Below are 288,358 nucleotides of genomic sequence, written 5' to 3' on the forward strand. Positions count from 1 at the left end.
GGATATAAATACATATGCTTGTATATTCATAAAAATTTTCTTGGGAGATACGTAGGTTCTATTAAGGATAGTTAATTAGGGACTGAGGATGAGGGGGGGATTTTTACCTCTCACTTCATATGCTCATGCCATGATCATGGATTAACCTTTACGATACATAAATCAAACTTTGTGGAGCCTAACAGAAGATTTAGAAGCCATTAATGCCCCCTTGCAAAACAACAGAATGAAAACATAGGACTTAGGACATCCTAGTTAAAGTTACAAAAACCAACTCAAGCTACACATAAAGGAATATTTTTATGAGAGAATCTTACCTACGGAACCTGGTAGCAAGAAGCAAACAGCCTGGCCTCAGAAACACCTGGAAATGGCAAACTACTGGGGACTCAGGCCATAGCTTTTCCCCATCTCTCTCCTCTGCTTCTCTCCTCATGCCTCAGTTTTACTCTCCATAGACTCGTTTTTGCTGCTCCCCAGTCATCATGGCACAACCTGGTGGCTCATGGCTCTCAAACTTAAACAGTACAATACTAGTCAAGTGGAGAAACTAAGTCTCTTTCCCTTGATCCTAACTTCAAACTCTTTGGCTCTGCTTGTGCCCAGTGTCCAGCCCTTGTCCAGTCAACAGTGACTGGTGGGATAGGCTCCTGGGGTAGCAGGTGACTGCTGAGGGCCCATTCAGGCCAAGGGTGTGGAAAGTTATTGTGGGAAGATACTTCAAAAAGTATTTCAAGCAAGATTATCAGATGCTTTGCAAGCTCAGGGGACTGGGTTGCTAGGTTATAGACTTTTTTTTTTTTTTAAGATTTATTTATTTGAGAGAGAGAGAGAGCTCAAGCAGGAGGGGCAGATGGAGAGAGAGAAGATCTCATGCAGACTCTTAGCTGAGCATGGAGTTTGATGCAGTCAAATCTCACAACCTCACAACCTCTCAATCTCACAACCCTGAGATCACGACCTGAGCCAAAACCAAGAGTCGGACACTTAACCGACTGAGCCATCTAGGCACCCCCAAATGATGTTATTTGTAAGTGCCACATCACTAGTTCACTTTTTGTCACTTGCCTGAGTTTATTTTGCTATGGAAGTCCACAGAGGAACTTGTATTAAAGAACTAATGGTTTAAAAAAAAAAAAAAAAAACAGTTTGAAGGCCATAAAATACCGACTTTAGATGAAGTAGCTTTATCTAAAGTACTTTAGATTTAGTAGCTTGGTGCTAGTAGCTAATCAGTTCACACAGGTTGGAGTCACTTGGAGTCACCTAGTGACTGAGATAACTCAACTATCATATATCGGGCAGTGTTAGAAATTATGAGACGGGGACATTCTATATCACCGATGATATCCCTTCTCAGTCTTCAGTCAGCTGACATACTAGGAAATGACTGAAGGAATGTTAGAATGCATTTTTAAGATGCATCAGAAGTAGAAGGAAAGAATGTTAAGTATCCTACATAGAAATTGTATGTGTGCATCCATTCAGCCATCCATCCAGCTAATATTTACAGAGTGTCTACTGTAAGCCAAGTACTCTGCTAGGCATGAGGATTAAAGGATGGTGATGGTACTCCTCTGTTCTCAAAAAATTCGTCTAGTGGGGGAAACATTCACGTAAACAACAAACAACAATTCATGTAAATCATGTTGAAAGATATAGACACAAATAGGAAGCTAGAGCCTAGAGGAGAGGTGGAAAGATGAGCTTTGGCCAGGGCAAAGAACACCTCTACCTTTGTGAATGCGTGAGGAGGAAACAGTGTGTGCAATTTCAGGGAAAGTGAAGGTCCACCATTTCTTACAAATGCCCAAATGAGGGAATAGTCTCTAAATTTGGGTTTTCTGTACATCTATCTTCGAGTTCAAAATGGTCCGTCATTTCTACACAATGGAAAAAAAAGAGCTAGATCATCCATCATAGGACTAAGTCCCATGAAGTGAATGTTCCTTTTGTTTACTGCCATGTTCCCTAGACTTTTATCATGTCTGGTGCATCACAGGTGCTCACTAAGTGTTTCTAAAAGAAAACTATTAATGAAAACACATAAAGTGCACAGATTGTAAGTACCCAGCATGATGAATTTTCATAATGTGAACACCACCACCAAAAGCAGGGAAGAGTATATTACTACTACCCCAGAAGACCCTCAAAGACTCTCCTAAACACTAGCCTCAAAAGGGTAAGCACCATCCTCACTTCAGTCACCATAGATAAATTTCACCAGATTTTGGACTTTATGTAAACGGAATTATACAGTATGTGTTCACTTGCCTGTGGCTTCTTTTGCTCAATGTTATGCTTGAGAGATTCATCCATATCCTTGTTCATTATCTTGATAAATAGCATTACATGGGTACAACACAATTTATTCATTCTTCTATTGATAGATATTTCGGTTGGGAGCTCTTAAAGTAATGTTGTTATTAATATTCTTGACTGTATCTTTTGGTGTACATGCACAAATTTCGATTAGGAATATCCTAGAAAGAGAATTGGTGGGTTGTAAAATCCCAGTGTATAGTTCGACATTAGTAGGAACTACCCAAGTTTTCCAAGTGGTTATACCAGTTTACATTCCTCTCAGCAGTATGAGTTTCAGTACCTCCTCATGCTTGCCAGCAACTTGATATTATCAGTCTTTTAAATTGTAGCCCTTCTGGTAGGCCTGTAATGTATCTCACTGTGGCTTTAACTTGCTTTTCTCTGATGACTAATATCCTTGATCACCTATTCAAATGTTTTTTGGTAATACAAATATCTTCTTTTGTGAAGCGCCCTTTAAATCTTTTGCCCATTTTTTCTTTCTTTTACGGGGTTATTGGTCCTTTTTCCCCTTGCAGGATTTCCGTATTTTGGATATAACTGCTTTGTTCAAATAGTGTAGGTACTGCAAATATATTCTCCCACTCTGTGGTCTGCCCTTTTACTCTCCTAAAGATAGTTTCTGATACATATAATTTCTCATTTTAATGTGATCCAATGAATCCATCTTTTCTTTTATGGTACTTTAATGCATTTTTGTGTCTTGTTTAAAAATCTGAGGGCTCCTGGGTGGCTCAGTCAGTTGAGCATCAGACTCTTGATTTTGGCTTAAGTCATGATCTCTGGGTCTTGAGACCAAGCCCCACTTCTGGGACACCATGCTCAGCAGGGTGTCTGCTTGAGATTCTCTCTCCCTCTCCCTCTGACCCTCGCTACTGCAACCATTCCTTTTCTCTCTCAAAAATAAATAAATCTTAAAAAAAAATCTTTGTCTACCTCAAGATCGTGAAGATATTCTCCAGTATTTTCTTATAGATACTTTATTGTTTTGCCTCTCATACTTAAATTGAAAATATAACTGAATTGATTTTTGTGTATGGTTGATAAAAATTCAATTTCTGTCTTAGCACCATGAAAAGGCCACTTGTCATAATTCAAGTGATTATATATCCATGGATCTATTCCTGTATTCTCTATTCTCTTCCACTGTTTGTCTATTCTAATGCCAATACCACAGTTTTAATTATTGTAGCTTTACAATGAATCTTGAAATCAAACTTTGTTCTTCTTTAGTGCTACTTTGGCATTCTTTGCCTTTTGCATTGCCATTTAAATTTTAGGATCTCTTTGGCAAGAAAACCCTTCTGGAATTTTGGTTTGGACTGCCTACTGCAAGACCAGCTACAGAATCAATAGATCCACTGGGAAAGAACTAACATTATTTATATACTGAATACTCCAATCATGGAACATGGAATATGTTTTCATTTATTTAACATCATCATTGCTTTCTGTTTTAATGTTTAATAATGTTTTGTATGTTTTTTTGTGTAGAGGTTTTCCTAATTTTGTTAACTTTCTATACTGCGATATTTGATGCTTTCTTTACTGCTATTGGACATGTTATTGCTTTTTGTTTTAATCTAATGCTATACTTATTTACCATTGGAGAATGGTGCAGGGCACGTGATACAGGAGTAGAGCATCTTCCATTTGTTGGAATGCCCAGCAGCTGCCTAAACACGGTTTGTTCTCTCCCCTCACCCACACGGAGTGTGTATGTATGCTATGGGTGATATCCCACCGTTCTTTTTCCCCCCAGCTTTATTGAGGTATAATTGACAATAAAAAATTATATTATTTAAGGTGTACAACCTGATGACAATATACATATACACTGTGAAACAGTCACCTATAGTCATAAGAGCCAAGACAGGGAAGAAAGCTCACTGTTCATCTACAGATGAATGGATAAAGAAAATGTGAGATACACACACAATGAAATATTGTTCAGCCTTAAAAATGAAGGAAGTCCTGCCATTTGTGACAACATGGATGAATGGACCTTGAGGGCATTTTGCTAAGTGAAATTAACCAGTCACAGAAGGATAAATACTGTATGATCTCACTTGCACGTGGAATCCAAAATAGTCAAGCTCCTAGAAACAGGGAGTAGAACAGTGGTTGCCAGGGGCTGGGGAAGGGGGAAATGGGGGAGGACATATGAATTTTCAGCTATGTGAGATGAATAAGCTCTGGAGATCTGGTGCACAACAATGTGACTATAGTTGGCAAAACTGTATTGTGTACTTGAAATGTGCTTGAGAGAATAAATCTTGAGTGTTCTTACCGTAAAAAAGAAAAAAAAAAGGTAAATGCTATTGCTTTTTTAAGTTTTCTGCTTGTTTACTGTTGGTTGTAAGAAACATTTAATTGAACAAATCAGAACAACTCATCGATTCAACTGAAAAGGTAAAAGCGGTTATTAGGTAGGACTTAGACAAGAATCGGGTGGTTAACATTTTTTCCACTTGAGAGCAGAATACAGAAAAGTCAGTATGTGAGGTGGGTATTACTCAGAAAGAGAAGAGAGGTCGAAGTGAGAGCAAAAGACAGGCATCCAACTTCCCCTGCAGCTCGAATCACTAGACCAGGGCTTTTCATTTGTTCAACCATCTGGCCCACAGATGTGATTTGATTGTCATACGAATTTTTAAAATAAATTGAGTCAACATGTACAATAGGGATATTAAAAAACTATATGGCCTTCTAGATTTTCTTGAAAAAAAACTGGAAATCTGACACATCAGCCTTCAATTTCTGTATTGGCCATGAAGAGCTGAAGGTGAGCCCAGCTGAGGGTCTGGGTCTCTGGTCCTTACCACTGTCCTTGTGACTTACTGTCTTTTGAAATGAACTCCTGTTGTTCCCAGACAAGCTTCATTTTCAAAATTCCCTTTATCATCAAAGTTGTTGAAACCTAATGCTTCTGTGATGGGACCTCCCCTTTCCCTCTTCATTCTCTTTTTTATTTTATTTTATTTATTTATTTGACAGAGAGAGAGACACAGTGAGAGAGGGAACACAAGCAGGGGGAGTGGGAGAGGGAGAAGCAGGCTTCCCGCTGAGCAGGGAGCCCAATGCGGGGCTCGATCCCAGGACCCCGGGACCATGACCTGAGCCGAAGGCAGACGCTTAACGACTGAGCCACCCAGGCGCCCCCTCTTCATTCTCTTTAAATGGCTTTTGGCCCCCACAGCTCCACTGAATTTGCTCTTTTCAACCTCTTTGGCTACTGGAATCTTGCCAAATCCGGTGGCCAACGCTTCGCCTTCACTGTACTTGGTCTCTTGCCATAGCAGTGATCATGCCCTCCTTCTCGAAGCCAGGATCTTGAAAGCTCTCATGATGCCAAGATCCTCTTGTTTCCTTTCTGCCCTACAAGGTGCTTCTAAGACCGCCTTGTTTTTACAGCTCCATCAGATTCTCAATGTGCTCCACCGCTCTGTCCTCAGCTTTCCTGTTTTCTTTATCTACCTTCTCTGTCTAGATGAGCTTATGCAGGAGCGCAGTCTTCATCATGTTTACCCCTCCATCCCCAGGGTCTATAAAAATGCCTAACACGAGAAAGGAGCTTGATCAATGTTGGTTGAATGACTAAGGGCAAACATTGGCAATGAGGGTTTCCAATGATGCTCGCTTTCTAACATGGTCAAGCTCTCCCCATCTCCGGTTCTCGCTGCTGACAAAGGAGCTCATTAGATGGGATTGAGGAGATACAGCAATAATTCAAAATTAATTAATCAAAACTTTATTCCCAATACTTGTTGGGAATAAAGAAAGGCAGAAACTGAAAATTTTATGTTGTTGTGTTTCATATATATGGTTATGACAGTTTAAAAAAATGTAACAAATATAACATTACAATGCAAAAAGGCAAATGGAGACAGGATCCTCTGCATCAGAGGTGGCTCAGTGATGCTCCTAATGGTGTTGGGATGACTGTAGAGAATCTTTTTTTATCTTAATCAGATGGCTTCTTTTCTAACTTTTCAAAGAAATCACTCATGACATTTTTATTGTTTCTATCAAATCATCTGATTTCACCATTAATAGTAATTACACTGAAAAACAAATTCAACTTATATTATTTACTACTGCCAAAGTCTGGAAAAATATCTTTTGATCACTTTTGTAGTTTTGGTTTAATGTTTATCACGCAGTTTGCTGCAGATTCCCGAATTTTATGCATTTCTGCATCAATGGTCATAGACTGATTTTTATCTTTGCCAAGTGTTCCATTAAGACCTCCTTTCCAAAGATAAATAACTCTACTAAGATAAATGTCAAAGGAAAGGTATCATCTCTATGCACATACATTAAAATACAGGGTGAACTATGTAGCCTTCACATGAGGCATAACGCTATACTTCAGAGTGCTATTTACTGGTGTTAAAGCTGAAAAGTCAGGGAAATTCTCTCTTTTCTGCTAGTCCTTCCTTAGCTGTAACTTCCGACCCATAGGTGGACATTTTCCTTTCTGTTAAACACATTCTGGAGATTCAGACATTCACTTGCGGGAGTACGTTTAGATGAGCAGTTTTATCTCAGCCCAAAGCTTCTTTCCATACGCCCATGTAGTTGTCTAAACAAGGTTCAGGCAAACCAATCCTGCGTCTTTTGGAGTTGCTAAAAGAGTAAGAAAAGTCTGCTTATTTTAGGGAGCAAACCAACACATAAAGGAAAGGCTGTGAGGACCTTAACAAGGCTGGACGGCTACTTGCTGGATGTAATCTCTGAGCTATTTTATAAAGATGATTAATTACAGCAAGTGCCTAATCACACAAGTATCAGAGCCAGCTGTCTGAGAGTGAAAGCTAGAGGGATATTAGTCAGCTCTAGATGAAATCCGATATTCAAGGCAAGAAATATTCTCTATCCTTTCCCCTCTCGTCCTCCACCTGTGCTTTTGATCAGAGGCTCCTAATAATTCTTGCTCTCCAGTTTGTCAAGCTTTCCCCGCCTGGATTCTTTCTCTCTGCTGGCAAACAAGCCAAATCACCCCCTTCATTTAGGCGGTAATGAGGGCATACGACATCAATTCAACAATTAATTCATTTAACAGGTTATTTATTGAGCGGTGGCCGGGGACAATTCTAGGCTTCGCAGACACAGAGGGGGACAAGACAGAATGCTGTTCTCGGCAAATCTGCATTCTAGGGTGGAAGGAAGAGGACGATAAACAGATACACAAACAAGACCATACCAAGGGGTGCCAAGCACTATGCAGAAAATAAAACAGGGGTTGACAGAGATGGGCAGGGCAGGCAGGAGGACCACCTAGAATAGCTGGAAGAAGGTGTGACAGGCTCCAGAGGTCTGTTCCCCGCCCTCCATCTCCATCTACAGTAGCATCTCGAGCCGTTCAGGGGCCAACCTAGAAGTGCAGCTGGATCAACTGGGACCTGAATCTCTGCCGCTGCCCACTCATTCCTTTAACTTTACAGGCTGACGTTACTGCAGTCCCCTCCCAGATGTCCTCCCGACTGTTATTCAAGCACGCTCTTTGTGTTCTAAGCCCTGTTCTCGAATTCTCCCCAGCTGCAGAACAAGGCAAGCCCTGTTATCACGCTTGTTTTTTTTTTACATACGGGCCCGAGACATTACATATCTTGCTCAAGGCTCACAGCGTCGTAAGTGGAGGAAAGTGCATCCTTTACCACAGGTCCTTTCAGCCTTCTGCACTTCACCGCTTGACAGGAAGTGTGGCCCTGGCACTCGCCCCCAACTCCCACAGCTAGATGACAGCCCCTCTACCCAGTCTTTCCTTAAACTCCCCACCCAACCCCGCCCCCCTCCCTGCGGAACTGGCGACCTCGCGCCCGCCCGCACTGTTACCTGCACGCGCTCTTTTTCGTATTGCCTGCACCCTATCGTAAACCTTATCTGTTTGTGTTGGGTCCCTCCGGGCGGCGGCGGGGCTGCAGGCAACTCCAGGGTGGATCTTATGCCCGAGGGCATAGGCAGCCGCTCTGACACCCCTAGGAGGCCACCCTGAGCGTTTACCTCTCCTCCTCACATGACTGCACTGTTTCCAGTCATAATGGCGAAATAAAATCAATCATCGTGGCCAGAAAAGAAATGCAGAGAGCAGAAAGTTTCTGTTACTGTGTTTTATGTAGAATGAGTGTTATATATGTTCATGCCAGTAAAAATATAAAAAATCTAGTATTACGATGCACCAAAAGGTAAATGGACCAATGCATTTTAATTATGTTCCTGTATTTTTTGAACAAAAAGTAAAACTCATACCAACTAATTGGTCTGCCACAGAAATGAATGTCAGTATTACAATTTGGTTCCTTGACTTTGCGCCTTTGCCAATGATTTTATCAAAGTAGCTCTTTTCACAAACTCATGCTGCTCGGATGGATAATCAGATTTGTCAATCTATCTTTTCTTACAGTGGATTGCAGAACACATTAAAAAATTTTAATTTTGAAAAGTTTCTTTTGCATGAAACATACATAGAGAAAAATTCTGAAGTGTTAAGTTTGGCAGACACTCAGAAAAATCTCACTTTACAGTAAACTCCAGAAATTGCAATAATGTCCATGTCCTTGCTGATTTGAGATCAATTCTAGCAGCCTTCAAATGGTTTCTCCAGTCAAATAATTTTAAAGATTTATTTATTTGAGAGAGGGAGGGGGAGAGAGAGAGAGAGTGTGAGTGGGAGGAGGGGCAGAGAGAAAAGGAGGGAGAGAATCCTTAAGCAGTCTCCCAGCTGAGCACAGAGCCCGACACAGTGCTTGATCCCAGGGGCTTGATCCCAGGAGCTGATCCCATGAGATCATGACCTGAGCTGAAATCAAGAGTTGGTGGCTTAACCAACTGAGCCACCAGGTGCCTCTCCAGTCAAATAATTTTAAATACAAATAATTCCAAGTGTTTACAGAGAATGGCAGAGTTGAAATAACTCAAATTGTATTTCATTTTTACAATCCCCATATTATCATTTTTAATTTTATATCTCCTGTTTAAACTCAGGAATATATTGTACCAAGGGTTTGGAGACACACTGAGCTTGAAGCACACTCAAATAATTCTAAACAGTTACAAACCTACATTAGAAAAGAACACAGGTAGCAATTATATAACTGGGAATTCTCTGAATTATCTCCCATGTACAATACAAGGATATTCATTAAAGATAGGAAGTCGAAATCTGCTAATATGAATCTTACATATTTATTACCAAAACTCAACTATAACTACAGTAATTGATTACAACTTAGATCAACAAGAGATTTTTTGAGGGAAGAGTATTTTATCACTGGCATTGTTTAGAATTCCCAGCGCATGGTAATAATAAAAGGCGATATTTTATTATTATTTTATTTTTAGAGAGGGAGCACATGAGCGGTGGCGGGGGAGGGAGAGTGGGGTTATAGAGGGGGAGGGAGAGATTAGAATCTTAAGCTAGGCTCCATGCTCAGTGTGGAACTTGACGAGGGGCTCGATCTCAGGACCCTGAGATCATGACCTGAGCCAAAATCAAGTGTCAGACTCTTAATCGACTGAGCCACCCAGGTACCCTAAAAGGCAATAAATTTTGTTTGGTTGTGGTATTTGTAAATTCTCTATAGACAATGCTCACACTTCTTCTTGCTTGGTGTGCTGTGGGGCTACTTCTTACTGATCTTTCCATTCCGGGGGCCTGGGGACCACTCTCTGCAGCACTTGGACTGGGTGAGTTCTGGTCTTTAAACTCCCTGATCTCCTTGGCTTCCCCTTTCCTTCCAGAATCTCCTCCAACCTATGTGCCTGACTCTTGCCCAGGGATCTGCCTCCTTCCTCTGTACTCATCTCTTACCCTGCTGTTTAAATCCACCCATGCACAAAAACTCTTAAATATCTGTCCATAGCCTTGGTCTTTTTCTGATTTGCTGTGGTTTGGGCCAGATCTCCAAAGACCGATATTCCCAAGTATGATAATCAAAAGGACTTTAGGAACGGTGATTTTTTTCTTTTCTCAATATGGTTAGAATCACAGTAAGGCAGTAATTCTGAAAGTGCTGGGGTTTATAGGTGAAACATTCTTGAGTCTATAGGGCACTGGGACAGACAACTCAAAACTACTCAAAATGCTCAGAAGAGTCACAAATGAACCAAACAAACTTAGTGTGCACTGTTCTGGACCCTGAGAGGAACCCTGGAATGAGGGATAGTGAATGAGTGATGGAGGTCTGCCACATTCCCTCCCAAGACAGCCATGGCTTATCACTCCTTCCCCAATGACTGCACACTTGCTCAGAAGGCCTCCTCAACACAACACTGCTGGTAGTTGCTACCAATTGATCAGAATTAAGAGAAGAAAACCATTTGCAGTGGGATTAAGTGCCAGGGATATGCTAGGCCCCGGGAATCTACAGGTCAGTATGACGGGTCCCTGACCTAGAGGACCAGAAGGAAGAGACGCAGTACAAATAGATAAGAGCAGTAAAGTGGTACAGACGAGAGGAATGGAGTGTGTGTAGGGCACATGAGAAGCACAAAATGATCAGTTTCACCAGAGCAGGGCCAGGGAAGGGAACTCTGGTGGGCGACATCAGGAGATTCAACTGGTGGGCAAGTTGTTAAGTCTCTCAGGGCCTCAGCTTACTACTGTGTGACCTTGGACAGGTTATGTGATGTCTCTGAGCCTCAGTTTCCTCGCCTGTAAAATGGGGGCGGGTAATATTACCACCAACTCCACAGAGCTGTTGCGAAGATTGAATGAATTAATCGACATAAAGTGTTTAGGAAGTCCTGGTTCATAAAAAGTACTCTGGTGGTGGTTGATATTACCTCTTAATTACTATCGAGGCTAGAAATCCAAGGACTTTTGATTTCATGGGGATGTCTAAGAGTATCATGGAGAAACAAAGATGAACCTTGGGACAAGCCACCTCAAACCGGGGGCGGGATTCATCCCTCTGTGGCTTACTTGAGCAGCCCCTAATCTGCACACTGACAGCCTTCCTTTTTCTATCTGGAGCAACCGTTAAGTGAACACACACCAGTGTGTCAGTCCCAGTGGGGCAGGAGGAACTGCTGGGCAGAGGTGGTGAATTCAGACTGTGTGGTTACTTGGGGAGATCTGTGTCTGGACCTCAATGCAGGCAGACTGGGGAGGGGAGGCCAGCTGTGGGGAGCAGGGGACAGGCGACTGGGAATGGGACAAGATGGCCTCATGGCTCTGCCAGAGAATTTTAATTATTCAATACGTCATATATCATAGCACGGATAAGTCTCTGTTTGGAAGGAATAAAAGAAAAGCCAAATTTTCTCATGTGAAAAAAAAATCCACGATGAAAGATGTAGCGAAAAAAACACGATTAAAATATTCCCTCTGAGCCTGAGCAACAGCAGAAACGTGTTTCTGATTAGCACCCAAAGAAAACAGCCAAAGCAGAAAGCCAAAATTGATACTTAATGGAGATTATTTATTTTGGGGGGGGGGTGTGTGACTTTGATTTTTCAAGTCACTCGGATTGATTTGACCCATAATGTTAATTTTACTTGAGGTTGAATAGATGCTTTTCACTGGGAAGAGAGGGGAAGGATGAATCAAAGACTAGCCAGGAACATGTCCCCTGAGGGGGAGAAGGGCAGACAGAAAAGGTACGTTTAATAGACACACAACAGAGAAAGCGTGCAAGGGAAATACCTGTTAGCTTCAGGACAAGGGGTGGACGCACCCCCTGTGTCTTTGGTTTCCTTCTTTAGGAGACCATCCCGGAAATTGCGCTAGGACTTCCAATTACTCTAAGTGGGCAGATAATAGAAACTGAAGATTTAGGCTCTGAAAACCACCCAGCCACCCACATTCAGAGTAAGCCCTGCAGTTTCTTTTGAAATCTCTATTACTATCTGTCTTTGGTGAACAAACATAGGCGTTTTCACAAAACACAGCCCAAGTCGTCTGTACCCATGCGAGTGTAGGCCCTAACTTCATGTTTGGATTTTTGCTTTCCTCTTAAACGAGTCTGTTTAGAGGTAAAATGAGAAGACATTTCAATGCTCACTTTCATGCAGAGACTCTCATTTCACCATGGGATCTTTTATGTCTCACCGCTGGGGCTGCCTTTACATCTACCAGGTTGAAAAAATGAAATTGTACCTATGTCAAATGGAGAACAATTTAATAGGCACAAAAGGAAAGACAAAGGGTATTATTAAGTTTCTGCATGATTGAAAAGAACCCCGAGGGGCTGATGCATATGAATTTGCATCAATATCCATGGTGTTTTTGAACTTCATTTTTTTCTGTGCGCCTCTGGTCTGTAACAGCTGACACACCTGGAGAGGATGATGATGGCAGACACCGCTCTAGGGCCTGTCTTCCCAGCAACCTGAGGCACCAGGTACAGCTATCATCCCTATGCGGCGGATGGGGAGGTTGAGGCCTGGCAAGTGGAGCTGATGAAGATGAATGACGCAGCTAGTAAGAGAAGGAGCAGGTCTCAGACTCTGGCAACTTGCCTCCAGATTCCCTCCTCTTTAGGCTAAAGGCCTTCAGTCTTTTTATTTTATCTCTTTAACTCCAAAATATCCCTGAAGTAGCCCTCTTCATTATTTCCTCAGGGGTTAGGAACCACAGGCATTGACACAAACACCCCAAGAGACTCTCACTCAGAGGCTGCTCTAAGTCTCTGGTCTCTGAACTCCATCCTTCCCCTTCTTCCCTCCCCTCCCTCCTCCCCCCTCCCTGGGGCGAGGCTGCTGTTCAGGTCAAAGGCGAAAGACATTTTTGTTTCTGTTTTTGTTTAAATTCTGCTAAAGCCCATTTCTCAAAAGGACTCAAGGAGTGATTTCTTTTTAACTAGTCTTTCACCCTAATTATAAAGGTGATTCAAACTCACAATAAAACATTTAAATATGAGAAAAGTTGGGAAATGAAATTTCTTTCTCCTCTTCTTCTCAGAAGTAACTCCTATTTCTTACACGTTTCCAGAAGCTGTTTTGTTGTCTGTTTTTTACAGAAGAGGGAACATATATTTTCTTGATTTTATTCAAGAAAACTTACTGAGCATCTATGAGGTGCCAGGCACTGGGAAGACAGTAGAGCATAAAACAAATATAGATTGCTGCCGTTGTGAAATTCATGCTTTCATGATTTCACACAAAAGAATGACTCAAGAGTCCCACAAGTTAGAGTCCCATCTTCTGACCGTATTTATATAGAAGCCAGAGAAAGTGTATGTTTATTAACTTATCTTGCATCCTCATCTCTCGGGGAGGGAGAGGAGCTAAGAAGGACTGCAGTTTCCAGCCAAAGGGCAGTCTTCGACTTCTTTCTGCAGTTTGGTCTATATCTTTGTTTTCCTAGGAACAAAATGTCTTTTGGGCACTGAACAAAGAGCAACTTTGACACCTCCCTTCGTCTTTAGGAGTTTATCATCTTAGGGAAGCAGCACTACCGTAGGGCACAATTCCTGATTCTAACAATTCCGGAAGCAACCATGTTTTAGTTTTCAATTCCTTTGCTTGAAGTACATCCTTGAAAAGTCCACTCTCTCAACTAGATTTGTATTTAACTTAAAGGCAGGCTCCACTTAAAAGTATCTCTTTTGCCGTTATCATTCAGACACGGACGGCAATGCAATTTCGCCAATTCTGTACTTTCTCGACTGTCCTACACCAGCTGAGACCCCAGGTGCCAGGCCGCCCTTACACGTCTAGCCAGAAAGCACACCCTCCTGAGTGCTTCTGGTCCCATCTGCGGCAGGCACTTCATAAATGTGCCCGAGTAGGACACTTTTGAAAGGAAGTCTCACTCTTTAAGAGGAGAAGAAAGCACAACTTCCAGTGGCTGTGTCAAAGGAACTTTTAAGAAAATTCTATTAGCTAAACCAACATGGTGACTTCCTGTCAAAGTGGGAGGTAACAGGCATTTCCCAGCATTGACAACAAATTGGTTTTGGTCAGACTGTTTATACAGTGTCATGATGAACTGAGTGATAAAACAATGTGTAAAATTTCTACCTCAACTGGAGCAGTATCTTAGTTCACAAGCGTTAGGAAAAGGTTCTGTCAGTGACAACTTAATAAGTTTAAGATAATTCAAAATTATCTTTAAATGCTTTAAAATGCCTCAGAAAGAAGTTGCAGTTGACACAGAGTCAGTCCCTCCTTTCTTCTTAACCCTTAGCCATTAATGTTTAAACTCGAGGCCTAAACAAACTATTGGCTTTAAGGTAATGATTTGGATTTTAGGAGTTTTTAAATCCCAGTTTTTTTGTTTTCTTGTTTTTTTTTAATCTTAGATGTTCCGTCACTTCTTTTCATACTTCATCTTCTAAGAACATGGCCGTTGAGGCTCTCAGAGGCACTGTGCTCTCTAAAACGGAGGTGACGGCAAGCTGGAGTCACAGTGGGGGTGAGCTCATCCCTTATTCATCTCTTAGGATCCCCACTTGCTATCAAAATCAGACTTCCTGATCTAACATTTCCTGGCTCCTTTCTCTTCCTCTATGAAAGGGCTGGGACAGAGATTCTCTTCCTCGAGGTCTCCTGGGTATGTCAATTCTTTTCAAAGAACTATTAGAAACAGCAGAGTTATATTGTAGATTTTATGTGGCAAGCACCCAGTGGAGGAGCTCTGCTGCTGTGGTGGTTAGTTCTTCCTCAGTCCATTGTGGGAAAAGGGATGTTTGGTTTCAACATTTTCTGCCTATTGCTTACTCAGTGTGCACTCACATTGATAAGGAAAATCTGTGTCCTAAGATGGCCGACTGAGCCAGTGAGAGAGTCCCAGTCCTTGCTCTGGGGCTCTCCCGGGTTCTTCTCCCTGCCCCGCTTCAGGCAGGAGCCAAAAGTACCAAGTATGAGGAAGTAGAAGTGTATATATTGCCCCCTTTGTGCTCGGGGCTCAGACCTTTGGAAATCACTGTCCTCTGAGCCCACCGGCATGAAATAAACCTCCTATCCTCCAAGATCTCCTGGTGCCGCTTGGTTCTTCCGTTGGGCGATCCAGTCCAGGTTCCGTAACAACATCACTGTGGTATCCCCATGCGAGCTTTGACCTTCTTTCCATTGAAGAGAGAAAATACTCGGACTAATCCAAAGTCGGAGTTGTTCGTATAAGCAAGTATCAGTTGAGTGTTTGTTCTGTGGCTGCCTTATTTTGAGATATGTGAGGTTGGGTCACATAAGACATTTAAAAAACAAGAGTGCCTCTGTCACATTAGATATTAAATCTAATCATGCCCTTCCTTTGTTTAGAACCCATTAGTAGCTCCCCATTGTATTTAGAGTTTAATTTAAACTTTGAGCTGTGACTCCCACGGCCTTACAAAACCTGGCTTTTTAAAAACAACTTTGAGGAAACAGTGAAATACAAGGATCTGCACATACTTAAGATACACAACTTGATCAGGTTTGATCATGTCAAGACTGGTCACATTGTCTACCATCACCACAATCAAAATAATGAATAAAGTACAGATCCATCACTCCCTATGGTTTTTTATGCTCCTTTAAAATCCACATCTCCTTTTATACCCATGCTCAAGCAACCATTGATTTGCTTTCTATCGTTACATATTGGTTTCCATTTTCCAGAATTTTATTTAAAAATATGCACTTTTTTGCCTGCCATGTTTGACTCTGCATAATAATTTTGAAATCCATCCATGTTGTTGCATGTATCAACAGTTTGTTCCTTTTCTAAAATTTAAATTCAATTAGCCAACATATAGGACATCATTAGTTTCAGAGGTCGAGTTCAGTGATTCATCAGTTGCAGATAACACCCAGGGCTCTTCACGTCACGTACTCTCCTTAATGCCTGTCACCCAGTTACCCAGTTACCCCATCCCCCCAGCCTCTTCCCATCCAGCAACCCTCAGTTTCCCATAACTAAAATCTTAGAAAAAAAAAAAAGTCTCTCATGGTTTGTTTCCCTGTCTTCCCATGGGACTTCTTCCCATTCCATTTTCCCTCTCTTCCCCTAAAATCCTCTGCACTATTTCTCATATTCTACATGAGTAAAACCATATGATAATTGTCTTTCTTTAACTTATTTTCCTCCAGCATAATACCCTCCAGTTCCATCCATGTTAATGTAAATGGTAACATTCCATCCTTTTTGATGGCTGAGTAATATTCCATTATAGACATACACCACATCTTCTTTATCCATTCATCTGTCAATGGTTTGTTCCTTTTTACTGCTTTTTGATAAATTATCATTAATAGAATATTCTTTTGTATAGCTATGCCATAATTCATCCATTCACCTGCTGATGGACATTTGGGCTAATTCTAGTTTTTGGCTATTATATACAAAGATATACTTAAAAATTTTTTTTAAAAAAGGAAACAAAAAGAAATTACTGTTGAAAATGAGAAACAAGTATTATATGCCATAAACAAGTTCACCATAGAAATGAGCACAAAACTAACAAAGGAGTTGTGCAACTGAAAATCATCACAGGGACCACTGATGGGGTATAAACCCTCTCCCTGCAGAAATTAGATGGACCTCTTTCAACCCCAGGCCCATGGATTGAGACAAGACAACGACAAATTATATTCTGTGGTACAGAGTTAAAAACGGTGGATCTGGCAGATGATACCACAGAATGTGCTGCTGTAGTGTTGAGATGCTATTCAGTCATTCACTCATTAAGAAACAAAATGATCAGTGACCCTCTCCAGTGTGGTAAGCACTGCAGGTACAAGGGTGAGCACATGCATGTGGTCTGTACAGCTCAGGAGCTTATTTATGGTCTTAAAAGTAGAGAACAACAATAAAACAAGTCTTAAAGTGTGATAAGCACTATGACAGGTGTCTTCTGGTGGTCTGAAAGAATACAACAGGGTTTTCACTGTGCCTACAGTATTTCAGTGGTGACACAAATTGTAATTAGGAGTCAGCAGGGAAGCAGAAGAAGTGGGGAATGAAAGAAGAGGTGCAGATTCTAGGGAGAGATTCTGATAAGTTGGAGAACAGTGTGGAAGGAGGCCTGTGAGCTCATCTCAGCACAGATAAGGCATGGCCAAGAGCTCTGGATCATGTAATGGAGGATATATGTCAGCCTTTTTTTCTAATGCTCTTCATTTCATCATTGAGTGATTTCTCCCTGCAGAGGTGGGCAACTAAGGTGATATAAATGTTGGCAGACTGGTGGTCTATAACTACTCCATGAAGAAACTGTATTTGATTTATGCCTTCCATATGTTAGGTAGTTTACTTAATATAGCCAATATCAAGTTATTCTATATAAAATGAATCTGGCCCTTGCAAAACCAGCTGACACCATCACAACAAACTTCTGATTTAATTGAAGTCAGCGGGGATGGTGATGAGATTAATGAAAAAAGATCTTAGAAGATCATTGACAGACCCACAAAGCTGGAGGGAATCAAAGCCATAATGGTGAAAAGCAGTCAATGTCCAGAAGACATTTGGGGACCACTGTGTGCTCCACCTAACATCCATTCCTTCCTTTTTTCTTGTTAACAAAACTCCAAGCGTATCCAGGGATCCACCTTCCTCCTCAAATGGGAGTCATCCCATCCCAAGGCTGGAGACTGGTCTGATTGGACTAAATGAATTGTAGCAGCCCCACACCACCTGCCAATGATGGTGTAGGCATGAGCATGTCACACCACTCTGGCCACAGAGACATGATGGGAAATCTGCTGGGGGAGCTTCTGGCAAAGCTTTCCTTACAGAGGATCCCACAGAAGAATTGGTTTCTTCTTCCTCAGGATGCTGCTGTCGTCAGATATGATTGTTTAACTGCTGCAGCCACCTCATGACCATGGGGACGGGGAGGTCACCCAAGCACATTCAGGGAATGGCAGAGCAGAGAGATGAAAGGATCTGGGATCCTTAATGACTTCCCCAAACCTCAGACTCACTCAGTATGTGAGACAATATGTTTTCACCTATCTTAAGCCATTTTGAGCTGGGGTTGGTTGAGCTAGGGGCATCCTAACTGGAGACTCAATCCATCCATCCATTCAGTCATTCACGACATATTTTCTGGGGGGGTCACTCTGGGTCAGACACTCTACTAAGGGCTAGATCTTGAAATTCAAAAAATGAAGTCCAATATGCACCTTGTTTTGGCTGATGAAATGTGAGCAGAAATGGCCTGTGTGTTGTTTCTGGGAAGGAACTTTTAGAACCAACAAGGGAAAGAAATGTTAGGTTTACTTCCCTGTCTCATGATGATGAGGAATTACATGTTGAGAAAGAACTTCTATTCAACTGGCTCTCCAGTGACTAGGTTGAGTGAAATTCTACCCCTTCTCTCCCACACTAGTGAGATGAAAAAAAATAAATGTTGTTTAAACCACCAAGAATTGGGGGTTGTTTTATCAGCATGCCAACCCCGCCTATCCCAGCTGACAAGCATGTAAAGTGCTTAGCACAGAGCCTGATGCTCCGTGCACAAAAGCCTAGCTGCTGCTATTGTTACTATTTGTTGGCGACTACCCAGAGGAGTGAATGAAGGCTAGCACATGCCTGGAAATGTACTCAGAATGCAACTATTTAAAACCTAATTATTTATAGGCTTATCAGTAAAGAGGGTATCAGTTAGCTACAGAAGGAGAGAGCGTATCAGTTAACTACCAAAATACATGACTGTACTCAGGGTTCAGGGTCCTATGCCTCAGCACCCTAAGATCCCAAACACCTTTAGACACTGACAAATGTGATGTCTCACTTTTAAGGTTGTAAAATGAATTACAACAGGATCAATTAGAAATCTATCCTACCTACAGGAAAAAAAAAAGACATAAGAAAATTGATATAAAACAGAAAAATGTCATGTTACTGAGGCTATTTGCAAAAATGTAGTGTCCAGCTCAGCAGAATCTCGTATTACTTGGTGGTGAGACCATGTCTGGGACATGGCATGGCACCCCTCTTTCAGAGGAATTTGGATAATTAGATTATCCTGGGAAGAGGAACCATAACGGTTAAAATTTAGAAGCCATCCTGTAAGGCCCTCAGTAAAGGCAAGTCGGGTGCCAGCCTGGAGGGGGCATATTAACTGACCTCAAATACTTAAAGAGGAGCACACTTCACCTGGCTGGGCCAGAAAGCAAAACCAGGATAAAAGGTAGAAGTGTTATGGACACTGAGCTTAGGTCAATACAACAAAGATATGTGATCTTATAATAATTATATTTGCACAACAAGAGAAGGGGCTAGATCTTAAAATAGTGAGCTGTCAATCAAAGTGTTTCAAAAGAGGATGAATAACGGCAGGTATATAGAATTCATTCAACACTTTTTGAGGATCTACTAAATACCAGGTGACAGGCAAGGAATAGAAAATTAATGTGATATGATGCCTGACCACAGGGTATGTATAGTCTATGATGGGTAAACAACAGGTAAAGAGATAATTATTTTGTGTGGTAAGTGATATTGTAGAGTTTGTGCAAACTTTTATGGAGATGATCACTGCTTTGGATAATCCGAAAACACTGCACAGAAGTTATATTTGCTGTGTATTGAATAATGGTTCAGAGTTTGTATTGCAGAGGAGTAAAACATCAGTGTGGGGGAAACTCAGTGATTTTAAAGTCCTTCAAATTCTTCAGAACTTATTCCATCCTATAAAGGCAAGACAAACACAATGGTGATCTAATGGAATAAGACACATTTATTAACTAATTAATTATTTTTTTATTTAAATTTTAGGTAGTGAACATATGTGCAATATTGGTTTCTGGAGTAGAATTTGGTGATTCATCACTTACATACAACCCTCAGGGCTCATCACAGCAAGTGCCCTCCTTAATGTCCATCCCCCATCTAGCCCATCCCCCACCCACCTCCCTCCATCACCCCTCAGTTTGTTCTCTATTGTTAAGAGTCTGATGGCTTCATATGACCTCACTGACATGAGGAATTCTTAATCTCAGGAAACAAACTGAGGGTTGCTGGAGTGGTGGGGTTGGGAGGGATGGGGTGGCTGGGTGATAGACACTGGGGAGGGTATGTGCTATGGTGAGCGCTGTGAATTGTGCAAGACTGTTGAATCACAGATCTGTACCTCTGAAATAAATAATACATTATATGTTAAAAAAAAAAGAAGAAGATAGCAGGAGGGGAAGAATGAAGGGGGTGGAATCGGAGGGGGAGATGAACCATGAGAGACGATGGACTCTGAAAAACAAACTGAGGGTTCTAGAGGGGCGGGGGGTGGGGGGATGGGTTAGCCTGGTGATGGGTATTAAGGAGGGCACGTTCTGCGTGGAGCACTGGGTGTTATGCACAAACAATGAATCATGGAACACTACATCAGAAACTAATGATGTAATGTATGATGAATAACATAACATAATAATAATAAAAAAAAGTCAATGAACTAAAAAAAAAAAGAGTCTGATGGCTTGTTTCCCTTTCTCCTTTTTTTCTTTCCCCTTCCCACATTTTCATCTGTTTTCTTTCTTAAATTCCACATATGAGTGAGATCATACGGTATTTGTCTTTCTCTCACTGACTTATTTCACTTAGCATAAGAACCTCTAGCTCCATCCATGTCATTGCAAATGGCAAGATTTCATTCTTTTGATGGCTGAGTAATATTCCATTGTATACATATATTACACCTTTTTTATCCATTCATCAGTTGATGAACATTTGGGCTCTCTGCATAGTGTGGCTCTTGTTGATAATGCTGCTATAAACATCGGGGTTCATGTACCCCTTCAAATCTGTATTTTTGTATCCTTTGGGTAAATACCTAGTAGTGCAGTTGCTGGATCATAGGGTAGTTCTATTTTTAACATTTTGAGGAACCTCCATACTGTTCTCCAAAGTGGCTGCACCAGTTTGCATTCCCACCAACAGTGCAAAAGGGTTCCCCTTTCTCTGCATCCTCCCCAACTCCTGTTGTTTCTTGTGCTGTTAATTTTAGCCATCCTGACAGGTGTGAGGTGGTATGTCATCATGGTTTTGGTTTGTATTCCCCTGACGATGAGTGATAGTGAGCATCTTTTCACGTGTCTATTAGCCATCTGGATGTCTTTTTTGGAAAAGTGTCTATTTATGTCTTCTGCCCATTTCTTAACTGGGTTATTTGTTTTTGGGTGGTGACTTTGATAAGTTCTGTGTAGATTTTGGATACTAACCCTTTATAAGATCTGTCATTTGCAAATATCTTCTCCCATTCCATAGGTTGGTCTTTTAGTTTTGTTGATTATTTCCTTTGCTGTGCAGAAACTTTTCATCTTAAGTTCCAATAGTTCATATACAAAAGACCCACAGCTAATATCATTCTCAATGGGGAAAAACTGAGAGCCTTTCCCCTATAGTCAGGAACAAGACAGGGATGTCCACTCTCACCATTACTATTTAACATAGTATTGGAAGTCTTAGCCCCAGCAGTCAGACAACAAAAAGAAATAAAATGCATCCAGATTGGCAAGGAAGAAATAAAACTTTCATTATTTGCAGATAACATGATACTCTAAGTAGAAAACCTGAAAGACTCCACCAAAATATTGCTAGCGCTCATACATGAATTCAGCAAAGTTGCAGGATATAAAATGTGCAGAAATTTGTTGCATTTCTATACACCAGTAATGAAGCAGCAGAAAAATCAAGGAATCCATCCCATCTGTAATTGCACCAAAAACCATAAGATACCTAGGAATAAGTCTAACTAAACGAGTAAAAGATCTATACTCTGAAAACTATATAACACTTAGGAAAGAAATTGAAGAAGACACAAAGAAATGGAAAAGCATTCCATGCTCATGGAAGGGAAAAACAAACATTGTTAAATTGTTGATACTACCCAAAGCAATGTACACATTTAATGTAATCCCCATCAAAATACCACCAGCATGTTTCACAGAGCTAGAACAAACAATCCTAAAATTTGTATGGAACCACAAAGACCCTGAATAGCCAAAGCAATCCTGAAAAAGAAAGCTAGAGGCACCACAATTCCAGATTTCAAGCTATATTATGAAGCTGTAGTCATCAAGGCAGTATGGTACTGGCACAAAAACAGACCCATAGATCAATGGAACAAAACAGAAAACCCAGAAATGGACCCACAACTCTATGGTCAACTAAACTTCGACAAAGCAGGAAGAATATCCAACGGAAAAAAGTCTCTTCAACAAATGGTGTTGGGAAAACTGGACAACAACACACAGAAGAATTAAACTGAACCACTTCCTTACACCAGACACAAAAATAAATTTGAAATGGATGAAAGACCTAAATGTGAGACAGGAAACCATCAAAATCCTAGAGGAGAACACAGGCAGCAACCTCTTTGACCTCGGCTGCAGCAACTTCTTACTAGACACGTAGCAGGAGGCAAGGGAAACAAGAAGCAAAATAAAAAAATAATAATAATAAAATAAATAATAATAATTAAAATATGTACGTGATCTCAGGGACATTTTTTAAGCATAAAAGAAACAAAAGAGGTAGTCTGCTTTATTCAAATGGGTGGCATTGTGACCCCAGATGCAGTGGAGCGAGTCAATGGTTCCAGAGCTCTTGAAAAGCCTCAGGCAGAGGATTGAAATGGGATCCAGAAGAAAAAATCCAGTGAGCAGGCAAAGGACACATTTCCCTTCCTGCTTTGCTTAAAATGGAGAGTTTACCACTCTCGATGCAGCTAGTTAAATAATTCAGGTGGATTGTAAAATTCCTTCATAGCAGGGAGAGAATCTGGACTCCTGCGATGGGGGGACTTTCCTGTGAGGCTTGAGTCCATCCAGATTTGCTTGGAAATGTAACCGGGAAAGATTGATGAGTTTTGGAAAAGGGATCAGTTTTATTTTGCTCTTCCCAGAAGATGTGGAAGACCGAAGTAGCCAGAGGGGATAAGAGGTAGGAGGATGAGTAACCATCTCTCTAACTCTGCGACGTCTGAGAAAAGGAGCAGCAAGCCACCAAAACCAACAGTTCTTTTCTTTCATTTCAGTTGAGGATCAATACAAAAGGGGTTACCCCCTGAGAATGTCAAGAAGATACATGGTACTTGATGGGAAGGAGTAGCAGAGTGATAAACTGAGAAGCTGCGATAAAGGAGTCCTAGAGTCAAACCCTAAGGCTTCTGGTTTCCAGCTATCCGACCTTGGGTGAGCTAGCTAACCTCTCTGAGCATCAGTGGTCTCATGTGCAAAGGCATGGCAAGCGTAGAGTCATGCAGGAGAGTTGTGGGGATTATCGAGTATGCAGCAGAATCTATGTTCTCGTGCTAGCGCAGTACCAGCCACGTAGGGCACGCTCATCAACTACACTCGGCTTCGTTATTTTATTCTTAGGAGACATACAAGCACAAAAGGAGTTAGTTGTTAGTTTGGCCTTACAGGACTTTGGGTTTTAAATCTATTCAACAAATCTGAGCACTTACCCTGTGCAAATCACTGACTTAGTGCTGGGGACACAGTGGGAAACAGCACAGAAGAGTCGGGTCTCCCTTCATGGAGTTACAATCCAGAGGGAAGATACAGACAGTAAGTGGGTAAACAAATACATAGGATACTTAAAGATGAGAGCAAATAAAGAATTAAAACAGAACAAAACAGGGGCTGCAATACACGTATGCCCTGAGAACACCAGCTGAATTGGCAACATTCAGGGAGAGATGTCAATTCCTGAAGGCTGATGTGTCGTGTGCGCTGAGCCTCCTACCAGCCCACTGACTTTGTATCCCATATAGTTATTCATAATGTCTTAATGAAGTCAGGTTCCAGGCACATTGGTTCATTCATTTCAAAGGGATTTATTTTAGGACCCCCACACTTCTGGTCTCGGGCAAGTTGCATTACTCATTCACTAAGTATTTTGGCAGAACCTTCAACTGATGTATATTTTTAGTACTGGGTTTGTGTGTAAGAAAAATACATATGGAGGGGCCAGATGAATAATGGGAGAGGAAAATAAAATAGCAAACTGTGTTTCTCAAGTGTCAGCTGGGTAGTAATGGAATAGAAAGTATTGGGTGATTTATAGAGTACGAGGGGCTAAAAACAATCATAAACAAAATACCAAATTGCTCAAAGTCTCATGAGCGAGGGTGTCAATCATGAAAGAAGCGGAAGTGAGAAGGGCCTGAGTTGGAGGTGTGGGGAGACAGAGACAGACATAGACACAAAACAGCAAGCTTTTAGGAGCATGTTCTTTTCGATTGTAATGACTGAAAACATTTTTTGGAAGTTTTGAAGAGCTCTTGCTAGACCCAGATGAACAATGTAGGCTCTGAGTAAAGACAGAAATCATGGTTCATACCTTTGAGTTTTTAGTTAGACCCTGAAAATATGCACCTGGATTAAAAAAATGGTTAAGAAGAGTTTTTAACAACTTAAATAGCTGATAAACAGGGTCATGACACACTTGGAGGCCTCTATATACATGTCTGAAAAGAAGAGGGTGGGCCTTTAATAAAAGCCCCATCTCGTGACGTCCTAGCTGCTAACTGCATATACTTTACACACACATCACTTGAACACAATTTATGTCATTAATTGAAACCCAGTCTGGGGAATGTCTCCAAGATCTGGTTTGGATTCTTCTTCTGTATTATCTATCGCTGAGCCCATGATTCAAGCTAGCTTATCATTTATTTCTTCTGTAGACTCGTAAGCCTTAAATCTGCCTTTTTTTAAAAAAGATTTTATTTATTTATTTGACAGAGAGAGACACAGCGAGAGAGGGAACACAAGCAGGGGGAGTGGGAGAGGGAGAAGCAGGCCTCCCGCTGAGCAGGGAGCCCGACGCGGGGCTCGATCCCAGGACCCTGGGATCATGACCTGAGCCGAAGGCAGACGCTTAATGACTGAGCCACCCAGGTGCCCCTTAAATCTGCCTTTTTAGTTTATGATTTTTTTTTTTTCTGAAATGAATCTCCCAGTCTTCCTCCTGGTTTCCTTCTACCCTTCCATATTTAGCTCAAATGCTTCTCCTCCATGAACTCCTTCTTAAGTAGAATCATCCATACCTTGATTTGACTTCCTGTAGCATTTTATACATGTCCTTATGATCCTTTCATTTATCACTTTCATGATTACCATTTATTTTGTGCCTACTCTGTTCTGGGCACAGTGTTAAACATCTTACATAAATTTCTTCATTTAATACTTGCTATAGCTTCAAGAGGCAGGGATTATTATTCCAATTGACTGATGAGGTTAAGAGATTTGCTTCATTTCTTCCAGCTAGTAAGAGATGGCACCAGGATTTGAACTCAGTCTTCTTATTCTATAGGCCATGTTCTTAAGTACATGTTATGCAGCTTCTCATACCATGCTGTTTGATTTTGCTGATGTAGCCATTTATTTGCATTCATGTCTATTTCCCTCCCTAGATGACAACCATGTATTAAGTCATGTTGAAGGGATGGATGGGTAACAGGGCAGGTAAAGAGTTCATCCACTGGTTCTATTCATGCTCCAGGAGCCAGAAGTGTCAGAGTAGGCAAGGTTGATTATTGGAGAGTTACCAGAAGGAAAATGCCATAGATAGAGTTGGTAACAAGAGTCAAAGATCAGAGATGAAGAAAACCATTCAGAGCAACAGTAGTTAGAGAGAAAGCAATGGTAGAGCAAGCTGTCATTCAGGGCAAAATTTAATGGGATACAAGGTTTAATTAGACACACAAAAGAAAGGACATTCTTTTTCAGTGGGTATCCATAGCAGCTGGCCAAGTGTGATAAACTTCTTTGATTACCTGACCATATGAAGCTCAGATTAAGTTTCTATACTCTCCTCTCATATCAATCCCTTCTCATTTAGGACTTGTACACATTTATATTGTAATCTTTATTCTATGTATTGTTTAAGAGTTCATCACTCCTTGCTGGGCTTAGATCTCTTCAAGATCAGTGATTATATCTTATTCATAACCTTTGTAGCTCAAAGGTTATTATCGTAAGTGTTGAACTATGAAAGGTGGGCCAGAGCATAAATGAAGTTGAAGCAATCAAGAATGTTTTCTCCAACATGATTTGTAAAATGATTAACTATATAAAAAGTTCATGATTTCTACAGACAAAACTTTCTTTTTAGAGAGGTCAAGATTCATTCAACATCAGGTAAATGCAGACAATCACAGAGAATTTTAGAGATAGTAGATCATACCTATGTTTTTCCTCTCCCTCCATTTTTCTGGAATGGGAGAAATACAAATCCTTCATTGACCACTTTGATTATCATCAAGACCTTGAAATACATAGAGGGTAATATTTACTGTACAATTAAACAAAAGAGAATTTTCACCCCTGAAATAAGTTTTCTGACTATTAAAAAGAGTACCAGGTGATTGGATTAACAACCAATCATATATTCATGTATTCTTTCACTCATGCAACCAGTATGTATTAAATGCCTTTCTTGTGTAAGGCTCCTGAGCTAGCCACCAGAGATATAGCTATGAGCCATAATAGACATGGTCACTACCCTATTGCTGTTTATTATCAAGTGAGGAAAAAAGTCATCAAGTAATTTAAAAATAAAAATTACACCTATGACAATTGCTTCAAAGAGAGATGTATGGGGCAATGACAGCCAATTATAAGGGGAAAAGAATCATGGTACTAGCTGAGTCTGGAGACATGGGCATGGGCTTATCTTGTCGGGTGTAAGACCACTTTAAGTATTCATGTATTTATCCCAAGAGCAATGGGAAGGTTTTAGAGACTGAGTTAATATAATTAACTTGTGTTTTCAAGATACCGCTTTATTTATAGTGTGGAGAATGGAATGGGATGAGGCAAGAGAGGATGTACAGACATCAGTTAGATGGTTTTTGCATTGATTTAATTAAGAGTAGATAGTGACGTTAACCAGGTTTATAGTCTCAGGAAGCTAGAAACAAAGTGATTTCACTATAATGATTTCAAATAAAAGTCTATGAGTTTAGCTAAACCTACTGAGGCTACTCATTAGCAGGTGCAGGAAAACTGTAGCTGTACCACTAGGAAGAAAAATATCATCTATTTGCTTTTAGTTTAGGTATTTAGATGTATACATTGATTTAACCAAGATAATCCAGCTTGAGGAAATAAATGTCTATTTGGGTTAATCAGGGACCAAAAGGCATGATCAAAAAGATACAAAGAATAGAATTTGATTTCTTTCATTCTTCAGCTGTAGTTTATTCACAATGCCTCCTTAAAAAGAGTAAACTCTCCCTCCACTCTTCAAAAAAGGGTTTGAGACACTTAATAGGTTAAATTAGTCCATTTACTCATTCATTATTATTATTATTATTATTATTTTACAACTGAACTTTGCACAAGGCACAGGATTAAATCATGATTTGACGAGGGACAGGGTCTTATTTGATCTTTGCATTCCCAGAGCCTAGACCCGTGCCTGAGTTTTTTTAACTGAATGCATAAGGAGAAGAAAGGAAAGCTCATTCACTGAAAAGGGACTTCATATTAGTGGAAATAAAATATAAAAAAGATTTGATAACAATGCTACCCAAATTGGGAAAACCTAAGGTAGATTTTGAATCTTTTTACTTCAATTTCCAATTTGACTGTCTGATTTGTAATTTACATTTGTTTATAGTTGTCTTTATGCCAAGATTGCTTTCTTTCCATATGCATGTACAAATGTAATAAATTAAATAGTTATTGGTGCTGTGGTTATCTGTGGTATTTCCAGAGGTCTTCAGTGCAACCATGAAAATAAACACTGCACTTTTTCAAAAAAATTCTTGTATACAAGGAATCGAATGTTGGGTCCCAGAGAAATTTGATACACCAACTTGTTTTTTCTCCTCTCAGTTTTGATTCCACAGGGCAGCATTGCTCTGGGGAAGCACCCTGAGTCCGGGTTATCAGCATATGTTTTCTGAGTCTAGAGAGCTGAGTGTGTGGGGAAATGAGGGCTTGTAAAAATGCCTGAAATGAGGGAGAGATGACATTGATTAATGTGTACTGGCCGGAATCAATGTTTTGAGCCTAGTCACTTTGGGGAGCTATTCACAGGGTGGTGGACGTTTTCTTCTGCTTTATAGCTCCTGAAAGGCCAGGGAACTGGCTCAAGGTCACAGAAAAAGTGAATCAAGTTTCAGGCTAGTCCTCGATCTGTGAAGGCCAAACCATACTCCCCTCTATTGGTAAAGCTCTAGACTGAATTACCTTTGTTGTGCAGACAAGCTCCACTCCTGTATTAACTCTTGCAGTTAGAGGCACTATCATTCATCCTGTTGGCCAAGCTAAAACCTCTCATGCTCAGTCCCAAAAGCTTTCAGGTTCTGGCAGGTGTCAAAGATACATGAAGTGGTCAAGAATAAGGCAAACGGGTATAAAGGACTTGTGCACCTGTGAATGACTGAAGGACTTCAAATGTAAATTTAAAAAGAAAAAAAAACACATCATGATGGTCCAAACTGCTACTCTGGTCTCAAGGTCATCTTCAACTTCTATTTATTCCTAAGCACACATCTTAAAGTTTAGTCCGTGCTATTGAGCCTACCTTCGCCATGACTGTTGCATCCTGTTCCTTTTCTCCCCTGCTATAGTCAGTGTTAGGGTTCAGGGTCTTATCTTGCCTTTCCTCCCACCCCACACCTCCCTAACTCCAGTTTAGCTGCTCTACTTTCCCTGCATCTATCCAACGAATAGTCAATGAAGTTATTTCTCTAAAGCGCAAATGTGACTATGGTATTCCATTTTGTATGAACTTTGATGGTTCCTCATAGTCTGTAGGGTAAGATGGAACCTCAGCATGGTTAAAGCCAACCTAATTTTGAGATAAGAACAGGCTCATCTACTACCATTCCTCCTGTCTTGTCCTGTACTCCAAAAAAATCAAACTGTGTGCTAGTCTCTAAATGTGTCCCCTAATGGCATTCCTCATGTTGTGTGGGGGATAAGCCCCTTGAAATGGAAATGCTACTTGAGCCAACTCTACATGGGGTCATTTCAGCATGGTCTCCCCAGAGAGGTATGTCTGGTACCATGCACTGGCAGTGACTCTCCAGATTTTCTCAAATCCTCTGAAGTCATGACATCCCTCTGGCCATAGTTTCTTTGAGGCCATGGGTCACACAATTATTGGTCAATCATCCCAAGCTGCAGTTCCACTATGATTAATTTTATAACATTTAATGAATGATCTATAGTGTTGATGCCCTTGACCAGTTTTTGCAGTGACTTCACCTTTTCAGCTCTAATATGGTACTCTTCCTTTGTGTTCTTGGACAGCTTCAGGACTGATAATACTGGCAAGTCTTTCACCAATCATAATGGGCCAAACCTACTTCCTAGATTACAACACAAATGACCAGAGAAAAGGCCACAGAAACAACAACAACAAAAAAAACACAACACATTGAATTAGAAGACTGTGGTAAGGTGCTCATTGGCTGAGAATCTGTGTTAACACTTACCATGAGTATGTAGTATAGCTGATTAAATATATATCTACTTATTATATGTGTCTTCTAAATACTTAGCCAACTACCTTTCTGTGTATCATCTATCTATCTATCTATCTATCTATCTACACACACATACACACATACACACATATATATAGCACACACTATATATATATATAGTGTGACAAAGGATTGCATAAATGGGGATGTGCACATGCATTTGTGTGCTCTATTCCCTAGTCTTATGTTTTCCCACCCCTTTTCTCCACCTGGTGAATTCCTACTTATGTTTTAGGCCCTGTTTAAATGTTAACCTACACCCTTACTTTTTTGGTGTGGGCCATGGACCAGCAGCACCAGCATCTCCTTGGAGCTTGCTGTAAATGCAGGATCTCGGGCCCTACCCCGGATCCACTGAATCCCGAATCTGCATTTTAATAAAATCCCGTTAAAACCTGACAAGCACTGAAGCTTCCCTGTACCCCTCCAGCAAAACAAAAAGCTCTAATTACATACCTGGATTTAGTCTTTATCACATTGTATCATGATTAGTTGCCTATATGAACCTACAATCAGAGAGGGCCCTTGATGATGTTTGCTGAAACATGTTAGGACATACTAATCCAGAGTTCTGTTATTTATTATGATGTCTGTAATACTACACTCTGGATTTGTTGACCCAATTTCCTTTTCTCCTTCAGAGGTTGAAAATACTAAAAACCTGATTTTCTAGCCTCCCTTTCAGCCAGATATGGTCATGTGACAGTTCTGCCAATGAGACATATCCAGAAGTTTGCTAGTACTTTCTCTTCGTCTGCCTGAAACATGGATACAGTGCTGGAGGTACACCTCTGTTGCTACCATCAGGCCAAAAGGCAAAAGCTAAGGGTAATGGACCAAGAAGACAGAAAAATCTGAATCCTTGAAGGAGACCTTCTGATGGCAAACTTCCTCTCTGTGAACTGAAATGAGAGACAAACACATCTTCTTGTATTTAAATGACTATCAGTTTGCTGTTAGTTGAGCTGAATGCATTTCCTACCAGTACAGTGTCTCATCATTCAGACAGGCAGATCAAATTTGCATTTGCTCTCTTTACTACCTTGCTGAGGTTCGTCAAGGCGGAACAGAATAAGGTGTTAATGATGGCTTTTTGGTTGTTCCTTTTTTGCAAAAATTCTATTTCCCTAAGTAATTGATTTAGAATAACATTTACTAACAATATTCCCCAATGAGAAATAAGGACATGGGATACATAAAAATTACATTACTGGAAGTTTTGGTGAATGTGCAAATCTTGAACTATCAAAGAAATTAGTTAAAGCCTCTGGCCAATATGAGAACACAAACCTCTCCCTTAGCTCTTCTTGATGTCTTGACTGTCACAAGATTGGAGAGGGGCAACCACATGAGGAAGTTTAAAAAATATGGCAATTATGATTGCTTTAATATGAGCTTGGCGCAAACGTGTCTGAGTTACGTTTAAATCCAGCCATACTGCCTGACTCCCATGGCATGGGGATGCTTTGGGTCATTACACTCTCAATATTTCCCAAACATTAATTAGGCACAGGTTACATTTCATTAGAAAGCACTGTGATGGCCAAACGGGAGACCTGCCATGGAATTTTGTTGAATTAACCTGTGTGACATCTTACTCCCCAAACTACCCCATAAACTCTCGGTGGGATTTTGTCTCCACTGCACTGCTCTAGTTCTGTTGGGATCTCACAGCTGTTTCAAGGCCCATCACTGTCAAAATACCCTAAGAATCCAAATCATGCAATTTGAGCAGCTTTGGAAAGTTTATCCATCTAGTTCTTGGCACCTGTGGCCTCTGACCCACAATCTGGTGGCTCCTGAAGTCTCTCGGTTTATCCTTTGTTATTTTGTACTTGGGCTGTATCCTACCTAGAAGAGCCACGTTCTCAGACTGTTCCAGATGTGTGCTATATTTTATTTTAATTTTTCATTGTTATGTTAATCACCATACATCATTAGTTCTTGATGTAGTGTTCCATGATTCATTGTTTGTGCATAACACCCAGTGCTCCACGCAGAACGTGCCCTCCTTAATACCCATCACCAGGCTAACCCATCCCCCCAGCCCCCTCCCCTCTAGAACCCTCAGTTTGTTTTTCAGAGTCCATCGTCTCTCATGGTTCGTCTCCCCCTCCGACTTACTCCCCTTCATTCTTCCCCTCCTGCTATCTTCTTCTTTTTCTTTTTTCTTAACATATCTTGCATTATTTGTTTCAGAAGTACCGATCTGTGATTCAACAGTCTTGCACAATTCACAGCACTCACCATACCACATACCCTACCCAATGTCCATCACCCAGCCACCCCCTCCCTCCCATCCCCCACCACTCAGCAACACTCAGTTTGTTTCCTGAGATTAAGAATTCCTCATATCAGTGAGGTCATATGATACACGTCTTTCTCTGGTTGACTTATTTCACTCAGCATAACACCCTCTAGTTCCATCCACGTCGTTGCAAATGGCAAGATCTCATTCCTTTTGATGGCTGCATAATATTCCATTGTGTATATATACCACATCTTCTTGATCCATTCATCTGCCGATGGGCATCTTGGCTCTTTCCACAGTTTGGCTACTGTGGACATTGCTGCTATAAACATTGGGGTGCACGTACCCCTTCGGATCCCTACATTTGTATCTTTGGGGTAAATACCCAGTAGTGCAATTGCTGGATCGTATGGTAGCTCTATTTTCAACTGTTTGAGGAACCTCCATACTGTTCTCCAGAGTGGCTGCACCAGCTTGCATTCCCACCAACAGTGTAGGAGGGTTCCCCTTTCTCCGCATCCCCACCAACATCTGTCGTTTCCTGAGTTGTTAATTTTAGCCATTCTGACTGGTGTGAGGTGGTATCTCATGGAGGTTTTGATTTGGATTTCCCTGATGCCGAGCGATGTTGAACACTTTTTCATGGGTCTGTTGGCCATTTGGATGTCTTCTTTGGAAAAATGTCTCTCCATGTCTTCTGCCCATTTCTTGATTGGATTATTTGTTCTTTGGGTGTTGAGTTTGATAAGTTCTTTATAGATTTTGGATACTAGCCCTTTATCTGATATGTCATTTGCAAATATTTTCTCCCATTCTGTTGGTTGTCTTTTGGTTTTGTGGACTGTTTCTTTTGCTGTGCAAAAGCTTTTTATCTTGATGGAATCCCAATAGTTCATTTTTGCCCTTGCTTCCCTTGCTTTTGGAGGTGTTTGTAGGAAGAAGTTGCTGTGGCTAGGTCGAAGAGGTTGCTGCCTATGTTCTCCTTTAGGATGTTGATGGATTCCTGTCTCACGTTTAGGTCTTTCAACCATTTGGACTCTATTTTTGTGTGTGGTGTAAGGAAATGGTCCAGTTTCATTTTTCTGCATGTGGCTGTCCAATTTTCCCAACACCATTTGTTGAAGAGACTGTCTTTTTTCCATTGGACATTCTTTCCTGCTTTGTCGAAGATGAGTTGACCATAGAGTTGAGGGTCCATTTCTGGGCTCCTGATTCTGTTCCATTGATCTATGTGTCTGTTTTTGTGCCAGTACCATACTGTCTTGATGATGACAGCTTTATAATAGAGCTGGAAGTCTGGAATTGTGATGCCGCCAGCTTTGCTTTTCTTGTCAAATATTCCTCTGGCTATTCGGGGTCTCTTCTGGTTCCATACAAATTTTAGGATTATTTGTTCCATTTCTTTGAAAAAAGTGGATGGTATTTGGATGGGGATTGCATTGAATGTGTAGATTGCTCTAGGTAGCATTGACATCCTCACAATGTTTGTTCTTCCAATCCATGAGCATGGAACATTTTTCCATTTCTTTGTGTCTTCTTCAATTTCTTTCATGAGTATTTTATAGTTTTCTGAGTACAGATCCTTTGCCTCTTTGGTTAAATTTATTCCTAGGTATCTTATGGTTTTGGGTGCAATTGTAAATGGGATCGACTCCTTGATTTGTCTCCCTTCTGTCTTGTTGTTGGTGTATAGGAATGCCACTGATTTCTGTGCATTGATTTTATATCCTGCCACTTTACTGAATTCCTGTATGAGTTCTAGCAGTTTTGGGGTGGAGTCTTTTGGGTTTTCCACATACAGTGTCATATCATCTGCAAAGAGTGAGAGTTTGACTTCCTCTTTGCCGATTTGGATGCCTTTGATTTCTTTTTGTTGTCTGATTGCTGTGGCTAGGACTTCTAATAGTATGTTGAATAGCAGTGGTGATAGTGGACATCCCTGTCGCGTTCCTGACCTTAGGGGAAAAGCTCTCAGCTTTTCCCCATTGAGAATGATATTCGCTGTAGGTGTTTCATAGATGGCTTTTATGATATTGAGGTATGTACCCTCTATCCCTATACTCTGAAGAGTTTTGATCAAGAAAGGATGCTGTACTTTGTCAAATGCTTTTTCTGCATCTATTGAGAGGATCATATGATTCTTGTTCTTTCTTTTGTTAATGTATTGTATCATGTTGATTGATTTGCGGATGTTGAACCAGCCTTGCGGCCCAGGGATAAATCCCACTTGGTCATGGTGAATAATCCTTTTAATGTACTGTTGGATCCTATTGGCTAGTATTTTGGTGAGAATTTTTGCATCCATGTTCATCAAGGATATTGGTATGTAGTTCTCCTTTTTGATGGGGTCTTTGGTTTTGGGATCAAGGTAATGGTGGCCTCATAAAATGACTTTGGAAGTTTTCCTTCTATTTCTATTTTTTGGAACAGTTTCAGGAGAATAGGTATTAATTCTTCTTTAAATGTCTGATAGAATTCACCTGGGAAGCCCTCTGGCCCTGGGCTTTTGTTTTTTGGGAGATTTTTGATGACAGCTTCAATTTCCTTAGTGGTTATAGGTCTCTTCAGGTTTTCTATTTCTTCCTGGTTCAATTTTGGTAGTTGATACATCTCTAGGAATGCACCCATTTCTTCCAGGTTATCTAATTTGCTGGCATAGAGTTGCTCATAATATGTTCTTATAATTGTTTGTATTTCTTTGGTGTTGGTTGTGATCTCTCCTCTTTCATTCATGATTTTGTGGATTTGGGTCATTTCTCTTTTCTTTTTGATAAGTCTGGCCAGGGGTTATCAATCTTGTTAATTCTTTCAAAGAACCAGCTCCTAGTTTCGTTGATCTGTTCTACTGTTCTTTTGGTTTCTAGTTCATTGGTTTCTGCTCTGATCTTGATTATTTCTCTTCTCTTGCTGGGTTTAGGCTTTATTTGCTGTTCTTTCTCCAGCTCCTTTAGGTGTAGGGTTAGGTTGTGTATTAGAGACCTTTCTTGTTTCTTGAGAAAGGCTTGTATTGCTATATACTTTCCTCTCAGGACTGCCTTTGCTGTATCCCAAAGATTTTGAACAGTTGTGTTTTCATTTTCATGGGTTTCCAAGAATCTTTTTAATTTTTCTTGAATTTCCTGGTTGACCCATTCATTCTTTAGTAGGATGCTCTTTAGCCTCCATGCATTTGAGTTCTTTCCAACTTTCCTTTTGTGATTGAGTTCTAGTTTCAAAGCATTCTGGTCTGAAAATATGCAGGGAATGATCCCAATCTTTTGGTACCGGTTGAGACCTGATTTGTGACCTAGGATGTGATCAATTCTGGAGAATGTTCCATGGGCACTAGAGAAGAATGTGTATTCTGTTGCTTTGGGATGGAATGTTCTGAATAGGTCTGTGAAGTCCATTTGGTCCAGTGTGTCATTTAAAGTCTTTATTTCCTTGTTGATCTTTTGCTTAGATGATCTGTCCATTTCAGTCAGGGGGGTGTTAAAGTCTCCCACTATTATTGCATTGCTATCTATGTGTTTCTTCACTTTTGTTATTAATTGCCTTATATAATTGGCTGCTCCCATGTTCGGGGCATAGATACTTACAATTGTTAGATCTTCTTGTTGGATAGAACCTTTAAGTAGGATATAGTGTCCTTCCTCATCTCTTATTACAGTCTTTGGTTTAAAATCTAATTTGTCTGATATAAGGATTGCCACCCCAGCTTTCTTTTGGTATCCATTAGCATGGTAAATGGTTTTCCACCCCCTCACTTTCAATCTGGGGGTGTCTTTGGGTCTAAAATGAGTCTCTTGCAGACAGCATATGGATGGGTCTTGTTTTTTAATCCAATCTGATAGCCTGTGTCTTTTGATTGGGGCATTTAGCCCATTTACATTCAGGGTAAGTATTGAAAGGTATGAATTTAGTGCCATTTTATTGCCTGTAAGGTGACTGTTACTGTATATTGTCTCTGTTCCTTTCTGATCTGTGCTGCTTTTAGTCTCTCTCTTGCTTAGAGGACCCCTTTTAATATTTCTTGGAGGGCTGGTTTCGTGTTTGCAAATTCCTTTAGTTTTTGTTTGTCCTAGAAGCTTTTTATCTCTCATTCAATTTTCAATGAGAGCCTAGCTGGATATAGTATTCTTGGCTGCATATTTTTCTCGTTTAGTGCTCTGAAGATATCATGCCAGTCCTTTCCAGCCTGCCAGGTCTCTGTGGATAGGTCTGTTGCCAATCTAATGTTTCTACCATTGTAGGTTACATATCTCTTCTCCCGAGCTGCTTTCAGGATTTTCTCTTTGTCTCTGAGACTCGTAAGTTTTACTATTAGATGTCGGGGTGTTGACCTATTTTTATTGATTTTGAGAGGGGTTCTCTGTGCCTCCTGGATTTTGATGCCTATTTCCTTCCTCACATTAGGGAAGTTCTCTGCTATTATTTGCTCCAGTATACCTTCTGCCCCTCTCTCTCTTTCTTCTTCTTCTGGGATCCCAATTATTCTAATGTTGTTTCGTCTTATCGTATTGCTTATCTCTCGAATTCTTCCCTCGTGATCCTGTAGTTGTTTATCTCTCTTTTTCTCAGCCTCTTTATTTTCCATCATTTGGTCTTCTATATCGCTGATTCTCTCTTCGGCCTCATTTATCCTAGCAGTTAGTGCCCCCATTTTTGATTGCACCTCATTAATAGCCTTTTTGATTTCAACTTGGTTAGATTTTAGTTCTTTTATTTCTCCAGAAAGGATTTCTCTAATAATTTCCATGCTTTTTTCAAGCCCAGCTAGTATCTTTAAAGTCATGGTTCTGAACTCTAGGTCCGAAATCATACTAATGTCCGTATTGAGTAGGTCCCTGGCTGACGGTACTACCTCTTGTTCTTTTTGCTGAGGTGATTTTTTTCATCTTGTCATTTTGTCCAGAGGAGAATAGATGAATGAGAGAACAAAATGCCACAGGTTAACAATGTCCCCAGCAAATATACTCTATACAAATCAGAAAAGACCTGAAACCAGGGGAAAAGAAAGGGAAAGAAAGAAAAGAGAAAGAGAAAGGAAAGAAAGAAAAAAAAAACCAAAAAGAAAAAGATTAAGAACAAAAACAGAACAATACAAAAAAAATGAATATGATCAAATATGATCAGGCTAGTGCATAGATCAGGGCCACAGACTAGATTTTGGGCGTATTTTGGTCTGTTAGAAAAAAGTGCCTCCTAAAATTTTAAAGGAATAAAGACTTATATATGTACAAAATAAGGGTTGATACAATGAAGGGATGGAAGATGACTGTAAAGATGAAAATTATAAAAGATTTTATAAAAGGAATTGATACGATAAGAAGTTGTTTGAAGAAAGAAAGAAGATTTAAAAAAAAAAGGGAGAGAATGTGATCAGGCAGGAGACTAGAACAAAGCCATACACTAGTGATTTAGGTATATTTTGATCTGTTAGAAGAAACTGTAACTCAAAATTTTAAAGAAAGAACAACTTATATATATATGCTAAAAATAAGGGTAACCACTATGAAGGGATAAAATATGACTCTAAAAATGAAAAATAAAAAATGTTTTTTTAAAAAAAAGGGGATTGATAAGATGTTGGTTGAAAAAGGGAAAAAGAGAAATTAAAAAAACAGTTAAAAAAATTAACTTTGAAAAACTAATGAATCATGGTAAAAAAAAAAGCCATGAATTCTATGTGCAGTATTCCCCTAGCGCTGGAGTTCTCCCGTTCTCCTTGATCGGTAAACTTGGTCTTGGCTTGCTGGCTGTTCGTGCTGATCTTCTGGGGGAGGGGCCTGTTGCCGTGGTTCCCAAATGTCTTTGCCGGAGGCGGAATTGCCCCGCCCTTGTCGGTCCGGGCTAAGCACGCTGTTGGGGTTTGCTCTCAGGAGTTTTGTTCCCTACAAGCTTTCCGTACGGCTTTGGAGGAGGACAGTGAAAATGGCGGCCTCCCAATCTCCGCCCCGGAGGAGGCAAGAACTCGGGGCCCCGCTCCTCAGTGCGCCCCCAGAGAAAAGCAGTCACTTCCGTCTCCCTGGTCTCCGGCCGCACCCCATGCTCACCCGGCGTGTGACCGAGCGTTTCTATCTCTGGCACACGACCCCGTGTGGAGTCTCCAGACCCAGCAGATCCCTGCGGTGCGCTCCCGCGCCGCTCCTCCCCGGGAAGGAAGGGGAGTCTCCCCGGACCTGCCACTTGTTGGGTCCCTGCTGGAGGAGCAGTAGCCCGACTGGGCCACGGATCACAGTTTATGGCAACCCTGAGCTGAGAGGCTGCGCCTCAGCTCCGTCTCTGCAGCCAGCTTCCCCGCTCCAATACCTGGGAGCTCTGCCGCACTCAGGCATCCCCGGTCTTTCTGTGACCTCGAGGGTCCTGAGTCCACACTGTCCCGCAAGGGTTCCACCCCCCGCTTAGCCACTGGAGCGACGTCCTTCAGCAGAGCCGACTTCTAAAAGGTCCGATTTTGTGCTCCGCGGCTCTCTGACTTGCCAGAAGCGGCCGAGGGAGGCCCCCTCCCCCGCCGTCTATTCTCCCGAATATCGCCTCGGATTCACTTCTCCGCACGTCCTACCTTCCAGAAAGTGGTCGCTTTTCTGTTCAGAGAGTTGTTGCTGTACTCCTCTTCAATCTCCTGTTGAGTTCGTAGATGTTCAGAATGGTTTGATCCCTATTCAGCTGAATTCCTGAGACCTGACAAAATCCAGGTCTCCTACTCCTCTGCCATCTTGCTCCACCCCCCTCAGATGTGTGCTATATTTAAAAAATACCGAGAAAAGACAGGGGCACAATGAGCTCAAAGTCACGGCGAACATGTCTGACCTAATTGCCCCCAGCACATTCTCTTGAACACACTCAATGTGAAACCCTTGTCCACTGACGTTGAATTTGAGTTTGAAAACCTGACAAACGACATTTAGGGGTGGGTCTGGTCATCAAGCTCTGTGATTTGGCTTTTTTGTGAAGACCCATCCAAATGAGGAAGCAGATGAACAAGATCCACTCTGGGTCTTGTCTCTGAAGACACTTTCTGAGAAAGAGAAGTGTTAATCTCTTAAAGAAAGAATTAGCACTGGGACAACTGCTCCCTGGAAACCCACAAGGCCACTTTCTCTGGCAAGTGAAGTTGTATTGTGTTCCTTAATCAGCTTCGGTCTTCAGTCCATTGATTCTCAAACTTCAGCCTGCATCAGAATCACTAGGCACGGTGGGTGGGGTGTTGTTAAAGCACACACAGGGAGCTCTACCCTCAGAATTTCTAAATCAGTGGAGCTGGGGTCGAGGGACTTGATAATTTGCATTTCTATCCACTTCCCAGGTGATGCTGATGTTACTGGTCCAGAACCACACTTTGAGGGCCACTTCTTGAGTCAAACATTATATTCTCATCCCATCCAGCCAGCTAACTGCTTGGTTGTCGATCCCAGGATTTTTTTTTTTTTTTTTTAAAGCAGTCTGACTCAGTCATACGGCTTTTACTGACTCTGATTCTCAATTATCCCAACCCCTCTTATTTTATGATTCTATGGTTTATAATGCGTGCTGGATCTGAGTGCATCAACATGCACAGCCTGGGAGAGATTAGGCTAGCAAGGTGGCACTGCCGCGGGAGATCTTAGGGGAGACGGGGTGGACAGAATGTGGCAGCGTAACTGCCATAAGCAATTACTACAATTAGAGCATGTGATGGACAATCACCCATTCCGAACCTTGTCAGTGAGCTCATGAACGGATTACATTTGCTTTCAGCCTCTACTGTTTTCATATTTGTAACTTCTGGAAGTTAACCACAGTTCCTTTGGCCACAGTTTGCCATGTTTTCCCATTTGTGTGGCCAGGCGTTCCAGCGAGACATTTTCCCCTAAGCTTTCATTTTGTCTCCTCCCCACTGAGGTACACAACAGGTGAGCTTCTGGTGCACATTCGAGATTTCTACTCAAGACTCCCAGGTGGTTTTTCAATTCCTTCTCCACTTCACTTTGATCAAAAAAGAAACATCCTAGTAATTCCAGAGTACCATCTAGCTGTGTTATTAATTCCTGTAGTTTTTAGCCACATATGAGGATCGTATTTGTCCCTTCAAGAAATCCCTAACTATCCAGACTTTTTAGTATTCTGTATTTGCTTTCAAAAAAGGAAACATGGGGATGGCTCAGAGGAAAGCCAGTGACGTCAAGGGGGCCAGCTGTCTTTTCCCACAGAGCACCACCACCTGGCCTCTGTCTGAACCCCACCAGGTGCCCTTCCCCACCTGATGCATACTTGTCAGGCAGAGGGCCAGGCACTGTGCTGGAGAAGCACAGGGCTGAAATGGATCCTCCTCCTCTGGAGAAGGTATACAGTGAAGAACAACATCCAATAGAAATGTCTAATCCTTCCTCCTCTTTTTCCCCTTCTAATTCCTTCCCAAGATAGGCCATGGGGATAGCAGAGTCATCAGAACGCTGGTAATTCCCCATAGCCAAAGCCACCTGCCTCCATGAGGAAGACACTCGGGACCAGAAAACAACATCTGTTTACAGAGGTTTATTATCACAAGATGGAGGAAATGGCCCTTGTCTGACAGTTTCTTTCCTTTCATCCTTGCCGGTCAGGGAACCTAACAAGTAGGACTTTCATCTTGGTTTCATGACTCACAGTGTGTGTTTAGCACTCTGAAGAGCATTAAACCACCACGGGATTTATCAATATTTGCATTCCAGCATTGTCCTGGGGCAGGATCTGCTGGGGTGAGTTACCCCAGGACCACCCCCCCTTCCTTGGTAAGGAGCCGAGAAAGGTTAACAGGGTTCACTCCCTTCACTTGGTGGCTAATGGGCACTCCTTTAGTCTGGTCACACATCTCCTTCAAAACGGCACTTCACCCACCCCACCCACCTGCCAGCGATCCCCGGGGCTGCTCACCGAAGAGACCACCTGAATGTAGAAGGCTGGTGACGCCCTACTGCCCACACTTGTGCTCTTTCTGCAGCCTGGCCCTTCTCCTCAGTGCTTTCTTGCCTGGGCCAAAACAAACCCAAACCAAATCCTCCAGGTGGGAGAGTTTCCTGATGTGTCTGCTGACAGCCAGGGATTGGAGTATTAGGGGATTAGACAAAAAAAAAAAAAAAAATATATATATATATATATATATATATATATTAAGTGTGGCATTTTAATAGGGTTGTAACTCAGTTTGATGGGTCAACTTGGGAACTATAAAGGCATCTGGAAATGAGGATACTTGAGACTCAGCATCATGATCCACCCTGGGTTTTTAAAAATTTTTTTCTTCCTTCACAAGCAAAGAAAACAAAGCTGGCTGTTTTTCACCGATGACATGGGAGGATGGGAGGGTGTTTCTTCAGAAAATTTCCTCTCATTCTGGTTTTGACATTGATGAGTGGGTTTGGCTTCAGAAAATTCCAGATGGGTGATGTTGGATCAATTTCCTGGGGGTAGGGAAGTGATTTTTCCCCCGCAAAAGGATCTATTTTGGCTGTTGGCACTGACCCACACTGAGGGCTAATCCTGGGGCCTCAGATGAAGCTGTCTTACCCTCGAGAGGGGCTGTGTGTCTGCATTCCCACTGTAGCCCTGCACTGAAATGTGCACACCTACTAGAACCCCAAAGGACGCTGCTGGTGCCGAGATGTGGGGCTCAATCCCAGAGCACACTGCAGGGTGCAAGCTATGTGCAGGCCTCATCCCTTCCGGTGCTTCATTTCTGTTAAAGTCTGCCTCCTGCCAGCCAGCATGGCAGGGAGGCTAATGTCTATCATGGTTGGGGTGCTCCCCTCTTTGGGTGACATAAGAGGCTAAATTCATGCCCCTCTGCCAGTTCATCATGGTTGCTGCTGACATCCTCACCATCCAGGCCTGGAATTCTCTTCAAGTTCTGTAGTCTCTTCACAGTCATGCCCCACCGTTGGCATGGGGATGCTGCCGAGCCTGGGGAACCTCTGCCCAGGGTCATCCTCCTCAGACCTACCAGGCCGCCTACCCCTTCCACATCCCACCACCTCCTTGACGGGGAGGGGGCTATGAGTGACACTGGATTCTGGTTCTTCAACGGCTATCTGGCTTCTCCCCTTCCCAGGCTCAAACACATGTCTCCTTTTTCTTGTCTCATCCTCAGAGGCATTCTTCGGTCTACCCCGCTCTGCCTTTTTCAAGATATTAAATATGTCCTCAGGGAGCTGCAACTTTTTACAAGACACAGGAGCCCCCCCCCCCCTTTTTTTTTCCCCAGGGGGTCTCTTTTTCCCTGCCTCTTCTGCCTCTGTCAACTTCCTCAGAATAAAAGGATTGGGGGAGGGGCTTTGGAAAATGTGCAGAGGGCCAAACTTAAGTGAACTGAAGGGAAGGTAATGCTGTAAAGAGCTGGAATTTCAGCCAGGAAAGCGGGCCTTGTACCTAAGTGTCGTTATACCTGCAAGATGGTGTTACAAAAGGACTATTTCGTCTTGAGGTAGAGGTGGACAAAATGCTGGAGAAGCATCACAGTGGGCAATGTGGTATTGTGAGCATCGAATGTCTAGCAGAAGGCAAAATTTCTCTAGGTCCCACATTCACACAGAGTGAAGAACAGGAATGAGAAGGAGAAGTGAAAGCAAATTGGATAGGGGTTTCAGTGGGTGGAGATAATTGGCTTGAAAAGGAGGAAGTGCTGTTATTTTTGTTTGAGAGGGAAGGGAAGTTATAGAGGGCATTTAGGGTAACTGTTCAGTGGAAAAATTAGGAAGGATCTAATAAAACTGAGCAATCGATTGTGCTTCCAGGTTCATAAACAAGGGCTCATGTTTCATAAAATGTATAGTGCCCGCCAGGCACAGTTCTAAGCATAAAGAGTATCATCCCTAGGTTACAGATGGGGAGCCTGTGGCTCAGGCCATATCATGAGCTGGAAAGCGACGGGGCTAGATGAGGGCTTGGGCCAGCTCAGTCTCATTGATCCGGTTAGGTCAAGAGCCCAAGACTGCCTGTGGGATGAGATGAATCAGAGACACTGGTGGGTTCGGCCTGAGTCTTGTAGACGTCTGTTCTGCATCTGGTAGAGGAGTCCACATCATCCAAGACAAATGGACAGAGAGTGGCAGATTTCTAAAGAAAGCCCGGGTGCTCCCTGAAAGAAAGGTGGTGTTAAAACAACAGGTGTTCCCAACAGGACCCCACTTCATAAAACAGGAAAGAGAAGGTGCTTGCTGCTATGGGTGTGGCAAGGGCCTGCCTGGAGCCCCACGCCTGTACCCCTGACCCCAAAGATGCCCTGTAAGCATCTCTAAGGAGCTCCTATGAACTGAGGAGTTCCCTTGACGCTACTGGTCTTGAACAAATAAGAAACCAGAAATGAGCATAGCAATTCTTTGAGTAAGACAGCAAATGTTACCAAGCCTAAGCATTGAACTTTGTCCACTTAACTAATAAGGGAGTTCCTTATGTCTCACCCAGAAACCACTTGTGGCTTCGTATCAAACAATTTTAATAAGCTCGGCTATCTGGCTACCGCATCCTAAACCAACAAAGTAACAAAGGGCATGCTCTGGCCCCTGGGATATAATGTCACCTTTTGTTGCTCTGTTCTCTCACTTTGGGTCAGCAGGGACAGAAACATTGAAACATAAATCTTGGTCACGTACCTCTTGGACCTTCAAGCCTCCTTCAGTGAGTCAAGCACAGATGATTTCACAACAACAGAACCAGTGTTCACAGGATAATTTTCATTCCACTTTAAACTGTAATGGTTTGCAAGAGCACTAAGTATGCTCAGCTAGTGTGGCTGCACACTTGGGATATCGTGTTTGGCTCTACTTAGCTGGATCAGGGAGTGCCGGCCAACTTGCGTTTGGTCGATGGGTCGGGCAGACAGCACACCATAAAACTCCCTCTTTCTAGCTGGCTCTCAATCTCACTTGTCTCTGTGCCTTGGACAATGTCACCCTATTGCTCAGTGTGAATTTGTTCCTCCTTGGTTAAGGCAAACAAGTATGGGCTGCCTCTCTCTGGCTGCTGCCTATCCACAGGGGCTCTCTCTCTCTCTCTCTCCCAGTGTTGTGCCCGGTACCGAGGCGGGTCCACACAGACTAAAGTATTCTTGAAAGAGGAGTGCCTTTTCAATAGCAGAGAGAACGAAAAATCTTCTCATACTTCCTTAGGGAGACTTGGGGGATGCTGTGGATCTGCAGGCTCTCAGGAGCAGTGACTGTCAGGTTGGAAGCTGGGGCGTGAGCTTGACTGATTAGGATGCTAAGCCAACTCCATGTGCCCTGGGGCAATTTCATTGTCCTCCGCTAGAAAATGGGGATATTACAGGTATGGGCAGCCCGGCGTACCTGTGAGGCTTCAATGCAATGATGTTCTGTGCCAAGTGCTTAACAGTGGGTCAGGAACCAGACGGCAAAATATTTGGAAATGTTAACCCCTGTGGTCATTATCATAACTGTTTTGATTATGAGCAACACTCTGTGGCTACATAGGTAACTCTAGAATGTTAAGAAGGTTCCCTCTTCGTACAATGTCAAAGTACCTTGCCAGCAGGTTTTCTTTTCTGATGTGTAAATCCAAAAAACCCAAAGACCGTCTTTTGAGTTGGACAATCCTGAGTTTAAATTTCCATTTCACTGCTTATTCACCGGGTAACTTAGAAAAAGCTGCTGAGTTTCAGTTTCCTTCAAGTAGAATTCCAGTTAATTGGCCTTAAATATGGATAACAAAGTAGTTATGTCAGAGAAGCCTGGTTTTGATGATGAGGTACATTGTAAACATTCAGTAATATTACTTTAACTGTTAGGAAATAAAATTGAACTTCCTTTAGATTGTTTTCTTTGATTTACTTTTGAGGTGATCAGTATACTAGCAGAGTTCCATCATCTGCTTCTAGTTTACTCAGAGACCTGATCTGTTCCCATGCTTGGTCTTTGTGAGTGGTCCTTCAGAGTTGAAAATTTTGAAAGCTGGTCATTTTGCTAATTATTTTGATTGGCAAACAGGATGTGTTTTTAGAAATAAATGTATTATTTGTGTCACTGGTTCTTAATCTCCTGAGGCAGCATAATGTACACACGCTTTACAATCTGGTAAATCTGTATTTGATCCACAGCTCGGTTACTTAACCATATTCGTGCTTTTGTTTCAACAGCAAAACCTCATGAAATTTCAGCTGTCTTATCTAAAAAATGGGGGTACTATTAATATTTTTCTCATACTGTTATGATGATTATAAAGGATAATATATATTAAGTGCTTACCACAAAGGAAGCAAGTTAATTGCTCTTGTGGAAACTTAACCTTTATGAAACTTATAAAAGAAAATTGATGGCAAAAAATAATACTCACCAAGTACATTTTTTTAATAATTTTTTTATGTTATGTTAGTCACCATACAGTACATCATTAGTTTTTGATGTAGTGTTCCATGTTTCATTGTTTGCATATAACACCCAGTGGTCCACGCAATACATGCTCTCCTTAATACCCATCACTGGGCTCACCCACTCCCCCCACCCCTCTCCCCTCTAAAACACTCAGTTTGACTCCCGGAGTCCATAGTCTCTCATGGTTCGTCTCCCATACAGAGGATGATGAGCAAGTGGGTTCTAATTCTCCATCGAGGACTCTATATTGAGTTGCCTGGTCCCAGATTCAGTGACAACAGAGTTACTAAATAAGGACATTTGGATTAATTTGTGGCACTTTGTTTTATGATTAAACTTCAGACTACGAGGGGGATAAACAGCACAGTTTTTACCTTCAATCAGAAGCTTCATCAGAGTGGGCTGAAGGCACTAAAGCTGGCTGGGAATCGTCAGGAATAAGTCAACAATAATCCATTCAGTGATGGAGCTGCATTTGTGCAAGTGGTACCCATAGTGAGTTCAGTAGGCGGAGGCATTTTCCTTGGTTGCCAGGCAACAAGGAACCTGCTAGTCGTAGTCCATCAATATCAACACGAAGCATTAACCAAACCACACTCCTGGTTCTACTTATGTGATGACAGCATGGAGATGCTGGGGAACAGAGAATTATGTAATGTGGAAAAAGTGAGAGTTGGTGCTGTACAGCAAAACCTCATCTTTGAAGCAGGAGCAATTCAGTAGGGATCATCTGCTGGTTGTATTTCCTGTTTAAATGGAAGATGTAAGGGGAGAATACTAAGTAGTCCCATGCCAAGTCTGTACCCCAAAGCGAAGCAAAAATTTGGAAACCTTTTAGTTAACGTATTCCACATGAACAAAGTAGACAATTTTTATCTAAAAGTATAGTTTTAAAGGCCAAATAACTCTGATTGGCTCTGAATTCACCAGTTTATCAGAATATTCCTTGCTAAGAGTTATTTACAGCTTTAATTATCCCAATAACCAACGCAATCATGAATTTCACTTTGACTTTAGGCAAACAGATGTCAACACAGTTGCACTTCAGAATATTCTAAATTATTAAGGTACCTGTCCTAGAATTTGTGTGGTTCTCTACCTAAGGAGAAAATTAGCATCAAACTAGGCTAGTATCATAAGCCATTCATTTAGTCAGCAGTATGAACTGACCCTTTACTAGCTATAAGAGGGCTGATGATGTGACAGCCAATAAACTAGTGTTTTGATCTGATTTCCTTAAATATGCCATTTATTGAATCAGAAATAATAAACCATAAATCAAGTTGGAAATAGAATTTTCAACTGGGCAGTCAATGTAATTGAATATGTTTGGGTACAACTCATATGAATAGTGCCTGAAATCAAGTAGTTGTTACAACTGGCCATAAGGAACACCTAAAGGGGACAGTTAGATAGAAATATGAGGAAAAGGGAAAAGGAGATATATGGAAGCTTTAGAAGATTTTGAGTCAATTTTGTGGCCATAAGACAGAAGCCATAGGGAAAGTTTGGAAAAGAAACACCACGGTAGACAAGAAAATGAAGGAGTACCTGACTGAATATAGGTGAGCAGATTGGTCATAGTCATTGCTCATCGGCAGCATTATCATCACAGCTGTTAAGAAGCAAACCGCCTTTTTCCTATCTTTCTTCTACTCTTGTGGTTTGCACAGTCTTTATTTAGAGAATTGGTCTGCACATGCAGGCCACTGAGCTTTGGGAGATATTAACGGTGATGGTCATGGAGCACAAAAAGACAGGAGATTTCACTTGCCGTTGCTGGAAGCGAATGGCAAGAGTGAAAGAGAGGTGCCTACAGGAATTATATTGGCGGGGTCCTGGGCCACTGCCTAGAGCCCTGGCCCTGTAATTTAGCTATGCCAATTAAATTGGGGCCACTGAACCAACACAGGAATTTGGCAGGTCCAGCTCAAGCTCTGTTCTCCACTTCCCATGGGTTTGGTCAGACACCCTAGCTGGGCCTCACAGTAATGCAAAACAGCTTGTTCTGAAAGCTTAGGCTTGTGTCAGAGATGTCTTTGCTGATGTCTGGAGGATTGCTCAAGATGTAAAACATGTCTAGTCAAAACAGGGGAGAATGGACCCAAAAAGGTTATGAGTAATCAAAAAAAAATCATGTGAACACACAAAGAATTTTTCAAAGAACCTGGATGCATCCTCACATGACCAACTCATTGAACTTTACTCTGCTCTTAGTCATGGATTCTCTTTCTAGAACAGACCAGAAAAGTCAAGAGAGAATTAAATCAAGTGACTCATGGAACCACCCTGCTTTTCACAAATATGTATTGAGTTTTTCTGCTTCAGGCACAGGGCTTGGTATTATGTGCTAAGTATAAAGCAGAGAATAAACCAGATGTGGCAGCTTTTGCTTGTTCTGAAAACTTGGGATTGGTCTCAACTAAAACATTAGCAGCAGGGCATTCACAGCATAATACATTCTACTCTATGCAAGCAATGCAAGGATGGTTCGATAGTAGTAAATCTATTAATATCATTCACCATAGTCATAGGTCAAAGGAGAAGAGCCATTTGACCATTTTTGTACAGATGCCAAAAATTCATTTGACAGACTGCAGTAGCCAATAAAAATTATTAATAAATAGTAGATATAACTTGCCATAAGAAAAACCATTGATAGTTCTATAAGAATCAGGCATATTCCATTTATAAAAATAAAAATATAAAATATCTGAAATAAACGTAACAAAAATGCTTAAGATACATAAAGGAAATTTTAAAACTCTATTTCTATAAAGAAAATTTAAATAGAAGCCATTCCATCAGCTTGAGTTGGAATATTTAATACCATAGAGATATTAATTCACTCTAAATTGATCAATTAAAAGTGATCTTGACCACAATACTAAGGTTCCTTTCATTTTCTCTCTCTTTTGCTCACTTGAGCTCCATTTTTTCAGAACTTGACAAGCTGGCTTGAAAGTATATTAAAATTAAAAACTGTAGCCATTAATCAGTGTCCTGGCTAAAAAGACAAAACAATAAATGGCATGGAGTCTAGAAATAAGCTTAACTATCCAAGAAAACTCATATAGATATTTAGTATATAATAAAGGAAGACTTCAAACTGGAGAGGAAAATACAGATTATTCAAATAAATGTTTCTGAAATAATTAATCATTTTGAGAAAAAATAAAGCTGTATCATTCCTTCCATGAGACAGGTCAAAGATTTAAGTATTTATATATTTAAAGAGTGAAACTGATAAAGTACCAGAAGAGAACAAGAGAAGAAAACCCTCAAATGGTGAAGTCCTTCCTCAGCAAGATACTGAACACAAAAGCCAGATAGGGAATAAATGATAAATTTAAATCGATAAGAATTAAACATCTTTGCATGGCAGAAATGAGAGCAAACTGGGAAAATACTTTCAGCACACATGATAAAAAAGTAGGTTTTTTAAATTTTTAAATTTTTAAAAAGGGATCTTAAAAATCAAGAAATGAAGATGAATCAAAGAAAAATGGGAAAGGAGAAAGGTAAGAATTTTCGGTTTAGAAAAAAAGAAACAAGTGGCTTATCAATGTGAAAAGATATTCAACTTACTCAAAGGTAAGATGTCATTTTTCATCTATCAGATTGACAAAGATTAAAATATTTAATAACATACAATGTGGTCAAGAATGTGGAGAAAGAGGCCTTCTTATACTCTCCTATAAGGATATCCATCAGTACAAACTCTTCATGGGGATGCTGGGGAATATGTGTCAAAATGTAAATGCACATATTCCTTGACCCAGCAATTTTATTTCTAGAAATTTGCTCGATCAATATACTCACTAACTTTTTCAAAGTGAAATATGTGTGTAGGAGCATTTTACCTTTCATTTTACATCTGTATATATTATGTGACCTTCTTGTTTTCTATGCATATTTACTGCTTTTCTTATAAAAAGGGCCTTTCCTGCTTTGCTGCACTGTACTTTTAAACAAGGGTTACACATGTAGCAGTATTGTTGCAGATAAAGTCTCATTTGGTAAAAAATGTTGAATATGCATCTAAACCCTCCCTTACCTGAATGAAACCAACTCCAATCTTTGTGAAATATATTTAAGTGGTGAACTGGATTTTAAAGAATGAAGTAATCTCTTTTCAAAAGCATTCAATTCAAAAACCTTCAACTGGATGAATTTTGAAATACTCTTTTATAGTTTTTGCCTGAGGTAAATGATAAATATTCCAATAATATCACTGAAAAACCCATATATGTGTGTTTTAACTAAATAAATAAAATTTTTTTAAAGATTTTATTTATTTATTTGAGAGAGAGAGAATGAGAGAGAGAGCGCATGAGAGGGGTGAGGGTCAGAGGGAGAAGCAGACCCCCTGCCGAGCAGGGAGCCCGATGCAGGACTTGATCCAGTGACTCCAGGATCATGACCTGAGCTGAAGGCAGTCGCTTAACCAACTGAGCCACCCAGGCGCCCTAAATAAATAAAATTTTATAATTAAAAAACCAGTAAAGATCTAAAAGCATTAAGGCAGGGTTTCGGTGATAAATTGAAGCTGATAAAATTTCCATTACAGTATATTACCTGGAAACGCTTAAGATGTTGAGACTATACAAAGCTAAAATAAAAACAAGAACCTGAATTTGATGTATTAAATATGGAATTTGATTTTTAAAGAAGAGTCCATATTTTTTGTACAAAATGGCCACTTTCATTACCATTCAAATAATAGCACCACTGAATTAGCATATGCTCTGTACTCTTGGTTTAAAAGTGTCTTAAAATTTGGTTATTTTGTTGGGGGGCACCTGGGTAGCTCAGTCAGTTAAGCATCTCACTCTTGATTTCAGCTCAGGTCATCTTGGGTGGGGGTGTGTGTGGGATCCAACCCCACATTGGGCTCCATGCTCAGTGCAGAGTCTGCCTGTCCCTCTCCCTCCTTCTCTCCCTCCCCCTCTGCCCCTACGCCCTGCTTGTGCATGCACATTCTCTCTCTCTCTCAAATAAAAAAAAAATCTTTAAAATTTTGATATTTTTTTCTGTAATTAAAGTACTAGCAATGGAATTTAAAAGTTCAAATAAAAAATAAGTTCAGCACCAAAGTGCAGTCACCACATTGCTCAAAATCTCATGATTTAAAAGGAACTGCTATGGACTCTGAGAAACAAACTGAGGGTTTGAGAGGGGTGGGGGGTAGGGGGATGGGTTAGCCCGGTGATGGGTATTGAGGAGGGCACGTTCTGCATGGAGCACTGGGTGTTATGCACAGACAATGAATCATGGAACACTACATCAAAAACTAATGATGTAAGGTATGGTGATTAACATAACATAATAAAAAAATTGCTGGATATTTAAAAAAAAAGGAACTGCTATGGAGCCATTATGCATATAAAATCTCTAATAATGATCAAATGTTTCAAATTGGACTTAATGAAGAGGGAGAATGGCCAGTCCTCTCATATGCTGTAGAGTCAAGTGACAATTGGTAATCAAGAACAAAGATTAATAAGCAAACTTCCATTTTTATCTAAAATATTTTACCTAAAAAATTAGGAAGTCAATCAAATATTAAGTCTGTAGATGTTGGTCACATGTTTTTTTTTTTTTTTAATTCACTGATTTTTTTTCCTGGGTTAGACAAAGTAATAATTTATTACTGTTTCTCACAATACTGGATTTTGTATTCTAATACAAACTGAAATTAGGAACAAAACAATGTCTATGGCAAATTGTTAGGTCACTCCTGTTGGCTTCAGTTAGAACAAGCCAATCACAAATCAGGTTGAATTTGCCAACAATCTGGGCCTAATAAAAGAGAATGTATCCAAACCTTCTGAAAGGGATTAAATATGCTGTTTAACTTTACTAGTCCACACAGGACACTAGCAATGGATAAGAATGCAGGCCACCTGCCCCCAAGCAGAAACCACCACAGACCAGGGAAGGAGGGCGCTGGATCTTAGTTTTGACTCAGCTGGGAGGGAGCTGGGTGATTGTGGGTAAAGCACTGAATCTTTGAACGGCTCATTTTTCTTATTTAAGAAATGAAGGGATTGAATTAGGCTTCTAAGAGCCTCCTTAGCTCTTAATCCATAAATAACACTTGTTATTTAACAAGTTATATGAACAGTGGTAGAGAATCTGAAGAAATAGAAGACCACTCTGCTGTCACTTATGACTATCTCAACACATCTAGAAAGAAACTCTCGCCTTTAGTGACTTCCCCTAAGCTATGTAGGATGATTGACTGATTTGTGCATGCATGTGCTACAAGCACAATGCTAAGTGCTGCATAATATACTGGTGAAGAAAAGACATGGTCCTACCCTTGTGTAGTGTATGTTGTAGTGTTAGCTGGTACAGCTGAGTTAGGTTGGGTACCCCAAGCTGTTAGGATAAATTAGATTGGTCATTAAATTCTACCTTCAATTACCTTGCTTAAGTCTTCTAAGAACGAGTACACCAAGTACTCAAACTGATACACTTTAATGTGACATGGCAAATTCAGAGTCTGGTACACATGAATAGCTTTTTCAATCAATCCATGTATGCTGCTAATGTTACCTTTTCTCAACAACAAAACCAATTTATGTACTCAGGAATCTTATAATCAGTGCCATATTGTAATCTTATTTTAAGTTATTATGCATGTAAAATATTATATATATTTATATGCAAATATACATATGTTATACATAAATATGTACATATTATACATGTAAAATAAAACAATTATGTTAAGAACCTAGATTTTTTGGTATAAAAGAAATATGTACAAGTATGAAGTCAAAGAAAAAACTTTTATCCTAAATATGAATTGGAGATATCATTACGAATTCATGATTCTCTTCCTCTCATTTATGATTTTTTTTTGTCACAGATTTGTCTATTGGAAAGGTTTAGAAACAATGATAATGCAGGAGTGATGAGTAACCTTACCACTCAGATTGTGGTTTTTAAATGCTATGTCTCTCTGAAAGGAACCGGAGTTCTCAGAAAAGGCTGATTCTAGTCTGGAGCCAGAAATGAGTGAGATAAGCCTGGGAAGTCTTGGGCTAGTAAACAAGGAATCCTTGTAAGACTAGGAGGGATAGTGTCAAAAGATGCAGGAGTCAACCATAAGGCATTCCCACTGTGCTAATATAGGACAACTTGAATATCAAAAAGAAAAATGATTTGATAGATTGAAACCCAAGAAACACATAAGAAAATTCAAGAGAAAAACCCCCTGTTACTAGGTATCAACTTACTGGTCTGAAAACTGATAAAGGAAAAGAATCAAGAATTCTTTAATTCTGCAGTGCCATCTATGAAACATTCTTGCCTAAAAATATAAACTAGAATCTAATCAAGCCTCTGGATCTAGCCACCATTTGTAAGAAATATGGATGGCAGAAGAACAAGTTAAATAACACCATGATGAATGAAATTCAGAATGTGTAATACTCTCAATTTCTCCAACAAATCAATGGTGCAAAAAAGTGTCTCAGGGGGACTGTTCTAGAAGAGATTTAGGAGAAAAAAGAATGCATTTTGTGGACTATGTTTTAATCCTGATTTAGATCCATTTTTTACAGAGACATCCTTGAAACAATTTGGGAAATTAGGTATTAGATGGTATTAAGGAATCCGTTAATTTTTTAAGAGTGATAATAGCATAGTAACTATGTAAAATATTCCTTATCATGTAAAAATGCATACTGAAGTATTTGTGTCATTATGATTGACACAAGGTCTAAGATTTGAACCTTAAATTCTCCAGTCCCATTCCCAATTTTACTACCCCACCAACCCAACCAGAGGAGGCTAGATGAAACCTGATTGGCAGTATGTTGATTGGCGTTGAAGTTACATGGTGGGCATATGAAGATTATTAACTTTCCCTTCTTTGTGTATGCTTGAAAATTTCTGTAATAAAATATTTTAAAAGTACACCATTACAGAGAAAGATTTGCTATTGTGTCTATATTCAGCTAAGCTTCACTGACTGCTAGTAGTTTCTTTGTTTCTCACTTTTTTCATCCTAGGAATGATCTCTGTCTTGCTAAGTCCCCAATTTTTGGGTTCACTGTATTTCCTTTAAGTCAGCAAATTTCTAATTCCACTTATCTCCTCCTGTTGTCTTCACAGGGGTCTTGGGATGAGATCCTATAAATATAACAATTTTTCCATACTCCTAGCTAACATAAGATGTCCATCTTCATTTATTTTTCTTCTTGAGAAGCTTTTTCAGTTTGTGTTGGATTTGTGGATGAATTTCCTGGTATATAGTTCTGTCAAGGAAAAGGCTTCTGAAGATCTTCTAAGCAACAGTTTTAACCTTTAAATTTACAACTGCAAACTGACAGATGATTAATATTTAACCCACTTCATTACAATAGAAATAGAAGGTGAATATGTTCCCCATTACAGAAAGCTGCTTTCCGAACAAAACCTTTTGTTTTTGTGATGCCCATTCTTTCCAGGCACTGCTGAGACAGTAAGATCACTCAATATGTATTTACTTAGATTTTGTATGCCATATCAATCATATACAATGTAGTCTTTAAGCTCCCTTCTTAAAATGGGCCACAGAGCATTCACATCCTCAGCTACAACTGAGTTATGAATCACATGTGTGTGTATAGGTCTATTGTGAAGGAAGCTGAATTGGTGAGGAAATGTTAATCCCTATTTGCTGAGTATATACTGTAGACTAGGTTCTGTGCCAGGTGCTTCACATACACCTTTTCATTAATGACAGTTCATAGTAATAAAAATGGTTATTATCATTACAAAGATCATTTCCTTAGCCTCTGCTATGTTCCACTTGATATATTTTCCATTTGAGCAGACAAAAGCTCTGAGGTTACTGCAGCTATTTTAAGTGAGGTTAAGTAACTTACTCAGGTTTACTCAGACTGAAATGGTGAACTCTGACTTCCAGATCTCTGCTGCCTTCGTTTTTTTCCACTGGTCTTTTGCATATGCTTGCATAATTTTTGCCACCTTACATATGACTTACACAATTATTTATGTATTTTTAAATTGACAAATTTTTCCTTAAACATATTTACCCCCAAATGAACTTAAATATCACTTTCATAAATGGGAAACTAGTATCACCTGGCATAGATAACAGGTACCCATATAAATAATTCCTATGAAATTTTGGCCTCTGCAGCCTGAGACTGGCCCCACTCTGATGGAGTGATGGAGTACACTGATTCCCCCCCTCATCTCTGGTTATCCCACGTAGTGCTGCACTTAAGTCATCTGTGTACCTCCCTTTAAGCAATACATGGTTTAATATCTTCCAACGTTGTTTCAAATAAATGAAGATATTATGGATCATGGGTCTCTGTTGTGAAAGATTAAACCTCAGGGATACTTTGGCAAACATGCTATTGACACTAGGCATGAAAGTTTTAAAAAAAAGGCTTAGTTCAAATAAACTAATCAGAAAACAGACACACAAAGGGGAACTTAATAAATGGGCTAATTGTATTTCCTGGCAATATTTTGACAATATTCAGTTTTCCAGTGAGATACAGTTCTATATATACAGTACTGCTTCAAATACACTGTGTGTGCATATTTGTGGGCACATACATGTATAGTGTCTATATCCATGTGTGTATGTCTATGTATCATTCTGTTTATATTGGGACTGCTTATGCTATTGTGTACTTCCTGAAGATTATGTACACCTTAAACTAAAATGGTCCTGTGAATTATGCTTGTGCAGAGGCTATGGTCCTGATTTATGTACAAGAAACCAGTTCAAGAGCCATTATAAGAGGATTGTCAATCATAGTCATTATCTGGCTGAACACTGCAAATTTATTAATTAGTATGAAGATTCTTTCCCACAGTTTTGGGTTGGCATGTGTGTGCACACAGTGGTTAAGGATGTCAAATCCATTTAACAGGAAATGGACAGCCCATTCTTTACATTTTTTATTCACAGGGTAAGATATAATTATAGGAATTTTGGTCCAAGATCACAAGGCTGTGTAGGCTGGAATCCAAAGTCTTTGGATATTAAAAAAGTTCAAAAACCTCTTTTATGTAAAAATGTTCCTATTTGGAAGGTAATATGGTTTGGTAGAAATAGAAGGGACTTTGAAGTCACACCTAAGTAGAAATCCTCACTTTCTACCGATAAACTGAGGGACCTTATCTTTTGTTTCCCTGTTCATTAAGTGATGGCAACAGCTCCTTCATGAGAGGATTTTTAAAAGATTAAACAATATTTCTAAATTATTAAGCCTATTGTTTGTCTCACTGAATTTTTCATCTGTTTATAATTATCATTTTATTTATAATAGCTTTTTATTCATTAACCAAACATGGAGTGCTGATATGTGGCAGGTCCTGTGCTGGGTAGATGCAGGAGTAAAGAGGTCCTCCAGCCAATAAGCCAGATTAAGAAGATTATGTTAAGGGCTATAAAAATAATTGAGAAAAACAAAAACAAAAACAAAAACAAATGAAATAGACAGTGAGTGCTGGGCATGGCAGTTAGCAGAGGTCTCTCCGAGGAAGTGGCATTAACCTGAAACCTGACAGAGAGATTGGGTTGGCCATGGGAAGAACCTGGGGTGGCATTTCACCCCAGGTGAAGAGGGAGAGAGGCAGGGATGAGACAGGAGGCTATTACCATAGTCTTTAGAGATATTGATGAATTGAGTGAGGACAACAGTAATGCAGGTTTATCTGAACTTTGTAATAAATACTTCTTCCCTTTTCCCAAAATGTCCTCAAAAAGACAATTATGTTATTGGACAATTTCCACTAAGCATAAATTCAAAGGAAGAAAGCAAAAATGCTTCTTATATAAAATCTTATAGAAAATAAGATCTTGGAGCCTCACGGACTTTCTATGAATTGTTTTTCTTCCTGACTAAGCTCTGGGATCAGATATGTTACTATGACAAATGGGTCTGCTTCAAATTTGATTATTATTTTCATTTAGTATTGCCTATTCAGATTCCTGGTAATAAAACGTCCCAAAGATATTTAAAAAGAAGAATGAATGTTCTCTCCTTCCCTTACAGATATTCACTCGGCTGACTCACTGGCAAACTTGAACAGAGAAATTAACTGTTTTGTTGTGGCACCTCTGCCATGGGTAAAGGCAGTTCTTGTGTGATGTGCTGGGACAGCCAAAAAACCATACATCAAAAGGCATGGAACAGGATGCATTCTATAAAGTAAAACAACTTGCAGTTCACATCCTTTCCTCTTGGTTCTTCTAATCCTGGTTTAATTTGAGAAAAAGGAACAAAGAGCCAACTGTCGGTTTGTTTCCTGGACAGCTAAGTCATGAAAGACTTCTCTCTGTAGGGGGTCCATCCATTTCAAATTATGGATAATCTATACTGCCCATTTCCAGCTGCCTTCTACCCTTCTGCTTTTGCGATTCCAGCCTCTGGACCCCCTCCTTTTCTGTTGTCTTTCTCTTGCCTTGGAGAGTTGACCTTCAACACCCTGCTATGCTCTACTTTCTTTGATGATTATTTAATCCAAGGAAACCAGTTCTCACTGATGAATGAGCAACATCTTTACACTTGCAGAATGACAAGGTCAAGGATTCTTAAGTCTTAATAATCCTAATTGCCCTGGAATGGATTCAAAAGCAATACTGGAGGGTAATGACCAAAATGGTCTGAAATAACCCATCCCTAGCCCCTTACCCCACCTCCTCTTCCCCTTTGGTTTTGTTATGTGGTCTTAAGAATAAGCGCAGTGTATACACCTCTGCATTCCCTTATTCATTTCCTCAGATGACTGGAACACTTAGAGAACATATCAATAAAGGAGTCAGAGACTTGCTAATGCCTGTCCATAGTTAAAATTAACCCTCAAAATTTTGAGGCTGCTTTGTAGATTCCTGTATAGAAAATGATTCAGCCTCTGATGTATACACTAGAGAAAACACCAGTATAATGTGGTGGGAATTGCATGGGCTGTGAAAAAAGGCTGGGTTGGGTCAGCGTTCTAATACACACTAACTGTGTGATCTCAGGCACATTAACTGAGATATAATAGAAATTACCTCATAGAGATTTTGTAAGGATTTAGTATCATAGTGTAGCAAAGCAGTTAGCAGAGTCTGGCACATAGTAGGCATTCAATAATTTGATAATTCAATAATTGTTGGCTACTACTTTTATTACCAGTACAAATTGCCAATTTGGATGGGATGAAGACTACAGAAGAAGCATCTTTGGCTGAAAATAGGAGCTCCCATAATGTTCTATTTACTAATGACTTTAAGAGAATATCTTCTCCTTTGTACAGCCTTTGTGTTGGACCTCCTTCAAAATAGTGCAGTGTTCCATGATCTCATTGTGAGGGCAGAGAATGTGCCTTGGTCTTTGTGCTTCCTCAGTGTCCTGCAAAGTGTCTGGTGCATAGTAAGTGCTCATCACAAGTGTGTTTGAATCAAAGACACAACAAATCTAAGTAATTTCTTTTCTATAGTCTCCTGAAACTCAGATGCTTAAAGGGTTGAAAAATCAGAGTTGTTTTATTTATTTATATAATTTTTTTATTATGTTATGTTAGTCACCGTACAGTACATCATTAGTTTTTGATGTAGCCTTCCATGATTCATTGTTTGCATATAACACCCAGCGCCTCATTCAATACATGCCCTCCTTAATACCCATCACTTAATACCCATCACTGACTCCCCATCCCCCAAACCCCCTCCCCTCTAAAACCCACAGTTTGATTCCCAGAGTCCATAGTCTCTCATGGTTCGTCTCCCCCTCTGATTCACCCCCCTTTCATTTTTCCCTTCCTTATTTTTAAAGATTTATTTTTATTTGAGAGAGAGTGTGAGAGTGAGAGCAAGCGGTGGTTGGGGGGAATACCAAGCAGACTCCCTGCCAAGTGTGAAGCCCATCACGGGGCTCCCTCGCAGGACCCCAAGAGCTGCTTTAAAATAGAACTGACAAATGCCCACCTACTTTAAAATCTGTTCAATATAGTATCACTGAACACGTTCTAAATACTGAAAACATTGTAGAACAAAAAATCTGCAGATTCCAGGCAGCTGGATTTAAAAACAATTCCAGGTCATCTCAGTTTGCTTTAAGCAAATCCATTCTCTATCTGGTTTTAAAAATTTCAGAGATGTAATTTTGCAGACAAAAGACTTGGCCACTTTTATAGTGAGATTACCAAAGATACCAAAGACCAGCTTAAAAAAAGTCTGCCTAAAAATGCATTTCTTACAACTATAATTAATAACACTGTAATGTATATTTGAAAGTTGCTAGTAGTATAGTAAAAGTTTTCATGTCAAGAAAAAGACATTTTATAACTGTGTGGTAATGGATGGTGTCTAGACTTATTATAGTGATCATTTCACAATATGAACAAATATCAAATCATTATGTTGTACACCTGCAACATGTTATATATCAATTATATCTAAAAAAATGCATTTTCAGTAAACACCTGACAGAGGTAACCAATTGATGTAACTTACTAAATTAAGAGTAGATTGAGTGGGGCATCTGGATGGCTCATTCAGTTAAGCAGTTAAGTGTCTGATTCTTGGTAAGTGTTTCATGATAGAGTTGGAAGAGTTGAGGACACTTGGGCTATTAACATAGTGTCTCACTTAAAAAATCTGAAATCTTGGAGAGCCTGGGTGGCTCAGTTGGTTAGGTGTCAGACTCTTGATTTTGGTTCAGGTCATGATCTCAGGGTCATGAGATCGAATCCCGCCTTGGCTCTACACTCAGCACGGAGTCTGCTTGAGATTCTCTCTCCCTCTCTCTTTGCCCCTCCTCCCCCTCCCCTAGTGCATGCACTCTCTATAAAATCTTAAAAAGAGTAGAATGATCTTATTATTTCAAGATTATCACATTCTTTTAGATTTGACTGACATAATTACCCAAAAGGAAAAGCTGTGTTCTTTGTCAACAGATGCTTATTCAGAGAATTTTAGGACAAACTGTCAGGACGTTGTTAGAATTGTTCAGAAAAGGGTCATGATGGCTGGCATTGGGTGTAAAAACATGGTAATTGAACACAAATGAAGGGTCTATTCTGAGGATCTTTGTAATATCATCCCAGATCTAATAGTGGCCTCATATAATAATTAAAGAGAAAAACAAATAGCTAAACCACAAGAATCTTTCCTCTTTACTTTCCATGTGATTTCACTTTCTGTACAGCAATGAACTTTGGTCAATTCCCTTTAAATACTGTTTTTTTTCCCCCTTTGCTCATTCTTTTTCTAGTTGTTGTTCCTTCTCTTATCTGTCCCATTGGGTGAACTCCTACTTGTTCTCTAAAGCCCAGCTCAAATGTTTCTTCCCCTCTGGAGCCATTCTTAATCCTCCTCTTTTCACTGCCTGGCAGAATAAAGCCTTCTCTTCTCAGCACTTTGAACAAACATCTGGATTGCAAACAGCTTGTAAATTTTCTCTTCAGACCAGGGATGAGCAAACTGTGGCCCATGGGCCAAATCTGGCCTGTTGCCTATTTTTGTACAGTCTGTGAATTAGGAATGGATTTTACATTTTCAAACTGCTGGGGAAAAAAAAAAGGAAAATACTATCTTATGCCATATTAAAATAGGAGATTCAATTATGTATCGCGTGTGGTTCCTTTCATGCTACAATGGCAGAACTGAGTTGTTGTGACAGAGACTATATGTAGCACACAAAGCATAAGATTTTTACTACCTGGTCCTTGACAAAAAAAATTTGCTTGCACCTGCTCTGTGGGTAGGGCCCATGTCATGTTCATATAGCTGATATGTAGGGTTACCATAGGATGAACACTACACTCAGCACTTCACATGCATTGACTTATCTAATCTTCAACAACTCTGAGGTAAGCACCACTATCATTTCCATTGTACAGATAAGGAAACTGAGACCAAGACGCTGAGAACTTCTCCTAAAGTTAGATGAGTGACTCAGCTGTAGGACTGTGTGAAGCTCACAGCCACAGTGTGATCCTGGTCATTGTCACCCAGGCACTGAGGCAGGGCAGTGCCTGGTTGCATGTGTGGAATAAATTATGACATTGCCCACAACTGTATTTCTCTGCCTAGGGGAAGGAACTTAAGCACAACTTCTATTTGTTTTACTTCGGAGACTGAAGGCTATCTTTGGTCGGTGGATTAATTAACCTCTTAGTGGTATGTGCTGAATATACCCCATGAGGCAGGCTCTGTGCTGTGGCTGAGATAAAGAAATAAAGGAGCTTGCCTTCTGGAGATGAATCTTTGCCCCTGAATATTTGAATAAGGAGACAGAAAGCTCTTTCTAGAGCCTAGCCAGGATGGTGACTGAGTGAGATAGATTATAGGTAGTTCCCCTGAAGGCTTCATGGCAAATGTTCTTCCATTGTTTTCATATGGAAGCCCTCATTCATTGTATTTAAGTTTTTGCCCCTCATGGGAAAGATTTGGTGATGAGTTCCCATGGTGCCTTGGTTGCTGCCCAAACAGTGAAGGTGTTTTCTACTTGCCTATAATGTCTTCCCCACGTTTGGGAAGGAAAGGCCTGCCAGATACTTTTGAGTGCCCCCCCCCCCCCGCCGCCCCAGCCCCGCCATCACTACCTGGGCATTTACTACAACCTGTAGAATATCAGGATTTTTTTAATGATAGCATACAACATGATGGCCAATGGCTAGTGGTGGGGCAAACGATGGGAAACAGTGAGACATTCACTAATTAGGTGTGTGACCTGGTCCCTTAAAACACTCCCTGTGTTTTAGTTTCTTTACTTGGAAAATGGGGATAATAATGGCTACGACCTTGCAGGGTGGTTGTATTAAATGAAATAGATTTCAGGACATTTGCAGCCTGAGTTCTCCAATATTAACCGCAGCTATGGCCATTACTTGGACCATCTGCTGGGCTCTCAGGGGAGTCAGGGGATCCATGGGCTGAGCGCCCCGATGGTGCTTATGAGGACAAAGATCTGGAGACTGAGAGGCTTAAGATGAAGCAAAAAGAACAGGAAGCCAAGGTTCTGGCCCAGGACACTGTGGACCCAAAAGATAAAGAGAATTCTTTTCCCCATTGCTCTCACCCCTTGCCCGTGCACAGTCCCCCTGGCTAAGCCCCCTCAAAAAGGCTGCGGTGATACCCCTATAATTGATTCAGGAGCAGGAAGCATCTGCAAAGGCTGAGATCCATATCGTGAAGAAGAAAGACCAGAAGAGAAAGCTGGAGTTCCTGGACGCCTCAGAAGCCCAGGAGAAGGCTGAGGACCACTGGGAGCTGCAGATCAGCCCGGAGCTACTGGCTTTTGGGCGCCAACAAATATCAGATCTGCTAAACGATGATTTAGCCTGGGATCTGCACAACCTTCAGCCCACTGGCCAGAGGAGGCCCCTTCAGCTCAGCAGAGGACCCAGGACACTCAGAGGGCATATCAGGAAAACAGATGGAGTCATTCCTGAAGGCGAGCATCCTGGGTCCTGCTACGTGCCACCGCTGAGGCCAGTCCCTCCTGACTGGTGGCTCCCCTCCTCACTCAGCCACTTTTTCTTCTTTTTAAATACTTGTATAACCAGCTGTTGTGCAAATACAGTTTCTTCTCTGAAACAACCAGCACCACCACCACCACTACTATCACAGTATCACTAGACTCTAGAAATCTGGCCTTGGAAAGAGCAGGCAGTTGGGTTAAGGAGACATGCTGAGTGTGGGGAGCGTGTGGGGCAGTGTGAAAGTCATTGCAGCCATCTCCAACTGTGTTATTTGCTGGAATGTTTTTCCAGGCACAGTATTATCCAGAGATTCCCTACCTGAAACCCCTTTGAGTTCCAGTAGAGAAGGACTGGTCAAAAGTCCTATCTTTGTTCTTCAAGACCACGGGCTCAAGTTGGAACCTCTACTGCCATAGGCCTTACAATCCCTCAACAACCCCTTGCCAAAGCTGTCATCCCCAGCTGGTCACAGGCACCACCCATCCACGCCTCCACCTGCAGTTTTTTTTTGCTCAGGGCTCTTTCTTCAACACAAAGCCTTCGACCTGTATGCTCTGCAAAATACCAGTGGGGCTTTCATGATAAACCCTTACTATACAAAGTGTGTTCGCTCTATGAATCAGCAGCATTGGCATCACCTGGGAGCTTGTTAGAAATGTAGACTTTCAAGCTCGAAGCAGACCTCATGAATTAGAACCCACTTTTTAAGAAGATTCCTGGGTGATTTGCATGCATATTAATGTTTGAGAAAGAAAGTTGCAAAATGTAACTCACTTGAGAAGTTAAGATTTATCCTCAAGGAACATAGGATCCACAGTCGGATCCAGATGTACGCATAAGGGAAAGAAGGTGGGGTGCCTGGGTGCTCAATCGGTGGAGCATGCAACTCTTGATCTCAGGGTTGTAAGTTCGAGCCCCATGTTGGGTGTGTAGAGATCACTTAAAAATAAAAACTTAAGAAAAAGAGCGAGAGAAAGAAGGGGATTCCTTCCATAGCCTATTTGAGAGGCATGGTCACTGTAGACGGGATACCACACTTACACTGAGGAAACCACGGGCAGTCCTGGATTCAAATTCAAGTTCTAATAATGCTCAGGGTGCCTCTGGTTTGAACACTGCCTTCTTCTAAAGATCTCAGGAAAAACAGGAGAACAGTTAACACTTAACACTAGCCTTTTTAGAGATCACTTCTAGCTTGGTGCTAACATACACTTTCTCCTGTTACAAAAAACACACTGAAATGAATAGGGCTTGGTTCCTATGACATGCTAAGAACTCACATAAGGAGCAGAAGCATGGGTCAACAGCAACACATCCTTCTCAGGGTTTTGTTATCTTTGTTCTGATGACAGCAGTATCAGTAACAAAACTTTCTCATGTTCTTTGGAACTTTGATACTCTACAGAGTGCTTTTGGATAGTTCTTTGGGTTCACACTTACAGGTGGGTAGGAGAGACTTAGTACTATGCCAGTTGGACAGTGAGGAAAGGAGGTCAGGGCAGATACTTGCCAACACATACGATGGTAAGATGCAGAGCCAGAGAGGCTCTGAACTCTAGTTTCTAAGCAGTGATCACAATTGCACACACATATAGAGCACCTAGAGCCAGATACTGAGCTGTGCACTTTACATACATTCTTCCACTTCATCTCTTGGCCCAGCCCTGCAGTGTAATGAAGTTGGTACTTTTTTGCATTTGAAGAAATTGACCGAGAGCCAGTAAGTGGTGCAATCAAGGACACAGATGGGCCCAACTCCAAAGCTCAGGCTCTCAGTGATTATGAAATAAATTTCTCTATATGACATCCAGTCAAGGGGGATAGGTAATACTTTGTGTGCTTTTAGAATTATAAGGCAACATTATTTAAGAAAGCAGAACTTTTCAGACAAGAACATGTCTAGTCAACAATAAGAAAGAGCATATTCTGTTTCTCAATCCCTCCCCTCCACTCGTAGAAAGAAAAGTTCTACTCTTTTGTGCCTATGGGCGTCAAGGTGAAGCAGAAGATATACCCCAGCAAGAGGGAAGCAAGGGTGATGCCTCATAGATTTATCTAGGTTGAGACTAAGAGCACTGGCGATAAGGAACACAGATAATAATTATTAATATTAATTTAGATGCAACGCCTTTTCCTTTAGGGTTTACCATGTAGCAGACACTGTGGTAAACACTTAACATGTATTAGCTCATTTAATTCCTCTAACCACATTAGGAAGCGGGCATGAATACTCGCATTTGGCGGCTGAGAACATGGAGGGTCAGAGAGGTTGAGAATCCTGTTCAAAGTTGCACAGCTGCCTCAATTTGTACACAGACGAGTCTGACTCCACAGCAGAGACACACAAGCAGTAGGTGACGGACATCTAGAGGCCAGTTATGAAGGTGGTGATGTTTTCTATCGTTTCATAGGGGAGATAAAATAAAGTAAGCACACCTGGAACTTCCAGAGAAATAGAGCCATGGGGTTCTCTAGCTTACATGACTCAGACTGGTGCTTTTAAACTTGACCTCCATTCAGAATCACCTGGAGGGCTGGCTTACACACATGTGGCCGCCCTCCTCCCCATCCCATCACAGTGAGTTTTGATTATGTCGGTCTAGTGTGTGACCTGGAACTTACACTTCCACCCAGTGCCCGGGAACGGTGACCTAATTTGTGGGACCCTGAGCGAAATCAAGAGGCAGAGCTACTCACTCAAAAAGCAAGAAAAAAGTCCCTTTAAATAAGGTACTAAAAGACAAAACATTTCCTTTCTTTCATGGTCTCTCTCAACCAACATGGTATTCTTTTATTGGCTACTTGACGTGTCATAGTAAATAATGAGCCTGACTTTGACTGTTCATCTTTAGACTATACAATGACAATTTGAAAGACCATTTCATTCATTTGTGAAATCACCGACCCTAGGACAATTCATCTTTGTATCATATATACTGTTCGGACCAGAAGAGTGGAACTGCCACACAAAACTGGTTCAGTTGTCTTTATTTGACTTCTTGATAGGCACGCCTTCTGCCAAGTTTCTCCACTTTTGACTTCGTGAGGAGTAAGGAAGTACGGAGTAAGGAACCACGGCTGCCCCTATCTGTCCTTTTCCTCCTGAGGGTCAGCAGGTGGCCAATTCACGGGAAAGAATGGCTAGTGTTCCTCAGAGGGTTGTGCCTCTCAGAATGCCATTGTTTTTGTCTGGGTTCATAGAGAGTTCTGGTTCAAATGGAACTTGTGACTGCTCTGGGCTGCCAATGGCTCCACCATTGTCCCCCAGTTTATTCAGTTGTAGATATACTGGCTGTGAATCTCACCGAACTCCTACCCTCTGGGTCCACCGGAATTCTGTGCTCATGGACAGTGTGAACGCCTTGGTGAACAGGGCCATCCCACGTGCCTGTTTCTCCCCTGCTCACACTAATGCTTTCAGGTCCTACTATCTTTACTTACTTTATGGATTTTGCACTATGAAATGGACTTCACTTGCAGAAATAAGTTCAGAATTTGAAGACAGCAAGAGCACTAAACCAAGTATGAGGCCCTCCTGCATGAGGGCTCTGTGTCCAGGTGATAATGATGTCGCTGGTCTGGGGACCACACTTTAAGAACCCCTGATTCAGATACTTTCTATTATGTTCCAGTTTACGTTTAATGTATTTACTCAGGAACAGGCAAAATTTTGCTTCTTATCCCAACAACAAAGGCTTTCAGAAATTTTTCAAAACAATCAGACTGCTTCCCAAACAAATGACTTCTACAAAGTAATGTTTGAACAGGCTAAAGGGCAAGAAAATAAGAAACATCCAAATTGAAATTGTTAATACATACGACTTTCCAAAAGTGAAGGCCTGAGGCAAAATTTGAATCATATTTTACTGGATCCAAAAGTTTGGGATAATACTGCAAGATACTCAGTATCTTTGGGGACTCAGGATCCCTGAAGCATTCTGCATTTCTAGAATTTCATTTTGGTGGGTTAGCTCCTGACCTGAGTTTATTCCACCAAAGCATATAGGATTTCAACCCACATTAGAGAGGCTATTTCCAGAGTTAGAATTCCTCTTATTTCTCATTAATTTTCGCTTACTTTTTTAGGTTAATATAATTAGCTCAAGCTATTTTGGTGTTCTTAGCAAGGAAGAATTTCCCTCTTCCTCATGCCACATTTAGCTTTTCTTTGCTGGTAAGATCCAAGGATGAAATTTCCAAATTCCAAAGTGAATCGCCTCAATGCTGAAGCTTATCCCTTCACCTTGACAGAATACTATTTTTACTCCCAGCCAATGGGCCCATTTATTTCAGAGGTGCCCCAGTAGGTTTTCTTTGAAAATGAGCTCACGGGAGACATGGGCACCATGGAGGTGCAAAGCACTAGCCCCAATCCTTACAACTACCGTGTGGATGCCTGGGTATATCACACTTCTTTCCGATGCTGTCATTTGGTCCAGCTAAGGTCGGGAAAGATCTATTTAGGGCTTTTCACTTGTCTTAAGCATCTAGGTGTGAACCCGTAGCAGATTTACTCTTGACCAAGTTGTTTTCTCTTCTCTAACAAAAATGATTTTCCTGCCTCTGCTTCTGTGTTTTGGTTTTTGGTGGATTTTGCTAACACGCTGCTTTAATCTACGTTCCTATACTGTTTTCTTTCAACAACTAGGGGCTCAGGAAAAGAAGAAAAAAACATGGTTCCTCACTCTGTAATTGTGATTAGGGTTCATGACTTGCATTATTATGGGGCTTTTATTATTCTTGAGTGGTTAGGAGTTGACCTGAACTTTGCCTCTAAATTTGTGTGAACTTGGGTACACTGCATCATCTCTAAGCTTCAGTTTTGTCAAAAAACAACTTAAGAACACCATCACTGGTCTTAGAACATATGTTCTCAAAACTGGATGCCTGTTAAAATGCAGATTCTGGGCCCTACCCTCAGAGTCTGATTAAGTCGGTATGCCAGAGACATTTACTGCTCACCGAAGAGGCAAGTGTCGTTTGGCATAGTCAACGACTGGGGACAGAAGTGACATGCCAATACTTTGCCAAAGCATTTTGGAGCTGGTGCATGGCCATCTCAGCTCCCTCCTCCCTTTGCCAGGTGGCCCTCAAGTCACATGGGCCAGCTGCATACCTATATGATAGGAACAGCCTGCACCCCTGGATCACTGCTTGGAACGGAGAGGTCCTACAGAGTCCCTAGAACCATGATAGACCTGGAGTAAAAAATAACACTCTTTTTATGTTAAACAACATATTTGGAGGTGGGCCTGCTTCTGCAGCATTAACTAGCTTATGACAAATCCAGAATTTGATACTGAAAGTGGGCTGCTGCTCTAACAAAACTCTAAAGTATACAGCACTGGCTCAGCAGCCAGGTGGCAGGCAAGGCGGAAACTGAAAATGGAGTTAGAAATGTGAGATTAGGTTAGTCTGTGGCAAAAACACTTGTTAGACTGTCACCCATAACTTGGCTGGGAGACCACATGATTACTGAGCTGGCAGCTCTGGGGGGAGTGTTTTAGAAAACAGAACATCAATAGTACGTACTGATGACTATTAGCTGCAACCAGCAAAGCGCTATAAAAGAGAAATAAAAAAAAGAGAGAAATGCTCTAGAATGAATTGGCAGAAATGAAAGGCAACAGAGCCCAGCGATGTGAAGCCTTGAGACATTGGAAAACCCACTCCAACTGGACCACAGACTGTGAGAAAGAGGATATAAAACGGCTGTGAATAATGGAGTTCCAGAAACACAGATGATCCAAATGACTCAGGGCACAGATCAGATTTAGTGTGTGGCCATTCAGTTGGAAGGGACCAACAAAAAAATAAGGCCTTTTTGAGAACCATGTCTCAAACAAGATGTGTGGATGGGGTTCTTGGCACACAGGACTGCCTGCAAACAAATACACTGGAATTCTATTCAATCTTTGAAGAAGTTGTTTTTGTCTAAAAGTCAAGAGACCTAAAATGACCCTTAGCCCTCAAGCTCCCTTGACTAGAAAGTCCTTAAGGAGGGCATATACCACAATATCCATTTGAGATGCTACAGAGGAAAACCGAGTAAGAATAAGAACTTCCCGGAGGGTAGAGCCAAGTGCTTCAGAGAAGAGTGGACAAGAGATTTCCTGTCTCCTCCCTGAAAACAACATTAGGGTCTAGTCAAGAAAACTCTTCCACATGAGTGTAGGAAGCCACCATACCTAATGCCCAGGAAGACTTCAGAGTTGTGGCCAACCAATAACTGTGGTGAGTCTCCTTTGTTTCCTTTTGCCAACTGCAGTTAACATGTCCCTGTTCCATCCTTCTATACTGGGAGTGTCTGTGGAGAAGAGGCACATAACTTGCCTTTTTAACTCATAGTTCTCCAGTGCAAGAGGAGCCATATCTGGACCTGGAAGTGACTACTGGCCATCACCCTGAAATCCTAGACTTAGAGCTCGATGCATCTACCGGATGGGGCTTTGGGTTGTCTTTCTTAGGGAGGGATTGAGTATGTTCTCTGTGTAGGAAAAAGGGGCAAAGAATGGAAAGTGTCATAGATGTTTATTATCCAGTCTATGTTTTTGTGTATCCTTGTATTTCTTAGCACCTTGCAGGAGGGTGGGTCCCTGTACGAGTTATGGCAATGGGCTACCGTGCCAAGTGTAGTAGAGTTGTGTGAATTCTCCATGCTCCCTTATTAAAATAATGGAACCAGAAAATATCAGCTGATTGGATGCTGGGTCACTACTTGAAAATAACTACTATGGAGAACTACCAAACCTGCAGCCAACTTTATTTGAGGGGGGAATAAACCTTCATTTTGCCAAGTCACTTAGATTTTGAGGTTAACTGAGACTATCCTAATCAATATGGCATATTTGGGATAGGGTCCAAGAATCTGCCATTTTAACAAGCATCCTAGATAATTCTAACATAGATGGCATAGAGACCTGATTTTAAGAAACACTGCCTTTGATGATTGCCATTAGCTAAATTATCCAAAAGGACCTTAGAAGAGCAGATAAATTAAAATTGACTTTAATCCTGGCTTGCAACGAGTACATACATTCTTAGACTATTCATGATATTTGTTGCTTTCATGCATGATGATTATAGTTTAAGTGCAAACATGACCTACTGTTTAGGCTACTGGTGTAAGTAACAGCCCTGTCAGGAGGGCCATACAATGACAATACAAGTGGCTGGGGACATCCCCTCAAATGCATGCCCGCTGGGCCATATTTCCCAGACCCTGCTGCCTCAGCTCTCTTCCCGACTAGAGGGGCACAAAGAGCTCAGACCTCTCTACTGCCTCCTGGCCAAATTCACCCCGGGAGGGAGGCCAGTCCTGTTTCTGAGCAGAAACAATCACTCTCATGCTTTATCCCCTAACACTTACTCTTGCCAATTTGGAACCCATGTATACTCTGAAATGGGGGAGAAGAGATTGTCTCCATGATCCCTTCCAGAGTTTGTTCCAGCTGGCTCTGATGGATCTCCTTACTTCTGGGTCTATTCCATCTGTAGTAAAGATCCTTCTTTTAGTGGCCCTTTAAGTATAGCAACTGAAAATGTAGGCTTGATTACTTGTACTACTATATACTCCCTGGGAAATATTTGATGATCTCCTTCATCCCTCCTCTTTATTCACTTGTAAGGGGAGAATAACAGCACCTTCACTAGAAGGTCATTGTTACAGTTAGAACAGACAGAGCATGTTAGCATAGTGCATGGTACATAGTCAGTGGTCAATTAACTTTATAATTATTAGCATCGGATTGTATTGTTCTCAATGTCATCTTGAATTTTAGCCTTTTCACACCATGCCCTAAGTATTGGAGGTGCTTAATTTGAAGTCACTGCCAGAACTTCTGCCTCTCTAAGATACAACAGAAAGCTTTCCCAAACACTTTATACAGCTCCATAACTAAGTTCATTTATATTGAAGGGCACACATTTTATTTTTAAAAAATTAAACATCAATACTGAGTTTGGTGGTAGTTGTAGGTTAACCAGTTAGATGAGCCTTTTTATAATGTGGGGGGGGGGAACCTGGAACCTTATAAAGAACATTCCTCCCATCAAAATTATTGAGAAACTAGCTTGAAAAACAGCCAGCTTACTCTGGGTTCTGGAGTTGCAGGACAGGGGAAAGGGCTCTAGCTTGAGTTTATACCGAGGTTGTGCATTTCTCTGTTCAACATGCATTTAGGGGGTGCCTAACTAGAGACATTCTACTGAAGAGAAAGACCTTCAGTGTTATTTAGCCTACTCACCTACAAGATGAAATCTATTTTGTCAACTGATTTAACACTTTGATAGGGCACCCATTCTTCTGTGAGCTCTTTCTACCTGTTAGAAAGCATTTCAAAGTATCGAACTGAAACATGCCTCACTGGAACTTCTACCCAACATTTGAGTCCTGCACCTGCCTCAGCTCTAGCATCTACACTCATGGAATTAGAATCTGTCCTTATCAAATATAAAGGCAACCACAAGGAACCACTGCCTTGAAGAGTGGAGCAGTCCCTACCTGAGCCCTTTTCAAAGCTGTGTCCTGATGATTCAAACAGTCCAGCAGCCAAGACAGAATTTTATAGTAGCTCATCTCCTTTAACTGCTTTCCTTGGGCACTGTAGAAAGAATTAATGCCTTAAAGAAATTCCTCCATTTGCCTGTCATCTTCCCTTGCCCACCTCATCTGCTTTAGTACCTTGTTCTGCCAAAAAAGAAGAGAGAAAAATAGACAGAAAAAAAGATCTCTTCTTGGGGGTGCTCAAGTAAGTAAATCAACAAATAAGCAAAGTAAAGCTTTTTAAAAACCATGTCCGCAATAAAAATAGAATTTATGATGTGTCCCCATTTATGCCAAAGTATAAGAATTATTGAAAAAAATGATTCAATAAATAAGAAAAAATAAAACCACTTATTCCTCAACCCTATCCTGAACATCTTTTCACTTTTTTACTCACCTTTCTCCCAGTTCTGAATATTAGAGCCCTGAAAATTAGAAAGGGAAAGTCTTTGGAGTTTGTCAAAGGTGGGGAGAAAAATGGGGTGGGCAGAATGAGAATCATTTTGAGTAGGCAGAGAAAGAGTGGGGACACATCCCACTTTGTGTCCATTACATCAGTGAAAGCACTTAAGGATAGCACTATAACCACATTGACATAACCATAGCCATAGGGAGTTTCTGGCAGACACGTGATTCTATTTCTCAGTGGAACACTTTGAAGCAGTGTTCACTGGTACACTTATTCATCCACCCAAATATGTGAGTGCTTTTTATGTGCAAGGCACTGCTTCTGTAAGTTAACAGTAATGCCACCAATTAAGTGGTAGTTCCTCAGATTGTTAATGACACCTTTACCTCCACTGTGAAGATGATCAGTAGAGTCCTACCAAGTGTTCAGTATTGTATCAGACATTTTAAGCTTCAAACATCTATCTATCTAGCTAGCTAGCTATCTCTCTATCTAACTACCTACCTACCTATCTACCAATCATCCATCCATCATGACTGGAGAGCTTCAAATAGGAGGCAATCCAAGAAAAGAAATTTAAGAAACCTTAAGATTTTAAGAAGTAGATGTTGGGCCATGGTAGATGGTTCTGTCATTTCAATAAGAAATAATTAAAAGTATTATATGAATTCTGTTAAGGCTCTATAAAGCAACATACATAACCAGAGCTAAACTCCCCGAACCTGCACTAAATGCCTGATTTGTTGGACAGTCACTCTGTTGGGGATCTATAACTTACATATTTTTTATTTCATTCCTAACCAGTACCTAGTGCAATGTGAAGCACATAGGAGATGCTTACTTCTCAATAACTTCAGAGCTAGAGGTGGCTTTGGAGACCAACCCTCCAATTTCTGTAGATCAGGACTTGGGAATCTACCCGGGCCATTAGAACAGCTTCCTAATTGACTGTTAAGCCTCGAACTTCCCCAAACTCTACAGAGCTACAGTACTCCTCTTTACTTGGCCAGTGGCTGCCTATCTGTTAAGTTTCATCTGGGTGGCCTGACTTGACCCAACTCCCACCCAACCTTCAAACAAAATTAGGTCTCCTTTCTAATGCTTAATCAAAGCACCTTTTCCACTACTTATAATTAAGCTTTAATTTTTGTGAATAATGTTATAACATCTATCTCCTAACCAAGTTGTAAGTGCTATAAGAATAAGAACTAGTCCTTAATTCATGATTATATCCCCAGAGCCTAGCATAGTTCTGGCATATTGAAGCTCAGTAAATATTTGTCCAAGAAATAAATGGTCAGAAGCCATGCACAAGAGCTTTCTTTTCAAGACAAAAATCTGATTAGGTCTTTCTTCTGTCTAAATTCCCTTTTTTATTTCCCCATTTTTTTTTTTTTAAATAGTAAAGGAAAAAAGTGTCTGAGAATGCCTAACAGAGCAGAGCCATCACAGGTGGCTTCTCCCAGCTGCTTGGGTCCTTCCAGACCACCATGCTTCTGTCTGTGCTGCATCCTCTGTGGAATTCTTTGCCTGCCACTCCTGACCAAGTAGGCAAGCACCTACTCATCCTTTACCCTCTTAGTCAAGTCCAGGTTCCCCAGGCGAGAGCTGGCTGGTTGGTTGTTGACGCTCTCAGAGCACTTTGTATTTGCAGGACAGCAGGAAGGTCGATATGCAAAGGGCATACTCTCTTTCTCCAAACCTGTCCCTGAATTCTCTCTACTGCCCCTAACACTGCTGTGAATGATGGAGGGGCAGAGAGCAAGCAGCATCCTGTGGTTCTCCCACCACCTGCCATTGATGGCTCTTCTCTGCTTCTCTCTTCTTCCAGATCTCTGTCTCCTGCTATCTTCCTGGACCATCTTCTGGTCTCTGTCCGTCTCAGGGTCCTCCTTCCCAAATTTTACTTCTGTTATGTCAGGTGAGGTGACTTAGCTCCCGTTTTTGCTTCTTCTTTGGAAATAGGGCCCCTAAGAAATGGGGCAGGGGTTCACACATGACACTTAAAGAGTTCTAACAAGGTATTTTCCGGAATAAAAAGCTACCTTTCGTGAAGTAGATTCTGCTACTCCCTTAGCATGCAAAAAGAAGATGGTCAAGTTTCTGGCTTCAAATTTTAACTTTTCCTTCCTCTTACAGATGTTTTAGAACCCAAGTAAAATGACTGTGTTTTGTACAGCCACTTCACTTGGACATCTCAAATCCTCAGCAGACTCGGTAAGAGTGGCCATCCATTTACAGAGGGGGGCCACTTTTGAAGTTGAATCTATGAAGCTTTATGAAGAAAGGCATCATTAGGGAAGGAGGTGTTCTTAGAAATGGCTCTACAGGGTTTAAACTCCAATTCCTCATTGTGTGTTCAGACTAATGGTCTTAAAGTATTCACTAAAGATGATAATCTTAGAATGCCTAGACTCAATAACATGGAAAAAACCAAGCCCCTAATTAAGACCAAGCTGCTATACCTGATGTCTCTCCAGTTTCACCTCCCATTGTCAGGGAGGCCAGGAGTTCAGATAATCAACTTCTGTCCTTAGAGAATAGGGCTGCACATTTTCCCAGCTGTTTATAGGCAAAATTGAAACACATGACCGGATATTTTGGAGATTTGTTTTCTTCTGACCACTACCCAACCTCCACCCCCAAAAGCAGAAAATTTGACTACAGCCTCTCTATCCTTTCCTTTGTCAGGTTCAAAGGATATAAAGTAGAATCAAGAGAGAGAGAAGAGGCACAGGGAAGAAGTACAGATAGATATAGTATGGATACATTATACTAAATAAACTCCCCCTCCAAGTTTAATTCAGTTGTTTTTAGATCTGGTGCTTTCTTCCTGAAATAAAACCATTAAGAAATAGGACATAGCATTTAGTAAAACTCCTGAACACATGGAAGGTATAAAATAAACCCAGACAGCAATGGATACTACCTCACATTGATAACGCTCTGCATATTTTAAAGATGTTTTTATGACACATGAATGACTGAATCTCACAACGCTTGTGAAAAGGAAGGGTAGTTTTAGTCCATTTTATGAATAAGCAAACAGTTTCAGGGTCAGGTCATGTGATAAGAAAATCCTCTCTGTGGCAACTAGGGTTATGAAAAAAAATGGTCAACAGATTCTAGAGGATTTTTAAAAACTAGTCTATTTTAAATTCAATCCAGAAAAATCAATGATAAAGTCAGTGGAAGAAAAGAAAAAGGACCTTTGTTTTTCCCTTGAAATGAATTAAATTTAGCTGTGGTCATCAGAATCTGAATATGCAAAATGTGAAATTAGCCAATACTAGAAACTCTTAGTACCAATTTGAAATTGTAAGACTTAAACATGAAACATGTATTTTGAACTTTTAGATTCATGTACCAGTTTTAATCTTTTAATTCATGTACCAGCTTTTAATCTTAAACCAATTTTAAAGTCATTGGCATTTATGTTGCACTTTAACACTTTCACAAACATTACTGTATTTAATCTCGCTTTGTGTGTGTGTGGGAGGAGGGGGGGCTGACAAATCACCCTTCAGGAAGAGAGAGTTCTGGATAGGCAAAAAAAAAAGAAAAAAGAAGAGCATAGTATTAAGAGGGACCCAGATCACAGATCAAAATAGACTCATTACCAAATTACGGGGAGGGGAACAATGTGTAGGAGACAGACTGAGTTATGAAGACAAAGCATCTCAACTGAATGGTATTATAGTCATCTATGAAATAGCTAGCTGATAAAAATCTTATTACAAGTAGGTAAGTGATATATACCTTTCAACATTCTATATAAGACTCAGTGATTTATGAGAAACCAGTTCCTAAAAGAAAGTGAGTAATATAGTTTTGCCTGTATTACTCATACACACATTCTACCCAACTTCCAATTAAAATAAGTTTTTCTGTTTTTCCTTTCAACTTGAACTCTACCTAAAATTCCAACCTGTTCACAACCTCAGGTACTGAGTCCCCATCCTGACTCAAGTTAAGCTCTCTCTGTATACACAAGTCATGACAGCTGAAATCCACTGTGGGTCTCTGTTAACGGATCCCCAATTTAGATGGAGGGCAACTGGAGACAGGGCATGTTTGGCAGGGGGGCCCCAGCTCTGGAATCCCCTGCCAATCTTGGTTGATCAAAGCTCCACTTGCCAACCTTCCAGGCTTGGAGCCAACCTTATATTTTTAGGTTAATCAAGAGGCAATCTGAAGCTGGAATTTTAACAATGTGATTTTTTTTTCCCTCAAAGAATCATTTTATTGAGAGCTGGTACTAGGTGTTTTCAATCATTTAAATTAATCTATTTTATCAACTTCAACTAATTATTTGTTTAATAAATTTCTTCAATTTTAAGAATTATGCCCACTGCAACATGCTCCTGGGAATGAATACAGAAAATGAATACATTAATTATAGTAAAACATTCAGGGAGTGAAACAAAAGAAAAGACAGTATCATATGCGAATCAACATCTAATATACACATTTATACATACAGTGCCTTTTTCCTATCTAAAATGCACCTCCATTCCCTCCAGTACCTGCCTGTGGGGAGGTGGCTCCACTTAGGACACTTCGGTGAGAACAGAAAAGAAAATGGTGGTACTGTGGGAATGTACTCCTACTCCCCTCACAGCCCTCTCCTGCCGCATCTGCCATGCTCTGAAATGCCTGTCGCTCACCTCTGAGACCATTTTTAGTTTCATGCCACGAAGAAGACACACATTAATTATAGGTTGGAAAGGGACTGGAATGCTGTGGTGGCACATTCCATTTTAATAGAAACGAGGTGAGTGTAGGCATGCTGAGCGTTTACCCTCGTGCGTACTGCTACCGTTTATACTCTTTTTTTCTCCATGTTGTGCTTTTCTTTTCTTTTTGCTGTTGCATTTAATTCACACCGCTATGAGACCTTAAAACCACAATGAGTGAACATGATGATAGCACACTGTATGAAAAGGAAGATATCTAATGAAGATATTTTTAAAATATGTAGCTTATATGGTAGAGTCTTAATTGCAATCCAGTTTGATGAAGCTAGGATCATACTGTTGATCCATGACTAGACCAGTCAGGTGACTTATCTGGGAAGATAATTTGCTTTTGATACAAGAGATAACTCTTTCTGTCTTTGACTGACATCTTTTATTTTCCAATGTTCTATTTAATTTTGGGTATAGTTATCTGTGATTTTACATTCTGTGTCAAAATCTCCAAAACCAAACAGGTTCAACTGAAATATTATGGAATTTTAAATTTGATCTCAACATTTGCCATCAGCACCTCAGCAATACTGCAACTTTTAATGTTATTTAATATGGCTTTGACAACTTCTGTTAGTGATGTGCTAATGAGATCTTATAGGCTCTAATCCATTATAGAGTATGTAGTCAAGGCTTATATAAGTAGAGCTTCCTTGGCAACCAACACTTTTTTTTTTTATCTAATATAAGAAGACTGGTCAATTTTCTACTCCACTGATATTTGCCATTACAATAATGAAGCAGGTTACATTTTCTTTGTCACAAGATGACTAACTCAGTTATTAGCTTTCTGTTTCAATTCCATCTTCTATTTAAATTAGCTGAAAATGCAGGTTCTCTATTTGTCTTCTACATGTGCAGGGTCAGATATAAAAGTCATTTATTCCATTTGGCTCCAACATGAATATCTAAGAGGAATTTTTATCTGGCCATGTTTTTCTCCTACTTTTACAGGCTCATTATTCAAATAAGATGATCAACTGTGATTACTGCATATAATGCTGCTCGATTCAAAGAGAAATTGTGGATGTATCTCAAAAGTAATTTGAATGTGGGATCATATAGGTAGGAAAAAAGCTGAGAAAGCAAAATTAAATAGAACATTGGAAAATAAAAGAGAGAAAATTGTCATCTTTCTGTGTGGGAGTCCATCTCTTAAGAGCAGACTCTTCATTTTAGACCCAGAATTTTTTCATGCCAGTTCACTTTGTGGTAGATGGGATAGTGGAGGACTTCAAAATGCCTATGCAGATAACATTTTGATTATATGGACTTGTATGGACTTTTCTCAGTTTTGGTCTTGTCTAGCAAAAAAAAAAAAAAATACATCTAGCAAAAAGCCCTTCACCAAACAGGTGAACAACAAATGTCTCTGTAAATAAAGCATTAAGAGATATTTGGACAAGTGAAAGGTAGGAAATGAGCTAAGAGTTCCCAAAGACATTTCTATAAGTAGGTAGTTATATGCTGTGTGCATTATTTTTATTGGAAGTTCCTCTCTGAACCCAAATGGCCATCTACTCGAGTCTCTTGGTATGCATCCACTACCCTGTTACTTGGCTTAACATTCCTGCCTTTGGAGTCACCAAAGGAGTAAGACATGGCTGGCCAAAAGGATTCATCCCACATACAGTGAATTATCCTAAACTGGTGATGATCCCTTTGTGGTAGAGAGAAGGGAACTCATACTATTCCTTGGCTCAGTGAAAAAGAGGGACATGATGGGAATCTCTGGGTTTGACAGTCAAGATGGTTTTTTTCTGACTGGTAATAAAATCCTTCTACCAGATTCACCCTTCATTCTTCTTTCAAAGCCAGATTATCTGCCTCTGCAGATCCCCAGCCTTAAACTGGAATTAGTCACTCTTCCATCCCTACTCACACAGCACATTGTTATGGCCTTCATTTCATATTTGTCACTGTCTTGCCTCACTACCTACTTACCTGCCTACCCACCTATGCATGCCAATTTCCCTAGAGCAGCTGCTCTTGGGGGACAAGGACAATCTTTTTCTGATCCCACATGCCCAATATGGATAGTACATGCTTCATAAATGATGACAAAGGAAACGGAGCAGTAGACTGATGAAAGGTCACCCAAGATGATTGTAGTGATTAAGGGACTGATGGTATTCAAGAGGAGGAGAATCTTGTATCAGTACAGAGTGACTCGGATCTCCAGCAATGGAATCAAGTGTATGGGATTCCGTAGACTAAGTGTCAATGGCACAAGCTCATTCTTGAGTTTTTGCCAGTTCAAGAGGAGATTAATGGCAACCTGAGTCATTCAGGGCTCTAAATGTCACTCTACCTCGTGCTCTGCCACCACAGAGGTGATGACCCAGGGTGGTCAGTGACACTCAACCAAACTTGAGGAAACAAAATAAGAGAAAGCAGACATTAAAAAAGGTCAGTGTTCTACAATTCACAGCTGTGTGACTTGGCCAAGTTACTTAACATCTGTAAGCCTTAATTTCTTCTTCCCATGTAAAATGCAGACAATGTATCAACCCCATGGGCTGGAATTAAATGAGATTATTTAGGCAAAAATGCTTAATATAATTATTTAAAGATTTGATATAATTATTTAAATGACCAAATATATATTTCACAGATATATTTGGTTTTCATCCACAGTTTCCGAAAATGCTTCAGAGCCATAAAAATAAAATGGGTGCCTCATTATTAATACTCCTATAGATTAATCTCCTACGGATCTCTTCATCTGGCTGATGATTTATGTTGTTTATTATATACCTTAATAAACTGGTGAACCTAAGTGTTTCCCTGAGTTCTGTCAACCACTGTAGCAAATTAATCAAGCCTAAGGAGTGAGTTGTTGCAACTTCTGATCTGTAGTGGGCCAATCAGATGCACAGGTCACAGCCCAGGGATTGTGACTGGCAAGTCACCTAGAGGGTGGAGAGGCAGTCTTATAGGACTGTGCCCTTCACCTCTGGAATCTGATGCTATCTCTGGGTAGTGTCAGAATGGACATGAATTCTGAGACACCCAGCTGATATCCGAGAATTGCTGGTGTTGTGTGTGGGGGAAACCCCTACCATTATGTTGATATTGGGTCCAGGAACCCTAAGTGACATGGTATGCTCTAATAACATGAGCATAATTATAAAGATGATTGATTGTATGCACTCTTTTCCCTTCTTTGCCATTTCTTTTCCATTCTTTACCACATATGAATGGAAGAACAGCATATGCTGGTGGAAAATGTGCCCTAATTTACTAGTAACTATCTAATCCTTAAAAAGAAAAATGATTTGGACACAATGCAGAATGGCTAGAATGAAAACGGAGGTCATGTGACTTTTTTAGCTTTCCGAAGAGGACATGTTTACTGACCAGCTAGAGTGGTTGACTTAATTGTTCTAAATCATGAATCCTTTAATTCAATGATGCAGGAGTTAATAAAGGTGAGATAAATGCCTTTGGATGTCCCTTTCAAAGTGTCCCCTGACTTTTATATCGCTCCCCACAACCCTCACCTAACCCTTAAATTTTAGGCATCTAGACAATGGCATAAACCAAAAACTCAAAGTTACTCTTTAGGACCCTTTCCAATCACTTTCACATGTGATTATTTTTGAGTGTAGATAGAGCAGCCACCTCTGTTTACAATGAAGAAACTGAAGCCCAAAAGGTTAAGTAACATAACCATAGCAACCAAGCTAATCAATGGTCAAATTGGTACAAAGATAATTTCAGTTGCTCCAGAGATGGATAAGACAGCAATTTTCCTCAGAGAGGTACAAGCCTAACTGTGCTCACTTATCTGGGTTGATTCCCACATAATGCTAGGGAGCATAAAGAAAAGAATAATAGCAGCTAACATGTATTGAATACTTAAGTCCCAAACGCAATGCTGAGCACTTCGGATGAATCCTCTCTGATCTTTACAACAAAGGTGTGGGGTAGGTACTATTATTAATCCCACTTGCCAGATGAGGAAATAGGCAAGATATTTAACAGTTTGTCCAAGGTCACCCAACTAACAAGTGGTAGCGGTTAAGATTTAAATTCACGTTTTCTCAACTCCTGTGTCCATACTCTTAACCAATATTGACACTGCTTCTCTTAGTCATTTAACATTGACTAATTCTGTTTCATGACTACATTTTATACTGACTGACACAGCTTCTTGGAGAAAGGACAGTGGGGTGGAGCTAGATGGGGGAGGTAAGGAGAGGAAGGGGGATGAGGAAGGAATGGCGCATCCAGTCAGTCATTTTACCGCTTCCATATTGATTCATCCCTACTGTGCTCCAGGCACCACACTAGGTGCTGGCCACAGCTGTGAAGATTATTAACTTTCTGGCTCTCCTGAGGGTAAGGGCTTCAAGAATCTTGCACCCACTGCTCACAGCACACTGAATGGGTGTGACCACTTGAGAAGATGTGGGTACCAGGCTGTAACATCACCTACGGCTTTCTCTAGATAAGCTGCTAGGAGAGGAGAACTCCCTCATTGCTGTCAAGCCCGAAGAGAAGGGTCATGAAAGTATGTAACTATTTCTCTTGCAGCCAATTTTGAGGCCCATGTTTTGACTTACGGTATGTGTTCTGCACTGCCTATGCCCCTCAGTGTGAAGTGGATCATATTGCAACCCCGAAGTCACGTGTAACCATAGCGAAGCAGTCGGCAGAACCCTGTGGTTGGCTGGGAAATGTTTCTAATAACAGACTGGCTGCATCCCTGCAGGGGCCTGAAAGCACGGCAGGGCAGAGTTAGCCGGTGGCCCTCCGTGTTTTCTGTCACAGAGGGTGGGGGTGGCCCTGACGTAGGGCCTGAGTAGGCCTCTCTTCCCCGTGGTTCTCATACACGTCCACACTGTCCTGGGAATCAGCTCTGCCTCTTCCTCTCCAGGCCAGGCTTGGCTTCTCTCAGAGTCACTGACTGGCAGTCATAAAATGTTTCAGTGTTTCAGGACACAGAAGGATGGAACAACTGCAGATTCCCCAGATGTGCTCAGTGATTGTGACTTACCGCATAATCTGGCCCCCATGGAACAAACTTCCAAGTGGTTCTCCTCAACATTTCTTTCCATCAAACTAAAATGACAGATTACCAAAAAAAAAAAAAAAAAAAAGCTCTGAGTAAAGGATAAAAAGTTTCATAATAGGATTTGAAAGCCTGGGCAATCATGTCATTAAAAAAAAAAATTGGCTGCCATACAGCTAGGTCAAATGACACCAGGCACTTTGCCTGGTGAACTTCATATGAATCGGCGTTCAAGTCTGCCTGGGCCTGATTTTTGGAGTCCTGGTAAGGCAGGGAATCTGAGGTGGGTGTGCAAACTATAGCAAGGCTGAGGCATGCATGGTCAGATGGAGGGAAGCTTGAGCCTGGGGAACTTTGAAGGTGGTCTTTCTGTGTGGAGTCCTGCCCACCACTCCTTCTCCCAAAGGGACAGGGAAACAGACATTAGGAAGGCACAGGCAATATGGCGAACAGATGTCCGCCTCACACAGCTGAAGTCACTTGGCTTTCCAGAGGCGTCAAGGCAGCAGAAGTTGTCTGGGGCACAGTGGGGAAAGGAAGCTCGTCAACCATGCGTTGCTACCCCTCCAGGATGAGGAGTAAAAAACAGTTCTGTGCCATCCACCAGCAGCAACCTCGGATGCAAGATCCCGATGCAAGAGAACTTAATTCGGGAAGCCCTGTCTAGCAGGTAGCTCTCCGAGCCTTAGTCCCCTTCACCTGGCCTGTAACACGACTACTTAACCCTTGTTTACATTTACACATTCACACTCTGCCCTGACTCACGTCCTTTGTTTCCTTCACAAACTTTTAGCCTCCTAGCAACTACTGACATCCACTTTTCCCTGGGTTCACCTTTCCCCTGAATCGACCCCATCACCCGGTGAGACGGCCAAGGGTTTGTGCCTAGTCCTTGAGTCAGCTGAATATACAAATGCATGTACCTATGCCAGGGCATCTTTATCATACTTGTGGTCCACCTCCTCTTTGTTTACCCGCTTGTGTACACACGTAAGGTAACTCTGCATTCTCTCTTACGTTACATTCGTGAACAGTGTCCTATGTCACCACCTAGGGTGAGCCAAGAAAATTACTTATAGTGAATCAGGAACACCTTTGTTCATGCCACAAAAAACCAGTGCGTCTTTTTAAAAAATGCTGTACGATTTACAAAACTTCGTATGTGAAAATTCAGATTCAAGTAGGAAAATTAAACTTACACACACAGCTTTTCAAGAACTTGCTAAGGTGAAGAAAGTGGTTCTCTAAGTTGAGACCACCTCCTCAGAGATGTTTTGGAAAAGGATGGGGGGCATTTTTGCTAGTTCCAATGATGGAGGTAATGTGACTGATATTTTCTGAGTGGGGCCCAGGGAAGCTAAATCAGATAGTCTCATACAACAGAGAACTGTCCTGGCAGACATCCTGCAACCTAAAACCAACTCCTTTAAACATAATCACGAAATGTTTTTAACAGTTTTAATGCAGTCTCAATTTTCTAGGAATGCAACTACGGTAAAAAAAAAATATCAAAGGAGATTGTGTTTTGATTTGTTTGGAACTTTGCCAAGAGGTTTTCAACATTTGGAGGTACAAAAAAAAATCACATCACAGACAGCAATGAGCAAGTGGTTTTAGCATCACGCATATACACACCTGCACTGGGCTATATGGAGGCTGTTGTGTTCATGGTAATTCACTGTTAGTAATAGCATTATCCATGGTAATATTTTGTGTCTTTTTAAAAATGTCTTCTAGTGTTGCCATGCCTGTGATTTTTACTGATGAAATGTTATTATAAATGATCTTTCTTTTACATTATATATAGAACATTATATTGATCTTATCAATTTTATTTGAGTTATATAAACTATGAATTTCTATACAAGACGGTAAAGAAGTGTTTTTTTTTTTTTTTATAAAAGTAGACTTTACATTTGATGGAGACAAGAACCACTGGCATAAAGCCACATGTGTCCAATATTTGGACTGAGGCATTTTTCATTGGCACAAACAGAAGAGATTTCCTGCCGTACTAGATAAGAACAATGGGGCAAAGATTTTCAACATAAGTTACATGATAAAAAGTCTGAGAAAGGACTTTTATTTAATTGTATTTTAACTTAGCCAGCCACCTATCAAACAATCCTTCCTATGCCTAGGTCATTTTCATTCTAACATTTGAGAAGCTTCCTGGTTACATCACTTTGCAAGATTTCTTGGGTATTAAAAATTCAGAGACTTGACCATCTAGAAGCATAGACTGCCCTCTCTTGGAGGGTGATCTGCTTTAAGATGGGAGTATTTAACACAGTTAGCATTTATAACCTTGAATTCCGTCCACCAAATGAGGTTTCTTTTCATTGAAATTCTGAAATGCCCCTAAACCTTTCTTATTCTAAGGTGGTTATATTGCAATGCTGGGCTTCTCAAAATCATTTTAGGTGGCGGATGGCCAAGAAGGAGTGTGTATTGTCAAAGAGGAGATGAGCAAATGGACTTAGAAGACTGGGGGGAGGATGGCCTTTAGTGTCAGGCAGACCTGGTCGGCTTTATGGCTCTCCTACTTCCTGCCAGACTTCAAAACAGTGAGTGTCCTCCTCTGTATAATGGGTACAATACCATCTACCTCACTGAGTTGATCTGAGGATTAAATGAGATCACGAATATAAAGCCTCCAGGAGAAGGCCCAGCTTATGAAAGGGACTAAAGAAAATACATGAATCACCATCCTCCCTTTTTCTTTGGGAACTTTTCGATGAATCCCAGGACCTGAGCATTGAAAACGATCTCGTCAGCTAGACAAATGCTCCAGTAGACTCTAGAAGGCTTTCTCATAGATGGTGAATAAAAAACTTCAAGCCCATATTGTCCCTTTGATTTTCCTCTCTTGATCAGGGGTGACTCATTCTATTTCAGTCACCTAGATATTTTAAGAGTCACAGCAAAATACGAAAACATTTGAAGTTTTACCTATTGAAAATTATAATCACCTCATCCCCTCCAGAACTATCTCCTTCCCCCTGCCCAATAAATTCACAGTGAGTCATAAAAGCAGAATTGGTGGCCAGCTCAGATATCTCTTGTCATAGATTATTTTTTAAGAATTCGATTTATATTTAGCTTATTAAGTTTTTAAATTTCTATAAAGAATATCCCCCAAATCCCCTATTTACTTGAGCTTCAAATCTCAAAAAGAAATTTATTCTTTGCTACAAGTAAAAGATCATTAGTGGTAAAATTGTTTTAAGATTCCTCAAAGGCTCTCCTGAGGAGATGGGTACTGAATGATATTGAGTATATGGACAAAAAAGGCTTTTCATTCTAAGGGTCCTGACGGAGATGGTCATACCATACATACCATACCATATGGTCATACCATACATTTCTGAAAAGGACCCTATGCTCAGCTTGCTTCCACTTTCCCTAAAAGTTGTGATTTTTGCCTTGAGAAAAGAACAATTTAGTACCAATCACTTGTGTTAGTGGTCAATAACATAATATCCCCCACATAAATATGTGACCCATACAAATGTGCTCTATTTCTGATTTTGTCCTTCCTATAATCTATCTATTCTCTCCCTGAAACTAGGCCTTCCTCAGCATGGTCACCAAGAGACGAGACTCCTCTATGCCATTTCAGATAGGCACCTGAGGTGCATAGACAGCATTTTGGGTGAGATTCTTTGAACTACTGTTTTGGGGGAGAAACAGTAGTTCAAAGAATTTGGGGGGGAATACTACATAGTATTCTCCCTTTCTAAAATGAGGATCCCGCTTTGACTTTATCATAAGCCAGTGAAATCTTGTCTTTTTCTGATTTATTTCACTTAGCATAATGCACTAAAGGTCCATGCATATTGTCACAGATGGCAGGATTTCCTCCTTTTTATGGCTAAATAATATTCCATGATATATCTCTATATACCTACATCTCACATTTTCTTTACCCATTCATCCATTGACCTTTCACTGTTTCTGTGCCTTGGCTGTTGTAAATAATGCTTCCTTGAACACAGGGGTACAGATCCCTTTTTGAGATAGTGACTTCATTTCCTTCAGAGAAATACCCAGAAGTGGAATTACTGGATCACATGCTATTTCTGTTTTTGGTTTTTTGAGGAAAACCATGCTGTTTTTCACAGTGGCTGCACCGATTTATACTCCCACTAACAGGGCACAAGCATTCCCTTTGGTTCACACCCTCACCAGCACTTGTAATTGCTTATCTTTTTAAAACTGACCAGTCTAACAGGTATGAGGTGGTAGCTCACTGTGGTCTTGATTCACATCTCCTTGATGACTAGTGATGTTGAACATTTTTTTATGTACCTGGTCATCTATACATCTTTTTTGGAAAAATGTCTACTCAGATTCTCTGCCCATTTTTTTAAGTTAGGCATTTCATTTTTAAAAAGATTTTATTTTAAAATAATCTCTACACCCAATGTGGGGCCCGAACAAACAACCCTGAGATCGAGAGCTGCGTGCTCCACTGACTGAGTCAGCCAGGCGCCCTCCTCTGCCTCTTTTCTTAACCAGAGATTTTTTTTTCTGTTGCGTTGTAAGAGTTCTTTATGTATTCTGCATATTAACCCCTTATCAGATACATGATTTGCAAATATTTTCTTCCATTCCGTAGGTCATGTCTTCATTTTGTTGATGGTTTCCTTTAATCGGCAAGACCTTTTTAGTTTAATGTGGATTCGCTTGTTTATTTTTGCTTCTGTTGCCTTTGCTTTTGGTGTCTATAACGTAAAATATTAAAGATGAAGGAAGAAAGCTGATGTCCTCTAGTCATGCCTTGAGTTACACTTTACTTGTTAATGAAGACTACTACTAATAGTAATTATAATAGTTTAACTCAAGAAATGGCTAGAGGACATTGATCAAGAATGGCATTAAGTTCTCATGTTATCCTCATATAAATATCTCGGATTTACTGGCTTTTTAGCTATATTTCTTTGTATTATTATTATTTGTGGCTGCCCTGGGGATTATAATATACATCCATAACTATTTGCTGTCTATGTACAGCAAATACATTTCAGGTAAATTTTACCATTTCAGGTAAAGTGTGGAAATGTATCCATACTGGGCCATATCCACTCTCCCTTCCTTTGTGCTAAAGTAGTTGGTTGTATTACATCTCCATACCTTACAAACCCCACCAATCAATATTACAAATTTTGCTTTAAATTGTTCTATGGCTTGTAAATAAATTAAGAGGAAAAATATCAAAAATTATAAAAGTAATTTGCATTTATCCAGATATTTACCCTTTTCAATGCTTTTCATTCTTTTCTTAGGATTTGAATTTCCATTTGTATTATTTTCCCTTCATCTGGAGCACTTTCTTTAGATGATCTTCAAGATCAGGTCTGCTGGTGACTATTTTAGTTTTGTTTTATGTGAAAATGTCATCAGCCTTCAGTTTGTAGGATATATTTGCTGGGTGATTAATTATGATTTGGCCATTTCTATTCTCTCTTAGCACTTTAGACGTGTCACTCTACCCTCTTCTGGCCTCCATAATTCTGCTGAGAGACAAATCAGTAATCAGATCACTGTTTCCCTGGATAATATGGGCTGTTTTTCTCTTACTACTTTCAAGGTTTGCTTTTTATCCTGGGATTTCAACAGTTTGACTATGATGAGCCTTAGTGAGGGCTTCTTTAGGTTTATTCTGCTTGGTTTTCATTGATTATCATGTATCTTTATATCTGTGTTTAATTAAATTTAGTAATTTATTGGTCATTAATTCTTCAAATATTTTCACTTCTCCATTCTCTCTCCCTTCGCCTTACACAATTCCACGTACACATTCCACATATATTGGACTATGTGATATTATCTAACAGGTCTCTGAGACTTCATTCTTTTACTTCTTTTTTCTCCTGTTATTCACTTTGGATAATTTTTGTTGATCTATCTTCAAGTTCATTTGTTATTTTCTTCCACATCTCCATCCAACTCTTAAGTGAGCAGCTAATTTTTTTAAATTTCAGATACTACATTTTTTTGGATCTAGAATTTCCATTTCATTCTTTTTTATTGTTCCTATTTCTCTGAGGAGATCGCATGCCTTTTCCTTCACCATGAAGTGCACCATTTAGGATAAGCTGTAAGAACCACCTTAAAATTCTAGCCTTTTAGTTCCATCATCTGGTTTATTCTGGGGTCAGACTCCATTGACTTTCTCTTCTCTTGAGAACATGCTCCACTTTCTTGATTCTTTGCATGTGGAGTAATTTTGGATTGTATCTTTAACACTGTGAATATTTAGTTGTATAGGTTCTGGATGCTTGTTACTTCCCTCTGGTATTTCTTTCATTTTAGCTGGCAATTGTCTTATGAACTTAAACTTCATGCTGTTTCTTGGATGGCAGCTGCAGTCTCATTTGGTCTCTTGTCTTCAGCTGACTTGCTTTGAGTCTCTACCCTGCATGCCTAGTTTTTTTTCTTTTTTTTTTTTAAGCTTTCATTTAATTATTTGAGAGAGAGACAGAGCTCACGAGTGGGGGTGGGGAGGAGCAGAGGGAGAGGGAGAAGCAGGGAGCCCAATGTGGGGGCTCAATGCCAGGACCCCAGGATCATGACCTGCACTGAAGTTACTTGCTTAACTGACTGAGCCACCCAGGCACCCCAAACCCTGCATGCATAGTTTAACAGTCAGCCAGAGATAGGATAAACAGAATTTGGAAATTCTCTAGATATCTCCTTGTGATGATTCCCCCATTCTTTTTGGTGTGTTCTGGTTTCCCCGGCCAGAAAGACTCCATCTTTTTTCATAGGCACCCCTGCTGCCTTGCACCACTGCCCTTAGCCTACCTACCTACCATGAGCATGGGAACTTCATTTACACAGCTCCTCTCTTATCCACTCCCAAGTGTGGACTCACTACTAGAGCGCATCTTCTGTTCATTCCCCAATATCTCCAGCTTTTTGGATCATGTGAAGGTTCAAAGCTATTTTCTGTAGGGAAGTCATCCAATAAGGTCTTATTACATCATACCCAGTACTCCTACTGATCGACATTCATTATCAGTGTGGAAAGTTGAGACACTCCGGGAAGCCCCAGTATTGAAAAGATATTGAGAATGCACATGAGAATTGCTTAGAACCTCAGCCAGTTTCCTTAAAGAATATCGACCAAGTTTTTCTTTTCACTAAGAAATACCACAACCATTTAAGATCACTTACACCACCCTTAATCACTAGACTCAAAGTTATAAAATAAGTAAGTTATTTTGATAGAATTTGGTTTTCAGAAATTCATCTGACTATAGCTCCATTTCCCAAAATTATCCTCAGTGTACTTCAAAGACTGGAGGATAGTTTGAGCCTCCCATTTTTGTAACCCCGAAGGTTGCCAGTCTATAGCTTGGGAGATTGCATGAAAAAGGGTTTGACCCAGTTTGCCTTTATGGGGTCAGTTCACACAGTCTTACCCTGCCCTCTTTCTTTTCTTCCAAATGAGATTTGCCTCAACCCTAGAACTTTGTGGCTTAGGTTCTATCCCTGCTGGTTATTTTCTCTCTGAAGCCACCATCTTCAATGACATTATAATCATGTGTGTGTCACAAGCTGAGTAGTAATATGTTCAGATGAAAGATACACAACAGGAGATGGGTACTAGGAAATAACCTGGTTTTAATCATGTGTCACTTATAATAGGACACAAAGGATAAGATATATTAAAAATATAAATAGGAATTTTACCCATTTTCCATTTGACCTCGGAATTTCTTTTACATTAGTGCCTTGAATTTTTTATTAAGTCCACTCTGGTGGACCAAACAGGCAAAAAGAATTAAGCCTACCTTACTAGTTTGCCAGCAGCATCAGTATCTATTTAGACTAGAACAACCTTCCTTGTGTTACCAAAAAAAAAAAAAAAAAAAGTATAGAAACAAGGTTCAAAGTTTACTAAAATGTTCAGAACAGTTATTGCTGTTAAGATGAGGTTAAAGAAATTGATACTTTCATCTTTTTACTGGTAGGAAAATATATGTAAGATCATGATCCTTAAACCAAAGCCAGAATCAGCACCATCCAAATAAATGGATACTAAATAGAATTTGGGTGTAGGCTATGGGAACTCAGATTTGCCAGGACTCTGTAGGGTTGATATAAGAACACAACAGCACTACATTTACTTTTTCTAGGACCAATCCTCAGGCCCACTACACTTTTTTTCTCTCCCCTTATTCCTGTCTTTGCGGATTCATTGTTTTAAAAATAATCCTTGTATTGTCCTTTTAGCAGTTCTCGAAGAGATCAGAGGCACTGTTCTAGGCCTTGAAACTAGAGCAGTGAACAAGATGGAAGTCTCATACTCTCCTGAGCTTATGTTCTAGTGGGTTGTTAGTATACAGCCAAGTAGAGACACAAGACAATTTCAGATAGTATTAAGTCTTAAGAATTAAAGAGAGTAGGGTGAATTAGAGTACAAGAGATGCAGGGCAGGGGAATGGATGGTCACTTTAGGAAGGGTCAGCAAGGAAGTTCATCTGAGCTGATGACATCGGAGTTAAGACAAGCTGTGACAGGAAGGAACTAGTTTCATGAAGTTCTAAGAGCACAGATTAAATCCACGGTGTGTTTTATAATAGATGGTGTCACAGAAACAAGAGAAAGTGTTATCTATGTTTAACGTCTTAAGGAAATAAACCAACATATCTACAGTGGTTACCTCTGGATGTAGATTATAATCTGGGAATCCATTTGCCGCTGCCTAGTTTTCCCTATTTTGAATAATGAGAAAAAGACTTTGAAGGAGCTCAAAATATATCTAGAGGGAGATACACAGCCCAAAGCAAAAGCAACATGAGATCACTATAAGCAGTACTTAACCAGCTCAAAATAATTGAGCACTGTGGATTGGAGGGAGTCCCAAAACACAGAGTGAGACAGACAGAACTCTTCAGTGGCTGGCCAAATTGCAGTGGGGTCAAACAGGCACGGGAGAATTCCTTGCTCTGTCGTGGCCACATTCGTGCCAACAGGGGCCAGAGGGACAGCTGCCCCTGCAGGGAGCCCTCCGGGGACAAATGCTGCTTTCTGGAAGGAGTTCCATTCTCAACACTAAGAGGAGAAAGGCACACAAGGCATTGCTAGAGAAAAGCGAGGTGTAGGAACAGGCATACTGACAAAGAAGAACCTGTTGGCACTTCTAGATTCACATGTGCAGAGGTATTTTAAATACAAATCCTTAGTTTAACAAAAGTTATTTGTCTTTATCTTCAATCATAGCTCTTCAAAGGCAATGTAAGTAAAGAAAACATGAGCTTTTTTTTATTTTTTAAAAGATTTTATTTAATTATTTTACAGAGAGAGGGACAGTGAGAGAGGGAACACAAGCAGGGGGAGTGGGAGAGGGAGAAACAGGCTTCCCGCGGAGCAGAGAGCCCAATGCAGGGCTCGATCCCAGGACCCTGGGATTATGACCTGAGCCGAAGGCAGACGCTTAACAACTGAGCCACCCAGGTGCCCCAAAACATGAGCTTCTAACTAAATGAAAGCATATGCTATGTGAAGATATTCTTGTGTCTTCATTTTTATTTTAAAATTTGCCTCTGGTTCTAGGAATCAGGGACAAGATTGGAAAGACAAAATATACATCAACTTGAAGCTCATGTTTGGCTAGAGTCCAAGAAAAAAAAGTTGCAAGTGTTTGGCTGGAGGTCTAAATTTAGACCGAGAAGCCCACCATTTCAATATAGAACCAAAAAATTCTTCATTGGTCAGAACTGGGTTTTCATCCCTCCCACCCCCGGGTGCCAGTCATGATGGCATTTATGTACCCTGCTCTCATGTACCGCAAAGCTTGGGGAAGGAGCCAAGCAGAAGGGAGGACTTCCTTGATCATGGTCAAGAAGGGTGGAGGAACCTTGGCGCCTGCAGCTTAGGACTTGCTCCTGAATATGCTACGAGCCTGGCTCCCAGCACGGAAGTTGTTGATGATGCTCTGTGGGAACACCCCAGCTCACTGGAGCCACCACAGAGATTTATGTAACTGTTGCAGAGTGGCCTCAGAGAAGCAACCCACAGGCCCAGTTTGGCCTTGTTGGACACACTTGGCTTGGGCGATTCTTCTTTTTTAAAAAATTGCTCCAATATTTAGAAATTGGAAGAATAACCCAAGTTTCTGTATTTTGTTTGGGAAAATCACAAGATCTGGCACCTCTGGGTCAACATTCTTACGTGTGTCATACTTGGCAGGAACTGGTAGTGGCTGCTCCCAGATGCATACATTTCCCACCTGGCCCCTCGTACTCATTTACATTATCTTATATGCACTTCTGTTTGCTCTTTCTGTGGGAGCTAGGGTTGGACCAAAATAATCAGCCTTTTTCACTGTGGCTCATGATGCTGGTCATAAACAGAGGAGAGTTGGCTGGAGACAGTTGAAATAGCCAATGTTCATGTACATGTTAATTCAATCTCTACCCCTTGAGCAAGAAAGACTTTTCCTGCTTCCCCTAGAAACTGAGAGCATGGACTTTAAGAACACTTGGGGATGACCTTCAGGTGGGTCAGTTTTAGATCAATAAGAAGGGAAGCATTAATGAGAAATCTGTCATTCTCATTTCCTTTCTGTGTGACTCTTCTCTTTCTTAAGGACATTTTTGTTCTCTACCGTATCCCCCGGGGGATTTTAAAAGAAGTATTTGGGAGGGAGTTTCAAGGGAGAGTCACAGATTTTAATGAGAAGACTTAAAAAAATATTTATTCAAGCGCCAGAGATCATATTTTAACCAGATTTCCTGGTCTGGGGATGGCTGGCAAGTGGCCCACAGCCAGGCAGGCAATCATCAAGGGAGGGGTGACTCACACACTGAGGGGCGTTCAGAGAAGATGACCCAAAACTTTGGAAAGTCTAGTATTAACTCACATTAGAAAACAGAGCCAAACAAGGATACTTTCCACTGCTACCCTCCTCTCCCCACTCTTACTGCCTTGAATTTTATCTGTAAGTGTATTTATAAGGGCTTTCTGAAGTTATTTGTGGGCAAGGAGAATAAAGTGGCCTTTTCATATGGTCACACTCCTGGTGGAAAATCACCATGTGTGCAATTTTATAAAGCAAAAGGATCTTTCACACAAGCTTGGAATCTCCTCTCCTTTATTTGTACTATTCAATAAAGTAGATATTCCCTGACTCCCCAAAATGTAGTAGTTCAAGCTTGATACAGAATATGGGCTCCGGCCTTGATGTGGATCTGGGCCAGAGCTACCTGCTTTGATTCTTCGTGGAAGGGAAACCACTCGTGAGCACATGCCATGACAAATGGGCCATTATTTATTTATTTATTTATTTATTTATTTATTTATTTTTATTATGTTATGTTAATCACCATACTTTACATCATTAGTTTTGGATGTAGTGTTCCATGATTCACTGTTTGTGTATAACACCCAGTGCTCCATGCAGTACGTGCCCTCTTTAATCCCCATCACCAGGCTAACCCATCTCCCTACCTCCTCCCGTCTAGAACCCTCAGTTTGCTTCTCAGAGTCCATAGGGCCATTTTAGTGTCTCCAGGATTATTTGGTAGGTAGAAAAAATAAGGAAGTATCCCCCTCCTTTTTTTTTTTTTAAGATTTTATTTATTTTACAGAGAGAGCAAGAGAGCACAAGCAGGGGAACAGTAGAGGGAGAGGGAGAAGCAGGCTCCCTGCTGAGCAGGGAGCCTGATGCGGGGCTCGATCCCAGGACCCTGGGATCATGACCTGAGCCGAAGGCAGATGCTTAACCATCTGAGCCACCCAGGCACCCCCCCTCCTGACTTTTTTAAAAGCTTCTTGCCTCAGCCTCAAGTACCAATAAGTATCAATATTTCTATTAGCCATTTAGTTATGCGTTTAGCTCTAACATACTTAGCTACTGAGAGGTAAAATTTAACTCTAAAGGGAGGCACGCATGAGCCATCTTGTAGAGCTCAGTAGACTGTTAGATTAGAAAAAAACTTTCTGTATTAAAGAAAATACTTGAGGCGCACCTGCATGGCTCAGTTGGTTAAGTGTCTGCCTTGGGCTCGGGTCATGGTCTTGGGATCCTGGGATTGGCCCTGCATTGAGTTTCCTGCTCATGGGGGAGTCTGCTTCCTCCTCTCTCTCTGCCCCCCCGCCATTTCTATGCTCTCTCTTTCTCAAATAAATAAAATCTTAAAACAAACAAACAAAAAAACCCCGAAAATACCTGAAACTCTTTAAAACATTTCCTTGGGCTAACAAGACCCACAAGAGTTTCATTCATTCAATAATCAACAAATATTTACTATCCACTTCATTTCTGGACTTGGGGAATTGAGTGGTGACCTACGGTCCTTGCCCTCAAAAACTTCTAAGGGGGCAGGGTTGATGGTGGGGAAATGCGGAGATGGACACTAATAAATACAAAGAAGAAAATAAAGCAGATAATGGATAGGGAAGTGACTGGGGAAAGCAGGATGTTTAGATTAAGTGCTGAGGAAAAGCCTCTTCAAGAAGGTGGTATTTGTGTTTATTCCTGAATGAAGAGAAGAAAGCCACCATGGAAGAGCCAGGAAAAAGCATTCTGGGAAAAGAAGCATCAAAAGCAAAGGCCCTAAAGTGGGGGAGGGGAAAGATTTCATGGATTAACAAAAAAGAAGTTCTGGAGTGGCTGGTGTGATGGTGAACAGTGGTACCAGACAAAGTCAGCAGGTTAGGCAGGGCCTCCATCATGTAAGGAAGCCAACAGAAGGTTTTTCACAGAAAAGGGATGCATCTTTTGGGAACAGTACACCATGGCTGGCAAACCACACCCTGCAAGCTAAATCTGGTCCTCTGCCTGTTTTGCTAAATAAAGTGTTATTGGAACACAGCCACTTTGAGTCATTTACGTATTGTCTACGGTGGCTTTTGTACTATGATGGCAGAATTGTGAAGTTGCTACAGAGACTATATGGCCCATAAAGATGGAGGTTTTAATGGGCTATCTGACACTTTACAGAACAGGTACACCAACTCTTGTTTTAGACTATTGCATTCTTAAGTTTTTTTTGGATGGTGCATGTGGTCTATGCAAAACTGTCTACCAAGGTAGCCTCACTTTGTCAAAAAACACTAGTTATAATTGCTAAGAATATTTAAGAAAGTAAAAAGTTGCCTTGGAACAGGGATCAGATTCACCTGCATCAGGTGAGCAAGAAAATTACCTAGCTAAAGGCTACTTCACAGCAGCAAGTTAATTCCTACAGCAAGACGCCTATCATCAAATTTGATTTTTTTTTAGTGGTACAATATTGTCATCAAGGATCCAGGTGCTTGCCATCTTTATGATGCCCTCAGGATGTGGGAAAGCTTATTCCTCATGGTAGCAAGATGGCTACAATGGTTCCAGGAGTTAATGCAGACAAGACGGAAGATATCTAGCAACAAAACAGGTTGGGTATTTCCTCCCGCATGCCTTTTTATTAAGGGAGGAAAAATCCTTCATGGCCCACTGCTTATGCCATCTGATTAGCTAGGTTAGCCTGTGTTTAAGTCAATCTCTGGTAAGGAGAATGGATTTACCATGGTTGACTTAGGCTAATGAACATTCATCACCTGGAACTCTGCATACATATATGGAGAATGAACACCCGAACAAAGCCAGGGTCTTGCCAGCAAGGAAGGTGGAGGATAGGTTGAGAGCTGGGCAACCAAAGGTACTGCTAAAGGATGGGGTCTCTGGATAATGATCCTCTGTCTGATAGGACTCAGAGAATCACTGTCAAAGTTGGAGGTCAGCAGAGAAACAAAGCAAATCTTCCCACTGGGATGTGAGTTCATGGTAGTGGAATATGGCTGACTGCATAGTTCTTTCATTTCCTGCAAATGTCATCTCTTGTTTCCACAACAGGTTGAGTAAGTCATTCCCACATGTGGATAACTTGCTCTCAAGGCAACATCTACAATATATTTAGCCTCTCTAGTGAGTCACTTTTCTGGACAGCTGTCTCCTGATCTCGAAGAAACCACAATTGTTTGAACATGGCCTTGTTTCAATAGAGTTTTGCAAGTAGGGGCTTGATACTGTATTGGGCTCATGTTGGATTTCCAAACAGGTTCTTCGCAAACACACTTCGGCTTATTTGTATTCTTCACCTGTCTAGCTGGCTAGAAACCGCAGCCTCCTTTCATTGTCTGCTTCAGGGTAGTTGGTTTATTTTATTTATTTTATTAATTGATTGATTGATTGGCAGAAACTCCCCTCCTAGGAAAAGTTACCTTTGCTTATTCAGCCTCATGTTAAATTCCCACATATTTAGGGTGCCTCGTACCTGGCCCTGGGGGAGCTTAAATTCTGGTTCCCAAGATGCTGAGTTAGTTGTTGTGTCAACGGCATTTTCTGTGACACCTATGAAATTACCGCAGAAAATTTTTAAAGGCAAAGAGAGCTAAAACCCAGGCAAGACTAGACCAGAGAGAACAGTCTCGAAGACTAAGTCTTGCTTATTCCAGGAATGTATGTAAAACTTGAATCTTCATTTTGGGCTATTATAGCAAAAGGGAAGTGACTGAAGTGTTGTGATATTTGTGGAGGACTGGCCAAGGCCAAATCATTTCCATCCTGAGACCAAGTTGCCTGCCCTGAATTGACTTTTGCAAAGCACAGGCTATAGGCTCAACCTTCTAGGAGACAGACTGCCTGATTTCCAGTCTATGTAGAAAGATTATTCTTTCTGACCTCAGAAACTATCACTTATACCTTCTTCTGTTCATTCACTTATTCTGTACTGAGAACACCTTTTGGGTGCTAAGCACTGTATTTGGCAGTGAAAAAACAAACAAGTCAGACATTTATTGAGCAGTTACAAGCCAGGTGATTAAGGCAGTGTCCACACCCTCAAGGATCTCACAGTCTAGTAAGGAAAGCTGGTATCTAAACAGTGAGATGAAGTTCAAAGGGCATACATGGTACCAACTTGCAGTGAAGAGCATGAACTTGTGTGCCAGATTCTGGACTTGGAGCAAGTTCCTGAGCATCTGAGAGCCTCAGTTCCCTCGTCTATAATGTGCGGATGAGCTTGGGTGTGCATCATAAAGTTACCAGGCATACTAAAGGGGGTGAGGCCGCTAATGCTGTCAGCCTCACAGGAGGCACAGTGAGCGTCCTGGCATCCCTCTCTGCACCGTGGCATGCTACATGGACAGCATCACCACAGAACTTGGTGGTCGTGCTCACAGGCGGTTTAGAAACCAAACTCTATCCCTTAATATTCTGTGAGTTTGGGCAAGGTTTCTTACCCTGCCTGTGCCTCAGGTTTCTCCACTGTAAAGCGGGGAGAACACCTGATTCAAAGAAATGTTGCAACTCTTAAATGATGTAATACACACAAAGCTTTTGACATGATGACTGGTCCACCTAAACCCCGTACAGCACTGTAATTGCTGTGGCTACCACAACAACAAAGACAACGATTGGTAGGGCCAGAACACATTGTGCAGAAAAAGTGACACTCAAAAATGTGTGTCATTGGTTTCAGGGGTGGGGGCCAAAGCCATCAGCCTCCATGGCTGTAAAAACAAATCCGCACCTGTTTTCTGGATCATGGATCAGTGGCATCTTGTTTGTGCAGTTTGGACAGAATATTCAATTACGGAAAATGTGAGAGTTGCTGCCTCTTTATTTTCGTGGGATAGTACAGAGTGTGACAAATCCAGACTCCCGTCTCTCTCCCTCCGAAATGGCCAAACTTCCTTGGAAGTCTTCTTTTCCAAGTTGCAGAAAACAACTTCAAAAGCCCTGAGCTGCATAAACTACTGTACACAGACCACTACTATCTTTCCTCCCATTCCCCCCAACCCCCCCCCCCCAAAGCCCTGCTCATTCACAAACCTCTAACTTTCACAGTGGACAGCTCTGGTCCCTGGCAGAGATGATAGGAAATAGGTGGGAAGAAAGAAAATGACTGATGAGCAGGATGACATGAGAAACGGATGGAGGCTTTTGCAAGCTCCACACCCTCACGGCCTGGCAGGCAACTTGTTTTCCTTTTCCCAAGTGTCAGTGCCAAGATGGCAACATAGTTTATTCAGCGTCACTAGTTTTCTTTACCAGGTTTTTTGGCTACTAAGTGTTCTTTTACAACTAGTACACATTTTTTTTTTCTTTTAGGGGCTCTTTCTCTCTTCTCACTTCAAGTGCTTGAGGTAACCCCACTGTAAGTGGTTCACCAAGGGTGCATATCTGGCCCACGTCTAAGCACACCAAAGAATTCCTTTCTGCTAGCCTTGGTTGCAGAAGGGACATTGACTCAACTCAGGCCAACAGCAGTCAAGCTGAGGATTATGGTCCTCTCTTTCAGGTCATAATTTCTCTCGGAAGGATATAAGCCTGCAGCTTCCAGGGAGCATCACAGCACACCTGAGAATGCAACAGATTCCACAGAATGCGTAGGAGAGGCAAGAAAAACAAGGCCTGGGGATGTTATTTAAGTCCCTGAAACCACCCAAACCATGGACTTTGTATTTATACGGGCCAGCAAGTTCACCGTTTTGCTTAAGCTGGTGCCAGTTTCAGTTTTCTGTCTCTTGCAACAAGCAGAATCCTAATGCATTCTGAAACACTTTAAGACCTGTAGACAATGGCAGGATACACCCAGCTAAGCCACCAATTGGTTCAACTTCTTGCCCAACTCAAATTTGCAGAATATAGCAGAAGAATGTCCAAAGCTGCTTTGGCACCTCAAGAGGAGAGTACAAAAGAAACACTGGCAAGTGCTCTGCCACCAACCAGAAGCCCAGACTGAGGCCAGTTGGTGACTTCTTTCACATCCATACTTCTATCCCCATCCATCACAGTATACACATAGCAGCCCTTCCTGAGCCAATCCCTAGAGAAAGGCAACCTGGGGACCTACACTGGTACTGGCTCAAGCTAGCTACTGTCCCTGGAACGTAGTCTATGAATAAGGCTTTGTATCCAGAAAGTGAATTGTCTTCAGGAACCCTACGCTGAGTTCCTCTGAAAAATGAGTCAGTAATTTTTTTTTCCTCAAGTCCACAGTGGACTATTCTGAAAATGAGAAAACACTGTCTGGCTTTAGGCTTGTTTTTAGGATTAGTATTAGGTTTTATGGTGTTCTTTATACCTAGTTGTACTGATGTCAGACCATTATTCAATTTTTAAGGGTCTTCTCTTGGGGAAGGGGCAGCAGGGAGGAGCAGCAAAAATGTGAACAGCGGCAGTCATGTACTGGGCAGTTATCTGTGCTTGAGTTAGGCCAACCATGTCACATATTCATATGCACTCCCACGCATGTTTCTTAGAACAGAGATTGGCGTCACTTTCTCCCCATTGTACAGAGGACAAAACTGAGCCTGAGGTAACAGCTAGTATCTTAGAGTGTTGGAGACTGGACTCAAAGCCCTTAAATACTTTTCTACCTTCTTGCTATGTCCCCTTGTATAACATTTGTAAGACAAATGAAAATGACCATCATTTACTTAGCAAACCACTAGCCGACTTAAGAGTTAAAGAAATCTAGATTTTCTATCTAGAGAAAATGCACATTCTAAGGGAATGCCAAGACTCACTGACTCAAGGTTCAATTGGAAGAATTTTACAAAAGAGCCCGTTTTTAACTCAAATTGTTAAGAGCTATACACATTAGAACATAGAATGCTGATAATGGAGGACATGAGGAGTTTTGGTTGTTTAGGTCATTTGGGATTTTTAAAAATTTCTCTAATTTCTCTGAAAGTTACTGAAGATAGACCAATCATCTATTTACTTAGCTTTCTGCAATCCTTTTTAGGAGCTTATTCAGACTAATGCACACAACAAATAAACACACAAATGAAATGCAATTTGGCCCACTGTGATAATTACACACAACTACAAACTCATGGATCCTGAAGTCTGTTGATTATCAGAAAATCAAAAAGCAGAAAACCAAGCAGATATTGGATTTAAGATCCTGTGTTCTAGTTTTTTCTACCTTTAAGTCATGAAGAGCTCTGGGATATATCTTAGTCAGCTTAGAAGTAAAAAGAGTGGTTCATGTACTTTGAATACTGTTCTTAGGACACAAAATATTAAAAGAAAAACAACTTGGGGACTCAGAGGAGCAAGATGGCAGAGGAGTAGGAGACCTAAATTTCATCTGGTCCCAGGAATTCAGCTGGATAGGGATCAAACCGTTCTGAACACCTACAAACTCAACAGGAGATCGAAGAAAGAATAGCAACAACTGAACAGAAAAGCGACCACTTTCTGGAAGGTAGGACGTGCGGAGAAGTGAATCCGAGGCAATATTCAGGAGGATAGACGGCAGGGGAGGGGGCCTCCATCGGCCACTTCTGGCAAGTGCTAGAGCCGCGGAGCACAAAATTGGACCTTTTAGAAGCCGGCTCCGTGGAGGGACGTCGCTGCAGTGGCTAAGCAGGGGGTGGAATCCTCCCGGGACAGTGTGGTCTCAGGACCCTCGGGGTCACAGAAAGACCGGTGGTGCCTGAGTGCGCCAGAGCTCCCAGGTACCGGAGCGGGGAAGCCGGCTGCAGAGACGGAGCCGAGGCGCGGGCTCTCAGCTCGGGGTTGCCATAAACTGTGATCGGTGACAGATGGGCCACTGCTCCTCCAGCAGGGACCCAACAAGCGGCAGATCCGGGGAGACTCCCCTTCCTCCCCCGGGAGGAGCGGTGCGGGAGCGCACCGCAGGGATCTGCTGGGTTTGGAGACTCCACACGGGGTCGGGTGCCAGAGATAGAAACGCTCGGTCACAGGCCGGGTGAGCACGGAGTGCGGCCGGAGACCTGGGAGACGGGAGTGACTGACTGCTTTTCTCTGGGGGCACACTGAGGAGCGGCCCGAGTTCTCGGCTCCTCCGGGCGGAGATTGGGGGGGCCACCATTTTCACTCTCGTCCTCCAAAACTGTACAGAAAGCTTGCAGGGAACAAAACTTCCTGAGAGCAAACCCGAGCAGATGACTTAGTCCGGACCCGGCAAGGGCGGGGCAATTCTGTCTCCAGCAAAGACATTTGGGAACCACAGCAACAGGCCCCTCCCCCAGAAGATCAGCAAGAACAGCCAGCAAGCCAAGACCAAGTTTACCGATCAAGGAGAACCGGAGAACTCCAGCGCTAGGGGAATATGGCACATAAAATTCATGGCTTTTTCCCTATGATTCTGTAGTCTTTCAAAGTTAATTTTTTTTAACTTTCTTTTTTGAATTTTTCTTTTTCCCTTTTTCAACCAACATCTTATTAATCCCATTTTTATAAAAAAATATTTATTTTTCATTTTTATAGTCATATTCTATCCTTCATAGTAGTTAACCTTATTTTTGGCATATATATATAAGTTGCTCTTTCTTTAAAATTTTGAGATACAGTTTCTTCTAACAGACCAAAATATACCCTAAATCTCTAGTGTATGGCTTTGTTCTAGTCTCCTGCCTGATCACATTCTCTCCCTTTTTTTAAAAAATCTTCTTCTTTCCCTTTTCAACCAACTTATCTTATCAATTCCTTTTTAAAAATCTTTTATAATTTTCATCTTTACAATCATATTCCAAGCCTTCATTGTATTAACCCTTATTTTTGTACATATATAAGATTTTCTTTCTTTAAAATTTTGGGAGGCACTTTCTTCTAATAAACCAAAATACACCCAAAATCTAGTGTGTGGCACTGATCTATGCACCAGCCTGATCATATTTGATATTTGGTTTTTTGTTTGTTTGTTTTTATCTCTTTCTTTTTCTTCTTTTTTCTTTCTTTCCCTTTCTTTTCCCCCGGTTTCAGGTCTCTTCTGATTTGTTTAGTGTATATTTTTCTGGTGACATTGTTACCCTGTTAGCATTTTGTTCTCTCATTCATCTATTCTCCTCCGGACAAAATGACAAGAAGGAAAAAAATCACCTCAAAAAAAAAAAAAAAAGAACAAGAGGCAGTACCGACTGCCAGGGACCTAATCAATACGGACATTAGTAAGATGTCGGAAATAGAGTTCAGAATGATGATTTTAAAGATACTAGCTGGGCTTAAAAAAAGCATGGAATATATTAAAGAAACCCTTTCTGGAGAAAGAAAGAACTAAAATCTAACCAAGTCGAAATCAAAAAGGCTATTAATGAGGTGCAATAAAATAGGGAGGCTCTGATAGGATAAATGAGGCAGAAGAGAGAATTAGGGATATAGAAGACCAAATGATGGAAAATAAAGAAGCTGAGAAAAAGAGAGATAAACAACTACTGGACCAGGAGGACAGAATTTGAGAGATAAGTGATAGCATAAGATGAAACAATACTAGAATAATTGGGATCCCAGAAGAAGAAGAAAGAGAGAGGGGCAGAAGGCATATTGGAGCAAATTATAGCAGAGAACTTCCCTAATTTGGGGAAGGAAAATGGCATCAAAATCTAGGAGGCACAGAGAACCCCTCTCAAAATCAATAAAAATAGGTCAACACCCCAACATCTAACAGTAAAACTTACAAGTCTCAGAGACAAAGAGAAAGTCCTAAAAGCAGCTTGGGAGAAGAGGTCTGTAACCTACAATGGTAGAAACATTAGATTGGCAACAGACCTATCCACAGAGACCTGGCAGGCCAGAAAGGAAGGCATGATATATTCGGAGCACTAAATGAGAAAAATATGCATCCAAGAATACTATATCCAGCTAGGATGTCACTGAAAATACAAGGAGAGATAAAACGCTTCCAGGACAAACAGAAACTAAAGGAATTTGCAAACACGAAACCAGCCCTCCAAGAAATATTGTAAAGGGTCCTGTAAGCAAAGAGAGAGCCTAAAAGTAACATAGACCAGAAAGGAACAGAGACAATATACAGTAACAGTCACCTTACAGGCAATACAATGGCACTAAATTCATATCTTTCAATAGTTACCCTGAATGTAAATGGGCTAAATGACCGAATCAAAAGACACAGGCTATCAGATTGGATAAAAAAACAAGACCCATCGATATGCTGTCTGCAAGAGACTTATTTTAGACCCAAAGACACCCCCAGTTTGAAAGTGAGGGGGTGTAATCCATTTACCATGCTAATGGACACCAAAAGAAAGCTGGGGTGGCAATCCTTATATCAGACAAGTTAGATTTTAAACCAAAGACTATAATAAAAGAGATGAGGAAGGACACTATATCCTACTTAAAGGGTCTATCCAACAAGAAGATCTAACAATTGTAAATATCTATGCCCTGAACATGGGAGCAGCCACTTATATAAGCCAATTAATAACAAAATCAAAGAAACACATCGACAACAATACAATAATAGTGGGGGACTTTAACACGCCCCTCACTGAAATGAACAGATCATCTAAGCAAAAGATCAACAAGGAAATAAAGACTTTAAATGACACACTAGACAAAATACACTTCACAGATATATTCAGAACATTCCATCCCAAAGCAACAGGATACACATTCTTCTCTAGTGCCTATGGAACATTCTCCAGAATTGATCACATCCTAGGTCACAAATCAGGTCTCAACCGGTACCAAAAGATTGGGATCATTCCCTGCATATTTTCGGACCACAATGCTTTGAAACTAGAACTCAATCACAAAAGGAAAGTCACAAAGAACTCAAATACATGGAGGCTAAAGAGCATCCTAATAAAGAATGAATGGGTCAACCAGGAAATTCAAGAAAAATTAAAAAAATTCATGGAAACAAATGAAAATGAAAACACAACTGTTCAAAATCTTTGGGATGCAGCAAAGGCGGTCCTAAGAGGAAAGTATATAGCAATACAAGCCTTTCTCAAGAAACAAGAAAGGTCTCAAATATACAACCTAACCCTACACCTAAAGGAGCTGGAGAAAGAACAGCAAATAAAGCCTAAACCCAGCAGGAGAAGAGAAAATATAAAGATCAGAGCAGAAACCAATGAAATAGAAACCAAAAGAACAGTAGAACAGATCAACGAAACTAGGAGCTGGTTCTTTGAAAGAATTAACAAGATTGATAACCCCTGGCCAGACTTATCAAAAAGAAAAGAGAAATGACCCAAAACAACAAAATCATGAATGAAAGAGGAGAGATCACAACCAACTCCAAAGAAATACAAACAATTATAAGAACATATTATGAGCAACTGTATGCCAGCAAATTAGATAATCTGGAAATGGATGCATTCCTAGAGATGTATCAACTACCAAAATTGAACCAGGAAGAAATAGAAAACCTGAACAGACCTATAATCTCTAAGGAAATTGAAGCACTCATCAAAAATCTCCCAAAAAACAAAAGCCCAGGGCCAGAGGGCTTCCCAGGGGAATTCTACCAAACATTTCAAGAAGAGTTAATACCTATTCTCCTGAAACTGTTCCAAAAAATAGAAATGGAAGGAAAACTTCAAACTTGTTTTATGAGGCCACCATTACCTTGATCCCAAAACTAAAGACCCCATCAAAAAGGAGAATTAGAGACCAATATCCTTGATGAACATGGATGCAAAAATTCTCACCAAAATACTAGCCAATAGGATCCAACAGTACATTAAAAGGATTATTCACCACGACCAAGTGGGATTTATCCCTGGGCCGCAAGGTTGGTTCAACATCTGCAAATCAAACAATGTGATACAATCCATTAATAAAAGAAAGAACAAGAAACATACGATCCTCTCAATAGACGCAGGAAAAGCATTTGACAAAGTACAGCATCCTTCCTTGATCAAAACTCTTCAGAGTATAGGGATAGAGGGTACATACCTCAATATCATAAAAACCATCTAAGAAAATCCCACAGCGCACATCATTCTCAATGGGGAAAAACTGAGAGCTTTCCCCCTAAGGTCAGGAACACATCAGGGATGTCCACTATCACCACTGCTATTCAACATAGTATTAGAAGTCTTAGCCATAGCAGTCAGACAACAAAAAGAAATCAAGGGCATCCAAATCAGCAAAGAAGAAGTCAAACTCTCACTCTTTGCAGATGATATGATACTGTATGTGGAAAACCCAAAAGACTCCACCCCAAAACTGCTAGAACTCATACAGGAATTCAGTGAAGTGGCAGGATATAAAATCAATGCACAGAAATCAGTGGCATTCCTATACACCAACAACAAGACAGAAGAGAGAGAAATTAAGGAGTCGATCCCTTTTACAATTGCACCCAAAACCATAAGATACCTAGGAATAAATCAAATCAAAGAGGCAAAGAATCTGTACTCAGAAAACTATAAAATACTCATGAAAGAAATTGAAGAAGACACAAAGAAATGGAAAAATGTTCCATGCTCATGGATTGGAAGAACAAATATTGTGAAGATGTCAATGCTACCTAGAAAAATCTACACATTCAATGCAATCCCCATCAAAATACTATCCACTTTTTTCAAAGAAATGGAACAAATAATCCTAAAATTTGTATGGAAACAGAAAAGTACCCGAATAGCCAGAGGAATGTTGAAAAAGAAAAGCAAGGCTTGTGGCATCACAATTCCGGACTTCAAGCTCTATTACAAAGCTGTCATCATCAAGATGGTATGGTGCTGGCATAAAAACAGACACATAGATCAATGGAACAGAATAGAGTGCCCAGAAATGGACCCTCAACTCTATGGTCAACTCATCTTCGACAAAGCAGGAAAGAATGTCCAATGGAAAAAAGACAGTCTCTTCAACAAATGGTTTTGGGAAAATTGGACAGCTACATGCAGAAGAATTAATTGCACACAGATAGACTCAAAATGGTTGAAAGACCTAAATGTGAGACAGGAGTCCATCCAAATCCTAAAGGAGAACACAGGCAGCAACCTCTTTGACCTCAGCTGCAGGAACTTCTTCCTAGAAACATCGCCAAAGGTAAGGGAAGCAAGGACAAAAATGAACTATTGGGACTTCATCAAGACAAAAAGCTTTTGCACAGCAAAAGAAACAGTCCACAAAACCAAAAGACAACCGACAGAATGGGAGAAGATATTTGCAAATGACATATCAGATAAAGGGCTAGTACCCAAAATCTATAAAGAACTTCTTAAACTCAACACCCAGTGAACAAATGATCCAATCAAGAAATGGGCAGAAGACATGAACAGACATTTTTCCAAGGAAGAATCCAAATCTCCAACAGACACATGAAAAAGTGTTCAACATCGCTCGGCTTCAGGGAAATCCAAATCAAAGCCTCAATGAGATACCACCTCACACCCGTCAGAATGGCTAAAATTAACAAGTCAGGAAATGACAGATGTTGGCGGGGATGTGGAGAAAGGGGAACCCTCCTACACTGTTGGTGGGAATGCAAGCTGGTGCAGCCAGTCTGGAAAACAGTATGGAGGTGCCTCAAAAAGTTGAAAATAGAGCTACCCTACGGCCCGCAATTGCACTACTGGGTATCTACTCCAAAGATACAAATGTAGTGATCTGATGGGGTACGTGCACCCCGATGTTTATAGCAGCAATGTCCACAATAGCCAAACTGTGGAAAGAGCCAAGATGTCCACTGATAGATGAATGGATAAAGAAGAGGTGGTATATATACACAATGGAATATTATGCAGCCATCAAAAGGAATGAGATCTTGCCATTTGCAATGACATGGATGGAACTAGAGGGTAGTATGCTGAGGGAATAAGTCCATCAGAGAAAGACATGTATCATATGACCTCACTGATATGAGGAATTCTTAATCTCAGGAAACAAACTGAGGGTTGCTGGAGTGGTGGGGGTGGGAGGGATGGGGTGGCTGGGTGATGGACACTGGGGAGGGTATGTGCTATGGTGAGCGCTGTGAATTGTGCAAGACTGTTGAATCACAGATCTGTACCTCTGAAACAAATAATGCAATATGTGTTAAGAAAAAAAAAAAAAGAAGAAGATAGCAGGAGGGGAAGAATGAAGGGGAGTAAATCGGAGGGGGAGACGAACCATGAGAGACTATGGACTCTGAGAAACAAACTGAGGGTTCTAGAGGGGAGGGGGGTGGGGGGATGGGTTAGCCTGGTGACGGGTATTAAAGAGGGCCCGTACTGCGTGGAGCACTGGGTGTTATACTCAAACAATGAATCGTGGAACACTACATCAAAAACTAATGATGTAATGTATGGTGATTAACATAATAAAAAAATAAATAAAAAAAAGAAAAACAACTTGGTTTATGGATTATTAATTCCTTGCAAAGGGATCACAACTTGATTTGCAGCACCAACCCTGCCTAGCTATAACCTTCCCTTTGACTTTATCAATGGTAGCAAAATTATTATTTCACAGATTTCTATCTCCAAATGACATTCTTTGCTTTTTTTTTTTTAAGATTTTATTTATTTATTTGACAGAGAGACACAGCGAGAGAGGGAACACAAGCAGGGGGAGTGGGAGAGGGAGAAGCAGGCTTCCCACGGAGCAGGGAGCCCGATGTGGGGCTCGATCCCAGGAACCCGGGATCATGACCTGAGCTGCAGGCAGACGCTTCACAACTGAGCCACCCAGGCGCCCTTCTAAATGACATTCTTAACACACACGCAAGGCCAATAGGCACCAAAAATTTGAAGGCAGTGGAGTAAAATTGCAAAGGCAAACACAATGGGGTGGGCAGTTACGTAGTTCATGTCTTGATCTCTGTCTCTGTCAGGGAGGTCACAGATTTACTGGCAACAAGAAGGCTAAACCCTGTGCTGTGACAACTTCCCGCTTCCTCTGTGACTCAGGGTGCACATCTTTTAAATGGGCCCTGGGCAATGCTAGTACACTGCCTCCCATGTTTCAGTCCCTCTACCAGAAGTTTATGTTGTGACCCAAGCTGTGAGTCATGGTTTCAGTAGCAGGAGCTCTTGGGAAACACCCATGGCTAAGTGGGTGTATGCTCTGTACATGTAGGAGCTCATTTAAGTATGTTGGTGTGATGACTGGGTTATGTATATAGAGTGCTGCCTAACTCCCTTTCCATGGGTTTTAAAATAAGTATTTGGAAGGACAATTTCCTGGTTAATGTTTTCTCCCTCCATACTGAGCTCTTCAGAATCTGACCTGGCACTCATATATTTTCATGTTGTGACCTAAATCAATCACCAGAAGATCATCAAAAGCTGCTCTTTGGTGCACACCCTCTGACTAGTGATCCTGAGATTTTGGTGAAGGTAGGTGATACTGGACAAATAATTTTACTGATAGGCTCAGCTTCATTCAAATGTCAAAGGGAATTGGGAGGGAGGATTTGAAAAAATGTTCATACATCATGTGACACTTTAGATGAGCTTCAAGCTCCATGAAGGTATGGAACAGAGCTGTGTACATTGGGGGTTGGCAAACTATAGCCTGTGGGCTAAGCCATCTGTTTTTGCATGGCTTACAAACTAAGACTGGTTTTACATTTTAAATGGCCACATTTTATCTGGGTATATAAATCCTTACACAATACCTTTGATTTTACCTCTTTGCCGGCAAAGCCTAAAACTTTACTATTTGATCCTTGGACAAAAAGTTTGTCAAGACTCTGGTTTCAATCATTTCAACATCATAGCCTAGCATAAAGCCTGAGATAGGATTAGGTTGAACTGGTATTTATTGAATTCAGTTATCCAAACTTCAGTTTTGACTTTGGTTCAGTGCCACAGTCCATGTACCTCACATGGACCATGTGCCCCAACCTGGCCCATGACCACCTTAGGCCAATGATCACAGGGAAATTTTCTAGAGATTTCTGGGCAAGACCTTTCCAATGGAATAACTGCAAGAATGAGTCCCAGCAGAACTACTACCAGTCAAGCAAACAAGTGGGGAATGGGGCCAAGAGGGTCACAGGGAAAGCGTGCTCCTTGGCCAGCGCAACCCTACCTCTGGTTCTCCAGTCCAGTGAACTAACCAACCGTTCTCCATAGAATAATTATTTAATGCTTGCTTATTATATGGCAGGTGTTGGGTAATTCTTTCATGGACTTTATCTCATTTTGTCTTTGAGACAACCTGTGGTGGGGTGCATGAGTGGCTCAGTCAGTTAAACATCTGACTCTCGGTTTCAGCTCAGGTCGTAATCTCAGGGTTGTGAGATGGAGCCTGCGTCAGGCTCTGTGCTCAGCAGGGAGTCTGCTTGGGGATTCCCTCTCTCTTCCTCTGCCCCTCCCTACCTCATGTGCACTGTCTCTCTAATAAATAAATTAATCTTTAAAAAAAACAACAATGTTTAGTATACTTCCATTTATGTATAAGGGAACTGAGACTCAAGATGGTTTAATAAATAACCTTATAGCTAGTTAGAGGCAGAGTTATGATCCATACTCTGGTCCTACCTTAGTCAATTCTCTACTCTTAATATTCTATACTGCAGCTTTCAATTATGTCAACTGCTTTACATGGAACACTGTAGAATATACTCAGAAGGAGAAACTTTGACAATTTAGAACAAAAATATATTTCTCAATGTTCCTAGTCATAAACCTACAGTATCAAAACTGTTTTCTCAGTACACAATCTATACAGGGTCTTTATTTTTTTTAAGGACATAAAGATAAAATGTTTTTTCTTAATAGATGCAGGTAGTTGCCCAGCTCTTAAGGTGTTAGGCATCTGTATGATTTTTGGTACACTGTAAAAAGTTTTATCACCATATTAAATCACTTGGACACACATGCTTTCCACAGATGAGAAACAGTGCTACTTAAGCTATATTTTTAAAAACAATGGTCTCTTTTAAAAATCTATTTCTGTGTATTTATTATATTGCATATTAAAGTTAGTTTGTTGTCTTGGGCAAACACAAATAAAAGATGTTGCGTTGTCAAAAGAATTCCTGGGAAACTGTTTGGCACTTTCACTGTGAATTAGCTCTTTCAAACCATGAGGGTGGCATTTGGTAATTTGCCGTGGAAAGAGGCACGAAGCGGTATTCTAGGGTTTTCTCTCTGGGAGAGTCTGGCTGAGCCAATGTATCTTGCAAAACCACTGGAGGGAGGTGAAAAAGACGGCTGTCCCATCAGGGTGGCTGGTCAATGACACCCAACACCAAATGCTTTCATTTTCCACCAACCCAACTCAGGCAGGGCACCTAGATCAGAAGGCTGCTAAGCGGAGACAGATTTTGTCTTTTGTTTCTGCATGTGAATGAAACTCTCATAGCCACATGGTACTGAAATGTCATCTGGCATCTCTCTGCCTGGCTCTAGGGAGAGTTGGTGGTTTTCACCCAGCTCCCAGAGCACAGTGCTGCCCACACCAGCACTGTTCTGTGTTCAACTAAATGTTGCCAAACACAAAATAAGCGCTGGTAGGACTACATTAACCTTAAGAGCTGAATAAATCAGTCAACAGCATTTACTGGTTGCCTGCTGTGTTTAGTCTTGGTGGGGGTGGGGGAGCTGGGTGGAAAGTCACAATTAAAAGAGAACACATGGATTGTAGGTATGGAACATTTCACAAGCAAAAATGTCAACTATAAAACTTTAGAGCCTGAAGAGAATTTGGAAGATCATTTTTCAGACTATTTTCTAGGGAACCGGAGCTCTGTCTTCTAGGGTCAAATGAGTTTAAAAAGTGCTATATATATATTTAAAGATTTTATTTATTTATTTGACAGAGAGAGACACAGCGAGAGAGGGAACACAAGCAGGGGGAGTGGGAGAGGGAGGAGCAGGCTTCCCGCGGAGCAGGGAGCCCCATGCGGGGCTCGATCCCAGGACCCAGGGATCATGACCTGAGCCGAAGGCAGACGCTTGACGTCTGAGCCACCCAGGCGCCCCTAAAAAGTGTTATATTAACAGGTTTCCTCCTGCAGGACCTCACGGTGCCTTGAACATGCTAATGCACATTACAAATCTCCAAGTGTGGGATTGTAACTTGCAGCATTCCCTGACAGTTTGGACCAGATTTGGGAATATCACCTAGAAATTATTTGTTGACTTTCATTGCTTTATAAATGAAGATATTGAGGTAAATGACTTATCCAAAATGACACAGTTAATTATTGGCAGACAAGAGCAGGACGTAACTCTTCTCATTTTGTATCTAATCTTTTCCAGCTGAGACCTGTATGATCCTGATTTCATAAAGTCTGCATTTTTGAGCCATTGCTCCTCTTCTCACTGAATTGATTGGTTGTATTATCAGGTAACCACAGATTAGGGGAGTGAAAGAAGATGAAAGATTTAGGGGATAATAGCCCTGTCCCCAAATCCCCCTCTGCTTCCTGGAAATAATTTGCCAACTCACTCATTTTCTTTGAGCCTCAGTTTCCATACCTGACATACAGTAATAATAGCACCTGTCCGGTTGAATTGTTCAATCATGTCATGAGAGGCAGGTGGAGGCCAGATAATCTAGATCTTATGAGCTCTGGCTATGAGGGGATTCCCACTCCAAAGGCAAGGGGACCAAGTGGAAGAATTAAGAAGGTCAAGGTTGTGAGTTTACCCAGAATGGAAGCTCTTTGAGGAAAAGGGTTCCCTCTCTCTTCCTCACAGCACCTGCTCCGACACATTTTACTAAATCAATGTTTAATAGATAACAAGTGGCAACACAACACAAAACATGCATAGAAACAATAACAGCTTTACATGCTACACGAACGAAACTACAGTGAGTACGAGAGGAAATACCACCCGTGTTTTTTATTATGAAAAACATGTATTTTGAATAGTAAGATTTCTTTATTTCATGTTTTACTTTGTGCTGGAAATGAAAACGTAAGCATGTTGAAAAGGAATCTGAATGCTTAACTGGCTGGACCCAGGAAGGTAATTTATAGTATTTAATAATATAGTTAAAGCTAATTCCATTTCCCTAAGATGGATGGCTTTTCCAGGGCTCTGGAAGGTTACCCCTTTTATAGACTTTTAGGTCAGAAGCATCAAACTTCCCCAGGACTGGATATAGACTTGCTTTGTTACTTCATTTGAAGGATGGGAAAAATAAATTTATGTGTCAGGAATTTTGTAGGGTCATTAACTTCACTCTGCCTTTCAAAATAAATATGCCAGCTTTAATTTTTCATGCAAGTGGTTCACCTACATCCCCAAGTCCACGCAGCCTTCCTTGGGACACAGAGGTCATAAATCAGAATGAGCGTGGTCCTGTGTCATTCCACAGAGCTGCGTTCCCCAGCTCACAGTGGGTTTGAAACGCAGATAAAGAGGAAAGGTATAGACGAGGGACTTTTATTTACTTTTGTTTGCCTTCAACACAATTTCTACAGGGAGTCTTAACCATTTACAGCTAGAAACGCTAATGACTCTACAACCATTCCGAAGCTTCCAAAATACTCTCACAAATAAAAACAAATGATGCAATAAGTACAATAAGCCTTTGGGGAAACTAACCATAAAGGACACTGAAGCCGCACACAACCATACGCAGCTCTACCCTGCCAAGAGCACATTCCTTTTGAAGACTAACCGAGGATCTTACACTTCAGCAATCCAACTGTTACCAACAGACCTCAGCGTCGCGAGAGGCTTTGTTGTTAAACCACAACCTCTCACTGTCCCTTCAAGACATCCTGAAATATTCTCAACATCTGTAAGATGTACCACATGAAGCACAACAAAGGAAAAACAAACATACTCCCGCAAACAACATGATGAAAAATAGTACACTCCACAGCAGCTCTCCTAGTTTTAATTAGAAGGAAAGCCACAGAAGGAAATTGATTTGGGGGGAATTTGTTTTTTTAAGTTTCAATGATTTGACCTAACTAGTAGATTTTGTTAATGCTGTAATTAAAGTTATGCTAAATAGCCAAAGACTCAAGTGTCAAGGAAAATGCCATGGAACAATTTTATATAGAGAAAAGAAACTTAATTAAAAAGGACTTACTTTTCATCCTTTGGGAACCTAAAAGCTACAAGTAATGGCATTGGGGTGGTATCTATCTTTCAGATTAAAAAAAAGAAAAAAATCCCACCCTTTTGTTAAGGAGAGGACTTGGGATTCTGTAAATTGATAGTGCATGAGCATTTTAAGAAACTGGACTTTCTTGGGGTTGTAGATGGTTGCATGAAACTGAGTTTATGCCAGCTCAGATGAGCTGCTAGTACTATTCATAAAGCAACGAAGTTTGTGTTGGCCCCTCTGATCTCATACCTTTACATCCTGTTAGCCACTGTGGCAGACAGACTCTAGAAGGGCTCCCATGACTCTCATCTTGTACCTTTCACACCATGGTTTATTTCCTCCCTAGTGAGTGTGATCAGAACCTGTGACTTACTAGTAACCAATAAAATATGGCAGAATATAGGTTACAGAGTAGAAGTCATTAAAATACCCATGATTAGATCTATCTCACAAGGAGCTCTCTCCCTTGCTGGCTTTGAAGAGGCAAGGTGCTCTATGTTGTGAGCTGCCTATGAAGAGGGCCACGTGGCAGTGAGCAGAGGGAAAATGCCAGTGACTTCAGCTGCAAACTGAGGCCCGCATTCTGACAATCTGTAAGGATGTGAATTCTGCCAATAATCATGGGACCTTGGAAGTAGATCCTTCCCCAGTTGAACTTCTGATGAGACCCCAGTCCTGGTCAACACTTAGACTATGGCCTCACAGATGACCCAGTAAAGCCTTAGACCTTTCTAATGCTGGGACATCGGGTGTCAATGGGAGCCCACTCTGCACTCACAAGGTACAACCCCAAATTGTAGGGTGGTCGATGCCTGCAGAGCTACCACCAAACAGTGGGCAATGGAGGATACAGTTTCATGTTTCTCCCCTTTCTCCTTCAGAAAGGCAAGAAAGTATCTGTAGCAGATAGAACAGCATATGCTAAGACTAGGCCAGAGGCACAGAGGGAAGTGGGACAAAGTGAGCGGCCATGACTTGGAAGCCGAGGAAAATATGTCAGAAGGAGTGCAATTTGTGAGCATTTTCCCCACCTTCTCTTTTGTACTTCCGCTGCCATCCCTTTGGTGGAACCCTTACATTTTGCCCCTGCCCAGCAACCCTGTGCCCTGGGCCTTGGTACTCTAAAAACCCCCAGACTGACTAGGCATTCTCTGGACCTCTCCTGTCCCACTAAAGCATGTTAGGGGTCACAGAGCATAATAATAAGGGCACTGGCTCTGGGGTCAGACAGTCCTGTCTGAACATTGCAATTCTACCACTTCAAGTCCAACGACTTTGGGTAAATTGTCCAGTTTTTTAAGAGGGACTCAGGGTGCTGTTGGGAAGATTTAATGAGACACTGGCCACAGCGTATGGAGCTCCTGGCCTGGAACATAGTGTGTGGTCAATAAATGACAATCACTCTTTTCTGCTCCTAGAAAGCTTGAAGTCCTTCCTCTCCTGATGATGGTATACTCAGGGACAATCATGTGTCAAAGGATTATTTTAACAATACTCTCAGGAAGAGCCTTTTAAAACGAGGGGCAGTGCCTAAACCCATGGAAAGGATTCTCTAACACAGGGGATGTCAAATGGAAGGGCAGGCCAGGGGAGAATTAGTTTCTGTGTTTTGTTGTATCTTGTGGACCAGGGAACACTCTAAATACTGTGCAAGTCTTCTCTAAGTTAATTCCCAGAACAAATCTGTGCGGTAGATCTCCCACTACTTGCTCTCTACAGGTCCACAACAGAGGTTTGGTACATTCCATCACTGTCACTGTCTGTAGGGAATTTTCTACCCTCTTCCCAAATGAGGTTTCTAGGGTTAGTGATTCCCCCGTGAATAATACGGTATCTGTACATGTGTGCACCATGGGGCAATGAGACAGGCCATGTGGATGCAGATGGAAGTTTCTAAGGGAGGAGTAAGTAGCGCAGACCCAAGCATTCCTGGAAACATTATACAGGGCCCAGTGTTTGGTGTCCCCCACTACCTGCTCCCCAGCATCCCAAACCTCTTCTCTTCCACCACCCTGGCCTGACTGTCCCCCCAGCTCTTCCCTAAAGCTGTTGTGTGGGCCCCAGAAATGTTTGCCTGGTCAGCGCATAAGAACTTAAGTAGATTTGAAATTATCAAACAGAATTTGAAAAATGTTACCCATGACTCCAAAACAAAAAGAAAACTTAAAAAAAAAAAAAAAAAAAAGAAAAGAAAGAAAGAAAAGCTTGGTCTTCCCCCAGCTTACTCTGCCCGGGGAAGGTTATAGGAAAGTGAACAAAGCCAGCTACTTCATCTTGACTTCAGGCACACACGAGCAAAATGACCTGAAAGGACAGACTGAGATGTCCTCCGGGATAATGGAATTTGACATGGTACTGGTACAGAGGGCGGGCGTATTTTAGAACCCAGATGAATTGCTAGGCACAAAATAGCCATCCCACGTCAACTGATAAACCTGTAAGTAACTGAAGACTTCCGAGACAAAAAGATGATTTCCTTGCGCTCTTCCGTGTCAGCTGCGAATCTGACACGGGGGGAAAAGGGAAGACAGGCAGCTGAGTCTCATGGAGGAAACACCACGACACAGGGAGAAGCAGCAGGAGAGGGGGCAGAAAATATGAATTACAAAGATGCTCATTCAGTCAACAAGTATTCTGCAAAATAGGGATATTAATGGGGTATTAATAGCATTTACTCCTTGGGGAGTTGGATAAAGCCCTTGGTGTGTATCTGACACATAGTAAGAGCCCCGTAGCTATTAGTTTTTTATAGTATTTACTGGTGCACCATTGGCAAGGCCCTAGGGTAGGGACGTTACGGTGGCAGAAACAAGAACTCAGCTCTGACCTTATAATCTCGTGCAAGTGTGCAGAAGTATGCAGATATTCTGCTTTTGATGGCAGTTTTAAAGTATCACAAAAGTTGTAAAGAAGGATATGATTCAACCACGTTGCTCAAATAATAGAGCACCAAAGAGATCTTCACATGCACTGCTATTTTAAAACCAGTAGCCAGATAGCAATACTGGACATGGACTCCTCAGCTGACAAATTACCCCCCTGGGCTGGGAGATCAGAGGAAGGGCCGAGGTGGCAGAATGGAGACGGTCACATGTACCATTCTTCGCCTTCTTGTCATTCTCTGACATTACCCAGATTTGTACACACTCACTTGTTTTTGTTTCTGTAGCTAATTCAGGGTGGAGATAATAAAGTGCATGGATTTAGAATGACAAAAGTTGTCTGTTTCTTGTCTCTAATATTACATTCCTAAGCAACAACAAACTGCTCTGGTCAGAAATGTCTTAACAGTGTATGGATTCCTCTGCATTCGTGCTCAAACACCATTTACAAATGTGAATCCAGTTGCCTAAGAGCCCGAAGGAACCATATTCCTTTCCTCTGCCAAAATCCTAGGCTTTTTACGACAGTAGCAGCAACCTGACTCTTTATGAGTAATCAGAAAGTTGATGTCCAGGTTGTTAAAGCTGAGTTTGCAGCTTCAACTCTTGCTGAAAGCACCTGGTTAGCTCAAGCAGTCAATGTATATTGTGAGAAGAAAATAAGTAAAGACACATATATATATATATACATATAAATTGTGAGAACCTTTTGTCCCCATCCCTCCCAAGGGCACCTGGAGCGCAGCCCTAAGGGAAATATACCAGTCTCTCTTTCTGGTATTCTCCAGGGCCATGTCCATCTGTTGTTGACACATGTGAGCCTCAGCTCTCCCATCACCTCTAACACTGTTGGTGTGATCATGACATTTTAAAACTGAAAGAAGGACAGTCCTCCAGGCAGACGGCAGGCATGCCTCATCCAAGTAAATTCAAAATCCAGTTGGCATTATTGGCCATCTTAAAATACCCCTGGGTAGTACAGATATGCATGAGGAACTTTGCCCTCCTCTGCCTGCTGTCGGCTGCCGGGTTAAGTGAAGGGTTAAGACAGTATTAAAAAAACTGTATCTATTTCCTCATTACGTGATTAGGCTGCAGTTTAAAAAAAAGAAAATCTCCGGATGTAAAATTGTATCCTTTTCCTAATTTATCCAGGCTACTTCAAGTCTATTTTGGAGAATTCCTTTTCTATAGACAAATGGACAATTCCTTTTAGAGGCTTGCAGAGCATACGGTTTAAGAATAAGGGAACCCTGCCAACAGGGGTTTGATCCCTGACTCACCATCTACCTATGAGCTGGGTGACCTCAGGCAAGCAGGGACACCTCTGCAAGCCAGGTGTCCTTATCTGTAAGGCAGGGAGGAGGCAAACACTGCTGTCTCAGGGCATTCTTTTGAGAATTTTGAGAGTTCGTGACAGGAAGTATCTCTCTCAGTGCCTGGCACATCCTTACTCAATTAAGTGGTAGCAACTCTTATTGTTATGCAAGAGATGCCATCGATCAGAATGCAGAAGCTGATCTGTAAAGTAACTGGAAAATAGGTTTCAGACAATGAACATTTCTGTACCTTAGAATGATCATTATATAAGTACATGTTCCATCCTTGTGGCAGGCTTAGAGTTGACATCATCTGTGATTTGAAATGCCACTTACATAGGACACAAAAACCCACCAGGATCAGAGTATCACCTATATTTGAAGGAATTCCTTTCTCAGAGTGGCAATTTGAAAAGACAAGTTCACTATGACTAGTGGACTCTTTACGGGTCAGACAGCTCTCGGAAGTCATGGTTTCTGGCTGCCTGTGCCATTTCAATAATTCATCCAAGTCGTCTTGGACCTCTGCTTTCCTCTTCCTCTCTGTCCAGAAGAGTGAAAAGCATATTGCCTGTGAGGAAGTTATTTATTCCTCCACGTTGGACTCAGGAACCAGAACTAGCTTCAAATTATAGCTCCACAGAATACAAGCTGTATGACTAATGATTTTGAGCACCAGTCTGTGCTTCCGGGGTTGGGGATTAACGGGGCACATTCCTGACAGGATTGTTGGGGGGATTCAAACAGAATGTGTAAGAAACGGCCTGGGCATGGGAGAAGCTCAGCAAGGGGCAGCTGATAAGATGGTGAAAATCATTCTCAGACTTTTTGCTCTGAGGAGTCTATCTTAAATTATTGAGGACCTCAAAGAGCTTTGGCTTACGTGTGTTTTAATATGAGAAACTAAACAAGAAACCTTAAAAATGTTTGTATTATTTAAAAATTACAACAAAACCTTTGCATGCCAACATAAAAAGATCCTTAATAAAAAATAACTATTTTCTGAAAACAAGAAAAACAGAAAAATGTCTTTGTTTTACATTTTTTTCAAATCTCTTAAGGTCTGTCTTAATAGAAGAGAGTGGAATTCTTAGAAGAGAGTAGAATTCTTTTATCTGCTTTTGCTATAATCTGTTGCAATATCACACATCATGTTGCTTCTGGAAAATTCCATCTCACACTCAAGAGAGAATGAGAGTGGAAAAAAGCAAATAATATCTTAGTGTTATAAAAATTGTTTTGACTTCATAGACTTTATGATAGTGTCTCAGGGACTCCCACACTTTGAAAACAACTGACTTACAGCAACTTGTCTTTCAGACTCTCAACTGTAGAAGATGATCCAAATGCTTATATTGGAAAAAATGAGGCCAGTGCATAAGAGAATAGAAGGATCATCAAGACCAAGAATATAGTAAATCTGAGGCCCATTGAAGAATTTCCTTTGGGGGGATAAGGTTGTATTGAATGGGGTGGGAAGAGAGAGCAGGAGGCCAAATGTATTTACTGAATCGGACAAGTATGAATTATGTTCTCAAAACAAAATGGACCAATTTCTGTGATATTGGTTATCTAGACATCACAGATCAGGTTTCTCTTTCATCTTCTTCCTTCTGCACCCCCATCTCCACTACTCCACCCCAGAACAGCAGGAAAATGTCACTTCTTCCCTGGATTATTAGATGATGTAGTTCTACCCTAGTAGGGTGTGGTGGCCCAAACCCATGAAAAGCTTAGAGGTTTTTCAGGCATATAAACCTGGGTTCAAATCCCCGATTGGCCACTTTGTATCTATGTGGTCTTGGTAAAGTTATGTAAATTTACTCCATCTCAGAATCCTCACGGTAGATTTAAAAAAGGTCACATTCTCTGCAACTTTTCCCATCATGAGATGAAGTCAATTTCCTCAGTCCTTGAATTGGGCAGGCTCTGGGTCTTCATCACTAAAAGCAGTAGAAGCAGCAACATGGGACTTCTGAGCACAGTTGCAAGAGGCCCTGCAATTTCCATTGACATCCTCCTGGAACCCTAAGGCCCCAGCATCTTAACCGATCCAGCATCGGCCCAGCAGCCCTATAGAGAAACCCAGTGAGAAGAGCAGAACTCCCACCCAGTCAGCCACAGAATTGTGAGCAATCATCGTTTTGTGCCAGGCTACTAAGCAGGTGGTGTTTCCTAGGGTGACCCATTTGTCTCCGTTTGCCCAGGATTTGCCCACTTCCACCTCTGGTCTCCCATCCCCAAAAACCCTCAGTCCCATTGGGTCACCCTATTTGTAGCACAGCCACAGAGACCTCACAAAGGGATCAGAACATGCAAGTCAGTGTTGGAGAGAAGGACATGAAATGAGGCTAAAGGCGAACTATAGAACCCATACCATGGAAGATGTTTTTTCTTGTTTTCAATTTACAAAATGGTTCTGTAAGAACTTATTCTATAATACCTTTAACAAAATAAAGATTGCCATAGCTAATAAAAACCTGATCATCTGTTATCTTTGTCTATGTAACTCAGTTTCTCTTTCAGAGCTCCTAATTGCTTCAACTCTACCCACTAGTGTTCTCTGCTGGAAGAATCCTACACTATAAGCTCAGCACAAAGGTAGCAGGCCCCTGGGAAATTACAAACCAAAAAGAGAAAAAAAACACTGGACTTAACTAAATTCAAACCAGCTGTGAGTTCTCAAAACAGTATCATTGTTGAATAGGGAAAACACTTAATATTATATCATTCTGGGTGGGTCTAGAACATGACTTTTTTTTTTTTTTTTGGACAATATTTTCCCCAAAAGCATGTCTAGTGCAAACACAATCCAAGGAGATGATCTGCAGGTGAGATCAAAACAATGCACCCACAAAAGGGCAGGACCTCCCCCCCCCCCCCAAAATGACAGGGTATGAGACTTGAGCTCTTTAGGACTCTATTTTAGAGATGTTCCTTAGGAAGAAATATGGCTGGGTCAGAACCCTCGTAAAAATCTGAAACTTGTTAAATGATGGTGTAATCTTTTCCTCATGTCATAATTATTTGACCTATAATTTATTTTAAATGACCAAGAGGTAACAGGTCTCTCCTCCTAACTGAAATTGCCTGTTATTCACACAATTAAAATAACTTCCCTACTCTAGTGGCCAAAAGAACTTCACTCATCCAAGAAAAGAACAATCCTGTACATCACTGAAGAATTCTGACTCGGCAAAAAAAAAAAACACATGTGAAATCATTCAGCAGGGTGAACAACAGACAAATGTCAGCCTTGGAGAATTTAATCAAGAAGGTATTTCCTCCTGCAGACTTCTGACAGCCAGCATGCGGCAAGTGGGTCCAGACACATCTGTATTGCCTGTGTCTTCCTGGCACACAGGGACATATCAAGATAGTTAAGAAAGGTATTTCTGTTGCTCTTCAAAATAAGTAAATGGCTGACTCTTGAACTGGATTAAACTAGGATTCAGTCAGCCAAGTATTTACTTCCACTGCTTCTTGGAGAGAATAAGCAAATATACAAAGAATACAGGTCTTAACTTTTTAAAGAATGGAAGGTAAGCAGGACTCTACATTGTTTAACACCCTCTAAAAGCAGTAGACCCCCCATCCCCATGGCATGGATTTGTATATTTGAGGATATACATGGATAGATGGCTATTTGTGTCTATATCCCCATTTTCTGCAGCAATATCCCTATCTATATCCATCATCTGGCATGATTGTACCTCCCTTCACCAGAGACTGAAGAGTATAATTTCTCTACTTCAAAGCACTAGATTATTCACTCCTAAAGTTTAACATTTTTTTTTTTTTTTTACTCTGTTGGCAACCAAAAAGCCACTACAATAATAATTTGGGGTAGAGTTCAAAATTAGAAAACAGTAGGTTTAAAAACTCAAGGTTTTCCTAATTAAAGTCAGCATCAGGAACTGAGTTTTAAACTCATAGGTATAGATTTCCTAGCCGCCTTCTAGACATTTATAGGCATTTTTAGAAATTTCAATATTTATTCTCTAAAATTAAATATCTCCTAGTTGGAGAGTATAAAAATGTATACAAAGCTCTATAAACAAAAAACACAAATCAAAGATCTTTTTTTCAAAAGATAAAGGTTTAACACTAAATGAAATAAAAATATGGCAATTATGCATTCAAGAGAAACAGGAGAATGTGATGCATTTATGCAAAAGTTTATTTAAGTAGCTGTAAATGCCACCGATAGGATAACATATCAAAAAGCTTTCCTCCTTTCCCATAGCCTCCATCCACTACCACCAGAAGGAGGGCTGTAGGCTTCTAACTGGTATTCCTTTTACCCACCATCTGTTCTTCACATAGAAACAAGAGTCAAGGTGAATAAAAAGATAACTGGTTCCAACAGTTCCCCTGCTAAACACTTCTATATGGCTTGGGAGTTTTATGCTAGGAGCAAGGAAAACCCCTTACTTTGGGCAATAAGGCGTTAAATGACCAGCCCTCGCCTACCCTCTGACCTCACTGCAAACCACTGTGCCCCTTGATGGCAGTGCCAGGCTTGCAGGCCTCCTGTTCCGCTTCTTGAAAACACCTGAATGCCTCATAATTTCAGATGTTGAGTGTTCCTCTTCCCATTGCCTTGGGAGGCTCTTTCCCTGGCTCTCACCCCTCAAATCTAACCTAACATCACCTTCCCAGAGAGGCTTCTCTGATCACTTCAAGTAGCCTCCTCCCTGCTACCCTGACTCCCTATTATCTCACTGTGTTGCTCACTTTCATGGCTCTTATCAAAGTTTGAAAGTCTTATTTATTAGTCATGTGTCTAGACTGCTGGAAATTAAGTACTTTGGGAGCTTGACCTTGCCTTGTTCATTCACTTCTGGATCCCGAGTGCCCAAAACAGTACCAGGTTTTGGCTGAAGGACAATTGCTGTGACATCTACAGAATTGATTGGAAGAGAGCAAGGCTGGACTGGGTTGAACATGATGAGGCTGGCACACTAGTCTGGGGGAAGGATGATGGTGGCTTTAGCCAAGGTGAGGGGAACATGGGTGGAGAAATGGGGATGGGTAACAGAGCTTCAGGAGATAGAAACAGCAAGACTGGTACTTCGTTGGATACAGGAGATCTTAGGTTAGTATCAAGGCCTCCTTCTTCATAGTGAATTTTCCAAATAGGTGCCTTCCTCTCTAAGTTTTTGTGACTAATAAGTTTTCAGTGAAACCAGCCTGATACTGACCACAGGTGATTGGTACAAGGAGTGATGTAGGACATCTGGTACCCATATGTAGGCCATAAGTAGGGGACAAGATATTTCAGTTTTCCCAGGGCAGTGCTGGACTACTGCCCCTGCCTAATTATAAATAATAACCTCTTCCCCTTCTCAAAAGTGTCCTGGTTTAAATAGTACATCATATGGTCACACTAGACGCCTTAGAGAAGTTAGTTGCCCCTAAAGTCATCTAGTATGAACTCTGCCCATCAAGGGTACCCAGTGTTGAATAGTAGCCAAGCCAATAAAATCTAGTTTCTAGGAACACGTAAATACTAGGTGAACAGAGAATGGGCAATGCTGCACAGGAGGTGGAGCCTCTGTCTGGGAGGCCGGCTGCATATTCCAGAGCTAGATTTCTCTGGGAGCAACAGTAAGGTTAACAGACACCCTCCCTCCTTGATCCCAGATAATCCTGCTGGCTAATTCCATTACCGGGAGTCATTTGAGCTAATCTCTTCCTCACCACTAATGAGTTTAAATTACAAAGCTACCACCCTAAGGCAGCAGAAGTGTCAGATGGGTGCTATCTATGTCTTGCAAGGACTTGCCTGTCATCTATAGGAAGGTACAATAGAGAATCAGGAATCATCATGACAGTTTCTCAACCTGAGATGGTCAAAGCCGCCAAGAGGACTGAAGACTTGACCTCATGCTATATCCAAGAGCTTAGAGCTGGCAACCATGAAATGTTAAAGGCAAGCTGAGAATAAGCTCTCCTGATAATTATGAGCAGCAAAGTAGAACAGTTAAACATCTCTCAGACGCATCCACAAATCCTAAGCTTTGAAGATATTTCAAACTTAGAAACAAAGGGCGATTTCTTAAGTTATAATTTTAAGGCCTCATGGCTCAGTGTCTTCAAAATCAACATCAATTTCCATGTTTCTTAATAGTTGGTTTGAGCTTTTAGTGGGCTGTTGGTCTATAAATTATACCAGCTCCTGTACCTTCCCTGACCCGTAGTTTTTTGTTGGGGAAAAAAACAAAAACAAAAAACTAGTTATGACTCCACCAGGCATCTCCTCAATACAAAAAGCCAGGTGATAATGTGATTTGATGTTCGAGAAGGCAGTCTAAAGTTTCATATCATTGACACACTGTTCTGAACAATTGAGAAAATGTTTTCTACACCTCCAAACTGGAGCTTATGCAGCTTCATATAGGTAATCTCCTACAAAATGTTATGGAGGCTCTCTTTTCTCTTTCTGTTGGCCAGTGGCCACCACCCAGAAAAAGAAAGCCACAGTTGGGATGAAAGGTTGCTCTTGGTTCGACTGAGAGAAAATACAGAAGCTTTCTCAAAGTATTCCCTATACAAGGGGATTCCTTAAGCATAACTTGATTCACTGGGAGATGTAATATCTGAATGATAACCATCAACAAAATATTGTGAGGTCTACAATCCAATGATATAGCTTCAGAAATTGAGAAAAGCACTAATATAAGTCCCAACCACTGGAAATTCAAACAACTTTCTACCCCAAACAATGTAAATGTAATATAGCATACAATAATGTGAAGGAAAGCAAAAGGAAAATGGTTCTACAATATTGAAATACTGATATTTAAATGCAATAAAAATACCTAATTATTGGCAAGGTTTACCAAAGTGTCACTGGAAAAAGCAGTACTGACATTTTCTCTTCTTTTATTCTCCCCTCATTTTTGTTTTCCTTAAATTAAAACTCACAGCAAAACAAAGCCTCTGGCAGGGCTGTGAAGAGCACCATTCATTTTTCCCCCTGACCTGATTAGTCAGAATGTCTTTCGAACTATTCGTTTTCAATTTGCACCACTGCCAGAGAGAAAGACCCTCAAATTAATGGTTGCATTGATTGTTTATGCCTCCAAGAAGAACATTAAAAAATTTCAGCAATGTTCAAAGAAATGTTGATCTTCTGAAAGGATTTTATTTAATGGATTTTTTAAAAATTAAGAGTTCTGGAAACTTGTCAAATGTGTGTTTAAAATTCCACTTACAAGTTTGGCTGCCTAGTGAGTTTGAGTGGTGAAGGCTTTGTCATTTCTTAAAATAAAAGGCTTTAACCTTAGATTTTTGGATCTTTGGACCCACCAGTAGGGATCTTGATAGAACTGCAATTCTGGCTCAAATGTAGGGCCCATTTACCACCCTGGCTTCCCCTTCATAACAAATGCTGTCCCACATCACTTCCCCAAGTGCCCTTCCTGGGTGGTTTCTCCTCTCTGCCTCTGCTTTTGGAAGCTACACTTCAGAAAAAAACTCAAGAGAAAAGGTTTTGACAAACACTGGTCTGTTTGGTTGGCAAAGCAGGGATGGGAATTTGTGCAGAGCTTTTCTTGGGCAAGTTTCTCTTTATTTCCTGCCAAAGAAGTTCTCATGCTGTGCCTCAGAGGGAGGAAGATAACAGATTACATGACCATTCCTTCCTTCCTACACTTACCCTAAAGAAATGCAGCAGGTATTTGCAGCAGGGGAAGAATCACATTTGAAGTAAGCTCCCTTTCATTATTGGTCTCCCATTTTTACATAGGCTAATACAGTGATGTGGGGGGCCTGCTGATAGCAGCAGGCAAAAAATCAAGGCTCACTAAGGACTAGCGAGCACTATTCATGGATGAGAAGTAGAAATCTTTCTCTATTTTTATTGAAGTTGGGGGACTATGGTTTATGCCATGGCAAATGAGGTTTCATTAGATATTGAAGTAATTCTTATTATTTCAAACGAAATTAAATGCTCATTTTTATCAATCCTGTCTCATCTCCAAAACTTTCTTATGGTGTCTGAACCAAGGAGTCATACTCCCTCTCAAATGCCCACATGCCTCTTTGTAAATGATTTGACCTGGGTTGGCACAAAAGACAAGGGTCTGTCTTAAAAGACACCTCATTTGAGTGAGTTACGGTTATATAGAGAGACCTGGTTCAAACCAAGAGCTTGTGGAATGCTAAACTACAAAAGGCAAAGGTCAAACTGTTTGAGACTTGTTATCTAGTATATGAAGTTCTACAACCACCCCCCAAATCATTTGTAGGCTCAGACCTGCTGTTGGCAGGTCAACAGAGTCAAAATTGTCTCACAAAACTGCCAGGTGGAGAACCAAACACTGTGCAGACCAATGGGGTCCTGCAGTCATTGCTTACAAAACCCACACCTCTAACAGTGATTGTGTGCTCTGTATGAATTATGATGGGGTTTGGCCAATTTCTTCCCTACCCAAACCCATGGCACTATTCATCAATGATTGGTGTTGGTTTTACAACCATTGATTTGACCATGTGGTATTAATACTCATAGGGACCTGGTAACTTCTAACACACCTGGAAATTCTGACATTTGTTGTCTGGGCCTTGCTGCCAGCTACACCAATATGGCTTACCTGTTGTTTACGAGACGCTACCTGAGGTCATCTCCCACTCTTGGTTTACCTCTCCAGCTTTGGAGTGTATTGTCCTCTTTATGCAATCCATGGAATATTTTCCTTCTTCTTGATTACATCATATTGCTCACATCCTTTTAAAATCTTAAAAAGCTTTACTGGAATCACTGATCCCATTTTTTAGGTCACAAATAATAGCCTCTGGTTCATTTTCCTAGTCAATGCACTCTTAAAAACTGATTTTACGACCTGGCATGGCACATCTCCTGTTAGCCTGAAAGCCCCTGAAAACTGTCCTTAATAAATACTTGAGATGCCTAGTAAGTCATCCGACTAGGTTGTGGTAGATTGTGTAAAAGGTAGTAGATTGTTGTGAGCAGTTTCCCCTGGTAAAAAGGTTATCTTAATACTGGCATGGTCTACAGTTACTGGTACATGGTAATAATAAAAAGACCAATTTTTAGTTGGTTTTATTATTGTTTAAATTCTCTATATTGAAACTCCTTTTTATATTCCACCCTTGGCAGATTGTTCCCACCCCATCCTTGTATGCCATTGTTCAAAGCCACTCCAAAATGACCAACTTCTATTCAAAACCAAAGCAATTCTGCAAGCTCCTCCTTAATGAAGCACTTATTTTACCAAAGATTTGAAAGCCCATAGGAAAAACAGCCAAACAGTGTGTACACAAGCAATTACAATCATTCTTTCATGGACTTAAGATTGCAAAGGACACTTGCATTGACTTTAATGCCCTAGCTTTTTCCTTCTGTGTTAATACAAGTGAAATAAAGAACTAACCGCTTTTCTATGAAATCTCAGACTTACCCTTAATATGGTGGTTTGGTCTCCACTACACCCAGCTGAATCTCTTTTGGAGGTTCCCTTCATTTAGGTACAACTAGTAACTCTTAACAAATGACTAAGCGGAATGAAAATACTATTTTGTCTTTCTCTGGCAAGGTTCCTGAGATCCAGGCCTCCCCACATACAAAATCGTTTAAAGTAGTTTACCTTCTCATTGCCAGAAACTCTTTCAATGTTGTTCTTCCCTGGTGTACTAGTTAGGAACATGTAAAGAGCATGAAACTGTGTGCTGAGATGGAATATGGCAGAACTTTACTACCAGGCCAGGCATGATACACACTATTCGTGTTCATCCTTTACACCACTCACGGCTCAAACTTAGCCACTCTCCACACCCAGCAGCAGCGGAGACTGCAGAAGGGCTGGCCAGGAAGAATAACAAAGGGATGTCGGTGACCTATCACTGTCTCTACCGTACCACCAGGCGGCAAGAGCCGTGAAGTCAAGGCATGCTCAGTCCTGTCACTACCAAAACTCTTGTGCTCAATACAGTACCTCACGCATTGCAGAACCATCGTAAATATTTGCCACCTGGATGCATGGTAAGCATTGTGTGAACAACAAGGAAAGGACTGGACCTAGGCTAAAATTCAAAGACTTTAAGTCTTACCTCTCATAGATGAGTTAATCTGCTAAAATCCTAGCAGAAGCTCAGCTGAGCCCATGAATGCTGATAAATGTTTATCATTTGGTTGAAAATTCTACAAGTCAAGGACAATTTATAGCAATTCACTTAAAAATTGTTCCGTTTTACCTTTCTAAATAATTTACACACAGATACACATTTGATTACATAAGCTGTTTGCTGAATAAATGTCAAGAAAAAAAAAATTGGTTTCATGTGGTTTCCAGAGACCAAAGAGAGGACAGGTAAACATTTAGAATGAACAAACATAGCCTCAATTCAATGTCTTGGTACAAGGGGCTTTGGAATAAATGGGGAAACAAATTCTCTGTGTTTTGAGTTTCCCTTGAAGGACCTTACTATTTCATGTCATCCAGAAAGCCTAGCAACCAATTTATAAGCTCTCATAAATCAATCTCTGCTAGGCAGTAGCCTACATTGTGTTCAAATTGTAAGCATTTCTACTTCTGCCAGGAAGGAATACCAATGTAGAAGCTGTGGAGATGTGGCTAATTCTTTCAGGTACAATAGGAGAACAATGATGACTAATGGGTTCCATTCTCAAGATCACAAGAGGACTAGATTAACAAGCAAAAAAATTATGCCAAAATAAGAGGCATTAGAAAACCAGGGTACTGTGCAGATGGATTGCTCCTGCATGCCAAAGAAACTAATGAAATCATTCCCCCTTCCACGCTTGAAGATAAAGAAATGAAATGCACGCACACTATAAGAAAAATGAAGCAGTGGGTCCCTTTTACTTAAAACTGTGTTGTTTTTCCCCAGTGGACTGACGATAGGACATGAAGGGTCATGTAGGTAAGTCATGGCACATCCAATCACTGCTTGAACAAGATGTTTCTAACTCATTTAACTGGATACTACAGATTAAAGCATATATAATCAACAGGCACTAAAAATGAAGTACAAATAAATAAATAAACCACAATGGTCCTCCACTTATGTGCAGAATGTGCCTGGATTGTGCAAGGAATGATCCTTGCAGTCGATTCCACCTTCACCTTGATTGTCGGACCCAGATTACCCAATTCCTAGTTTTGGGTCATGGGACAGCTTCTCTGGGAGTTCACAGTTTAGTGCCTATAGACACAGGGAATATGACATAACGACATCAGGACGGAAACACTGCTCAGTGTCTCAGGCTTTAGAGGACACTGGAATCACCAGGAGAGTTCATTAAAATGTAGGTTGCTGACCTCTGGTCTGAGGTTTTGATTCAGCAGATATGGGGTGGAGTCTGGGAATTTGCATTTTTAACAAGTTCCCAGGTGATGCTGATGTGGCTGGCCCAGGGGCCACACTTCGTGAACCAATGTATTAAGTTAATAATCAAACACCTGATTGAGGGGGTATAGCTCAGTGGTAGAGCATTTGACTGCAAACACCTGACTGAAGCTCCTTCGTTTGTCTGGAATACGGAATAGATTTGCAGCCTTGAAAGGATAGCGTTTTATCCAAACCATAAGTACTTTCATATTATTACCTCTCATACCTACATTTGTCTAAAATCTTTTTTTTTTTGGTGTAAGGATTTTCTTTTAACATAATGCTAGTATAAACAGCATAAATTTGCAAAAGGGTCCACAACATACAATTTAAAAACAAGGGAAACTGGGTATTTAATAGTTTTCATATATAGATATTTATAAGCACAGTAAAAATTGAGTAAAATAAATTTTAAAAATATGTACATTAAGCAGACACCATTTTTCCTTTTTGCTGGAGAGTGACATAACTTTAGGAATACATTTATCTAAAATCTTAACCCTCCTTTCTCCCATCGACAAACTATACAAAAAAAGGAACCTACCCACTCCCCATGTCCTTGCACCAGAAATTTCTCAGAAGCTTCACTAGAATAACCTCGCATCTTCTTCAGGATTGCTTTTTAGTGTCATTGACTTTCGGTAAATAATGTTAGTTCCTCATTGGCATGATATCTTCAGCTAGTCCTTGGGAAGTTCAGCAATTTGCCACTTGTCCCGAGTTTAAGTAACAGGAATGAGATCATCAACCTCTCCTGGTGGGTCTCCTCAGTCTTTTCATTCTGCTTAATCCCAGCAGGCAATGGACAGGGAGCTCCCCAAAGGCTAACAAACTCTAAATTACAAGTGAGGGCTACATGCTGGAAGGCCCTCTAGAGATAGTCTATCTTGGGTTAAATTAATCTGTGACTGTATTTGGTGTGGCTGGTACAGTGGCTCAGGAAGACCTGCGCAGGTGTGGTTCAGAAAGGGCATGCCCTCGGCAGCTTGCTCTTCTTCCGGACTTGTTACTCCCTTCACTCATTTATATTACCTGCCCAGGTCCTCTGGATTGCTGAAATTGCAGCACCTAAAAAACCCACTCACTGGGGTGCCTGGGTGGCTCAGTTGGTTAAGCGACTGCCTTCAGCTCAGGTCATGATCCTGGAGTCCCAGGATCGAGTCCCACATCGGGCTCCCTGCTCAGCAGGGAGTCTGCTTCTCCCTCTGACCCTCCCCCCTCTCATGTGCTCTCTCTCTCTCTCATTCTCTTTCAAATAAATAAATAAAATCTTAAAAAAAAAAAAAACAACCCACTCATTGAAAGGACAGGAAAACCATGGCTTGAAGGACTGCAGCAACTTCCCAAGAGGTACGTCGGTAGCTAGTGCCACGGGCTAGAGCTTGAACAGAATTACAACCCGTGGCTCAAGGCTCCTTATTGATGTTTTGCTGCTTTCCCATCTTTGGGGTCTCTATGGTGTCAACAAAGAACTTACACAAGAACTTGACCAGCACTGTCACTGATCTTTCTCTCTGAATTATCCTTAATGACGCAAATATCATAGTGGTCCACATAAGTCTATCAGATGGCCGCGTCTGCCTAATCAACAAGGTAACTTCTTCCAACTTGGTACCTTTCTCAACATGGTAACTTCCTCTGGAGCGTGTTGAAATGTGCTGAGGTTCCACTTCCCATTTTTAGGTGTGTGGGGGGTGGAAAATATTATGTAAACAGGTCCAGGGTCAAAGAAATGACTTGTGCACTAGCCTTGAAGTAAGAGGCAGAAATGGTATAAGATTTCACAAAGGCATTCTTTAAAAACAGGAGAAAAAAATGAAATTAGACCAAAAAGCTTACGGAACACTCTCAGTTTCAAAACATATTGAAGTCAAGGGAGATACCCTTTTCCTTGGCTCTCTTTCATTTGGTTGCCTGAGCTATTCCATACGTTCCTCTTGTCTTCATTGCAGGGAGAGCCATCACCTGGTCCAGTGTGACCTCCTGGTTCTAACTCTTGACTGCCAAGCAAGCGACAGGGCAGAGGAACCAAAAGTAGTGATTCTCAAAATTAAGCATGCCAAACAATCACCTGGGGAACTGTTGATGATGCAGCTTCTGGGTTGTCAGCTGCAGAGATTTCTGGTGGGCCTGAAACCTGCATAGTTGAGCAGCACCCACAAGTGTTTCTGATGCTGATGATACTTCAAGGACTCTGGGAAAAATGCCTGTGCTTCCGAGAAGTACTTTTCAAACTTTCGTATAACCACAAATCTCTGTGAAAATGAAGAGTCTAATTAAGTAGGTCCGGGGTGGGGTCTCACAAGGTCTGGGAACAGGCTGGAACTGCCCTTTGGGTCTCTAGGATTTAGAACTGTGATGTCAGTCAGTTGCCTGCGTTCAAATTCAGATCTGCACTGTACTGGCCATGAGTCTGGAAGTTTCTTAACCTCTCTGTGCCTCAATTTTCTCATCCTCAAATGGGATACACTGTTAGTACTTATTCCTATGATTATTGTGAGCTTTCAGTGAGAGAATTAATGTCAAACTCCTAGCACATAGGGAGGCTTAAACCTCAGCTATTATATATTATAGATTTAAACGTCATGTATATTATATATTATATATCATATATACATTTTATATATTATAAATATATATTTGAACATCAGCTATCATATAAATATATATTTACAGATATTATGCTTTGACTTCTGTGTTTGATACATGCATACATCACTAGGGGGATTTAGAGAATCACAGACTGGTATCTTGGTGGGGGCTTGCCCAGGTGACTTGAGTTCAAAGCCCCTTTCTCCCACCCCCTTCTTCCTCCCTTCCATACAAAACACACATCCTGAATGTGCCAAACAGCCATTCTCTCTTCTCAGACCAGAGGTTCCAGGAGAACATCCAACTACCTGGCCATCTTAGTAGGAGTAGGAGAAAGAGAGAAGGGTGCACACGCGCGCGCGCACACACACACACACACGCACACACACACACCATAAAAACAAGTTTTGAGCTGTGCCCATGCTAACAGATTCTGAGCTCCTTAAAGAAGTACCACGTCTGCCTGGAAAAACAAAACTCCAGAAGTTTCTGTGTAAAGCATCTTGTACAATCGTGGGTTCTGAGTAACACAGTTCTCTTCTGCTACCACCATTTCCCGCCAGACATCAGTAAAATTGCCTCAATTCCAGGTTGGCCAGCTAAGAGAAATAGAGCCAGTAGCTTATCAGCCCCACAGGTAAGGATCATGAACAGGGAAGCAAAGTTCATAAAGTTTCACTTCTTGGTTCTACTTACTGTGTCACGTTGAAACAATGTGTCTGCTTCAGCTCAGCCTATGGGAGAGTGTCTGTGATAGCGAAGCCACAGCCAAGTTGCATCTTATCTCATTTTAATTGATGATTCTTGCACTGTAGTCTGCAGAAGCATCTTCAGGGAACACTTTTAAGCCTGTAGATACCCAGACCACACTTCACAAGATGCAGATGCAGTGGGTCTGATATGAACACTAGATCATCTGTATTTTTTAACTGATGCACCAGTTAATTCTGAGGCAGGTAGTCTATTGTCTGGGAAACAAAGATTTTTAAAGAGTAAGGACTAATGCTTAGACATGGTGCTAGTTGAACAGAAGAGCTGCCCAAACGTTTGGTTAGTGTGGTGTGATCCAATTCTGGTGTTTTAAATGACCCCGAGGGAAGCTAGCATTTGCTGAGTGAGCAGGGACTGAGGCTAACCACTTCATACTGACATTCCTCTGCAGAGCTCTGTTGTCACCATTATTCTCACGTGGCTTGATGAAGGCGGGGCTCAGAGTGCTTAAGAAACTTGCCTCAAGTTTTACCATGAATTAGTGTCCAAGGTGGGACCATAACCTGTAACTGTCTGACGCTGAGTCAGTCTATTCTATTATGCTCCAAAACAGAGCTTCTCGAGCTTCAGCAAACATCGGAATCCCATGGAAGACCTGTTAGAACAAATTGCTGGGTCCCACCCTCAGAGTTTCTGGTTTGTTAAGTCGGGATGGGATCTTAGAGTTTTTCTTTCTTTCTCTCTTTCTTTCTTTCAAGATTTTAATCATTAGAAAGAGAGCACGCGCGCACACGAGTTGGTGGGGGAGGGGCAGAGGGCAAGGGAAACAGAATCTCAAGGCAACTCCATGCTGAGCAGGGAGTCCAAGGCAGGACCCTGAGATCATGACTTGAGGCCAAACCAAGAGTCACAACTTTGACTGACTGAGTCACCCAGCCGCAACCCGCCCCCCCCCCCCCCCCCAGTTGGCATTTCTAACAGGTTCCCAGCTTCTGCCACTGCTGTTGGACTTTGAGAACCACCGCACTAGAGTTAGCTGTTGGGTCTTCTTCTAAAAGTCTGATGCTGCGCCTCTTTAGCTACTCACCCGAGGACAATTTATAAAAGCTTTCTTTTTCCTTCAACGGCTGCTCTGCCATCTAGTACATGTCAAATGGCCGGCGAAACTGCTGTTAGGCCAGTTCTTAAGTGTCTTCAGGCATGGCCTCATCAAGCATTTGAAGTTGTAATAAGTCATCCCCTCCCCTCAAGCAGAAAGGACAACCTCTCCCTTTGTGGTGGTTGTTCTACAAAGGTTCTTCTGCTCTATCTTTTATTTCTTTGCTTTAAAAGGGCGGAACGGCGCTTCTCTTCCAACTAAGCAATGGTGAGCTAGCTGTATGCCGCGCTAACCAGTCCCGGCCAATCAGGTACTAAGGAAATAATCCCGCCCCTCATTTCCGCCCTCCCTTTGGTCATGAAATTCCAACTGGGGTCTCCACAGGTCTTCCCTGTTTATGAATGGCCCCGTGCTTGTCTCCTGGGACTTCTGGGGTTGACTCACCCCAGGGGCACCCACAGCCACTCCAGGCACGAGCGAGTGCAGACTTCTTTGTAAGGAGGGTCTATTTCAGTGGCAGCTCCTTTTGTTCTTCCCAAGGAGTGGCACGCCTGGCCGGCGGAGCTGTTCCCACCGGGAGCTGAAGGAACACCAGGTGGGGGCGGGCAGGCGCAACGACTCGGAAATTCCTAACAGCTGTGATGGCTGTTCCGTCAGGAGAGTTGACAAGCTGAGAGTCAAAAGTCTCCAGGGACTTTGTTCTCGCCTGGTGCCTGTGCCCGTTGTATGGGTCTCTACGTCCAGCAATAAAGCCACATCTCCGAGGCCCCCTCTTTTGCAGGATTCAAACTGCAATTTGATTTGACAGATCTCATGACAATACTTTAACCAGCCTTCTGGATGACTCCTCCAGCTCAAGAGTCCACAAACTGACCCCTTGGAAACTCTTCTACTGCTCCGTTGGGGCTGTGAGACCAGGATGCCAACTCACGTGCACTTACCCAAAGCAGTGGACTTGACCACTCTGAAGTCAGTGTTTCCGACTGTCAAAGGGAGACCTTTCTGCCTACTGCACTGATGGAGTTAGGGGTTGGGCGGGGAGAGGATGGAACAGAAGAGGACACATGAAGGTGCCTGGGATGTGTAGGCCCTCCAAAATTAGGAGGCGAATCTGAGACCCAGTGACCCTTAAGATGTTTCTAATCTTTTTCTCTATGTAGAAATGTTTTGAAGTGGTAACAAAATCTGACTCTGGACTCAGCAAAGTTTAGAGGGCACAAGACTGGGACCTCAGCTGAGCATGCAGGCTAATAATTTTGACATGAGTTCACACCCATGCTCTGCTACTCACTGGGGGTGTGACCTTCCTGGCTTATGCAAAGTCCCTGATTTTCAGCTTTCTTTCTTACTGAGTTGTTGTGAGCATGACATAATTATGTATTAAGCTTTAAGCACCATAATACATAGTCAATCCTCCATAAATGCTAGTTACTTTCACTGATTAAGTATTTGGCAGATATACATACCATAACATTTTGCATGTAATTTCAGGGCGTTCATGGATTTCTCTAAAGTCTACCTACAGGTACACAGACACTTGATGCCCCTGGGCCCCGATAATACATGATACACAATACAGTCCATGTATTGATTCACCATTCATTGGGATGCTTTACAATGTATTTTTTCTTCTGTTCTCAGATAATGGGTTTGTGGACTTTTTCAGTGTTCTCCTACAACCAACTGAATGTAAAGCCCCAGTGCAGCCTAGAAACCTCTGAGTCTTGCAAATCTGTTCACTCAGCCTGGACTCCGGTGACGTGGCCTGTTGTTGGTGCGTGTCTTTTCCTATGGCCGTCATCCTCCTCTTTCTCTCTGCTCCGTCTCTGGTCTCTGCTGGCCCTTGCAGACGGTTTCCGCTGAGCTCTGTGATATCCATGTGTAGAACTCAACCCACTTACAGGTGTTCACATGAAACTTGCACTGAGCATTTTAGAACCTTGGTGAAGAGTCACACTGTGGAGTGCAAACTTTCACCTTGACTGTTCATCCCTCTTTCCCTCTTGATCTCCAGCATATCGAAGAATCTCCTCCTCTGATTCCTACACATGCAGTCCTCAGCCAGACCTAGGCCTGCCAGGGTGTTACTTTCTATCCCACCCACTCATCAAGATTTTTTTTTTTTTTTTCAAACAAATACGGCTCCTTTCCTGAGAAGTTGGGTGAAAAATTTTCTTCCTCTCATTTGTATGAATTAATGTTCCTCGTGACCAGGATGTCTTATTCTGTGTTCCCAGTGTTTGGGAGAGTAGCCATCACATAGCAGCTGTTTACCTTTTGGATGAGAGGAAGGGAGAAAGGAACAGGAGGAAGGAGGAAGGAAGAAAAGAAATCCCCAGGTATGTTCTGGATGATTCCATGAGCCAGCTTAGCGATTGCTGTCGAAGGCAGCTGGCTTATTACTGCTTATTATTACTCTTCGTTTCTCTTCCATTCCCACTTTCTTGGCAATTTTTTCCCAAGCTAATTTCTAGCCCTCATGATAGAGTCACATGGTAGTTCTTCCTTTTTTTCCCCTGCTAAATGAGAGGAGTTCAGACAACTCACTCCATAATCTCCTCACAGGTAATTAGTTGACTCAGGGGGCATTCTCAAGAAGCCAGAAGCATGTTGGCTTTAATTTCCCTTTCTTAGATTCTCTTCTCTCTATTAACTTCACCTTTCCTTCGCCGGGGCAAAAATTAATTTTTATGTCTCCTTTCTCCAGGCATCATCATTTATGCCTCCAACAGCTTGCGGGTTTTTTTTTTTTTTCTTCTTTCTTTTCTCTTTCTTGGAATAGACATCTCCTCAGTTCTTGTAAATTGAGTAAGAAAAAAAAATTTTTTTTTTATCAGTTCCTCCTGGTGTGGCTTTTCTTTTTTCAGAATGAATATATTGGGACCTAAGAGTAAGTCTGCTTTGATTCAGAGCCAGAAATGTGGGGATCTTTATTGTTTTTGGAGACTTCTACATGGGATCCTGGGAGACATTAGGTTTGGTCCTTACAGACTGAGTTACCCTCTATTGTACTGGGGGCAGCCCAGATTGGGGAAGTGTTGTGAAATAAAGAGAAAAATGGGAAGGAGAAGGCTAGAAGAAGCCATGGACAATTCCCTGTTTGTTTTGTAAGGAAGGAGGTTGATTTCACCTTGACACAGATACACTCTGCATCAGCCCCAGGGCATGGCACAAGAAAATCAAAGATGGCTCTCTTGTAAAGTTGGACTAATACATTCAGACAGGTAAAACTGAATTGACCGACAAGACTGCTAGCCTGTTATTTAATCATGTGAATCAGATTTACATTTGCACACAGTTTGTGCACTGTGTGAGTAGGGGGGACAGAAAAGTTCATTTCTGTATGTCAAGTCCTTAGCTACACGCCTGTCATGTGGTTAGAAGTCAGAACCAATCTTGGAGTTTATTTACACTGGTCAGTTTGTTGCTTGAATATATATAGGGCTGAGGATAGCATAGCAGCTGACTACCTTAAAGAAGCAAAGGGGAGGGCGCCTGGGTGGCTCAGTTGGTTAAGCGACTGCCTTCGGCTCAGGTCATGATCCAGGAGTCCCGGGATCGAGTCCCGCATCGGGCTCCCTGCTCGGCAGGGAGTCTGCTTCTCCCTCTGACCCTTCCTCCTCTCATGTGCTCTCTGTCCATTCTCACTCTCTCCAATAAATAAATAAAATCTTTAAAAAAAAAAAAAAAGAAGCAAAGGGGAAAGGCTTGAAATATTTGAGAATCCTCAAAACCTTTGGAAGATCTGGGTGGGAAGATGCCCGGCTTTTCTTCTATTTATATCAACCTCTATTCTAGATGATAAGGGTTAAGTGCAAAGAAGACTGGGTCTTTGACTCCAAGGGCACCATAGTCTGGATGGATAGAGAAGTAAATGAGTAATTAAAAATATATGATGAAATGATATGAATTTTAGCAGTTGAGGAACTAAGGTAAGTTTTCTCAGCAGACTAGCATTAAAATTATACTTGTATTAATATGGAAAACACTGATGAGACAATGTTATATTGAAAGGCAGAATAATCATTGTATATGTATATACACATACACACACACACACACACACACACGCACGCATATAATGGTTGTTTTTTTTAAGTGTCACCCTTCCAATATTTTCCCTCTACCTTCAAGATAAAACTGAACTCCTTCAGGCTGAAGCTCTTAAGACTCCCCCCTACCTGGCCTTGCCACATCCATCTCCAAAAATATCTTCTACTTCTCTTCTAGCACCCTTCCTCATCCCACATCGTACCCCAGACTTCTCCAGAGCCCCGAGGAGCAATCCTGCTTCCCATTCGCAGCATTTCAGGGCAGGTATATATGAAACAATGTGACACAGAGGAGTCGAGTTATATTTGCATTTTCCCCAATCAGAAATAATAAAGTCTTCAGGCTTTTTTATTATCTCACCCCCACCCTTGTCTTCTTCATTTTACACCACTCTGGATCGAAAACATGCTTAACCTGGAAAAATGCGAGACAAAGTACTGTAAAGAAAGTTTATCTTTCTTTTTTTTTCTCTAGAGCTTTGTTTTGCAATGACGTGTCTCTCCCCAGCTTACATACAACTAGAATTAGAAATAGACATGCTTGCTCTCCTTGACTGGCTTTGGGATCAAAGACAAGGCAAGTTCCGAAGATCTGGATGAAGTTTTCACACATTTTAAACCACACTCGGCATTATGCAAGCCTTTTGCACAGACAGGTGTGAATGTGGTGAAGGGAACCATACCACAAACTGTAAAGTGAGCAGGAAGATGATCATTGATGGAGATGCTAAAACACAAACCTTGAGTTACAAATTCCACACCAGCTCTCCAGACCCTCTGTTAGCTGGAACATGAATGTGTCACCAAGGAAAACCCCTCCCTTGTCTTTCATAATCACTTGAGCCCTAAACCACACTGTTTGGGCAGGATTGGCACTTGACACATCACACTGCTGAGCTCCTTAAAGTGAACACGGGGAAAACCATAATGCAACTGCCATTTTAACACTGGAAATTCAGTCAAACCGCAATGCCCAGTGATAAATCCAGAATATGAGTCAGGGATGCTGATGTTCTCATCTTTCTGTCACTAGCACAAGCAAGGTATCCAATCTGAAAGGGATTCATCAGTCAGCAAATCAGCCTCACCATTCCCTTTTCAGAAATAATTTACTGGGGTTTGGGAATGAGCCTGCTTTAATTCAGAATAGAAATGTTAATGTGGGGTTCTTTATGTCTTCTGAAGCCCTCTTCCTGGAATTCTAGGAGAGATTAGGGTTGATGCCTAGGGATGGCAGCATGGTGCCCATGGAAAGGGTCACCCAAATGGCACTGCACGTGTGTGGTGCAAGAAGAAGACAATTCTGCTCTCCTGGGTTCCCCTCAGGGAGTCAGGAGTCTCCTGCCTAAATGTGGACATTTATTCCAAGAGCCACTTGGGGATGAGGGGTAGGATTTGCAAGGGACATGTACAGTCACATTAGATGATCACCAAAGGCCTTCTAAAAAGCGTGGTCCCATTTCTCCAGAGGGCCTCGCATTTGCAATAGGAGAGAGGGCAAGTTTGGGGATTGCTGGGAGTATCAAGGAAGAGGTTGACGGCTGCCCCCAAGGTCTTCTTTCCCTGTCCAGTCTCCATGTAATTTTCTGCCTCTCTGATCAATACTTGCTGAACAGATATGTAGGGAATCTTTATTTAAATTTATGCAAATCACCAGTCCTTCTGTGGAGCCCATTATGACTCCCGGCCATGCTATGGAGCCCTCTGTGTGTGCCCCCCAGCTGCCAGCAGTGGCGCCATATGCACCGAAGGGATTCCTCCCATGAACTCATTCCTTTGCAGGGAGGCCAACCAATGAAGAGTTCAAGAGTTAGAACAGCCTCAAAGAATTAGGTTTATGATTGTCAAGTTCCCACTGACAGAAACTGGTTGGGGGGGTTACAGGAAGGGGGGGAAAGGGTGGAGAAGCCACACGTCTTTGAGAACCCAGCAAATGTCTTAATAAATAGATAAGCATCTTGTTCACTTAGCATTTTCGATGTTAGAAAGCAAATAGGACCAAAGCAGGGTCTAAGAACTGCATGTTCTTCCCTCCTAAGAGAAAAGAGATTGCACAAACTGATGTGTGTTCAGCATTCATGACCAGTGCAGGAGAGCATTAAGATTGGGTTGGGCATTGGCTCAGAAGAGACTATAAATGATTCAGCCGGTAAACGTCAAAAGAGAATCGATTTCTCCTAAAGTGCCCTCTACAATATTATTTAATTTGTCTCTAAAAGGTTAGATCGATTTTAATAATATCCACTGTCTTGTGAATTCCTATTCATCCTTCAAAACCTTCCCTGACACCAGTATCACTGACCAAGAAAGTGTGCCCTAATTTCCCCTAGGGCATCAATTTGCCTTTTTCACGCACAGGTATTGTCACTCTTTTTATATTTAACTGTCAGGTGTTCATTTGCAGGTCTGTCTCTCCTGCTGGACAGGAGCTCCCTGAGTCCAGACAGTGGCCTCATTTATTTCTGGGTCCTTGTTTTAACCTATGGTGTGGCACTGTAAATGCCATATACCTACTCGATAAAGGAACACACTTATCCTAGTATAGTATTTATTCTGCAACTTCTGGTGGCCATGCATAAACATCCTGGTTTTCTTTCTGGCTGCAGGTCACAGGCTAGTTACTCTCTTCTAATGAAATTATTTCGTGGATGAGATCATTGAAATTGAGTAATTCTCTCAAGGCTGTAGGACTTGTTAAATGACCCAGCTATTTTTTTAAGTTTGTGACAAACTTATTTGGTATGAAACCTGACCCACGCTGACATGAGTCTATTTATAGTTTTTAGTTATCCATTTATTATGAATATTCATATGTTACACTATAAAATATTAGTGCATTTATTGTGTATTGCCCCTTTCTATAATAAGAAACATTCAAAATTCTCTATTACATCTTGCCCCAAGGATTTCAGAAAAGGTACCCTGTACTTGTACAGTGTGATTTCATCAAAAGAACCCGTATCATGCAGTAAGTGTTCTTTTGTTGTTAGTGCTCATTACAGCAAAGCAACATCAACAGTCCTATTAAATTGGTGTTAGCCACTTGGCTTGTATTGTGTTATTTTGTTTGCACTTAATTGTCAATGTATTGTGGGTATAAATATGTTAGAAGCTATATACATTTTACTGTTAATCTAATTTTATATTTATAATATTCAGGTACTATGGTAATAAAAGTAACTTAACCGAATAAAAAAAATTCAGGAAATCGATGAAAAAAATTGTATAGCTAAAATTAACTTGAAAAAAAAACCCTTACATGTCCCTAGGGGGACAATATAAGTGATTTTGTGAGTGATTATATACATATATATGTATATATAGCACTAGTCGTATACATAAATACATAGTATGTGCTCTAAGAATCATGGGCATTATACACACTCAGATTAGTCTTCCTCTTCTTTTGACAACCCTACTTATTCAGAGCCACAGAAATAACTGGTTCTTTCACTCACCTTGTCCTTTTTCTCCTTGCACTGGAACCATGCTAATCTTCTCTGTATCGCTCCCATTTTAGTATATATGCTGCTGAAGGGAGTACAGAGCTTATCCTTTCTCTGATCCCACCCCTGCCTCTTTAGGGGCCACATGCACACAGAAGTTTCAGAGGAATGAATGGAATCAGCCAGCTGACTTGGAATGATGACAGTAGAGCCACAGTCAGAACACTTGCATATTTACTCTCAGCCAGAAAGATGGAAATTTAACAACATTTGTGACATTCAAGATGGTAGTTACATGCAGGGCCCAGACAGATAAAAGAAATAGATGAGGTGGGTGGGCTGTAAGAAAGAAAACTGTGCAGGGTGATGAGGGATGGCAAATCGAAATTCTTCAGCATTAGAGTAAAAACAGGCAGTGGGGGACTATGGTAGAGAAGCAGCCAATCATGGCAATTTGAACTTGAACACCAGCTAATTGTCAGTATAATTGGGGATTGTGGGTCCAATTTTTTTTTTTAAGATTTTTATTTATTTATTTGAGAGAGAGAATGAGAGCCAGAGAGCATGAGAGGGAAGAGGGTCAGAGGGAGAAGCAGACTCCCTGCTGAGCAGGGACCCCGATGTGGGACTCGATCCTGGGACTCGATCCCGGGACTCCAGGATCATGACCTGAGCCGAAGGCAGTTGCTTAACCAACTGAGCCACCCAGGCGCCCCTTGTGGGTCCAATTTGCTGTATCTTTTGGTTTTCTTTTTCAAAGGGGGTGGTGGGGGAGAAAACCAGGGTTCTGTATGCATTCTCCTGACTTTCTATATTGGCAACTAATTCAATGAAAAAATAATAGTGTAGATCAAATAAAATACATCTGTGGGCCAGATTTGGTCTTCAGATCATCACTTTGCATCCTATGACTTAGAATCTGATGGCATCATTAGCATCCTGAACAAACTTGTTACACATGGTCCCCTATTTCTAACCCTGGATAAAAAGAGATGGAAACTTTTCTTGTGGTAAATCATATTATTTTCATCTGAAGTGATAGCTTTGGATGTGGCTCAAGAGTTCACTTCTGGAAAAGAGAAATCTCTTTCTGCCCTTGTTTGTGACTAATAGTATTTGAAATTAAACGGGATTGGAGACACTGAAATACATACTCAAGGTCCAATCTCACGGCCTTAAAGACTCTTCCTTTCAACATGGATCCTAAATTGATATTCATCCTTTTTCCATTCCCTTAATCTAGACTTCTCAGAGTTGATATAAGGTGGTGAGTGTCCAACATTGAATGTTTCATTGGGTCAATAGAACCTGTGAAATCAATCTGTTCAGTTAACAAATGACAAACACTTAATGATGCAATGTTTTCTGAGAGCAAAATTGTTTGGCAACATATTTGCCAAGTTGGTAAAGAAGACAATTTTCACATTTCAACCCTCACTTGTGTTCTACTCATTTCTTCATGCAACAATATGCCTTGAGTGCTTATGATGTACTGGACGCTATTTTAGTTACAGTGGATCTCGTAGAGATAAAACAGACAATGTCCCTAAATTCCCTCAAGTACAAATCAAATATATAAGAATATATTTGATGCCACTCCTAATAAGTATTAGAGGTATTACACAAAACCAAATATACAATTACAGACTACCCTATCCTCAAAGGATAGAGGGAAAAATTGCAGCCATGCTGGAGAAATAAGGGGAAAAATGTTCAGATGAAAAGAAGACAATGAAGAAAGGATAATAGTGAAGATAGTGAAATTGAACCACATACAGAAGGAGGAGCGCACAGGCAAATCTTTGGATCAGTTAGGAAGAGATGCCTGGCTCTTCATTTATGAATTTCTTCCTCAGCTGGATATTTCATAATTAGAAATTGACAAACAGAAATGGTTACTTTTATGAAGTTAAACTTGGGGTTCATGTAGCTGCACTAGGAGTACATTTCCTAGGCTGAGCTCAAAGAAAACTCCTACTGGAAGGAATAAGCTCTAAAGGTGTCCAAGTAATAACCACAGTTTAATTTTGAGAGGCAAGAAGCACTGAAAATGAGACAGCCCCAATAGAAATAAAGATTAAAGATGATGTATGCTTATCAAAATGTCTCCAGCAAAGAAACTCAACAAACCTGGTTTCTAATGTGGTTTGAGTAACTGTTGATCTGCTTTACTTTATCTTTTGTAGCATGCTTTCTCTGAATAAAACCCTTGAAAAAAAGTCAGTAGGTAGGCTGAGATCACCAAAGCAATATTGTCTTACAAGTCAAGTTTCCCCATCAGCCAGTTCTCCCGAGGCAGATTACAGCATTTGTATCAGTATACTTCCATTGAACACTTCTTATGTATTTATGGAGGCAAAGCCTGTAAGTGCCAAAACCGAGGAGCTAGGAACCTTTTTTTGTTAAGAATTGATAAACATTTCCTCCAGCCTTCCTATACAGACATAGATTTGACCATGGCTTTTCTTGCTCCCCTAAAACTATGTCAGCTAATGGGCAGAAATACAGATTTAAAAACCCCCCAACTTTATCAAATGTAAGAATTTTTATTTTTAGGTTTATATATCTAATCAAATGAACAGAAATTAATTGAAAAAATTATCCAGATAATCTTATAACATTCACAAACCAATTTCAATTTATAAATAATTGAGAATGAAGTGCCTCATTTGAATTGTTGGGATAGTTCAGGTAGTACATCTTCTTTCTTCATTTGATGTGTGTAGACTCACTTTATAGAACCTAGAAAAATAATGTTTGGGATTTAAGAGAAAAGACAACCCCTGAACACTAAAAGATGTATTTCCTAGTGGTCATTCATGCCTTTATTGAAATATTTACTGTACACTTAACATAGGTGGGGTGCTCTATTTAACAATTAAGATACAAAGACGAATAAAATGGGGCTGGTCCTCCTCTCATGAAACTCACAATCCACCATGGGGATAGACAATCAACCAGACACCATACATGGGATGTAAGTTGTGAAGGAGAAATTCAGGGTTTGAAGGAAGGGATCCATTCTTGCAGTCAGGGGTAGCTGATGAGATCTAGAAGGTATGTGGGAAGCTGATTTGAAGGAGAAGGGAAGAAGTAAGGGAGTCAGTGAAGCCACCCGGGACACTGTAGCCCAGGTCCCATCTGACGATGGGAGAGACTCAAAGCAAGAATAACAGAAAAACTAGAGAGCCAGGTGCAGGTCAGCCCTCAGAATCACATGCAACAATAAAGCATTGTTGTGTGAAGCCACTACACTTGGGGGCACTCATTAGGCAGCAATAAAGAAACAGAACACAATGGTTTCCATTTTACAAGTGAAGGTGATGGTTGTTGCTAGTGGATCCTGATGTCGTAGGAGCCCTGCAGAGCCTGAAGCAGGGAGCAGAGTGCTGTGCTGCCAAGGCCAAGAAAATGTCCATCCCCATGGGCTCTCCTTCAGCCCCAGAACAGCTGCTTGTCTTTCTGTTGTTTTCTTACTCCCTTGTTCTTCATAATTCTTCCTTCTAGGAAAGTCACTGAACCTCTCTAAACCACATCTTCTTTATCTTTAAAATGGGGACAATGATAATATCTCTAGTAAGAATTAAGTAAGAGGGGATCCAGAGGGGGGCGGGGCAAGATGGCGGAGGAGTAGGAGACCTGGATTTTGTCAGGTCTCAGGAATTCAGCTGGATAGGGATCAAACCATTCTGAACACCTACGAACTCAACAGGAGATCGAAGAGAAGAATAGCAACAACTCTCTGAACAGAAAAGCGACCACTTTCTGGAAGGTAGGAGGTGCGGAGAAGTGAATCCGAGGCGATATTCGGGAGGATAGATGGCGGGGGAGGGGGCTTCTGTCGGCCGCTTCTGGCAAGTGCTAGAGCTGCGGAGCACAAAATCGGAAGTTCTAGAAGTCGGCTCCGCTGAGGGACGTTGCTCCAGTGGCTAAGCAGCGGGTGGAACCCTCGCAGGACAGTGTGGTCTCAGGACCCTCGGGGTCACAGAAAGACCGGGGGTGCCTGAGTGCGGCAGAGCTCCCAGGTATGGGAGCAGGGAGGCCGGCTGCAGAGATGGAGCCGAGGCGCGGGCTCTCAGCTCGGGGTTGCCATAAACCATGATCCACAGCACAGTCAGGCCACTGCTCCTCCAGCAGGGACCCAACAAGCGGCAGAGCCGGGGAGACTCCCCTTTCTCCCCCGGGAGGAGGGGCGCAGGAGCGCACCGCAGGGATCCGCTGGGTTTGGAGACTCCACACAGGGTCGGGTGCCAGAGATAGAAACGCTTGGTCACAGGCCGGGTGAGCACGGAGTATGGCCGGAGACCAGGGAGACGGGAGTGACTGACTGCTTTTCTCTGGGGGCGAAGTGAGGAGCGGGGCCCTCAGCGGAGTTCTCAGCTCCTCTGGGGTGGAGATTGGGAGGCCGCCATTTTCACTCTCGTCCTCCAAAGCTGTAGGGAAAGCTTGCAGGGAACAAAGGCTGCCGAGAGCAAACCCGAGCAGATTACTTAGCCCGGTCGGACAAGGGCGGGGCAATTCCGCCTCCGGCAAAGACATTTGGAAACCACGGCAACAGGCCCCTCCCCCAGAAGATCAGCACGAACAGCCAGCCAAGACCAAGTTTACCGATCAAGGAGAATGGGAAACTCCATCGCTAGGGGAATACTGCACATAGAATTCATGCGTTTTTTACCATGATTCTTTAGTCTTTCAAAGTTAATTTTTTTTAATGGTCTTTTTTTTTAATTTTTCTTTTTCCCTTTTTCAACCAACATCTTATCAATCCCTTTTTTAAAAAAAAATTTTATTTTTCATTTTTAGAGTCATATTCTATCCCTTCATAGTAGTTACCCTTATTTTTGGCATATATATATAAATTGTTCTTTCTTTAAAATTTTGAGATACAGTTTCTTCTAACAGATCAAAATATACCCTAAATATCTAGTGTATGGCTTTGTTCTAACCTCCTGGCTGATCGCATTCTCTCCCCCTTTTTTTTCTTTCTTTCTTTGCTTTTTTAAATCCTCTTCTTTCTTTTTTCAAACAGTTTCTTAACTTATCAATTCCTTTTATAAAATTTTTTATAATTTTGATCTTTACAATCATATTCCATCCCTTTATCATATCAACCCTTATTTTGTACATATATAAGTCTTTCTTTCTTTAAAATTTTGGCAGACACTTTCTTCTAACAGACCAAAATACACCCAAAATCTAGTGTGTGGCACTGATCTCTGCACCAGCCTGATCATATTTGATCATATACTGTTTTTTTTTCTTTTGTTCTATTTTTGTTTTTATCTTTTTCTTTTTTTTCTTTCCTTTTTCTTTCTTTCCCTTTTCCCCTGGTTTCAAGTCTTTTCTGATTTGTTTAGAGTATATTTTCTGGGGAGGTTGTTACCCTGTTAGCATTTTGTTCTCTCATTCATCTATTCTCCTCTGGACAAAATGACAAGATGGAAAAAATCACCTCAACAAAAAGAACAAGAGGTAGTACCGTCTGCCAGGGGCCTACTCAATACGGACATTAGTATGATGTCGGACCTAGAGTTCAGAATCATGATTTTAAAGATACTAGCTGGGCTTGAAAAAAGCATGGAAGTTATTAGAGAAACACTTCCTGGAGAAATAAAAGAACTAAAATCTAACCAAGTCGAAATCAAAGGCTATTAATGAGGTGCAATAAAAAATGGGGGCACTAACTGCTAGGATAAATGAAGCAGAAGAGAGAATCAGCGATATAGAAGACCAAATGATGGAAAATAAAGAAGCTGAGAAAAAGAGAGATGAACAACTACTGGATCACGAGGGCAGAATTCGAGAGATAAGCAATATGATAAGATGAAACATTAGAATAATTGGGATCCCAGAGAAGAAGGGGGGGGCAGAAGGTATATTGGAGCAAATTATAAGAGAGAACTTCCCTAATGTGGGGAAGGAAATAGGCATCAAAATCCAGAAGGCACAGAGAACGCCTCTCAAAATCAATAAAAATAGGTCAATACCCCAGCATCTAATAGTAAAACTTACGAGTCTCAGAGACAAACAGAAAATCCTGAAAGCAGCTCGGGAGAAGAGATATGTAACCTATAATGGTAGAAACATTAGACTGGCAACAGACCTATCCACAGAGACCTGGCAGGCCAGGAAGGACTGGCATGATATCTTCAGAGCACTAAATGAGAAAAATATGAAGCCAAGAATACTATATCCAGCTAGGCTGTCATTGAAAATAGAAGGAGAGATGGCAAGCTTCCAGGACAAAAACTAAAGGAATTTGCAAACACGAAACCAGCCCTCCAAGAAATATTGAAAGGGGTCCTCTAAGCAAAGAGAGAGCCTAAAAGCAGCATAGACCAGAAAGGAACACAGACAATATATAACAACAGTCACCTTACAGGCAACACAATGGCACTAAATTCATAACTTTCAATAGTTACCCTGAATGTAAATGGGCTAAATGCCCCAATCAAAAGACACAGGCTATCAGATTGGATTAAAAAACAAGATCCATCGATATGCTGTCTGCAAGAGACTCATTTTAGACCCAAAGACAACCCCAGATTGAAAGTGAGGGGGCAGAAAACCATTTACCACGCTAATGGACACCAAAAGAAAGCTGGGGTGGCAATCCTTATATCAGACAAGTTAGATTTTAAACCAAAGACTATAATAAAAGAGATGAGGAAGGACACTATATCCTACTTAAAGGGTCTATCCAACAAGAAGATCTAACAATTGTAAATATCTATGCCCCTAACATGGGAGCAGCCAATTATGTGAGGCAATTAATAACAAAAGCAAAGAAACACATTGACAACAATACAATAATAGTGGGGGACTTTAACACCCCCCTGACTGAAATGGACAGATCACCTAAGCAAAAGATCAACAAGGAAATAAAGACTTTAAATGACACACTGGACCAAATGGACTTCACAGACCTATTCAGAACATTCCATCCCAAAGCAATGGAAAACATATTCTTCTCTAGTGCCCATGGAACATTCTCCAGAATTGATCACATACTAGGTCACAAATCAGGTCTCAACCAGTACCAAAAGAGTGGGATTATTGCCTGCATATTTTCAGACCAGAATGCTTTGAAACTAGAACTCAATCACAAGAGGAAAGTTGGAAAGAACTCAAATACATGGAGGCTAAAGAGCATCCTACTAAATAATGAATGGGTCAACCAGGAAATTCAAGAAAAATTAAAAAAATTCATGGAAACAAATGAAAATGAAAACACAACTGTTCAAAATCTTTGGGATGCAGCAAAGGCAGTCCTGAGAGGAAAGTATATAGCAATACAAGCCTTTCTCAAGAAACAAGGAAGGTCTCAAATACACAACCTAACCCTACACCTAAAGGAGCTAGAGAAAAAAGAGCAAATAAAGCCTAAACCCAGCAGGAGAAGAGAAATAATAAAGAGCAGAGCAGAAATCAATGAACTAGAAACCAAAAGAACAGTAGAACAGATCAACAAAACTAGGAGCTGGTTCTTTGAAAGAATTAACAAGATTGATAAACCCCTGGCCAGACTTATCAAAAAGAAAAGAGAAATGACCCAAATTAATAAAAGCATGAATGAAAGAGGAGAGATCACAACCAACACCAAAGAAATACAAACAATTATAAGAATATATTATGAGCAACTCTATGCCAGCAAATTAGATAACCTGGAAGAAATGGATGCATTCCTAGAGATGTATCAACTACCAAAACTGAACCAGGAAGAAATAGAAAACCTGATATAATATAAATATATTAAAATATAATATATTATACTATATATATTATAATATATAATATAACATATATTATAATATAAAATATTTATATTATAATATATAAATATTTATATTATATTTTATATATATGATATATATAAAATATAATATAAATAACCACTAAGGAAATTGAAGCAGTCATCAAAAATCTCCCAACAAACAAAAGCCCAGGGCCAGATGGCTTCCCAGGGGAATTCCACCAAACATTTCAAGAAGAATTAATACCCATTCCTCTGAAACTGTTCCAAAAAATAGAAATGGAAGGAAAACTTCCAAACTCTTTTTATGAGGCCACCATTACCTTGAGCCCAAAACCAGACAAAGACCCCATCAAAAAGGAGAATTACAGACCAATATCCTTGATGAACATGGATGCAAAAATTCTCACCAAAATTCTAGCCAATAGGATCCAACAGAACATTAAAAGGATTATTCACCACGACCAAGTGGGATTTATCCCTGGGCCGCAAGGTTGGTTCAACATCCGCAAATCAATCAACGTGATACAATACATTGACAAAAGAAAGAACAAGAATCATATGATCCTCTCAACAGATGCAGAAACAGCTTTTGAGAAAATACATCATCCTTTCCTGATCAAAACTCTTTAGAGTATAGGGATAGAGGGTACATACCTCAATATCATAAAAGCCATCTATGAAAAACCTACAGCGAATATCATTCTCAATGGGGGAAAACTGAGAGCTGTCCCCCTAAGGTCAGGAACGCGGCAGGGATGTCCACTATCACCACTGCGATTCAACATAGTATTAGAAGTCCTAGCCACAGCAATCAGACAACAAAAAGAAATCAAAGGCATCCAAATCAGCAAAGAAGAAGTCAAACTCTCCCTCTTTGCAGATGATATGATACTTTATGCAGAAAACCCAAAAGACTCCACCCCAAAACTGCTAGAACTCATACAGGAATTCAGTGAAGTGGCACGATATAAAATCAATGCACAGAAATCAGTGGCATTCCTATACACCAACAACAAGACAGAAGAGAGAAATTAAGGAGTCGATCCCTTTTACAATTGCACCCCAAATCATAAGATACCTAGGAATAAATTTAACCAAAGAGGCAAAGGATCTGTACTCAGAAAACTATAAAATACTCATGAAAGAAATTGAGGAAGACACAACGAAATGGAAAAACATTCCATGCTCATGGATTGGAAGAACAAACATTGTGAAGATGTCAATGCTACCTAGAGCAATCTACACATTCAATGCAATCCCCATACAAATACCATCCACTTTTTTCAAAGAAATGGAACAAATAATCCTAAAATTTGTATGGAACCAGAAAAGACCCTGAATAGCCAGAGGGATGTTGAAAAAGAAAAGCAAAGCTGGTGGCATCACAATTCCAGACTTCCAGCTCTATTACAAAGCTGTCATCATCAAGACAGTATGGTACTGGCACAAAAACAGACACATAGATTAATGGAACAGAATAGAGAGCCCAGAAATGGACCCTCAACTCTATGGTCAACTCATCTTTGACAAAGCAGCAAAGAATGTCCAATGGAAAAAGGACGGTCTCTTCAACAAATGGTGTTGGGAAAATTGGACCGCCACATGCAGAAGAGTGAAACTGGACCATTTCCTTACACCACACACAAAAATAGAGTCCAGGGCGCCTGGGTGGCTCAGTTGGTTAAGTGACTGCCTTCGGCTCAGGTCATGATCCCGGAGTCCCGGGATCGAGTCCCGCATCGGGCTCCCTGCTCAGCAGGGAGTCCGCTTCTCCCTCTGACCCTCTTCCCTCTTGTGCTATCTATCTCTCATTCTCTCTCTCAAATAAATAAATAAAATCTTTAAAAAAAAAAAAAAAAAAAAAAAAAAAAAAAAAAAAAAAAAAAATAGAGTCCAAATGGTTGAAAGACCTAAACGTGAGACAGGAGTCCATCAAAATCCTAAAGGAGAACATAGGCAGCAACCTCTTCGACCTCAGCCGCAGCAACTTCTTCCTACAAACACCTCCAAAAGCAAGGGAAGCAAGGGCAAAAATGAACTATTGGGATTCCATCAAGATAAAAGGCTTTTGCACAGCAAGAGAAACAGTCCACAAAACCAAAAGACAACCGACAGAATGGGAGAAGATATTTGCAAATGACATCAGATAAAGGGCTAGTATCCAAAATGTATAAAGAACGTATCAGACTCAACACCCAAAGCCAAATGATCTAATCAAGAAATGGGCAGAAGACATGAACAGACATTTTTCCAAAGAAGACATCTAAATGCCCACAGATGCATGAAGAAGTGCTCAACATCGCTCGGCATCTGGGAAATCCAAATCAAAACCTGAATGAGATACCACCTCACACCCGTGAGAATGGCTAAAATTAACAAGTCAGGAAACGACAGATGTCAGCTGGGATGCAGAGAAAGGGGAACCCTCCTACACTGTTGGTGGGAATGCAAGCTGGTGCAGCCACTCTGGAAAACAGTATGGAGGTTCCTCAAAAAGTTGAAAATAGAGCTCCCATATTATCCAGCAATTGCACTACTGGGTATTTACCCCAAAAATACAAATGTAGGGATCCGAAGGGGTATGTGCACCCGATGTTTATAGCAGCAATGTCCACAATAGCCAAACTTTGGAAAGAGCCAAGATGTCCATCAGCAGACGAATGGATAAAGAAGATGTGGTGTGTATATATAAATATATATATATATATATATATACATATATATACAATGGAATATTATGCAGCCATCAAAAGGAATGGCATCTTGCCATTTGCAATGACGTGGATGGAACTGGAGAGTGTTATGCTGAGGGAAATAAGACAATCAGAGAAAGACATGTATCACATGACCTCACTGATATGAGGAATTCTTAATCTCAGGAAACAAACTGAGGGTTGCTGGAGTGGTGGGGGGTGGGAGGGATGGGGTGGCTGGGTGATAGACATTGGGGAGGGTATGTGCTATGGTGAGCTCTGTGAATTGTGCAAGACTGTTGAATCACAGATCTGTACCTCTGAAACAAATAATGCAATATATGTTAAGAAAAAAAAAGAAGAATATAGCAGGAAGGGAAGAATGAAGGGGGGGAAATCCGAGAGGGAGACAAACCATGAGAGACAATGGACTCTGAAAAACACACTGAGGGTTCTAGAGGGGAGGAGGGTGGGGGGATGGGTTAGCCTGGTGATGGGTATTAAAGAGGGCACGTTCTGCGTGGAGCACTGGGTGTTATGCACAAACAACGAACCATGGAACACTACATCAAAAACTAATGAGGTAATGTATGGTGATTAACATAACAATAAAAAAATTTAAAGAAAAAAAAGAAAAGAATGCACATAAAGCACTTACAGTACTGAGCATATAAGTAAAGATTCACTAGTTGTTAATATATTATTATTCTACTTGGAACACTCTCCTTATCACTTTGAAAGCAATTAGCTAAAAGCTGGCTGTCATGTCCTTCTAAAAGATAATGACCATTGGTTAGGCCCAGGATTAAAATGATGAAGAAGTGTAGTGATGGGCATAGCAATCATTATTCTGTGCTTGTGTAAAGCTCTTTAGGAGATGACCCTGAGAGAGCCAGCAGGAGAGGCAGAGAGCATTAGATAGTCAACAGGGACTTTCTGCACACCTACTAAGCGGGAGGCCCTGGTAAATACTAGGATGGACAAAACAAACAACATCTCCCTGGTGGACTTTACAAGCAAAGAGGAAAGCAAATATTAGAGAAATAATCACCCAAATAATGATCAGTTGCAGCAATTATCAAGAGCTAGACACTCCAGAATGCCCACTGCCTACCTACCTCTTTGGGTTGCATTTTGTATCTTCCCAGCAAGCCATGGTCCAGGAATCAGACTTGGTTTTTCTTAAAACAACAACATCAACTAAAATAAACACCTCAGATCCAGGCCACTTACTATCAATATGGGTAGGCATTTTGTTTCTCAGTCCCAGTTTCCTTATTAGTAAAACAGGGGATGTTATAATGATTCCAGTCATTGGAATCATATATTGGAGGAAGGTTCATTAACTGAGAGAGTATGCAGAAGCACCTCAATGCCTGGCTGGTCAGTGGCGCCCAGGAAACATTAAGTTTCCTTCCTTCTTCCATTTTTGGCACACATGAAACTTTCAGAGGGCTGCTGCGAGTATCAAATTTGGAGATAAACTGAACAAGCATAATCGATGTATGTGATGTCTATGTTAATTGGGAGAATTAGGGACATTACCAGTTTTTTGTTTGGTTTGGGGGGGTGGTTTGGCAGTGTCATTGAAAACTCCCTCTCCTATATTGTTTTGTTATTGTACTTTAAGCCAGTCACTAATGAGAAACAAACCAAAACCAAAACCATTTCTTTTAAGCAGCAGGCTAAAATTTGTCTTAACATTCAATAAAACGCTGTCCCCCAGTGAGGAGGAAGAGCACATAAAGTGTGTGTGTGGGCGTGAGTGTCTGTGGGACTGGTGGGGAGGTGGGGATTGGGGAAGTGATACATGCCTGTGGGAATTTCACCTAACCTAAGGGTCGATTGACCTATTTGGGAAATGAAAACTCAGTAATCGTCAAATCAGGAAATTGGCAATTTGGGATTTTTTTTTTTTTCATAAGAAGAGATTTAGTGAGTCAGCATCTTATTGGTAAATGATTTGTTTACCTAATTGTGCCATGTTTCTGGTTGACAATTTCAGAACAAATTGGCAATGTGGTCAATAATGGCAAGATACTGATGAATTACAGAATATTAGAATCAGAAGCCTCTCAAATTATTTCTTCCAGCTCTTGTTAATATTGTTTTTCTTACTTTGCAAATATATGTACTCACACACAATATTCTACTGTACTTTATTATACTGAAAAGAAAGTTAATTTAATAATTTGGACTTTAGGGATCTAACCTTTGGTATTTTAAGTGCCCCTTTGTTAGTTGCTATAGGCAAACACAGAGGGGAAGAAGTATCTTATTTGCCTTTGGCAATTTCATAGCTTCCTTTTTTAATTGACTGAAATTGGCAACAGCATCCCCTCAAAATGTAGGTTTTTTTCAATGAGTGTACTTGATAGTTACTATAAAGTATCTATTTTAGGGAAGTTTGCAGATAACTCCATGCTTCAATCAGGGACTGTACTAATTTATATCAGGCTAGTATTCAAGATAGTTGGCAGAAAAAAGGAAGACTTGACTAACACGGCATTTTTTTTTCCCCCAGGAAAACAGTTTAAGATGATTTTAACAAATGGGCTCATTAATATAGCCTAATATCAAAATATTCAGTTGTGAAACAACCAAATAATGTGTGGATTGTATGTTCTATGGACTTTAGGGATATAGATCCCAGATGTTGTTTGGAACCAAATGCAACTCAAAGGAATGTTTTTTAATAGCTAATAAGCTCTAATTTTTAGATAAAGTACTTGAGATTTTCTACCATAATATCACATCTTAACTAAATTCTTATTTCTTTTTATTACTTACAGAAAAAAGTGCTGTGTAGGCTAAAGTCAATTTTGCCAGCTGGCAGGATCTCAAATGTCTATAAATTTTCATGTGAAGATTTTTAATTTTCAACATACAGATTTTTCAGTCTTCAGTTGAAGACTATTACTTTACCACTTGGCATTTGGAGAGACAGCCATCAAAACTGTAATTTGTTTTATAATTTCATGTTTCCTGCTCTATACCCATGGGCAAACTAAGGCTCAGAATGCTGAGAAAAATTAGTTAAGATTTTTAGTTCACTTGGATTTGGATGTTTTACTACAGTCTAAATTTTTGTAAGTTCAGTGAATCATGTATTTCCACAGGGTAAAATTATTATTGTAATGCAAACTGAAGACCTTGTATACTTGTGGCCATTCAATTCTTCTTAAGGACTCATAGGTTAATAATAAAACAATCTATCCATTCATTTCTTGCATTGAAATATCACCAAAATAATCCACAGTACCAGGCTTGACAGACTGTGGCCTTTATGCCTAGAAAATGAATTTAGAAACTTCAATGGCTTGACACTAAGTTGAACCTTGAAACATTCTCAGAACCTCCTAGCAAACAGCTGCAAAAAATATGTAAGCAGCTGAGTGCCTGAGCATCTGTTAATGACAAACAAATGGGTACATTAGAAAAGGCAAATAATTTCCCAAGTGCTTCAATATGGAAGGTTCTAAGGGTTTTTGAACTAATTATTTTTCTTTGTCTGTCAATAAGCATTTTGGTGCACCTAAAATTACAGGAAACTGTCACTGTGAAGCAGGACAAATTCATTGATTCTCTAGTTCATTCTGTTGTTTTGAATTTGAAATACTTAAATTTTTGACTACAATATCAATGTGTCAGTGTAGAAAAAGTAAAGTCATTTGAATTGTAGAGAGACTGTCAGAGTTTTCTCAAGAGGACATGCTGCCTCAGAACTGGGGGAAGTCTCTGGGTAGTTCTTAATTAGAAGGGTTCCTGCCAATGTTATTACAGTTGGGGTAACTGCTATTACTTTGCAGCAATAAGGGTTTATTTCCCCATAAAAGCAGAGCCATGAAAAAGTGGACTAACTGTTTTAAAATGTGCGGACATTTTAGGACAAAAATTACATTTGAATGAAGCAGATTAGGTGTCCTCAATTTAGTACCAGGTCCAGTGGGTAGTTCAAACTAAAGATCCCTTGTTGCTTTATGGTCATTGATGAGTGACTTTTCTCTCTGAATTTAGGTGCATGCTTTCTGGGTTGACACTAGTCTCTGAGCACTCACTTGAATTCGTGGTAGATGTAGATGTATGTAGATGTAGTGTGTAGATGTAGATGTATGTAGCCAAGTCCTGCGTCTGCGGGAGAGTCATTTCAGTTGCCTGCCCCAAATAGCTCTGAGGCTTAACTTTTCTTCGGGAGTCATCCTATCTTTTCAAATTATCTGAATCAGTTTCTTCAAGTTTCAAATTTCAAATCAACAGATATTCAGTGTGGATCTTCTCTTCTGGTAACTACATTAGATGTATAAAGCAAGATAAAACCCAGGTCTCCGTACTTACAGTCTGAGAGGTACCAGCATGAAGCAGAGTAGTAACTGCACTCCGCCATGTTGGAAGCACCACGATCACTGACTGAAAGGAGCCACGTGAAAAGCCAGGCTTGCATTTGGGCTCTATCACGTATCAGCCCTCTCCCTGAATTCAGTCTCCTCCTCTGTAAACCCACATCCTCACATCACAGGCCTTATAGGATTACTGTGAAGACAAAGGAGACAACGAAAGGAAAGCTCTAATCGTGATGTTTATCGTACGGGCATTTGTCATGAATGGTCAACTATTCCTAGTGTACTTGTGTAATACTTGTGCAATTACCACAGTGCATTCACGTATTAGAAAAATTCAAAGCTGGTAGAACTGCAGAAATCATGTAGTTCAATAGTAGGCACCTCTATCATCAGGGTCCAACTAGGAGAGAGAAAACCCACTAATTATTTGACAGAAATAATCTAGTATAAAGAAATGTTAACTAGTTATGAAGTTGTCAACTAGGTAGCCAAGAAAATAAAAAGAGAAAACTTGAACATAGCAACTGCAGGAAGCAGCTATCACCCCAGGGCTGGAGGAACAAAGAGGCTGGAATGATTAAAACTTAAAAGCATGGAAGGGGACATCCAGAGTCAAAACTGAGACTTCTGAGGAGGGAGAACTGCTCAGGCTTTTCTGAGCTCCAAGGAGGCACTGTGTGGGGCTGGGGTCAGACTCCGAGGGGGAGGCATTGGCCGGCTGGGGTTGATGTGCTAATGAGGATGCAATGAAGCTGGTTCTCCATATGTAGGAAAGACCCCGCATCGGGTTCAGCTGCCGCTATTGGAAGGCACTACCGCTGCCAAGGCTGCAAGGAGAATGTTACCTAGCTTCCTTCCTCCTTCTGCTTCTTTCAAGAACTTGACCTGAGTTTCAAGTCAACCCCATGTCTTTAACATAAATCCTCCATTCTTATTTTTTTATTTTTAATTTTTTAATGTTATGTTAATCACCATACATCATTAGTTTTTGATGTAGTGTTCCATGATTCATTGTTTATGCATAACACCCAGTGGTCCACGCAGAACGTGCCCTCTTTAATACCCATCACCAGGCTAACCCATCCCCCACCCCCCTCCCCTCTAGAACCCTCAGTTTGTTTTTCAGAGTCCATCATCTCTCGTGGTTCGTCTCCCCCTCCGACTTACTCCCCTTCATTCTTCCCCACCTGCTATCTTCTTCTTCTTTTTTTTTTCTTAACATATATTGCATTATTGGTTTCAGAAGTACAGATCTGTGATTCAACAGTCTTGCACAATTCACAGCGCTCACCATAGCACATACCCTCCCCAGTGTCTATCACCCAGCCACCCCATCCCTCCCACCCCCCACCACTCCAGCAACCCTCAGTTTGTTTCCTGAGGTTAAAAATTCCTCATATCAGCGAGGTCATATGATACATGTCTTTCTCTGATTGACTTATTTCCCTCAGCAAAACACCCTCCAGTTCCATCCATGTCGTTGCAAATGGCAAGATGCCATTCCTTTTGATGGCTGCATAATATTCCATTGTGTATATATGCCACATCTTCTTTATCCATTCATCTGTCGATGGACATCTTTAAATCCTCCATTCTTATTTAAGCCAAGTAGAATCTCTATAACTTGAGGGGAAAGTCTTAACGAACATCTTGCCCGAATGCAGTGTACTTTACCACACCACCAGCCTCCACATGACCACGCATATTAAAAATCTGCACTAACTGTTGCGATCAACTCAAGAACACAGGTTAAAGTTTTGCTTATACAAATTCTGACATGGCCCGAGATACTGTCTGTGCACTTTACTGGGAATTAACTGAGACAGATCCATAATTCTGGAATTATTCTCACTGCTTCTCTGAGTGTGCCACTCACAGAGAGGTGCAGAACAGCCATGGCAATTTGGAAAGAATGACTCTTAATTTTGGTTCCGCCCCATACTTATAGGGCTGGCTGGTCAAAGGAAATCTCTACTTTTTTAAAGGGAATGTGTGCTCTCTTTAAAGTGAGTGACCTAACAAAATACATTCATTTTGTATGCCAAGTATGGTGGTGTGCTTCATTTCAGCTAACACTTTGGTGAATCTAGTGGTCTTAGCATCATCATTATCGTCAAATCTCTCTGGTGCCAAAAATGCTAGAAAAGCCCGTTGCATATGCTGTGGTAGGATAAGGCATGAACGTTCATCTGGAAATTGTTTTGAGTAGAAAGCTAGTGATATCTCCCTGTCCCATCAAGAACAATTATTATGGATCATGTATTAGGCAGGATTTACTGTTCAACATAAAATCTGCTTGGCACTAAAAGAGGTAATAGCAAGAGAAACCAGCAAATGATAGGAGGGTGGAAAATATCAGCAAATTAGCAGCACAGAGTACTTCAGTTAATGCTTTTCTGATAAAGACACGTCTAAATTGCACGACAGGCATAGTCGAGGGATGGGGGGGTGCAGAAAAGCAGGTTTTAGCTCAACTAAAATCCAACACTTGGTCTTCACAACACCAAGATGTGATGACTGATCTTATCACCCTCATCTGTTGTGAGTGTGTGTGTTCTAATTTTGTAGCTATAGCCACACATACACACTCTCAGTTTATCATCCCATTATCATCCTATTTTGTGTGTGGTACTGACTCACACAATACATCCAGGCTCTTCTGAGATTTAATCTTCCCTGGATCTATCCTTTCAAAATCTTAGTTCATTGGTATATGCCAAAGTGTTTGCATTCCTATTTCTATTCCTTCTCTACCCTATTATATTTCACCATACAAGAGTATTTTTTAAGTATTTAAAGGGAAATGGAATTATGACTGTAAAAAGCCTTTAGCTGGCTATTGATGGAAGGCTCCCAAGATTAGAAGTCCAAGTTTATAAAACTAGAAGTTGTGCAAATAAGCCTAGAGGCAAAGAATTTGTGGTGTTTGATGGTATAGGTATGTGCCTGATCCTGCGTGATACTGGAGTTTCTCTGAGGACTTTGGAGACGTCCTTCTGTTACTCTCACCATAAAACCCTCCATGCCAGGTCAATTTGGTATGAACCTTAAAGTTATATTCTCAGAAGGTGGTTGCTTACAGCTCGGGGTTAATGAAGCAAGACTCACAATTCTCCTTAATAAAGACATGGAGCTAGGACTTAAGAGTGGTGGGCTAACTCCACTCATTTAAGACAATGATAATGGACCAGACAGAGAAACTCAATATAGAAATCAATATATAATTTCAGTCAAGCATATCTAACAGGCCAGGGACTGTTATAGCTATTTTTTATTAACATATAATGTATTATTTGTTTCAGAGGTACAGATCTGTGATTCAACAGTCTTGCACAATTCACAGCGCTCACCATAGCACATACCCTCCCCAAAGTCCATCACCCAGCCACCCCATCCCTCCCAACCCCACCACTCCAGCAACCCTCAGTTTGTTTCCTGAGATTAAAAGTCTCTTGTGGTTTGTCTCCCTCTCGGGTTTCGTCTTGTTTCATTTTTCCCTCCCTTCCCCTATGATCCTCTGTCTTGTTTCTCAAATTCCTCATATCAGTGAGATCATATGATAATTGTCTTTCTCTGATTGACTTATTTCGCTTAGCATAAGACCCTCTAGTTCCATCCATGTCATTGCAAATGGCAAGATCTCAAGTTTTGGATGGCTGCATAATATTCCACTGTATATATGGACCACATCTTCTTTATCCATTCAATGTTATAGCTGTTTTGTATGTACTAACCCATTTAGTCCACTCAAGAACTCTATGTGAGGGCACTATTATTATACTACCTTCAGAAGTGGAAACTTAGGGTCATAGGGACAAGAAAGTTTCCTCAGTTCATGTGATTTGTAAGAGGCAGAGAGTATATTCAAATCAGGGCAGCTGGGTCTAGAGCCTACCTTCCTAACTTTGGGGTCTACCGCTGCTCAAAGACCTCTTCAAAGTCCTGGACTGTTGCATGGGGACTCTTAGTTCCTTAGTGATTAGAAGTGTGCTCCACTCCGTTAGAGCAGATTTCTTAATGCTATCAACAGTTGTCTTCTACTTGATTGACTTTATCATAATGGCAATTAGATAATTATTTGGGTAATTACTTGTTTAATGTGTCTTTCTCCTGACAGACTATTTATAATTAGCGTAAGAACAAAGGCCAGATTTGTAAATTCGCCCCTGCATCCCCCTTCTGTAGGTTTGAATCCAACACATCAAAGACATTCAAGAAATTTTTGTCGAAGTTTTTTAAAAATACAGATGGGGGTACCTGGGTGGCTCAGTCTGTTGAGCGTCCAACTCTTGGTTTCAGCTTAGGTCATGATGTCAGGGTCTTGAGATCAAGCCAGGCATCGGGCTTCATGCCCAGAGTGGAGTCTGCTTGAGATTCTCTCTCTTTCTCCCTCTGCCCCTTCCCCATGCTCTCTCTCTCTCTCTCTCTCTCTCTCTCTCAAATAAATAAATAAATAAAGTCTTAAAAAAATAAAAGGATGATTGACTATCGTATTGTCTATTGCTGCATAACGAATCATCCTAAAACTTAGTGGCTTTAGACAACAAACACGTATTATCTTACAGCTCCTGAGTTTGGACTTTGGAAGTGGCTTCCTGGACAGTTGTGGCTCAAGGTCTTTCCTAAAGCTGCAGCCAAGGTGCTAGCTAGGGAGCTGCTGTCATGTGAGGGTTCACTAGGGCTGCAGGGCCCATTTCCAAGATGGCTCACTCACATGGTAGGAAGCCTCAGTTGCTTGCTGCGCACACCTCTTCATAGATTTGCTTCACAGAGTCCTTACAGTGTGTCAGCTAGCTTCTCCAGAGTAAGCTATCTAAGAGACGGAGACACACACACACACACACAAGGAGGAGGAAGTCACAATGCTTTTTATAACCTAGTCACACTGTCTGTTACACCATATTTTACTCATTAGAAGCAATTCACTTTATCTAACCTACATTCAAGAGGAAAGAAAGGGTAGACTCCCCCTCTTGTAGACAGACATTTGTGGGCATATTTAAAACCACCTATACCTTCTAACTTTATTTCATATAAGCAATATTTCAGCATGCAGGGATGGAGCTCCAGAAGGGGTAATTTTCCAGGTAGAGAACATATACAGAGCAAGGGCACAGGCAGGGAAACAAGATTTGTTGGAGAATAGCAAATATCCTTGATTAGAAGGTAGAGTAAGGATAGAGGAATCTTTAAAGGGGAAGGGGGGAAATAAAATGGGCAGTGGCAAGAGAACTTGAAAAGCTTTTCATTTGCAATAATGGGCAAAGGAAAGCAGTGAATGACTTGATTAGAAAGGATATTCCTTTATGAATATTTATCTGGGAAGATAGATTCAAGCACTGGCGAATGAAATCCAAAATCATTAGGAGACCATTGTCTTTGCAGGAAGGCTGCTGGGATTCTAACTTGAACAAAACAGTGGGAGTAGAAAGTAGGGGACTGAGATTACAGTGCTTAGTAATTAATTAAATGAGAGGAGCCCAGAAGGAGTTGCCAAAGGCGACACAACATTTTGGGTCTGGATGATGGTATGCTCTTAATCAAACAGGAAGTAAAGAGTACCAGGGGACAGAGGGATGACTTTTATAAGATTCCACAGGATCAGAAATAATCACAGGACACTGACTGTGTACTTCCCTAGGAAGATGATGAGATTGGGTTGGTTTGTTGACCCTGGGTTATGGTAGGACAGTCAAGACGAAATAGCAAGGAGGCAGTCAAAATGTGAGTTTAGATTCCAGGGGAGAGCTTAGCTTCAAAGACCGGCCCTATTGTCCCCACAGGCTATAGACAGCCTGGAGCCAACCATGATGCTGGGAAGTGTCAGGAAAGAGATTTCTGCTCCTTATTCCTAACATATATTCTGCAGATAAAAGGGCTTCATGTTAATGGTATGACTTGTCTTTTTAAAACTCACTTCTCTTTGAAGGGTTATCCTGAGGAAAAAGTGGTCAGGTGATGAGTTCAGTTCTGGCTAGTGAGTCACTGCATTAGGTTTCTACTGCTGCTGTAACAAAGTACCACAAACTTAGTGGCTTAAAACACTGATGATTTAATGTCTTATAGGTCTGGAGGTTAGAAATCCAAAATCAGTTTCACTGGGCTAATGTCAAGGTATATGCAAGGCTTGCTCCTTCCGGAGGCTTTGCGAGGAGAATCTATTTCCTTGTCTTTGCTAGCTTCTAGTAGCTGCCATATTCCCTGGTTTGTGACCCCCTTCATCCATCTTCAGAGCATATCACTCCACTGTCTGCTTCCAACCTCACATCATCTTCTCCTCTGACTCTGACTCCTCCAGTGTCCTTATAAGGACTGTTGTGTTGACATCAGACCCACCAGGATGATCCAGGATAATCTCTCCATCTCAACATCCTTAGTTTATTCACACATGCAAAATCCCTTTGATGACATAGAGTAACATCTACAGGTTCTGGGGATTAGGACACACATATTTGGGAGGCCACTCTTTAGCTTACTACAGTCACCCAAATTCAACTGGATCCAAATATACCCCGAAGACACAGATGTAGTGAAAAGAAGGGGCACATGCACCCCAATATTCATAGCAGCAACGTCCGCGATAGCCAAACTGGAAAGAGCCGAGATGCCCTTCAGCAAATGAATGGATAAAGAAGATGTGGTCCATATATACAATGGGATATTCCTCAGCCATCAGAAAGGATGAATACCCAACTTCTGCATCAACATGGATGGGACTGGAGGAGATTCTGCTAAGTGAAATAAGTCAAGCAGAGAAAGTCAATTATCATATGGTTTCACTTATTTCTGGAACATAAGGAACAGCATGGAGGACATTAGGAGAAGGAAGGGAAAAATGAAGGGGGGCAAATCGGAGGGGGAGACGAACCATGAGAGACTATGGACCCTGGGAAACAAACAGAGGGGAGGGGGGGATGGGTTAGCCCGGCGATGGGTATTAAGGAGGGCACGTACTGCATGGAACACTGGGTGTTATACGCAAACAATGAATCATGGATCACCGCATCAAAAACTAATGATGTAATGTATGGTGACTAACATAACATAGTAAAATAAAATTAAATTAAAAAAAAAAAACAAATATACCCTAGGCTCTGCCAAATCACAGACGTCCCCATTGAATACACACAACCAATGTGAAGATTTTAAACATCCCTTCTCCCACCCCCTCAGATTCATGGAGTTTTATGTTGGGTTTTCTCATCAACAACATCATTATCATCACTCTGAAAAGGCCTTTGGTCTCATCACAGAATTTCATGGTCCAAAGGGACCTCAAATATCATCAAGTCAAGCACCAGTGGAATATTTATTTCTTTTGGTCTTCAGGCCTGGAGATAGACACTGAAGCCCTTGAATTTACTTCTCAGTTTCTCACTCAATTTGTCTGCCTTACTTGCCATTGATTCCCTGGCAACTCACTCAGCCACCACTTTTCTTTCTCAGCACAGAGTATGCCTCAAGAATTTCCAATTTGATATATTCAAGATCCCAATCAGAGCAAAGGATATACATTTCCCACTATGATTAGACTAAATAAAATCTGAAGTCCCTTCAGACCCTCAGTTTCTAGGATTCTGTTAACGGTTTTCTCAAAATGATATTGATGCCAACTCCAAAGCAATATAAACTTGCCTCATTTTTCACCAAAAATGATTTCACTTTAAAGAAAATGACTGAACTGTAAATCATTGAATTGTTGCTCACTATTGAATGAGGTGGCTAGAATGGTTCAAACTCCTAACACATAGTTTGTAAGTAACTTTCAGTGATACATATGTTTAGATATCAGAAGTGTGGTGGAAAGAGCTGTGATTTAAGGCCAGAAAAATCTGGATTCAAATTTTAGCAATGCAGCCAAGCTGCAGGAAAGTATGTTAATTTCTCCAAACCTTTACTTCCTTCTTAGAAAAATGAGAATAGCAATACACACATACAAGGACTGGGGGAAATTAGATGTGACAATGATGTAAAGTACCTAGCACTGTTTGGCACACGGTAGACACTCGATAAACACTAATCTCAGCAATTCAACTAGTGTTTATCTTCTACTATGTGCCAGGAACTAGGCATGGCTCCAAACCTTGGCCCCCTCCTCTTCACACTTACCACCCTTTAAAGTATAGAAACAACCTGACCCTATTTGACACTCAAGATCTTTGTTAAACTGGGTTAATGTCCATAATAAGAGATAATGACTACCAAGTATATTAATGATTAGCAGATTTATAGTTATAATGTAAAGGATAATTATTCATTAACTTCCATAAGGCTCTAAGTTTACAGATGGCTGTTATTATATAAAATTATAAAGTACAAGGAGGAAAAGTAATGGTTACACATGGCTGACATATTCAGGCAGCCAATAATAACTTAGAATCAATGAGTTCTTAGGTCAAAGATATGCTTATTGAAATAGCAAAACATTAAATTAGAAATTAACTAAAAATGAAAATCCATTCTATCTGTATAGTTGTTATAAATAAATCTGTTACAATTTTCAGCAACACTATCATCAAGTTTTCCTTCTTTCCTTCTTTGCCTTTTTTTCTCCTTTTGCTGTCTGATTGCTATAGACTTCCAGTACTATATTGAATAAAAGTTGTGAGACTGAACATCCCTGTCTTGTTCCTGACCTTAGGGGAAAACTCTTAGTCTTTTCCCATTAAGTATGATGCCTGCTGTGGGTTTTTCATATATGGCCTTGATTCTGTCGAGTTATGTTCCCTCTAGTTCTACTTTATTGAGAGTTTTTATCATGAATGCATGTTGTACTTTGATTTTTTTGCCTCTATTTAAATGATCATGTGATTTTTATCCTTTCTCTTATTGACACACCATCTCACATTGATTGATTTGCATGAATGGCATAAATTTTGATTTAAATTTTCCTAGTTGTTATCCATAAATTAAAAAAAAAGTGTGACTGTCAATATTATGAATGAAACCATGTATTCCCTCACACAAATGCAGAAATCCATGTATTTTTCTAACGGCCCCAATGTCTTTCTTCTATACCATGTATATTTTGGGACTTTTGAGACAAGCACGTACGATTACAAATTATTATTTTTGTAGTATTATGCATTTCTCTTTTCAACAATTATTAAATTTTTATGAACAATTCTATATTGAAATGGCATTAATCTTCCTAATTAAGTTTTTGTTAAATAACTTAGTAATTCTTTGTTTTGATTCATTTGGTCCTGACAACTTTTGCCTCCAGAAGCTTATTGTTTTATTATTAATTTGATTTATTATATTCTCTTAAATTTTTATTTTTTTCTTATTATTTGACTTTTAATATTGTGTAGAAGATCTCTGAGGGCAAACTGATTTTTTTTCCAAGTAACCCTTCACCCCACCATAGCACCTAAGTCTCTGCCTCTTTGTAGGAAGCTGTCTTTACTTTTGAAATTCAGTTATGTAACCAAGATACACATTAGTGCCAATCTCATTTTACCAATTTTGCTTGCTACATGATAAACACCTTTGACCTGCAGATTCAGATCTTCAGCTCAGGAAAAGTATTTTTCTACAATGTCTAACTATTATTTCAATTTCAGTGTTTCTCCCTCATTTTCATCTGTCTTTTCAACCCAGGAGAGTGATTCAATCTTTTCCTTTACCTGACCAATTCAGTTTTCTACAGTTGTGATCCCACTCTTTATTTTTTTTTTCTTTTTTTTTTAAGATTTTAGTTATTTATTCATGAGAGACAGAGGAGGAGAGAGAGAGAGAAGCAGAGGGAGAAGCAGGCTCCCAAGGAGCAGGGAGCCCAATGCGGGACTCGATCCCAGGACCCCGGGATCATGACCTGAGCCGAAGGCAGACGCTTAACCATCTGAGCCACCCAGGCGCCCCCACTCTTTATTGACAATCATTTAGTTAAAAGTTTTAGTTGTAGTAATGTTAGTTTCTTCATATTTTTTTTCCCCTGTCTCATTCCCTTTACTTTTCAGTCTGAGCCCCTCATGTAATCTTCATTCTTTATCTCGGAGGCTAAGTTTTATCAAATTTTATTGTGAGCACAAAGCAGACATTATCTGAACTTTATTTTTTTAATGTAGTATTTCTTTTTCAAATGGATGCTCTTTCTCTATTTGTTGATTACAATGGTATCTGTATTTTTTTCAGGATGTTTTTATAGATTCTGCATTGTTTATCCACCGTTGAACATGAGAGATTGAATTAGGCCTCATACTAGATCTAAAACAAGTGTGCAGGTTGTGTGGGTTCTCCTCATACACGTAGACCATGTTGGTATATTCCTGCAATGCTTAAGTTAGAGGCCCAGCTGGTGTACGTTTCCATGGTTAGTTCAATGATTCCCCCAGCTCTCTGGGAATGGGGAAAGATTTAGGGTTGTAGGCGGGTCCAGAAGAACCAGTTTATTTCTGAACCATTTCTTCCCTGTTTTTCAAGAGGAGGTAGAACCAGGAGTCACCTTTCTCTCTCTGTTTTTATGGGTTTGCCCAGTTTTCATGCCCTGTACTCGATGTGTTTGCATCTGGCCTCTTTATTGCTGTCCAGAGTCTTGGAAGGGCTCCACCACATTAAGGAGATTCCAGCCACTCTGAGTTTTTCCTTTAATGAGGTCAAAATTACTCTTAACACCCCCCCCCCCAAAAAAAAGACCTGCTTTGGAAGCTTTTCATCCACGGTGGCAGAGCGGTTCCTAATGGTGAGTTCCCTAGGTCTTCTTCCCACCTTTGCCTCAGATGATCCTCTCCTCCTCTAGTTAGGAGTGTGGGTGGATTCTGTCAATTGCCTTCATAGATACTTATTAAATCTAATTTTTGTTCAATGGTTTTTCTGTAATTTTAAGTAGAAAGACCATGGAAATGTCCTCGTGATGTAACTTTCATAAGTGACACTTCTGATAAAAAGTCCAACAACTACAATGATGGCATTGCTTAGGGAAATCCCACACTCTCACTCTGCAGCAGCAAATTTCAGGTGGAATAGAATTTACAGTAGTCATTGTTATTTGTCTTTGAGTAGCCTCCTTCCCTTAAAGGAAAAGCTACCAATGTAAATATTGACAAGAGATTATCAGCGTCTGTTGACAAAGCTTGAGCAATTCTCAGAGCATAGCTTAGAAATGCTTGGAATGGTGACAGCATTAAAATTCTAATCATGTTCTGAGAAACCTCTTCTACTTAGGTCATAATGGTGTACTCTTGAAGATCAAGACAGAATTGTCTCCCACAGCCTTTTCATCAAACCTCGAGGTTGCCCCCTCACCTTATTGATCCTCCTGAGTACCCCATGCCCAGACCAAGAGGTCTCTTAAAAAATCACTATTCTATAAATTATTTAGATTACTCTTTAATGGTCCAGAAATCTCCTGAGTGGGTGAATCTCCAACTCTTAATTAATTGTCAAGGAACAGTGGAGCCTTTGAGATGTAGTATATGTTAAAAAAAAAGGATTAGTAAGCAGCCTAGGTAAAGAACTACTACAGATCAATTAAAAAAAGACAAACAACCATACAGAATTATAGGCAGAAGATATAAGCAGAGATTTCATGAAGAAATCCAAGTGGCTAAGAAGCATATGAAGAGATGCTCAACCTTACTAGTATTCAGAGGAATATAAATTAAAACAACCAGATGATCCATAAAACCAGATGAACCATTCCATAACCATAAAATGAGCAGAATTTAAGAAATTCTCCAATATCAAGTTCAGGTGGGAAAAAGGAACTCATCATCACTGACGTGCCAGTTGGTGTAATCACCTTGCGAAGTGCTTTGGTGATATGAAGCATAGTTTGAAATGCCCATAGCCTAACACCCTCAGTCCCATTTCTGGGTTTATATCCTAGTGAAACCTTTATACATGTGCATCAGGGAGAAATGCCAAAGAATGTTCTTTACAGCATTGTTTTAAATAAAAAAAAAAATTGGAAACAACTCAAATATTCATCTGTAAGAGAATAGGGTTTAATAAATTGTGATATATTGATACCATGGAATGGTGTGCAACAGCTAAAATAAATGAGGAATATCTTCATACATCAATATGGACAGATCTTAAAAACTGTTGCGTGAGAAAAAGCAAGTTACATTTTTGTACCGTTTATTTAAGTTAAAAATGGCGAGCATGGTAATGCTCTACAGCACTTATGGATATATGTAGACATACACGCTCACAGTAAAAGTTTAAAAACATGGATTAGACATACTCTATACTTACAATAAGAGTTTCTTCTGGGTTTGGAGAGAGGTAAACATGCTTGAGGATGAGAACAGGAGGGCTCTCAATGTTCTCTATAATGTGTGTGTTTATTTCTTTAAATAAAAAAGATCTTGAAGTAACTATTGCAAAATATTGTTCATTTTGAGTGGAGAGTACATCAGTATTTGTTGTATGATTCTTTGTAAATATGAGTTGTTTTTGTCGTTAAAAATATCCCAGACATTTACCTTCTAGGTCACTGGTCTCCTATAACTAAGTCCCTTGGGAACCAGAGCACCTGCAGATGAGAGGGGCTTCCCTTTTCCCTCTGTACCTTGGAAGCTGTTGGGTTAGACACTGATTCCATCAGGACAAAGTTATTCTGGCAGCACTCTGCTGAGCTACACACTTGGTAAGTACCCTTAAAAGGCAATATCAATCCAGTTTCAGGGGGAGAAACTATTTTAGCATTACGATTCATCTGCACTGATTTATTATTTTTTTAATATTTTAGGATGTTAGAATACTATCTAAATATAAAACAACTCAGACAAGACATTTCTGTACTCAGACAGTATTCCTCTTTATCTCTCTGCACCTTTAGCTGTTATTCTCAGGAGTGTACAATCCTCCGAAAAGTAAATTGTGAGCTCCTTATTTTCAAACACCACAATATTGGAGTTCTACACCTGTTGTTCCTCCAACTCTCCATATTTAATAATCATCCTTTTCCATAACTAAAATCAGGAGCCTGAGTATTATGAAAAATAAAATCCAGGAGAAGAATTGCACTTCTTTGGACCTCACTGGAATTATCTGCAGTGTTGTGAAGTGTTTGGAAGGAAATTCTGCCTTGCCTAGGGCTGGAGTGAGGGCTGGAATTGAAGAGAGGATCAATATGAGAACTGGCCCAGCTCTGCCTAAAGTGCCGTGGTGATTAGAGGAAATGGCTTATCAGGTCCTCTTACAATCTGGAAAAGAAACCATTTATGGAATCAATGGAGAGCCGGCAGAGCCCATCAGCTGTAGTTTCTGAGATATATATCTTCATTACTATCAGATACATGAATCAGAAGGAAGCTCAGTTCCATACAGCCCGCTGCACTATCCCCCATAAATGCATCGCACTGGTTATCAGACATGGATGGCTATTATATATATATATATATCTCCACATATATATTATATATGTGTGTGTATTACACATGTATTATACATATATGGTTATTATATATTATGTAATATACATTATAGTATGTAATATGGTAGGCATATATGGTTATTATATGCCATTGATTTGTCTTATAGGGAAACAAATACTGGTTTTATATTTATTGTCCAGATAGCTTAATGGGTTCCTTACTAGGGAATTCCAAATCTCTTGTGGCTCGATTACAAGGGCCAGTAGGAAGATAGAAATGCTCTGGCTATTATGTGTACAATCACTTCAGCTGCTGGAATACTCTGGGGAAGTTCAAACAACTCATGTGAAATCAAGAAGGAGTGAACTTGTTCCTGATTAGTGCTGTATAGGGACCGCTGAGAAAGAACACATAGAAAAATACATGTGCCCTGGCGAAAGAGGCAAGGCAGAGCTGACATAACGCCCCCTTTCATCCTGCAAGTTATTTCTGGGCTAGAATGTTTAAATAAGAACAAGATGGATAGTTCCTGAGGATTTCAGAGCTGGAACAGAGAACCTTTTAGCTTGAGGCAGGGTGGAACTGTGGAGGCAGTCACATTTCAAGGAAAAAGTCTTCAACCATGGAGGGTTGGCTCCGAAGGCAGTGGTTGGGCAGCTGGAGTCCAAAGACTCACACCTTTTAACCAGTAAAATCTGTTTATGGGTCCTTGAAAATGTTGGATCCTTGTGGTCAGGCCTGGCTGGGGAATTGCACTGCAGTATCAGCAAGCCATACCGATCTTGAGCCTTTTCCTTCTAAGGAATTCAAATAGACCCCATGGTATTTACTGCACTCAGCACATGGGTACCGAGATGAGGCTGCTCCCACAGAGAGAAAGCTGAGCCCCAGGCCCAGGCCCTTCTCCCCAACTAAGCCAACTGGTCAGGGAGGAGAGGAGAAGGAGGAAGGGAGCAGGGAGAGAGGTCTAAATGTTTCACTCACACTTTTCCTGTCTAGGGGACTGTGTCCCTCTACAGAAGTACAGAAGGTGCTATATTGTCTGTCATTGACTAAAATACCCCATCCTAGACAATGTAATAGATCTGTTTATTTTAGTCCACATCCTAGCGGTCAGGCTAGTTAACCTTAATAGAAATATATACTCTGCCATTCCCGGGAGCACTCAAATCTCCCCTCTGGAAAATTATAAATTAGTTGTGGTTGAGAACCGACAATGCCAGCCCATCCTCCTCATTACAGATACAAAATCAAGGAGCTCCTAAGACCCATCTCCTCATGGTCACAGTTGGCTAACTGCAGAGCTGGGATAAGAAGCCAGGGCTCCTTCTCAGTGGGCCAGCGGCCTCCTCGGAAAGAACTCCATTTACTTCAGTGCTGGAATATTACTAATTACCCTTTGTTGGTGTTTATTACATACCAAGTGCAGTTCTGAGTACATGTGTTATCCCATTTAATTCCTATAATCACTGTGAGATTGGTAATATTGTCATTCCTATTTAACAGATGAGAAAATCGGTGTCTCCAGAAGGACTTACCCCAGGTCACTCAGGGAGTGAGTGTAGAGCAAGGACTCAAACCCAGCACTGGAGGCCAGAGTCCAGCCTCTTCACCCCAACAGGGCTCAAAGAGTCCTTTAGAGAAGAGCGTGTCTAACTCCTGCCATTCCACTGCAAAGGAAACAGGTCCAGAGAACAGTGGGAACTTGACTAACACTTATTTTATAAAGGTAACTCAGATTGCCCAAAGATTCTTCCTGATGGTGCGTTTTTTGGGTACTTTCCAGAAAAAATGGGTCAATTCATCTCTTCTCCTTATTGATATATAGAAGTCCACATGATAAGTGCTCATTAGGTAACACAATAGAGCCTTTGACTTTTCACACTATTAATGATGAGTATCAGAATATTTGGTGGGTTCAGCTAACACACTATAGTTACATTTATTGAGATGATTTTCAATTAAAAACTTATTAACAAAGCACTGAGATAATAAGGAAAACCAAATGCCAAAATATGATATTCTTTAATTACATGAAGAAGTCTTTGTAAACAAAAGCTATGTAATATATTTTGATTTCTCTATAATAAACAAACAGCCCTACTGAATTCTAATTACTTACGGGAATTCTTGATCCTGAATATTATAGGTGGAAAATAAATATTTTCGTAAATAAAACTACTGCAACTTTAATAGTGAGAAACAGTGGGGTCTTCTTATGTTCCCGGTGTCTATGCAGAGTCAATGAAATGGACAATACAGTTAATTTGATTCATGTAGATTATTATGATATACTGAGCCTCATCTTCTGCCTACTCCCCTCATCCAAACACATACAAAGGAAGCTTTTGGAAGGGGCAATATAACAGGATTACCCACAGACAATTAAAAAAAAGAAAGATGGCCAGGACATGGGATTGTGAACCACGGATTCCTGCCACACATCACTGTCCCTGAGAACCGTGGGAGAAATTCATCAAGAGAATGAGAACATTAGCCTGGAAAACTGATACTTTCAATTGTGCTGAGATTTTGGCCCCAAGTCCTAACGTTAAACTTGATGGAGCTAGGCCAGGTCACTGGCTGGATTCTTTTTACTGAGCCTAGACAGGTTCAAGTCTAGAACTAAGGAGGCTGAAGCTTCACCTTTTTCTCCAAAACTCAAGGCCCTATTCCTAAGTTTTACCATTTCCATTTGGAGTTGGCTAGTTGGGAGGACACCCAGCAGCAAGGGAGCGGAGCCCTGGGGAAGTCAGGGGTCACCCACTGGTAGCCCATGGACTCTGACTGGTCCAAAGATATATTTTATTTGGCTTCAACAGCATTTAAAATTATAATTAATTTTAAAATCAAGAGATTTTTTTTTTACATGAAATAATTAGATTTCTAGCATTCTTAAAAAGCTGGCAGATATGGCTAACTGGGCCCAGTTTCCTCCAGGAGGCTAGAGCTGCCTCATGGTTGCCCTTTTGATGAGTCATGGACTCTTGCGTGTACCCAGAGCCCCCCAGCCTGGTTCGTCTACCTCACTGCATGTATTAGTTGCCCAGCTCTGTGGTATTTGACTTTATAACTCTTATCTGATCTAGATTGCTGGAAGCTCCCAGGAAATAAAACCCAACAAATAAGCAGACACTCTCCCAGCTCAATTCTGGCAGTCTGTCCTAGTCACGTCTTTGGTTTTGTGCAGCACTGTCCTTCCTTTGAGAAGGGAGTAAAATGGAACATGGCAACCATCCTCATGGAACGAGGAGGAGGAGGAGGTGGAAGAGGAGGAGGAGGAAATGGGAGGTGGAGAGGGAAAGATTGGAGGGAAGTGTTGACACTGTTAGAGGCCAACATGGTGCCAGAATAGGTGTCTAAGAAATTTAGTCCTTGACAACCCAACACAAAAACATTGTTCAATCTTGTCAGTCCTGCCGAAACACGATCAATCCGAGGGCGTAAAAAAATCAGTCAGTAAAATTTACATCAGCCGATCCTACTTTTTTGTCCTAATTGACCATTACCCTTCGCGCTCACAATCACTTCAGTGAAAAGGATAGATTTCCAGGATAATTTAAAAAAAAAATGATCTTGCTAGCCTGGCCCCTGACTGTAAAATGGAGCTTTCTTGCTTTGTTTATGAAGTTGCATCAGGTAACTGAGCTGGCTATGTGGGAACCCGGGTGACAGAGGAGAAAGCAGACCAGGAACAGCATGGCCCCGTCATCGGTATTCAGGGTTAAGAGGCTTGCAAATGAGTTAACTGTGATTTATTCAGGGTTCCCAGACTAATTCATTCCCATTTCCTTCACTCCTGAATAATGAGCTTCATATTTTTTTGAGTGGATAATATTTCTAAAATGACCCGATAATTTATTTCACATTGTCTTGGTGTAATAATTCCTTTTCGTATTAAAGCTGTGTCCACAGAGGAATAAATACATGGATAAAATCCTTTGGACCAAACTCCTGTGCTGCAGGCTGAGCTCATGCAGATTGAGGAGACCTGGGTCATTGTCTCAGCTCTGCCGTCAACCACTGAATCACTCAGCACAGTCACTCCCCCTCTCTGTGCCTCGGTATTCCCATCGGGAAAAAGACGTGAATGAGGCAGTTCCTCAGATATTCTGCAGCTGTTATCGTTTCAGAGGCAGAGTTGTGGGAAGAGTCCCCAAATTCAAGACAGGCCAGCACCACTGAGGACAAACACTTGGGCAGGTGCAAGAGTAGTATGAGTTTTTCTCTGCATTTCTGTATATAAAACCTCCTATTCAGTTTGATTGTTTAATTAAGTTAAAAAATATAGTTAAACCAGGAAATCATAATGAACAATACATGCCTTAAGGATTTTAACACATATAAATGTTCATTTATTTCCCAATTTTTCACAGGCCAAAACCTTCTCTTTGGTTTTGAGTCTGCTGATTGCAGTCACCTGTTAGGAACTCTCCATGATTTTCAGTTTTGATTTATTTAAAGGGGCACAAGAACTTAAAAAACTTTGAGAAGCAATATGACTTATAAAATTCTTCTAGAGTTTTATAATTTTGCGCCATTTTCTGATTGCCTCTCACCCACACCTAACTTACTCACCACATTTTCTAGTTGCTTCCCTTTATCAAGACTCCAAAGAAGTCAACTTTTTCTTTCACAAGAATAAACACTATTTTTGCCTTCACAGTTCACATTAGTTAATATATATACATATTTTAGTTTTTATTTACATTAAAAAATTTAATTTTTATTTAAATTAGCTAACATACAGTGTAATATTAGTTTTAGGTATACAATGTAAGTGATTCAACACTTGCATACAACACCCAGTGCTCATCACAAGTGCCCTCCTTAAACCCCATCACCTACCCAACCCATCCCCCCCCACCTATTTCTGGTCACCATCAGTTTGTTCTCTATAGTTAAGAGCCTGTTTCTTGGTTTGCCTCTCTTTTTTTCCCCCATGATCATTTGTTTTGCTTCTTAAATTTTATATCTGAGTGAAATCATATGGTATTTGTCTTTCTCTGACTGACTTATTTTGCTTAGCATAATACCCTCTAAATCCATCCATGTCATTGCACATGACAAGATTTCATTCTTTTTTAAAGCTGAGTAATATACCACTGTATGTATACACACACACACACACACACACACACACACACACACACACACACACACACCCCACATCTTCTTTATCTATTCATCTGTCGATGGACATTTGGGCTCTTCCCATAATTTGGGTGTTGTTGATAATGCTGCCATAAACATTGGGGGCACATATATCCCTTTGAGTTAGTATTTTTGTATCCTTTGGGTAAATACCTAGTAGTGTAATTGCTGGATCACAGGGTAGTTCTATTTTTAACTTTTTGAAGAACCTCCATACTGTTCTCCAGAGTGGCTGCCCCAGTTTGCAACAGTGTAGGAGGGTTCCCCTTTCTCTTCATCCTCACCAACACCTATCATTTCCTGTGTTGTTAATTTTAGCCATTCTGACTGGTATGAGGTGATATCTCATTGTAGTTTTGATTTGCATTTATTGCCCCGATTATGAATAATGTTGAGCATCTTTTCATGTGTTTGTTGGCCATCTGGATGTCTTCTTTGGAAAAATGTCTATTCATGTCTTCTGCCCATTTCTTTAAACTGGATTATTTGTGTTTTTGGGTTTTGAGTTGTATAAGTTCCTTATAGATTTTGGATAATAACCCTCTATCAGAGATGGCATTTGCAAATATCTTCTCCCATTCTGTAGGCTGTCTTTTAGTTTTTGTTGATTGTTTCCTTTGCTGTGCAGGAGCTTTTTATTCTGATGTAGTCCCAGTAGTTTATTTTTGATTTTGTTTCCCTTGTCTCAGGAGACATTATCTAGAAAAATGTCGTTATGGCTGATGTTAGAGAAATTATTGCCTATGCTCTCTTCTAGTATTTTGATGGTTTCCTGTCTCTCATTTAGGTCTTCAATCCATTTTGAATTTATTTTTTGTATGGTGAAAGAAAGTGGTCCAGTTTCTTTCTTTTGCATGTTGCTGTCCAGTTTTCCCAGCACCATTTGTTGAAGTGTTTTTTTATTTTTCCATTGGATGTTCTTCCCTACTCTGTTTAATATTATTTGACCATATAGTTGTGGGTTCATTTCTGGGTTTTCTTGTCTGTTCTATTGATCTATGTGTCTATTTTTCTGTCAGTAGCATACTATTTTGATTACTACAGCTTTGTAATATAACTTGAAGTCTGGAATTGTGATGCCTCCAGCTTTGCTTTTCTTTTTTAAGGTTGCTTTGGCTATTCAGAGTCTTTTGTGGCTCCATAGAAATTTTAGGATAGTTTGTTCTAGTTCTGTAAAAAATGCCGTTGGTATTTTGATAGGGGTTGCTTTAAATGTGTAGATTGCTTTGGGTAATGTAGACATTTTATCCATATCTGTTCTTCTAATCCATGACAATGGAATTGCTTTCCATTTCTTTGAGTCATCTTCAATTTCTTTCATCAGTGTTTAATAGTTTTCAGAGTACAGATCTTTTACCTCTTTGTTATTCCTAGGTATGTTATGGTTTTTGGAAAAATATGGGATGCTTCATGAATTTGTGAGTTATCCTTGCACAGGGGCCATGCTAATCTTCTCTGTATCGTTCCAATTTTAGTATATATGCTGCCGAAGCAAGCACTCATTCTTTAATATTTAATTACATTATGAAATTGCAACTGTATTTGTAATTGGCATGAACAAATTTAGGAACAAACAACAATGTTCGGTAAGTACAAAACTCAAATGGAGCGCATGGATGTATTAGACTGAGGCATCCTGGATATTAGTCATCAGCATGCTGAGGCAGTGGTTAACCCATTTGCTTAAGCAGTTAAGTGGAGTTGGATCAGTAGGACTGCCCACTGAATGTTTTATCAATTCAGGTTATTTGCAAGCAACCAAAACCAAATGAACAAACTAGGCAAAGAAATACATTTATTGGATGGATCTGAGATGACACAGCAAACTGAAGGAAAAGCCAAATAACCAGTTCTCAGAAAGATGGGGGCTAAGGAAGCACTGGGTATCTTGGGAGCAGGCAATGGACAGACTCTTCCGGGTTTATCACTGGATGAATTGGCTCCAGTGTTTTTTCATCTTCGTGTTACTCTGATTAAAATCTGAATGTCCATGAGAAGGACTCTCACCGGCTTATATATCACATGGACTCTCCTCAACCAAGGAACAACAGACACTGGAAAGGATCTTCCCCCAAGACTGCGTGCACTGGGGCGGGATCATTCTCTGGAGGCAACCAGAGGTGGGGGTGCTGTGAACAGAGGAGGGGGAATGTGCATGGTGACCAGTAAGTGTGGGCAAGAAATCACACTAGCTAGAGGGAGATTTAGAGCCCTAGAAGTAAGTTCTGATTCTATCTAGAAGAAGGTAGAAGGTGTTAAGAGTACAAGGAAACCTATGGCTTCTGACTGTTGCTTTATGCTTTGACATAGTTCCCAGCAGCTTTCAAGGCTTCTACCTTCTGGAACTCTGAGTGAAATGTGCCAATTTCCTTGACCACCCAGATTGTTCCAGCTGAGAGTAGGTGCGGATGTCTGGATCCAGGCCCCGGTTTGTCACTGCAGGATCTTGGGTGAGCTATTGCTTCTAAATACCCCAGTTTCTCTATACACAAGATGAAAGATCCTTCCAGATGTAATGTTTTGTCATTTCTATATCTGGACACATCCCCTTTCTTCATACATTTGAGTATAATTCAGCAAAAACAGATACATCTTTATATTGCTTGTTGGAGCTATTTTGCATTCCAGGAAACATTAAAGTGAAAGCTGCACTTTGGTTTCAGTGGAACTGTATAAGATGTAAAGATGGTGCTTAGAGATAAATTAAAATACCAATAAAAAGCATTAAAACACATGCTGCCACTCATTTGCACCATATAGTAGCTAGCTGGCTAATATGAGACCTCTTTTTTCAAGTTGCTTTTCTATTCTCTTATAAAGATAAGTACACAAGAGATTTCTGCTTCTGCCACGAATTCTTTTTTAATGGCTCCTCCACCCCCATCCCCCGTGACTCATTTTCTTATTCTATTTCGTTTGTTTGCTTGTTTGTTTTTCGGTATGCTGGGTTTGGTTTGCTTCCTTTCACTGGCAATTTGAATGAGATTCTCAAGATGGTTTCTTGCAGTGTTTTGATGGCAAGAGATGTGTTGGTTTCTTTCAGAAAACCCCTCTGAGGTGACTACTGAAGATCTTATGCCCTCTCAAGACTTGGTACTGTGATACCCCCAAGAACTCAGACCCTACCCAGGGTAAAAGGGAGAAAGCTCTACTACCTGGCAGGATGGGAGCTCAACACTGAAATTAAATCCTGTCACAAACAGAAATATTTCTTGTGCCCTTGAGTTTATGGACTGAGAGATTTAGCCTACAGAGATTTGAACTTTATTTAGTTGATGAAAGGGAGCTAAGTAAGGCAAGTGACAAGTCAAATATTTATCTGAGAAAAGTCACTTTGGCAGCTCTGTGGAAGATAAATGGAAAGGGAGAGAGAAGAGGAGGGGAGGCCAATTGGTTGAACCAACAGGCTAGCTTAGACAGAATACAGGGGAGGGAAGCTAACTCTTCCTCTGCCCCTTCACCAAACCCATTTCCTTTCTGTTGGCACATATGGCTAGACTACATTTTCCAGCCTTCTTGCCAACTGGAGCAATGTTACTCAAGTTGGACAAGGGGAAAATGGGCAGAAGTGAGGTACACCTCCCGTATGAACCTACTCACACCCTTTCTTCCCCAGTCCACCGGCCAGATGCGTAGAGACCAGGGTGACCTGGCAACCATGTGCAGATGGAGCCTCCATGGGGCTGGGTCCCTGAATGACATCATGGATACATACAGACACATACACCCTCAACATGGGAGTGAGAAATAAATTTCTATTATGTTCAGATGCCAAAATTTCCAAGTTCATTTGTGAATACAGCTCATGTCATTCTCAATAATATAATCCCTGATGCTCTCTGGTTAGAGCAGAGCTCAGTCCTCTGCATACACTGTTGTGTAACCCCCCTGCCCCTATCCACACCTTCCTTATAAGGGAAAGATAGAAAAGAACAAAGAAGAAAATACATGTTACACATCATTTCACCCTCCAGGGCTAAGTACTCTTAACAATCTGGTATATTTTCTCTCACTCTTTTTTTTTTTTTCCTCTATAGCAAAAAAAAGTTATCCTTAGTTTGTTCAGATATTAAATTTTTCATCTGGTGACTTATTTATTGATTCTACCTTCATTGTAAGCCTGTGTGTCAGAAACTGTGCTCAATGCTAGGGATTAAAAGAACAGACATGACACAGTTCCTGTCCTCAAGGAAACTATAGCCTCGTGGAGGAAAGAGATGCCTAAGCAGGTAACGACTAAGAAAATGACACAGAAAATGGGTCAGCAGAGTGACAGAGAAGGGAATTAAGGAAGCCGAAAGGAAGAGTTCCTAACATATTAAAAAAAAATAAGGTTCTTTCTATATGTTAGGGACTGATTTAATCACCTCTGAGATGTAAACTATTTTAATCCTCATGACAATCACATAGATACACGTCCCAGTATCTCAATGTTACAGGTGAGGAAACTAAACCACAGAAAAGTTCAGTAACTTGCCCCTTATCCAGGGTCTTGCTGGGAGGGGGTTCAGCAGTGTGTGTTTGTGTGTGTGTGTGTGTGTGTGTGTGTGTGTGTTCAGAGTTGACTTAGAAGAGTTTCAAAGACAGGGATTGGGAAGGACATAGTTACACGTGAGAAACTACAGGCAGGATCATGGTCACCTGGTGAAGCTGAGACAGAGCAAGTGGCCCAGACCTTTGGATCCTCCTACATTCCTAGTGGCCTCCTGACATAGACTGATCTCAGGATGTGAGGTTCTAAAGAGAATCTAACTGAGCTTACAAATTCTGCACAGGCGGAGGAAGACTGCTCATTGGAGGTGTGACTTTTGACATAATATTGACTCCACTAAGCTACTAAATGTGACCCAAGTGGTGTTCTGGAATCAAAATTACTTGCAACCTCTCATCCCTGGAGCCTGAGGCTGGTAGAAATGAAACAGAACATGAAAAGAGAGAAGGACCTCCTTCTCCAATGATGACAGCTGAAAGCTTTTAGCTCATAAAGCTCATAAAGCTTTCAGCTCTATCACATCCAGAGGGGATATGCAGTTTTGTAGACCCAAAGCCTAAATGCTGATTAAGGAATTAGGTGCCTGTGATAATTCACTGATGAGTTAGAGGAAGTGGTGACACTGGGAGAGGGTGGGTTTTCAGCACAGACCTGTAAACAAACGTGGCATGAATCCATCTTTAAATCAGCTAGAAGGCAGCCTCTCAATCTTGCAGTCTTCATGCAAAAATCATGGAGACGAACGATCTCAAAAAAGCATCCACGCCAAGCCAACCTTTTCTTCCCCTTTCCTTTCTAAGTTCCCCCCTCATTTCCATCATGATTTTTTAATTAAAATCTGAACTATCTCCATCAGGAGCCCTCTCCACTGCCTGATATTCTTGCCCTTTCTGTAGGACACCATGAAAAGATCTGCTTTCTCCCCCTGCCCTAAGATGGATGAGTGAGATAGGAGTGGCTATCTCACTTACCCTCCACATCTTCTGGAAATTCGTATTTTCACATTTTCCTGCCTACTGTAGATCTTCCGTTGAAAGCAGGCATTGCCACTGCCTTATTTGGAGAAAGAGACCAGAACACCAATGGGCTGTTAAAATATGCAGAATTTGGGGGGTATGAAGAAACTCTAAGAACCATAGTCACATCACGGCCCAGGAGGAATCTCAAAGGGGAACCTGCGTTCCTCACTTAAGCGGGGTTGGTCTTGAGTTATTGCTGTTCCAACATTAGGCGAGGCTGTAGAATTCCAGTTTCAACTGAATATTTATTACATGAAGTTAATTTGCAATACTTGCTACACTCTTAGAAGGATTTTCTTGGTTCATTGTTTCCCAAAGTATGTGGTGAATACATGTCCCATCTGCTGACACATGAGGTTGTTGAAAGTGGTTCATGGACAGAGCATATAATAACACTGAATCACAGAAGGCAAACATTATTCTCTTTTAAATGGTCTTTCAATCTCTCTTTGGGCTTCAAGGTGAAAGCCTCTGTGCTGGTGTGCCTTTAATGGCTTCCCAACCAGAGCTAATCTGCCTTTTGCTAAAGGAAGAGCAAGCCTCAGTCAAGCAACAGAATATTTTTAACAGATTTTTTGAGGTATACTTGACATAAGACAAACTGTATATTTAAAGGGTATAATTTGAAATGACACGTATACACCTTGAGACCATTACCACAATCAAATTAATAAATATTTCCACCACCCCCAAAATTTTCCTTGTGATCCATTGTGATCCTTCCCTCCCACACCTCACCATTTCTACCCCCTTCCCAGGTAACCCTTGACCTTCTTTCTGCTACTATAGAGCAGTGTGCATTTTTTTGAGAACTTTGTATAAATTGAATAATACAGTGTGTACTCTTGTTTTGGTCTCGCTGCTCTCACTTAACATATTTATTTTGAGATTCATTCAACATGACTCTCTGTGTCAATAGTCCATTCCTTTTTATAGCTGGGTAGTATTCCATTATATGAATATATCACAATATGTTTACCCATTCACCTGCTGATGGACATTTGAGTTGTTTCCAGTTTGGGGCTATTACAAATAAAGCTTCTATGAACACTCATGTTCAAGTCTTTTCAATTTCAGCCATTATGGTAGGTATATAGTCATGTCACACTATGGTTTTAAATTGCATTTCCCTAATGAATAATGAGGTTGAACATACTTTGTTAGGCTTTGTTTGCCATCTGTTTATCGTCTTTGGTGAGGCGTCTTTAAATCGTTTGCTAATTTAAAAAAAAATTGTTGCCATCTTATGATTGAGCTTCAGAGTTCTTTATCGATCTTGGAAATAAGTACTTTATGAGATACACAATTTGCAAATATTTTTCCCAGTCTGTGGTTTGTCTTCTCATTCTCTTAAGAGTATGAGCAACAGTTTTAAATTTTGACAAATTGAATTTGTCCCATTTATTATTCTTTTTTCTTTTATATGTTGTACTTTTCAGGTCTTACTTAAGAAATCTTTGTCTAAGCCCAGGCTCACAAAGATTTTCTCCTATTTTTTTCTCCTAGAAGTTTCATAGCTTTAGATTTTATATTTAAATCTATGATCCATTTTGAGTTGACTTTTGCTTATGGTATAAAGTATGAATTGAAGTTCTTTTTTTTTATAAGATACTCAATTGACCCATACCATTATTGAAAACATACTTTCTCGACTGAATGACCTTCACACCTCTGTCAAAAATCCATGGTCTATCTATGTGTGGGTCTATTTCTGGATTCTCTTCTACTTCTGTGATCTATATGTTTATCTTTATGACACTACTACACTGTCTGGTTTGCTATAGCTTGATCTAGAGGTCCTTTGCATTTCCATATAAATTTTAGAGTCAGCTGGTCAATTTTAATCAAAAGACCTGCTGAGATTTAGTTTGGACTGCAGTCAGTCTATAGACCAATTTGAGAAGAACTGACTTCTTAACAACATTAAGCTTTCCAACCCAGGACCAGCAACTTTCTCCATTTGTTTAAGTGATCATACCAAATCCAATGTTCTTCATCCCTGTGTGTAAATCCACATTTCCACCTAGTATTTTTCTTCTTCCTGAAGGACTTGTAATATTTTTTGTAGAGCAGGTCTACTGGGATTAATTCTTTCAACTTTTGTAGGTCTAAAAATGTCTTTTTAATTAATTTTTTTAATGTTAAAGGCTTTGATCTTTATTATAAGAATGGCTATAAACTATCAATGGAGATTTATTGTACCTTTATTTTTGAAAGTTATTTTTCCTTGGTAAAGAAATCTTTATCTTTTAACAGTACTTTCAGTACTTTAAAGATGGTGCTCAGATGTCTTCTTGCTTGCATGGTATTCAATGAGAAATACACTGACATTCTTGTTTTTGTTCCTTTCTATGTACCATGACTTTTTTCTTCTGGTTGCTTTTAAGATTTTCTTTTTTATCACTGGTTTATAGCAATTTGATTATGATGTTCCCTAGCATAGTTTTCATTGAGTTTCTTAGATCTGTGAGTTCATAGTTCTTATCAAATTTGGAAAATTTGGGGCCATTATCCTTCATTTTGTTCTGTCCTTTTTTGTCTCTTATCTCCTTTATGAACTGCAAACACAAATATATTAGGCTGCTTAAAGTTGTCCCACAGCTAACAGATGCTCTTTTCATAGAAAACAAAACAAAACAAAACAAAAAAACAACAACTCTACTTCACTTCATTTTGCATTGTTACTATTATTAGGCCTTTAAATCCATGGATCTTTTCTTATTCAATGTCTAATGTGTCATTAATCCCATTGGTATGTTCCTCATCTTACACACTGTGATTTTCATTTCTAAAAGTTCAATTTTAATCTTTAAAAAAATTGTGTGATATGATATTTTTAATGTCTCCTTTGTCTCTAGTTAACTTTTTAAAAATATGGAATATAATTATAATAACTTTTAATGTCCTTCTCTGCTAATTCTAACATCAATGCCAGTTCCAGGTCGGTTTTAATTGATTGCTTTATCTCTTCATCTTAGATAGTGTGTGTCTAGTAACTTTTAGATTCATTGCAAAACATTGTGAATTCTACCTTGTTGGGTGCCAAATATTTCTGCATTCCTGTAAATATAATTGAGTTTTGTTCTGAGTCACAATTAAGTTATGTGGAAACAGTTTGATCATTTTGTGTTTTGCTTTGAAGATTTGTTAAATGATACCAGAGCAGTGGCCACTCTAGGGATAATTATTCACCACTTCCAAGGCAGATCTTCTGGGTTGTCTGTGCAATAACTTGTGAATCATGAGGTTTTCCAATCTGGCTAATAGGAGCAGTCACGATACGTGGCCCTGTGCGAGTCCCAAGTACTATTTCCTCTAATCTTTTGGGGGATTCTTGCCCCATCCTCAAAGGTTCCTCCTATTCTTTCACTGCTGGGCAGTGCTCTGCTGAGGGCTTAAGGGGGAACTTCCACATATCCCTGGGGTAATTTCAGTGTAGCTCTCTCCTTTTTGATCTGTGTCTTCTGAATTCTTAGCCTGTTCCCCTGGGCTCTCAGCAACGTGTCTTCCATTCGGGGAGATTCCTGGGTTTTGCCTGGGTTCCTTTTCCTACACTGCTGCCTGGATACTCTAAACAGTAAGCTGGAGCAACTATAGGGCTCACTTCACTTCTTTCCCTTTCTCAGAGATCGCTGTCCTTTGTTGTCTGGTGTTCAGTGTCCATTTCGGTTGTTTGAGGCAGGAGGGTGGACACAGTCCCTGTCACATCTCGGCTAGGAACAGAAGCATGTGGCTAGAATTTTAATAATACTATTTTGCTTCATTATATTTATTCCTATGGCTACCTTCTATTTATGGTCGTTGATACTGATTTTTCCTTTGGAACAGGTAATGCAATTTTCCCTTTTAAGTAAATCAGTTGAAGTGTGAAAAAAGTAAGGTCAATTTTAAGAAAAATATTTAGTAAATAATAATAAGGGTAGTAATGAGATATGAGTAAACAAATAAGACAGGATGGGAATTTGGGAGAAGAATGTCCAAGGTTATCTGTAAGATCTAGGTAATAATGCTGGGTATTGTAATGTAGTCATCAAGACCTGGCTCAGGAGAGGTGGCTCAAAACGTCTACCGCCTTACATCTATTAGAGCTTATGGGTGATGTTGAGGATCACAGAAGTCATGATTTTCAAGACGGCCAGATTTCATGGGGGTTTCCAGGGTAAAAGAAGGGAATTTGCAGGCACTAGCTGATATATCCTGTTTTTTTTTAATGACGTGGACTCTGGATAAGCAGCACTTTTCATACAGGAGGTACTAAATAAATATTCTTGAAGAGAATTGATATCAGAGACCATGCTAGGTAATGGTCAGTCCACTTACAGGCTAAATAATTCTGAAAAGATTGAGGAAGCTGTGTGGTTTGCCATGACATGCAAAGACAGTCGATTGCTTTTTAACTTTTTAGTTTGATGGCAGGTCTCAACAAACAAAACCAGGACTATACATTCTCATTTAAATGAGTGACATACACCAGCTTCTGTTGGCACTGTTGCTGCCACAGACACAGCAAATAAACCAGCTGTGACCTCTTAGAGACCGGCTCTGCTAATTGATGGAAACAAAAATTGCTGTTCTGGCTCGATCTAGAGACTGAGCGTGTAGAGAAAACCTAAATTTACTTCTGGCCTTGATATAAACTCATATGCTTGCCATTGGCTGGCACAATTGAAAGTGCCGTCCTCATAGCCAGCCTGCCTATAATGATTTATCATGTTTGCTGTTCTCGACATTGTCGGAACTCTGTCCCCCAAATAATACGCAAACACCAACTTCTGCTGAAGTCAGTAATGATGCAGGTTTATCAGCCTAGAAGGTCAACCTATATTATAGAGCAGACAATTTGGGCTGATTAGAAGCCTCAAACACTGATAGCAACTCGAACATCTATTACTGTTTAAAACAAAACAAGAAAAGCCAGTGGCTCTCTCTCCTGCGGTTTATTCCTTGAGGGTACGGTCAGAAAGATGATTACATCAGATTGTCCGGAATCGCAGGCCTGTGGCATCAGGCATTTGCCTACTTGCATCAGGAAGTGCAAAGGCACACAAGGGCTGTGTGGCAGGACAGGAAAGGCAGAGAAAAACAACGAAGCTGTGTAGGGATGGTATGGCCAAGGCAGGGAAGGCTGTGGAGGCAGAGAGAACCCAGGTTTGAATCTGGGGCCCATTATCACTTACTGGCCCCAGGACCCAGGCAGGTATGCTGACCCCTTCCCAGACTCATTTTCAGTCTGTAGAATAAGGGAAGTAACATTTACCTGACAGGTTTTTGAGGATTAAATAGTATAATGGACACATAACCCTTTTAAATCAAAATTCACCAGGGAAATACCAGGTATTAATTATACATGTAGATAGACCTTTTAAATTTTGTAGATGGAGCTTTGGAAAATGGTAGAAACTTCTGGACTTCAAAAACCTCTGTGCTGCTTGAAAATGCTGTGAATGCTGGGAGGACAATACTGTGAGCGGGAAAAGTCCAGGGCGTCTAAGACCCGGGCTCGTTGGCTGTGTCCACCACTTCCCAACTGACATTCATCAGTAAGAGGGAAATCTTAAGAGGAGCTCCTTAAAGGGTTACTGCAAAATTAAATGAGATAGATCAGTTAGGCTACATAATTATTGGGATTATCTCTTCTGGGCCAGACAGGGAAACGCCGTTTCATGAATAACGTCTTTCATGCAAAGAATCGCTTGAGGATCAGAAATTATCTGAATTTAATGGAGGAAATTGTATGCTCACAACTATGGCTATTTCCATAGGATTTAGGATAATTTCTAGTGACATTTAAGACCCGTCTATATTAGAGACATCTCACTGCCCACAGCCATCACACTTCAAGAAAATTCTGTCCGCCAGCCATAATCACCCCACCTCTATTATCACTAAGCAGTAGATTATTTTTTGCCTTTGTGGAGAAGCAGACCCTTCAGTGCTTGTCATCTGGGTGGTTTTTGCAGTCTCTCATATGTCGCACACAAGAATGAAAACCCTGCTCACTGTCCTTTTTCAGCAGGGATAACACAATCACCTATTTCATAAGTACGCAACTGTTTGAGCGGCTCAGACTCCCCTTACTTTAGAATGTCAGGCAGCTATTAAATTTGCGCTTTGCCATCAGCCTCAAGTCTCTTCCCTGAGGACTCGGTATGGGAAACTTTCTCCCCTCCCTGTGAGCTGTGCTCGGCTCATTATTGAATTTTCTGCTGGTGAGTGAGGAAATCAAGGAGACATGAGGTGATTGCAAAAGTACATGTTCCCCATCCTTTTTGGCAGAGCTTAAGGGGAAAGAACAACTAGATTATTTTAGGATTTTATTTTATTAAGAGAAAATCAGTGGTCTCTACAGAATGATTCACATTTGAAAAAAAAATTCAACTTATAGTAATTCAAGTAATTATGAAGTTAGTTTTGTCATCAGTGAAAATGCCAGCTGAGAGCTCCAGGACCTGGGGTTCATAACAGGAAGTAAAGGAGGGAACAGGAAGTCAGGCACCAAGTAGATGGAGCCGTGTGCCCCAGTAAGGTAGGACTGCGTTCGTCCCATTGTGCAGGATGGAAGATTTTCGGCAGGGCTGTGATTCACTTCTAAACCCTCTACTCCTCACAACTCAGCAGCATAAACTGTTTACTCCCTCGGGTCTCTTCAGACTAGGTCCAGAGTGGCAGTTTCTTATTACCATGCTCCAGGCCCTGAGCAGGGACATTTTTACATTCAAAGTTTACTTAAGCCTCTTGATACCACTGTAAGGAAGCACTCTTATCACCCTCTCTTATAGAAGGAAAAGCGGAGTTGAGCACGGGAAGTAGCGTGTTCCCTGTTGGCAGCTAGGGAGTGGTGGGGCTAGAATACAAACCAGGTCTGGGCTCTCCAGCGTTAGAGTGTGGGGCCTCACTAGAACCATCTTCCTCCTGCAGCCCTACTTACCCTCTGAGGTTCAGCTGGAGGGCTCCCTTCTGCAGCAAGCAAATATTTGTTGAGCAAATTTCAACTACTCTCCTAATTTTAAATCATTGGTAATATGCTACCATCCAACATTCATTTTGATATCCACAGTACCTGTATTGTGCTTAAATCTCTGATAATCTTTCCAGTGCTTTATCTTAACCAGTTTAACACTTTACCGGATATATTCATCCATCCACCCACCCATTCATCCATCCACCCATCCATCTACCCATCCTGCCAGCCAGCCAGCCATCCATCATCCATCGATCCATCCATCCATCCACTCTTTCATTCCCCCAATATCCCCTGATAAATATATACTGACCACCCCATACTCTCTAGGCACTGAGTTAGGTGCTTGAAATACATGATGAACAAAACAGACATGGTTCCTGGCTTCACCAAGCTTACAGTCCAGCAGAAGAGAAGAGGGAAATTAATCTAATAATCACACATATACACAACTACAAACTGTGCCAATAAAGACATGCAGGAAGTCATGAGTGTACCCAGTTGTACTTTGGGACAACTGGAGGGACCTCTCTGGGGAAGTGCTGTTGGCCGAGAGTTGAAGGATGAGCAATAGCAGCGATTACTTCCTGAGTATTTACTACGTGCCAGGCTTTGTTCCGAGCATGTTTCACATAGTAACTCACGGAATTCTCAATACAGCCCTACCTGTTACTTCCCAGACCCAGTCTTCTCAAGCACTACCCCAAGCGTTGCTTATTGGTGAAGGAGAGGGGAAGCATTCGAGAGCAGGAGTAGAGGCTGCAGGGCGGTTGGAGGTGGAGGCACAGAAAGTAGAGGGGAACGGCATTGGATGAAACTGGAGAGGTGGGGAGGGCCAATGCTGAGTGTCTGGACCCACTGCTTGGAGTTTTGAGAAATCACTGTATTTTTCTTAAGCCAGGGAAGTGGCACGATTAGATGTTCGTTTTCAAAGAGCACTTTGGCTGCTGTGGGCACTGGAATGTGGGAGAGCAGGGCCGTGTGAGGAGACTGGCTGGGACCTCACTGCTGTCCTCTGGGGGACAGCCTGCGCTAGAGTGGTCTCCTGGAGATGGAGCTGCGTGGTCAGATTCAAGTACATATGGGTAACCCGGTATTAGCCTCCAGTTAAATGTACAAGATTCACATAGATTTATATGACAAAATAACAGTTTTTTAAATTTACATTCACCGGGACTGGCTTTGGTCTATGTCCTCAAGTCTCTAACGGACATGCTTTTCACTCCTTAGTTACAAGTCCTTCGGTCGGGGAAGTTTGGGAGGTGGTTATTTATTATAATCATAGATTCCTGGGGAGCTCAGGGCTGGGGACACATATAGCCATCCTACAGGCAGCAGGACTAAACCCCTTGGTAAACGGGTTGATGCTACTTGGTATTGAACCCAGGAGCTGAGAAAAAACTGAATTCAGCAAGCCCAGGACTTTCGTTGGGTCAGCGTTTCAGTCTGAAAATTAAAAACAAATGCCATAAATCCTCTAAGATCTGAGGGCAGGTTCAAAGGGTGATTTCAAAAGACTTTTACAACTAGGAAGTACAAGTCCTATTGTGATAACATGCCCATAAACAATGAGAACCACATAGATTTAATATATTAAGTTACTCCTGAGATTTTTAAACTAAATGGAAAAGTGCTAAGGGCCAAACATTCTTGTTTGGAAGTATTACAGATTTCATCGAGGATTGGATTAAAATAAAATCAGAAACAGGAGAAAGATTCCCCCCTAGTTTATACATGTAACTATATCGCATGTACTCACACACATCTACAAAATGAAGTGGACAGCTGAGGTGTTCATCCACCTAATTATTACCCTCAATACTGTCAGATCAGACACTTGAGGTAAGATATATTTTGATTTTTTGCAAATATGTCTTTTGTTTCATTTCTGGGAGGTGGTGTCTGAATTTGAGTCATTGAGCAAGGGTATCTTAAATCTATTCAGAGTGACTGGATTGTTTGGGGACTGAAAGAATATTATTCATAAAACATGGAAGCTGGGAATGGTGTTTCTGGACTTGCCTACTTGCAAATACAGGGCATGGAGAATTTACAAAGGAGCAAGTGTTTCTTACTGAGTTACACCCCTAAAGCCACATGTGACCACAGTTCCAAAGAGTCTGGCAGAGCCCCTGCCTCCCCTGAGGGCAGAGCACCCAGTAAGGTCTCCAGGAATGAGCAAAACCCCACATGAACCCAAGTATTTATGAGTATAAGCCCTTTTGGGAACATGTCCCATGTCACACAGTCTTGTTAGGAGACTAGGGCCAATACTGCGAGCTCCATTTTAGGGCTGGAGCATAAAAGAGACTCACCAAGCACTCTAAAGCAGCCAAAGTGACAGAAAGCAGTGAGGCTCATTTGCAATCCTCTGGCTTGGACCTCAGTTCTCAGGTGTGTATCTCAAGCGGGTGTGTTTGCGAAGACACACCCTCTTTCCTCCCCGCTCACTTCCTTTTCTCCCTTACTTCCTCCATCTGTGGTTCTGAAATGCTTCTGTGAACAATACTGTGGGAGCCCCAGCTGAGAGAACCGAGGCAATGGGCCACATCACCCAAGCCAAAATCAAAACAAAACTGTTCCTAGAAAAAAGAAGAGAATAATTTCTGAGCCAGACTTTAATAATGGAAAGCCAAAACTCAGATAATTGGGCTAATTGTGGTTTGCTTTGTCTGTTTGACCTAATTAGCTGACTAATGTCCTTATTGCTAATTATATCCGGGGTGGCAGAACCCCAAACCATAAGTTATCCCTGCCCCAGCTGATTTGGGGCAAGTTGCTTTACCTCCTTGAGTCTCAATTAGAAAAATTTTCTCAATTATACATATTTTATTTATATTACACTAGTTTTCTCAACTAAAAAAATATAAAAGTGCTGCGAAGGTGGGAGGAAATAACTTCTCGGCCCATACAGAGCCCTCAGTAAGAACTTGTCACAAGCTCTTTTCCCTAGGGTGACACATGAAACCGGACTTACAAGGGTAAGAGGCAAGATGGGAAAGGCTTCCAAGGAACCAGCCTTTGTTAAATGTCTATTGTGTGCCAGTGCATTTGCCAAAAAGGTGCGTCCTCTCTCCGCATGTTGGCCATGCCACCAATGTACTTTCCTTGGGCCCGAGGGAGTGGGCATTTCCCTATAACCAAAGAATGGAGTTCCGCCTAGCACCCGCTTGGAACATACATTTGTTAGTTACTGAGAGACCTCAAATAAAGCATTCAATCTCCTTGACCCACAGTAGTGAGGAAGTGGTTCCTTTTTTCAGTTCTTTCTCAGTACTGATTTCATCAAGCAGAATGTCTCAGTTTGGAGTTATTAAATCTTTAACACACCTTTTACACTCTGTGATCTCCAGTTTTAACTAAAAGAAGCAGGTCATAATCTCAGAACCTTCGTCGGACAACTGGCTAGCTAGAGTTTAACTTTTTCAATGTCTCTTTAGGCGATTTTTTATAATTAAAATAACAAGACAAAGTTTTCTTTTAAATAATTTTTAGTTAAAAGGGTATGTGATTTAAAAGAATAATGAGTAAATATGAAGTGATATTTAAATATTAAGTAATAAAGACATATGAGGATCATAGGTGTTGGGATGCTGATGTGGCAAAAATCATGGCCGTTATATTACAGTGATGGATGTTTGGGAGCTACTGCTCTGAAGGGGCGCCATGACTGTTCTATAGGGCCTTGTGAACTCAGCCTCATTTTAAAGCCATCCAAGGCTCTCAGCCCAAAGGAAAGAAAAGGTAATAGACATGGCTGTCTGAATCTACCGATGGACTGTAATGATTCACTGTGTGAAATGTGATGTTCTTGAATAGAATGATGAAAGCACACGTATAGAGATCATACACAGTCAGCCAGAAATAAATCTCTAGGCTGCTGATAAAGCAGCCAGGGAAAAGAAGTAGGGCCTAACTCCAAAAGATCAGACCGTAGGCCCCTTCTATCTGTGCTCCAGAGGACCATCATATCTGCATGCAGGGTGAATGTGAAGGGACGTAGAGATGGAATGGCCAAACAAAAACAGTGATCAGATAAGAAGAAGCTTTTTCTTGTTATCAACGTACTTACCGCATTCTTACTGCATGCATTTGTGATCTACCTAATAAATTCCCATTTCTCTTGGAAAACAGCATAACAGCATAAGCAAATTACTTTGTGGTAAGCGGTCATTAGTGAGCATACCTCAAGAGGGAAGAAAGTAAGTAGAAAATCCCTATCAAATGAAAAGACCCACAACATCTTTACCCTCATGAACTTACTTAGTGTATATTAAGTAAGTTACTTACTTAGTGCTTCCAAGTATGATTATCTCATTTCACAGATGGGAAAACGGGATCAAAGGAGTAAGGAAAAAACCTCTCTGTTAGTTAAACAATTAGTAGAGATAGAGCAGGAATCCAAACGTAGGCCTAACATCCATTCATATTTTACTCTATGTTCTAACTGGATGGAACAGTATTTTGTTTTCTTGTTTTTTATTTGTTTGCTTTTCTTGTTTTTTAATCAGGATCTACATACATAAGACTTAAAGGTTCTGTTTTCTTTTCTTGGAATCTGAGACACCTTTATTTGCAAGCAAGTTTTTAAGTGTTCAAAGCAAGTTTGGATCCATTTTATGATTTCATTTGTTTATGCAATAAACTGTTGATGATGGAATAAATCTGTGACCTAGCAGAGAGCGTGGACTCTTTCTGCAGTTTTTCCTTATATACATACTGTTCAACTTACTTGTTTTCATGTATTGATTCATTTATTTGACTGTATTTACCAAATGTCTGCTCTGTGCTTGCCATTGGCTTTCATCTTCTGCATTTACCCACAAATGAACTTGGAACCATCCTTCAATCTACCAATGTCACCAAATTGTCCTACATCGCATAAGTTGCACACGTCACCATCATGTTAAACGTGCTCCAACCACACTTGATCATTATATCTACGTTCTCCCCAGGGAAAGTGAATGAAGATGACCTAAGAAACAAGTGCTTTAATCAGAGAAATGGTTTCTAGAAATTATTTTTTTCTTCCTTTTCTTTCAGTTTAAAAAGAAAAAAAAATCAAGAATGTAAAAGCCCAAAGGCAAAAGAGATAGTTTCTTCAGTACATGGATGACCTCTGAAAGAGCTTCATGAATATCAAAGTGCACAAATAAACACTCTCTTTCTCAACTCCTCATGACAGCACAGCGTTCAGAACACTTGGAATGTGCAAATGGGGATGTAGGTGACGCATTAGGGTCTGAAAGAGAAGTTAGTAAAATGAGCTTCCTTCTGTTTTGCTCCAGGGCTCTTCAGTGTAATTTTTCCTGGTAGTTTCTATCTAGAAAGTCAATTCAACTTACTGTCTTGTTTCATCTAAATGGACTTTTCAACATCTCTGTATTCTATCATTTCCATGCCTTTATCATTCCTGCTTTGAATGATATAACTGAATAAACCTTCTCCTCTACCTTTGTATTTGTCTTTATAAGAGTGCTTGAAAGCCTCTCTTTTGAGGAGACTTCTACCCCCACTAATCTGTTCTTTCATATGCAAAGGCTGATCTTTTTAGAAAAAGTTTTTCTGATGTCTTTTTGCTTTTTTTGTCCTTAAGTGCCAAACAGATCTCTGGCTCTGACCAGAGATGGTAACATGAGTTTTTATTTAGGCAAAATTCAGGAGTAGAACATAGTAGATGTTACAGATTGTATGTGCTTTTTTACCTACTCGCTAGATAAACTTAAGACACTATTCACTGACTATTAATGTAACACATTTATTAAATGCCTACTGTGTGCAGGACAGTATGCTAAGATTTGTCAATGAAGTGATAAACAAAAGTATACATTGCATCAGACTGTTTTAGAGAAGAGGGTAATTGTACAATCAAATACCAATTACCTTCAGCTCTACAGAATCAAATATTGTTCTCTGCTCTAAAAACATGATGTGGCTATATGCGGTAGGTACCTGTGGAGGTAATAAAGCAATATTTAGTAAATCTGTGTTGAATGAATGAATCAAGAAATACAGAGCTGGGAGAAGAAAAGTCTCTGGAGGGGGCACCTAGGTGGCTCAGTCGTTAAAACATCTGCCTTTGGCTCAGGTCATGATCCCGGGGTCCTGGGATCGAGCCCCGCGTCGGGCTCCCTGCTCAGCGGGGAGCCTGCTTCTCCCTCTCCCACTCCCCCTGCTTGTGTTCCCTCTCTCGCTGTGTCTCTCTCTGTCAAATAAATAAATAAAGTCTTTAAAAAAAAGAAAGAAAGAAAGAAAAGTCTCTGGAAAGGACAAGTTAAAATAATCTAGAATTAGGGATTTTGGTAAATCCATAGATGGGAAAATAAGCACTCAATAAGGAAAGAGCAAGACTGAGAATACCTATAATGATGTTTTTAAAAATAATCAAAGGGGTCCAATGGTGAAACTTGTCGACCTCTTCAGCCAGGTGCATTAAATTGCTCAATGGAGAGACCATTATTTTTAGAAAAGAAAGAAAGAAAGAAAGAAAGAAAGAAAGAAAGAAAGAAAGGAAGGAAGAAAGAAAGAAAGAAAGAAAGAAACAGGTAATCATGCTGTATATACTGCTGTAAAGATTTATAGCATTTACTAGTCAGGAAGTGATATAAGTCAAAAAGATATAAATTGGTCTATAGATGAGCCATGTTGAGAATGGACCCAAACCACTTTGGTCATTCACAGTTACTAGGTTCTTTTTAGAAATTGTAGCCTTAAAAAATTTACAGGTAGTTTATAGTTAAAGATTTCCTCCCCTAGAACTTTGCTACCAGGTTCAAATGAAAGAAAGTATTGACCCAAAACCTTCTGTATGGAATTGGTATGAAAGCAGGCACCAAAGAGTCTAGAACACACTTGGTAATCTTGAATGCCAATCCTGTCCTTTTATAGAACACTTCGTATGAAGTCTCACTGGACACAAGCTGATAACATTCTAGAGTAAGATAGTTTAACCCTATGGCTGGCAGTGGGCAAAAACTTGGTCCTCCCACTCAATGACCTAGGCGACCCAGCTTTGGCTGCTATCTCAAAAGCTGCACATAGGGGATGTCCACTTAGAATAGAACAGTTAATGGCAGTTTAGCAATCCCACCTGAACACAGCTAAAAAAGCTAAATAAAATATTTTTAAAATCTGTTTTAAGCCATTAGAGGTCTGCAAAAGCAGTGAGGCCAAGATGGGCTGACATTCCAGATGAGAAACTCCCAGAGGGACAATCCAAGACTCCTGCAGCAGCTTTTTCCCAGGGGCATTTGTCAGTTCTGGGTGTGGCCAAGAGGCTAAGAAGCTTAAGTGGGTTCCTGCCAAGGGCCCCTGCTGGGATGGAGAAAGTGGCAGAGACTGGGGAAGCTGTGCAGCCCAGAGGTGACCCACTGGTGATGTGAATGGCCCTAGCACACAGTTTCCAATTCAGACAGTGAAGCTGGGTAGAGTGTGAAGGGTTTTAGAAGATAGTTTTTATTTTTTATTTCTTAAAATATTTTATTTATTTGACAGAGAGCACAGCAGGGGGAGCGGCAGGCAGAGGGAGAAGCAGGCCCCCCGCTGAGCCAGGAGCCCCGACGTGGGGCTCCATCCCAGGACCCTGGGATCATGACCTGAGCCAAAGGCAGCCACTTAACCGACTGAGCCACCCAGGCACCCCTAGAAGATAGTTTTTAAAAATATCTTAAGAGCAGAACAGAATTTCCTTAAGTTTGCACTGACCTGCTCGGGGAGGAGCTCTGGTTAACAGGGCCTCAGGAGCAGCACTGAGCTGGCCTGCCTGCAGCCACCTTCACCCCAGTAACACCTGCCAGTTCTGGGTTATGGCCAGAGCTGAGACTCCTGCTTGGCCTAGCAGAGGGGTCACTGCTGGGAGACAGAAAACCAGAAGCACTGGCATTCGTGAGGCTGGAATGACAAAACTGCAGACCTGGGGGGGTGCCTCAGACACACAGCTGATTTCCCCTCAAGAGATGTGCAGAATTCTAAAGCTTCATGGAACAGGGAGACTAAAAATCAAACACCTCTGAAAAGCAGGGTGGAATTTGCCATAGTTTGTTAGTGCCGAGAGGCAAAGATCAACTTGTGGGGTGGAGTCCTGGTCAACACATCAGGCCTCATCTGGGAAACAGGAGCAAACCAGAGAGACTCAGCCCAGGCACAGGCTTGGGTGAGGTGCCTGCCTCAGCCCCAATCTCCTCTGTGCAGCAGAGATTTGACCCTCTGGTGAAAGGCAACATTATCCAGAACCTCCATAAAATTTCCATACACAACATCCAGCGTTCAACCAAAATGCAAAGACCATTGACGTCAGAAGACTGTCAGACCCTGTCATGCAAGGACATTCAGAGGTTTTTTGGGTAGACAGTGTGTCTCTAGACTATTTTTAGCCAATCTACAACTGAATGCCCTAAGTTCATTAATGAAAATGCCTTTCTATCATCCATAATGCTAATAAGCACAAGCTATTGCTGATCAGAGAGAAGAGAGCCAAAGCCTTTTATAGCAGCACTTCTAGGGTGGGGCTGGAGTGACGAAGTATTTAATTATTAATTTAAGTATTTATTTAAAATAAATTACAGACCACATAATAGACAAAAAATCCTTGAAATCAGAGACCTTGTTAGATTCAACTCCATGTGCCTAGCTAATTCAAAGTTTAGCATATCAAAGGGGATCAATAATAACTGTTATGTGAATTAATACATTCAACATTTTGACAAGATTATAAATGATGGATTTACTCTAGGCATCATTTCAAATGTTAGAGAGGGTCAGAACAAGGGGCCATTAGGTACTTTGTGCCTCTTCTCCCTAACTTACCATTTTGAATCCTCAATCATGTCCTGTATTTCTGTTTGTTCTCATTTCTCGTCTGGGATTGTCATACCATCATTCTGATCTTCCCCCAGGCTTCTCTAGGAAGGCAGGTTAGCACCATGGTTGGGAAAGAGGCACTCAGTGCCATATTGGACTAATTGTTCTCCATTCACTTGAAGTTGTGGGAGATATGTGGGCCATATGAGTAGGCTGTGCATTTGTTACTGGATCTAAGTATTGCTGCTGTCCAGATACTGAACATTTATAATGACTGGTACATGTTAGTGGAACACTGTGTAAAGACTATAAGCAATTCCAAATTGTTAGTCCAATAGCTGTATATGACAGTCTGGGTTAGCATTAACTGCTTTTCTGATCTTTGAGCAACAGAGCTGATATTAAATCTTTATCAGTGTGTATGCTAAAAGTTACATATGACACAAACTGCCCTTGACAGTCCCTTAGGAAGATACCAGAACTGGATACCAGTAATAAGGCCAGCACAGTCCATTTTCCACCATTGTCCAGCCCACTCCTATTTCTTTGGATAACTACCAGATGAAATGGTTGGCTTTTGTGTTAGGGCTGTATTTTAGGAAACACCTCTATCTTAAACCCTAGTAGCACATTCAGTGTAGAGAGAGGCACATGTGGGAACTGGCACCAAATAAAAGAGGATCAGATGCACTTTTCCCATCTCTCGTACATTGCAAGTATACCCTAATTGAGGGAGGAGGTCAGGCAGAAATAGTGCAGTCACCTGCACTATTTCCATGATTTATGGTATTGTCTCTACTCTGATCTTTGGCCTGGGAGCATCATGTGAACTGCATTAGTTGACTCTATTAAATCAGAAGCATGGAGATGTCTTCTCTTCCACAGTCTTTGAAACACCTAATAACTAAAATCTACTGTGTGCCAGGGACTATACTAAATAATCATTATTTCATATAATCTGGTTTAAAGTTTTGTTTTTAAAAAAATCATAAAGTTGATTTTTTTTTGGTAGACAGTTCTAAGAATTTTAATATAAGGCTAAATTCATGAAACACCACCACAATCAACAAACAAAACAGCTTCATCACTCCATACGACTCCCCGCTACCTCCTTAGAGTCTCACACTTCCCCTAGCCCCAACCCAACACAGATCCATGGTAACCACAGATCTGCTGTCACTGTAACTTTGTCTTCTTGAGGATGTCACATTAAGGGAATCATACAAAACATGGCTTTGAGATCTTTTTTTTTTCATCCAACATAATGCCTTTGAGATTCACTCAAACTGTTGCATGTACCAGTAGTTCCTTCCTTTCTATCGTGAAATAGTGTCCCATCATGTGGATATGCCACAGCTTATTTGTTCATTTGCCCACTCTTTCGGGTTGTTTCCAGCATTTCGGTGATTATAAGTGAAAGTGCTCTAAACATCTGCATGTTTTTTTATGTGAACCTAAGTGTTCATTTGACACAGGTAAATGGCTCCAAGAGTGAGACTGTTGAGTCCTATGGTAACTGTACTTATAAGCCACTACCAAGCAATTTTCCAGAGTGGCTGTGCCATTTGCATTCCCACCAGCCATGTATGAGGTTTGTGGTTGCTGCACATCCCCATCAGCACTTGGCATTGCCAGTATTTTTAACTTTAGTCATTCAATAGGTATGTGGTATGTGATCTTCTAATAACATTGTAAAGTAGGTACTATTATCATCTTCATTCTATGAAGAAACCAAGGCCCAGGGAGACTTGGCAGCCTTCACGTTTTTTAAGGGTCTGAGACAAGATTTGGACCCAAGCTGTCTAAGCCCAGAGCCCTAGAAGCTTTCCACGTTGTGGTGCAGAAGCAATGTATTCAACAAGACATGAGTCTTCTCATGTGACCTAGTCACAAATCATAATGCTTTAATATACCTTGTTGATGTTTTGCAAAGGTGGGATATTTCACTCACTCACAACCATGAGTTTTGTGAGGAAGCTAGGGGAAGCATTTTATCAGAAATATTGTTTCTTTGGGGGAGGCAGTAAGAGAGGGTCACGCAGATAGATGAAAGACAGTGACATGAATTTTCTCTTGCATGAAAAGAAAAAGAATTCAGGACAAAAACAAAAAGAAAAACAAGCAAAAATTGCTCCCTTTCACCTTTTACTTCCTTTCTGCTCTTTCTTCCCGCAGGGTAATCATCACGTTTTGCTGGACAAGAAAATGCAGCTCTTTAAGAGCCATTTTTATAGATCCAAAAAGAGAAAAAAAATTTTATCCTTTTTTTCTTCTCCCAAGTTTTTCTCCTTCCTTATCATTGTCAAGCTATGGTCTCGGGAGTCTTGCAGCCTCCCTGCAGTTATGATGGGAATCCTCAGTAGGGGTCAAGGAAGACTGAAAGGCTGACCCCGGGGTCCATTTACAAAAAAGAAAGTTTAAAAAACACACTGTGTTTCTTATAATATATGCAGATCACAAGCCTCAAAATATCAACCACCTGCCTATAATTTGGCTAGATTGTTTTCCACAAGGTTTTCTTTGTTTGATAGGCATGTGGATTAACCATATGCAATTGATAATAAACTGGAACTAGGAGGCTGCTCAAGACTCAGACACTGGACAGGAAGCCAATGCCTTTCTTAAATGGGTGAATTTTCATTTTTTGAGCAAGAAGTACTTGTTCAACTTTTCCAACATTGTATCCATCTCTAGCACAATCAATGTGCACCTATGCGCTTCTGTGTACACTGTCTTCTCTCCCTCTGGTAGCTTCCTCTCTCCCTAGTTACCCAAATCCCCCTCCCATTTGGGAAAGTCCTTCTGTTGTGTACAGAGTATATTTTTAAAGCCATGTTCCGGAACTTCAGTGCTGCTGGGGAATTCCTCCTGCAAACAGCTTTATTTGTTAGAGAAGCACAATGAATTCTGGCTTTTTTCAGTATTTGCTTACAGACCACAGGTAGAGGGCTACCTCCTAGGGTCAGTCCAGCAGAACCTTTGGATTTTACTTCTCTATCCTTTCTCTGTTGGTCTTAGGTATCCAATCTTCCTCCTCTCTTCCATTTCTCCTAGCTTGCATCTTCTGCTTCTTGCAGGTACATTGGTCCAAACCTCTCACTAGCTCTGGAGAAGAATAAAACTGGATCCCTTTCTAACACCATATACAGAGGTGGACTACAAATGTACTTAAATGTGAAAAATAAAATGATAAATGTAACAGATGAAAATGTAAGAGAATATCTCTGTTACCTAGGATGGGACAAAGTTTATTAAGCAAAATATCAAAAGATTAAAAGCATAGCCATAAAGCAAAAATATTGATTAATACAATTAGTTCAAAAGAAAGGACTTATGCTCAGTGAAGGGCAAAGTTAATAGGCAGATGACAAAATTGGAAAGGATGTTTGTCACATCTGAAACTGAAAAGGGATTTTTATTGACATTCTATAAGAAACTCTCACTATAAAGCAAAAGACAGAAACTCCAGCGGGAAAATGGACAATGGACATGAACAGGCAGTCTCCAGAAGAGTACATCAAAAAGGCCCCCAAACTGAGATGTCCCAAATCATCTATAAATAGATAAATGCAAAATGACATAATAGCGATAGATCACTTGACTGGAAAAGATTAGGTAACAGGATGATGTCAAGTGCTGACAGGTGCTATGGTGCTACTGACTGGCAAGCCAAGTCGGGGACTAATCTGGTGCTACTTTGTCAAACTAAGTAATGGAATTCTGTGACCCAGCAATTGTGTTCCAGGTATATATACCGAGTAAACTCTCCCAGAGATCCAGGGGGTGACAAGTAGCTGGAGGCAGCCCAGCTGCCCATCGCTGGGAAAACAGGTGGATACAACGTGATGGATGAGCATACGTGGCAGTTAGAGGCTATGGATTGGTTGTGCATGGAGCAACACAAGGGACCATGAAACACACTGATGGTGCAAGAAGAAATAGAATGAGTTATAACCCAGTACTGTTTAGATACATCTAAAGCACACACACAGAGAAAATCATTATATCCGTTTTTCATATAAAGAAAAATATACACGTTAAATGCATTCAGCTAGAATGATTTGGTGGGATGGGAGTGGGAAATGGAGATGAGTCAGCATAATTAAGTACAATAACAAAGGAGCCTTCCTTGGACCGATGATAAAAGTGTGTCACAAATTAAAGAGTATTATTGACCTGAAAGCCATAGTAAACAAAAACAAATGTGCTTAGCTGATACTTTCAAGCTTTCTCCAAAGCAGGCCTTCAAACTTGGGACAGCCTCTCTCTCCCCTCAATGGTCACCTCTTTAGTCCTGAAAAACACCAGACTTGTGCTAGACTGCTAGAAAGGAGTTGAGACATTTTGATCTTTCATCTCAGTCCTGCTGGTAAATTGTCCATTATATTGTGGTTCTCGGTACACTTGCCTCTATTTGTGTCAATATTTTACTGCCTACTTCTAACTGGGTTTTGTGATTTTAAGTGTCACATAGGTAGGTGTCCTTGATAAAATGCCCCCCGTTCTTTTTCATAATTGTAAATCATTTAGAAATGACCAAAGTGTCCATCCATAAAGGGACTGTTTATAATTATGGTACATGCTTACAAAAGACTGGCTACATAGCCACAAAAAAAAAAAAAAAAAAACCCAAGGAAGTCCTAAATGTTCCAATACAAAATTATCTTATAGACATATTTTTAAGTGAAAACACAACACAATATAGTGGGAACAATATGCTAAAATTTGTGCTAGGGCTAAAAACAATATGTAAACACATGTGCTTAAAGGTATCAAACATCTCTGGAAGAATATATCTGAAATTGATAATATTGATTGTCACCTCAGAGGAGACCCTGTGACTAGTGGACAGAAGTCAGGAGAGATTTCCTGTTTTTTTTTTGTGTATCTTTTGAATTTCTGAATCATTAATATTTAAAATAACACATAAAATTATGATCTTATAATAGCCAAGGATTACATGTTCAAAATACTACTTCATACATGTATTGATAGATACCAAGTAAATGTATGAAAATGCTGATTACATATACCTTTTATCAGTCACTACAAAGTTGCAGTGGGGATGAAAATGCAACATGTGGGTCTGAGTAGAGAAAACAACCATATATATCAGTACTTGCACACCAAATGAAGACTCATCCCTTTCATGGTCACCTCTGGAAATAATACACTTGCTGAAATGCAGCCGTTTTTGCTGAGTCTATTTTAGATTGTTCTAATACAGGGTTTTTAAATTGGGGTGGAGGGTCCAGGGAAGTGTCCGGGGATAAAATCCTGTAGGCCTGTGCACTTGTATGGTGAAAAATTATATCTCTACTTTCACTAATGTGTTTATGAAATTTAATGTTTCCTTTAGTTATGAAAGCATTAGTAAGTTCTATGATTTTGTTGCCAATAAAAATTAGATATTAGACCCTGTTTTAGATCTTGTTATTTAATATATCAATAAAGAAGCAAATATATTACTATACTACAATTTTTATATTTTGATAACTATATTCAATATAATTGGTTTCTTTGTAATCCTATAAATTCTATTTTATGCTCTTAAAAACATTCTGGGATGGAGGCCAGAGGCTTCACAACCCAGTGCCATAGGCACTGCGTCCCACAGCACAGAAAATCAGGCCCACCTGCAGGTAGGTCTAAATTTGGGGCAAGAAAATAACCATAATACTTTATGACTATACATTCTTTTAAAAAAATAATTTTAAAAGCAGTGTTGGCTAGTTGGAAAAATCAAATATACTTTTGAAGATATGCCACCACTGAGAATACTTTTGAGACAGTTTATCAACAAAGATTCAGTTTTATATACAGAATTATCAGACCTTCCATTATTCCTCATCTTCTAACATGCAAATAATCACTTGTTTAGCAAATATTTATTGAGGGCCCAGTATGTACCAGGCACTATGGTGAGCATTGAGTAAATTGCCATGAGCAGAAGCAGGATACACATTGTAACTTCCCTGACAGAGCCAATGTTGTAATGGAAGAAATCACCCACAAAAATGGCAAGAAATAAATAAATTGGACAACATCAGATATTTATAAGTGTTATGATGAAAATGAAGCAGGATATTCTAATCTAAAGATCGAGAAGGAGTAATATGGTGACTAGGTGACTGGTTCTGGTGTTGAACTCCTTCAGCTCAAATCTTGGCTCTGGGCCCCCCTGGCTTCCTGACCTGGATCCAGCTACATAATCCCTCTAACTCCCAGTTTTTGTCATCTGTAAACGGGCATATTAATATTACCAATCCCAAATGGTTGTTTTAAAGAAGTCGGCCACTCTTAACATCTCCCTAAGAACCAAGCACAGGATTTTGAAGGCTTTAGTAAGCGTTCTTAAAGAAATTTCTTTCTTGGAATTGTAAAAAAGAGCTACTGAGATTAGAGTCTTAAGAGTAACTCTGTAGTTTTTACCCTAAATCACCCAAGAGCACAGATTGAAACTAACATGAGAAAAGAACTAGCTTCAAAATTACCACTGCTGGCTACCCTATTTTACAAGAACATAGGACCTGGGGGGCTGAGAAAAGGAATTAGGGAAATTGTCTCAGAGCTTACACAGAAGGATAGGTAGAATTTCTGGCAGGCAGAGATATTTCTAAGTAAAAAAAAAAAATTGTGTAGTTAGGAGATAACCGTCTCAAGAAAGGGAGAGGGAGGTTCTATGGCAAAAGGAGGTTCCTTTATTCAGCATTTACCGAGAGAACACTGTAGTGAGGATACAGAGTGAACCAGACCAGCAAGTTCCCTCCCTCCTGGAGCCTGCACTCTTGTGGGGAAGCTAAACAATACACAAGTACATAAACACTCAGCAATTAGTGAATAAATAAAGATCATTCCAGTAACAATTGGTCCCAAGAGAATAAGCAGGGTAGTGGGACAGACAAGGACTGTAAAGGGGTTTGGAAGAATTGGAGTTGAGGAGTGAGCAATCTCTTGCACATTTTTAAAAGGCCACTTTGGCTTCTGCGTGGATAATGTACTGGGCAGGGAAAAGAACAGAAGTAGGGGCTCCTCTAGCAGCCAGAGGCTCCTGTAGGGGGCCTCGGGAGAGATGACGGTAGCTTGGACCATGGCGGCAGGGATGCAGAGCAGGGAGGCAGGTGGGCAGATGAGTCAGCTGGAACAGGAAAAGCAAGCACAAAGGCAGATGTAACAAAAGGCAACAGAAGGGGAACTTGGAGCGGAAAGAACACTCCGAGGTCATTCTGGCCCGAACTCTTCATTTGTGCAGATGAGGAAACCCCCATCCCAGGAGAGTGACCTGGCTTGCCACTGTCTCAGCAACTGAGCCTCTGACCCAGGCTCTGAGCCTCCTGACCTCCCATCCAGGACAGCTTCGACCCACCACGCTGGAAAACCAGAACCGGAGGAGGTCCAAGCACGCGGGGAAGAAAAAGCGCAGAAAAGGGAGGAATGAGGAAGAGGGAGAAAGGAGAGAGGGAAAGGGGCGGCTGAGGTTTAAAGAAAATGGAAGCCAATCGCGGTGGAACGGGAAGGAAAGGATCCTGAAAGGAACGAAAGGACGGGAGCCGGGTGGGGGCGGGGAGAGCGCAGGGGAGGACCAGAACCTCATTGCTGGGATTACTCGGGGCGGATGGTTTCCAGTTGAGGTGTGGGTTCAGAGACCATTGCCTGGCTCACCACAGCTGTTGGGCACCACCAGCAGCAGTTGGAGCAGCTGCCTGCGCAACCTGAGCCACAGGCACAACGACAAGGGAAGTACAGATGGGCAGGAAGTCCCTCTGGGTCAGAGCCAGATCAGCCCGGATCACAGTGTTCTTGCCCACCTCTTGGGATATCGAGTCTTCCTGAGGCAGCCCAGATAACAGATCTATTCCTTATCATCACCATCATCATCATCATCATCAGTCATCACGGTCATCATGCGCCCATTTCTCCGGGTCAGGCAATGTGCTGGGGGCTTTACATACATTTCTCTCTTTCATCCTCACAAAAACCTTTGAGGGAGGGAGATATTACCTTCCCAGGTCTGCAGATAAAGAAACTAGTCTTAAGTAACTTGCATAACACCATCTCAGGGCCAGGAAGTGGCAGAAAAGCCTTGCTATCATTTTCGTTTTTTTTGTTTAAGGAAACATGGAATGCTCACAGACTTTGCAAGTGGTAGGGGCATGCACTGAAGGGGTCTGGTGCCTCCTTCTGCCCCCAGATGGAGGGCTCTTGCCCTGGGAAGACGGGGCTGATGGGGTTAGACGAGCCTTTGCTCTGCCAACTTCCCCTCCCGCCCTCCCACACCGCTACCCTCTCCTCCGAATGAACGCTCAGCTCCATAGACAGCCTACAGAATACTAACAGAACCGGCTTTTAGAGTTTTTAATGCTGTTTCAGTGTTTAAAATGTACAACTGTTGACCTTTTCCTTTTCCTGCAACACCCGTTCAAATGTCACTCCTTCTATGAAGGCTTTATTTCTCTTCAGGCAAAACAAATCACTCCCTCCTTGGTGCCCTCCTAGTCTTGCATTTTGGTCTGAAGCCCTCTATCATGGGTTTTCATCATAGCCCTACTATGGGTTTCTTGAGCAGAGGTATTGTGTTTTAATCACTTCTGTACCCTTGGCACCTAGCACAGTGCCTGGCACAGTGGAAGCCCTTGATAAATATTAACTAAGGCGAAAAGCACAGAGTGGCAAGGACATTTATTGGGGGTCATTGTAAGTCAACTTTTTCCGACCATGTTTCTTTAACTCAAACTCAGACGAAGGAAGATGCTGTCACTTCGATGAGCACATCCATATTTTTTCTATTGGTGGGAGATTAAAGTAAATAGCATATGGATTTCTTTCAGGAGAATAACTAATAAAAGTATCTTATAAAGACATCAGTTATAAAATTGACCTTTTCTCATTTCCAAATTGTCATTCTGTAAGGAAAAAAGTTAAGTGTGTGTATATATAGGTATATGCATGAATACGTAATACATATATGTATTCTTTTTTACTTTGAATATCTTTGTTTCAGATTTCTGCTCCACAGGCAATAGAAATGAGGTGACCAATTACAATATTGAAGAATGAGCACAGATATAACTGGTTTTTGAGGTAAATATTACATGGCACATGATATTGACTTATTTTTACACGTTACTATAAGTAACGTTACTGCAAATGCACTTTATTTCTGACTTGGTCCCTGCAGTTCCCCTTCCAATATGAACTGAGACTTCATAGATGACATCATTTTCAGTGACATGTACTGAAGATGAAAACACACTCTATTTTCCTCATCTATCCTGCCTTATTCATTAGAAATAGAGACGTGGAAAAATTCAACCAGAAAGGGCAGTAAATGTACTGAAATCACAACTTAGACACATGACAGTAATCCATGGCCATTACATTGGTCGATGGTTCAACCAGGGTGGGAGCTCACCTGAGTTCAGATGGCAAAGGGAGGCCAGTCTGAGGGCTGTGTGCAATTCTCAACACCATCTCTTAAATTCTACCTCCTTTTCTCCTGCTCAAGATACTGGAGCACAAATATGCAAGGATGATCATGTTATAGGGCCACTTTCAATCTTCCCTAATTATATTTAAAAGCACTTCATCTTTATTTATTTTTTATTTTATTTTGGAGAGAGAGGGAGCACACAAAAGTAAAGGGGGGCGGTATCTGTTATAAGGATAGAGGAGTATCATGAAGACCACAAAGTCAGTAACTCAGTCCGGCTTCAGGAAACCACCTGAACCAGAAGCTGTAAACACCTCTCTTTTTCTTGTACATCTGAAACTAATGGAATATTGTGTGTCAACTATATTTCAAAAAACAAAAAACACCTCTCTTTTTTATCTCTCTTCTCTGCTTCTCTCTGCATCTGCTCCTCCCCTCCCTCTTCTGCTTCTTCATGAACATAACAACAGAAGATGGAAATTCTGTAATTCCTGAAAGACGTCTTCCATTTACCAGCCCAGACTTAATTGTATTATCCTGGTCCCAAACCAGAATTCCTGGGAAGGAGGATTTGGTTGGCTAGTGGTAGGGCGGGCCCGTAGACTCACATCATACAAAATGCCTGCCAGGGCCCCACCACTCAAGGTGAAAAGAACAGTTAAAAGGATTATTATAGGTTTGGCAGAGACCCCTAAAAATCTACTACAATGTACTAGGAACCTGTTGGTAGATATCTGAGAACAATCCTTGTCCCTATTTGAAAGACTTCTAGCTAAACATAACTTAGAGAGGTCTTGCCACAACGGCAATATCCTATGTATCGGTGGTGGTACATTACGATTTAGATTTTGTCTATTTCTAAAAACTCCCTGTCGATTTTTTTTAAATACTCAGAGCCATGGCCAGAGAACACATTTTCTCAAAACTGTTTCCTTGGACTTAGTCATGAGAAGGGTGAGATCAGATATTCTTGCCCTTAAAACCTGGGTTTATGGAAAAACTTCTCGGGGGAATCATCTCGTTTCAGTGTAGGACTGGCTCTAAAATAAGAGGTCCCTTTCATGGAGTTGCTATGAAAAGCTGCCATGAGAGGTACTATATTGAGAAAATTATTTGCTTAATATTTTTCTGTTATTCAATAGTTATTCTCTGAGTCCAGTTAAGAGAAACTCTCCAGCTCAGCAGTCTGGTTTTCTGCTTATATACATGACTGCGCTCTAATGAATGAATTACATATGAGTTAATTATAGAAAATCAAATTTTTTTGCAGGATGTAGCATGGTCCTTTACTGGCAAAACCAATCGCCTCTCCAAGTTTTAGATTTCATTAATTTTCTCCATAATTAAAACCACTGATTTTAGTGGAAAATTAAATGAGCCACATGTTTTCCTAATAGGTGTAAGCTTATGCTATGCAAATACCAAAGAGTCATGCATTACTTCAAGTCCTTCCTTGGTTCATCACCAGTAAAACAAAACAAAACAAAAAACAACAACAAAAAAGCTTTAACGTAAGTCTCCTTTATCCAAAACCATGGCAGCTCTGCTTTGGAGTTTTACTAATAACAAGCAGAAAATACTGCTCAGGGGCGCCTGGGTGGCTCAGTCGTTAAGCGTCTGCCTTCGGCTCAGGTCATGATCCCAGGGTCCTGGAATCGAGCCCCGCGTCCGGCTCCCTGCTCGGCGGGAAGCCTGCTTCTCCCTCTCCCACTCTCCCTGCTTGTGTTCCTGCTCTCGCTGTGTCTCTCTCTGTCAAATAAATAAATAAAATCTTAAAAAAAAAAAAGAAAATACTGCTCAGAAGTTTTAAGCTCAGTTCTTAATTAGGCCATTCTTATCCATAGGCTCTCTGCAGGTTTGGAAAAATCTGAATTGGTTAAAATTGAAAAGTATGTATAAATCTAAGGCACAGATCTTTCCCCACTTAGAAGTACTGACACATTGAGGTCAAGTTCAAAGCCCAGAATTTTCAGGGGGATGTGTGAGGATGAAGAGCTAGATGTGAAGAACAGTTCAACAAAGAAGGCAGGATGCATGCTCTTTGCCCTTGCTTTGCATAGTGGAGTGAAAAATCCACATGTGAGGCTGTGTGGGTCTCATTTTTCCAAACTGGATCAAGCCACCATGCTCTCTGAATTAACTGCTTCCTTTCTTTTCCGTTAGCTCCTCCCTGGAGAGCATCTAGAGTCCTATCAAAGAGGGAAATGATATCGAGCAACTCCACACTAAGATGGGAGTTAATAATGGCTGCTGAGCACACGGCCGTTCTTCCCAACCTTCCCAACCTACTACTGGGAGATGAGCCGTCAAAGGTTTGTGCAGAGTAATAGGGTAGTCAGTATACATCAACTCTTTTTCCCTAATGGGCAAACCTTTAGGAATTTAACTTTAGAACGTTTGCTCAGAGTTTTTATTCTGACACTGTTTTTAAAAGAAAAAAAAAAAAACACCTTAAGAACAAAGTTAGGGGTCCATCATTAGGGTAATAAAGAAATCATGGTACATCCATATGATGGAATAATAAGTGGTCAGTCAAAGGAATGCAATGGGGAAATGCCCATGATACTTTCCATAAACAAAAAAAGCAAAAACAGTACATATACTATGATTTAATTTTTGCAAAACAATATATTTCTATGGACTAATATTACATACACACACAAATCCAAAAAGGATATTCAAATAAACTATTAACAGCAAAAAGGGGTCTGTGGGCACCTGGGTGGCTCAGTCAGTTAAGCGTCTGCCTTTAGCTCAGGTCAAGATCCCAGAGTCCTGGGATTGAGTCCCGCATCAAGCTCCCTGCTAAGTGGGGAGTCTGCTTCTCCCTATACCCTTCCCCCCCTGCTCATGATCTCTCTCTCACTCTCTCTCAAATAAATAAAACCTTTTATTAAAAAGTGGGTCTGCAATGAATGGTAAAAAAAAAAACTCACACGTTTTACTTCATATCCTCTGATACTGTTTGAATTTCCGAACATTAAAGGATGTTATTTATAATTAAAAAAAATAAACATGATTAGGTTTAGGTACAAAGCTTGAGTCTGGAATGATTAAAAAGTTCTGGAGACTGACGGTCCTGATGGTTGCATGCCAATGTAATGTGCTCGTGCCACGGAACTATACACTGAAAAATGGCTGAAATGATCAATTATAGGTTAAGTGTATCCTACCACCGTAAAAATAATACAGTGTCCTTCTTGAGGGCATTTCAATTACATAAGAAGTAGGTAGTGGCGGCCTTAAAAATGAGGGTGGTAAGGGACTCTGAATCTGTTTGTAAGGTGCCCTGGATGCAGTGCCAATGAATGAGATGGGATAGGGTCCCCAGAGCAACGGATGATGTCCTGCAGCCATTAGGATAAGACAAAAATCACTCTCAGCTGTGAGCATCACAGGAGGGTCCCCTTTGGTAAAGTAGATATTTAGGGGGAGTTTCTTCATCATATTTCTTAAGTCATTTCACCATGACCATACCTCCTCCCCCACTTTGGTAATGAGTTTTTCCCTTGAAGCTGAGCCTGATGAGAATAACGTAGTATGTTAATGCCTGTGAATATGACTGCCTAAACATTTATCTTATCAGACCTGTTTAGGCCAGAATTCCTTAAGAGTCCATATTCCATTTTCCAACCATTTAAGTGTATGAAATTGTAACTTTCAAGCTTACACATGCCATATTTGACACAAGAAATAGTTACTGATATTATAACATAGAAAGAAGGAAGAGTCCAAGGCCAATTTATAATTATACCACCACAGGGTGTCTTTAGGGACATCTGGGTGGCTCAGTCAATTAAGCATCTGCCTTCAGCTCAGGTCATGATCCCGGGGTCTTGGGATCAAGCTCTGTGTCTGGCCCCCTGCTCAGCGGGGAGTCGGCTTCTCCCTCTCCCTCTAACCCGCTCTTTGCTTTTGCTCTTGCTCTGTCTCTCTCAAATGAATAAATAAAATAATCTTCTTTTTAAAAAAATTTTTAAAGATTTTATTTATTTATTTATTTGACACAGAGAGAGAGAACATAAGCTGGGGGAGCAGCAGAGGGAGAAGCAGGCTCCCCGCTGAGCAGGGAGCTTAATGTGGGGCTCCATCCCAGGACCCCGGGACCATGACCTGAGCCGAAGGCAGATGCTTAACGACTAAGCCACCCAGATGCTCCTGAATAAATAAAAAATCTTAAAGATAGTAAATGTCTTTAATTTGAAGTGAAGTCATCAATAAACATTTATTGAGTGCCTACTGTTTGAACTAGGAAGGGCATAAAAGAAGTATAATTCAAGTGCTTGAGTTTAAGGCGCTTCCATCTATAAAGGCAATAGCTAATACACAAAACATTGGATGGAATTGAATTGAACTGAACTGAATTGGGTCGAGTTGGATTAGATTGATTTAGACTGAGCTGGATACTTTTTCGTTTGATACAACGAACATTTAACACCCACTAAAATATCCCACTGAGTAAGGTAGTGTGGGTTTGAAAAGGAGAATTAAACACTAATTAAGCATGATCCCTCTCCTACAAGATTCACAATTGAGGGGACGGCAAGAATGAACTAACTGAAATGCGAGTCACACTCATGGTGATATAATAAAGTTACACACCTAAACTGTGAAGAGGACTGAATTCAATCTGTGGTGATCAGACACAAAAGAAGTGAACAGGGGAACAGACTAGGGTAGCGGGTGGGATGCTCAGGTTGCGAGAACAGCTTGAGCCAAGGCCTGGAGCGGGAAATGTGCCAGAGCGTTCAGGGAACCGAGTGGTTCATTTCATCTACAGCACACTGTATAGTGGCGGGGGGGGGGGGGGGGGGGGGGGGGGGGGGGGGGGGGGGGGGGGGGGGGGGGGGGGGGGGCGGCGGCGAGGCTCTCTGCATGAGATAAATGAAGGGAAGGAGGCCGGGGCCAGAGCCTGGAGGCACTTGTGAGGAATCATTGAGTCCATGGGCTGCAGAGGTTAGAGGGAACTCAGCAGTCCACTAGCAAAGCTTTCATCCACAGAAAGCCATCGCTTCTCACCCAGGTTAGGGCATCAGTTTTTAACTTTCTCCAGTCCTGCTCTGACCCCCCCTCAATCCCTCTGCCGCATAGCAACAAGAGTGGTCTTTTGGAGACTGCAAATCAAATCATGTCACATTTCTGCCCAGAATCTTTCCTTTGTTTCCTTCTCTCTTAAAGTAAGTTCAAAATGTTAACATGACCTCGAGGCCATGCACAGTAGGGCCCCACCTCTCTGGCCTCATCTTGTACAAAGACACCCTATCTCCCATAATGCTTCCATCTACCCGAACTGCTCCTCCCTGATCCTAGACTGCTCGGCGGTGTCTCTGTGACAGTTGCAATGCTAGAAAAACAGCAAGTGGTCAATACATAGATGTGGAAGAAAGTAGGGACTGCATCCCTGCATGCAGGCACGAACTGCCTCTATAAGAGTCATTTCAAGTATGATGCACCCTTATGGAATGCTTGTAGGGGCAAAAGACTCCTTATTCTTCCTGGAGAGCAGAAGACAGATGGGCACAGATGGAGAAGGATGCTGAAGAAGAGCAGGAGGGTTTTAGAGTAGGAACAAGGGCATCACTGAACTGACCTTCCATGGAGTTCATACTGGGCAAGAGAGGTCAGCCGGGGGATAGAGTCTGAGAGCATGGCGAAGGCTGACCAGGATCCCAGGGAGGGTGAGAGACACATGCTCATGAGATTGTGAGTGCAGAGGGATTTAGGAAGGTCAGCATCACAGAAGAGAAGACCTGCTTGAGGCCGGGCTGCCATGTGGTTGGAGTGGAGAAGGAGGTCATAGGAATCAAGGTCAAGAAATTGTTGGACAGAGAGCTGAGATCACCAGGGATAATAGCTCACCACCATATCATTTTTATGGTAGGTATCATTGTAATCCCACATTTTTTTGTTGTTGTTGGTTTACTTGCTACTGTTTATTTTTCACCACCACAAACTAGATCATCACCTCCTAGGGCAGGGACCAAGTATGTTTCAGTGTAATACCTCGTGTCTGTCATAATCTCACTAAATATTTGGAGAAGAAATGAATGATTGAATGAAAGAACATATGGCTGCACCTCACTTCAAATTGAAAAGGAGAGTTGAGACACAGTGAGGTGCAGTTGTATGGAATGGGTGTAGAACCCTTGACATTGGCGAGACATAGCTGTGAAGACAAAGGTTTTAGCAAGCTGTCAAACCCTGGATTATATACAATTGTTTGTACTTTTTCTTTAGTTGTTTAATTTGTTCTCTCCACTCTGAAAGTGTTTGTACTTCAAGGGCAAGAGCCAAGTCCTATGTCATACTTCATTCTTGTTCCCAGGGCATCTAACATAATGCTGGGAAAATAATAAGTAGATGGTCAGCAGCCTTGAGGGGAGGTTTGTAGTTAAACAGACTTTTGTAGTCACACAGAAGTGCCTCTCCCAGAGACCTTCATATCTTACTCAGTTTTCTCATCTGCAAAATAAAGACTAAAACCAATATAGGGGCACCCCGGTGGCTTGGTGGGTTAAGCGTCCCACTCTTGATTTCTGCTCAGGTCTTGATCTCAGGGTTGGTCATGAGATCAAGCCCCGAGTTGGGCTCCCTGCTGGGTGTAGAGCTTACTTAAAAAAAGACCAACATATAGTTTGTAGGGCTGATGTCCAGCTTAAATGAGATAATGTAATAAAACTGTTATCAGTGCCATGCACACAGCACCCCATACATGGTAGCTAAAAATTAACATTTTTTATCTGGTGTTGCGGCTGTGGAAGCTGCAGTTGCATTTAGAGTTTGCCATCGTTTGCAACAGTGACACTGTCATGCTCTCCTTGGTACCATTGCTACAAGGAACATTTTCTTTCCTGGTTTGCTTCAGCAGCAGTGATTCCTGATCCTAGGGCTACTTTTCCTTAAAACCAAGTAGCTCTACAATGCTCCCTCAGGGGGGTTGACCTGGGTGTGCACAGCCCCATGCTGCCCTCTGGCGGTGGGACTTTGGCTGCCCCTTCCCTCGGACTTTTCTCAGTGCTATGCTGACATTAAGGTAGAGATAAACTGTGGAAAGAGACACCAGTCAGGAGATTCCCTGGGATTTTTAGTAGTGTGAGGGGTGTAATGCACCGATTGTTCAGTTCTCCCTCCTTCCTCTTATTGCCACGCGCCCACCTCCGCGCGGGGCATGGTGATCAGGAGGTATAATCTGCCCCATTGAAGAACTCAGTATCTTCAAGGGTTATAAGATCTTGGAGCTCAGTTGAGATGGTTCAGAGACTCTCAGAGGAGCATTGGCTAGTAGCCTAAGATCACACAGCTAAACTATGACTTTGGCCTCTTAAGTCCCATATGATGGCCACCTGCAAGATCACTTTTGCTTGTAAGGAAAAAGTCAAGGGCTCACCTTACCGTAACTTATGTAACTTCCTCGGGGAAGCCTTCAGCATTGCCTCAGCTGAAATTAATCTAAATGGCCACAGTAGACTCAAGAGCCATCTTCATTTCTTCCCTTTCCCTCATCTTTCCATCCAATACATAAGCAGACCCTTTGGTTTTCCACATCGTGTATCTGCCTGCTGTTCTCCACGTCGTCTGGTTCTACACACCGCCATCCACTGTCTGTGGCCTGCACCACAACAGCTCTCCCCGAATGGCTTTCTTCTTTCTCTCTCCTCCCTTCAGCCGGCATGAGCGGCAGTCAGATCACAGGTCAGTCCTGCTTGAAACCCTTCTCACTGCATTTACAATAAACCAACCTTTCACCGAGGTCTATGTATCTCTGTGGGACTCCAGTCTTATGTCATACCTGTGCCCTCTCGGTTCTCCATATTCCATACAACCTGATCCCTCATCGGGGCCTCCAAGGCGACCTTCGCCTTTGTCCTTGCTGGTCTCTGTGCCTGGACCCCTCTTCCCTGTACTCCTCTCATGTATGGCCCTTCCCCTTCCTCCATCTCAGCTCAGACGTTACCTCCTAAGCCTGCAGTAACCACCCTACCTAATGCCGCCTCTCTCCCCGCTATTCTTCTTCCCTCATTATTCTTGGTCATGTCTCTCTCCTAATTTCCTTCATAGCAGTGATCATTATTTGTAATTATCTTCTTTCTTTGTTTAATGAATGCCCTGCATTAGCAATAACTTCCAGGAGAGCAGAGCACTTGCCTTCCCACTGCTGTATTCTGAATGTCTCATGCATAATGGATGCTCCAGAAAGTGCTTATTGTGAGGAGGAATGGTACTTTATATCTTACAGCATTGGCTAACTTTCCACAACTTGCAGCTGCTTGCCTGCCGGATCCAACCACATGGAATCATCTTAATCAGACCGGGCTCTTATGTCGGTTGACTGAGTGAATGAGCACGTGTAAGAGATCTCATTTTCCCAATGGCATGCCCTGTGTGGGTGTTTATATATGCACAGACCCAATTTGGTGTATTTATACAAAATCACATATCTTCCTCCATGTAATTTACAATAGTTAGTGGATTTGTATTCCTTCTCTTATTCATCATTGTAAGTCACAGTAACAAGATTTGATAGTACTAAATGCCATCCCATTACATTAATACAAACTTGATATGTTTATCTGGTGATGGTTTATCCTTGAAACTAGGCATTCAGGAATTATTTCCAAGAAAAATAATTGAATAGGGAAAGAGACTGCAGTTGCCATTAAAATTAAAACCAGAAATCATTTTGTGTGTGTGTTATTCTTCTCTGGTTCCACCTCCAGCAATGACTGGAAACAGGTCCTTAAGGGTGAGTAACAGGAATGAATGTCACAAGAGTCAGAAATAATGAACCAATATCTTTCAGAAACACAGCCACCACAGAAAGAAGGCTGAGTAGAAAAATTGTGCACATGTGAAAAAATAAACATCTCGGTAAAGAATTACTCAGGCCTATTGTAATATGTACACACGGCATCATGTCTCCTTTTGACTCAGCACCAGTAATCTGGTTACACAAGAATGAAATTTCAGTCCAACCTGGCCCATGGTGTAGAAGGTGCTGAATCACCTGCCTGGGGGTGAGCTGCAAACATTTAGCACTTTCAAAGACAGCAAAAAGCCAGCAGATTTACAGTCTAGCTCACTAAGCACACAACACGTGATTGTGCCAAGCTCTCTTTAGAGCCGACCTGCTTTCTCAAATGCATACAATTTACTCTCCCTGCACCATTTCCCTTCGATTTCCTTCTTGGTGGCTTGCGCCATGGAGAGAAGGTAAGTTGAGAGGGAAAAATATGGGAATGAAGGACCTTCTCCTAGATTTGTCATCTCATCTACCTAGTTAGCTAGGGATTAAACAAGGATTCCATCTCTGGGGTCTTACATCCTCTTCAGAGTAAAAAAGCATTTATGTTGGTTTAGATAACAGCCAAATACTTCTTTTCGCCTCCAATTTTTTTTAACATTTCATTCGAATGTGGCTCAATATGCGAGAAAGATCTACTTTCTAATTCAAGATTTGAATGTTTTCGGAAAACCTCTTTCAAAGACACATTTGGGATGGGGTGGCTGACGATGATGAAAAGTCAAGATTAATAATCGCATGGCCTAATATGCTTCCTGTATCTAAGTAAGAATTTGAAAAGAGATTTTTATCAAAAGACACATCAGGCCTGACATTTATGCAGATGACCTAATTTTCCTCTTCAAGAATGATGAGTCACAGAAACTTTATTTGCTGTTGTTTATGTTTGCTGAAGGGAGAATCTGGGAAATAAGATGGGGTTCAGCTTCAGATAACAGAGCTCTAAAGTGACTTCAGTTGAAGGGTAAAGCTCACAAACTCTGGCCTCAGTAGAGTTCAGAGAACAGACAGCGGGACTGATACACTCAGAAAAATACCTTTTTATCAAAGAGGTTTCTTTCCAAGCTACGTTTCACACAACAGCTTTGCAAATGCCCTCGTCATACAGCTTAACAATCTGAACCAGAAAGGTTTTCAGCAAAGGCCAAGAATGATCTGTATAAGAGGCTAAGTAGTAGAAAAAGCAGTGTGTCTGAGAAGTCCAACTTCTTAGCATCTAAATTTACCTCTGTCACATGTTTACCTTGTAACTTCAGGGAATTTCTTTCATCTGGCTAAGCCTCCATTTTCTTGGTGATAGAATATGGATAAAAAAATTCCTGGCTGACCCATCTCTCTACCTGGGTGGTTGTGAAGTTCATATAAAATGAAAGCTGTTTGAAAACGATAGAGGATTTAAAAAATATAAGATATGCTGAGGGCTAGGGTGATGATGGTGTTGATGGTGATAATGGCCACTGTTTGGGGATCCAAGGGTATGGGTACTCAGGTCTCTGCCCAAAGCCACTAAAGAAAGGCTTGAGGGAGGGAGATATCTCATGACCCTGGAGAACAGACAAGGGGCTTCAGCCCCAGGTATAATCCTTAGTAGGTACCCAAGTCCAAGGGAACAAGAGTCATCCACATTTCAACACAGCACCACAGATTGTCCAGAATGTGACACCAGTCACATGACAGCCCTTCTGAGCGCACTGGGTTAAAAGGTAATGGAGTGACACAGGCCTGGGTCGGAATCTCAAGTCTACTCCCAATTAGTTGGGCAGCCTTGGATAGGAACTTCACATTTAATTTTAATTTTAATTTTTTAAATTAATAGTGAAATTGATTTTTGGTATACAGTTCTATGAATTTGGACATAGGCATTGATTTATGAAGCCACCACTACCATTAGGGCACAGAATAATTCTATCACCCCCCCAAAACTTCCACATGCTTTCCCTTTGTAATCACATCCTCCTGCCACTCATAATCCAAGGTGAGCACCGAGCTGTGCTACATTACCAGAATTTTGTCTTCAAAAATATCATATAGTTTGGAATCAGACTGTAGTCACCTTTTGAAACTAGTTTATTTCACTCAGCATAATGCCTTTGAGAGTCTCTAAGTTGTTGCCTGTGTTAATTAGCTTGCTCCTTTTAAATGTTGCTCCTTTTAAATACTTCTATTGTATGGACATACCACAATCTGTTTATCCATTTATCTGTTGAAGGGCATTTGGGTAGTTTCAAGTTTTTGGAGATTATGAATAGAGCTGCTATAAAAACAGGTGTGTATGAGTTTTTTGGTGGACATACATTTTCATTTCTTTAGAAGAGGAAATGGTTACCTTTTTCTGTACTAGGGCCAAATAGTAAATATTTTAGCTTTGTGGGCCATGTAGTCTCTGTGGCAACTAGTGTAAGAACAGGTACAGATAATATGTAAAGAAGTAGTGTGGCTGTGTTCCAATAAAACTTTATTTACAAAAGTAAGCAGTGTGCAGGGCCTGGTCTTGTGGCCACAGTTCACCAATCCCTGCTGCGTTATAAATACCCGAGACTGGGATGGCTGGATCATATGATAGGTGTATTTTTAACTTTGTAATAAGATGTCAAACTGTTTTTCAGAGTGGCTATCTTATTTTGCATTACCATCAGCAAGGAGTAAAAGTTCCAGGTTGTTCCATATCATCACCAGCACTTGGTAATGTCAGTGTCTCTCATCTTAGCATTCCAATAGGTGTGCAGTGACATTTCATAGTGGCATTAATCTGCATTTTCCTAATAGCTAATAATGTTCAACATCTTTTCATGTGCTTACTGGCCATCTTTATATTCTCTTTCCTACAGTGTGTGATCAAGTCTTCTGCTTGCTTTTTAATTGGATAGGTGGTTTTCTTACTGTTGAATTTTGAGATTTCTTTACATATTCTGAACTAAGTTCTCTTTGAATATATTATTTGCAACAATTTTCTCTCAGTTTGTGTCTTATCTTTTAATTCTCTTAACAGTGTCTTCTGCAAATAAAATTTTCTAACTTTGATGAGCTCCAAAAATATTTTCTTTTATGGATAATGCTGCTGGTGTTTTTTCTAAGATCTCTTTGCCCAACCCTATGTCATGAAGGTTTTCTCCAATGTTTTTTCCTGAAAGTTTTGTAGTTCTACATTTTATATTTGTATCTATGTAGATGGATCTATGATCCACTTTAAATGTTTCATATACAGTGTAAGGCTGAGGTTGAGCTTTATTCTTTTATATAAACCTCCAGTGGTTTATTTGAACCACTGCTGTTGAGCAGACTATGTTTTTCCATTTAACTGCCTTTGTACCCTTGGCAAAAATGAACTGGCCAATTGTAATGTGGTATTCTGGGACACAAAAAGGATACGAGTGGAAAAACTGATAAAATCTAATGAAGTCTAGAATTCAGTTAATAGGATGTGCCAACGTTAATTTCTTATTTTTACAAAATGTACCATGGGAATGTAAGGTGTTTACAGGAGGGAAACTGGAAGAAGGAATTCTGTATTATATTTGGAACTTTTCTATAAATCTAAAATTATTCCCAAATAGTTTACTAAAAAAAATTAAATTGGCCATATTTTTGTGGACCTATTTACGGACTCTCCATTCTGTGCCACTGACCTATGTGCCGATCCCTGCACCAGTCCCACACTATCTTGATTACTGTGGTGGCTTCACAGTTCCTGAACAATTTACAAACTTTATTTTGTTGAGCGAATCTCCCTTACACATTAGAAATTCTGCCACAACAGGCATAGAGGCAGAAGCTAAGTCCTTCTGGTTTACTAGTGAATCCTAGCATCATGTGTGGCATAGGGCAAACACTAAATAAATTCTTTGGTCAAGTGAGTTAAAGAAATGAACCTTAGTGACTGACTGACAGAATCACACACCTGAATCAGTGATTCGGCTTCATGGGTCTGCCAAGCCACTGGGAATCTCCAGTACAGAGCTGAGTAAATATGGATGTCTCTCAGGAGAGGCGAGAGATTGCTATCTGTGAGTTATGGTGGGTTTACTTTGCTACTTCTTGCCCATCCTCCAACTCTCTTACTTCAGTCCCTTTACCCCTGTATCTCTTATTTCTGTCCTATGGCATTTGTGACCTTACTACTAAGGAGTTCCAGGTCACAGGTGGTCAAGAGCTTAACAGGCTCACTTGGGAGATGATGCAGGTAAAGCTCTTAGCACAGAGCCCAGAACACAGTATTTGTTCAGCAAATGTTAGCCCTAACTACTGTTTTTAATCATCAAAAAAAATCAGATTTAAAAATTTTACTTGACAGCCAAATTATTTTATTCATTCATTCATAAAATTTTTATTCATTTGACAGAACTTACAGCCTTTGAACTACAATCCAGTCGTTTTGCTAGGAGCTGAAGATAGGATCCTGCTCTGCATTATTGGAATGAACATTCCAACCAATTTATTCCACATGTCCAAACCTAATGCACTGTGAAAACCTTGACTCATATAGGTTATACATTTGATTTAGAAGCAAACTTTTAAAGAAACCCTGTCCAGAGACTGACAAAGTAGGTCTGTGTTACTTTCATAGCTATAGTAATTGGTTTGTGATTTCCAAGTAATGTCAGAAATAGGAAAGAGGAAAGAGCTAATTCTGGAAGGGTTGTTGAGGGGACCAAGAGAAATGGGTGCAGGTGGCTTCAGAGCTCTTCTAGCTCCAGGATGTGATTACTGTTTCTTTACCCACTCATGTATGCAGAATGATCCAGTGATACATACACACACACACACACACACACACACACACACACACACACACACCCCTATCAACCATAATCTGTAAATGTAATTAATGACTTTGACTCTTATCATGTCTTCAACTCTCAAAGAAAAATGGGGGAAAAAGTATTCAGTGATCTAACCATCTGGAGAAAATTATTTTCAACTCTCACCTCAGGTAGCTTACAGAGGTCCCCTTATTCAAAAATCCTTTCTCATTCTTCATCATACAAACTTCCCATACCTGCACCATTGTGTTCGTGTACACGTTCGTCAGCCTCTGTGATGCTCATCTAACAACCCAAAGAGGTTCTTTGGTCTCCTCCTTCTGATCAAGTCAGGCAGCAAGTAAATACTTCTGATTTCTGCCTTTGTTATCCCCATTGGCTGGGAAGAAATGGAGTTATGCATAGAGGAAGTTAATTTTCCTCCATTAACTATACCTTGCATCTTGAATACTTTGACCTCAGTTAAACTACATCCTTAGCCAATTAACAGCAAAACAATGAAGAAACTATGTTAGCTGTTGAAAATAAAGTTTCTCAGCAAAGTCAACTCATTACACATAGGCAACCATGGTCTTTGAAACCAATTTCTTGCAAAGACTAATAAGACAAACTGCTTTTTCTGAATGCTTGCCTCTGAGATGTATCTAATTCTGTTTACAGTGCTAAAAATCTTTCCAGTAGAGTGTCCCCTCTGATCCTGTAAACTCACAAGAAACATGGCAAACTGAATTATCTACAATGTTCCTGTGCACCAAATGAAAACATTCACTCCATCTCATCAGATCCAGGATTAACATATCCAGTAAGGTTTGTCACTACCATGGATATTATGCTTTACATAATTTGAAAATAAATCATGTAGTTTTGGAAGTTTTTACAGACAAGCACAGCAATCTTGGGAGTACAGTACTAATACTTAATAAAGTTCTACAGAGTAATACCACCAGTTTTGTAGACATTTGTCTTCTTTATATTGCCCCCAGAAAAAAAGCCTAACTTTAAATACTAAATAGTACTTACACAGAAACTATATATTCAACGTCCCTCACACTCAGCCATATTTTCAGCTGGCTAATGTTTAATTTTCAAAATGCATTGGTCACAACTCCCTATTTTCATTCATGGGTATAAGAAGGGCAACTGTCCATTGGCCATAGATGACGGATAATATCTGCTTCAGTGTGAGGAAATTTCTATTAGTCAGGGCACGGTCACAATGCTGAAAAATAAGTGAACTAGTAGGCACTGAAGAGCTACTATATAAGGATAAAGTCTTTGTTAAAAACAAACTCTGCTGAATGATATGATTGGCTGGTCAGTGAAAGAACTGGCTGATTGGCTGGTTGATTCATTAAATGATTTATTCAACACTTACTTATTGAGCACCATATGGCAGGCACTGAGCCAGGTGCTGGCATGTGATGGGGCAGCCTAAGCTGACCCAAATAAAAAATGATCCTACACCTTGGGATAAAACCCATCATTTACTTCTATGGTCACTCAATTATTTGGCAGACAACAAATGAGCACCTGTTGTGTACTGTATTTGTGTTTAGATAAGGGGAAAAGAGTAGCTAACGACCATTATGTGCTTATTGTATCTCATTCTATAGTCTTTACATGTATCAGTGCATTTAATCCTCCAGGAAAATACCCACCTATAAGGTAGGTCTGTTTTTTATATCCATTTTGCCGATAAGGAAAATATGGCACAGGAAGGTGCCCAAGGCCCATACTAATAGTGAGTTGTGGGTCTAGGATTTGAATGTGGGCTGTGTGGCTCTATCATCTACCACACAATCTAACTGTATTACAGAGAAGACAGAAAGCCAAGTTCCTGTGCTGAAAGACCTTAATATTTATCTGGGCAACCAATATTTACTAACACAAAATAAATAAAAGGTATTTTCAAAGTCATGTGTGCATAACTGTGGTTTGTGGTTTTTAACATTGTATTAAAGGGATGAGGTGTAGGTGTGGTCAAGTGGGATGGGCCAGGTCCTGTAAAGCTCTGTAGCAACGAGGGGCACAGGCTTCAGAACCTTAGTCATGGGTTTAAATGGGACTCTGCCACCTCTTTATGTCTCGTGTCCTCATCTATAATACAGATGTGGGTGCACATCCATCAAGGGCTATTCTGAAGATCAAACGGAATAATACAGGTAAAGCCTGGCACACAGTAAGCACTCAGCAGAAGTTAGCTCTTGAGTGGTAAAAGGTTTTCAGATGGATCTTAGCAATTTTCATGTATACAGACTGGCACAGAAAGGGCATGAAAGGGGCCTCGAGGGGGTGGGCAGTATGTGCAGAGACTCAGAATTAGAAATAAGCAGACGTTCTCTAATTCAAACTAGTATGCGCCTTTCCCCTTTCTCATTCTTGGTGCTTCACAATCATTCTGGATGTCCTGGATTCCAAATAACAAAATTAAAGACTTGGTGGTGATAACACACAGGCATACACATACGCACGCACGCAGAGAAACAGTAACGCATCCAAACCTGTACTGAAGAGTTTGACAATTTAATACTGACTAAGCCAGACAGTGTCTTGCCTAAGCTCATCTCTAGCAGGTATGGGAGCCCCCATGAAAGCCCATATAAGTTTTAGTAATATTTAGTCATTCGCTGGCCCATTGTGCTAGCCCGTACCCTCAATTCCAGAAAGAATGAAAGCAGTTTCCAATCCAATTAAGCAATCAATTGATAGTTTTGCTGAATGTTTACTCCAGGTCTAATACTGTTCTTGGTTGTTTCCTTCTTCCTAGATAATAGGCAGACATTGTAAGACTCTGGTTAATTGTCCATGAATATGCAATGTGGAATGGTTAATACAGCAAATACTGGCTAGGACCAGTGAAATTTAACACCTGCTCTCTAGGCACGTTTTACAAAATGGTACTGGAGGTACAAGACATACACACACCATGGCCATGCCTTCTAAGCAAATGTTTCCCCCATGAGCCCTGATTATTTCAAATGGGTAGTATTTCCTTTTATTTTGCTTTTTAAATATTTTTTCATTGGTCTCCAATGCCCAGCTTACAGAAGAAATGGGAGCTTATAATTGCCAGACCAAAAGGATGAAAACAAATGTGACTTAAGAGAGATTATTTAGGAAATATTAATGAGAAACATGTGGGATCTACTTAGGGCAGGGGATAAGTTTTTGCCGGAGTCAAGAGTATTGGGAAAGACAATTGGCAGAGTAAGATGGCAGAGAAGTAGGAGACCTGGATTTCGTCTGGTCTCAGGAATTCAGCTGGATAGGGATCAAACCATTCTGAACACCTACGAACTCAACAGGAGATTGAAGAGAAGAATAGCAACAACTATCTGAACAGAAAAGCGACCACTTACTGGAAGGTAGGACGTGCGGAGAAGTGAATCCGAGGTGATATTCGGGAGGATAGACGGCGGGGGAGGAGGCCTCCGTCGGCCGCTTCTGGCAAGTGAGAGAGCCGCGGAGCACAAAATTGGAACTTTTAGAAGTCGGCTCCGCTGAGGGACGTCACTCCAGTGGCTAAGCGGGGGGGTGGAACCCTCGCGGGACAGTTTGGACTCAGGACCCTCGGGGTCACAGAAAGACCGGGGGTGCCTGAGTGCGCCAGAGCTCCCAGGTACCGGAGCGGGGAAGCTTGCTGCAGAGACGGAGCCGAGGCGCGGGCTCTCGGCTCGGGGTTGCCATAAACTGTGATCCGCGGCCCAGTCGGGCCACTGTTCCTCCAGCAGGGACCCAACAAGCGGCAGAGCCGGGGAGACTCCCCTTCCTCCCCTGGGAGGAGCGGTGCGGGAGCGCACCACAGGGATCTGCTGGGTTTGGAGTCTCCACACAGGGTTGGGTGCCAGAGATAGAAACACTCGGTCACAGGCCGGGTGAGCACGGAGTGCAGCCGGAGACCAGGGAGACGGGAGTGATTGACTGCTTTTGGGGCCCCAAGTTCTTGGCTCCTCCAGGCAGAGATTGGGAAGCCACCATTTCACTCTCGTCCTCCAAAGCTGTAGGGAAAGCTTGCAGGGAACAAAAGCTCCCGAGAGCAAACCCGAGCAGATTGCTTAGCCTGGACGACAAGGGCGGGGCAATTCCGCCTCCGGCAAAGACATTTGGGAACCACGGCAACAGGCCCCTCCCCCAGAAGATCAGCAAGAACAGCCAAGCCAAGACCAAGTTTACCGATCAAGGAGAATGGGAGAACTCCAGCGCTAGGGGAATACTGCACATAGAATTCATGGCTTTTTTTTTTTACCATGATTCATTAGTTTTTCAAAGTTAATTTTTTAACTGTTTTTTTTTTATTTTTCTTTTTCCCTTTTTCAACCAACATCTTATCAATCCCTTTTTGAAAAAAAAATTTTTTTCATTTTTCATTTTTAGAGTCATATTCTATCCCTTCATAGTAGATACCCTTATTTTTGGCATATATGTATATATAAATTGTTCTCTTTAAAATTTTGAGATACAGTTTCTTCTAACAGATCAAAATATACCCTAAATCACTAGTGTATGCCTTTGTTCTATTCTCCTGCCTGATCACATTCTCTTCCTTTTATTTTTCTTTTTTTTTCTTAAATCTTCTTTCTTTTTTCAAACAACTTCTTATCTTATCAATTCCGTTTATAAAATCTTTTATAATTTTCATCTTTACACTCATATTCCATCCCTTCATTGTATCAACCCTTATTTTGTACATATATAAGTCTTTCTTTCTTTAAAATTTTAGGAGGCACTTTCTTCTAACAGACCAAAATACACCCAAAATCTAGTGTGTGGCACTGATCTATGCACTAGCCTGATCATATTTGATCATATTCTGTTTTTTTTTGTTTTGTTCTGTTTTTGTTTGTTTTTATCTTTTTCTTTTTCTTTTTTTCCCCTTTCTTTTTTCTTTCTTTCCCTTTCTTTTCCCCTGGTTTCAGGTCTTTTCTGATTTGTTTAGAGTATATTTGCTGGGGACGTTGTTAACCTGTTAGCATTTTGTTCTCTCATTCATCTATTCTCCTCTGGACAAAATGACAACATGTAAAAATCACCTCAGCAAAAAGAACAAGAGGTAGTACCGTCTGCCAGGGATCTACTCAATACGGACATTAGTATGATGTCAGACCTAGAGTTCAGAATCATGATTTTAAAGATACTAGCTGGGCTTGAAAAAAGCATGGAAGTTAGAGAAACCCCTCCTGGAGAAATAAAAGAACTAAAATCTAACCAAATCGAAATCAAAAAGGCTATTAATGAGGTGCAATCAAAAATGGGGGCACTAACTGCTAGGATAAATGAGGCAGAAGAAAGAATCAGAGATATAGAAGACCAAATGATGGAAAATAAAGAGGCTGAGAAAAAGAGAGATAAACAACTACTGGATCACGAGGGCAGAATTCGAGAGATAAGCGATACAATAAGATGAAACATTAGAATAATTGGGATTCCAGAAGAAGAAGAAAGAGAGAAAGGGGCAGAAGGTATATTGGAGCAAATTATAGCAGAGAACTTCCCTAATGTGGGGAAGGAAACAGGCATCAAAATCCACGAGGCACAGAGAACCCCTATCAAAATCAATAAAAATAGGTCAACACCCCGACATCTAATAGTAAACTTACGAATCTCAGAGACAAAGAGAAAATCTTGAAAGCAGCTCAGGAGAAGAGATATGTAACCTATAATGGTAGAAACATTAGACTGGCAACAGACCTATTCACAGAGACCTGGCAGGCCAGAAAGGACTGGCATGATATCTTCAGAGCACTAAACGAGAAAAATATGCAGCCAAGAATACTATATCCAGCTAGGCTGTCATTGAAAATTGAAGGAGAGATAAAAAGCTTCCAGGACAAACAAAAACTAAAGGAATTTGCAAACACGAAACCAGCCCTCCAAGAAATATTGAAAGGGGTCCTCTTGCCCCAATCAAAAGACACAGGCTATCAGATTGGATTAAAAAACAAGACCCATCGATATGCTGTCTGCAAGAGACTCATTTTAGACCCAAAGACACCCCCAGTTTGAAAGTGAGGGTGTGGAAATCCATTTACCATGCTAATGGACACCAAAAGAAAGCTGGGGTGGCAATCCTTATATCAGACGAATTAGATTTTAAAACAAAGACTGTAATAAGAGATTAGGAAGGACACTATATCCTACTAAAATGGTCTATCCAACAAGAAGATCTAACAATTGGAAATATCTATGCCCCTTACATGGGAGCAGCCAATTATATAAGGCAATTAATAACAAAAAAGAAACACATTGACAACAATACAATAAAAGTGGGGGACTTTACATCCCCCTGACTGAAATGGACAGATCATCAAAGCAAAAGATCAGCAAGGAAATAAAGACTTTAAATGAAACACTGGACCAAAAGGACTTCACAGACATATTCAGAATATTCCATCCCAAAGCAATGGAATACACATTCTTCTCTAGTGCCCATGGAACATTTTCCAGAATAGATCACATCCTAGGTCACAAATCAGGTCTCAACTGGTACGAAAAGATTGGGATTACTCCCTGCATATTTTCAGACCACAGTGCTTTGAAAATAGAACTCAATCACAAGAGGAAAGTCGGAAAGAACATAAATACATGGAGGCTAAAGAGCATCCTTAGCCTTTAGCATCCAAAGGCTAAAGAATGAATGGGTCAACCAGGAAATCAAGAAGAATTAAAAAAATTCATGGAAACCAATGAAAATGAAAACACAACTGTTCAAAATCTTTGGGATACAGCAAAGGCAGTCCTGAGAGGAAAGTATATAGCAATACAAGCCTTTCTCAAGAAACAAGAAAGGTCTCAAATACACAACCTAACCCTACACCTAAAGGAGCTAGAGAAAAAAACAGCAAATAAAGCCTAAACCCAGCAGGAGAAGAGAAATCATAAAGATCAGAGCAGAAATCAATGAAATAGAAACCAAAAAAACAGTAGAACAGATCAACGAAACTAGGAGGTGGTTCTTTGAAAGAATTAACAAGATTGATAAACCCCTGGCCAGACTTATCAAAAAAAAAAGAGAAATGACCCAAATCAACAAAATCATGAATGAAAGAGGAGAGATCACAACCAATACCAAAGAAATACAAACAATTATAAGAACATATTATGAGCAACTCTATGCCAGCAAATTAGATAACCTGGAAGAAATGGGTGCTTTCCTAGAGATGTATCAACTACCAAAATTGAACCAGGAAGAAATAGAAAACCTGAACAGACCTATAACCACTAAGGAAATTGAAGCAGTCATCCAAAATCTCCCAACAAACAAAAGCCCAGAGCCAGAGGGCTTCCCAGGGGAATTCTACCAAACATTTCAAGAATTAATACCTATTCTCCTGAAAGTGTTCCAAAAAAATAGAAATGGAAGGAAAACTTCCAAACTCATTTTATGAGGACACCATTACCCTGATCCCAAAACCAGACAAAGACCCCATCAAAAAGGAGAACTACAGACCCATATCTCTGATGAACATGGATGCAAAAACTCTCACCAAAATACTAGCCAATAGGATCCAACAGTACATTAAAAGGATTATTCACCATGACCAAGTGGGATTTATCCCTGGGCCACAAGGTTGGTTCAACATCCGCAAATCAATCATCGTGATACAATACATTAACAAAAGAAAGAACAAGAATCATATGATCCTCTCAATAGATGCAGAAAAAGCATTTGACAAAGTACAGCAACCTTTCTTGATCAAAACTCTTCAGAGTATTGGGATAGAGGGTACATACCTCAATATCATAAAAGCCATCTATGAAAAACCTACAGCGAATATCATTCTTAATGGGGAAAAGCTGAGAGCTTTCCCCCTAAGGTCAGGAACACATCAGGGATGTCCACTATCACCACTGCTATTCAATATAGTATTAGAAGTCCTAGCCACAGCAATCAGACAACAAAAAGAAATCAAAGGCATCCGAATTGGCAAAGAAGAAGTCAAACTCTCACTCTTTGCAGATGATATGATACTTTATGTGGAAAACCCAAAAGACTCCAGCCCAAAACTGCTAGAACTCATACAGGAATTCAGTAAAGTGGCAGGATATAAAATCAATGCACAGAAATCAGTGGCATTGCTATACACCAACAACAAGCCAGAAGAGAGACAAATTAAGGAGTCGATCCCTTTTACAATTGCACCCAAAACCACAAGATACCTAGGAATAAATCTAACCAAAGAGGCAAAGGATCTGTACTCAGAAAACTATAAAATACTCATGAAAGAAATTGAGGAAGACACAAAGACATGGAAAAATGTTCCATACTCGTGGATTGGAAGAACAAACATTGTGAAGATGTCAATGCTACCTAGAGCAATCTACATATTTAATGCAATCCCCATACAAATACCATCCACTTTTTTCAAAGAAATGGAACAAATAATCCTAAAATTTGTATGGAACCAGAAGAGACCCCAAATAGCCAGAGGAATGTTGAAAAAGAAAAGCAAAGCTGGCGGCATCACAATTCCAGACTGCCAGCTCTATTACAAAGCTGTCATCATCAAGACAGTATGGTACTGGCACAAAAACAGACACATAGATCAATGGAACAGAATAGACAGCCCAGAAATGGACCCTCAACTCTATGGTCAACTTATCTTTGACAAAGCAGAAAAGAATATCCAAAGGCAAAAAGACAGTCTCTTCAACAAATTGTGTTGGGAAAATTGGACAGCCACATGCAGAAGAATGAAACTGGACCATTTCCTTACACCACACACAAAAACAGACTCCAAATGGTTGAAAGACCTAAACGTGAGACAGGAGTCCATCAAAATCCTAAAGGAGAACACAGGCAGCAACCTCTTCGACCTCAGCCGCAGCAACTTCTTCCTAGAAACATCGCCAAAGGCAAGGGAAGCAAGGGCAAAAATGAACTATTGGGATTTCACCAAGATAAAAAGCTTTTGCACAGCAAAAGAAACAGTCCACAAAACCAAAAGACAACTGACAGAATGGGAGAAAATATTTGCAAATGACATATCAGATAAAGGGCTAGTATCCAAAATCTATAAGGAACTTATCAAACTCAACACCCAAAGAACAAATAATCCAATCAAGAAATAGGCAGAAGACATGGACAGACATTTTTCCAAAGAAGACATCCAAATGGCCAACACACCCATGAAAAAGTGCTCCACATCGCTCGGCATCAGGGAAATCCAAATCAAAGCCTCAATGAGCTACCACCTCACACCAGTAAGAATGGCTAAAATTAACAAGTCAGGAAACGACAGATGTTGGCGGGGATGTGGAGAAAGGGGAACCCTCCTGCACTGTTGGTGGGAATGCAAGCTGGTGCAGCCACTCTGGAAAACAGTATGGAGGTTCTTCAAACAGTTGAAAATAGAGCTACCATACGATCCAGCAATTGCACTACTGGGTATTTACCCCAAAGATACAAATGTAGGGATCCGAAGGGGCACGTGCACCCCAATGTTTATAGCAGCAATGTCCACAATAGCCAAACTGTGGAAAGAGCCAAGATGTCCATCGACAGATGAATGGATAAAGAAGAAGTGGTATATATACACAATGGAACATTATGCAGCCATCAAAATGAATGAGATCTTGCCATTTGCAACGACGTGGATGGAACTGGAGGGTGTTATGCTGAGTGAAATAAGTCAATCAGAGAGAAAGACATGTATCATATGACCTCACTGATATGAGGAATTCTTAATCTCAGCAAACAAACTGAGTGTTGCTGGAGTGGTGGGGGGTGGGAGGGATGGGGTGGCTGGGCGATAGACATTGGGTAGGGTATGTGCTATGGTGAGCGCTGTGAAGCGTGCAAGACTGTTGAATCACTGATCTGTACTTCTGAAACAAATAATGCAACATATGTTAAGAAAAAAGAAAAAGAAGAAGATAGCATGAGGGGAAGAATGAAGGGGAGTAAGTCGGAGGGGGAGACAAACCATGAGAGACAATGGAGTCTGAAAAACAAACTGAGGGTTCTAGAGGGGAGGAGGGTGGGGGGATGGGTTAGCCTGGTGATGGGTATTAAAGAGGACACATTGTGCGTGGAGCACTGGGTGTTATGCACAAACAATGAATCAAGGAACACTACATCAAAAACTAATGATTTAATGTATGGTGATTAACATAACAATAAAAAAATAAAAAAATAAAGAAAAATAAAGAAATTCAGTTTCTCAAAAAAAAGATACAAAGGTAGGGATTCGAAGGGGTACGTGCACCCCAATGTTTATAGCAGCAATGTCCACAATAGCCAAACTGTGGAAGGAGCCAAGATGTCCATCAACAGATGAATGGATAAAGAAGAAGTGGTATATATACACAATGGAATATTATGCAGCCATCAAAAGGAATGAGATCTTGCCATTTGCAATGACGTGGATGGAACTGGAGGGTGTTATGCTGAGTGAAATAAGTCAATCAGAGAAAGACATGTATCATATGACCTCGCTGATATGAGGAATTCTTAACCTCAGGAAACAAACTGAGGGTTGCTGGAATGGTGGGGGGTGGGAGGGATGGGGTGGCTGGGTGACAGACATTGGGGAGGGTATGTGCTATGGTGAGCGCTGTGAATTGTGCAAGACTGTTGAATCACAGATCGGTACTTCTGAAACAAATAATGCAATGTATGTTAAGAAAAAAAAAAGAAGAAGAAGATAGCAGGAGGGGAAGAATGAAGGGGAGTAACATGGAGTGGGAGAGAAACTGTGAGAGACGATGGACTCCAAAAAACCAACTGAGGTTTCTAGAGGGGAGGGGGTTGGGGGGATGGGTTATCCTGGTGATGGGTATTAAAGAGGGCACGTTCTGCGTGGAGCACTGGGTGTTATGCACAAACAATGAATCATGGAACACTACATCAAAAACTAATGATGTAATGTATGGTGATTAACATAACAATAAAAAATTTAAAAAATTAAAGAAAGAAATAAAGAAATTCAGTTTCTCAAAAAAAAAGATACAAATGTAGGGATCTGAAGGAGTACGTACACCCCAATGTTTATAGCAGCAATGTCCACAATAGCCAAACTGTGAAAGGAGCCAAGATGTCCATCAACAGATGAATGGATAAAGAAGAGTGGTATATACACACAATGGAATATTATGCAGCCATCAAAAGGAATGAGATCTTGCCATTTGCAATGACGTCGATGGAACTGGAGGGTGTTATGCTGAGTGAAATAAGTCAATCAGAGAAAGACATGTATCATATGACCTCGCTGATATGAGGAATTCTTAATCTCAGGAAATAAATTGAGGGTTTCTGGAGTGGTGGGGGGGTGGGAGGGATGGGGTGGCTGGCTGATAGACATTGGGGAGGGTATGTGCTATGGCAAGTGCTGTGAATTGTGCAAGACTGTTGAATCACAGATCTGTACCTCTGAAACAAATAATGCAATATATGTTAAGGAAAAAAAAAGAAGAAGAAGATAGGAGGGGAAGAATGAAGGGGGGGAAATCGGAGGGGGAGACGAACCATGAGGGACGATGGAGTCTGAAAAACAAACTGAGGGTTCTAGAGGGGAGGGGGTGGGGGGATGGGTTAGCCTGGTGATGGGTATTGAAGAGGGCACATTGTGCGTGGAGCACTGGGTGTTATGCACAAACAATGAATCATGGAACACTACATCCAAAACTAATGATTTAATGTATGGTGATTAACATAGCAATAAAAAAACAGTATTGGGCAAGTTTTCAAATAATGTGTTGTCTAGGAACCAGAGTACTCTGTTGTGCTAATAACGATGTCACACCAAGTCATCATTTCCCATTAACCCCAATTATGTAAAATGACAGTATTTGCTATAAGCAAATGGCTCATTTAAATTCAATTTTTAAAGCTGAGATCTCAAGTGTGGTTAATTCATGAGGCATTTTGACAAAGCATTGTCAGTGTAGGGAACACCAAATAGAAGACACATTTTAGGTGAAATGGGAAACAAACCAGAGGTTCTAGGAGTCGGAAGAAATTTTAGAGGGCATCCAGTGCAACACTTTGCATTAGCCTTTATGAAATGTCTCTTTGTGGCACATTATTCAGTTCTTATTGTCAAAAGTGTTAAGTGGGAACTTCTGGTCCTTTCATTAAGTCCCAGAAATTGCTTTCACTGAGCTCTACTGAAGAGTATCTTTATAACATTTGTCAAATCTCCTTGAAGTCAGCTCTGGTTGATGTTGGAGGCCTAGCCCTGAAGAATGAACATAATTATATTGATGTTGATAGAAACACAAAAGAGTGATGATAATAAATATCGTTTGGTTATAAGCACTATCTTGGATCCTGTACATGATGGAAACCAGGCATGGTTCCTGACTGGGAGCATCTAATAAAATGCTATGAGTTTTGTCTCAAAGAGGTTAAGATTGATGATATGCTACCAACCCTAGAGTTTTCCAAATGCTTCTTTGATTCTGTGTTGAAAAACTCAAGTAAATATGTTTGCCTTCAGTCGTTTACTTGGAGTCTTGAACAGTATAGATATTTTTGCCATGTCAAAAACTGAGGGGAAGCCCCTCAGTTTGGTACTTCTTAGACTTTCAGTAGGAATGAACGAACATGTTTCTCATCCTCAGATTCAAAGTCAAATTATAACGTGAACCTGTTCAACTGTTCCTCAGTGAAGAGCCACCATGCAGACTGACCACCCTCCACCTCCTCTGGAGAAAGCACGCCCTAGCTTGGTTGGGGATAGCAAAGGGCACAGTTTGCACAGAGCTCAGAGATACCCTAATGGCCAAGACAGGGAGCATTTGGGATGAGAAGGGCTTTTATGTGAGAACAACTTGGGGTGAGGACACTGTGACTGGGTGACCTGAGTCTCATTGTCCTTATCTTGGAGTCACATTCTTATGGAGCAGTGATACCTAAATACATTCAGGTATGTGAAGAACACATGGTAAGCCACAGATGTAGCTGGTAGGAGTGATGAAGGCACACAGATTCGGTTTCTATTCTCAGGTCTGTCACTTACTAGGTTGTCACCCTGAACTTACTATTTCGCTTCTCTCTGCCTCAGTTTCCTCCTCTGTAAAAGGGGTTGCACAATGGTAACTACTCCAAAGGCTGATATGAGGACTGAATTCTATTAAGTGGACAATTCATGAAAAGCATGTAAATACTTTTTCATGTGTCCCCAAAGTGCCTGGCCTTGTGCTAGGCACAGAAATACTTCTTCAGTGAGTGGCTGATAGATGGAATATACCAAGAGTCTGGGCTGAGATTCCTTTTGAAAATGTCCTGGAGGAATGCCACTGGGAAGACACGTAAGGGATGGGAGCAGAGGTGAAGGTGGGGAGACCTTCACTTCTCCTGTCCTTCCTTTTTTCTTCGAGGGATGACATAGAACGCTGGTGTCAGACTGTTGCTTTAGCATCAGTGACAGCCCTTTATGTTATAAACATGTAAAACCAAGACCTACTGGCCCACGTTAATACCTAGGACTTCCCCAATTCCACCAAATAATTCCTTCACACATCATCTTCCATGAGAAAACAATGCATATTTTAGGGACTTAGTTGTCTATATATTTGGGACAATGCTAAAAAAGGGAACCAGTGAAATTTAGTGGTAAACAGGCCTGTGTGGTCCTATGCTTCCATTTTCCAAAGTGGTCACTCTGCCTTGTAATTTCACGAGGAAAGAGAAATTACTAGTTCTACAACACTTACCAACTAGGCATTATAAGGCAGCCTGTGCTCAAGCCCATGGCTCTACAATTAAAGTGAGTTGGATTCTTATCTCCACTCTGCCACTTTCTAGCCTGTGACCTTGGGTTAGCAGCCACTTAACTTTCTGGGCTTCCGTTGTCTCATCTGTCAAATGAGGATACCAGTAGCCACCTCCTGCAATTGTGCAGATTCCCCAAGCAGATGCATGTGAGGTGCGTAAAACAGCTTGGTGTCTAGGTCAACAAATGACGGTCATCATTATGACTGTAGTCATTAGATGCCTTTCTTTTTAGACTGCTGAAGTGAAAGGTTGTTATAGGTTGTCATAATAGGATTCTTGCAACCTGATATTTCCCAGTTCATCTTAAGAACGGCTGTCTGTCAATGGAATATTACTCAGCCATCCAAATGGATGAATACCCAACTTTTACATCAACATGGATGGGACTGGAGGAGATTACGCTAAGTGAAATAAGTCAAGCAGAGAAGGTCAATTACCATATGATTTCACTTATTTGTGGAACATAAGGAACAGCAGGGAGGACCATTAGGAAGAAGGAAGGGAAAAATGAAGGGGGAATCGGAGGGAGAGATGAACCATGAGAGACTATGGACTCTGAGAAACAAACTGAGGGTTTTAGAGGAGAGTGGGCTGGGGGGATGGGTCAGCACGGTGATGGGTATTAAGGAGGGCACGTACTGCATGGAGCACTGGGTGTTATATGAAAACAATGAATCGTGGATCACTACATCAAAAACGAATGATGTATTGTATGGTGACTAACATAATAAAATAAAATAAAAAAAAAAAAAAGAATGGTTGTCTATCAGATAGGCCCATCTGGAGATCATAGGAAATTCGTGAGAATACAAGGAGCCATCGCTTCCTGTTTTGCCTGAGCAGAAGAAAAACACGAACATCGTCCCTACCTGAAAACTGCTCTGGGCAAATGCTTCCCAAAGGAGACTCAGTGCAGGGCAAAGCAGTAAGAAGTGAGGGTGTGCATTCAGGCAGAAACTCTGGCATCCAACCCCTGCAGGATTACATGTGATACTGTCTCTTATGAGCCCCATCTGGTACTAATCAGCCCATTTCCTGTCTCTTGAGTGCTCACATACACTGTGAGCACTGTATGAATTTATGTTTGCATACTGTTCCTTCCATGAGTCTGCCTTTTTAAAAGAGGGGCCTCTTTCTTTTGTATATCCCCATGGAGGTTGAGAGCAATGACTCTGGAGTCAATTAGATCTGAGTTCAAACACCCACCCTGCACCTTACCATCTAGGTTACCAAATATCTTTGAACTTGACTTTTCTCATTGACGAAACAGCGACCTAACATGTGTAAAAGGCTTAGTAGAGGGTTGGCACATAATAAACACTCAATAAATATTAACTCTATCCTGAGAGTCTGCTTCATAAGTAATGGTGGTGGAGAGACTAAAACATGGTTATAAGAATGCTTCTCTTTGGGCATCTGGAAAAACTACTGCCAGTTGTAATGACATCATTCTTTCTTATAACATATAAACCTAGAAAAGACCCTCTCCACCATCCTTAGATATAACTGTACTGTATTAGCATCTATGTAGAATAATTCGATTCTAAAACTCCAAAGCCAATTGAGCTCTTTGGAACAATCTCATAATCCCTTAATTTTATAAAATGACTCCTATTCTATGCTATTCTATGCTATTCTATTCTATTATTATTTTTTTAAGAAAGGCAGACTGCCACATGCCATATCTCATTTGGATGTGTCTGGAGTCTCAGAAGCTAGATTATCCTACGTTCTTCTACAAGTGGACCTTGAGAGCTTGTTTGGCGGTACTAGCAGGGAAGCAGAGCTACACATACACCCTTAACCAAAGAATGGGCCTCCTCTATTGTAGGAGGTCATCCTCGTCCACCAAGGGTGAGTGCCGTGCTTGGGAAGGGATGCACAGGGAGTGGTGAGGGAGGAATGGTCCAGCCAGCCAGATCAGCTGAATCAGCTCTGGCAGTCAGTGCGGTGCCAGACGTCACAGTCAGATCATCCTCACATCTGCTCTCTTACATAAAAGTAAGACAAAAGCAAGAACAACTCTAAAGCATTCCCTCTTAGTCAAAGAATGAAGGTAAGGAGATAAACAGTATCAGCAAAAGAAACTCTAAATGTTATTTTTAAGATTTTTTTTATGTCAGCAAGACATTTTCTTAAGGGAAATAGATGCCTTGATTTTAGACTCTACCACTACTTTTTATGACCCCCGCAATTCTCTTTCTCATAATGGTTTCCTTTTATTTATTTTTATTTTTTTAAGATTTTTATTTATTTATTTGAGAGAGAAAGAGAGCATGAGAGAGGGGAGGGTCAGAGGGAGAAGCAGATTCCCTGCCGAGCAGGGAGCCTGACGTGGGACTCAATCCCGGGACTCCAGGATCATGACCTGAGCTGAAGGCAGTCACTTAACCCACTGAGCCACCCAGGCACCCATAATGGTTTCCTTTTAAACAGTGGGAGAAGTAATAAAATATTGGTGACAACCCTTCTTAGCTGCTGAGAAATGTAGTGTTTTGGAAGAAAGATAGATACATTCTCCATTGGACTGACATATGGCTTTTCTGAAATGTTTAGAATCCACATGTGAGCGTGAAGAACATACAATTTGAATTTCAATCAATATTCAAATACTTCCTCTTTCTTCAGAGCTAGCCAGTTTCATGAGCAGGAGTTGTCTGGGTTTCATGGTGGCTCTGAGTTCAAAGAGATCCCAGAGTCACCTGGACACCTCTAATTGCTCCACTGGTTTTTAACGTTCAGGGCACTATGAATTTCTTTATGAGGCTGAAGGAGACTGTGAGCCACTTTGCAGAGCCATGCACACTCATGGAAGCTCAGACACAATTCTGAATAGACTTTCAGGAGGTCTCACTGATGTATTTCCAGACTTCTAAGTCACGGAGTCTGCAGGTGAAGAGCTCCTGCACGGACCCTGGCCTATAGACAGAAGAAGACCTACTCTTTATTTATACCTTTTCTGGCTCATTTACAATTTACAAAACCCTGAGAGGTGAGTAATATACCATTTTACAAACAAGGGAATAGAAGCTCTGAAATGGAGGCAGTTTGCTCAAGGTCACACAGCTAATAAGTGGCCAAACTAAATTGTAAAGCTACATTTTTAGGACACTACAGCCTTGTTCTTAACTGTTTTACATTCTAACACCCAGTATATTAAAATCTATTTACGTAACAAAGAGATAGCTCCCAGGCCGGTCCTAAGAACAGGAGAAAAGCTAGACTGTCACAAGTGGGTACCTACGCCTGTTTTGTTTCCCATGCCAGGCACCACGGGAGAGGTCCCGGCAACACTGCCTCCACAATACCAACGTCCAAAAGCTAAGACGGGGCTCAATCACCTATTGCTGCATAAAAACTTCCCCCACAGTGGCTTCAAACAACCATTTTATTTTGCTAATAACTTTGTGGATCAGGAATTTTGGAAGAGTTTGTTTGAGTGGCTTGTTTCTTCTTTAATATTAAAAAAATTAAATTGTCTAAATATGTTTTTTCCAATTTGAATGAGGTATAATTAACAAATAGAAACTGTATATATTTAAAATGTATAACATGATTTGATATGTATACACTGTAAAATGATTACCACCATCAAGCTAACACATCTATCACCTCACATAGTTGTGTGTGTGCATGTGTGTGTGGTAAAAATTACTCCAGATCTATTTTTTTGACCGCTTTCAGATATACAACAGACTATTACTAACCAGAGTCACTATGCTATACATTAGATGCCACACTTTATTCATCTTATAACTAAAAGTTTGTACCCTTTGACCAATGCCCCCCTATTTCCCCTAACCCCTAGCAACCAATCTACTCTCTCCTTCCTCTAACTTTTTAATTTTTCACTTTTTAAATTATTTATTTATTTATTATTTTAGAGAGAGAATGTGTGTGTGTGTGTAGGCAGGGTGAAAGGAGGGGCAGAGAGAGAGAGGGAGAGAGAGAATCTCAAGCAGACTCCCTGCTGAGCATGGAGCCTGATGTAAGGCTCGTTCCCACAGTCCTGAGATTATGACCTGAGTCAAAATCAAGAGTCAGATGCTTAAGTGACTGAGCCACCAAGGTGCCCCTCCTCTGACATTTTTAGATTCCACATATAAATGGTATCATATACTATTTGTCTTTCTGTGTATGGCTTATTTCACTGAGCATAATGACTTTCAATTCCATTCATGTTGTCACAAATTGCAAGATTTCCTTCTTTTTTATGACTGAATAATATTCCTGTGTGTGTGTGTGTGTGTGTGTGTGTGTTTATGTGTGTGGTTTTCTTTATCCATTCATCGATTGATGGACACTTAGGTTGTTTCTGTATCTTGGTTATTATGAATAAAGCTGCAATGAACATAGGAGTGCAGATTTCTCTTCAAGATACTCATTTTGTTGCCTTTGGATATATACCCAGAAATGGTATTGCTGGGTCATATGAAAGTTCTATTTTTAAGGAACTTCCATACCGTTTTCCATCATGACTATACCAATTTACATTTCCACCGACAGTGTACAGTGGTTTTCTCCACACCACCCCCAACATTTATCCCTTGTCTTTTTGCTAAAAGCCATTCAGAGAGGTGTACAGAAAATCTTTACTTTGATGTAGTCTCACTTGCCTATTTTTGCTTTTATTTTCTGTGCTTTTGATATCATATCCAAAAAATCATTGCTAAGACCAGTGTCAATGAGCTTTTCCCTTATGTTTTTTTTCTTAGTGTTTTATGGTTTCATGTCTTACAGAGTCTCAGTTAGGGTAGCTTGATCTGGTGGAGCCACTTCCAAGATGGTGTCTTCATCAATATGACTGGAGTCTTCCTGCTCCTTGTTGTCTCTGCCTCCCTTCATAAGTCTCGTTGTGTCTTCTTAGTGTCCTGAGCCTCTTCATATGACTAGGGACTCACACAACACAGTGGTTTTCTTACCATTTCTTACATGGACCCTTACATGGTATTCACTCTTCCTGGAGTGATGGTTCCAAAAACAGGTGTTCCAAGAGACCTGGGAAGAAGCTGCAAGACTTCAAAGAACCTCTTCTTGTTAGCTCCAGAATGTCATTTCTACTTCCTTTTGTTGGCCAAATGTCCCTAAAGCTAATTAGGTTCAAAGAATTGGGGGAGGAATGAATTTCACCTTTAGTTGGTGGAACAGCAGGTGAGTATAGGAATGAAGGGCTAGCTGATGGCCCTCTTGGACACAAGTCATCATAGACTGTCTCCTAAAACCATTCCCGTCTTATCAGCACACACCCAAATGAATATTACAAATCTTTCACTTTTCTTTGACAGTACAGCTTAGAATAAAGGCTAGAGGAGAGCATAAATGTAAGTAACATTTAAAAATCACTTGCTAGGGCGCCTGGGTGGCTCAGTTGGTTAAGCATCTACCTTCAGCTCAGGTCATGATCCCAGGGTCCGGGGATCGAGCCCCACGTCAGGCTCCCTGCTCAGCTGGGAGTCTGCTTCTCCCTCTTCCTCTGTCTGCTGCTCCCCCTGCTTGTGCTCTCTCTATCAAATAAATATATAAATAAATAAAATCTTTAAAAAAATCACTTGCTAATCCCCAGGCCCTGAGCTAAGTGTTCTACATGCAGTATTTCATTTCATTCTTATAACTCCTTAGGTAGGTCTGATTGTTCACTATATTTTAGATAAAGAAAATGATGCTCGAAAATTAAACAGTGTACTCAATGGCACATAGTACGTGGAGTCTCTGAAATTTGAACTCAGATCATCTGCATCCCAAAGTTTATTGCCCCTAGTCAGTACACAAATCAGGTTACAGTTTTATGGGGTAGGTGAGATCATGGTTGGAGCTAGAGCCAGGCAGGTTTGTGGAAGTGGGTGGGAGGGAGACAAGAAGGCAACAACAGGGCGCCTGGGTGGCTCAGTTGGTTAAGCAACTGCCTTCGGTTCAGGTCATGATCCTGGAGTCCCAGGATCGAGTCCCACATCGGGCTCCCTGCTCGGCGAGGAGCCTGCTTCTCCCTCTGGCCCTCACCCCTCTCACGTACTCTCTCTCTCATTCTCACTCTCTCAAATAAATAAATAAATCTTTAAAAAAAAAAAAAAAAGAAGGCAACAACATGAATAGAGGCAGAGACGTGTGGACTGGCCTGCTGGATCACCAAAAATTTGGACTTTTTGGACTTGGACTAGAATTGGACAGACTGGAAAGAGGTAAGTTCTGATGGTCATGAAAACCAGGCAAAAGAGCCTGATCCATTGAGATGGGACAGTCAGGCAGCCCATTCACTCTAGAGGAAGCCCTTATATCCGAGACTCAGAACTTCAGTTGACAGGTTTGCTTTTCTCTTACCAAAAAAGTTTCAGAGTATGTTGCAGACATCTCAGTTCCCAGCCATAACTCACATTAAGACTGGAAGGAAAGTTCACACCAATCAATGAGTAGCATCAAACAATGGCCCCATTTCCACCTCAGAGAAGGTTTCCCTTGTGTATGTGAAAAACTCCATTCCTTTTTCTCAGAATTGACAACATTTGGGAGAGGAAAGGGAATTATTAACTGTCAAGGCAATGTCTAAATCAACTCCTCAACTTTGACCAAACAATAAGAACTTTTAAGGCAGTATCCTAGGTAAATATATGATCAACTGAGCTTTTGTAAAAGTTCAACATGAAGGTGTCTTGATACGTGACTTTGCAATATAAAGTTTCACTCCTTTGGAAAGTACAGTGGTTAAGAGCACTGGCTTCAGAGCCAGACAGGCCTGAGTCTGAGTCTAAACTCTACTGCTTACTAACTGGGTAACTTTTGGATCAGTCATTTACCTCTTACAGCCTTACATGACTCATTCAAAAATTGGAAGGACAATACCAAGAAGAGGCAGTGAGGATTTCATGAGACCATGCATGAAAAGCGCCTGCACAGGCCCTGGCTTACAGAAAATGCTGTATGCATTTTAGCTATCTATATTGGGTCTCAGGTTCCCAGATACCTGATGCGATTCGGAGTCTAGCACTTGCTCTACTGCTTAGGGCTAGGAATGGGAGTGCTATAGTAGATGCTATGGTTAGAGTCATCAGTCTCAGACCCATCTGAAAAATCAGTCTCCTCGTTCAACAAAAATGGGGTGCAGGGGAAGGCTGAGTCAAACCTCCTATACTGTATTAACATAAGCAGGAAGGTATAATAATACCTCTCTCATGGGGTTATTTTGAATGTTAAATATATAAATCACCCAACAATACTAGATATAGGAAATATTGTGACATAGTAAATGGGTTTTTTTAAAAAGGTTTTATTTATTTATTTATTTATTTATTTATTTATTTATTTATTTGAGAGAGAATGCGCACAAGCAGGGTTAGAGGCAGAGGGAGAAGCGGATTCTCCACTGAGCAGGAAGCCTGATGTGGGGCTTGATCCCAGGATCCTGAGATCAGGACGCGAACCAAAGGCAGACACTTAACCAACTGAGCCACCCAGGCGCCCCAGGAAATGGTGTTTCTGTATTACCTATTATCACGTATTTAACTATTTGTTGAAATGTTTCAGTGTGGCAAGTACTATTCTTGGGGCTTCTTTAGGACAGATGGGCCTGTACATAGAGGACTGGCTCCTGTCAGACATACAAGACTTGCTACCTGTCGTTCCAGCAGGTGACTGAAAGTATTGACTAGGCACAGATGGTCTGTTTCTGAAGGTTCCACATCAATATCTAAGCTTCCAGAGGCCACTTCAACCAGAAGAGGATGCTTTTAGTCAGGATGTCCCAAACGTAACATGGCCAGAGGGAGAGTCTGATTGAGGCTGAAGAAAAAAGCAAAAAGATGAGGCCAGGTAAATATGCCAGATGCCATGCAAAAGAGAGAAATGAAAGGTAAGGATATTTAAGGAACAAAGCACATGCTAGGTCAGGTCAGAATGAAGGCCATGGTCAATGTGGATATTTGTGGATGACTTCAATGCAATACCGGCAGCATTGTGCAAGAGTGGATCTTTTGACTGCATGTGATTGAATAGGACCAGACTCAAAATGATATTTATACTTTTCTTCTCATTTTTTAAATGAAGTCAAAGCTCAGGTCTTAGAGATTGTGAAAACAGAAGTTTTTAAAAATAATTGATCACCAAGCCATTTATATTTTCACCTGCCTTTGCAGAACAACCAAAGTCTAAACTTGATGACCTTCAAAGCATACAAGGAGTTAGACATGATTTATGCTGAGAAGCAAACCATATGGCACTGAAGGGTTTCATTCAGACGTGAGTCACAGGTGTGTGTTTTCATTGGAATGCCTCAAGCACTTTATTTGCTGACAGAGACTATAAATGGGCTACTGAGGTATAAGATAGCCTGGCTAATACCAAGGTTGTTTAAGAGCAGTGCGGTCGATCTGTCTTCCTCCACCTGGCTCTGTTGGTTCTTCACATTAAATACGAAGTGGAAAAGGTGAAAATGACTGACTTTGAGATGATCTTGAATTAAATGCTCTTGTAAGGAAAGAAAGGAGTCTTACTTCAGAGGCATTATTTAAATAACAGAAATGAAGGCTTCACCTTGAAGCAACTGGGGAAAACCAATGGCAAGCAATTAGGTTAACAAGTACCGATAGAATTAAATAAGTTAAATAAATTTTCAAGCCAACCACTGCAGAGAAAAGAAAAACACCAGGTAGGTGCACAGCACTGGATAGGCCAACCTACCATCTTGTTATTTAAATTTTTGGCTCACCAACTGATTAAGGTCAGTCCCTTTATATTGCAGTAAATTTACAGGACAGAACATAATGCCCCCATTCCCACCCCCACACACACACAAAAAAGGTACTCCTGGCTTCATTTGCCATCTTATTTAGTCTTGATTCTGTAATCTATCATTATAACAACTCCCTTACAAATCCACTTAGCTCCAATGTCCATCATTCCCTTCTCCATCTGCTGGAAAAATATCAGCCCAGATGAACATCAGCTGAGCAGATGAATGTTCCCAGATAACCTCACGAATGGAGCTATTTTCACTTTAATTCATACATATCCCCACAAGGCACTCAATGCACAACAGTAATCCTACAGTTTCTTGAGTACATTGCATTTCCCATTTTCTGAGAATACCACTTCACGCCTTTTCCCATCTTCTCATAGTTCCCACATTTTTTTCTTCCACTGGTGATGAGCACCTTCCTGTTGCTTTGAGAGGTTAGAAGTCACTAGGAAAAACTTCCTCATCTTTCAACAACCAAAGGACCAAACTGACTTACCCTTACAATCTGGAATCCACTCCTATTTCCCTCCAGTCACCATAGGGGTCGGTCCCTCCTCCTCCTCCTCTCAAAGCCAGCCCCTCCCCTCATGCTGCATATTTCACCCCTTTTCCTACACGAGTCTCTCTCTTTCCTCTCTACTGGCTCGTTTTCCTCAGCAAACAAACATACTCTGACATCTCCCATCATAAAACCAACAAATAACAAAACCAAAAACCTTCCCTTGACCCCTCATATTCTCATGAGCACAGACACATTTCTCTGTTCCCTTTTATATTAAACTTTTCAAACGTGTTATTTACACATGCTGACCCCACTTTCTAACCTTCACCTCAGTCTTATTTATTAACAATCCAGTTTCTCCTCCTTTGCGCCACTGAAACTGCTCTTGTCAAGGTCTCCAGTGACTTCCATTTTGCCGAAGCAGTGTTCTCAGTTTGGTGGCACCGGCAACAGGCTCCGGTCTAACAGTCTCTTCTTTCATGCGTACTCTCCCCTTTCAGCTTTCATGATGATATTGTCCCCTGGCTTGCCTTTTACATCACAAGCTATTCATTCTCAGTATGACTGCTGGTTCCTGCATACCAAATAGATCTCTATTCCTTGTGGTCCTCAGGGCTCAGTCCTACCCTCCTGCAGTAGACAGAGGGTATTATATTAATTTCTAAAGATTTAAATCCCATGTTTATGCTAGCAACTTCCAAATTTCTATCTCTAGTCCAAACCTTTCTTCTAACCTTTATCCACATATTCCATTTGATGTTATTATTCTTCTCCACCTGTATGTCTCATAGGCATCTCACAATTAATATAAGCAAAATGGAACTCTTGATTTTTGTTTTAAGTCTCAATTTATTTATTTTTTATAATTATTTTATTTTATATTTTATTATTATGTTCAATTAGCCAGTATAGAGTACATCATTAGGTCTCAATTTAAATGCTTCTTTCCCAGGGGCACCTGGGTGCCTCAGTTGTTTAGGCATCGGACTCTTCGTTTTGGCTGGTGTCATGACCTCAGGGTCCTGGGATCGAGCTCCACATAGGGCTCTGTGCTCAGCACGGAGTTTGCTTGTCCCTCTCCCTCTGCTCCTCCTCCCCCCCATACAAATAAATAAAATCTTTAAAAAAAAGGCAACTTTCCCAAAGAAGACTTTCAAGGCCACTGTCTTCCTAAAATGGATCTCAATCTTTCTCTGTTCAGCCCCACATTTGTTTCCTTGATGTGAATGATAAAGGGAAAGAAATCCCCCTGATAATAGGGAGCATATTTTTCATCACTATATGGTCAACATCTACCATAAAGCCAAGAACAAAGCAATCAATCACCTAATAATATATTTCTGAAATGAATGAGGAAGTTTTTCAAGAACCTAACTCATACAGCATTACCAATAGGAATGGAAGTTTCTCTTCATATTTCCTCATACCCAGCACACTGTCATCACTAGATAAGCAAGTTTGACTATTCCCCTAAACTCCACTTAAGTAAAAATGTCAAGTTTGCCAACCTATCTCTCTCAGTATTGGTTGATAGAGATACTGAGAAATATGTTTACTCATTTACGGGAAGTTACACAGGTATATTGTAGTTCTACAATTCAATTTAATTCAGACACTAACTACTCAAGAAGTAGCACAAACCCCACAGGTTGTAGGCTCAATTCACAAGACTGCTTCAGACATCAGCCACAGATAGGGTGACCATGCTACCTGCCCTTCTGTCTTGCTGACCTCAAATTTTGGGGTTCTTATGATTCCCCCTCAGGTTCGATAATTCAATAAAATGATTCACAGAACTCGTGAAAATGCTTTATTTACATTTACCATTTTATTATGAATGATACAACTCGGAAACAGCCACATGGAAGAGATGCACAGAACAAGGTATGAGGCAGGAGGGTATAGCTCAGCATCAGCCAATTTGAAGAGATAAGAGTGAGGGAGGCATAGAGCCTCCAAGCCTTCTCAGGGCATGCTTTCTCCTAGCATGCCTTTGGTGTTTACCAATCCAGAAGATCCCTGAACCTCACTGTGTAAGAATTTTTGCTGAATAAGTTTCATGACACACACATGATAGGTTAAGTCATTGGTGCTTGAACTGAATCTCTGGCCCACTCTTCTCTTTCCAGAGTTTGAGAGGTGGGGCTGAAAGTTTCAATCCTCTCATTAAACATTTGGGGTTTCTGGTAACCACCTCCCTCGTGAAACTACCTAGGGGGACTGCCCTTGTTCACTTCATTAGCTTAAACTCAGGTATAATCAGAAATGCAATTACTATGAGTAACAAAATATATTCCTATCACTCAGAAAATTCCAATGGTTTTAGGAAATCTGTACCAGGAACTGGGGACAAAGACCAAGTATGTATATTTTCATCATGCCACAGTAGTAAAACACTTCTGGATGTACGCAGAATAGATTGCTGAAGGTTATAAGAAACAATGTCTAGAACAGATGATTCATGATAGGGCTTTTGTTCTAGAGCTAAGATAAAAGTACAAATGTTTCTGGCATGTCTGGATGCATGTTATTTGCTAGATTAGGTTTCAATAATAAATACCATGACATGACATCAGGCAAGTAGAAATTTACATGTTAAATTATTGAGAAGACTTTTTCATAATGGGTGGATGGGACTGAAAAAGGAGTATGATTTCAAGTGCAGCAAATAATGTGCTTCTTCAATTAAGATCTATTTATCTTTGGGAGATACCATGTTTTTCAGCTTTGACAGCCATTAAAACCAAGTGTCAAAATAAAATGCACTAGGAATAGACCTTTGAATTGCTAAGTTACAAATCTTACAAATGTCAAATCAAGATTTTCAATTTTAATGAGGCTTATTTTGTCACATCATATTTAGTAATACTAGTTATGTTAATAAGATAGAATTTTGGAATTACCACTCAATAAAAATTTTAAAGATATGCCTACTAGGAAAAAAGTGAACGGGAATCCTAACAGAGGCATGTTTATTTCTTTAGAAATTGTATACATGGATTTTATTATAAATTCATGACACATCCTTGTATTTTTATTTGTATCTCATTTGATTTGTGTTTTAGAATGTATTTATCAAATTTATAACACAATTCATTTGTTCATATTTTTCCTAATAGGCATATACCATAAAACAAGTTTGGAGGGCGCCTGGGTGGCTCAGTTGGTTAAGCGACTGCCTTCGGCTCAGGTCATGATTCTGGAGTCTCAGGATCGAGTCCTGCATCGGGCTTCCTGCTCAGCAGGGAGTCTGCTTCTCCCTCTGACCTTCCCCAACTGATGCTTTCTCTCATTATCTCTCTCAAATGAATAAAATCTTTAAAAAAAAAAAAAAAACAAGTTTGGAACCCAGTACTCTTACTCTGCACTGTCTAGTACAGTATCCACTAACCACATGTGGCTACTGAGCACTTGAAATGAAGTTAGTCCAAAATGAGATGTGCTGTAAGTAAAATACATCCAAGATTTCTAAGGCTTGGGGAAAAAAATAAAATATCTTATTTGAATTTTTTATATTAATAATGTGTTGAAATGATAATATTTTGGATACACTGGGTGAAATAAAATATCTTGTCAAAATTGGTTTCACCTGTTTCTTTTAGTTTTTTTAATGTGGCTATGAAAATAATTAAAATTGTATATATGGTTCACATTCTATTAATTGCCTAGCACTGCCCCAGAAGGTCTGACGGTGCTAGAAAAAAAGAGAAGCCTGGTTAGTTGCGTTTTCTGGACTCAGCAACAATGAGATTAATCCAAGTGACTTGTGGGGAAATCCTGGCCTCACCTGAATTGATTTGGCTATGCTACATGTTCTTGTAGCTCATTTTCTTCCTCACCAGCAGTGGTTAGTGTCAGATTTCAGTATCATTAATGGTTGTAGCAGGCTCTGAAGAGATGAACTGGTTTCCCCTGTGAACTGTACTCTGCTCTATTTGCCATCACCAGATAAACTGATACTACTTCCTCCAATAGCACAGCAATTTAGATATCGATTTTAGAATTAACGGCTAAGTACCCTCAAGGAAATATCTCAATAGCAGGTGTGTGTTTGCGGAAATGTACTCATATCCATGTAGTACAGTGATTTCTCTTTATGAACTATTAGTAAATCTCCAAATATAGGGCAAATAGGTAAATTCTGCCAAGTACTTGAGGAATACTTTTCAAAAACTTGCCTTATAATTAGTTTATAATGTCACAGTTTTAAATAGACCAATCTCAGCTCTGATGACTTCCTTTGCAAACTGATTTATTACCCACTATTCTGTTAAGAAATAGACAACCTTAAGTTCCTGCCCCCCACTCCCAAATTTCAGAAGGGATCCTCTCTCTAGAATATCTTGCAGTAACCAACCCAGGGAGGCAAATTTGACCCTCCATTTCCTTTCTGAAAGAGCCTCACATTGAGCTTTTCCCTTCAACTGGACTCCCTTAGTGCTGCTATTAAACTCTAGAAGCCCATGATAATATTCTTCCTGGAGGAATCCTAATAAAATCTAGCTGTTAAATTCTTCCTTATGTTGAGCTAATGCCTACTTTTCTACAACTGCCAATTATTGGCCTTCAGTCTTCCCTCTAGGGATATAGAGAACACATTCCTTCTTTCTCAGATAATTCTAATACTTCTAAATCTCTTCTCTGGGTTACCCAGTTTCTCTAAGTATTTCTCTAAGTAGTTGTCTTATTCATTAAACAAATATTTATTGGATGCTGTATTGGTCTGCTCAGGCTACTATAACAAAATACCACAGACTGGGTAAAACAACAAAATTCATTTTCTTACAGTTCTGGAGTCTGGAAGTCCAAAATCAAGGCACTGTCAGTGTTGGTTTCTCCTGGAGGCTCTCTTCTTGACTTGCACACAACCATCTTCCTGCTATTTCCTCACATGGCCTCTCTTTGTGTGCTCATCGCTCCTGGTGCCTTCTCTTCCTGGCATTAGGGTCCCTCACTTATGACCTCATTTATCCTTAATTACTTCCTTAAGGACCCTATCTCCAAATACAGTCAGATGGAGGAATAGGGTTTCAACATTAGTTTTGGGGGCAATGCAATCCCTAATAGACGCTTACACGAAAACAGCAGAAAATAAAACAAACCCCTGGTATATAGGTGTATGACCTGGTTTCGAATCTCTTTAAAATGTCCTTAAGGGATATAGTAGCTAGAACCAAATCCAATACCGAAATGGGACCTGAGCAACATGGAGTGGGACTATCTGTTCTCTCTTTATGGAATCTTAACCCTTTTTATTTAGCCCAAGATAATATTCACCCTGTAGCAGATCTAGACTCTTCCACCTCCACACTAGGTAGAAAGCTGGGGGAAGTTCAAGGTAATGTCTTCTAGTTCTTTGCATGCCAGTGTGATGACAAACACTGGGCCCTGCATACAAGGAATGGTGCTGGCCGACCAGGGCTGACTTCCTGGCAGTGTGATCTGTGCCCTTCACTTAATGTTCTGCTTATGATGGTCTTGAATTTTTTGAACAAGTGCCCTCACATGTTCATTTTTTTCCTGGACCCCACAAATTGTGTGACTGGCTTTTAAAAAAGAAACATTTCTGAAGGGTCAATTAGACTAGAAGTCCGTATCTTGATTCTGTCCCAAGTTCTGCCAAGACCTAGCTAAATACAAAGGTCAGTGCTCATTTATCTCCCTACCTGAAAGATCCTCTCTTGTAATTAAAAAATTATGAAACTTGCATCAGCAAAAGGTTTCAGCAGCGGACATCTACTGTTTTTGCCTGCCATACATCCACTCCCCAGTTTTCTTCCAGAAATCTTCTTACTCACTCTCTGTCCAAGTAATTGCTAGGTTCAAGGGGCTGACCTCACTTCACCCCCAAACCCTGCTCCACTGTGACCTTCTGGCTCAGACCTGGCCAATCAGCATGGTTTACCACCCTGGAATAAGCTGGAACTGGTCCAGAAATAGGAATATACCCCCATGTAGGCCAATGGGATTAAACCATAGGATTTTTGTGGACTGTTAGGGTGGTGGTTATCTCTTCTGGCACAGCTTAGAGGACAAGGTAAGCCTGGAGATGCTAGGGATCCCCTTGCTTCCAAGAAGGGTAACGGCCTGAGTATGGAGTCATCCCAGAGGAAGATGCCTTGAGAGATGAAGAGAGTGAGACCAAGTCCTGAGGACATGGTGTGAGCCCCTGAGCCTCTGGATGAGCAACTGTCCCTGCATCCTGGACATATAAGCTATGAGAGCCAATCAAGGCCCTGGGCCCACTGATTTGGGTGTCAGTCCCTTGTAACAATGGGGATTGTTCACCACAAGCTTGCAGCAGGGTGCTGCAACGTAAAAGATAGTGACTTAGTAAAGGGAAGAGTGCTTTGCCATGGAAGTCATTATAAGATGTAAATTTAAGTGGCTCAAGGTGAGAAATTTCTGAAAATATGTAAATGATTTTTTATAGATATATTTCAAGGCTCCAGCGGTCACCAAGAGCTTGGAATTGTAGCTTACTGGAAAATCACTATGCAAATAGTCACTTTTAATGACTGCCAAAGTCACCTATTTGAGCTAATGAAAGCAGGATCTAAGACAAACTTCTAGGAAATAGCTTCTGAAATTCAAAGTCACCTTTTAAATCTGGGAATTTGACTTTAATATAAGTATATGTTTTATTTATTAAATTGAATACCCCCTTGTGTGACAAATAAAGAATGAACTGGTAGTCTATGCTAAATAATTAAAAAAAATAGAACTTAAGGAAGCTTGAAACAGTTCACCTGTACCCCACCTATTATGTAATTACGTATGTTGGAAGATAATGAAGTAGCTTAATTAAACTATATCTTTAAAATACTGTTATTCCTTTTATATTGCACTGTTTAAAAATATTTCTTTGAAACAAAAATACTAATTCAAGAAGATATGCATCCCTAGGTTTATTGCAGCATTTTTCACAATAGCCAAGACCTGAAAGCAGCCCAAGTGTCTACCAATAGGTGAATGGATAAAAAAGATGTGGTATATACACCCAGTGGAATACTACTGAGCCATAAAAAATGAGATCTTGCCATTTCTGACAACATGGATGGACATAGAGGGCATCATCCTAAGTGAAACTAGACAGAAAAAGACAAATACCCTATAATTTCACTTATATGGGGAATCTAAGAAGCAAACAAAACAAACAGATAAAAAAGCTGAAAACGACCCATAAATACAGTGAACAAACTGAGGTTGCCAGAAGGGAAGGCACTGGGAAGGTGAACAAAATGGGTGAAGGGGAGTGGAATGTACAGGCTTCCAGTTATGGATGAGTAAGTCATGGGGACAGAAAGTGCAGAGTCAATGGTATTTTAACCCTGTTGTATGGTAATAAATGGGAGCTATGCTGGGGCTGAGCACAGCATAATCTAGAGTTGTCGAATCACTGTGTTGTACACCTGAAACTAATGTAACATTGTGTGTCAACTATACTTCAATTAAAAAAAAAAAAAGTTTTTTTGGTCCCAGCAGAGAAGAAAGTCCGCAAGGCTGCCTTTGGAATGTGAGCCCTCGGTTTTTAATAAACAGGCACAGGACTGTATGAAGGAGGCACAGAGATGAAGGATTCAGTGTGAAGAAAGTACAGATAACTGCCATCACCCTATAATAGTGGGATGGACACCTCATAAAGTAAGATTTTTGTCCTCAGAGGCATTCAAACCGAAGATATGTGATCTCTGTAGGGAACAGGAGAAAGGTACTACATAGCTGATAATTTGATAGTTCTCTAATTCTGCACATCTTGGGAGAAGCTGCAGGAAATTCTGATGGCCTCAGTTCACAGGTTAAGCTGTGCACATCATTCTGGTGGCAAATGGAAGAGAGGAGAAATAGGATGCTCGCGCAGCTCTGAGTGCCCCTGAAAGACTGCAATTATTGACGTGGGGTCTAGCATGCCCACGTCCTCTCTCTCCTCCCCAGCACCTAGCAGAAGAGCTCTTGGCACAGAGTGAGCACACAATAACTATTTGTTAAATGATTTAACAAGTTGAATAGATAAATGAATACATCCCTCAGAAGTTAGGAGCTCAGTTTTTCCTGCATTTATTTTGCTCCATACTTTTCTCATTTAAAAATTTATCATGTAATTCCTTGTGGCGCATCACATTACTCACCTCGCACCATATTATTTCACCTGTCACCTGTTTCTGTCTTATCTTCTAAGATGGATCATGAGTTTTCTGAAGCAGCTCTTATATTCTTTTATAAGCCTCTCATATTCAAACATGAGAAGCAAGTTAACGACAATATTCATGGAGGTCACAAATAGTTGGCATAAGCATGGTCTGCTTCCTCTTTATGAGGGTCCCAAAGCCCCACGAGGGATATTACAAAGTTCCTTCTCTAAATCCCAGGATATCTCAAGTTCCCAAATTCAGTTGCCTTCTATCCTGTTTTTCAATTGTCAACAAGGTGGACTTTAAAAATGGACCCGGATGCAAAGGGGTTAGCAGGTCACTGGGAGTGAAAGGTAGTACTGCGGAACTTAGGGATGGTCTAAGTCAGCCTCCTTATTTAGCTGTGAGTAACCAACACCAAGTCCCCAAGTGGAAATGTTTACTCAAGGTCACAGAGCAACAGCCAGAACTCAGAGATCCTGACCTCAGAAAAGTTCCCTATGGGCATTACAAGCTCCTGGATCAAGGGCATTGCATCAATAATGACCTTACTTTAAAAAAAAAAAAAAAAGAAAGACTTTACTTTTTATTAACTGCATTTAAAAAGTTCAAACATTCCTTTCTTAATGCTCCCATCAGCAAACACAAAAGAAGAGATATTGCTTTGAGTATAAAATGCTCAGGTATTATGCTTCCTCTTTTCCACAAATCAAAGAGATAAAAGATTGGATGTCGGGACTTGTACCACACAAGCCCTTTCTGAAGAATTGAAAGATTTTATCATTCTCTCTGAAAGTTACCGATTGCATTTTTAAAAAAATGACTATTTCCCCCTTTGAATTCAAAGACTCCAGATAATTTTACCCTTTAATGCTAAACTGCTGCTTTTGGAGTCTAACTGCAGCACACCCTGGAACACCATCTTCCTGGCGCATGTATTCCGGAGGCGGCGGGAGCCTGTACACGATCTACCTCAGCACTTGCAACTCACCCTTTAGTTACTGCCTTGAATCGTAGTTAGTGATGTAGTTTATCAACTCCTAGCGGGAAGCAGCCGGGCCTCATTCTTAACGGACTTCCTAAACACTTCAATCACTCCACGTCTCTCTTCCACTGAAAGCCCTCCAAAGACTTGAAAATGAACTCAAGATCAATGCAAGCTCCTCCCCACAGCCTACAATGGCACTAAAATAATCTGGCCCTGCCGCCCCTTTGTCTGTGGCTTAACACTGTTCTCCCCTTACTCACTTGGCACCAGATGGCATGGCCGTCTGCCTTGTCCTAAAACTTGCCAAGCATGCTCAGGGCCGGGACTGTGGCTCCCGTTCGCTGTATGCTGTATGCCTGGAACCCTTTGCTCCCAGATCTTCAGATACTGAGCCCTACTCATCATTAGGGTCTCAGTTCAAATATCTCCTCTGAGTGGTCTGCAGAGCACGGTCTATTACATTCACCCTGTTTTCTTTCTTTCTTTTTGCCCAAGGGCAATTTACATTTACTTGCTGATGATTCTGACCAAACATACTTCAAATAACAGCAGAAGTTGAAGTGTCAGGTAAAGCCATTTCTTGCCAACAGCTAACGGTGGTCCATGAAGTGCAACCTGAACATCATTTTCAGGCTGAGGTGGTTCCAGCTCTAACTACATGTAGTTAAAAAGAAGTCAACAGAAGTTAAAAAGCCTGTAAGGTGAAGCCATTTACTGCTCACAGCTAAGAGTGATGCATGAGAAGTAACAAACAGCTGGTGGTATTTTATTCTGCAGCACATTTCAAAAATGAAGTTATCTTGTACATTTATTTTTTATTTGGTTAATGGCTGTCTTGCTCCTCCAAAACGTAAGCTTTATGAGAATAGAGATCTCATCCTGTTTGCTCTTATATTTCCAACTCCTACAAGGGTACCTGGAATAGAGTACATATTCAATAAGTAGTCATTTATTGACCCCCACCCCCATGCAGGGTCTTCTACCATGGTGTCACACACGGAGAGCCTAAAATCATTTGAGAAAGGGAGAAGATCTCCATCTAGGTTATAGTCAAGATTCGATAAATATGATGGCCTCCCATACATGGCTGATAGAAAGATAGGCTATTTAGACAGTTATCTATGTCCCTAAGAACCACTGTTGTGGTAAAAATGATGATAGAACAATTTTATGCAGAGCCTAAAGTAGTTCCTCTTTTGAAGATCCCCCCCCCTTTACATTTGGATGTATCCATGGCGTTTGGCAGAATGAGCACTGGCTTAGTTTGAAATAGCAAATAGGTTTATCTCATGTGGGCCAATTTGAATTGATAGATGATAACTGTCTGGGGGACTAAGGTAAAGGTACTCTGAGAATAAATCCAAATTCACAACGTCTGCTCTGCTGTTTGGGAAGTGGCTGTGTGGGTGATGATGAGTTCCAAGGCTTTCCTGTTCTGATGGATTGCCTTCTGTTGCACATAAGCAGAGTGCTGTAGATAGGAGCTCTGGGAAAGTGGCTTACTTGAATTATGCAACCACCCAGGCTAATTAAATCCAATAGGATTTTTCACTTTCTCCTTGGGGCAATAATAAAGAAACTGACATGGCTCCGCCATGTTTAACACGTGACTTTGGACAGATCAGAACCTCTCTAAGCTTCAGTTCTCTCTACTCTAAACTGACTCAAATAATTTCAATGTGCTTGAATCATTAAGGAAACAAAGAAATATATCTCATCAAAATCTACGTAATTATGTTATACAAATGCATAGTTCTTTGAGAGCCTCTAGACAATACTCTCTTCCTATGTGTCCTGAAGTTTTTTGGCTTTACCTTCTTGCAACTTTGGGGTGCTGCCATGAGGCCCCTTGTCTCCCCTAGTGGTCACCTGTGTCATTTTAAAGTGGGCTCAAAGTTTCAATGCGTACCTAAGACAAAGGCTCTCAGATACTGCTTGATACCACCCAGGCAATGGGTCCCAGGCCTTACTTTGCAAATTTCTCACTTCATCTGGGAACTTGTTTTGGACCGTGTCTTAGACGACAGATTATTAGCTGGGAAGCTGGTAAATTTATTACCTTAATTAATGCTGGGAAAGTAAACAATAGTTTCTCAGGGATTAAAGTTTTAGGCTCGAAACTCTGTGTTTTGGAAGGACTATGTGTATTTTTCTGTTCCTAAGTGTGCACGCCTTTCATCTTCTGGACAGTGTTCAGACTTGTTACCAGTTTGTCATAAAACATTCAAAAGGAAAAAGAGAAGGAAGGCACTAGGGAAACAGAAACAGAGCAAAGTGTTAAGAAAATTCTGTTTAAGAAGTCCGGGAGCCACAAGGGAGAGGGAACCAGGAGAAGGCTGTGCTGTCTGACAAGAGATGGAAAATCACCGAACCATAATAGACCTCACTTGCATTGACACGCGCTAACTGAAGTGAACAGCTGCAGTAAAGTTGCCGAGCATCTTATTTCAGAGTTTGGCAGTGGCCCGAACTCTATTTGCAAAGCAGACAGCTATGACAGGATTTTACAAGTCCAACACGGAGCAAAAATGGAGTCACTCAGCCCCGTGACTGAAGTATTGCAATAGGCCATTACTTTTGTTAGACACTTGGCTTTTAGGGAAGGACACCCACTGACTGGCTCTCCGGTCTTATCATGCATTTGAAGCAGTTAGTGTGAGCCTACTGCCTGATTCCCTTCAGCAGAGTCAGGATTCTAACTGAGCAGCACATTGACAGGCTACATAAGGACACTTTGCCCACCCAACCCCAGAAACAACGCAGGAAAGAATTTACGTAGTAGCGCTACTTCTGAAAGTTAACGTTCCCTGAACGCTTATTCAGTATCAATCACTGTGCTGAGTCCTTTCCCATGGCTTACATAATTTAATCCTCACAGAAACCCTCTGTGGTTAGTACCATTGTCTCCATTTTGCAGGTGGGGACTGAGGCTTGGCAACATGAAGTCATCTGCCCCAAGGCAGAGTTCGTCAGTGACAGAGCCAGGATTGCATTCCAAATGTGTCCAACACTCAAGCTGGGTTATTCCCCTGAGCTCCTGTTGTCACCATTATCTTAACACAGGCCGGCCAGAGCCATGTGTGGGGATTTCTGGATCCTTTTTCTGCTCTGCCTGTTTCACTGTTTGGCTTCAGTGTTTAACATTGTATCACAGTGTTCCCATTTGTCTCTGAATGCTTTCCTATGATTGTTGATGCAGCCCAAAGTTTTGTGAGCTGGTTAGTTGGCTGATAGGTTTTTCAAGCTCTCTCCTCTGTGGGAAGTGTGCCCTGTGGGGTGAGAAGACCAGTGGAAGTAGGAAGAGAGGGAGGGATGATTGCCAATCTGGGTCTTTGGGAGGACAAGTGAGCTTGTGCACCCCAAGGAAGAGGTGAGATCCAAGGGGGGATCATTCCGTGTTCTCAGCTATCCAAGAGGGTCCCACAATTTCTACTGGGAGCATTAACTTCTCTAATTCTGAAATCTCATGGATGTGAATGGGAAAAATAATTACACCTTATTTTCACTAGTCTCACTGAAATTTATCATGCCATTCAATTACAGATGTAGGAAATGAATCAGAGTAGTGTTAAGTAGTCCCAATGATTTTGTCACCAACAGAGTTCAGATATTTTCACACCACAGATCAGATGTTGTAGATAGTGTGGAATATCATTTATGCCGAACACGTCTTTGAAATCACAGTAGCTACAAGACCTGCCACTAGATTGTTATTTAATGTGTGTGTTACTACATCACAGTTAAACATTTTTTGACTATTGTATTTAAATATAATTGATTTCCTTTGAATCTTTTTTTATTATTTTTACTTTCAAAACATTATCTTCTGAGAAGGGACATCTATAAGCTTCACCAGATGGCCAAAAAGGATGCATGGCATAAAAAAAAAGTTTAGAACTGCTGTTCTTCCTCACTCGTTTAGAAGTATTTTATATGTATTACTTATTTAATCTGTACTCGACCACTTAAAGACGGGTATTAGTTATTATTAGTATCCCTCATTTTAAGGATAAGGACACTGAAGCCCAAGGATATTAAGTAAGTTTTCCAAGGTAAGTACAATATTTACTGAGTGCTCATGGTGTGGATTCTGTATTGCCGGCTCAGCATCACTCTCTTCTCTGTCCGTACTCCCTGCTCTCCCAGAAGAAGCCAGGGAATGATATTCTCCCAAATCCCTTGAAAGGAAGATTTTCGGTGAGACTGCTAACTAGTGGCACCGTCTAAAATTTGGAAGGTGGATGAGAAGCTGAAAGTATTGTTTCCTCCAACATCAGCAGGCACATGGGCAGGAAGTTGGCTGATTTGAGGTTTGGGGCATTCTAATGTGATTCATACACTTAAGTGCTTCTGGGAGCTTTGGCGGCTGTTTTGAGGAATGTCTAGCCTCATGATCTTAGGAACACCAGCAAGGTTTCCTAGGTTCTTCCTCCAAAGATTCTGTAAATCACTGTGTTCAATTCCTCCCAGTTGGAAACAGCCAGAAGGGTTTCTGTCCTCACTGAACTCTCTGCCCACTATGGGCCAGGAACATACGGGTTAATAGCAGGAGATAAAATAGTATGTCAGTCAGAATTCTAATAGGAAACAGAGGGGGGTAATTAAAGAGCATTTAGCAAAAGGACTGTTCATAAAGGTGTGGCAGAGTTTAAGGGAAACCTAGAAGGGAGTGCCCCGGTCTTGCAGGAGCAGACTGTCCTTCTGTTTTCCAACTCTCTTATCTCTAGCTAATACCCACTGTCTTAGCCAGACCTGGCCTGAAATCCAAGGGCACGGAAGTCCGGCTGTCTCCGTGAACAAGAGTCCGTTTCCGGGGGTACAGAGCAGTGTGGGGAAAGGGGATGTGGAAGGGCGAGCAGAGCATATCCAGAATATAGGTAAGCCTGTGTTCATGGTTTAAAGAGGGGCAATTAATTCTGATTACATCATAATGCCATAAATGAGGTTTTCCTAGGGTGACCAAAGTGATTCAACTCCTAGTAATATCTCAATTCACAAGCAAGGAAGCAGAAGAACTTGAAGGTTTTGAAACATCTCATGAAACTATGCTGATTGATTGCCATGTGCACCCTCCTCTGACAAGTTCTCAATTCCACCCAAGCAGACAGTGGTTAGGCTTGGGCATCTGTAAAACAGGGCGTTGTCCAAAGATATTCTAGAAGGGCATTTCAGACTCAAACATCCCATCATGCTCTGTGTTCTAGGGCTGATTGCTCATGGCTTTCTGTGCGGTTCATTGCGGCAACGATTCACAAGGATTCACACTTTCCTACCGGCAGTCGACAACAATTGCTGTGTCTGGTGGCTGTCCTGCTAGTGACTAAGGTCCCAGACGTGTGGATTTCCGAGTAAGACTTCACAGAACTAGACTAGAGGGACCCTGGAAATGGTGAGTCCGTTATTGTAGTGAAGGACATTTATGTATGTATGTATGATTTTCCTTCTGTACCCAGGTTCCTGAATTTTCTCTGTAGAGTATGTTTCCATTGACTTTATCTAGAAAAGCACTTGGAATTATAACAACCTGCTGGTTCTTGTTAAGGAGTCATGAGATGCACTATACTTGATCCTAATCACTTTTTTCCAGGGACAATTCTGTTTACTCTCCAGCCATCCACACTCATCATCATTAGCTTCCAATATCCCTAGTCCTGATGTATACAGGGCTAAAAAAAGGGGTAAGTAAAACGAGAGAAGAGAGACAGGCATGAGGGCAAGTGGGGAAGAAAGATAAACATCCAAACTTTATATTCTGTTTCGATGGAATCGAAAACTTATCTGGCACACATGTGTACCCACACGTGCGTCCACCTGACACGCTGGTTTCATATACACATTTGGGGAGTGAAGCCTCTCTTTGTTGCAGATATAATCAAACTTCTTTAATCACCTACATTTTCTTGAGAACTACAGAAATAGGAAGAGAAGTGCTGTGATAACTTTTGACATTTGTCACCACATTCTTTATTTATGATAATTTAATCTTCGACCCAGTGGCTCTTTGAAGACCTAATGAGAGTGATAGGAAGCTGTGAATAGGTGCTGGGGCACCGGGGTGGCTCAGTGTGTTAAGCATCTGACTCTTGCTCTCAGCTCATGTCTTGATCTCAGGGTCATGAGTTTGAGACCTGTTTTGGGCTCCTCCCTGGAGCCTACTTAAAAAAATAAAAATAAAATTAAAAAATAGAGTGAATAGGTATAAATCCGTACTCCCTCAAGTGTGGCCACCAAGACTACAGAGGCCTTCCCAGATATGATGACATCATGAAGTTTCAGGGGAGAAATTATATGTAGGAAACCAAAAGCTCCCAAACTCTCCATGGACCTCCTTCAGCCCATGATGCATGCTGTTCCCTGTCTGCAATGCTCTTCCCCAGGTCCCTGGCCTCTTCTTTCCCTTTAGATCTCTGCTTAAAAGTTGCTTCCTCAGAGAGGCATCTTTGGCCACAGTTGAAAGTAACTGCCAGGCACTGTCTAGCCCTAGCCTTGTTCTTTCTTTATGACACTGTTTTCTTGTGCCATTGGGGATTTGAGTATTACCGTTTGTCCCCCTGCAGGAGAAAATGTACTCTATAAGAAAAAAACACCTCACCACCTGACACATCCCTGGAGACCAGGATAGTGCCTGGCACAGTGGAATGGATGAATAAATGGTGGGAAAATCAAGTCAAAAAAGTGAAAGTTGCAGGCTAAAAGTGTTATATACGTTAATTTACTTATTTTATTTATATACATATATATTTAAAAGATTTTATTTATTTGAGAGAGAGAGTTGGGGGGGGGAAGGGCAGAGGGAGAGGGAGAAGCAGACTCCCTGCTGAGCAGGGAGCCCGATGTGGGACTCGATCCCAGGACCCTGGGATCCTGACCTGAGCCGAAGGGAGATGCTTAATGGACTGAGCCACTCAGGTGCGCCAGTTCACTTCTTTTAGAATGACAAGTCTAAGGTCTTTTGAGAAGATAGCCTAAATCCAAAAGATAACCTAAATCTCATGAATATCTTAGCACCTGCACAGAGGCATTAAATCATGGAGCAAACTGTGTTCACTGAGACATAGCAGCTATGTTGTGTAAAATAAAAATAACACAAGATTTGAGGTCTGGGTCTCCCTCCCTGTTCTGGATCTCTGGAAACCAAAGAAAGAAATCAAATCATTTTCTCTTCTCCAATAGTTTTACATCTTTCCCTTTTTATCCTTATTACCGACCTACTTATACATATAGATGATTTTCAAATAAACTTACTAACACACTCTCAGATATATTTAAAATCCTCTATTCTTAATTTTCCCCTAACTCATACACTAAGATTCTTAAGTATTGGTTTTGTTTTATTTCTCTTTTTTCTTTCCTTACCTTATCAATTGTTCTGACTCTTTGGTGTGTGTCCTGGATATGAAACTATAACCCTTAAGTTACACAGGCATGAAGGACAAGAAAGAGAAAGGATGCTGTCATGGGTGAGAGCGGGAGTGCACGCACACCCTCCAGTCAACCCAAAGGAGGAGGGAATACTCCTGAGCACTAGACTGGCCTAGCAGTGGTTAAAAGCCCAAATCCAACAGATCTAGATTCGAGATCTAAATCTACCATGACTAGCTGTGCACATTACTCGGTCTTGGGCTCAGGGCCAGCATCAGGGACCCACCCTTGGTTTAATGGTCTCTGCTGTCACTGTTTTGAAATTCTTAACAATTTAATCATCAAATCTGTGTTTTGTGACTGAAGATGGAGGTAACCAAGAATGTTCTTGTAAGCGAAGGAGATGAGTACAGTTTGCATGTTCAGCATTCATTTTGCACTGGACCCACACAAATTATGTAACCAGTTGGACCCTCTTTTCAAACGGAAAGGTAGGCTTTAATCCATCACTAGCAGTTAACGATTCTTCTACCCACCTGTCTATTGAGTAAAGTGGTTTTCTCCCAGTGGGGACACAGAGGACCCTCTTACCACTATTTGACTTGCTGTGGTTAATTGAATATGATGCAAGGCCTCATAGCCCATGTTCCAGAGACTCATTAAAATATGGCTGATGTGTCTTTGGCTCAAAGACAATGACCTAATTTTTAGTATTTGATGAACTTCAACTTCATAAATGATGATGGTTTTAGATTCCAAACCTCTTGGAAAAGAAAAAAGAATTAGATTTGTATGACCCTCAGGCCAGTGGATGCTCCTACAAAGTTGCTGGCTCTTGGGACCTCAAAGACAGGAATGGCTAGACCACAGGAATCCTTAGCTAAGTGAGGATTTATATCTTGCAGTGGCCATGTGTGATTTCTTTCTAGTGCTTGTACTCACATTTGCACTTCATCTTCAAGGGGCATTTTAATGAGCTGGGTTGGACTGGTTGTTAAAGAGCATGGTTTTTAATTTCTAGTATCTGCAATTAAAAATGATAATCACTTAAAAGGAGATAAAGCTGAGCTCAAAAACTGAACATATGTAGATGTTTGGGCTACAGGGAATCAATCTGCCCATTAGAATGCTAATAAATGCAGAATATCCCCATTATCAATTAATCAGTTAACTAAACAGAAAGGCTAGGGTGAAATACAAGCATGATTATTTAACATGGAAAATCAAGAAGGTTGGATGAATAACAATTACATAATCAACGAATAATAAAGAACATTTGAGTTTCAATTAATCCTTATTGGCAGCTCCTTAACATCCACCAGAATCTGTCTCATTTCATTGCAAAGTGGGCCTTTCAAGTTTAAACAATTTTAACATTTGGTCGCTAATATAAATCTACTTATTAAAAATGTTCAAGATCAACATGATACATTTAACTACAAGAGTAAAGCCAATTTAGAAACTAATTTGGTCAAGTAAAGATGTATTATTCTCCTTGCCCGAATATAAAGGGTCCTATTGGGTGAATTCAGTACGTTACTTTGTAAAAACAGTTATTCTATTCATGGGTTATAATGAAAAGGACAGATGCAGCAGAAAGTGCAGAGAAGTCACAATTCTGGTAAAAATAGGTAAGCTGCTTGATTATGAGACTGTATCATAACTCAAGTTTCTCCAGAAAAAGAGGACCAAAGGAGAAGTGTGTGTGTGTGTGTGTGTGTGTGTGTGTGTGTGTGTGTGCGTAGACAGGGAGAAATTGAAAAAGGGAGAGAGAGAGATGGATTTATTTGAAGGAACTGGCTCATACTATTACAGGTGCTGGCAAGGCTGAATTCTGCAGTCCAGACCAGCAGACTGTAGTCAGGGAAGAGCTGATTTTGCAGCTCAAGTCAGAAAACAGTCCAGTGGCAGTATTCCTTCTTTCTTGAGGGACCTCAGTTTTTTCTCTTAAGGTCTTCAACTGATTGGGTGAGGCCCACTTGCATTATGAAGAGTAATCTTACTCAAAATCTACTGATTTAAATGTTAAGTTCATCTAAAAAAATACCTTTACAACATCTAGACTCGTGTTTGAACAAAAACTGGATACCATGGCCTAGACAAGATGACATATAAAATTAAACATCAGGTGTATAGGAACCTACGTGTATAGGGACTGAATTGAACCCCAACCCTGGGGTTCTCATGTAGTTGCTCTGGGGTCTGACTGGGCATCAGAATTTCTAAACTACTACCGCCAACCACCTTCCCCAACTACCCTCCCCAACTTTCCCACTCTATCCCTATCCAAGATTCTAATATGTATCAAACTTTGAAACCTACAAACCAGAAGTCTAGAAGTGATCCTAAAATCAGTTTTCTAAATTAGGAGAGGGAAAGGAAAAGCACTTACAGTCAAACTGGTGAATTTCAGGGCGCAACAAAACAAAACCCTAAAATTGAAAACAAATATTCAAACAAAAAATGTCCTACCTAATTCAGGTCTCCAAATGCAGTGTTTTTTTTTCATAATCCTTCCAGATCCATCTAAATGTTAGATTCATTCATGCCTGAGTACCCAAAACTGTCTCCGTCATCCATCACATACAGAAAACTAATTACTAGTTTTTAATAAAATTAAACTTCCAGGATGCCTGGGTGGCTGAGCTGGTTAAGCATCCAACTCTTGATTTCAGCTCAGGTCATGATCTCAGGGGTCATGAGATTGAGGCCCATGTTGGACATGGTGCCTGCCTGGGATTCTCTCCCACTCCTGCTGCCTGACCCTTTCTCTTGGGCACTGGTGCTCTCTCTCTCTCTCTCTCAAAATTAATTAAATTTAATTAAAAAAATAAAATTAAACCTTCAAAATGTCATTTGGTTTGGTTCATTACTATGGTGATTGAAAAGAAAACTTTTATGCCCAGTGTGTGTGCTGGTTGTCCAGGAACTCTGGGGCGGGGAGAGGAGGGGCTGGTGCAGAAGCAATTCTGGAAGGCAACACTTTGACCAATGTTTTCCAGAGTGGGTTCTGTGGAACACAGTCCTTGAAGAGGTAAAATTTGAAGGGGCTTTCTTGGCCAAGTATGTTTGGAAACATCGTATATAAAAGCCCCCCACCCTTGGAGATTCATAATTTATTTTTATATAATAAAGTATTCAATCGGGGTGCCTGGGTGGCTCAGATGGTTAAGCATCAGCCTTCAGCTCGGGTCATGATCCCAGGGTCCCGGGTTCGAGTCCCACAACAGGTTCTCTGCTCAGCGGGGAGCCTGCTTCTTTTTCCTCTCCCTCTCCCTCTTCTGCCCCCCCCCCCCCCGCCCCCGGCTTGTGCTCTCTTGTTCACTCTCTCTGTCAAATAAATAAATAAAATCTTAAAAAAAAATAAAGTATTCAATAAATCCCATTGGAAAGAAACGTGTTTGACTGTTTTTAATCTAGCATTTCTCAACTCCAATATGTACCATTCCACCCCTACCACACAATGCATACTAACATCCCAAGAAGCACAATTTAGAAACTGCATTTAAACAATCAAAAAACAATAACAAAAGTCTATATGATCAAGAAAAATAACTGAATAATTTATACTGTATTTAGTGAACTGAAAAATACAGTCACAGTCAGATGTTTTCTCAAGGCAGACTGGGCACATTCCCAATTTATGGGGTCACTGAGCTACATTCCTAGAGCTTAGGTCACAACTGCTCCCCATATCCCACCTCTGAAATTATAGAAAAATTGTAGATGACCCCACAAAGCAGTAGACAAGTTGTTGGCTGCCTTTGCAAAGGCAGAAATGGTTTCTTTAGTAAAACTACCACTGGGGAAAAATGTTGAGGAGGAGGTCACACTTTAATCCACATCCAAAACACGTAACTGGGACTGATTTAAATGTGTTGAAACAGTGAGTCTTCTTCTTGGCCAACTAGATCAATCTTTTGGACCATCTGCATTAGAAACTGAGATAAAGAATCCAGTTTGAAGATAACCGTTTCAGCTATTTCTATGAATTAAAGTGAGTTTGGAATTAGGAGGTCAAGAAATTTGGGGCACAGTGGCGTCTGGCCATCTGTGAGCAGCCTTTGCGTGAACTGCAAAGAGGTACCCCCTCTGGGCACACAAATTGCATAAAGGCGTCCCTTCCTCTGGGTTCTCTGCAGCCCTGCACCAGAGCCAGGGTTTGAGGCTGGATTTCCACTCTCACTGGCCCTACTGGTTGGATGCCTTTGTGCGGAGCAGAGTACGCACCACTATATGTGGGGGTTAGGGGTAGGGGTGGGCCTGAGCAAGGAGAGAAGATACTCAGGGAAGAGAGGGAGATCAAGGTAAGGAGCACAACCTGGGACGTTCAGACTTGCTTCAGACCTCAAGTGCCTTTGCCGAGTGTAGAATGTGCCTGGTTGGTAGCAGGGATGAAAGGTTTATGGTGCATGTATTTGAGCTTGGGATAATTCTCTAGTTTTTCTTAAAAATGAGAAAATATTTCCATTATTTTATTTTAGTCGCAGAATGACCTGGACCAAAAACCACTGTTCCACGAGCAAAAGGATTTTAGGACATTCATGTTTTCATTCAGTTACCCTGTATGAAACAAATTGAGCAACTTCAATAAATAAAACAGTGTTCTAGTTCCAGGAGACATTGTGGAAAACATGTTAGATAGGATTCTTGCCCTTTCTGAGCTTATACTCTAGCAGAGAAGATGAGACAATGAGATAATGACGATAAATGTGGGAGAGTAATGTCAAAGGGAACACATGGAGGTCAGTTAGGGGGATATCCCCCTTTACCCCAATATGTCTTCCTACAGGGGCAGGGAGGTATCCTACCTGAAGCAAGGGATCCTAAGGACCAGTCAGAGACAAAAAAGTAGGAAAAAAAGCTATAGGGAACTTGGAGAATCCCAGGACAGGGAGAACTCAGAAATCACATAACTGTTGAAAATAGGAGAGAGGGGCATACTTAAGAATGGGTATCTGGACAGATCACAGATATTAAAGGGCTTTTAAAATGACCGTGTGGTTTAATTAAAGTGTGATGAATTAGTGAGAAGCAGGAAGAGAAGCACGGAGACTGTTGTAATAATCCAGGAGAAATATGCTGATGGTAGCAGGGGCAGAGAAAAGTGGTTGGATTGGAAAGTTTACTTAAGCAGGCAGAGGCAGCCAGGTTGCACGGACGTCTATTAAGAAGGAAGAATTAGAACAGGAGCTGAGGGAGAAGGTTTTAAGGATAAGGAATCTGGGGAAACAAGGATGCCAGCTAATGAGATAAGGAAGCAACTGTGGAACAGAAATGAGTTCAGGCGAGCTCAGTTTGGCCATACTGGGTCTGAACAGTCTATGAAACATTTCAGGGGATGTGTTCAGTAGGCAGGCACATCTAGGTTTGAAGCCACTGGAATGCATGAGGTTACTCAGAGACATGGTACATGGAGAAGGAGAGGTGTGTATAGGCATTAAGAGTTCTCATAAAGATAAGAGTTCAACCAGGGTTTTTTGATGGTACAGAATCCAAAAAAGGGCAGACTCTAAAGAGGGAATTGGGGTGCCCAGATGGCGCAGTCGGTTAAGCATCGACTTGGTTTCGGCTCAGGTTGTGATCTCAGGGTCATGAGATGGGGCCCTGCATTGGGCTTCACACTCAGCACAGAGTCGGCTTGAGACTCTCTCTCCCTCTCCCTCTGCCCCTCCCACCCTCTCAAATAAATAAATAATTTAAGAAATAAAGAAGGAATTATGACTGGAGTCTCAAGTCACAGCGGCATTAATAAGGACCGAAGATACTCATTACATTTGGCAATTAGGAGGTCATTGGTGACTTGAGCAAATAGTACTGTTAGTGGATGGACATTTGGGGTAAAATCCAGTGATAAGTGAATGGGCAGAGGGTAACTGGAGAAGTAAGAAATCTTAGAAAAAGTCTGGTCCTGGGGGTGCCCGGGTGGCTCAGTCCATCGAGCATCTGCCTTCGGCTCAGGTCATGATCCCGGGGTCCTGGGATCGAGCCCCATGTCGGGCTTCCTGCTCAGCAGGGTGTCTGCTTCTCCCTCTTTCTCTGTCCCTCCCCCATGTCCCCCCCTCTGTGCTCTCTGTCTCAAATAAATAAATACATCTAAAAAAAAAAAAAGAGTCTGGTCCTGAAAAAGAAGGATGGGGAGAAAGCTTGTAGGTGTAGCATGGTTGGACAATTTCATGGCTGGACTGAGGAGAAAGCATTAGAGAGAACTCGAATATGTTGACATTGAATAGAGAAAACGAGATAAGGATACAAAACAGTGGAGGAGTCAGGGATAGGGCAAAGTCTGTGAAGAAGGCAGAGTAGAATGGACCGGAGAGTTAGCCTTGAGTAGAAGGATGCCATGTCTTCCCACGGGGCAGAGGGGGAAGAAAAAAGTCTGGGTGCTGTATGAATGAGAGGTGGCAGTCAGGAAAGCTTAGGTAGTGTTCAACCTTGACAGCTTTTACTGTTGCTGTGAAGTAGGCAGTGGGATAATGAGCCAAGAGGGACAGCCTCATTTTAACCATTCACTATGCTAACTCTACATTCTTCATTATTCCTCATTATACTGATTCTCATTTGTTGTATTGATTATTATTTGAATGTGTCTGAAAAACTTCTTCCTCACTTGGAACACTACAAATTTCAGCCCAAAGTATGTGGGCTGGCTGGTGATGAGAGGAATGTTTCCTATAGAAAGGAGGTCTCTCAGATGATGTGATGCACTGTGGTGACCAGAGTGACATTTTACCTCATATTGCACAGAAAAGAGTTTTAAAGAAAAGATTTTCAAGCATTTCACTACAAGAACATGAGGAAATTCTCCTGAGAGGCTTCCTCCGGCCACCTCCCCTCCCAGCTTTTTTTTTTTTTTTTTTGTCTCATTCTTTCCAATGCTCCAGCAGTTGCCAAGTTTACAGTACCATCTTTCATTCCTGATCTCAAAAGGTTTCTTTTATTTGTTTTTTTTTTCCTTTTTTTCCTCTCAGACACACTTATACAGCAAAACGTTTTTTCCAAGTTGTCCTAGGAGATTGACAAAATGCCAAGTCTTTTTTGTCCAGGCAAAAGACCCTGTTAAAAACATGGCTTATGATAGTAGTTTCTTTTTGCTTATCTTGACATCTTTCCCCAGTTGGCTTTATGGATGATGTCCAATATCTGGGCCTGAGTGAGGGATCCTATGTTATCCAGAGAGAAAGCTGCAGAGCTTCCTGAAGCTCTACAGGGTGGTCAGAAAGACTGGTTAAGGAGAGGCTGTGGGCTTCCCTCTGCACCATGCTCTTCTGAGGTGCAGCCCGCTGAGATCATATTTGAGGGCTGCCACAATAATACAAAACCAACCCAGCTTAGGGTTCCAAAAACCATACTTGAAATTCCAAGTCTGTCTGGAGAAATCTATTACTAGTACACATTCAGTCTCCAGAATTATTTCTGTCACTTGAGAAATTTATCGTTTATCAGATCCTATTTTCTCTTTTCAGCGTGCTCTTCCTTTTTCCTGTCGGAGAAAAGACTCCTGGAGAAAGCCGATGATAGTGGAATGGTAAAACTTGACTCAAATGTAAAAAAAAAAAATTTAAATTGTTTTCACTTTGGCTCTTTATCTGGCCATGAAATCTCATGCAAAACATTTATGTGTGTTGGGCAACCTTTTGGAAGTATAGCTTATACCTGCTGTCTCTATATTTCCACTTCTCATTCATTCTTGTGTTTGAATTTTTTCAAATTACAAAAGTAATATCAGGTCAAATAATACATGGGTGTTTTAAAAAAAAAGTTAGTACTCTCCAACTCTCTCCTTTTCCCCAAAGGGAACCGGTAATGCTATTGTGGGGGTGTTTCCCTCTGTGTCTTTCTCTACCCTCACAGCTAAACAACCTGCTTATTGGTCACTAAATTAAATATCCATTTCTTTTCATTCCTTATATTATTTGGACTCTAAAAAATATTGGACACTGTTAACTAATCTTTTCCCCCCTTTTTCAGAAAGAAAGAAAGAGAGCACACATATACTAGTGGGGATGGGGGAGGGGAAGAGGGAGAAAAAGAGAGAGAACCCCAAGCAGACTCCCCGCTGAGCACAGAGCCCAACTTGGGGCTCGATCTCACCACCCTGAGATCATGTCTCAAGCTGAAATGAAGAGTTAGACACCCATGTGCCCCAATCTTTCCTTTTTAAGACAGACCCTCTCTTTTCTTGCCTTTCATGACCTTATGCTTTTCTGGGTTCTCTCCTACCTTCCTGGTCGTTCCTACCCAATCATTGTTCCTAGCCCTTATTCCTCTGCCTGCCTGTCAACCCTGATGTTCCATGCCCTGCAGGGTGACCACATCTCAGGAAACTCCCTTCCAGAATTACGGGAACTTTGGACAAAGTAAGAATTCATCCAGTCTCATCATTTTTATTGATAATGGATCCAAGGAAGCCAGAGTAAAGAAGTAACCTATCTAAGGTCATTTCAGAGCCTGAACCTGAAACAAAAACTTCCTGACTTTACGTCTAGATATTGATAAAGGCCAGCAATCTACCAATTTCCTGATATATTTCTTTTACTTACTCTTGTCTTCTTTTTCTTTTCTTTCCCTTTTGGCTTGGTAATAGTAGAATTGCAAGGTAAACCTAATCCTGAAAGATGGCTCTTTATGACCCCAGTGACGGCCATAATATGCTATGTAGGAATTCACCTGGGGAAGTCAACAGAAAGAACTAAAGCGAACTGTTTAATTTGATCGAATTTTCCTGAGAACACGGGAAAAGGGGTAACAGGCTCCCCTAAAGATTGGGATAAATGATCATTGCAAGCACGGAGACCCGAAGTTACCCTTGATGAGGCTCCTTCCAGAAGCATTTAGGAAGCCATGGGTACTGGGAGCAGCCATAGGTCAAACTGACTGATTAGCTCAGTAACAGCTTCTAAGACAAAGAGCCAGCACCAAACATGTGGGGGGTACCACTTAGGTGCCCAGCCTTATGTTAAGTTCTTTGCATACAGTGACCGTATTTCTTAACCCCCAAACTAGGGCATACCATTTAATCACAGGAAAAAAAAAAAAAAAACATTTGACATTTGAGTTGTCATAACTGCTAAGCCAGGGGGTGTTAGAGGAACACAAATCATGAGCTCTACCACCTAGATATTTCAATCTTTTTAGTGTAACAAGTTATTGATTGCAGCAGGATGGTAAAATGAAACGATGGATATTAGTTTTTAGCTGAGGGCCCCAAATCTGGAAACAAAAATTAGTAATTAACAAAGCTATAATTAAAGCCCTTCTCTGGGCAGGCTCAGACATTCTAAAACTAGCTCTCCCAGCTTTAGTGATTGCCCCTCTCTGGCTCAGAAAGCAGTTGGGGATGGAGAGGCTGGGAAAGGAAAGAGAATGTCTTTGAGTTTGTCTCAGCTGCAGAGAATTACCTCAGTCGAGGTCATGCCCCTTTCTGGGCCAGCCGCAATCCAGCCACTGGCTGATGTGGTCATATGCAGGACAAGCCAACTTGGCACAACTCTGAGGGCTCCTGGAGCAATTGGGCTCCCTGCAGGCTTCGTGGAGGCTGTCACTGGACCCCACAGCTGTTGTACTTCTGCTGTGCACCCGCTTCTAGCTTCCCTTCCACGGGTATTGATCCCACAGGCACTCCTTAAGAATCATCCTACACATGGGGGGGAAGTGGGGGGGGGGGGAATCTGTTCTTCCTAAAGAAATCCCTTCAGATATAGCTAATGGTGTTTGGTGATATACCTGCAGTATTGTTTGTAGAGTTGTTTTGTCTTAAGGACAAAAGACGGTACACATGAGTTGTACTGCAGCAAATCAGCAAAAGGGATCTGAGTTGGATATATCTGAAAGTATTTCGAAAGTTATGTTCAAGACCAACACCTGAGCTTTGTGTAGGGTAAATAAGACTTTGTGTTTATGAGCCTTCCAGCTAATTTGATGTTTTTTCCTCTGGCATGCCCAGCAATGTTTAGACTTTGAATATTTTTGTATCAGTTTTCTCCTTTGTAAATGGCATTAACATTGTTACTTGAGGCCTTGTTTCATCAGGTTGGTCTCCTGTGGACTTGAGTTGACAGTGCCTCAGATTTGTTGCTAATTTTGTCTGTAGATAGTCTAGCTTCAGCTGTTTATGCTGATGCTACACGTTCATTTATTGAAATTTAACGTTGTATGATGCTTAAGCCACTATTAGGGGAAATAATAAAATAAGCCTTTACCATGTATGGGTGAAAGAAATTTTTAAAAATACAAGATATCCTCTGATTAGCATCTAGCTTATATTAAATTTTTTAAAAGCTAAGCAAAAATGCCTTCATCAGGATGCACTGAGAACTATATATATATATATATATATATAATATATATATATATATATTATATATATATTATATATATATATAGTGCTTTTTCTATGCACTGAGATGCTCACATGCTTCCCCTTAGAATGGGCAATGTGCAATGCATAACATAGCTGTACATTATCTTTGCAGTTGCATTGAATTTTATTTTTATTTTGTAAATTTGTATTTAAATAATATTATCATATTTGTGTTATAATAACACTTAAATAATGTTATTGAAATTTGTATTTACATTGTTATACAATTTCTAGTACAGTATAGTACATATACCACGAGGTTTGTGCTGAAGCGAATAAGTGAGTTGTTAATGCTGATCCACCCAATGCTGTTCAGAAATCAATTGGCTTAGCACTTTCTCATATCCTTAAGTGCATTTAGACTGTCAGGTTAACCTGTGTTAAAACAAAAAACAAAATATATGTATGTACTTTAAAAAAAAAAAAAATGTCTCCCTTACAGGGAAACAGCGGTTACATGCTTTTTTCCTATACTGCTATAGCAAACCAAGGCATTGATGACAGGTCATGCAAATTGTGCTTCCCTTTGCAGCGTTTATCAGAGCACTTTAAATAGAGCGTAAGACTGGTATTTATGTGAACTTATACAGAATAACTTAATTCACATCTGTAGAAATACCAGATATATTCCGTTGAGGGTTAAAAAACAAAGAATCATCCTCTACACTAAATCCTATCTCCCAAGTCAGTTTCCAGGAAATCCACATGACAGAAGTGGGTGGTTTCTTCTCTCTTACCTTGAGTCAAGCCAGTGGGTATTCTGGAGGACCCCTGGAGAACTTGCTTTGTGTCTGCTTGGGTTCAGGAAACACAATAGATTCTGGTCCCCCATGCCAGAAAAAGCTAAGAACCAGAGACAGCGAAACTGAGAGAGAGTAAACAAGAGAAGGGAAGGGACCCGGCTCTACCGGGAGCGAGGTGTCCTATGTTGAGGACAGGCAAGTATATGAGGACAGCAGCAATCAAAATGGCGTAAAGAACAATGAGGCGGGGCGCCTGGGTGGCTCAGTCAGTTCAGCGGCTGCCTTTGGCTCAGGTCATGATCTTGGGGTCCTAGGATTAAGCCCCACGGTCGGTCAGGCTCCCTGCTCAGTGGAAAACCTGCTTTCCCCCTCCCTCTGCCCCATCATCCCCCAAAGCTTGTGCTCTCTCTCTCTCTCTCTCAAATAAATAAATAAAATCTTAAAAAAAAAAAAAAAAAAGAACAATGAGACCCTGTGAGCAATAGGCCAGGGATGGAGAATACGATTCAACTCAATTCCAACTCCAATAGTTGGTAGTGAATATTAGGGTTGAATAAACGGCTTTACTCTGCATCTGGATTTAGCGAGAAAGATGTTAAAACTGATGAACAACATCTCTCAGGGTGGCAGGAAGAGGGGGGATTGCAGCACATATTTGCCATTTCTGGAATAGATTCATATAGAAAAGAAGCTATATTACTAATTATTTGACATAGAAAGTAAGTAGAACATGATATTCCATCCTCCACGCTATAGCCAGAAGTCAATTTTCAGAAAGGCACACCTGTTCAAATTACCCCTCTGATGGAACACCTTCAAAGGCTCCACACTTTAGAATGATCCAGAGGCCCTGCTTGATTTGACTCCTGTTAAGTTTGTCATGTGCTCCATCTACTAGGTAGTCCCAAGTTACCAAGATACCTACTGGGCCCTACTCAGAGTTACCTTCCCACATTTCTTTCACGTACCGATGTCTTTGCACATGGGGGCCTCTCTGTCTGAAGTCCTTGCCCCTCACCGCTCCTGCTTGTTCCTTAATCCCCAGGCTTAGTTATCTTCTCTTTTGAGAAGCCTTTCTGAAACACACTTCCTATCCAAAGTTGATCCCACTCCCTTTTTGGGGTATTACTCTATCTTGTATCACAAAGCCTGTGTTAAAATACCTGTTCTTCACTTTGCAAGTTCCTTGAAGGCAGATATTCTTATTCATCTTTGCTTCCTGTGCTCTTAGCATTGTGGCTGGCACACAAGAAGAACTCAATGTTTTTGAATAAACAAGAAATGCCTAGAATCATTAGGGGACCGCTCAGTGAGTGGGTCTGGATTAAAGATGATGCTGAAATTCTTTGACCAAGTGGCTTAGAGAGGACTGTCCATTGCTTCCCAGGAAAACCCAGAAATCAAATTCCCAGAGGATCCTAAATGGATATTACTACAACTTAGCTTTGAATAGCTGAGAATTTTTATAGCATAGACACTAATCCTCCCCATTTGGAATTCTTGCTATTTGAAAAAGGAAATCTCACCTGACAGATGGATTATAATGTTCAAGAAGACTGTATTTGCACAGCTGCAAGAGTCTTTCCCAAACAAGATGTTTGAACTCTCCTCTATGAAGGAAATTTGATGACCAGATGAAAACATTAGACCATTTAGACAAAGCCTGGAGAACGATAGGAAGTGCCATGCCCACTGAAGAACATCATTTATAGAAATCCCCTGAAAGGTTTCCCGTTCCTCTCTGAGGTATGTGTGGGTTTGGGTGTGCACCCATATGTGAATGTGTGTGTGCGCAAGTTTCTTTGTGTTTTAAATAAAGCCCTTCAGAATCCACCATGAATCGGGTACAAATGGCAGCCTGGATGTCCAGGTGTCTAGACAACCATTAGAAGTCTGGCCACATGATGAACCCCATGCACAGCTCTGAAGCTGTCTAAACACTGTCTTGTGGAGAATGTCCTGGAGTTGTTCCATTAGTTCAGCTTCTCTTTGCTCTGCAACCACCTCACTGAGTGGAGAACTACAATGACACAATTCAGGAGAAATAACATTTTGGCCACAACTGCCTGGAGCACCTCATAGAGGAGCTGAATTCACATGTGTAAGTCAGCCAGGATCACTGTAGGATAGACATCAGAAACCTTCCCTACAAGCTGACAGGAGCTGCAAAATTTACACGGGGCATCATACATCCAAGGGGAATTTCTAGGGGCAACTCTACTGGCTAAGTGTATGACTGACGTTTTTGAGGTCACTCCCTTTGTGGATTCATGTGTCAAGTATGCTTAGCCCCTCCAATTTTTAAATACGAACTATCATAGGGGAAGAGAGGGAAAAATGACACAAGACGAAACCAGAGAGGGAGACAAACCATACGAGACTCTTAATCTCAGGAAACAGACTGAGGGTTGCCGGAGTGGTGGGGGGTGGGAGGGATGGGGTGGCTGGGTGATGGACACTGGGGAGGGTATGTGCTATGGTGAGTGCTGGCTATTATATAAGACTGATGAATCACAGACCTGTACCCCTGAAACAAATAATACATTATATGTTAATTAACTGAATTTAAATTTAAAAATAATAAAATAAATACTAGGACAAGATTCAAAGATTCACACAAAATTGCCAAATATATTTTACTTTAAAAAAACAAATAGGAACTATTTGAGGTTAAGGATCATGAGGCAGAGTGTCTTGAACAAGCACGAAAATGGAGCTTTGGGACTTGATGATGTGTTACATTCATATACCATCAAACATGAAAGGAGAGTGAAGGCAGCCATGGTGAGAGCTAAGGGGCTCTAGTCTTAAAGATGAAGCTCCTTTAAATAACAATGACAACAGAAGGGTAAGTGGGAATAAAGAGTTATGCTATGCTTTACAGTTTCACTTTTTGAAGCTTTCTCTGGTGTCCAGTGCCCTTCTTTGGAACAGGTGTGCTATTTGAAGAATCAAAGCCAACTTTTAAAATACAAAATAAAAAGAAGTTTGGGCGCACAGAGAAAAGCTGAAAACATGTCCAAATATTCTCTTTCAAAAGGACAAAAAGTCCATGTATCCCAGAATCTTTGGTTCTGTGTAAACACATCTTTGTCCAATGGCAGAGAGAAAGAGAGAGACAGAGAGAGACATGTATCAGACTCCAGGTTAGAGTCCCCAGCACTCAACATCTGAATGATCTATAACAATTACCCTTCAGTAGAAACATCCTAAGAGGTCCAGATACAGCACTGAGATCCAAAAGCAATCCACTTAAGAGCCCTAAGCACACATGACCTCTGCTAATCTAGGTACAGAGGAAATGTCTTTATGAAATATTTTTTGACCAAATGTATTTTCCATTTTATGACAATGAAACTATCTATGAAAATCAAGAACAATAGAGGTAAGTATGTATTAAAAAGCTTGGAATAAAGAAAATGGGGAAGGATAACTTTGAAGTTCAAAAGGGTTCGATCCATGACACAGGTCACTGCAGATCCAAGATTGAGTTGATGGGTCTGGAAATACTGGTTTTGCACCTATGGAGCCTTTTCCCTTCCATCTTGTTACTTTCTTCTCCCTGCCTTCTTCCTTTTGAGGGCACTGCAATGCACAGACATTTCTCTGGGCTCATCATTCTTTTGTGCAACCACCTTTCTCCAGCTCTCAGTTCACTCAGTTGGAGCATCCTTGAACCTACACGATGGCTTCCAGACTATGCACCCCTGGACGTGACCGATGAGAACACTCCATCCCCATGGTGCCAATGACTGGTTCAGGGATGATCATGTGCCCAAGGCAATGAAAATATACTGACAACTTCTGTAGGAGCTATTGGCAAAAAAGGACTCCCTTCAGGGGTTGCTCATCTGAACAGCCTGCCTGAGAATAAAAGCCAGTAGGGAGAAAAGATAAACTGAAAGAGGAAGAGGGAAATTGAGCACATGGTTGTGTAGTTTGAGGCCCTAGATGTGCTTTAATCTAGAAACCTCCGTGGATTTGCAGTTAAGTAAGCCAATAAATTCCCTTTTTTTATGTAAGGGAGTTTGAGTAGGTTTCTGTCACTTGCCAAAAAAAGTCTTGCCTAATACAGAAATGCAGAGCAGAGCTGGAAGTTTTTAGCTTGGAACCCAGACAACCTTAACTAAGTTAAATCTGAGAAAACAAGGATTACCTAGGATCCTGCAGTTAGAGTTGACTAAAGGGAAGAACATAGTATCTTTGATTTTATACATCCCATGCCAGCCCTCAGATTTTTTACAATGTCATCATCACATTTGCTGGCACCTGGCCTCTTTTAATACAGCATGGTGCCTTAGTGGATCAATAAACAGCATTTTTACCTAGTTTTTTCTTGTGCCTCCTCTGAGCTTCATGCCATTCCCCCACGCCACTGCTCCTATCATTCTTACATGGCTCCGTCTTGTTGTTTGCCTTTCTCTAGTGTAACAACTTGTACAGGGTCATAGTTAGATTCTTCCTAACTTATATACCCATCCAGATTCATGGCTCTCCCAGACAGCATGTCTATGGGTATATTCCTGGAGCCTAATCTGAGACCTGCCATACTAAATGTTTCAGTGAATTGAATTTGTGGCTCAACTCAGACTTAGTCTGACCATCACTCAGCACCCGGCCTCTGCCTCCTTGCAACTCTCAGAGACTTTCCTGCCTCTGACCTCAGACTGATGCTTATTGTTTCCTGGTTGACCTTGTCATTTATGAAACCCATGCCTATAAGCATGCCTATTTATTTATTGAACATTTACCAAGTAAGCACTTTATGTGCTTTAACCCACTCAGCCCTCACAGCGGCAACTACATCTTGCAGATGAGGAGACTGGGCCTGAGAAGTTAAGTGGCTTGCCCAAGGTCACCCCCCTAGTAAGTGAGCGGCTGGGATTCAACGAGCTCCTAATCATGACCCCCATTTTCAACTTGAGTGTTATCAGTTCCTTATGTGCTAAACATGCTCCATTTATATTGATGAATTACCATCACAACAACCCAGTTACGTACAATTCTTAGTCCCATTTTTAGGTAAGATAAGAAAATTGAGACTTGGTGAAATTAGTTAAGTCATTTGCCCAAAATCACCTGGATGTTGAAGAACTGAGAATAAATCTCAGGATGTTTGAGCCCAGAACCCTGATTCATCAGCCATCCTGTCAAACAGTTGTCTATTAATTGATAGGTGATTTCTCTCAGAAGGGTCATCTGCCCTTTAGTTATCATTGTTGTTCTTCTTTTTGTTTAATAGATGTAACAATAACTACTCCATTGGGTTGTCATAAGAGCTGCAATTTAAGAAGTTCCAAGAGTGTTTGGGGTAAAGTAAAGGCTCGACGAATGGTACTGATCATTATTATTTACCAAGTCCTTCCAATGCCAGGCATTGTCGTAAGTACTTGACATGGATTCATTCTCTCATTGGAGTCCATCAGCCTTGTGAGGGGGGTAAGATGAGAGGCTCATTTTATAGATGTGGAAACTGAGGCTCAGAAAAATTAAGTAATTTGCCCAAAATCAGAGAGCTAGTTAGTGCCCAAGGCTGCACAATCAGTTAGTTGTTTGTTAGACTTCCATGGTACTAGCTTTCACTGTCTTTCTTACTTTGACAGTTCTGGTGAACTGTCACCAGGTGGACCAGCCTCTTCTTGGGTTCTGCTAGCTCTGGACCTTTTGGTAATTCCTTAGCCTCATGGTCCTTGAGCTTGCACCTCTGCAGCCACAACTCTGGGGAATCAAATGTGGGGAGGAGCAGCTGCTGAAAGGAGAAAGCAAGCACACGTGTGTTGAGCCCTTACAGCATCTGAGCACCAAGGGCTGGACACATGAAGCTGTTCTACCTGAAGCCACCATGCACCTGGCCAGCTGAAGTGCTCAACGGCTAAAGGTACAAACCTCTTCTTTACCCCCCCTTCCTGATGCTCCTCACGGGGGTGAACTGGCACAAAAGGAGGAAAGAACTGGAAATTCTCTTGTTAATTTCAACCTTGTAAATTACTCAGATTGCAAAAAAAAAAAAAAAAACACCCAAAAAAAAACAAAAAAACTCCATGTTGTGTCTAAAAGTGTCTGGCCCAGCTGTCTGTGTAGATTAAATAATCCAGATGGCTGCATGAGTTCCTACAGCAGAAAAGAAGTAGTTTCACCATAGAGTGAGTCAATCCAGAAAGTTCAGGGATAATAGATTTCTTTACCTTGCATGACCCCGTTTCTTCTCTTCTTAGCTTGGCTCACTTAAATTTACTATGCAGTGGCCAAATCTTCACTTCCCTCAGGCTATTTAAATAGCCACAACGTTGCCTTTTTATATAAAAGCTTAAAAAATCAACAACCGAAATTTGATGGCATTTGGAATAAAGGATTAATCAGTTCTGTCGCCCTCACTTGGGCAGCAAAATCAAGCCTCTTGTTTCGGGAAATACTGCGAGACGGGATAATTTCCACATTGCCAGGCTGTTTTTCTTCTTAACATCACAGTGGATTTGCTGTGGCAGAGGCTGCTGCAAACTGCTGGCACCACAACTGGTTACAAAATGTGTCTGCCAAATCCTCCGGGGAGGGAGCCCTGCTGTATTCTTTGACAGTGGGCTTCTTTGCCAGGGAACAGACCTGCGGAGAAAGAGCCTGTTTCGTCTTCGCCCCTGCACTTGAGCGGAGGGAAATATCAGATTGCCCTTGTGGAAAACAGTGATAGGACTCTCCATGCTCTTCTACATCCACTCCTGCTGCTGGGAACTTTCAGCCATCCACTTCCTCTCTGCCTTGTTCCTTGGTGCACACGGCAGCAGAAACCCAAGAAAATGCGGATGGCTCACCTTCGCCACTGACGTGCTTAAGAAACACGCCTGACAGTGGGTGCCAGACGCTTTTGAATCCATCACTGTCAAACGCTCCTGCCAAGTTCCCTTCTAAGATGGAAAAACGTAAAATCAGAAGGACCTAGACAGAGTTCTAAAATGTAATTCTATCTTTCCCCTATAAAATCTCAGATCAGTGTACCATACTCTGCAGGTGATGATTATGCTTTTATTTATTTTGTTTCTCTCCATTCACAGATGTCAATACTTGGTGAGTGGTTTCCAGAAATGTCCTTTATCTGCAACTCAAAGCAAGAAGGGAAGGCGGCGCAAAGCACACTAGCATGCTGACAGTTCAGCATTAGAAGCACAGCCCCATGCCAATCGACGCCTGGGTGCCAAGGCAAGAAGGCAAGGGCACACTATTTGAGGACACATTTGAAAACAAGAAATGGAAGTGTCACAGAACTGACTTTCTCTCTCTTTCTATATCCTAACTCAAAGAATCAACCTTTCACCAGGGGAAATAGACAATGATTCAGAGTTAAAGGTGAATGAAAACGGAAATTTTAGTTCACTTCCGAGTGCTTTAGAAGAATGACATTTTCTTTAACAAAACAAATGAAGAATTTCCTTCTCCAAACTGACTACTGACATTAGTGAGTCACTAGATGGGAAGGAAGGAGCTAAGAGAATGGGATGAGCACTATGGCCATCAAAACATTTTTACTCTCAGTTCTATAAATCACTTGATTCTAGTTTTCATTTATTCATGCATATGTATATATTTATGTATTCAATGCCAAAATTTATTATGATCTCAGAAACAAAAATTCTAGATAATTTATTAAGCTCTTACTATGTACCAGCCACTGTATGAAGTGCTTTGCTTGTATTCCATCTTCCCTGAACACTGTGAGGGAGGTACCATTCTTACCCCCATTTGACAGACAGAAAATGGAAACATTGAGAGATTAAGTCACTTGCCCAAAGTAACACAGCCGGCAAGTGTTGAGCAAGGTTGTGAACTGAAGTCAGACTGCTTCACTGACATTTGAAAACAACTCTCTTCTCCACGGCCGGGCTGGTGGGGTAGTATTAGAACAGGGCCTTTGGATCAGGCAGGCAGCTTCCCAGTGAGGCATTTCTGCTTCTGAAGAGTTTATTTTTATACCCTTACTGCCTTCTTTACAAGGGTGTTTTGGGAATGAACAAGGGCAGTATCCTACTGGCAAGAAGAAATGGATGACTCATGATGAAGAAGGAGGGGGGAACACTGTCAAGCCCAAGGATACCATTTTTCACACTGGAGGAGGTCGTTGAATGCATCACAGGGGAGAAATGGATCTGAGAGGTCACATGGATAATAGTTCCACCTTTGGGGAGGACACCTTGCTGCCAGAAAAATGATTCAAAAGAATTCTTGCTGCAGCAAGGGGATCAGGTTACTTGTGCTGAACGGCACCCAGGAGCATATGCTTTATTAAGTTGACCAGATGTCCTGTTTAGTCAGGCCTTGCCAGGTATTTTAATGGTCTTCAAGAGTGTCCTGGAAATAAATCCCCTGGAGCAAGCAGCCTTGGTGGTAAGTCCCCTATTGACATGTTTTTAAGGGCTTTTGGTTACTTTGTGTGTGTTACCATTTGTAATTTTTAAGGTCACCAAATAAGTCAGAGGGCTTGATAGCCTGGCAGTGACTCAAAGCTCTACATTCCTTTTCTGCCTTAGATTGACTTATTGCAATATTTTTTTCCTGAGTTTTTCTCTTTGCCAGCCTCTAAGGACACACGGGTAAACAAGGCATGATCCTTTTCTTCGGGAAGCGAGTTGAGGCCCTATGAATTCTGAGAGAGATCCTCCCCTGCTATTGCCAAGGAGGCTGGGCAAGATGGGGAGTAGACGGGTTTCCCTCTTCTCCCTTCTCTGATGCTTTGCCCACCCGGCCTCACCTTTCTCTCCTATGTCACTGGTTCTTGACTCTGCACTGGTACAGTGTTAAACGATTCCAGATACAAATAAAAAATAGTATTAGCTCACACTTTTAAAAGCTCTGCCCGTGGCACGCATGTCATCCACGTGACAACTCTTTGAGGTAGATTTTGTCACTGTCTGCATTTCCTACATAAGGAAATTGAGGCACAAGAAGCTAAAAAGCGAGCACACAGTAAAAATGCTCATCCGTGGTCAAACTAGGCTGTTTGGCTTCAAAGCACATGGTCACAATCACTGCTGTTCGCTGTCTCTGTGGTCATGCTGCCACTCAGAGAATGTCTCAAGAGGAAATAAGATAGAAAGAAGCTGACGGACAGAAGGGAGAGACTCTAAGCAATAAATCATAGCAATAGCTGGCATTTAGTGAGTTTACAGAGGTTGTCTCCAATCCTCCGAGCCTCAAGGCTGGATGGATATTATTTTACGTATAAGGAAACTGAGACTGGAAGCAGCTAACCATCAAGTAACTGGGATGTGGAAGAACGCGAATTTGAATCCAGGCCCGCTTCACCTGCTTCTGCTCCTCTTACTGCACCATCCTGCTTCCTGGTGACAAGCAGAGTGGCACAGAACGGGAGGACAAATTCTGCCTCAAAACAGAAAACACGACCACTGAGATGATTAAGCTGAAACTACAATTTCACAGAGAACACCAGAACTAGACAATCTTAGAAAGCACGCAATAAAACCTTTTGCCTAATGATTTTAAACTCTGGTAATATTCCCATTAAATGTTAGGTGGGAGGCAAGTTTAGGGATTGGAATGACCGGTGCCTACCCCCACCACTCCTGAAGAAAATACAGCTAGAGAAAATTTGGCTTGAAAATCTAAATGTTGATCCAAGCACTAGAAAGACTCTAGCGTATAAAGACGTCACAGGCTCGTTCATTAAATGAGGCCTCTGCCTAGGAAATCATCTTGCTGGCTCAACGCCAGCATGCTGCCTTGTTTGCCCATGTCAGCCAGGTCATCCTGTGTTCCATCTGGGGAACTTCTCCGAACTGAAGGGCTGGAAACAGCTCCTGGACCATGGAGCCAGGAGTGGTGGAGTCTTACTGCCTCCTTGGTGATGCAAGTTGTCAAAATTGTCATTTGCAGCCCCAGACTGAGTTGTGGTTAATAGAAAATCATTTCACTGTTTGTACAGATACACACAGACACACAGACACACACGCATGCTACATGGAGAAACCACAGCCTCTGCTCTCACTCTGACGATGTTCTACCTGTTCTAAGCCTCGCACAGACCTGCCACCAGCCTTACATATCATCATCTGACTTACTCAATGTATCTCTTCACTTGTCTGAGTCTCTCTCAGCTATAGATATATTTTTTTCATTTCTTTTGTGAAAACAGTTTTGCCTTAGAGGAGCTGAACTCCTCCAGCCCATTCCATAAAGGCAAGGAAACATGAGAATAAGAACAGACCACAATAATAATTGAGCACACACACTCCAGCATATACTGAGCAAAGTACTTCACATGAATTAGCTCATTTAATCCACACAAAAGCCCTAACGAGATAGATACTATTGCTAACCCCATATTCTAGGTTATGCGACTTGCCCAAAGCACACACCGACTCCGCTGGGACCCACCTGTGGGCTGACAGACATGAGCTGGCATCATGGACCCTGTAGCTCCCTGTCTCCCTATAGTTCTTGAAAGTATGCCAAGCTCTGTCAACTTGAGGCTCCATGTTGTTAACTCCCTTTGAGTTTAGTTATTTTGGGATGGACAAAGGAAGGAATATTTAGTACAACCCTTATTTCCCTATAATTCTTGCATGAGGATTCCAAGATAGGATTTAATTTTCTCAATTACTTAAAAATCAAGTTCATAACCTGCCCCTCACCTTTCTTTGCCTACTTAATGGGAGCATTTTCTTTAGGAAAAAAAAAATATGTGTAAAAAGAAATGTAGTCTCTCTCTGAGAGAGGAGTAATTGTTTTTGCCAACTACTATATTCTGAGAACCAAGAACATGTGCCTGATACAAGCTAGGTGGTCAGTAACTGTCGATTAAATGGATGAATGAGAGATTTAGAGAGTCACCTGGGTGCCTGTCTCCCTGACAAGATCACACCGAACTCCTCAAAGTCACCGCTAAACGCTGACCCCTAACTTCCCCGAGGCAGATTATTCTGAAATCCGGGAATGGCATTATTGAAACGGCCTCTTACCTCTGTCTGAGAAAACAAAGTCATGTGGTCTGTGCTTCTGGGTTAAGTATCCATGACTCTTTGGAAATAATTAGAAGGTTTGACAGAGAGGAAAGGAGGCCATGTCATTTACACTTGTAACCCTGTTAAAGCCATGAGCCATGTGGTTCAGTCCATTTGAAACTTGAAATTCAAAGTGCTATCATCGCGATAGGAATTCTTAAGCGTTGTGGCATCTCTCAAGCAACTTAAATGGGAATATTATTAAAATCGTCCATTCTCTTCTGTGGACTCAGACATCTCTGGAACGTCTCATCCTCCAATCTAGAATCATCTCCCTCATTATCTACTCCATTTAACCTCTGCTATCCCTCTGATGACCACCTATTCCTCATCTCTGTGCTTTCCACACAAAGGACTCTCAGTAGATTATTACCCTACCACCTAGGGTTCTCTAGAGAGGGAGAGTTCCTCTGTGCTTTGTGGATTTTTTTCCTTCATCTAGTCTCCCAATTCAGCACGACAATTGGAAGAACCCTCTGTGGAAGATGGGAAAGAGAAAGAGTTGGGCAAAACACAAACTCTTTTGCAAGTAGAGAGGAGGAGAAAGTCTACAAATACTCAGACTGTTACCTTTGTCCCATTAGTCATAAAATGACTGTTCTGCATAACTAAAGTATTTTTCCCAATTCTTCAGAAGTTTTAAGGATCCATTGAAACCCTGTTTCTCAAATAGCATATTTCAGTCAACAAAAAGAACGCTTGGTTTTCAGAGAGAAATGGCATTTATAAATCTATAGGCCAGACTTAGGGCAAGGTTCTGTCCTACCCTTAGCTTTCTACCTTATTTTGTAGTTTATTTGCTAACTCAAAGCAACATTTAGTTATTTGGTGCAAAATAGATTTAGGGTCAGAATCCTTGCCTACAGATAGATTTAGGATCTGTTTTCCTTCCTTTTTTCAGCACAGCCTACTTGGTTGATACTATATTAAAAGGAGAATGCTCATTTGCTGAGGCTGTCCTCCTTGCGCACATCAAGACTTCTCACTGTCACATTTCTGCCCAGATATTAATAAACATGAGTGGGAAGGAGAATAAATGCATGAAGTTCTGCCGCTCAGTCTTTTTAAGCCTGTGGAGCTTCCCTCTCCTGCTTTGGTTGAAGATGGGGTGAAGATTAGGCACACTGGGAAAAATCCCTGAGGGGAGAATCTGGCAATAAAAACAAGGTTTTGGATACCAATATGGAAACCTATTCGGAGCCAATTTCCATGCTGCAGCACTGCTGTGTCATGAAAGGGTGTATCAGGATAACAGGAGGCAGATGGCCTTCAAGAAAATGAAAAACTCAAGGGTACTATGCATTTGGGTCCTATTTTCCAAACTTTGAAGAAATTCTGCCCCTCAGAGTATATCTGCTTAATCTCTCCCAAGCAAAAAGGCAAGTGACCTTCAAAGGGCACCATATATTTCTTTTAATAAAACATTGGCCCTTGTTCCTTTGTGGATTTGAGCATTTATCAACCTCGGGGCCAGAGCAGTAGAAGTTTGCTCCTGGTAAGAGCGAGTTCTGGGAATGGTGTTTCATTTATTGAAGGAAGGGGAAGCTGTAGATCTAGGAAATGATAGAGTTGGAAATAGCTCCTGGCAGAGATGACATAAGGGACACTGGAGTTCCTATAGCCTGAAGGCTAAGAGCACAAGCTCTCATCCAGGAGGCCCAGAACCCAGCCTGTGCCCACAGATGAGCCTGTGGGCACTCAAAATATTTACAGACACACGACTGAAATAAATAGATGCTGGCATTTTAAAATTAAGAGAATTCACATAAAAAATATTCAGATTACTGACTTTTAAAAATCAGAAGACTACATTTCAGCACAGCCTCACAATGCTGGATCTGAGGAACCAACACTGCACACATGCCTTGATCTGGCATTTGCCATGGCCCCTTCCTGGCTGATTTTACTCATTTGTGTTCTGTCCTTGCCTACAAAGCCACAAACCCCTTTGTCCCGGGTTCCAGTTCTGGCTTGGCCACTTACACTTTTAGTCCTTGTCACGTCACTTAAGGCTTTTTGAATCTATATCTACTTATCTTTATAATGGAGATAACACCTTGCCACAGTGTTGGGTGAGTTAAATAAGATATTCCATATAAAGTGCTTAGCCCAATGCCTGCCACGTAAGTACTTAATGTATGTTAACCATTATTATGCTTAATGTCATTCTTATCATTGAAAAACCTTGTCCAAATCCTTTTTGTCACTTTTCTTTTCAATATAAATGAGGAAATACAAAAATAATGGCCCCAGATCAAAGCTTCCTATTGCCTGGATCTTTTGGGTCACTAGATGTACTTCAGACTAATTAGATTATGTAATTTGCCCAAAGCCATGTATAAACTGGGCAACTGTCTTTTTCAATCAACCATCGTAAGGAGACACAGATGAAACCTAAGGGTTCCATGGAGAAATGCCATGGTGTGGGGCAGGCCAGGTGTGGTACAGAGGTCCACAGCCACATCGGGCTAATTAGAGAAGGGCACTCAGTAATCACCACCTAGAGACAGTGCAGTATAGTAGAAGGACATCATGGCTGTGAGACCCCTGAGTTCAAATCACATCTCCATCACTTCTAGGTCACTCTGGTTAAATAACTCCTTTGAGTTTTGAGTTTCACTTCATAATTTGTAAAATAGAGATGTTGACAACCTAACTTCCAGGGTTGTTGTGAATGCTAATTAAAATAACAAGCATTTAAATGCATAGCACACAGTAAGTACTAATACATGGTAATTATGAATAAGAACCAAAGTAAATTATAATAGGCCATCTACTGAAAATACTTAAAATCTTAATAATCCCCAAGAGTTTAAGAAAATCAGTCAGTGAACTGCTGTAAAACCTGATACGTTCAACTTCAAATTAGTGTCATGCACTTTTTGAGCCCATTATAATTGTAATTATTTAGTGATCACCATTTCCATTAGCTTCATTACTTCCAAAGCCATTTCTGATAATGCTCCAGGGGTTTTTGTTTCCTTGATTTGTATTTTAAATTTGCAATGCGTGGTCTCTTCCTAACGTGAGTGATGTTATGACTCCTTTTAATTTTTTAAAATTATTATTAACTTATTTATTTTTGAGCCTGTGAGTGCACAAGTTGGGGAGGGGCAGAGGGAGAGGGACCAAGAGAATCCCAAGCAGACTCCACACTCAGTGTGGAACCGATGTGGGGCTCAATCTCATTTCCCTAAGATCATGACCTGAGCCAAAATCACAAGTCTGATGCTTAACCAACTGAGCCACCCAGGTGCCCCATCCTTTTAATTTTAATTCGAATATAAAAATTCTGTTTTAGCCTTCTTCTCTACTTCAGTCTAGTTTTAGCTGATTCGAACTGGGAGTTACAAATTTATTTGTACAGTATATTCAAAATAGTCTGTTTTGAAATTACTTGGAATGAATGTTTCTTGGTTCCTCAAATGGCCAGTTCATTTCTCAGTCCAGTCTCTTCTTTCTGGAGCAGCCCATTCCTAACGCCTACAGATGCAGCCTCTCTCTCTCTCCTGGACCCTTTGTAATAACCAAGGCTTAGGACAGCATTTTACCCACCTGGAAAGATATCTGTGGTAGTGTCATTTTCCTTCATTCAGTATTCTACAAACATTTGTTGAGTGCCTATGATGTACCAATCACGGTCCTAATGGTACACTGTAATGAGCATTTATATGTCACTTGGTACTATGCTTAAGTGATTTCATAATCTCATTGATTTCACCCAACAACCTTGTGACCTGCGAACTATTAATGTTCCTATTTTATAGAAGGGAAAACTGAGACATATAAAGGTTCAGTAATTAGTTCACAGAACTTAGCTAGTTAGAGGTTAAGCCAAAACTTAACTCCATCTGAATGCCAAGCCCTATTTCTTAATGATTGCACCAGCGTTTCTCAAAGTGGGGTGCTGACTTTGCCATCAGCTGCATTAGAATCACTTAGGCTGTTGGCTAAAATTACAGATTGGAGGTATGCCCAAGACCTGCTGAGTCTACATTTGCAGTTTTGACAAATTCTCTGGGGAATTTCTTTTTTTTTTTTTTTTAGATTTTTATTTATTTATTTGAGAGAGAGAGAATGAGAGATAGAGAGCACAAGAGGGAAGAGGGTCAGAGGGAGAAGCAGACTCCCTGCCGAGCAGGGAGCCCGATGTGGGACTCGCTCCCGGGACTCCAGGATCATGACCTGAGCCGAAGGCAGTCGCTTAACCACCTGAGCCACCCAGGCGCCCCTCTCTGGGGAATTTCTGTGCTCTCTGAAGTTTGAGCGCCCCTGACAAGGGTTTTTGGATAACAAATCTAAGAACCTGAGGCCAAGGTGGGAAAGCAGTTCTTCAAAGTGAAGGTGAACTTTCCGAAAAGAAGCTAGTTAACAGCCCACACTGTTGAGAATCAGTCGTGAAAGATGCTCTAGGTTGCTCTAAAGCAGTATCGTATAATTGAAATGTACTTAAACTCTACTTCTGTACAAAGCTCTAGTCACAAAGAATATGATTTCAAAAACACAGCTGCAGGAAGGGGAATACTATGTCATGTTCAAGAGTTCTGAAAAAAACATGGTTCCAACTCTAGAATACCCAGGTGAAGAGACTTTGGGGGCAGCGATGTGGTAGGAAGGGGGGCGTCTGAGACACTTGATTATGTAGCTTGGCTTTGGGGGACTTGATAAAGATTAAAAGGGAACCCCGAAGAACACCTCTTGTGCCATGACTGTGTCAACTCATCACCAGACAGTGACTTCCCAGCGTCATATGGTAGCCGTGAAAAGGATGACATTTATAAATTTGAATAATAAAGGTGACAGGGTCCAAATTGCAAGTGTGAGTCTCCATACAACCAATTACAACTGTGGTGAAAACATCCTCCCCCAGGTGATCTATGTCATGAAAGAATTCCCTTAGTCCACAGGAGGCTGGTTTGGCTGTTTCTCTGCTCCTCAGAAACCAGCTCTGAGCCTCCGGACTGTGAGGATGGTGAGTCACCAGCGTCAGCTTTGTGTACAAAGGCTCAGCTTTCCCTTCCTGTGACCATGCCCCAGTGTGACTAAGAGCAGTGTTTAAATGCAAACGCTGAATTAAGACAAAGGTAAAACCGCCTCAACGCTGGGGGGAAAAAAAAAGTTCTTGAGAAAAAGAGAAAAGCAAAACTCAACAAGGAAAAAAGTAAACTTTGTACACAGAATAATCAGTACTCTGCCATTTCATAAGCTGGCTGATTTTTTTGAACAAAATATAAGTTAGTCAAAGCTTAGCAAGGGGGAAAACATATAACAAGCTCTTCTCCTGCATTTGTGAGCTCGTGTACTTTTTATCAGGTTCCTAAAATATCGAAGAGAATATATTTTAACTGCTTATTAAAGCCAAAGTCCCCCCGACTGTTCTTCTCATATCTGCAACGTTTTATGAGATTCTTTATTTTGAAGCCCTGTAAAGTATGACTATTTGACTTAAAACAGAACTGAGCTTTTTATTGCTCCTCTGCAGAACAAGAACTCCCACAGACACTGACCTACAGACGTTAGGCTTCATTCTCCACTTTTCTGCAAGTTGCCAGTTGGTCAAGCTTACCATGGCATCCCTTTACACCACCTTCTCCCCCATTCTCCCTTACTGCTCTCTCTTTCTTCCCCTTTGCTTTGCTCTTGGTAACTTCCAGAATACTTTCTTTTTTCAGGGGCAATAATATTGTTGCCTGGAGGAGATATCTGTTGAGTGTTCTTGTCTTTCGTCTCTACTCTGTGATCTGGCATTAGAACCTCTCTTTTCCATTTGGTAATCCATCCATGTGATTTTGGCAAAGCTATTAATCAAATGGAAGTGGACACATGACCCAAACCAGTCAATCAGGACACCCACGTCTTGGACACAACAGCAGGTCTGGGAGTGGGCACCAATGAACGTAGGACCAACAGGGCCCTAGGGAGAGACTTTCACTATTTGGAATCACTAGCTACAAAGATTCATGTGTTTGTTGGGGAAACGGCTCAGCTCTTTCACTGGAAACTCTAGCTGTGAAAATGACAAAGTCAAAGTTGCTGTGACCATATTTACTGGCATGTGGACAGAGCCAAAGCTGAGAGGGGGAAAACACCCATCATTTTAATTCTTGGATTCCATCATGCCTGGAGCCAGCCACTCATCTTAGACTTCCATGTTCTTGGGACCAAGAAATTGTCTCTTTAGCTCAAGGTTAATTTGAGTTGAGTTTTTGTTTCTTGCAACTAAAAGAACCCAGATTCTTTTACTGCTTTCAAGAATTTTGTCATCTGATGAAGAAATATGTAATTGTAGTAAAAGGCACACTGTGATATGTGTATGGGAAGTACCTGCAGACATCACATGGGGGGCATAAAACAAAGATGATTAATTCCAAATAAAGACGCTGGGAAAACTGCAATGAAGGAGGAGGTAGCACTGGAGTTGAGCATTGTAGAGTGAGTGGAATTTCCAGTGGTGCATGGGAGGTGAGCATGGAAGGAACTGGCATTGAGAAAGGGCAACATGCTCAGAAAGGACAACTGTCAGGAAACCTGTTCCAGGCTTGGTGAGCAGTTCCATGTTCAGTGTGGCAGGACCTAAACGGTGTGGATGTGTACCTGGAAAAAGTAGTCAGTTGACTAGAGTCAGATTTTGGCGACCATTGGAAACCATTCTAGGAAGTAGAGCCATTATTCTACAGGCAGTGGGGCGCTGCTAGTGTTTCTTTAAAACAGGATTAACATGATCAGATCTGCATTTTAAGAAGAAAACCCTGGCTCCTTCTCTGTGCCCAGTCATTATTATTTGCTGGAGGATGGCCTCCCTGACCTCCCTGCTTAAATTCATTGCCTCTATTCTCTATTCCTCACACCTCATCCCACTCAAACAGAAAGTGTAAAATCTGAGCAATGAGTTTCTGAAACAATTCCAAGATTTAATCAGAGGATAAAGTTAAAGGCAGCATACTCTGGCCATCAAGCTTAAGGGCACTGGCATTAACCAAATGATGTAGGCACGGTACTTGATACAGCGGACCCTGGGGATGCCTCACCCAGATCCCCATTACAGGCAGGTGCAGAACGTACCCCAGGTGATTTGATGATGATGATGTTGATACAGATGATAAGTGTTGGCTGCTAACAGCTCACTGCTGCCCTTCTTCCAGAAACTTGCCTGAACCCCCAATTACCCACGACTGACTACTGAAGGGCATAAAATGCTCAGCCCCCCCTTGCCTCAAATTGGTTCAACCTGCGGTTTTATTCATGCTCCAGCATTCTCACAAGATCCCCTGCTTCTCTCACTTGCTCAATAAATCACTTGCACAAGAAAATCCACTTCAGGATCTGCTTGTAGGGCACCTGACCTAAGACACTCGACCTTATTTGTAAAATGGGGCTGTTGCAAGGATTAAATGTTAGTATAAGTAACATAATTAATTAAGTAAATAACTTAATGTACTTTAATATAAGCAAAGCCCATATCAACTACATAATTAAATGTATGTTAATATTAGCAAAACAGAACAGTACCGAGCACACAGAAAGTGCTGAATAAGTACCTGTTTTTATTAATGTTATAATATTAGTTCTTCAAATATCTTATGAATCTCTGCCCCATTCTGATCCCCTTACCATTGCTCTAAGCTAAATTTTCCCCACTCGTTTTGTTTACAATAATGGTCCCCTTATCTGATTTCTCCTCCCTCTCTCTCTCCCTCTTTTCCTCCCTTCTACAAATATCAGAAGTGAGTATATATACCAGGCACTGTTCTAGGGATGAAGTAGGGCAAATTATCTAATGGAGCCTCAGTGTACTCATTTGTAAGACAGGGATACTACAAATCTACAACATGGGACCATGTTGTAATTAAATGAGAAAGTGCTCATAAAGCAGTTCATGTCTACTAAGCACGCTATAACCTTTCCTCCCCGCCCCCCTTATTTCATAATCATAATCATTTCTTGGCCTGAAATATATAGCAGAGACACCCAGAGGGGTGGGTGTTAGTCACTGGTCATGGGCTCCCTGGGCTCCTTTTAACGGACGTGTTATTCCTCTATTTAAAGGGCCAGTAATAGAGCTTCCCTGACAAATACAACCTTACTTTTCCCAACAAAAGCTTTGTGATCCCTGCATCTATCCGTGAAAAGTGCATGCTGCAGTGGAATTCTTTGCAAGCCCTGAATTGATATTAAGTGTTATGCCATGACTTGCCATCAAGGAGTCACCTTGGGCAGCTTAGTGGTCTCCTTGATGTCAAAAAGTCCATACTCCACCCTCTGCCGGCAGCCACTCACATTAACGAGAATGTGGCCTGTGCTGAAAGCCTGCACGCTGAATGCAAGCTGAGATAGCAGAGGGGAACTTGAGAATAAAGCAGAGTTTGAACCCGATTATGTAAACAGTTCTTTCACTTTCCTTGATCTTTGTGGAAAAAAGATTTTTTTCATCCTGCCTTTTTGAGTTCAAGTTCAGGGTCTCACTGTTTCCTGGGCTCCTTTTGAGGTCGGCCACAGTTTAAATGAGCAAAACGGAAAAGAAGTGGAGTTTGTTCTGGATTCTGGCAGAAAGCAGCAGAATACATTTAGCATACCACTTGGTGAATTTGCTGTGGCTGGGGTTGGGGATCAGATCCTACCCACAGTGAGAGTAGGTGTGTGTGTGTGTGTGAACTCACACTAAATCACTTCTACACTTCCATTTTATTTTTGCATTTTTTTTCTCCTCCAAGTTTTGTTCATATGTTATTCTTCACTTTGGAAAATAACTGTACAGCACTTTTGCCCACTTGAGAACTTACTTTTTTTTTAAATGTCAAATACAAGATGGTAAATGAAGTCTAAAATGCGCTGTTTTCTTTCTTTTTTAGTCATGATTTTTCACAATGATTTGTTAAGACGGCACATTTTTCTTTTGATTTATACAATGCCATGTAAATGCAGTCTATCATCACAGTTATTATGGTGTTTCAATAGGTGGGCAAAAAATGTGTTTTAACCCGAATTCCTTTCTTAATATTTGAACTTCTGGTTTTATGATTCTTTCAGGTAATTAGTTGACTTTGTTGAGAAAGGAATGCCTCCAACTGAATTAAAAAATAAATATTGGGGCACCTGGGTGGCTCAATTGGTTAAGCGTCTGCCTTCGGCTCAGGTCGTGGTCCCAGGGTCCTGGGATCGAGCCCCACATCAGGCTCCCTGCTCCGTGGGAGGCCTGCTTCTCCCTCTCCCACTGCCCCCTGCTTGTGTTCCCTCTCTCGCTGTGTCTCTCTGTCAAATAAATAAGATCTTTAAAAATAAATAAGTAAATAAATAAATATTAATACAAGATGGAATGGTTTGAAATGAATAAGGAATTGTCTTGAAATAGTAGTAAGTTTTGAAAATTATATTCAATATGCTTACAGGATTTGTTCTAAGAATCTACATTCAAGGAGATTTGAAAGAAAGATTATAATATTCATAATAATTGTACTTTTATATATTGTCCCTTTCTTCCTAAGACCTAAAAAGGCTTCATAAACACTGTAGCTGAATCAATAGAAGGAAGGGAGTGGATCTCCTTTAATGTCTGACTTGAAAGGAAATAGGTTAACAGGTAGTAATGGGGTAACGAGAACATGAATAGTGTAGGACCAAGTGGGTGTATTGCTACTCAGTCCAAACAAGGGTACAGAGAAAACAACTGTGTCACTTATATTTATGAAGCATGTTTTGTGTGCCTACTATGTGCATATCTCTGAGCTAGGATGTGAGAAAAATCTGAATCTTCTTGGTGTGTGGTCTCAAGGGAGTTGAGGTTCTCACAGTGGGACAGAAGGGCTCTCACACCTATTAGAACATAGCTGAAGGGCATGATTGGGATCCGTGAGCAAAGTTTCGGTAAGAGGTCTGAATACGAAATTACCCAGCTTCTAGGCCCCATGCGTAACTGCCGTGTCATGATGCAAACCTACCCCAGTCATCAAGCCTATGTTCGAGTCTTACCTGCAAAGTCTGGATCTGGGAGAGCAGGTGGAGGCTCCTCTCAGGGTATACCACTCATCCTTCCATCCCTTCACTAATTCCTTCGTCCACTTAGCCCATTCTTGTGGAGCATGGTGAGAAGTGACATGCTGGGTGCTGAACCAAACAGGAGCTGTACCAGGAGCTGAGAACGGAGAGGTGAACCAGAAACAGTCATGGTGCTTACATTCTGGTGAGAAAATGGATATTTAGCAATTATCATATACCTCATTAATCATACTTGTAATAAGAGCTTCAGAGAAGTACAGATGGCTAAGGGGGAACCACATCTGGTCTGGGAGAATCAGGAAAGCTTTTAATGGAAGTAAAAGTGGCTATCCTGAGGCCTGTAGGGGCTAGCTGGTGAGAAAGTTGGGGTGCAGAAAAGGAGAGCATTCTGTGTAGAGAGAATGGACCATGAATGCCCAGAGGGGGCTGGAGAACCTAACATTGGGCAGCGTGCCTGCAATATGTTGGTGAGGTGGACACGGCCCTTCTAGGTGGTAGGCTTCAGATGAGGAAGGGTCTAGGGCGTCACTTGTGGGACTTTGAACTTGATCGTTAGAGTAATGGGAGGCTGCCAAGGGGTGTTCAGCAGGGAAATGATTTGCTAATATTTGCATTTTAAATGTTCTCTTGGGGGGC

The 288,358-nt window shown here is 41.0% G+C and overlaps 2 non-coding genes across 2 annotated transcripts; both read right to left on the reverse strand.

Annotated features, from left to right (window-relative positions):
* Positions 1–138,652: 138,652 nt before the first annotated feature.
* On the reverse strand, positions 138,653–138,760 carry LOC113930042. The gene has a single exon (XR_003522420.1). It is a non-coding gene; the product is annotated as a U6 spliceosomal RNA (small nuclear RNA).
* A 34,562-nt stretch (positions 138,761–173,322) lies between these two features.
* Positions 173,323–173,429, reverse strand: LOC113929995. The gene has a single exon (XR_003522381.1). It is a non-coding gene; the product is annotated as a U6 spliceosomal RNA (small nuclear RNA).
* Between the last annotated feature and the right edge of the window lie 114,929 nt (positions 173,430–288,358).

This window comes from Zalophus californianus, chromosome 5, assembly GCF_009762305.2.
Source record: "Zalophus californianus isolate mZalCal1 chromosome 5, mZalCal1.pri.v2, whole genome shotgun sequence".
NCBI lineage: Eukaryota > Metazoa > Chordata > Mammalia > Carnivora > Otariidae > Zalophus > Zalophus californianus.